Source organism: Sphaeramia orbicularis, chromosome 20 (genome assembly GCF_902148855.1).
Source record: "Sphaeramia orbicularis chromosome 20, fSphaOr1.1, whole genome shotgun sequence".
Lineage (NCBI taxonomy): Eukaryota > Metazoa > Chordata > Actinopteri > Kurtiformes > Apogonidae > Sphaeramia > Sphaeramia orbicularis.
The window spans coordinates 28,078,819-28,367,176 of record NC_043976.1 but is presented as its reverse complement, the minus strand read 5'-3'; positions in this window follow the sequence as shown (position 1 = coordinate 28,367,176).

Below are 288,358 nucleotides of genomic sequence, written 5' to 3'. Positions count from 1 at the left end.
CAACAGTGAGAGCAACGCGATGAAAGAAATACAGGTCTAAGAATAGGCAGGTGCACCCGTAATCTATGCAATCCTATTAATAGAAGTGACAAATCACAATACAGCCTAAATAGAGGTGTTTAAGATAAGCATATATATACATAGTCAAATTGAATATGTAGCGTAAAGAAATGAAACTATTAAGTGCTCAGATGTTTGTTTTTGTGCATCAGTTAAGTTTATTCATTACCTCAAACTGATATTAAACAGATTGTGATTAAGACATTCTGATTCCAATCCAGAAAATAGCTGTGCAAAAAAAAAAAAAAAAAAAAAAAAAAAAACCAGAAACGAAGCACACTTTTTTTTTTTTTTTTTTTGGTAAGAATCTGAATCTGAAGTGCAAATCTCTCGTTATATTATAATGTTCTCGTCAGGAACACTCCTGCAGCTGTTCCAACCGAGGATCGCTGTGCTTTCTTTTTAACTGGGGTGTATGGCATAACAGTGTGGGAGATGTATGTGGAGAGAAATGCTCTGCACACTGCAAAAAAAAAAGAAAAACCTCACTCTGTCTTTTCTCACTCTGCCCAGTTCCAGACTCCACTGCTGTGTGCAGTTGCTGCAAAAAAACAACAGCGAATTCAGACACAGTTTTTTAATTCAGCTGACTCTTTTATAACTAAAACCCCCAACAGGAACCTCTGTGTTGTGTGCTGATAATTTAAATGTGCTACAAATGATCTGAATTGCATCTTTACGGTTATATTTCATATTATACAACATGCAAAAAGCTGTTTTTTTTTTTTTTTTTTTAATCCAATAATTTTATCTTATATAAGAAATGAGTGTGACAAGGAGAACTATTGTCTTTCCTATTAGGGAACTTTGATGCTCCACCAGGGGTCACTGTTGTGCAGGGAGATTGATCTCAACTAACCCCTCCTGAGAAGATCAATGAGTCCATGTCTCTGTGGTAAAGCCCCCCCACCCCCACCCCCCAAACCCTCACCCCACCCTCAGTCTGTGCATCTTAGTATCTCAGTGTGTGTGTGTGTGTGAGACGGATGGAAACGGTGTGTGTTTTTAATGTGCAGTTGTCATGTCACAGTTCTGTCATTACGCTGTGAATAGAGTATGTGGCGCTAAACAGTCGGTCCTGAATGTGAAAGTGGTCTTTGTGCGATGGCCTTGTGCAGGTGCCAGGGTCTGGGTACAGGTCTAGAATGTGAATGTATTTACACGTGGCACCTGTGAAGCAAAAAGGTGAGCAAAAGCCCCCATATAAGTCACAAAGGGTTTGTGCTTCATAGTCTGATCTATTTCCTTTGCTTCGTTTTTACAATAATTTGACATTAGCGGTTATGTAGGATAAAAAAATAGTTCTGATGATAACACTGGTCAACAACAAATTCATTGTTTAAGTTTTTTGAGCTGATTTAGGATAATTTTGGTGTGCTGGATCCAAAAATCACATTCATTTTGCTCAATCAGGTCAACTTTCTGAACTATGCTACATATTGGCTTTTTAACATTTTTGCTTACATTTATGGGCATTTTCACATCATATGATACAAAATTCTTTCATATTTCTTGCAATAAATGAGTTCTGAAGATTTTACTTTTCCCGATTTATGATTGTTTTTTTTTTAATATTACAGGTGAATGAAATGGCTTCGACTAGAAGATCTTGCAAAAATAAGCCTGACGTATTCTGCTACATCTGCGGTGAATACACCATTGTACCTAACAGGAATTGAGTCACAAGTTTCATAAAGTGTGCTTACCAATCTTATTTTGGTATCAATCCTTTCATGCATAGTGGTCACTACAGTGGACAGTTACTCTACAGCTGTTCTCTTGTATATTCATGGGTTTTGTTGTTTTAGTTCCATATCAACCAACACAGTGGACACTTATGCATCATCTCATAAACTGCAATTCATACCATTATTGTAACTTTGCTGTTCTTGATTGGTTCTTGAGTGGAAATCAATTGTTAATATTTATTTTTTGCATATTATCTCCATGAAGTGAGTAATAACTAGTATTAGAATATGTTAAAATGTGAGAGAACATCAGATTAGCTGCATTAAACATGGTTTCATTTCACTGTTTTCATATCATTTTATGATATTGGGTTTTAAATACATGTTTCTTTGCTTCAAGAATAAAATTCATGGTGTAGCTGAGTGGACATTTTTGTAACTCCATGAAAAACAGGTTGATTTAAAAAAAAAAAAAAAAATTCAATCACATTTTTCATGCCTAAAGAGGAATAAAAACACTCAGGAAAAAAAAATCTTGATTAAGGTTCTCATAAGTCATGCATGAAAGGGTTAAACTTGGTGACCAAGACAAAGTTTGGCCGCCACACATGGTATGCAAGTCATGCATCAAATTTTTCAAAATCAAATTAGCAAAAAAAAACCTGACCTGATTGAGAAAAACAGATGTCATTTTTGGATTTAGCGGTGCAAAATGGTCCTAATTCAGTTGAAAAAACCTAGACAACTTGCAAAAAACATTTTTTTGTAACCCAGTGTAATGAGTCGGCTTACATTTATCTGGCATATACAGTCACGGAAAAAAATATTAGATCATCAAAAGGCATCAAAAACAATGGTTATGCAATCAAGTACTAACTCCTGTGTGTATCATGTGACTAAAACAGACAGAAAAGAAAACATGGAATGTCTAAAAGCACTGTTTTTGTCAGAACAATGCTATAGATACTGATGTAAGAACTACAGTGATTTTGGTTATTATCAAGAAAACATGGAAAATAGATAGATATCAGCTCTAAAATTAAACTCTTATGAGCTATTTGTGTTATCATTATATTTGTCCAAACAAATGTACCTTTAGTTGTACCAGGCATTAAAATGAACAAGAAATTGAAGAAAACAAGGGTGGTCTAATGATTTATTCAGAGATTGTGAGTGTAATACATGGATGGAAAGGGTATTTCTAGTAGTTTGAGGTCATGTAAAGTCAGTTGTCAATTTCAGCCATTTTCACTGAAATCTTTGTGAAAAACATCTCTGTAAAAAAAAAAAAAAAAAAAAACTACATCAGAAATTGGAACATTTTTCAGCATATCAAAAGTTGTTTTCACTTAACGTTGCCAAAATTAACATTACCATAGTGTCCAGTATATTGTTGACTGCAACTCCTGTCATTTTGTTGAAAAAAAAATTAAGCATTCTAGGGTTGGGAAGGGAAGTCTGGTTATGTAGGGTAAAGTCCGGGGTGCCGTAAAGGGTGGGGGAAGTGAACGTGACAAATTCATGGGGCCCAGCATTCCTACGGCCCAGTGGGTATAGGTTAGAAGTTGTGAAAATTTCGTTTAAGCTCCAGACTAAGAGAGGCATAGAAGCCAGGAGTCGGACATCCAAACTTAAGTTTCACTTTCGGTTTCACGCCAGTTGCAGTAGTTACGCCAGTTGCAGTAGTTACGGCACTTATGGAACTCACCCCTTTATGTCCAGCCCCTACAAACACCCCCACAACAAAGTTTCAGATACTGTATTTTCTGAAGGACCCACGTTTACCTTTCATGGGGCCCACAATTGACAGCAGTGCCCCAGGGTATAGTGATTATTAGGGCTTGGAATCTTTTACTATCCCACGACTTGATTCAATTCTGATTTTTGGGGCTACAATTCGATTCAAAATCAATTTTCAATTCAAAATATTTTCGATTCAAAATGACTTACGATTCATAATGATTTCTGCTTCAATCTATAGGTGTCCAAAGGATACTCATGATCTACTCCAGTCTTGCCGCTAATCACTAACCCTAAACCTAACCCTAGCCGCTAACTGCGCTAGCCATTAATCGCGCTAACCGCTAACCCTTACCGCTAACTGCACTAGCCACTAATTGCTAACGCTAATGGCATGAGACTGCCAGTGGATTTGTTTTTGTTTTTTAAAATAGACCTTGGGACATTTTAAATTCTGAATCATAGTAAATGAGAATTTTTATATGAATCGTTTTTTTTTTTTTTTTTTTTGCACACCCCTAGTGATAATGGTTACGTAGGGTACAGTCTCAAGTCCTCAAGGCTGGTAATCAAAATTATCTGTCAAGCACAAATGATGTAATATTATCCTAATATCATGCTTGGAGCAATTAAGTATAAATAATGTTTAAAACCTATAATCATTAAGGTTGAGATATAAACTAGTCATCTCTTGGGCAAGTAAAGTATGAGACAAAATGTAAATGTGGACGTCAAATATTGTCTTTTAAACAATTGTCTCTCATTATTTACCTTTTTTTTTTTTTTTGTAGATATTATTTAGAAACAGTAAAGTTGGTTTTAGGACTCCCAAACAGTTATGTATCAGCTACAAATGACAAAATAAGTCTATATTATTTATTTATTTTTTTTCACCTGATATGTTCATAGTCCCCTGACTGTGCCCATAAATCTCTTTTCATATTGTTTTATAGTAATGACGCTATTGCCTGTTGCGCAGTCGTCTAACACAGAATGATAAATCTCTGATGATAAACCCTATTATATTAACATACTCCAGTCTACCTGCACAGTTGTTTAGAAGTCTATCCTTTGAAATAGAAGAAAAGTGGTGCCAGTTTTACTTGTGTTATATCTGTCAGTGAAGTGTTTTTTTTTTTTTTTTTCAGTAAATAGACCTTGCAGGTGTTTACAGCAAGGTCTGTGGAGCTAGAGTAACTATGTGAAAAAAGACATGTTGAATATTTTCCCCTCCTTTAACCCATAAAGACCCAGTGCTACTCCATTATCAGTTCCCAAATGAATTTTTCCTCTCTATTTAACCTTTCTTAAGTGATTTATCAACATTTATTATAATATTATCCTCTGTATTTTGCATTTTTTCAGTGATAATCATGTATTTTTCCATATTGAATTTACTGATCATGTAGATTTTCCTAAAAAAAACTCAGATTAAAGTTATTATTATATAAAAAAAACAGAGAAAACTGAAGAAAAAGGGACTTTTTCAGCAAAGATATCAATAACTGAATGTGAAAGGAGTGTGTTCATCTACTGCCATTGATCCAACTCCATGGGTTTTGCTGGTGAATCAATGTTGTAGACTATGACGGTGTTTCCACGGTAACTACGGAGCCTCTGAACATCAACTGGGTCATATCTGATGACCATGAAAAGATGACAAACTGTATTTTACACCAATTATTTACATGTATTGATAGGATTAGTAGATGAACAGATATTAAACATATTAGATTAGTAGACTGTTTTGGTGCAGGTCTGGGTCTTTATGGGTTAAAGGTGTAGTATTTAGAAATATTTGAAAAAAAGACCTAATTATCATTTTGGTGTTTGCAATAAAGAGCTATGAAATTCTGCAAATATGCCATTGCTGAAAATCACACAGTGTGTGAGAGCCTTTACTGTGACTGAGCTAAGCTAACAGGGCTATAATGTAAACTCAGCTGATGTATCACATGAAGATTACAGAAACAGTGTTATTTTGACAAACTTAAAATAAATAGCTTAGATTTACTTTTAAAGGTGCGGGAGACTTTCGTGACCAATTTTTCATCAAATCTGTCAAACCCCAGTTATAGCCTAAGTATCAACAATCAATAAGTCTTTCTGTGATTACTCACCTGAATCTCTTGAATTACAGTGAACAGTTTCAAAGTACCATCCACCATAAACAAACCATGTGTTTACAAACAGAGCAGGTAGGTAAGTCGGGCATCTTTGGAATTTTGTCGCGATGTGCATTGTAGGAAGCCGTGGTTTGCGCAGCCGCCTGGCAGCAGCATGAAAAAGCAACAAACACGACGTGGAAACGGCTGAAACGTGGAAACAGCTGGAAGGATATGCATAGAGGCAAGTGAAGCTCCTGCCGTTTCTTTTTTTTTTTTTTTTAATATTCTTTATTGAATTTCACAGGATAATACAAGGCACAAACACACTTCTATACTTAATATACACATTTAGCCACCTGTATCCACGCATAAAATTGCACATTTCACAAGGATGAGAAAAAGAAAACAAAAGAAGGGGAAAAAAAAGGAAAGCATTTGTACAGGGGTTGGACAAAATAATGGAAACACCTTAAAAAATCAACAAAATATAATTTAACATGGTGTAGGTCCGCCTTTTGCGGCAATTACAGCCTCAATTCTCCGAGGTATTGATTCATACAACATGTGAATTGTTTCCAAAGGAATTTTAAGCCATTCTTCAGTTAGAATACCCTCCAACTCTTTTAGAGACGATGGCGGTGGAAATCGACGTCTTACTTGAATCTCTAAAACTGACCATAAATGCTCAATAATGTTGAGGTCTGGGGACTGTGCCGGCCATACGAGATGCTCAACTTCATTAGAATGTTCCTCATGCCATTCTTTAACAATTCTAGCTGTATGGATTGGGGCATTATCATCTTGAGGTGAAGGTGTTTCCATTATTTTGTCCAACCCCTGTATATGCACTCAGACCTAAAAATCTAAAATTTACATGCTGCCGTTTCCATGTCATGTCTGTCGCAGCTGCCACTGCCAGGCGGCTGCACGAACCTCCGCTTACCACAATGCACATTGCGACAAAATTCCGAAGATGCCCGAGTTACCTACCTACTTTGTTTGTAAACAAATGGTTTGTTTATGGTGGATGGCACGTCGAAATTGTTCACTGTGATGCAAAAGATTCAGGTGAGTAATCACAAAAAGACTTACAGATTCGTGATACTTAGGCTATGACTGAGGTTTGACAGATTGATGAAAAATTGGTCACAAAAGTCTCCCGCAGCTTTAAGTAAGCAAGTAAAGTTTATTCATATAGCAAGAAAACTTGAATTTATTGAAGAAAACTTGATGATACTATAACACACATGTGTGCAAACAATGAGAATTATACTTTATTCAGTGAGTGATTCAGTCTGAATACATGGTATTGATTTGTTGGTGGTTTTGGTAGTCCTAAGTGTGTTCTGGCATAACTTTCTCCAACTATTGATAGTTTTTGAAAAGTCAATACTACATAGAACACATTTAATGAAGTTCCATGAGAACACATGTTTTTATAGTTTACACCAAAACTACTGGACCAATTTTCATGAAACATGGGGGAAGGGTAGGGCCTAAAATAGAAAAGGAGAAAAGGTTTGATTTTGTTGGCTATTTGTGTTTCTAATATTGTAAGATTTCATTCGGCCTTGGCTCTTGCAGTGCTCCTCTGGGTATAAATATAATGTTGAGAGCATCAGAAAGTAAATAACATTAACTGCTATTGTGGTGAGGAAGGGAATTCCTGATATTTCACCTTGAACGTGTTAATTACCATTTCAGTCAAAAACATTTTCATATGTTTAATGTTTAATGCCTCAGACCATTGCTGACATTACTGGAAACACATTTGGAAACAGTTAATCTCCATACGCTGGTTTAATGAGGGGAAAATAAGCCTATAAAAAAAGCATTTGTTAAAATCTAGGCCTTTAAAAAAAAAAAAAAAAATCTTCACTTTTTTGTAAGGAAATGAAACAAAAACTAAATACAGAGGCACAAAAATGCTGAGCTAACTTAATAATACATATGTCTGTATTCTCCTTAAATGGGCAAACCATCTGTTCCAGGCAGCCCGAAGCCTCCCTGTTCTAATTGTCCCGTCTGTGGTGTTTGATATGCATAATTAGACTTTTAATAATCTTTGCTATGCAGGTGATGTTTGCCATGAGTTCACAAAAGATTTGCTCTTCCCCACTGGTTATAACGGCTATTATAAATTTAATTTTACCTGCCCCCTTCTACACATAGATCATTTTAGAAACAAACTATAGTGACACACAGAGTTGAATCCCTGCCAATTCTGGTATGAGCTGCACCTTATCGGAGCGTTTAAGAGTCAGTACTTTAGTAAAAAGGACATAAAATTAAGGCATTGTCACCGTTGTAATGCACATATATATAAAATTATAGGATTAAAAAATAACTTTTTTTACATTTACATTTATGCATTTGGCAGATGCTTTTTTCCAAAGTGACTTGCAGGGGAAAAGCCAAAATAAAAGAATAAAATACAAGAAAAGTTTAAAGACATAAAACAGCTGTACAATTTAAAAACAGCGTTGTATGAAAGAATACACAAAAGCAAAATGATAGACTACTTTATATATAAATTATTTTTTTGTTTTTTTCCTTTTCTCAACTTGGGTAGAAAAAAAATATCTAATTTTTCAGTGTTATGATCTGAGGTTGATTCAGTTGGTCTGGTCTAGGTTCAGTAATGTCATATGTCTATAAAATTACATCATCTGAACCTGAATATACAGAATGACCAGGTCTGGATTTTTTCTTTGCTGATGACACTTGTATATTCCAACATGACAATACAAGGATTGATCAGGATCAGATTGTTAGAGAGTGGTTTAAGATATGGATTGGAGACCATAGATTCCAAACCTGAACTCCTTTGAGAGTCTTTGGAATGTGCTGAAGAAGACTTTATATAATACAAAATACAGAATCTCAGCAAAAAATCAATAAACTATAGGCTTGTAACCACAAAGTAAATATGTAAATGATACTAAACTTTAATTTCAATTCTATGTTTGTTGGATTTGATGGATGGACTTGGATGAAATTTTTAGGAAATGTTGATACTGGCACAAGGAAAAAAATATTACATTTTTGTTTTGTTTTGTTTTGCTGTTAACTGAAATTTCCCCACGGTGAGATAGATTAAGTCATATCTTGTCTTATTTTATCTTATAGTATCTCATCTTATCTTGTCTTGTCATATCTTATGGTATTATATCTTATCTTATCATGTCTTATTGTATCTTATCTTATTTTATCTTATCTTGTCTTATTGTATCTGATGGTATTATATCGTATGTATCTTGTCTTATTGTATCTTATCTTGTCTTATTTTATTTTAGCTTATCTTATTTTATCTTATGGTATCTTGTCTTGTCATATCTTATGGTATATCTTATCTTGTCTTATTTTATCTTATCTTGTCTTATCTTATTTTATCTTATCTCGTCTTATTGTATCTTATCTTACCTTGTCTTATTTTATTTTATCTTATGGTATCTTGTCTTGTTGTATGTTATGATTTTATATTTTATCTTGTCTTACTTTATCTTATCTTGTCTTATTGTATCTTATCTTATTTTATCTTCTCTTGTCTTATTGTATCTTATCTTATTTTATCTTCTGTTGTCTTATCATATCTTATGTTATTATATCGTATTGTGTCTTGTCTCGTCTTATCTTGTCTTGTCGTATCTCATAGTGTTATATCTTGTCTTATTGTATCTTTTCTTGTCTTGTTGTATCTTATCTTGTCTTATTGTATCTTATCTTGTCTTATTTTATTTTATCTTATCTTATCTTATTTTATCTTATGGTATCTTATCTTGTCTTCTCGTATCTTATGATATTATATCTTATCTTGTCTTATTTTATCTTATCTTGTCTTATTTTATCTTGTCTTATTGTATCTTGTCTTATTGTATCTTATCTTGTCTTATTTTATCTCGTCTTATCGTTTCTTATGGTATTATATCATATTGTGTCTTGTCTCGTCTTGTCTCATCTCATCTTGTCTTGTCGTATCTTATGATATTATATCTTATCTTGTCTTATTGTATCTTATCTTGTCTTATTTTATTTTATCTTATCTTATTTTATCTTATGGTATCTTATCTTGTCTTCTCATATCTTATGATATTATATCTTATCTTGTCTTATTTTATCTTATCTTGTCTTATTTTATCTTGTCTTATTGTATCTTGTCTTATTGTATCTTATCTTGTCTTATTTTATCTCGTCTTATCGTTTCTTATGGTATTATATCATATTGTGTCTTGTCTCGTCTTGTCTCATCTCATCTTGTCTTGTCGTATCTTATGATATTATATCTTATCTTGTCTTATTGTATCTTATCTTGTCTTATTTTATCTCGTCTTATCGTTTCTTATGGTATTATATCGTATCTTGTCTTGTCTTGAATAAATGTTGTGACATTGTTTAGTTCATAAAAATGCTGCTAAAGCAAATCCATTCTGTAATTAAAGCTAAAGCCAATCCAAAGACACATTAGCGTGTATAATGGGCAGTGTATATAAAGTTAAATATTGCGTGTATGTGTAAATGTATCTTCTATGACTTCTAATGATGATGATGATGATGGTTATTTCTGTGTTTCATCGTAAATCTAAAAACTTCATCATTAGGATATTTTGTTGCCCCCTCTGGCGCTTGGCACCCTACTCACAGTGCATGATGGGTATAAAACAGTTGCACCGTCATATCACTGGTTTGCAGTAAACAAATAAAACTTAGTAGATCGCCCTTATGGCTATGGCGATGAATCAATCAGAAAAATAATCTTATTATAGCCTCAGAACTAATTCTGTCCATTTACTGAAGTCCCCACTGAACATTATTAACCCTTAGGGGTCTGAGCCTATTTTGGCCGTTTTTGAGTACTTTTGATTTTGCCTTTATATACTATAAAAAGAAATGTTTACTATACTCATGTTTGGTATCTTTTTTTTCAGCACTACTTCATCTATATCATCTGCCTATTATTTTTTTCACTTTAATCTACTATATCAACAAAACGACAAAAAACAGATAAAAAATATAAAATCTGATTTGAAAAATGTATATAATTTATTGCATAAATAACACAAAGCTGCTTAACGAAAGTTTTCATAGACTTTAAAAGTGAATATTGGTTCCAAATATTAGGTATAAAAAATCAAAATTGGAATAAATTAACCCTTTCATGCATGAATTATGAGAACCTTAATCAAGATTTTTTTCTGAGTGTTTTTATCCCTCTTTAGGCATAAAAATAACAATTCTATTGATTTTTTTTAGCCTATTTTTTATGGAGTTACAAAGATGTCCACTCAGCTGGACACCATACGTTTAGTTTTAGAACCAAAGAAACTTGTATTTACCGATATACTGTGTGAAAACTATGAATACAAACATTTTTAATGCTGCTAATCTGATGTTTTCTCACATTTTAACATACTTGCATGGAGATAATATGCAAAAAAAACAACTGTTAATTACAGTCTAATAACAATAAGCAGTTTTTTTTTTACTCGCAAACATCTTACTTCAGATCAGGTTTATCTAGAACAGCAAAGTTACAATAATGGTATGAATTGCAGTGTATGGGATGATGCATTGGCATCCACTGTGTTGGCTGATATGGAACTAAAACCATAAAATCCATGAATATACAAGAGAACACTTTTGAACAGCTGTCCACTGTAGTGACCAGTGTGCATGAAAGGGTTAAAACTATACTCAGATATTTGACATAAAAGCATATCTTTACATAGGCGTTTTCTCTGGTTTTGTCACCCCCACGGTCCTCCCGGTTCAGGTGGGGGTCGTTTTCACCCTTACCTGTAATGCTAATGAAGTCTGTGGATCAGAATCCACAGATTTGGCCAGTTTTTTCTGTTTTAAAAAAGGACAAAAAATGACAAAGATATGGTCAGAAATATAACTTTTGCTTTATATCGCTATAATAACGCTATAATAATGGTTTCAAAACATCGTATCTCCGGTTGTATTTGCTCTATCAACATCAAATAAAAAGTAGGAGAGTGTTTCAAGTCCGCACTTTCGAATGCAGTTGTCCCCAGTGGTCTACATGACTGACTTCTGATGCTACGACGTGTTGAAAATGCCATGTGATTCAGTCACAGAGTCGTGACCGTGAACCCCTAAGGGTTAACAGTATAGCATTATTTTAATATACAACACTTTCACAGAACAGGATGTGGTCATTTTTCTATTTGCTAGTGTTCTATTTTTGTCTACATTTCCAACTTCAAGAGGGGAAATTTGTGCAGCATAAATCTGCTGCAGATATCCACCATTCCCCACATGATGACTCCTAATCCTCTGGCTTTTTGTCTTGTAGCACTAGTGGTTCAACATATTCCACTTCAACCCTTATTATCATGAAGTTAACATGCAAAAAGCCTCGCCACAGCTGGAATCCAGACGCTAAGACTTTAAAACTGCTACCTCACAGAGGATTAATGCTTGTTTTTTTTGACAAATTCTCTTCAGATGGGGGCTTTCACGTTTAAACAGCTATGAATATAACAAATACCTGCTGGTTATCCTTCATGAAGGGTAGTGACAATACATTATTTATATCAGTTTTCATCTACCAGTTGTACTGTGGAGGATACTGTTGTGGTATGAATGAACATTAAGCCTTAAAGGAGTGATATTTAGCTTTTTTAAACTGGAATTCTGCATTTTAAAACATTTCCCTGTGGTCTACATGAACTGTAATGCTATGTTTGGGTCTGAATTCTTCATTAATTCAACTCCACAGGTCCATCTTCAACCCTATTTCTGAGTAATGACACCAGAAAGGTCGTTTTGAGTGCTGGCCAGATGGAAATTGAAAAATTATCATACCAGAAGGTTCAAATTATCGTATTTTGAGTAAAACTATCGTACATATCCAATTTTGCTTTAGTCTCTTCAAACAACACTTTACTTGAGCTGTTAAAACCTTAAACTTTTAGAATCAAAAACTTAAATCACAATCAAGTGTTCTTTCAAATAACATTTAACATCCCGTCTTCAACCCTATTTCTGAGTAATGACACCTGAAAGGTCGTTTTGAGCGCTGGCCCTTTAAATGCAAATGAGCCACTTCAGGCCACAACCCCTCCAGGTTGTTGACTGTGCTGCTCTGTTCCGTTCAACCAACAACTGAACATTTTAGGTAATCGACTCAAAGTTTGGACATATTTTCAGTATGGACTACAACCACTGTTGCTGACAAACAATTATGTTATCCTCGGAGAAATGTTCATCGGAAGTCTTGACCTGACGTAACTAGTTATAGATGTAACAAGTTAAGCAGGAATTAAAACAGGTTGTAGAAATCCACTCGAGTTTTGCCAAAATGAATATAAAGATAGCTTTGCAGCACCTGGAGGGTTCAAATTCAAACTTTTGGAACTATTAGGGTCCAAATACACAAGTAAGTGTACCAAAGACTAATAAAAGTGGGTTTAGCAAAATATGACCCCTTTAACAAATATACTGGCCTGAATATGATGTTTACAAAGCCATTATGCTGAGTAAAAAACTGAATAACGAAGGTACAAAAGAATATGAATCAGTGGGAATGAGTTAATATTTGTCTTTTATCCTTTTTATCTGGAAACATGAACAACTAGAAAAGCACCTCTGCCAAGGCAGATCAGCCCCCCCCCCCCCCCCCATCACCAAAATTGAATCATTTGTTCCTTGTGCCAGAATCAACATTTCCTGAAAATTTCATCAAAAAAAATGGGCAAACAGACTCACTCATAGCATATTTTCTAACCTTTTTATTGTCAAAATAAGGAAAAAAAAAAGTCCAGGTCGACCATTTTAGGCTTAGGGTTTAAAGCAGTGTCTTTCAACCTTGGGGTCGTGACCCCATGTGGGGTCGCCTAGAATTTCTTGTAATTGATAAAATTAGCACTAAAAACTTGCCAATAAAAATATGATGAGTTGACAGAGACAATCCCAATCCATAAAAGACATGACAACCTGTGAAGCTAAAACTGAAGCACTGTGGTACTGTTTATTTTTCAAATGTTCATTGTGGTCAGTTTCAGATGCTGCAACTCTTTCATCACACTGGTCAACAACAAATTTATTGTTTAAGTTTTTTGAGCTGATTTAGGATAATTTTGGTGTGCTGGATCCAAAAATCACATTAATTTTGCTCAATCAGGTCAACTTTCTGAACTATACTACATATTGGATTTTTAACATTTTTGCTTACATTTATGGGCATTTTCACATCATATGATACAAAATTCTTTCATATTTCTTGCAATAAACAAGTTCTGAAGATTTTACTTTTGCCAATTTATGATTAATGTTTTTTTTAATATTACAGGTGAATGAAATGGCTTCGACTAGAAGATCTTGCAAAAATAAGCCTGATGTATTCTGCTACATCTGCGGTGAATACACCATTGTACCTAACAGGAATCCTGTTAGAAAATGATTTTTTTTCTCTTAAAACCTATTTTGGGTGAGAACTATATAAAAAATCAACTGATAAAGTCACAAAAATGTAATCAATTTTGTGAGAAGATCAAATTTTTCAAAATCAAATTAGCAAAAAAACCTGACCTGATTGAGAAAAACAGATGTCATTTTTGGATTTAGCGGTGCAAAATGGTCCTAATTCAGTTGAAAAAACCTAGACAACTTGCAAAAAACGTTTTTTTGTAACCCAGTGTAATTCATAGTTGAGTTTTTTCAGTATTGTCAGCCTTGTAAATCCAAGCTGGACTGACTATACATATCCTGACCAAGGAAAATCAAATTCTCACTTTGTGTAGTAATCTGCACCTGGCTTTTCTGTCTCCGTCCATAATAATTTACATTATATGGACTAAATGTCATCTAAAATTAATGTTTATTTGCAACATAGTACAGCAAACTATTACATGATCAAAAACAAATTAATTTTAGCCAAAAAAAAAATCTGTTTTGAATGTCTGGAGTCGCCAGAAATTTGTGATGTTACAATGGGGTCACAAACCAAAAAAGGTTGGGAAACCACGGGGTTAAAGGGTTAAAAAAGTTGTCAAATATTTTAGATCAGTAGATGCTTTTTGTCCATGGCAAATGTCAAGGTCTTCGAGCAGTGATAAACTACACAAGAAGTACACTACGACCACTGTTGTCTTGTGTAACGCTGGACATAAATATTTTGACAGGTCAAAAATGAAAAATGTATAGCTTTATATGAGCGTTTCCCTTCAGACAGTGGCGGCGCTAGCTATTCTTGTTGGTCTCAAACGTCACTGTGGTGCTACATTCACAAGCACAAGGGCTTTCAGCAGTGATGTAGGCAGGCGGATCAACATCTAGTCATAGTGAACATGTTGAAGGGTATTGAAAGCTACAGTGTGTCCTTTGGGGAAGCTGTCTATGAAAAATGCAAGCGCTAGGAACCGGCTGAAAATGCATTACAGCTACCGATCCGCAGCATTTCTAAACGGATGTCGGACAAGCTGGTATTCTGCCCCTGTCCGACATTATTCAAGATGATTTAAGCACAGCAAGGCATTACAGACAGCTTGATAGGCCTGCGTCGACTTATTTGTAAATTGTCAGAGAGGGTTTTTTTTTTTTTTTTTTTTTTTTATCAGGGAAGAGGCTCACAGCACAATGGAAGTGTTGTGGCGTCGCCGCTGATGCCACGGAGGCGGCCCGAGGTTTTAACCGGTGCACTCAAAGGAGTCGCTGATCAAGGCGTTCGTTTCATCTGTGGATTCTGCCGTTACGTCGAACGTCAGAGATGTGTTATGACACAGATCTGACGCTCTGATGACCCCTCTGTGGCAGGAAAATAAAGAACGGTAATGGATACAGTATCGGGTACAGTGGATCTGTAATGAGGCCGCTAAGGAAGGAGAAGCAGTTTAAATCCTGCTGATTTTGATTATGATTCCGACAAATTTAGATCTAGGTTGACATGGAAACCTTCTTGGAATACACAGAGTCAGATAACACAAAGTATGGCATGACATTTGTGGCCCTAAAATCAGTGCTAATGGATAAAAACTATAGTGTGAATGTAAATAAAAGAACCACAATTAAATGACTCAACTATGTAGAAGGAATAACCCAACTGTTATTGTTTTATTGCTGTTCATTGGTTTTATGTTAAGTTTTTTTTTTTTTTAAGGATTGTGCTGATCAGATGTAGCACTTTAACTGTTGTACAATGAAAATATATTCTATTCTGTTTTCTTATATTCTGTTCTAGTCTTATCTAGTCTAGTTTTGTTACTTATTGGTTGGTTTTTATGTTATTAGCCTGGTTAAAAAAAAAAAAAAAAAAAAAAAAATTTGCAAATGTAATAACTGAGCCAATAACGTAATAAGTTATAACATTAGTGGCCAAAAGTTATTACATTATCAATTCAGGACTTTTATTACATTATTGGCCAGATATTACGTTATTGGCCTATTACATTTTAAAATTGCAAATTTATTACATTAGCGGCCGTTATTATTTTATCGGTTCTTATTACATTATTGGCTTCTACAGGATGGACAGTCAAATCGATAAACTTAATCACAGAATCTAATCTTATGAAGACTGTGTAATTGTAAATAATATTTCACATAAAAGGAAATATCTGTTAAATGAATAGTAAGCTATACTTTAAAATTATCCTACAAAATGTGCGAAAAAACTCAGGCCCACTTGCATAGTATTCACATCGGGATAGTTATATTTATTTGCTCATATTAATTGGCATGCTGGTAATTTTTGCACTTTCAACTTTCAACATTTCAACTCAATTTGGTGTTAACGAGGGTAAACTGGCTCAGCTTTCATCAGTGTCTGTGATTACTGACCGGCCTATAACAGTGTTGGTTGGCTTTCAAATCCACCACAAACCAGTAGAGCCTGACCCATATGAGATTTTTGGGGCCGATACCAATATTGGGGGCTAAAAAAAGCCGATATCCAATATATCGGCCGATATTGGCTGATAACCGATATATTGGCCGATATATGAAATAAGAACACTGATCTACACAGGATATAATAATCTTATATTAGATAATTGTGGACAGGTTGTAGAAGCCAATAATGTAATAATAGCCGATAACGTAATAACGGCCGATAACGTAATAAATTTGCCATTTTTAAAATGTAATAGGCCAATAATGTAATATCTGGCCAATAACGTAATAAAAGTCCTGAACCAATAACGTAATAGCTTTTAGCCAATAACGTCATAAATTATTGGCTGGTTATTACGTTATTGGCCTGGTAAAAAAAAAAATCCTTTGCAAATGTAATAACTGAGCCAATAACATAATAAGTTAAAACGTTATTGGCCAAAAGCTCTTATGTTATCAGTTCAGGACTTTTATTACATTATTGGCCAGATATTACATTATTGGCTTATTACATTTTAAAAATGGCAAATTTATTACATTATCGGCCGTTATTACGTTATCGGTTGTTATTACATTATTGGCTTCTACACCAGTGGATAAACAGTTACATAAATCTTTATCTCACAAATATAATTTACACAACTTTCAAATGCAAACTATGCAATCACAAAAATAATTTGAGCAAAAAATATTACTTACCACAAAATTATGTTTTCACTCACAAATTTTGATGTGTCTGCGTCACGGCACTACAACTTCCCATGTGGACTATGGACTAAACTGAGCATGTGCAGAGTGAATTAGATGAGTCCTAAGTTGTTTCTGATTGGAGCAATTGCAAGAGTTACAAGTGACCTGTGTTACAACTGTCCCCAGTCTCCCCTACACTAGTAATACACAGGCCTGTCTGCAGAATGGAACTGTGAGGTAGACAGGAAGTGCACGGACATGGGTGTGTGTGGGGGGGTGAATAGTTAATAGAATAGATTTTCCGGGGGGGGGGGGGGGGGGGGATTAGAGGTCCGTCCTTGTGCGTGCAAGCATATGTGTGTGTGTAGCTTTGTGATTGTGTGTCTGGGGATGATAGTGTCATTGTCTGAGCAGGAGTGAAAGTGAAACTAACTCACTTTACTGTTCCTCTAACTCTCCAGGCAGCGCACACACACACACATACACACACACATACACACACACACACACACACACACAGACACACACACAGGAGCAGCGAGCAACAGAATCTCTGCACAGCAAAAAAGTTAATAAATCGGCCACATATTGGCTGATGTTGATTAATCGGTGATAAGCTATAATCGGCCCGATTAATCGGTCGGGCTCTACAAACCAGTGAACAGCAATGGAGAAGAAAATAACAAGGAAACCCAACTGGACAGAGGAACAGTGTTTGCTTCTGGCTCAATTGGTCAATGAGCATCAAAGTGTTTTGAGAAGTAAATGTGGCCCCAGTGTCACAGCACAAGGCAAGAAGAAAGCATGGGAAACTATAGCACAACAGATAAAAGCCTCCTTTCCGCCGGTTGTGCAGACAAGTGAGGATTGCGAGAAGCGGTGGTATGTGTTGCAGTCAAAAGGCAAGGTAAGTTTTTTTATATACCACATTTCAGCAACAAGGCAATTCAAGGTGCTTCACACAGGACATTGAAATATAACGACAAGGGAAAAAGAAACACATTTAAAACATTATAAAAGAAACATGTAAAAGGAGATTAAAAACAGCAAGTAAGAAAACAACACATAAGACCCAAAACTATAAAAACACACACATTAAAGTAAGAGTTGCAGTGCAGCATTTCGAAGGAGAATTTAAAATTGAAAAACCTTTTAGTCAAAGGCAGCAGTGAACAGGTGAGTCTTTAACCTTGACTTAAAAGAACTCAGACTCTCAGCAGACCTGATATTTTCTGGTAGTTTGTTCCAGATATATGGAGCATAGAAAGTGAACGCTGATTCTCCATGTTTAGTTCTGACTTCTGGAACACAGAGCAGACCTGCACCAGATGACCTGAGTGGTCTGGATGGTTCATACTGGACTAGAAGGTCTCTGATGGATTTTGGGCCTAAACCATTCAGTGCTTTATATACTAGCAAGAGAATTTTAAAGTCTATTCTCTGAGAGACAGGGAGCCAGTGTAGAGACCAAAAGCAAAAGAGTAAGTAAGTAAGTAAAGCTTTATTTATATAGCACTTTTTAAAACATTTTACAAAGTGGTTCACATAAAGGAGAGATAGATCAAATCAAATCAAATTTTAAGCCAATTTACAGAAACTCAACAGAATCCTCCAGGAGCAAACACTTATGACTGGTGATAGTGGTGAGGAAAAACTACCTTTGACAGCAGAAACCTTGAGCAGACCCAGACTCCTGAAGGATGGCTGTCTGCCTTGGCCAGTTGGGGTTAGTGAGAAAGTAAAGGAGGAGAAAAGAGAGAGTGATAGAGATAGAGAAACTGGGGGAGAGGGGGGAGGTAGGGGGAGACGCATGCACAGATAACTGAACTACAACATGTATAGAACAGTATAATAAACACTATCGTAACTATATGGATAAGTGAGTGATGACAATGAAGGTGGAGAGAGGCAGGACCACAGCAGAAGGTCCAGAGATGATCTTAGGAAAACCTGTGATGATCCTGGGAAAACCTGTGAGGTGATAAAGCACAGAGACTCCAGGGAAGAAGTCAAGTCAGTAATATGAATTCACTGGGGCGTAAACAGAGGAGATTTAATGAAATGCTTGTTTATAAAAGTGAGTTTTTAAGAGTGGCTTGAAGGTGTCTATAAGAGGAGATTGCAGCACACAAACGTGAATCTTCACACACAAGTGAGCGATATACAACTTAATCCTGGCAAAGTTAGGGAACTCCTAAGCCACTTAAAAGTCCTCTTCCCTGCTGTTAACAGATGTCACCTTAGGAACTCTCTTCAGGGCTGGGATTCTTTAGAAACAGCTTTTAAATTTACTAGGATCTACTCTTCATTTTTAGGAGAAATTGTAAGAAAACATTATGATTCTAAGAATTTTCTTAGAATTTGGCCATTAGGAGCAACTCTTTGCACTAAGAATCTTTACACTGTAAGCCCAGAAGTTGTATTTACTAAAATGCTTTAATTACAATGTACTTAAATGATTTAAGTTTTATGACATTACTATAAAATGTTAAGTATATTCTTTTAATTTGTAGAAAGTATGAAAAAGTTTAAGTTGAATGGATTTAAATCACTAAGTTTTAGTTATGACCACACCTTTTTATCTTCACATTGCACTGTGGGTATTGGGCATGTTGTTGAAAATGTGTTCTTTTTCTGTGCAGGGGTTCAGTGGGGTTGTGGTGTTAGTGTTAATTTGGATTTAATGTGTGTATGGCAGTGTTTATTGGCCTTTTTGTGTTTGTTTTTGTATTTTTGTAGAGCTGCACCATGAATGAGAGCCATAGGAAGAACAACAGGTTTCCTGTTCATCTAAGATTGTTTCTGCATATTAGAATACTTAATGTCTTGTCAAATTAAAAGCACTTCCTGTACTGGTAAATGACACTGAGCTAACTTCCATCCGTGCTATAATATGTGAAGTTTAATTATTACACATATGTTGCAAAAGATTTTAATTTAAATCAACTTGAAACTGAGTCCAATGAACTGATGATATTAAGTCTGATGATTATACAAAGCAATTGACACTGCAACAAATTTTACGTTAAATTAACTTGGCATTTAGTGTGTTGTTACTTAAAATAGCAATTCCATTCAAATCAAGTATTTAAGTTTAATACGCTCAAGTTTTCATTATTCACTACTTAAATTTTTTAAGGTAACCGGTTTACTCAAATTTTTTAAGTAAACTCAACTTATCTGGTCTTACAGTGTAGGAATACGGGCCCAGATTTGGACTGATCTGGTATGAACAAAGTTACTGCCGTGCATAAATGTGTGCAGCCTCTTTTGAGACGCACATATTGTTTCTGCTGCTGTCGTCAGCTCTGAGCACCGCACAGAGTATTAGAACTAATTCCAGTTATCATCCAGTGACACACGAACAGCATTATGTTAAGATTCAGACAGTAATACAACACCTTTCCGACCTGCCTGAATCGTATCCGTTCGTAGCGGGAGCCTGTTAAGACATGACGGTAGATTCTGCGAAACTCTCGAAAAGCAAAAAGTTGGTTCGTGATTGTGGAGTACTCTGTGTTTGAGCATCTATGCTGATTAAAGACACACAATTTGAGGGTGTGTTCTCACAGTTTTCATTAAGAATCAAGCTGTGCGCTGGAGTGTGGAGAAAAGCTGAAACACTAGAAAACACTAGAAACAGCTCAGAAACTAAACAAGGACAAATTCCACTGAGGAGTAAAACTTTATGGTTGTGTTTTGTACCAGAATATTATTAATGCAAAGGAAAAAAAAGAGTCTTTAATGTGGAGCAGTTTGCAAGTACAAATATATACCCATAGTTCAGTTCAGTTCACATTTATTTACAAATCATTTAAAATATGTTTGCAACTTGTATTCATAGTCATTCATAGTCTATTTTCTGGTCATGTCCACAGGTGGATAAAGAGAGAAATCACACATATGAAAGTAATAATAGCCAGGACTCAAAAAAGTTAAAAGTGGTGACAAATAAAGTTACTGTTGCAGCCTTAAAATGCTTTTTTTTTCATGTTTTACATATAAAAATAATCCCACAGTTCAGTTCTGGTATATATTATTACATATTCGCACAATGCATATCTCAGTTTCTGTTGTCTTAAAGGGCGTTTTTTTTTTTTTAAGATAAGGTAGAATAAGATGAGATAAGGTAAGGTAAATAATATAAGGTAAGATTAAATAAGATAAGATAGCATAGGATAATATGAGATAATGTAAGGTAAGAAAAGGTAGGATGAGTTGAGATAAGGTAAGGTACATAAGATGAGTTAAGATAACATAAGGTAAGTTAAAGTAAGATCAGGTCAGGTAAGATGAGGTAAGATCAAATAAGAGAAAATAAGATGAGTAAATAAGATAAGATAACATAAGGTATGATAAAGTAAGATCAGGTAAGGTAAGATAAAATAAGATAGGATAAGATAAGGTAGGATAAAGTAAGATGAGGTAAGATAAAATAAGAGAAGATAAGATGAGGTAAATAAGATAACCTAAGGTAAGATAAAGTAAGATCAGTTAAGGTAAGATAAGGTAGGCTAAGATGAGATAAGGTAAGGTCAATAAGACAAGGTAAGATTAGACAAGATAAAGTAAGATCAGGTAAGGTAAGATAAAATAAGTTAAGGTAAGATAAGATGAGGTAAGGTAAGATGAGGTCAGATAAGATGAGATAAGGTAAGGTAAATAAGATAAGTTAAGATAAGATAGGATAAGATAACAAGATAAGATAAAATAGTGATTTCTAAGGCACTGTAGAAAAAGAATAAAACACAGCAAAGGGCAAAGTAAAACTAAAAAATATTGTATTTATAAAACTGTGAACACATTAAAATATGTTTATACAGTTTAAAATATGATATAGTTGAGGATTATCTTAAACAAATATAAAACACCAGCTAAGTCAAAAGTCAAAGTTAGCTTTATGTGTCAGTTTTGCTTTAAGTACAGCGCCTACAGAAAACTGAAATTACAACACTCTAAGGCCCACGGCGTCACAAGAAACAGAAAAAAAAAAAAAAAAATAGAATTTAACTATAAACATGTTGTAATGTAATAAACAACAGAGGTTGGAGAGGATGAATAAAATAATAAAGTGGCATCAGTCACACAGATAATTGAAACCATATAAAACTACATTATGAGCCCAGACCTCTGTTAGAAAAAAACAAACACCTGAATTCAACGTGTCCACATACTTTTGTCCATATAGTGTATGTCAGGACAGATGAGTGACCGGTCCACATTACTGACCTGGAGTTAAAAAGGTAATAGGTCAGCCTCAGTTAACCTTATTGGCTTTAATTGTTCCCAGGTGCAATCAAGCACATTCGCTTTCCCAGAGGGCAACAGGCAACACATTGTTGAGGTCACAGCACGCCTACTTCACTTCCTGCACAGAACATTACGGAGAAGATCTTGTCGCCGCTGAGACACAAATCGATTGCGGGGTTGGAACGAGGTTAAAATTTCTCCTGAGAAGCATTTGTTCTCATCAGTTCTGTAAGCACATTTGGGTTTGGGAACTCTTTACGTTATTTATCTTGGATCTCAAGAGCACACGTGTACATATATAAGAGCTTTGTCACATGGACGTGCATTCAGCGGTGTATGTATAGTCCACGGTATTAACCCTCAAAGACCCAAACAGCCTCTGGAAAACAAAACCATCTACTGGACTGAGATGTTTAATAAGTTCTGATCCACTAATCCTATCAATATATTGAAATAATTCAGGTAAAATACAGTTCGTTATCAGATATGACCCATTTGGACGTTCAGAGGCTCCGTAGTAAACATGGAGACACCCTGTTGAGCTGCATTATGTAATAAATTCCCATTATGTAATAAATTCCCATTATGTAATAAAAGTTCAAAATGTAATAAGAATGTCACGTCATCTTGTAATAAAGCCGCATTATGTAATAAACTGACGCATTTTGTAATAAACTACGTCAACGCATTTTGACACATTTTTATTTTAAAAAAAAAAAGTAATAACATGGTTCATTATGTAATAACAATCCAAATTAATATCATTTCAGAGTAATTTAGAAGAAATTAGTCAGAGGAGCTACAGGTAATGGAATCAGAACTTTAACCACACAGTTTAAAGATGAAAATAAAAATGTGTCAAGGGCATTTTGTAATAAATTTCTCAAATTGTAATAACTTACTACATAATGCGAAAAAAAATTCCTACATAATGCATTGAGGTAGTTTATTACAAAATGCGTCAGTTTATTACATAATGCGGCTTTATTACAAGATGACGTGACATTCTTATTACATTTTGAACTTTTATTACATAATGGGAATTTATTACATAATGCGGCTCAACACACCGTCATCTTCTACAACATTGAGTAAAACCCATGGAGTTGGAGACATTAAGGCACAGGTGTCAAACATGTGGCCTGGGGGCCAAATCTGGCCCACCAAAGGTTCCATTCCGGCCCGCAGGATGAAAGTGCAAAAATTAACCTGAACAGTCCAAGTTGACCAAATCATTTTGGTTCAGGTTCCACATACAGACCAATGTGATCTCCAGTAAAAATAATATAACCCATAAATAATGACAACAACAAGTTTTCTTTGTGAAAAATTATGTGGAAAAAATTGAAGTGAAAAAATTAAGATTACATTGTGAAAATATTTACATTTACAAAACTATTCTTTCACAATAAAACACAAATAAATACATAAATAAAAACAAATAAGAACAACCTGAAATGTGCAATTTAAACAATATTCTGCCTGTTATTAAATGTTTTGTGCATTTATGGATCCACTGTGATCTGTAGTTGTGTTAATAATAAGAGATGTGATATTGTAGAAATTGTTCAAATTTTAGTTCCAAACTCCAAAATTTTAACAATATTCTGCCTGTTACCAAATGTTTATGGAACACTGTGTGGAATGTACATGTATAAATAGTAAGTTGAGGCATAATACAGGGTGGGGAAGCAAAATTTACAATATTTTGAGGCAGGGATTGAAAGACAGTGTATGACCAATTAGTTTATTGAAAGTCATGAGAATTTATTTGCCACAAGAAAATTTACATAATAGAAAATATTACTTCTTTCTCAATAACTGCCTTCACACGCTTCCTGAAACTTGTGCAAGTGTTCCTCAAATATTGGGGTGACAACTTCTCCCATTCTTCTTTAATAGTATCTTCCAGACTTTCTCGTAATAGTTTTGCTCATAGTCATTCTCTTCTTTCCATTATAAACAGTCTTTATGGACACTCCAACTATTTTTGAAATCTCCTTTGGTGTGACGAGTGCATTCAGCAAATCACACACTCTTTGACGTTTGCTTTCCTGATTACTCATATGGGCAAAAGTTTCTGAAAAGGTATGGATAATAGTGTTAGGTATGATTATGACATCAATATATGTTTGGTTTCAAAACAATTGACGTAGTGCCTGCTGAGAAAAAACAACTAAATGTTCATTGTAAATTTTGCTTCCCCACCCTGTATTGGTCAAATTGCACAAATTTTTCGAACGAAATATCTGTTTTTTTCACATCTTTTGTGTAAAATGTAAATATTTTCGTAATTTATTTTTTATTTATTTATTTATTTTTTTTGTATTAAAACAAGAAGAAAAACTTGGATTTGTCATTATTTATAGGTTATTAAAATTTATTTATTTATAGATTATATATATATTAAGTCATTATTTTACTGGTCTGGCCCGCTTAAGATCAAATTGGGCAAAATTTGGCCCCAGAACCATAATGAGTTTGACATCCCTGCACTAAGACTGCAGACTTCAGACTGCAGGAAAATGTGGCCCAAATCCAATTTTTTTTACCCATATGTGTCCTGTATCCGATCTGTTAGACAGTTTGAACAGCACAAATCTGATTTTTTCAAATTCAACCCAGGCCACTTTCATATGTGGTCCTAAATCCGATACGTATCCAATATTTTGCAATGCGACTTCAGTCTGAACGGCCAGGTCGCATTTGTCCGACCTTTACGTCATTGAAATGCGACAAACTTCATGATTTTTCATCCCAGGAGGAGGAGCAGTGGGAAAAACATATTTTTTAAAAATTTTGTTTTATTTTATTCATTTGCACATACACTATAAAATAAGACAAATATGTGTAAATATCTTTCGACAGAGAGAAGGGAACGGAAATGTGTAGGTGAGGTCAAAAATCCAGAAGGCTTATGTAACGTAATATAATAATCTAGGAACGTCCACTATAGTAGCACTAGGTCTTTATGGGTTAAACCAAAGTAGAACAGAACAACAAGTGTAGTAGATTATTGTTGAAATATGATAAATGCATGCACAATATCTCAATTCATCAGCTCCTGCCTTCTGTTTATGCAAAAAAAAGAGATAGATTATTAGAAAAACTCCATTCTGAATGTCTCCCACATCACTCAACCTCTGTTTTTTGGTTGTTTTTTTTTCACTCGTCTACGTGCCGGCCGGTGTTGCGTTGTTTTCATCAGATCGCCTCAAATTCATTTCTCAGTTTTCCAGTTCCCACACCTTTCCATCACTCTAATTTTATCAGTCAGTTGTTGTTATTTCCACCCCTCGCAGCAAGCCCGGGATAAATAATGTTATAATGTATAATGAATAAAGTTTTCAAGCTTTCATGAATGCATGGCTGTTTCTGGCAGCTCGCTGACAAACTTCATAAATCAACAAGCAGCTTAATAAACCAACAGCATCCTCCCCTCTACCTGCATCATCACATCACGGTACATGCCTAAAATAAAAAAAAAAAAAAAAAAAAAAAAGAACAACAATGACATATGTGCACGCTGGCTGTGAGCGCTGGACTGTGCACGGTGAAGGTGCTTTTGTTTTTAAGTTAACTGCCCATGAAACAGCTTTGTTAATGTTTGCTGCTGTGACGGTTGTATCCAGATCACCGGACACTGAAAAACAAATTACACAAACACACGCTATTCACTCAGTCTGAACAAGAGTGAGACGTGACCAACAAATGCATTTCATCATCACGGAGTATCAGACTGAAGATCGATTTTGGTTTTCTTTTTCTTTTTTTTAAGTGCCAGGAAAAACAATGAAAAATCAACACGAGTTCCAACACAATCAAAATTACAATATAGTATGATAATAATATAACAAACGATAATAATAACAGCAAATTAAACAGACATAAACAAAGCAAAAAGACTAAATTTGCTCAATATTATTATTAAATACACAAACCAAAGTATACACTACACTAAGAAAAAAAAACAACAAAAAAACAAAAAAACTTAAAAAACGGTGTTATTCAGGCAGCAGGGGCGCCCAAAAAATACTGTTAAATAATGGAAAATAACCGTTTCATAAAAATATGGTAATTTTCCATAATTAAATACAGTCTTTTTGCCCTAACTTTACATGAGATTTAGCTTTTTTCTTTTTACTTTTTAATGTTTAATAAAGAATATTTTCATCTATTAAAACAATCAAATTCCCTATAAATATATATATATATATATATATATATATATATATATATATATATATATATATATATATATATATATGTGTATATATATATATATATATATATATATATATATATATATATATATATGTATATAATTTCAATGAGATTCAGTTGTACAATCCACTGATAAAAACTGTATTTGGACAGTTTATCAGTGCTTATACATGTTATACATTCACAAAAATACATTTATTCAACATTTTTGTTGTCAAACCTCCCGTAATTACACAAGATATTTGTCAATTAACAAACAAGTCTTGTTAAACTTACAGAACAAATACTTCTTTAACGGTTAATTGTCAGTAATTTTATCTTGTTGTTTTTTTTTTTTTTTTTTACAGTATTAAATTTTAGATTAACAGTTTAATCTCATGAATAGAAAAGAAGTATTTGTGAAATCATGATACATTTGCAAATGTATTTTAACTGTATTTTTATGTGAAAAAAGAAAAAAATTCTTTTAAAAATGGAAATTTTATGGTTATTCACAGTTATAGTTTTTTTCATGTTGTTTTACATTTGACAAGTAAAATCACAGTCTATTTTTGTGATTTCAATGATATTTTCCTGTGTCTTAAAAATACAGGAAAAATCTGTAAAATAAACAGTGGAAATTCTGTTAAATTAAAGTTTTTTTTGACCGTGTATCTATATATAATCATGTATACATTCCTAATTTGATGTCTGTGTCCATTTATTATAAATATACACAGTTCCTGAAACACATGCATGTATTGGTGAAAAATGTGCTCGTCTTGGTTTGTTTACTCTTTATTACTGAGTTGGTCACATATGTTCGATTTTATTTTTTTTGATTTATAACTTTTAATCCATAAAGACTTTTATGTCAGTTCCCAGATGACATTTTATGTATAGCTGACTTTTCTTAAGTGAATATCACCATTTATTTTTGTATTTATCATTATAAATTAGGTATTTTCCTGTATTTAATTCACTGATCATGTAGATGTTCATTAACCCTATAACACCAAACGTATCACTTTTGATACATGGGTTTTGAAGCCCTCTACATGATCAGTATGATATTTTTTTTCCTTGGAAAACTACACACACACACACACACACACACTCTTTTTGCGTTATCTTGCACACAGACAGACAGACGGATGCCGGCAAAAACATCACCTCCTTGGCGGAGGTAAAAATCATTTTGGAACTGACACAAAAGTAGCAATAGGTGTTTATTGGTTAATACGGAACATGAGCGGAATCAAAAATGAGACTAGCAAAAACAAAACAAAAAAATTCCTGAAACAAGAGCCAATATAAAACAGCCGAGAGAGTCTTTACACCTTTTTATTGCGTTGCATTCAGACCGGCAGCGAATGGCATGGAGCAGCACAGCAGGCAGCATGACGTGGGTGTGCTTGAAAGAACAACACACCTTAGTCACTTTTATGCACTTAAAGACCGTGAATCTCCCATATTTGTCGCATTCCGGGAGCTCTATTGTGATAACACATTGTAATTTACCTTTCTGTTGTATCCACCTACTCTCAGTCCTCCACGTCTTCTTCTGCTTCACTTACCCACTACCTACGTTTCCAACACCACAGAAGGGGGTTATCTTCACTGCTAATGTACGACAATAAAGAGCGGGACAAGAAAAAAAAAAAAAAAAAAGGCGTTTTTCCAGACGAGCAAGTGTGGGAGAGAATGCTTCTGTACTCACAGCTGTTTCAGATATATAGAAAATATTTTTGAAGTTGCGAGAGCCGTGACTGTTCGTGAAATGTGTTGAAATAAAAAGGGTTATTTAAGACGTGGAAATGTGTCAGCGTGGAGATAACGGTGTTTGCATGAGATACGATACACAAAATACAATGAGATACACAAATCGGTAACATTAAAGGGTTATTTCTCTTTTAAAAAAAATGCTTTAGTCATTTTTTTTTAACCCGTAAAGACTGGTGGATAAAAGCATCTACTGATCTGAACTGTTTAATACCTGTTGATCCATTAATCCTATCAATACATGTAAATAACTGGTGTAAAATACAGTTTGTCGTCTTTTCATGGTCATCAGATTTGACCCATTTGGACGTTCAGAGGCTCCGTAGTTACCATGGAAACATCATCTTCTACAACATTGATTCCCCAGTAAAACCCATGGAGTTGGATCAATGACAGTGGATGGAGATGCTTAGTTTATGTTCAGTTAATGATATATTTTAATGAAAAAGTTGCTTTTTCTTCAAATTTCTCTATTTTTGATATAATTACCCTCAACTTTAATCTAAACTTTTATGAACATCCACATGATCAGTGAATTAAATACAGGAAAATACACAATTTACAGTGAAAAATGCAAAATACAGAGGATGAAATGACAATAAATGGTGATTTTAAAAAAGTGGCAGTGGATGGATACACTTGGTTTATGTTCTATTGTTCTATTCTATTCCATTTTCTCTGTTTTGATATTACAACATGTAATTTGCTGACTTTTTGTGAATATCTATATAAAATGTAGAAAATTAAATATAAGAAAATGTAAGATTTAGAGTGAACAATGCAAAATACAGAGGATAATTTTATAATAAATGGGGATAAATCACTTTATAAAGGTTAAATAGAGAGAAAAAATCATCTGGAAATTAACACAAAAGTAGTACTGGATCTTTATGGGTTAATGTTAGATTTTTATTGACACTGACACTAGCCTTTTTTCCACCAAACATCCCCTGGAACTTTTATTATGAGGAATGTATTTACCTGGGTAAAAGAATTCCTCGTAATCTGTATGATTTGTGGTTCCTCTGTACCTCAAAGTTCAGGGAAATTTAGTTCGAATCAGGCTGAATGTCAGCAAATATGTTTGGGGAGATCCAGTTTGTCATCTTTTCATGGTCATCAGATATGACCCATTTGGACGTTCAGAGGCTCCATAGTTACGATGGAAACACCATCATCTTCTACAACATTGATTCACCAGTAAAACCCATGGAGTTGGATCAATGACAGTGGATGGAGATGCTTAGTTTATGTTCAGTTAATGATATATTTGACTGAAAAAGTCCTATTTTCTTCAGTTTTCTCTGTTTTGATATAATAATCTTTGAATTTATTCTGAGCTTTTATGAATATCTACATGATCTGTACATTAAATAGAAGAAAATACATGTTTTTCACTGAAAAACTTCAAAATAAAGAGGATAATATACAAAAAATGGTGAGAAAAGACTTAACCGTCTAAGACCCAGCTATGGGTTTCCTGTCCACAACTTTATACAAAAAAAGAAAAGAAAACTGTCCACCACAAAGGACATTCCATAAAAATTTTAAAACCTGCATCTGAAAAAACTGTTGCGTCATGATGTTTCCAATATAGGCACTTATTTAATAAAAAAAAAAAAAAAAAAAGATGGTACTTTGCTGATGTTCTGGGTCTTAGGAGTTTAAGGTGATTTTTAGGTGGTTTATAGGTCATTTTTAAGCTGTTTTTGGGTAATTTTTGGGTTATTTTTAAGTGTTTTTTGGGTGATTTTGAAGCGTTCTTTTGGTGGGGGTGATTTTAAGTGTTTTTTGGGTGATTTTTAAGTGGTTTTTGGGTGATTGGAAGTGTTTTTTGGTGATTTTTAAGTGGGTTTTTTTTGGGTTATTTTTAAGAGTTTTGAAGTGAATCATTTCCAGAAATGGCAGAATTTTTTACAGCATGACAGTGTGAGTTAGTGAGAAACTTGTGACATATTTATGCAAACTAAGGCCACGTTCAGGCTGCAGGCAAATCTGATTTTTTTGCCCATATGTGACCTGTATCCGATCTGCTAAAGACAGTTGAACAGCACAAATCTGATTTTTTCAAATCTGACCCAGGCCACTTTTATATGTGGTCCTAAATCCGATATGTATCCGATATTTTGCAATGCGACTAGAGTCTGAACAGCCAGGTCGCATTTATCCGACCTTTACGTCATTGAAATGCGACAAACATCACAATTCTGTGTCCAAAGAGTGTTACTTCTGTAAACACATTGCGTTTCTGCCTGATTACGTATTATGTCAGGACCTCTTTTGCGCATGCGGGTCTTTTCAGGATCACATTCACTTCATACTCAAAACTGACAGAAGTCGCATTTAATGTTTCATATGAATAAGCACACAAAAAAATCTGAATTGTGCATTAAGACCTGCTGTTTGAATGTAGCCTAACCCATATTAATATCGACATTAGTAATACTTCCTCTGTTATTGCCATGTTTCGTATTAAAACATGTTAAAACGCAGTGAGTGAGAGCTTGCTGCAAAACAAATCTACCCACAGGCATAAATAAGGTAACCTTGAACCTTTAAAAAAAAAAAAGCGTTAAAATCAAGAAATATCCTCATGATAATAGACAGAAGATCTATTCGCAGAATTTAGTGAATTTAAAGATACATCTAGTTGGACTCTTTTATTGTACATAAAGAAGCCTTTTGGTTCCAAAGTTCTTTTGATTTCATTTATTTTAAAGAATTTTTATTTTGCTTGCAGGAATTGACTAGTTTCAGTCGACTTCTATTTAGCTTTAGTGTTTCATGGACTTTTTCCAATATGATGAAGAAAGCTTTGATTTATAGAAGCTGAAAAACAGGATGAAAGAATGCATGGTGTTAAATATCATTTACAAAACTCTTAATTTAAGGTCTTATAATGTGCAAAACTATTTAAAATCTCACCATGAACTGTTAACACTTTGGGAAAAACAAAGCAATTCTGATTTTACCTGCAGTTCTATGTGCTTTTAGTTCATGTTGAATGAAACTTATTTCTTTTTTTTTTTTTTTTTTAAATAAAAGTATATATGTTTTTTGGTGTAGTTTCAGTTTTAGTCTTTCTTTCCGTGAACTAAACTAACTCAGTCTCTTTTTCTTTCAAGCATTTTCTTTCTTAAACCTCTTCTAAAGTAGGTTTTGTTCATCTTAGGTGTTCTCTTACAGGTTAAATCCTTCATGAATACGTTTTATCTTGCTGGGATCTACTTTTAACTTGGAATTCAGAAGAAACACCTTTTAATTCCAAGAGTTTTCTCAGAATTTCTTGACTATAGGAGTAACTTTCCACACACTTATCAACACAAAAATAGTATCTTCTGTTTCTGTAAGTAGATCTCACACCTTTATACAGCACTGATACAAGCACCATGTTTTTATTCATTTATTTTTAATTAAATACAGACAACAGACACATGAGCTGGAAATGTATTGCAGTCAACACTAAATGGAGAAGAAATGAACCAGAGAATACCAATAAGACGGTACCTGTACAAACACGACCACTGAATGAAGCCATGAGAGCAGAAGTCATGGGCTGTGGTTTAAAAACAACTTATTTTCTGTTTATTTATGTTTTTATCCACCACTAATATATTATACTACCTTTGCCATGTTTGTTCTCTCATCGCTCCGATGTAGTGAACCTTCATTTAATATAATCTAATTGAAACCTTGGCAAACGCTGCTCTGAAATACATGTTTGTTTAACACCAGTATATTAGATCTATATTATTATTATTATTATTATTATTATTATTACTGCTAAAATTTGCTTAGAGGTCTTATTTCTGTCTTTGTGCATAAGAAATCAATCTAAGTGAATCCCCAAAGGAACTTTGTGTTGGTAAATGCAAGTTACGCAAATTTACAGGATTTCAGTTCTGTTGCAACATATTGATGGTCATATGAACTATGTTTTCAGCTCAAAAATGTCCAATTTCACCACAATTAATGCTATATTTTCATGTCACAAATGGCCAAGTTATATTTGAACTGAATTTACCTGAAAAACAAATATTCTATTCTTTTAGATTCCCCAATTTTTCTTACCAGATTCTATCCTACATATTATGTTTTATTTTTACAGGTTCAATCTGGAGTATGGTGCGGATCCATCCTGCTTATGTTACGCCAATACATACATTAAGAATGTCACGCATCACTTTTTAAATCAACAGTTTTCTAATAATAAGCATTTTTATAAAGAAATAACAATTCTATATTGTTATTTCCTCTTTAGTATGATGATAAACTATACAATAAATAATTCTGATTCTAGTTTTTGCACAGGGATCATTAGTGTAAACGGTGACATGGCTGCCGAGCATCAGTATGATGGGATCTGTAACAACCATGTCACATCCGTCCACTGACACATTTTGTGTTTTTGTGTCAGCTGTTATAGTTTTAGATCCACAATACTAACATTTATGAATAAGAGGAGAATTAGCAATAGTAAGTATATAAGTTTATTACTAATAAAGTACTGGTACTGACCAGAGCATCATGGGTAATGTCACGTCCGTCCACCAGCAAAAGTTTTCACATACACATGCTATTCCAAATCCAATATTTCTGAAAATAGAGCTTCCACTGTCAAATAATATCAGTAGTCTGTGCACACATGTATTAGCATTATTTCAACACAGTTCTATGCATTTATGACAACTTTTTTTTTTTTTTTTTTTACGAAAATGGCCACTCATTTCACCCCCTAAGTAAATTTTAACTGATATTGTATTATTATTATTATTATTATTATTATTATTATTATTATTATTATTCATCTTTATAATCAAGTACTATCATCTTATCAAAAATTCTGATCCAGAAGAAGTGAGGTCCTGCTCTCTGCCCTTGGTGTGTCCCATTTTTGCAGTTTCATCTATTGACAGGAACATTATTGACATTTATCATCAACCCTTTATTGGGCAAGTGACTATTTTTGGTCATTTCTGCATACATTGCAAGACAGTAGTTGCTTTTCCATTGCACATTTGCACAAAACTTTACCAATATTCACTAAATGTAAAAAAAAAAAACAGAAGTGTTTAATGTCGGTTTTTCCATTAAATCACAAATGCGATGATTTGTTCATTTATTAATGCGAGATGACACGAGAAGTCATTCCATAAACATGGTGACAAACATAAATATGGTGTTGATTTACAGATATATTCATTATTATTATATATTACCGCTCTATCTCCTACTAAAATAAAAAATGGTCGGGTTTCCTGGTGTGTCCACACATACCGCAATGTTTCTTCTTCTTCTTCTTCTTCACTTGTTGTAGCGTACATCAACATCTGTTTTTTAAATTCTCCTGACTCTAGTTGCGAAAAAAGGTCTTTCCGTTGCAGTTTTGCGTGATATACCATTTGCACTACGCCTGAAAAACCACCTCTTGCCAGTGCAAAAACTTTTAATCGAAAAATGAGACTTTCCGCTAAATTGTCGTTTTTCCATTAGGTAAATTTTTATGCGCAAGTTATATTTGTGCAATTTGAGGGTCAATGGAAAAGCGACTAGTGACAGCAACAGTTACAGTGAGAAAAGTGAGGCAACAATCTCAGGTCCAATGTGGTCTACAGGGTCTGTACACTGCAAATTATTTGGTTAATCAATTTAATCGATCTTAGATCAATCTCATTTTAATTTTGCGTAATTGATTAATAGTGTATGAGATCGATTTTTCAGAGCAGGACCCGGAGTACGCGGAACCGCGGGCGGCTCCGTCGTGCGAACCCCTGGGGAAGACTTGGTCTCACTCACGATGGCTCTGACGTGGAAAAGATGCAGAGGAAGGGTGAGGAAAACCCCTCCTCCCCCTCCACCCGGCCTCAAACTCAAACCCGCAGTGTGAAGGAAGCGGCCACCCAGTGAGTTGCGGAACCCGATCGTTCTTGGAATAATAACTTGGATCCATACTATCACCTATGGCTGAGTATGGAGTTAGAGGAATAGTAAAGCAACAATGTCCGAAAATGTGCTGGTCTTGCGCTGTTTTCTCTTTATTATTGAGTTGGTTGTATATGTTTGATTTTATTTCTTTTTTGATTTATAGTTTTTACCCCATAAAGACCTTTATGTCAGTTCCCAAATGAAATTTTCAGTATATCTAACCTTTACGTCATTTATCACCGTTTATTTTTGTATTTTATCGGTATAAATTAGGTATTTTCCTGTATTTAATTCACTGATCATGTAGACGTTCATTAACCCTACAACACCAAACGTATTATATTAATACATGAGTTTTGAAGCCCTCTACATAAACAGTGTGATTGTTTTTTCTTGAGAAACCTGATGTACACAATTAGATACATGCAATACATGGATAATCCACCAGGGGGAGGAATTCATTCACCAGGGGCCTTTCCAGTGACACTACAAGACTGTCATTAATGAGGAAGGAGGCAGTTACAGTTCACAGTTACAGTTTTTTTGTGTTATTTTACATTTGATGTGTAAAATCAGTCTATTTTTGTCATTTCATTGATATTTTCCTGTATCTTAAAAATACAGGAAAACTCTGTAAAATAAACAGTGAAAATTCTGTTAAATTACAGATTTTTTTTCACAGTGTAGAACACGTAAGTAGAATTCTGAGCGGAATCGTGGGTTAATATCATTCACTCTTTAGTATAACAGTCCAGAATCATTTGTCAAATCTATTTTGTTTTGTGAATATACTCAGTCTGACTTGCCGTGTCTTTACTGTTGCTCTTCTTTATAAAGTCGCCTTTCAAGAACGTTTATTATGAACATTCTCACTGATACTCACTCTAATATCTCTTCACTTTTCTTTTGTCTGCTGTTTATAGCCTGTACTTTTGGATTTTTGTTCCCTGGTTGATCCTGTGCCTCTTTTCCTGCTTGTGCATTCTACTTTTGTCACTGCGTTGCTTTGCGTTGTGCTTTTGTCTGTTAAATAGATGTTTGTGCGTTAGATTGCACGGTATCCATGTAATTCTTGTTGCCGCTGCTCTTTGTGTGTGTGTTTTTAATTTAATCTTATTTTTAATTCTTACCGCCTTCCTCAAGAGGCTTTTTTCCTTTTGCCAGGCTGTCATTGTAAATAAGAATTTGTAATTAATGACTTGCCTGGTTAAATAAGAATAAAAATAAAATATTTATGCAAATAAATGCACAATGCGGTATCAAAAAGGACTATGCATACAGTGCACATTACTCCCATAACTCTTCTTCTTTGTCTGTGAGATGCATTTCATATTATTCTCATTACCTTCAAAGTTGAGTCCTGTATTGAGTAAAGTCGGCCAGATCTGAAAAGACCCTCAGACCTGAACCCAAATTAAAGGTTTTCATCAATTACATGTGTCTAAAAAATTAATCAAGATGAATTTGTTAGTTTCAGTCTCCCAGTTTCCCATTGAAACTCAGCTGAACCCATTAGAAGAAGCCCACGACTACGGGATGACTGACACGAACACGCATGCACATCGCTCTATTATTTATCAAAGCAACCAATTACTACACAATGAATTATTTAAAAGGCTCGTCTGTAGGCTAATGTTTAAATTCAATTTCATACAAATTGGCGTGGCCTACATTTAACTAAACAGCCGTCAGTGCAGGTGTTCGGAGCTGCCGTTTTTTTGCAAGGTGGGACGACTTGTAGTGATGTGACGTTCACGAACGAATCAAATCTTTTGAACGGCTCTTTGAAATGAACGATGGGAACCGAGTCTTTGTAAAGAGCCGTTCATTTTAAAAAAAATTTTAAAACATTTTTTTAAGTAGGGAGTGTCTGATATCCTGTCGATTTACCAACATACATTTCTTGTTCTGAGAATTGCCCTACAGTTCAGGTATTTAAGTAACTGCAGTGATTAATCACTGTTGCGTTTTGTGAAGTTTTTTACGTATGTTTACACACATTTATTGTTCTTGTTTTGAGGAGAATAAAATGTTATTTCATAAGAAAATGTTTTATTTTCTTCTTCATTTTTAGGCTACAGACTAGTCCACATAATGTACCGTGATGTTTTTGGTCAAATTCCAGCATTTGCCTAATGTCACCTCTCATGTCATGGATTTGGCCCACACATTTGAACTAGTGCTGGGCAGCGATTAAAATTTTTAATCGCAATGAATCACGTGGATTTCTGCGATTAATTGAGATTAATTGCATAGTTATATTGGGGGGGGGGTTGCTGGCATCAACAGCGTGTATTGCCTTTAAGTGATATTTCAGACTGGAAGTACTCCGGTGATGAAAATAATTCCACATGTCAGTGCTTCCAAACAACTTTGTCCTTCTCAACCCCACCATCTGAAGACATTTCAAATGAAAATGTCCATGGAAAAGACCGGTACTTTTTTCTCCATGTTTATGTCCACACCAGTTTATTTCCGGTTGTGAGTGACTGACAGGAGTGTTAAGCCCACTGATAAGTACTAATACTAATAAGCTCAATAATATGTGATGTTCGGTTGTTAAACGCAAGCAAGTGGTCAGAATAAGTGTCACTAATGTATGTTTTGTCCTTTCGGTGTTACCGTAGTCAGTTCGGACATTAGAAGACACGTTTCTTTCACTCTGTTTGTATGGCCCCAAAAATGTTTGCCTGTGAATATTTTTTGTTCAGTTGTTGTAAGAATGAATAGTATCAAATATCTCTGATGTGAACCTTTGTTGCTGGATAAAAAGACGTTGTAAATTTTAAATTAATCTGTAAATACTAATCGTTAGCGTGTCGATGGATTTTCCCATTCAAGTTAGCATCGAGCTAATCACATCATAAATAAGTAAAGGTTAGTTCAAAGGCTGGCGTATTATACGTAAACACAACCAATGAATTTACATAAACTTAGCCTGAGCCTGCATAAAGAATTAGCAACCCATCTCCGACTGCTAGCATAAACGAATTAGCTTAAACATGTTAATAACACATTGTAATAAACACATCCAAACTAACATCATAAACATGTTTCTAACGGCACGTTTGCATTTGAAATTATTTACCAAACATACATACAGGCGTTGAACTGCAGGAGTTACACAAAGTTTGATTCAGCATTACTTGGAAAGTTCCCTAGCTTTTCTCCTCTCGGCTACACCGGCACCAGCGTTTTGGTTCTAGTGCGTGTGGAGCACCAAAATAAAAGCATGAGTTTCAAAATAAGAGTCCGTATGTATAAATGAACTAAGACTTGCTTGAAAGGCAGAACGGCATTAACGGGAGATTAAAAAAAATTGTCGGCGGTATTTAATGAATGCGTTAACGCGATAATAACGTGTTAACTTGCCCAGCCCTAATTTTAACTAACTTTTCTTTTTTACGGCAAGATAATATTTACTGCCACACTAATTAAACACCTTTAAAATGTAATGTCAATCATTACATGTAGCCTATTTAGTCATTAAAATATCGGTGTTTCAAAATAATGCAAAAAAAATAAAAGAGCCAGTCTTTTGAACGACTCTTTTCAGTGAACGACTCCCTTCAAAGAACCAAAAGTCCCATCACTACTACGGGATGACTGACACGAACACGCATGCACATCGCTCTATTATTTATCTAAGCAACCAATTACTACACAATGAATTATTAAAACACTCGTCTGTAGGCGAGTGTTTAAATTCAATTTCATACAAATTGGCGTGGCCTACATTTAACTAAACAGCCGTCGGCGCAGGTGTTCGGAGATGCCTTTTTTTTTGCAAGGTGGGACTACTTGTGAGAAATAATCTGTCATGATGACGGATACCAAGTTTGACTCAACAAAGATGTGACAAATGTGGCTGCAGTTCCACAATAACGACCTATTCAGAGCTGCAGAAAAATCACAGGTTTGACTCATACGCTGCATCACCCATCTGTCAATAGCGTACCTACCAGCGAGCGGCCGGACTCTTTTCCCCCCGCATAAATAACCCAGGCAGTTGAAAGGACCATTTTATATCCACGACGTCCATCTGTGTATGTGTATAATTTTTTTCAACCTTGTCTTTTAAAAACTTTAATTGCATGGTAAACTGCATTTTGAAGTAGACAGATCAAGTCAAAACACACTGAGTCAAGTATGTGTTTTCTTTGTGGACTTTTAAGCATAACCACAAAAAAAAAAACAAAAAAACATTTGTAACTGAAATACTTTGCAGGCAAATCAAATGTTCTTTAAATCTTGGAGACAAACTACTTCTATTATTATACCGCTAATGATTTAACCCTTTAAACCAGAAGGTTTTATTACCCCGACCCCTGAAAGGGAGGTAAGGGGTACTACTGCTACTACTACTACTACTAACACTACTACTACTACTACTGCTACTACTACTACTACAACTACTACTGCTACTACTACTACTACTAGTACTACTACTACTGCTACTACTACTACTAGTACTACTACTACTGCTACTACTTATACTAACGCCGCTACTACTACTGCCACTACTACTACTACTACTACTACTAATGCTACTACTACTACTACTACTACTACTACTACTACTAATGCTACTACTACTACTAATAATAATACTACTAACGCTGCTACTACTATTACTAACGCTACTACTACAACTACTACTAATGTTACTACTGCTACTACTAACGCTGCTACTGCTACTACTACTACTAACACTACTACTACTACTACTACTACTACTACTATTACTGCTACTACTACTATTACTGCTACTATTACTAACGCTACTACTACTACTACTAACGCTACTACTACTGCTACTACTACTTCTAACGCTACTACTACTACTACTACTACTACTGCTACTACTACTGCCACTACTACTACTACTACTACTAATGCTACTCCTACTACTACTCCTACTACTACTGCCACTAATACTACTACTCCTACAACTACTTCTACTACTACTACTTATACTCCTACTAGTTCTACTACTCCTACTGCTCCTACTACTACCACTACTCCTACTAATACTACTACTTCTTCTACTACTACTACGACTACTACTACAACTACTACTACAACTACTTCTACTACTCCTACTACTACAACTACTTCTACTACTACTGCCACTATTACTACTACTTCTACTACTACTCCTACAACTACTACTACTGCCACTATTACTACTATTCCTACAACTACTTCTACTACTACTACTAATACTCCAACTAGTTCTACTACTCCTACTGCTCCCACTACTCCTACTAATACTACTACTTCTAATACTATTACTACTACTACTACTGTTACTACAACTACTTCTACTACTACTGCTACTGCCACTATTACTACTACTCCTACTACTACTGCCAATAGTACTACTACTCCTCCTTCTATTACTACTACTCCAATACTACTACTCCTACTGCCACTACTACTACTACTACTACTACTACATTCCATTCAAGTGTAAAACTATAGAGTCTGTCCATGTCCACACCGTGTCCCCTTCTCCTACTGGTTTCTTATTTTGTTTTGATCAAATGTTTAAAAATTTAGCACATTTTTTTTTTTTTTATATTTGAGCCGTTTCACTCTTCATTTGTTACATTATTATCTTGTTTGTGTTACTGGCATCCATGCATTTTATTTTATTTTTTACAATCCCTTGCATGTTGTATTTTGTGTATTTTTGTTCTCCGTGCAGCATAAACTGAAAAACAACCATCACATAGCTCCCCTCCCATTACATATTCAAGTCCGCATTTTCCAAAAGTGGATTCTCAAACATTCAGCGGGAAAACTGTCAGTTTAATCTATGACATTGGACAGTGGTCGGATTTGTCTACATACAGACGAAGCTGTTTGGTCTGACTGCGTACTGAATGATTAATATTCCTCTGGATGACAAGGGTAAACAGAATGAACTTGTCTGTGATGGCAGTTCACAGCCTCAGGACACTCAGACATGGATAGCTGTGCTGACAAAACCCCCTAATCCTCATCCCTTTAGATTAGGGAAACAATGCTTACAACAGGAAAGGGCAAAAATGATGACTGCTGACCTGACACCGAGCCAATGTGAAAATTGCTTTTCGGATTATTATAATAAAAAAAAGTGCATTCACATGTATTATTAACCTCAGATGGTAAGGTTGCTTAAATATTCCTGTTACAGCAAACACGGCAAAAAGGGTTATTTTAATGTTAATGTACATTTTATATATTCAACTGACATTTTCACCTCGCCGCTTCCAGTGAACGAGCGAGTGAACGCCGTCCAGTCCAGTTTGTTGCAAAACAGCACAAAGCAGCCCAAAAAAAAAAAAAAAAATTCTCCTACAGCAGCCATTATGCCATTAAGCTGTGCTTGAAATATTGCTTTTTTGTGCACCTCTAATGAGTCAAAGTCGAGCCACAAAAGGTGTTTCATTAGACAAAAGTAGAGCCAAGCATAGCTCTTTATACAACATTAACATCAGAGGAGATTAAATTTGACTTTGAGGAAACAAGTTATTTTCTCTATTTGCGTAAAAAGGGTAAAAATCTGACTAATATGAAGTCTGGAACGGCGCTTGTCCTTTAACCCTGTAAAGCCTGAACCATTAAACATTGACAGAAATTTCCAGTTCTTTGAAACTGGAGCCTTTATTGATCCTTCTGAACAACCAAACAAGATGTTTTTCAAATATCAATTTCCATGTATGAGTTTCAGTTTTGTATCATATTTGATACATTGGGTCTCAATGCTCAAATATTATTTTTGAACAAACAAAAACAATATAAACAAACATGTCGAACAAATTGGTAATTCCTTTTCAAAACTGGGAAAACACTGAGAATAAAATATGTATTTTTTGTCATTTCTGGTCAAAATATCTCATCACACTTAAAATAAGACATAATTACCTAAAGAGTAACTTTTCAGTGAGATGTAAGAACTTTTTTTTTTTTTTTTAAATAAATCTTGAAAATCTTATTTCAAGAAATCTTACCAAGATGATTTTCACTTGCTCCATTGGCAGATTTTTTTGCTTAATACAAGCAAAAATATCTTGTATTATTATTATTATTATTATTATTATTATTATTATTATTAATATTAATATTAATATTATTTTTTTTTATTATTATTTTTTTTTTTTTTACTTGTTTTTAGAGGGACCTTTTTTTGTGTGAGTTCTGCCTCCTTCCTCATTAACCCTGTAATGTCAAATGTACCATATTTGATACATGAGTTTTAAGCCCTCTACATGATCAGTGTGATATTTTTTGTCACTGGAAAGGCCTCTGGTGAATGAATTCCTCCCCCCTGGTGGATTATCTGTGTATTGCATGTATCTAATTGTATACATCAGGTTTTTCAAGAAAAAAAAAAAAATCACACAGATCATGTCGAGGGCTTCCAAAGTCATGTATCAAATATGATACGTTTGGTGTTATAGGGTTAACTGTATTTCATCTGTTAAAATGCAAAGAACTTGGCTGAAAAAGAAAGGAATCATCTTGGAGAAAAGTGCACGTTGACACATTTCCATCCCGTACTTTGATGATGTTTTTTTTACTATGGTAACTACAATGGTAAACAGAATAATACTGTTGTGTTGCAGCAGAGGGGAAAAAAAATAATAAAATAAGACACCATACTCATAGAGGGTAAGGGCATATAAAAGAACATTGGCACCCGAGAGCGTAGTTCATTGTAATGCTAAATAGGAAACCAGGAGTGATTCTGCCTGTGTTTATCTGCCAGGCAAAAGTTATCACACTCGGTTACTTCAGCTCAGAGCCATTCATAGCTTGCATTTTCAAGTGCCACTGATCTCACCCCGCACCAAAGGTTACGCTGATCAGCAAAACCTGCTTGTAAAATGTAAAAGCTGAAAAAGGAAACTGAAATGAGACAGATAAGGAGCGCCGTCCTCTGATTTTGCACATCAGACTGAAAATTATTGCTAGGGATGTGGACCACAATGGGCAATTTGATACACTTGTTCCTGCTGATTCTACTAGCACAGGACTACAACATGCATTGTGAGGGAGGAAAAAAAAAAAAAAAAAGCAACAGATAAACATGTATTAGGACACAGAAAAAAAAAAAAAAAAGACAAGGCTCTGGGATTATTAAGGATGTCAAAAATGTAATTGAAAATAGGAAGCTCATGTTTCTGTCCAGATAGGTTACAGAAAAATCTGGACAAAATGACTGTAAATAGTGCAGTTTTAATATATAAAAAAAAAAAAAATGCTATTAGGGTTATTTTCCATAGCCATGAGGTCAAGAGCATTTATGTATTCAGACGTGCTCAAGTGTAGGGGAAAAGAGATTACATTGTGTGCGCAGCCATTTTTACCAGCATTTTTTATTTTATCTTTTAATCCTAGATCAAATCAGTTCGTCTTAATAGATATTTGGTGAGATCAGCAGCAGCAGTGCCTCGATCCCTTTATGTGTTGTCTAGCAAGGCAAACACAGAAAACTAGGAAAACCTCTTAATAATAGATGAGCCTATTTGGGACACTGTCCAGTTCAGCCACGAGGGTTTGTGTCCTAATATTTCGACAACAAAGTACAGCGCATGGAGCTTACACCGTCTGCAATCCTGATTCTCAGTGGTTTTATCTTGCACGCATGTACACACACATGTATGAATGAATGAATGAATGAAATCTTTCTTTTGAACATGTAGACAGTGAAATCAAAACAAAAATCAACCAACAAAATAAATAACTAAATAATAGTAAATACTAGTAAATAATAGTTATTAATAATAATAATGATAATAATAATAATAATAATAATAATAATAATAATAATAATAATAATAATAATAATGATGATGATGATGATGATAATAATAATGATGATAATAATAATAATAATAATAATAATAATAATGAAATTATACATGTTCGAAAAGGAGTAGGAAGAAGTAAAAACTTATGTACTCCTACCCCCAATTACTATTCCTTTTGATCATTATATTGCAATTATTTTTTTTATGAATACTACAACAACAACAACAATAATAACAATGATAACAACAACAACAACAATAATAATAATAATAATAATAATAATAACAATGATAACAACAACAATAATAATAATAATAATAATAATAATAATAATAACAATGATAACAACAACAATAATAATAATAATAATAATAATAACAATGATAATAATGATAACAATGATAACAACAACAACAACAATAACAATAATAATAACAACAACAATAATAATAACAATAATAACAACAACAATAACAACGATAATAATAATAATAATAATAATAATAATAATAATAATAATAACGACAATAATAACTAACAACAACAATAATAATAACAACAACAATAACAATATCACATATCCTTTTACCTACATACACTAATATAATACCCATTTACAACTTTTCCTACTAGATATTAATAAAAACTAAAAAGAACAAAAACAAAAAAACCCAAAACCCTCAAACAAAAACACACATACATACATAATATAAATACATATAATATGCTATATTGTCCTATGTAGTAATAATATATTCATGTATCCATATTTAAACTAGATATTATCAGCGCATATGTGGCCAAGTCCCACTATGAAAAACAACCAGACCCCCCCCCCAGGCCCTTTCCTCTCTGTATTTTGTAAAAATAATTTGTATTTGTTTTTAAACTGTTTGATGTTTGGACATTGTTTCAGCTCCACACTCAGTCTGTTCCAAACTCTTACACCATTATTGGATAAACAGGGTCTTTTTTTCATGGTTCGACATGTTTGTATCTTAAAATTTGTCATTTCCCTTAACTTATAACCTCCCTCTCTTTCCTGAAACATTTTCTGTAAATGGTTTGGTAATAGATTATTTCTGGCTTTGCACAGAAATTGTGCTGTTTGGAATTCAACCATATCATTAAATTGTATTATTTTAGACTTTACAAATAGTGGATTGGTGTGTTCATGATAGCCGACATTGTGGATTATTCTGATAGCTCTTTTTTGCAGTATGAAAAGTGGATCTAGTGAGCTTTTGTATGTATTGCCCCACACCTCTCATGTATAGATGCGAGGAAACCCACTGATGCTGCAGGTTCGGTTCATCATTTATGGGGGGGAAATAAATGGAATGTTGAAAAGTTTCTCACAACTTATGTGAGACGCCATTGTTCTGGGTGTCTGTAAGTGAAACAAAGGACTGCAAGGTGTTTATAGACTTGGTTCTTGGAGGTTGATTGAATGCTTAGAAGATAAGCTCGCGACATTAGATATCCTAGTAGGTAGCGGATGGGGAGGTTAATCTCATTCTCCACGATGATGTATCCGAAGTGACTCTTTTTGCCAGCGGTATCATTTCTGAACACTCCGTGGGTTCCAAGGGCAAGGAAAGTGTCCATCGGAGCTGGGGCATTGATTGCTTCCAGATTTGATTAAACTCTCGGCTGTAGTCCAAATGTAAGACAATAGCATTGAGATAATCTCACCTTCTCTCCTCAGGTCAAACATAATGCGGTTTAGCGATATAGCTGTGCACTCCACCAATGTAATGCCTCACGTAGGACATTTGTGGCTAGCTGTGGGCTTTGTTGAACCATGGCGTGTTTATATGGAAAAAAAAAAAAATACAACAAATGTGAAGTTTCTTACTTTTATAATGACGAAACAGGAAAGACTAAATTGTTAGCAATGGTGGGAAATCTTCTGTCATAGTATATGTAACTCTATAGTAGAGCTGCAACCGATTAATCGACTCAAAAAAAATCATTCAACCACAGTTCTCCTGAATCAAAGCTTTGTTTCCTTCATTTCTCTGCTGTTAAACATTGGTTCCACTGTTGTGTTTCACACGGACGCTTATTGTGATGCACAAAGAAGCTTCGATTCAGGAAAACTGCAATAGAATATCTCCCTTCAATCAATTTGAGTTGATTAATTGAATCGGGACTTTTTGCATTGACTTCAAGCACCTAGTCGATTAATCGGTTGCAGCTCTACTCTCCATACACAGGAGACATAATACATATGGTTCTAACATGTATTTCTTTATATTTCTTCTTTATAGATCTTCAGCAGTGGAGGACACGCATTGAAATGTGTTCCCAACAAAATGGCAGTCATATAGAGCATATTATATAAATAAAAATGGTTTATGTCAAGAAACGTTTATTTTTCCTATGTATGGAGACTTATGGGACACCCTGTATATACAAGTCTATAAGTTTATTACTAATGAAGTACTGGTACTGGCCAGAGCATCATGGGTAATGTCACGTCTGTCCACCAGCAGAAGTTTTCACATACACGTACTATTCATAATCCAATATTTCTGACAATAGAGCTTCCACTGTCAAATAATATCAGTAGTCTGTGCACAAATGGATTAGCATTATTTCAACACAGTTCTGTGCATTTCTTACAACTTTTTTTTTTTAACAAAAATGGCCACTCATTTGACCCCCTGAGGAAATTTTAGCCGAATAATAAACAACATCAATTCATTTCAGATAGATAGATAGATAGATAGATAGATAGATAGATAGATAGATAGATAGATAGATGTACAGGGGTTGGACAAAATAATGGAAACACCTTAAAAAATCAACAAAATATAATTTAATATGGTGTAGGTCCGCCTTTTGCGGCAATTACAGCCTCAATTCTCCGAGGTATTGATTCATACAACTTGTGAATTGTTTCCAAAGGAATTTTAAGCCATTCTTCAGTTAGAATACCCTCCAACTCTTTTAGAGACGATGGCGGTGGAAATCGATGTCTTACTTGAAGCTCTAAAACTGACCATAAATGCTCAATAATGTTGAGGTCTGGGGACTGTGCCGGCCATACGAGATGCTCAACTTCATTAGGATGTTCCTCATGCCATTCTTTAACAATTCTAGCTGTATGGATTGGGGCATTATCATCTTGAGGTGAAGGTGTTTCCATTATTTTGTCCAACCCCTGTACTTTATTTATCACAAACTGGGAAATTAAAGTAAATATTAACAAGTATTAGCATTTACAGTTGTGTTTTGTGACAGTACTATAAAAGTAGTAAACATTGTCACCTAATTCAGCTCATTAGCACGCTAGCTGACAGATGATATAATTCATTTTGAACTGATGCTAATGTTTGCTAATGCAGCTAATTCTTACGCTGCTATGATTAAGTACCTGTTAACCTCGTGATAGAATACTCTAATGGCCTTGTTAGGTATAAATATAACTCCAGCAGAGCTCTCTTTGAGAAAGAAAAGTAACATTTATTCAATAAAATATTGCTGCAAATGTCCAACTCAGCAGCCAAGCTAATGCTAGTAAACTGCATGTAGCATGACAGACCGATGGCACCTGTCAATCACAGTGGCTCCGCCTTTCATTAAGCATAATGTTTTGGTTTTGGGTCACAGAAATGAGGGATTTATATGAACATGTGCATTCCTAACTATTTTTGAGGCTCTAGGGCAGGGATGTTAACCTCATTTTAGTTCAGGGGACACATACAGCCCAAAGTAATCTGAAATGGGCCGGACCAGTAAAATATTAACATAATAATATATAAATAATGTCAACTTAATGAAATGTTTACATATACAAATTACAGAAAATCTGAAAAAAACGTGAATGACATGAACAACTATGAACAAATGGAAATGTCTTCAAAAAATAAGTAACAATATTATGCCTCAGTTTGTCATTTACATGTGCATTACAATTTACAGATCACAGTGGATCTACAAATACACAAAACATTTAGTAACAAGCAGAATATTGGTCAAATTGCATGTAATTATCTAAAGCAGGGGTGTCAAACTCATTTTCTGGGCCACATTCAGCCCAATTTAATCTGAAGTGGGCCGGACCAGTAACATAATACCATGATAACCAATAAATAATGACAACTCCAAATTGTTTTAGTGCAAAAAATAACATTCAATTATGCCAAGATTTACATTTACAAGCCATCCAAACAAAAAAAGATGTGAATAACCTGAAAAAAAAATGGAATTTGTTAAGAAAAGTAAGTACAATTTTATCAATATTATGCCTCGACTTATCATTTATACATATGCATTATGGATCAGATCTACAAAGGCGCAAAAAATTTATTTACAGGCAGAATATTGTTGAAATTCCACTTAATTTTCTTTCAACATTTCAGGTTGTTCCTATTTGTTCAGGATATTCACATTTTATTGTTAAAGGATAGTTTGTTCATATAAACATTTTCATAATTTAATGTTTTTTGCACTAAATCAAAGAGAAAAAAATGGTGTTGTCATTAATTATGGGTTATTATGATATTATTTTTTGAGTTTGATGCCCTTACTTGCACTTCGCAGATTCATCCTGCAGGCCAGATTGGAAACTTTGGTGGGCCGGTTTTGGCCCCCGGGCCGCATGTTTGACACCTGTGCTATAAAGACATTTCAGGCTGCTCATATTTGTTCAGATTATTCACATTTTTTATGGAAGGATTATTATTATTATTATTATTATTATTATTATTATTATTATTATTATTATTATTATATTTTATCAGGTAAAATCATTTGAGAACAGCTTCTCATTTACAATGATGACCTGGCAAGAGGGCCCAACAGACAAAAACAGTGACAAAACAAAAATGGATAAAAGAAACAGTACAGATGAATCCAAGACTCGCAACCAAAAGTGAAGAGACTATGAAGTTAAAAACAACATAAATAACTACTAGAGTGTAGTAGGGGAGAGACAACACGTACAACAGTCAGCTAGGGAATGTTGTAGTTTCTGTTTAAATGTACGGAGTGATGGGAGAGCTGAAAGTTTAATGGAGGAAGGATAGTTTGTAAATGTAATTTTCATGTTTATTTTACACTAAAACAAACAGAAAAAAATGTATTTGTAGGTTGTTATTATAGTATTTACTGGTCTGACCCACTTGAGATTGAATTAGGCTGAACATGGATCCTGACTTAACCCTTTCATGCATAGTAGTCACTACAGTGGACAGTTATTCTACAGCTGTTCTCTTATCGTATTTTCAAGGATTTTATTATTTTAGTTCCAAATCAGCCAACACAGTAGACACTTAAGCATCATCCCATACACTGAAATTCATACCATTACTATAACTTTGCTGTTGATAAATCTGATCTGCACTAACATGTTTGATCAGGTGCTTGTTATTGTTGTTATTATTTTTTTTTTCACATATAATCCCCATAAAGTGAGTAATAACTAGTATTAGAGTTTGTTTGAAATGTGACAAAACATCAGATAAACATTTACAAAATAATTTCATAGTTTTCACACAGCGTATCAGTAAAAACATGTTTCTTTGCTTCAAAAATTAAACACATGGTGTCCAGCTGAGTAGCAACTCCATGAAAAATAGGTTCATAAAAAACTATTTCAATCGCATAATTTTTTTCAAGCCTAAAGAGGAATAAAAACACTCAGGAAAAAAAAATCTCAATTTGGGTTCTTATAATTCATGCATGAAAGGGTTAAATCAGTGGTGTCAAACTCATTTTGGTTCAGAGGCCATATTTAGCCCAATTTGAAGTCAAGTGGGCCAGACCAGTAAAATAATGACTTAATAAACTATAAATAATGACAAATCCAAGTTTTTCATTTTGTTTTAGTGCAAAAAACCCCAATTAAATTTTGAAAATATTAACATTTTACAAAAAAGATGTGAAAAACCTGAAAAACAGAAATTTCATTTAAAAATTAGTGCAATTTTAACAATATTATGCCTCGACTTATTATTTATACATGTACATTCACACACAATGTCACATAAACATTTGGTAACAAGCAGAATATTGTTAAAATTTTGGAGTTCGAACTAAAATTTGAACGATTTCAACAAATTTACATCTGTTATTATTAACACAACTACAGATCACAGTGGATCCATAAATGCACAAAATATTTAGTAACAGGCAGAATATTGTTCAAATTGCACATTTCAGGTTGTTCATCTTTGTTTTTATTTATGTATTTATTTGCATTTTATTGTGAGAGAGTAGTTTTGTAAATGTGAATATTTTCACAGTGTAATGTTTTTTGTTTTTTTTTTCACTTTTTTTCACTTTTCCACATAATTTTTCACAAAGAAAATTTGTAGTTGTCATTATTTATGGGTTATTGTGTTGTTCTTTTTACTTGAGATCTGTTGAGCCGCATTATGTAATAAATTCCCATGATGTAATAAAAGTTCAAAATGTAATAAGAATGTCACGTCATCTTGTAATAAAACCGCATTATGTAATAAACTACCTCAATGCATTATGTACTAAATTTTTTCGCATTATGTAGTAAGTTATTAAAATTTGAGAAATTTATGACAAAATGCACTTGACACATTTTTATTTTCAGGAAAATGTAATGTGCTAAATTAATCTTTAAACTGTGTGGTTGAAGTTCTGATTATATTACATGTAGCTCCTGTGACTAATTTCTTCTAATTTGCTCTGAAAAGATATTAATTTGGATTGTTATTACATCATGAACCATGTTATTACATTTTTTAATAAAAATGTGTCAAGTGCATTTTGTAATAAATTTCTCAAATTGTAATAACTTACTACATAATGTGAAAAAATTTACTACATAATGCGTTGACATAGTTTATTACAAAATGCGTCAGTTTATTACATAATGCGGCTTTATTACAAGATTACAGTTTGAACTTTTATTACATAATGGGAATTTATTACATAATGTGGCTCAACAAGATCACATTGGTCTGTATGTGGAACCTGAACTAAAATTATTTTTGACGACCTTGACTGTTGAGGTCAATTTTTGCACTTTCATCCCGCGGGCCGGAAAGGAACCTTAGGCGGGGCAGATTTGGCCCCCGGGCCGCATGTTTGACACCTGTGGGTTAAAATGATTAATATCTTCAGTGTGATTTTTGCATTTCCCAAATTCCTCCCATGGGCCAGAATGGACCCTTTGGCGGGGCGGTTTTGGCCCACGGGCCTTATGTTTGGCCCCTCTGCTCTAATGGGATTGTTTTTTTAATCCAGCCCCTTGTGGACATTGGAGTTACTGCAGATTTCACATTTGCTTCACTATTCACCCCTGGAGGATGCCATTTGATTAGAACTCCACTCCTGTCTGAAAATGTCTGCAATTAGCCAGAGTCCATTTTCTACAGCCTGAAAACACCGACTAGGAGTAGATGCACATGTCCTTTCAGACCACTTGAATTACAATACGCTGGAAGGTAATTAGGGAATTTTTTTTTTTTTTCTCTGGGACACTAAAAGCTATCAAGCAGCTTTAAGAGATAGAAATAATTTTACCGAATCTCTAGTGAAGACTCATTTCTACAGCTGATCAGTATGTACCGTTCAGTCTCGGGGTGAAACGATTCCTCGAGTAATTTGAGTACCTGGATTACAAAAAATGATCAAGGAATTTTCTCTGCCTCGAGGAATCGCTTATTTAATTGTAAAGTTCAAAGCACGGCATTTCGCATGGACTACAGGGTGAGGAAGCAAAATTTACAATGAACATTTAGTTGTTTTTTCTCAGCAGGCACTACGTCAATTGTTTTGAAACCAAACATATATTGATGTCATAATCATACCTAACACTATTATCCATACCTTTTCAGAAACTTTTGCCCATATGAGTAATCAGGAAAGCAAACGTCAAAGAGTGTGTGATTTGCTGAATGCACTCGTCACACCAAAGGAGATTTCAAAAATAGTTGGAGTGTCCATAAAGACTGTTTATAATGGAAAGAAGAGAATGACTATGAGCAAAACTATTACGAGAAAGTCTGGAAGATACTATTAAAGAAGAATGGGAGAAGTTGTCACCTGAATATTTGAGGAACACTTGCGCAAGTTTCAGGAAGCGTGTGAAGGCAGTTATTGAGAAAGAAGTAATATTTTCTATTATGTAAATTTTCTTGTGGCAAATAAATTCTCATGACTTTCAATAAACTAATTGGTCATACACTGTATTTCAATCCCTGCCTCAAAATATTGTAAATTTTGCTTCCCCACCCTGTATTTAATGTGTCACAACGCGCTTACGTTACTCGCGCAAAGGAAGACGACGGAGGACGCGGAAGTGTTCGGATGAAGCAGCGGGAAGATGGAAGAGGCGAGTGAATACAACAATGATGACGAAAGATGAAAAAACGCAATAAAAAAGACAGAAAATATCAGAAGTGTGGAAGCATTTCAGACTGAACAGCAAGGTGAACGCCGTTGTAACACGGCCCTTCCATAAAACAACAGCACATCTGCCATGGAACATCTTCTCATAAAACACCCAGAATGGAACAGAGGACCAGAGATAAAATAGAATTAACATAGCGCGAATCCATGAGATTAACATTAATATACCTTACTAACATAACACTAGCCCTGTGGAGGGATAGGTTTGTGTTAATTATGGCTACTGTCGGATGTGTGGCTAGTTTATTATGACTGTGACAAGCAGAGATTTGCACCCATAATTTGAACGGTTAATTTTCCAAAAGCACAGCCAAAATGGTACACAGGTTGGTGAAAGTTTTCTCTTACCTTGTCACGGCCGAATTTTGGCAAAATCCAACTACTTTTTGCTAAAATGAAGCGGCGGGGCAGGGGTGGGGTGGGGTTATACACTCTCAAAAATAGAGGTACGAAATCAGAACATTTATGTACCTGTAAGTACATTTTTTAAGAATGTTCACTCAAAAGTACAATATTGGTTTTTAGGAGACCAGAATTGCACTTTTAGACTATGAAAAAGGGTCCAAAGTTCTGTAAAGTACAAATTTGTACTATAAGGTACCCTGCAGCATTAAAAAATGTGTGTAGACCATGAGAATAGGCTATAGGCTAGGAGAACTGAACAGTAGGTCTAATTATAGTTCAAACATTAGGCTTAGCGCATTATTTATTATATATCATACTGTAATTACTCTATATTATGTTTAATAACACTGGGTTACAAAAAAATGTTTTTTGCAAGTTGTCTAGGTTTTTTCAACTGAATTCGGACCATTTTGCACCGCTAAATCCAAAAATGACATCTGTTTTTGTCAATCAGGTCAGGTTTTTTTGCTAATTTGATTTTGAAAAACGTGATCTTCTCACAAAATGGATTGCATTTTTGTGACTTTATCAGTTGATTTTTTATATAGTTCTCACCCAAAAAAGGTTTTAAGAGAAAAAAAAAATCATTTCCTAACAGGATGTATTTATTATTTATTATGTATTCACCGCACATGTGGCAGAATACGTCAGGCTTATTTTTGCAAGATCTTCTAGTCGAAGCCATTTCATTCACCTGTAATATTAAAAAAAAACATTAATTATAAATTGGCAAAAGTAAAATCTTCAGAACTCATTTATTGCAAGAAATATGAAAGAATTTTGTATCATATGATATGAAAATGCCCATAAATGTAAGCAAAAATGTTAAAAAGCCAATATGTAGCATAGTTCAGAAAGTTGACCTGATTGAGCAAAATTAATGTGATTTTTGGATTCAGCACACCAAAATTATCCTAAATCAGCTCAAAAAACTTAAACAATAAATTTGTTGTTGACCAGTGGAATAATTTGTGTTTTAATTGAATAGCCCCATTAGCTCAATGATAATAACCTAATCATTTATTTAGCTTATTAGAACCTCTGATTATTGCCATAATCTCTGTTTTCACACCCCATGTCTTGATGTCATAGCTTGCCTGTGCCATTTTTTTTTTTTTTTTTCTCAATTAGGCCACCGGTTCAAACTTTAAACATCATGGCATTATCAACAATAGGAGAGTTTTCTTTCTATGAAAAGTACTTCTGGTACAAAAATGGACCATTTCAAAAGGGTACAGAAATGTCTCTCAAAAAAGTACACCCCCAGCGACAAACATTTGTACCCTTTTAAGTTCAAGCTGGTACCTCTATTTTTGAGAGTGTAGGTTACGAGACAGACAGATAAGGTGGTGGTGGTGGTGGTGGTGGTGGTGGTGGGGGGGTCATTGCCTTGATTCTCCTGAATATAGCAGAAATGTGTAAAACTGTTCATGCATGGACTCCTTCCAAGTTCCTGTTCAAATGTTCTTGCCTCTTATATGCCACAACGCATTCCTGTTATGTCTAAACTGTAAATTCTGAAACTTACAGGTGCCAAAGTTCAGTTGCACATCAAAAAGGTAATGTTAATGCCTTTTTTAAAATTTATTAATGCCTTATATTTTTGATACTTACAAGAAATACTAAGTTGAAAGTAATTAAGGCAAGGCAAGTTTATTTATATAGCACATTTCAGCAACAAGGCAATTCAAGGTGCTTCACACAGGACATTGAAATACAAGAAACAAAAAGAAACACACTTTTATAAAACATTATAAAAGAAACATGTAAAAGGTGATTAAAAACAGCAAGTAAGAAAACAACACATAAAACCCAAAAATATAAAAACACACACATATTAAAGTAAGAGTTGCAGTGCAGAGTTTGGAAGGAGAATATAAAATGTAAAAAGTCAAAATCCTTTTAGTCAAAGGCAGCAGTGAACAGGTGAGTCTGGAACCTGGACTTAAAAGAACTCAGACTCTCAGCAGACCTGATATTTTCTGGTAGTTTGTTCCAGATATACGGAGCATAGAAACTGAACGCTGATTCTCCATGTTTAGTTCTGACTTTGGGAACACAGAGCAGACCTGCACCAGACGACCTGAGTGGTCTGGATGGTTCATACTGGACTAGAAGGTCTCTGATGGCTTTTGGGCCTAAACCATTCAGTGCTTTATATACTAGCAAGAGAATTTTGAAGTCTGTTCTCTGAGAGACAGGGAGCCAGTGTAGAGACCTCAGAACTGGGCTGATGTGGTCCACCCTCTTGGTCTTAGTGAGGACTGGAGCAGCAGCATTCTGGATCAGCTGCAGTCGTCGGATAGACTTTTTAGGCAGACCAGAGAAGATACTGTTACAGTAGTCAACTCGACTAAAGATAAATGCATGGACAAGTTTTTCAAGGTCCTGCTGTCAGCCATCAGTCCTTTAATCCTAGAAATGTTCTTGAGGTGATAGTAAGCTGACTTTGTAATTAAATTTGTAATTAAATTAAATTTTATTGACTTTTATTTGTATTTGCAATTGCTTCTCTGGAAATGTTTCTAGTTAAGAAAATACATTTTGTTGCATATGCACAATATTGCTCCGTTTCCATTGCGTTGGTATTGGCTTGACTCGACTCGACTCGGCTCGGCCTTTTTGCGTTTCCATTACAAAAAAGGACCTGGAATCTGGTACCCGATACTACTTTTTTGGTATCACATCCGCTGAGGTTCCAGGACTGGGGACCAGATACTAAAACATGACGTGTAAACACTGCAGACCACTGATTGGTCAGACAGTTTTCTCTATGACTCGCCGTTTTACAAAAAACAGATGCGGTAGTTGACAGTAAATATAGCAGTACATTAATCCACATGATAACAGCCCAAAACTACACCATGGTCAGTCGAGGAGATTCAGTCTTTGGTGGCCGACGTAAAAATTCGGATGAGACAACACGCAACGAGCCAGTTTATCAGCAACTCTCTGAGCAGACGACACGGAAGTAACGCACCGCATCGCTATGACGACCAGGTACTGTAAAGTTGGTAGTATCTTGTAATGGAAACGGTCTCCAGGAATACCGAGTCGAGTCAAGCTGGTTCCACGTAGCGGAAACGCGGCATTTGAATGTAATAAATAAAACTGTTAATTTAAAAAAAAATAAATAAGGAAACCAATTGGTCCTTCATTATTAAGTGAAATACCTTATTCCCTCTTGTGTATTTATAATTGCTTTTTAACCAAGCAAAAATAAGTTTTGTCCGATTACTCGATTAACCGAAGGAATTTCCAGTAGAATCCGAAAATATTCGATAGCTGCAGCCCTAATTCAGTCACATCATCCAACCCTGGGTGTTAGTGAGTAAATGAACATCTAGAATAGCTACTTTAATAATTAAGATCTAATATTTAGAAGCTGAGGTACACAGTCAAATAACCCTGCAGTGTTGGGGGGGTCATCTCTTCCCAAAGGGCGGCTCCTGTGACTCTTAAATAGGACACCGGTCCATCCACTCCAGCCCATGGCTAACATCTTTATTAAGCCTCATTAGCAGCCTTCCTATACAAATTTATTCACTGCAGATTACAAAACCAGGCTCTGGGGTGGGAAACCACAGCCCGGTAAATCATTAATTGATGATCCTGCAATTCCACTCCTGCTCCAGTATTTCTCCGAGCTGTATGAGTGCAGACTCAAACTAACAACCTCTCATGTTTTCGCCTGGAACATTCTCCATGCCCACTTCCTAATAGGGGACTGCAGAGTTTCTTTTGTGCAGATCTTACAGTGACCTTGTCTCAGTCCATTCCTCTCTAAATCACAGTGTATTTATTTTGCCGCATAGGCTTGAAGTCAAGAAATTGCAGCCGAAGTAAGGACTGATACTGTACATTAAGGGTTTTTGTCTCACAGGGTTGAACACAAAGTACGAGGATTACACTGTCATGAACTGTGAATGGTAAAGTAGGGTAGGGGGTCTGAAAGACACTGAAATAATACTTCCTCCTCCCAACAGGAAAGTCATTTCCTTGACAGGATGGGTTCTCCACAAAGGCGTGGGTTTTCTATTTCTGGGACAGAGATCTTATTCAGACACGGTTAAATCAGAGATCCTGCTGTGGTGTGATGGCTGTTCTTCTGCTGAATCTTTTTTATTTATTTTTTTTTTAGACTCCACAAAAATTTAGAGCTTTCCAGTCCATTTCGTCTGCTCGGCTCACTTCATTAATTTCCCCGATGCTCCGTTGAATCCTCCTGTAACGATGACAATTAACCTGGAATCACAGTGATATTAAAGACTGGAATCAGGCGCACATCAGCCGGCGACGAATGCTAATTGACTTGATTGTTATTAATTTTGACATTACGTTCCAATTAAAGATAGCAAAACATTGATTTCATTTTCTTTTCATTTTATGGTTGGAGATTAAGAGGGCATTGATCACACCTGAATGACTTAGTATGTGTGTAGCTAATTAAAGACTGAGATCGCAATTAAGATAATGAGTCTGCCGAAGTTTTCAGATGGAACACACAAACAGTTTTTAACCCCCGTCAGTCAGGAACACATGGAGGTTTCATGGGTTATTCTGTCTGTAAATTGTGGGACGGCCTTAAAACGCGACATATACCCATCGCATATTTACTGTTCGGACTGGAATGTGTTTTTTCAGAGGTGTAGAGGTCGGTCAGGAGAATTCCGATCTATGCAGGCTGGTTAATTATCACACCAGACCCTAAGGTATGCACAGTGTACTGCACTGGTATATAGCCCTGATACATACCAAAGACACATGTACATCAAACTTAACCCTTAGGGGTCTGAGCCTATTTGGGCCGTTTTTGAGTACTTTTGATTTTGCCTTTATATATTATATAAGGAAGTGTTTACTACAGTGGCCCAGAGGTGCAACAGCCCAAAAAATTATCCACTATAAGAAAAAAAAAGAGAACAGCCCAAAAAATTATCCACTATAAGAAAAAAAAGAGAACAGCCCAAAAAATTATCCACTCTAACAAAAAAAAAGAGAACTGGCCAAAAAATTATCCACTATAAGAAAAAAAAAAGAGAACAGCCCAAAATATTATCCACTATAAGAAAAAAAAAAAAGAGACCTGGCCAAAAAAGTATCCACTATAAGAAAAAAAGATAACAGCCCAAAAAAGTATCCACTATAAGAAAAAAAAGACAACAGCCCAAAAAATTATCCACTATAAGAAAAAAACGAGAACTGGCCAAAAAAGTATCCACTATAAGAAAAAAAAAAAAAAAAAAAGAGAGAACAGGCCAAAAAAGTATCCACTATAAGAAAAAAAGACAACAGCCCAAAAAATTATCCACTATAAGAAAAAAAAGAGAACAGGCCAAAAACGTATCCACTATAAGAAAAAAGGAGAACAGCCCAAAAAATTATCCACTATAAGAAAAAAAAGACAACAGCCCAAAAAAGTATCCACTATAAGAAAAAAAAAAAAAAAAAAAAGAACAGGCCAGAAAAGTATCCACTATAAGAAAAAAAGACAACAGCCCAAAAAATTATCCACTATAAGAAAAAAAAAGACAACAGCCCAAAAAATTATCCACTATAAGAAAAAAACAAAAAAAACAAAAAAAAGAGAACAGGCCAAAAAAGTATCCACTATAAGAAAATAGGAGAACAGCCCAAAAAATTATCCACTATAAGAAAAAAAAGACAGCCCAAAACATTATCCACTATAAGAAAAAAAAGAGAACTGACCAAAAAAGTACCCACTATAAGAAAAAAAGACAACAGCCCAAAAAATTTGCCACTATAAGAAAAAAAAGACAACAGCCCAAAAAATTAGCCACTATAAGAAAAAAAAGAGAACTGGCCAAAGAAAAGTATCCATTATAAGGAAAAAAAAAAAAAAAAAAACATGATCCACCTTTTCAATTAAGGGGGTGCTGTTTAGTGGATTACCCTCAAAATGTCAAAATAATTCAGTGCAGTTTAAGGTAAAGATCACAGTGGATGAACATGAAGACCTGATTTTTGGAAGAGGGGAATTTTTAAGAGAATCACAAAAGCGAATTCTATGTCTGTTACATCTTATTAATGTGTATGTAGTGAGAAGAAAGGATCTCGGCTCCAAAATAAAGTCATGATGCTAGTAATTGCTACTCCAGTTAGCCCCAAAAAGTCTTGGGTGTCTTAGACTTAAACAAAATGTCTCTCTAAAAGTACTAAGCCTTATTTATTTATTTATTTATTTATTTATTTATTTGGGTCCATGACTCATTCTTTAAATAATAGCTCCACTAAATAGATCTCAGGCCAGAGTTAATAAGCTAACATTTAGCATTAGCTCACCTCTGACCACTTATGCTCCTTCAGCTCCACCCCTTTGGTCCAAATATGGTCACTTCTGGCTCCACAAAGCCAACATGAGCCCAACTTCTAAAACCACTGGGATCAAAACAATACAAACCAAAAGGTGAAGTCACTTTTTTTTTTTTCTCTGTAGTTCTTAATTAAGTTTAATGTTTTACAGTTGGTGAGCTAGCATTAGCTTACTTCTGACCACTTGCGCTCCTGCAGCTCCACCCCTTTGGTCCATATATGATCACATCTGCCTCCAAAATTGCTGCTGGAACCAAAAAGTGTTTTTTTTGTTTCTCCGTTCTGGGTATACAGGCTGATTCTCCCGCCAGTGCCCATGACCATGGTGCTAATGAATATCTGCTCTTAATGTGTGCTATGTGCTAATGCTAATTGCTAATGCTAGGTGCTGTGTGTGTGCATATTAGGATGGATAAAATGCAGGGACTGAATTTGCCTACAGGGATAGTTAACCTTTAACCTTTGATGACATTTATTGTTTTAGAGTTTGTAAGCTAGCATTAGCTTACATCTATGGTCACTTCTTGCTCCAAAAAGCTAACATGATGACAACCAAAATGCAAAATACTGGCTTCAAAACAGCAGAACCCAACAGCTGACATCACAGTTCTTCTATCTGCTAATCATACACAAGCTAGGCTGATAAGTAACACTTGAACAACTTTTTGTACACATCAGTACACACATATTTTTTCTAATGATAATGGACAGTTGATCTGTTTAAAAATCCCAGATCAAACCTATTAGATGCACAGTGGGTTATTTCTACTCTAAAGGTATTTCAATCAAAACAAGCAGCATGACTGTGAAGTACCAGAAGTTGTTTACATTTGCACTGTCCATGAAAATATTTAAAATATATTCCTGAATATTTACCTGATAATGTATTTTATTCACATTATGTTTTCTGTTTTCTACTTTTCTTACACTTTTATTCAGAGCCCAGCAATTTTTTACCAGAAGGATGTGCATGTGACCAGTTGAAACTACACACAGGGTTCCCACTCATTCCCTGAAATTATTTTCCAGGACTTTTCCAGGACGTTTTCAGACACTACAGATACAAGTTATCACATCATACACTAATCCATTCCCCTGTCCCACTCATTCTTTGGAAGTGTTCATTTCCACAGTTGTAACTTGCATTTACCCAGATTGTTTCTCTGTTTATTACTCAGACATTTGATGTGCAGTCTATGTCTATAACACTGGGTTACAAAAAAATGTTTTTTGCAAGTTGTCTAGGTTTTTTCAACTGAATTAAGACCATTTTGCACCGCTAAATCCAAAAATGACATCTGTTTTTCTCAATCAGGTCAGGTTTTTTTGCTAATTTGATTTTTTTTTTTTAAAAATTGATCTTCTCACAAAATATAATAATTAATACCAAAATAAGATTGGTAAGCACACTTTATGAAACTTGTGACTTGATTCCTGTTAGGTACAATGGTGTATTCACCGCAGATGTAGCAGAATACGTCACACTTATTTATGCAAGATCTTCTAGTCGAAGCCATTTCATTCACCTGTAATATTAAAAAAAAACATTAATCATAAATTGGCAAAAGTAAAATCTTCAGAACTCGTTTATTGCAAGAAATATGAAAGAATTTTGTATCATATGATGTGAAAATGCCCATAAATGTAAACAAAAATGTTAAAAAGCTAATATGTAGCATAGTTCATAAAGTTGACCTGACTGAGCAAAATTAATGTGAATTTTGGATTCAGCACACCAAAATGATCCTAAATCAGCTGAAAAAACTTAAACAATAAATTTGTTGTTGACCAGTGTAATTTATCTACAAAAAAATAATTGTGACAAATGTATCATAGAATATTGCAAACACACCCACAGATTACAGCAGAGCACTTCATTAGCCTGACAAACTGGAGTTACAATGTTCAACTGGATAATTCCCAACTCAACTTTCTCTTCTCTTACTTTCTGTCCTGCACTTCCTCTAAAAATATGTGGGTGCTTCTATGAAACTGGTCCTTAAAAACAGGACATGAGGGCTAAAAATTCAAACCAGATCTAGACTAATGTTATGAAGCAAGTTTGGAAGCACTGTGGGTCTATTTTAAAAAAGAATATTGACTGAGATAAAAGAGAAACTATTTTTCAGATAAAACACATTTTCATATTATTTTACATTCTATTTAATACAAAAATCTGCGTCAAAAGGACACGAAAATTACGCGCTACTATTTTTAAAAAATATCTCTTTATATTCTCACTGGTACATTTTGGGAATTAAACTAATTATGCAAAGCAGAGTATTCCACAAAAATGACTGCTGTTGCAAAATCATTCGCGATTTATATGCATTTAACTGGGCAGGTTCCGTGTGTAACGCAAGTGGACACGATGGGTTATATGCAAAACCTGGAATGAGACTGAGATTCATGAAAAACCTGCATGTCTGGAGTAGAAAAAACACTAGGATCGACAAATTTAACACAGTGTCTTTATTTATAGCGGCATATAAGACCATTTACAGCCATGTTTTCAAGGTCAAATGCACTGACACCTATAGGTAGCTTTTCCTGTCCCAGTTTTGGTCCTATTTCTGGCCCCAATATTTTATTAAAAAGTCATTAATTTTGGGATGACTCAGAGCAAGAGTATACTTTTTTTTTTTTTTTGCATTTGTCTAAGGTCATCATTAGCTACATCCTGGGGGGAAATACGTCTAAATTTCTCTTTTATTATTGGGTCTAAAAATCTGGAAAAGTGCCAGATACCAAAATGTACCCAGTTTCATAGAAGCACCCATTTGTATATTTTCAATAAATCACTGAAAAACTGTTTTACACAAGGTCACAAGGGAAGGGGAGGATAAATAATTTTCCAGAATATCTTAACCATTTGAAGGACATTTGACCTTTTTTCTCATTTTCCATAAATTTTCCATGACTTGAAAATTGGTCAGTCACTTTCCAAGTTTTCCAGGACATGTGGGAACCCTGTACTCATTATATGTTCCAGATTGAATTGGAACATTGTGGGAATCATTTGACATGTCAACAATTCAGAAAAAATATGTAACCTAAACCTTTAGAAAGCCCTTTAGATATGAAGGGAAAGGAAATGTCATATCTTATTGTTTAGTTGGGTCTTTTGTGTTTAGTGTTTACTGAAATAATCCCTGAGCAGACATTAGTTTAACCAGCGTCCATTCATGATGAATAACTAACACTCATTGCTTGGAAATGTAAACACCAGTGTTTTTTTTCCATTAAAGCTGAAATATACTGGGATGTAAAGAGAGTAAAGTGAAGAGACTGATGAAAACAATACATATGGCTTTCGTATTGTCTCCTGTGGTTGCTTTAGTTTAAACAGCACAAAGAGATGGATGTTGACAATAGGTTACCAGCCGTTTGTTACGATGCTTTAAAAGCCCACCGAAGCAAAATAAATGTTCTTATTAAACAAAAGGCTCTACCGAAGGCTGCATGCTTTTTTTTTTTTTTTTCCTGTAATGAGACAAATTACAGTAAACAAGGCGAACATTTCTATCATGATTAGCTTAAGTTAGAGGAGTGGGATCAGATTGTCTCCCAGTTGCATAAATCTGTGACTCCACAGAGCAGCGAGTTGCCAAAACTAAACCCATTAAACAAGTAACTGCATGTACTGTTTGCTCAGTCGCTTGGCTGTTTGTTATTAGACAATGTGGACATGAATGATCCAAAATTAACACACAACAAATGACATGTTTTGTTGTCCAAGTGAGGGAGTTTGATTTTCAGGCAAGTATAATATTGGGAGCAGGGGTGTCACTACCAACTGGGAGGCCCATGAAAACCCTTCATAAATTTACTCTTCTTAATCTGTTAGACCGGTGGCCGGGGTGGGGGGTGGGGGTCCATACATAACGACATTTATGCTAGCGTGAAACAACAATGAACCTTAGCATGCTTTCAACGTCTGACTCCCGACTTCTATGCCTCTGTTATACGTAAGATCTTACACGAAATTTTCACAACTTCTAACCTGTATCCACTAGACCCCCTCCACTGCTCTATGGGCCCCCCACAAATGCTGGGCCCCATGAATTTGTCATGTTTACCCTCCCCCCCCTTTATGGCGCCCCAGATTGTGTTTTACCCTGTAGCATTAAAGGGGCAATCTGTAATATTTCCACATAGGAATTTTAGAAAATGGACCTAATTACCATTACATAGGGTCCTGCATCGGCTAAAATTTACTTAGGGGGTCAAATGAGTGGCCATTTTTGTCAAAAAAAAAAAAAAAGTTGTAAGAAATGCATAGAACTGTGTTGAAATAATGCTAATCCATTTGTGCACAGACTACTGATATTATTTGACAGTGGAAGCTCTATTTTCAGAAATATTGGATTTGGAATAGCACGTGTATGTGAAAACTTTTGCTGGTGGATGGACGTGACATTACCCATGATGCTCTGGTCAGTACCAGTACTTTATTAATAATAAACTTATAGACTTACTATCGCTAATTCTCCTCTTATTCATAAATGTTAGTATTGTGGATCTAAAACAATAACAGCTGACACAAAAACACAAAATGTGGCAGTGGACGGATGTGACATGGTTGTTACAGATCCCATCATACTGATGCTCGGCAGCCATGTCACCGTTTCCACAAACGATCCCTGTGCAAAAACTAGGATCAGAATTATTTATTGTATAGTTTATCATCATACTAAAGAGGAAATAACAATAGAGAATTGTTATTTCTTTATAAAAATGCTTATTATTAGAAAACTGTTGATTTAAAAAGTGACGTGTGACATTCTTAATGTATGTATTGGTGTAACATAAGCAGGATGGATCAGCACCATACTCCATATTGAACCTGTAAAAATAAAACGTGATATGTAGGAGAGAATCTTGTCAGAAAAATTGGGGAATCTAAAAGAATAGAATATTTGTTTTTCAGGTAAATTCAGTTCAAATATAACTTGGCCATTTGTGACATGAAAATATAGCATTAATTGTGATGAAATTGGACATTTTTGAGCTGAAAACATAGTTCATATGAGCATCAATATGTTGAACAGAACTGAAATCCTGTAAATTTGCAGAACTTGCATTTACCAACACAAAGTTCCTCTCTATGCACAGAGACATAAATAAGACCTCTAAGCAAATTTAGCCATTTATGAACCACTAATCAGATCAATACATGTAAGTAACTGGTTATTTTATACAGTTTGTCATCTTTTCATGGTCATCAGATATGACCCATTAGGACGTTCAGAGGCTCCGTAGTTACCATAGAAACACCGTCATCTTCTACAACATTGATCCACCAGTAAAACCCATGGAGTTGGATCAATGACAGTGGATGGAGACGCTTGTTTTATGTTCGATTATTGATATATTTTGTTGAAAAAGTCACTTTTTCCTTGGTTTTCTCTGTTTCTGATGTAAGGATCCTTACCTTTAATCTGAGCTATTATGAACATCTATATAATCAGAGAATTAAATATAGGAAAATATGTGATTTACACTGAAAAAATTCCAAGTACGAGGATAATAATAGAATAAATGGTGATAAATACCCTTAAGAAAGGTTAAATATAGAGAAAAATTCTTTTGGGAACTACCACAAAAGTAGCACTGGATCTTTGAGTTGAAAAATGAAATTTGAAATGATGGACGGTAATATGTTACGGCTGAATTTTTATAATCCTGTCCATCAAAATGACGGACAAAAAAGCGCAACCTCTGGTCGTAAGTTTCTATAAGTTTTAGTTTGAGGAACAAAACTTGATGACATGATAATACAGATTTATGTAAAAAGTTATTTATATACTTTATACAGTGAGTGGATACATAAGGTTGGTTCATTAGCGGCTCTGGTCGTTATAAGTGTGTTCTGATACGTGACTTCCCCTTGTTGTTAAGAGTTTGTAATATTAACACTATATAGAACACCTTTAATTTGCTGAGAAAAGTTGCTCCATTCCTTCCCTCTGTTTGTAATGTCACAAGAATGTCACATTCTTGTAACTCATTTAATGTCATGAGTGACACTAGGAACACCCCCTGTTTTTTGTTTTTTTTGCCCTTATTGACATGTACAGTAAATGACAAAGAATGCACGTATGCTAGCTCCTTCCTGTTGTCTTGAAAATAGCTCATTAAAAACAATGCCGGTATGCATGTGTGTAATTACATATTTTGCCTTGGATTTTCTCCATATGCAGATGCTGACCTGATTTTCTTAATGACTAAAACCTAGAGTCCGTGCTGGTCCCAGAGACATTTCTGCTCAGTGACGTTACGGCGGAGTTGAAAGGGATCTGGCCTAATTAAATGAAACATCCTGATGCAACGGGGCATCCTAAGGAGTGTGCAGTGGGATGTTCGTTTGATTAGAGGACTGGTCTATTTCTTACTGCACAGACCAAGGTCTACCTTCCTACTGTGACCACTGATGCACACTTTCACTACCTAATGCTGGGAATAGGAGGGAATTCATTATTAGTGTCATTCAATTTTGCTTTATGATAATAAATAATGTCTGAAGATTTCTCAGTCCATTTGTATGTAAGTGCAGTTGAAGAGTCATAACAGCAAGGACAAGAGATAAGAATTTACTTTTATTTTAGTAGGGTTCTTTTATAGATAGATAGATAGATAGATAGATAGATAGATAGATAGATAGATAGATAGATAGATAGATATTATTAAATTAAACAGATATGCTTCTTTTCCATATATACGAACTTAATACTATTTTAGTGAGGGTTTATATATATATATATATATATATATATATATATATATATATATATATATATATATATATATATGTCAAGGCCCAAAACGGAATCTGGCCCGATTCAGAATCGGGCCGGCCCAGAATGAAATTCTATTCTAGGCCGGCCTAGAATGGAATCCTGCTGCTATAATGTTATTTTTATACCATGTTTAATGCAAATGATCCATAATTCCATAATTTGTCATAATTGTACATTTTCAGTCTTACATACCTTGAGTAACTATTGTCAATTTCAGTCGATTTCACTGTACCATATATTGGTGGGGAGTACCACTAGGTTCCATTTGTAAATAAAGTGTATTATAGTTTACAATTAAAATGTTGTTTGTTTCATTTTTTTTTCACATATTTGCAAATTCCATGTATTGATTTTTGTAATAATTTAGATAATTTGCATTAAACATGGTATAAAAATAACATTATAGCAGCAGGATTCCATTCTAGGCCGGCCTTGAATAGAATTCCATTCTGGGCCGGCCCGTTTCTGAATTGGGCCAGATTCCGTTTTGGGCCTCGACATACATACATACATACATACATACATACATACATACATATATATATATATATATATATATATATATATATATATATATATATATATATATATATATATATATATATATATATATATATATAATATGCTTATTTTCCATATGTAAGAGCTTACTACTATTTTAGTGAGTTATTTTTTTAAAGATATGCTTCTTTTCCATAAATAAGGACATGAGATAATAACTTACCCTTATTTTAGTGGGGTTCATTATATATATATTTATATATAGATATAGATATAGATAGATAGATAGATAGATAGATAGATAGATAGATAGATAGATAGATAGATAGATAGATAGATAGATAGATAGATAGATAGATAGATAGATAGATAGATAGATAGATAGATAGATAGATAGATAGATATACAGGGTGGGGAAGCAAAATTTACAATGAACATTTAGTTGTTTTTTCTCAGCAGGCACTACGTCAATTGTTTTGAATCCAAACATATATTGATGTCATAATCATACCTAACACTATTATCCATACCTTTTCAGAAACTTTTGCCCATATGAGTAATCAGGAAAGCAAACGTCAAAGAGTGTGTGATTTGCTGAATGCACTCGTCACACCAAAGGAGATTTCAAAAATAGTTGGAGTGTCCATAAAGACTGTTTATAATGTAAAGAAGAGAATGACTATGAGCAAAACTATTATGAGAAAGTCTGGAAGATACTATTAAAGAAGAATGGGAGAAGTTGTCACCCGAATATTTGAGGAACACTTGCGCAAGTTTCAGGAAGCGTGTGAAGGCAGTTATTGAGAAAGAAGGAGGACACATAGAATAAAAACATTTTCTATTATGTCAACTTTCTTGTGGCAAATAAATTCTCATGACTTTCAATAAACTAATTGGTCATACACTGTCTTTCAATCCCTGCCTCAAAATATTGTAAATTTTTCTTCCCCACCCTGTATATATATACATATATATATATATATATATATATATATATATATATATATATATATATATATATATATATATATATATATATATATACATATTTATATATGCTTATTTTCCATATATAAGGACTGGATATTAGAACTTATTACTATTTTAGTGAGATTCTTTTTTTTTAATAGATATGCTTATTTTCCATATATAAGAACTTACAACTATCTTAATGAGGTTTATAAATAAATAAATAAAAATAACTTATTTTCCATATATAACGACTGGACATAAGAACATAATTTTATTTAGTGAGGTTCTTTTTTTTTTTTTTTTTGGTTATGCTTATTTTCCATATATTAAGACTGGTAATGAGAACATACTATAGATTATTTTTAGTAAGGTTCTTTGTCTTTTCTTTTCTTTCTTTCTGCTTCTTTTCCATGGAACCCTACTTGCTGTCCACTTCTTTGCTAACCTCTCTTAATAGCTACATTGCCTTAAGCTGTATCTTGAGCATAATTAAAGAAAAAACTCTTAGCACAGGAAAGAGAGAGGTTTGCACTTCTCTGTTTCCATCAGAAGAATGCTCTTAGGAAATATTAACAAAAAGTGGCAAAGTTTATCTATGTCCTTGCAACAGGGTTATTATTGTTAATAGAAATAAAGGCTAAAAAGAAAACTGAGGGTGAAAAAAAAAAAACCAATAAACCAGAAATTAAAATCAACATAAAAATTAAATAAAAGGCTCCAGAACAATTCAGTATAAATTAAACATAGTAGGATTACAGGTGGAATCAAAGAATAAGAGTTGAAATGTGCACAGAAAAAAAGAAAATAGTTCAAGCTGGAAACTAATTCTAGATAATAACTATGAGCTGCTTTGTGTTTTGTGTCCTGCCTGTGCTGTTTACTTCCTGGTATTTTTCTTTTTCCTTAGTATTTTAATATTTTGTGTTAACTTTTGTTTTCAAAGGAAAGAAAATCAAAAGCTCATTTTGGCTAATTACAAATATTATTTCCAGTCTTGAGGTGGTAACTAACAAAAACTTCACAGGCATCTGTAATCTACTTGGATGTTTATTTATCAGACATTTTTATTTTGTAATTAAGAATTTTGATTTCCTTTTTCCCTTTTTTTTTTTTTTTTTAAACACAAATATCTGCATTTTAACACAAAATAGGACATCATTCACAGCACATATATGTCCTACATTATTAAATGTAGCTTTGGAGATTATTATTGGATGATTGCATCCTGCAGAAACAGCCCTTAATCTATGTTGGATTGTTTTTTGATGTCTGATGGTCTTACTTTAATTGCAAATGATTTTTCCAATTATACTTATTAAAATAAATGGGTCGTTTGCCCGAGTTTTGACTCACATTTAAACACAAGAAAACTCATATAGGTAGTACACTGTAAAAAAAAAAACAAAAAAAAAAAAAAGTAAAAACTGGTAGTATTCCGGCAGCAGGAGTGCCGAAAAATACTGTAAAATAACGGAAAATAACCATCCCATAAAAATACGGTAATTTTCCATAATTAAAATACAGTTTTTTGCTCTAGCTTTACATGAGATTTTGCATATTTTTCTGACTTTTTAATGTTTAATAAAGAATATTTACATGTCTTAAAACAATCAAATTACCTATAAATATATATATATATATATATATATATATATATATATATATATATATATATATATATATATATATATAAATTTCAGTCAGACTCAGCTGTACAATCCACTGATAAAAACTATATATGGACAGTTTATCAGTGCTTATACGAGGGCCGTTCAGTAAGTTCATGGCCTCACCCAGAACAGAACAACACAGACTGATAATTTATGTTTTATTTTTCAACATAATCTCCATTTACAGCAATGCACTTGGTCCATCGATGTTCAAGCATCACTATCCCATCAGGAAAGAATGTAACATCCTCTATGATAACAACCAGTATTTCTGGGTGAGGCCATGAACTTATTGAACAGCCCTCGTACATGTTATACATTCACAAAAATACATTTATTCAACATTTTTGTTGTGAAACCTCCTGTAATTGCTCAAGATATTTGTCAATTAACAAACAAGTCTTGTTAAACTTACAGAACAAATACTTCTTTTACGGTTGTCAGTAATTTTATCTCATTTTGTTATTTATTTATTTTTTTACAGTATTAAACTTTAATTTAACAGTTTAATCTCATGAATAGAAAATAAATATTTGTGGAATTACGATACATTTGCAAATGTATTTTAACGGTATTTTTCTGTGAAAAAAGAAAAAGGTTTCTTTTGAAAATTGGAAATTTTCTGGTTATTCAGTTACAGTTTTTTCATGTTATTTTACATTTGACGTGTAAAATCAGTCTGTTTTTGTCATTTCATTGATATTTTCCTGTATCTTAAAAATACAGGAAAAATCTGTAAAATAAAGGGTAAAAAATCTGTTAAATTACAGATTTTTTTTTTTTTTTTTTTTTTTTACAGTGTATATACTACATATAATATGTAAAATATATTTTGTATATACTCCATTGCTCATAAATTTGGAATAATTGTGTTTTCAGACACGTTCCTCTTTTTATTCCATCAGGTTGACCAGGTTCAATGATTACATACTGAGTACTAGTTACATTTTTGAGAATCAGTCACATTGTCACAAGCGTTTCATGATGAGGTAAACATATGTTATTCCATCTTTATGGGTAACAGTGGACTTATATTTGTATGATGTTATGTTCACTTACTGACAGACAAAGCAGGATTTTTTTTACCTTTAGTTGTATAGTTTGAGTGCATTACAGAACCAGAGCTGGTTCACTTCTTAGGGTAAAAGTGCTCTGATTTATTACTTATACTTTACCTATAGACATATTTGAGGCCTTAATATATATAGTTATGTTAAAACTTCTGGCATCATAATTGTTTTTATGGTAGACCTTGTCATACATGAACATTATTATAATTTTTTTTTCTTTTTTTTTTTATGCTTCACTAATGGCTTATACTTTTAGTAGTGCATTATTTTCCATATATATTCTATTTAATTAACCCATAAAGACCCAGTGGTACTTCTGTGGCACTTCCCAATAGAATTTTTCTCTATATTTCACCTTTCTTTAGTGATTTATCATCATTTATTGCCATATTACTATCTTTATTTTGAGTTTTTTCCAGTGCAACTCATGTATTTTCCAATATTTAATTCACTAATTCACAAAGGTTATTATATCAAAACAGAGAAAACTGAAGAAAGTGCCTTTTTCAGTCCAATCTCTCATTAACTAAAATAAAAATATAAAATGCATAATTCCATTTTTTTAAAAAAGCAAAATGTCGCTCCTTTAAGGGATTTATCACCATTTATTAATATTATCCTCTATATTTTGCTTTTTTTTTCAATGAAAATCAGTTATTTTCCTTTATTTAAATGACTGATCATGTAGCTGTTCATAAAAGCTCAGATTAAAGTTGAGGGATGTTATATCAAAAACAGAGAAAACTGAAGAAAAAGTGACTTTTTCAGTAAAATCTTCAATAAAAGCTTATAATGCCTACAGATGACGCATCAATTACAAGTGGTGTTTATATTTACACAAGTCATGATATCACGATCAAAACAGAGAAAACGGAAGAAAAAGTGACTTTTTCAGCAAAGGTATCAATAACAGAACATAAACATAAAAACATGTTTTCATCCACTGTCATTGATCCTACTCCTGGTGAATGAATGCTGTAGAAGATCAGTGTTTCCACGGTAACTATGCAGCCTCTGAACGTCCACATGGGTCATATCTGATGACCATGAAAAGATGACAAACTCTATTTTACACCAATTATTGACATGAATTGATAGGATTAGTGGATCAACAGGTATTAAACAGTTTAGATCAGTAGATGATTTTGTTCGACGGTGAATATTTGGGTCTTTATGGGTTAAAAAACACATACATTTTCCCACTTTTGCTCCTGTATCAAAGCTCATAAAGGTTATTATATCAAAACAGAGAAAACTGAAGAAACTAAAGACCCAGTGCTACTTTTATGTCAGTTCCCAATTTTTTTTTCTTTATATTTAACCTTTCTTAAGTGATTTATTACAATTTATTGTAATATTATCTTCTTTACTTTGTGTTTTTTCTGTGAAAATCAGGTATTTTCCTGTATTTAATTTACTGATAATGTAGATGTTGATAAAAACTCAGATTAAAGTCATAGGTCATTATATCAAAAACAGAGAAAAGTGAAGAAAATGTGACTTTTTCAGTAAAATATAAACATAAACCAAGTGTTTTCATCCACTGTCACTGATCCAACTCCATGGGTTTTACCAGTGAATCAGTGTTGCAGAAGATGACGGTGTTTCCACGGTAACTACGGAGCCTCTGAACGTCCACATGGGTCATATCTGATGACCATGAAAAGATGACAAACTGTATTTTACACCAATTATTGACATGAATTGATAGGATTAGTGGATCAACAGGTATTAAACAGTTTAGATCAGTAGATGATTTTGGTCGACGGTGAATATTTGGGTCTTTATGGGTTAAAAAACACATACATTTTCCCACTTTTGCTCCTGTATCAAAGCTCAACACAGTCCGAAGTGAATATAAATATATAGAAATAAGTGTAAATGAACATGAGGTGTAAGCTGATTTTTCTTTCTTTTGTTTTCTTCTGAACAGATTACATTTATATTCATCGTATAAAAAATATCAACTATGTTTTCCATTTTATTCTGCATTTTTCACCCTCTGGGCTTCTTTTATTCATGCAGATGCAAAACAGTTTTAATTTAAGAGCGATTCCACAGCATTTAGTCGGCAATGATAACTATGGTGCTGCCTGAAATCTAAACCTATTTCGACCTGAAATGGACTTTAATCAAACAGAACCAAGTGAAGATGCAGGAGAGATAAAAAATTTAAAGACCTTAGGTTTAGATTAAGAGAAAACCACGTCTGCTTTTGGATTTGTATTAATAATTTATCTGTCGTTTGTATAAATGAGCAGAGAAAGGGAAGTGTTTGTTTCCCGGAGCCATGTCGAGAACGTTAAAGGAGACATTTTATGTAGAAGAACGTATATAGAACGTATATTTTAGCCCTTCAGGTTAGAGTCAAAGTCAGAGGTGTGAGAATAATTCCAGTCGTTTCATGGGTAGAAGTTTCTGGTTGCGAACTGATTGCACTCGTACTATTACTGGATTTATTAAAAATACATTCTCCTACTCATCATTAAGAATGTGGTCTGTCCAAAAATCATGTTATTACACTTGTGGGTTTTGTATCGCTTCTTGCTCTACAACCGAACCCGCCTGCAGATGACACTCGTCGGCCAAATGAATATAATAAACGAACACCCTCAGAGAGATTACTGCGTGTGCTCTTAAATATAAAACGTCTAATAGCGTGAACAAAATAATTCCTCTTGGGCATCACATTCCCTTATATCTGCTATGAAAGGCACCCATGGTATTTCTCCCTTTTCCCTTTCTCATATTTTATCGTGTTCTTTTTTTTTTTTTTTTTGTGAGATTACAAAATGCCTCTTCAAGAAAGGGTAAAAATAATTATCACAGCTCTGGAGTATGAAAAAAGAAGAGGTAATTAGCGCTACTGAATTAATCAGAGATAGGAAAATTGCAATTATACTTGTTCTTATTAAGTTCCATTATTTTGTGGCCCACCATGAAATTATTTTTCTGGTATTGCATTCCCCTTGTAAGGCTCATTAATAACAATGGTGTATTCTTATAAACTCTAAAAGTGCTGCATTACAATTAAACTCAATCCTGTCCTCACAAGGCCGAATTCTGAGCCACGAGTGTGAGTCTGAAATACTAAAAGCTGAGTTTTCAGGAAGGAAACTGGACGATTCAGGCTCAGGTGGATTCGCCAAAACGTACAACCTTGAGCAGACGGATGAATATGCTGTTTTCAGAAAGTGTTCGTAAAAATTAAAGCAGCATTCGTGCAGTTATTCTTGCGATGACAAACTCCACTGTAAGCCCGGATAAGTTGAGTTTACCTAAAATAATTGAGAAAAGTGATTGCCTTAAAAAAAATTAAGTAATGACTAATGAATTTTTTAAGTATATAGATCGGCTAAAACTTACTTAGGGGGTGAAATGAGTGGCCATTTTTGTTAAAAAAAAAAGTTGTAAGAAATGCATAGAACTGTGTTGAAATAATGCTAATCCATTTGTGCACAGACTACTGATATTATTTGACAGTGGAAGCTCTATTTTCAGAAATATTGGATTTGGAATAGCACGTGTATGTGAAAACTTTTGCTGGTGGACGGACGTGACATTACCCATGATGCTCTGGTCAGTACCAGTACTTTATTAGTAATAAACTTATATACTCACTATTGCTAATTCTCCTCTTATTCATAAATGTTAGTATTGTGGATCTAAAACAATAACAGCTGACACAAAAACACAAAATGTGGCAGTGGACGGATGTGACATGGTTGTTACAGATCCCATCATACTGATGCTCAGCAGCCATGTCACCGTTTACACTAATGATCCCTGTGCAAAAACTAGGATCAGAATTATTTATTGTATAGTTTATCATCATACTAAAGAGGAAATAACAATATAGAATTGTTATTTCTTTATAAAAATGCTTATTATTAGAAAACTGTTGATTTAAAAAGTGATGCGTGATATTCTTCATGTATGTATTGGTGTAACATAAGCAGGATGGATCAGCACCATACTCCAGATTGAACCTGTAAAAATAAAACATGTGATATGTAGGAGAGAATCTGGTAAGAAAAATTGGGGAATCTAAAAGAATAGAATATTTGTTTTTCAGGTAAATTCAGTTCAAATATAACTTGGCCATTTGTGACATGAAAACATCGCATTAATTGTGATGAAATTGGACATTTTTGAGTTGAAAACATAGTTCACATGACCATCAACATGTTGAACAGAACTGAAATCCTGTAAATTGGCAGAACTTGAATTTACCAACACAAAGTTCCTTTGGGGATTCACTTAGATTGATTTCTTATGCACAAAGACAGAAATAAGACCTCTAAGCAAATTTTAGCTGAGATTCATTTTGAATCTATATGAAGTTGGGGGCAGCGCTCGTCCTTTGACCCTGTAAAGCCTGAACCATTAAATCACTGACAAAAAATTCCACTTCTTTGAAACTGGAGCCTTTATTGGTCCTTCTGAACAACCAAAAAAAAGTTTTTCAAATATCAGTTTCCATGTTTTAGTTTCAATTTTGTATCATATTTGATACATTGGGTTTCAATGCTCAAATATTATTATTTTTGAACAAACAAAAACATAACATGACACAAACATGTCTAACAAATTGGTAATTCTTTCTCAAAATTGTCAAAATTCTTCTTCCTTCCTCATGAATGACAGTCTTGTAGTGTCACTGGAAAGGTCTCTGGTGAACGAATTCCATCCCCCTGGTGGATTATCCATGTATTGCATGTATCTAATTGTATACATCAGGTTTTTCTGGAAAAAAGAATATCACACTGATCATGTAGAGGGCTTCAAAACTCATGTATCATATATGATACGTTTGGCGTTATAGGGTTAAAATTCACGTGAAAATAATGTCTTCCTAAAAGTAAAATAATTTAATTCATATATACATATATATATATATATATATATATATATATATATATATATATATATATATATATAAATTAAATTTCTGAGAGACACAGTTGAGCATCAAGAGGGGTTAAAACACTTTCACATCAAGGATTAATGAACTTTTTAAGTATATAGATTAATTTTGAATCTATATGAAGTCGGGGACAGCACTCGTCCTTTAACCCTGTAAAGCCTGAACCATTAAATCATTGACAGAAAAGTCAGTTTCTTTGAAACTGGAGCCTTTATTGGTCCTTCTGAACAACCAAAAGAAATGTTTTCAAATATCAATTTCCATGTATGAGTTTCAATTTTGAAATATTATTATTTTTGAACGAACAAAAACATAATATAAGACAAACATGTATAACAAATTGGTAATTCCTTTTTAAAATTGGCAAAGCACTGGAAAAAAATGTGCATTTTTCTCATTTCTAGTCAAAATATCTTATCACACTTAAAAGAAGACATAATCACCTAAGGAGTAACTTTTCAGTGAGAGATAAGAACTTATTTTTAGACAAATCTTATTTCAAGAAATCTTACCAAGATCATTTTCACTTGTTCCATTGGCAGATTTTTTTTTTTTTTTTTTGCTTAATTCAAGCAAAAATATCTTGTATAATTTAACAATTTTTTAGTGTCACTGGAAAGGCCTATGGTGAATGAATTCCTCCCCCCTGGTGGATTATCTGTGTATTGTATGAATCTAATTGTATACATCAGGTTTTTGAAGAAAAAAAAATATCCCACTGATCGTGTAGAGGGCCTCAAAACACGTGTCAAAAATGATACATTTGGCATTATAGGGTTAAAAAAAATAAGTAATGGTTAATTAACTTTTTAAGTACATTTAACTTAAAATCTTTTGTAATATCAACCGCTTTGCATAGTTATTACTAAATATTTTAGTAGTGCTGTGAAACAATTAACATTTTTACTCAGATTAATCGCAGGGTTGTTGTGGATTAATTTCGATTAATCATGATTAAATATTCATTTTTAACTATATTAACCTATATTATCTATATTTGTCACGTTTCATTTTGCATGAGCAAGCAGACTCAAGAAATAAGGGAATATATATGCGCTTAACGTTTTTGTCGCAAGCTGGGCGACACGTTAGCTGAAGTGCTAGCAGAATCCCTGACTAATGTATACTTCATGTTAATGTGGTATTTGAAGCTGGAAGTGCTTCAGTGAAAAGAAAACTCCTTCCTGCAGAGTGTGGATAATACTTTTTATCAATCGGCTGTTCCGTCTTGGGGTTTTTTTGTCCTCATATTTCCATCCAGAGGGCCAACGTGTTGTTTAGTGTCTTCCATCTTTTCATGGGTTGGTTCTGCTGCCTGTCACTACCGGATCAAATTGACCATTTGTGCATATGCGACGCTAACTCTACTCGTACAAACTGACCAATAATGCGTTGGCAGAGACATTCAGAGTCATTTTACGCTGCAGATGGATTAGTTGCGTTAAAATTTTTAATCAGATTAATCATGATGATGGATTAATCTGCATTAATGTGTTAATTTTGACAGCCCAAATGTTTTGTTAAATCAGCTTGGAATTTAGTGCATTGAACTTAATTATTTAAGTGTAATAACTATGCAAAAGTTAATAAATCATGACTTAATTTTTTTTAAGGCAACCACTTTTCTCAATTACTTAAAGTGAACTCAACTTATCCGGGCTTACAGTGCGTAGTAAATATTTAAGAGCAGATTATTTTCAGCGTACACCGTGTAGAACATATAAACATCTCTGGTGGACTGTTAATTAAAATGAGCAACACTTTACTCAAGCTACCTTGTTGTGAATAAGTTTGTGTAACCCAGGAGGGGAGTTGCCACAGTTACTGGGTTTCTTGCAGGATGTTGTATTGCCGTCAAGGACAATTCTGAGCAGCAGATGTAGTCACTTATTTTACGTGTGTCACTTGTGTCGGTGAAATAAGCCTGGAAATGTTTGGCAACGATCACAGTTGTAAAAAAAAAAAAGAAAAAGGAACGTGGCACACAGAATTGGCAGGCAAAAACATGTGAATAAACAAAACAAAGTGTAAAGAAATACGTTGAGGGAATAGAGGTAAAGGTGTTATGACAACAGTTGTAAATTAAACACAAAGGCGCAGTCTCAGCTGTTTTAAAAAAAGGTAAATAATGTTTGGATCCTGTTTGAATTCTGCTCATATTTACACATACACAAATCAGCATTATTATTATGGCCACAGATAGGAAAAGTGGTTTTGATTTAGATTTTCGCATCTCAACACATCGGCTTCGATGACTACATGTTCACTTGTCGCCAACCCAGTTGCCCTTTAAAGGATCAATTAAATCTGCAGCGGGCCGGACCAGTAAAATAATAGCATGATAGCCAATAAATAATGACAACTTAAAATTGTTTTAGTGCAAAAAATAACATTAAATTATGTCCATATTCACATTTACAAACTATCCCAACAAAAAGGATCTGGATAACCTGAAAAAAATGAAATTTGTTAAGAAAAATAAGTACAATTTTTTTTTAATATTAGCCTATGCCTTGACTTATCATTTATACATGCACTGTGGGAAAAAAAAAAAAAAAGAAACAGTTAAAAAAAAAAGGTAAAAAAAAAACCCCATAATATTCCGGGAGCTGGGGTGCCAAAAAAATACTGTTAAATAACAGAAAATAACCATCTCATAAAAATACGGTCATTTTCCATAATTAAAATACAGTTTTTCGCTCTAACTTTACATGAGGTTTGTTTGTTGTTTTTTTTACTTTTTAATGTTTAATAAAGAACATTTACATGTATTAAAACAATCAAATTACCTATAAATATACATATAAATAATTTTCAATGAGACTAAGTTGTACAATCCACTGATAAAAACTGTATTTGGATAGTTTATCAGTGCTTATACATGTTATATATTCACAAAAATACATTTATTCAACATTTTTTGTTGTGAAACCTCCTGTAATTACACAAGATATGTGTTAATTAACAAACAAGTCTTGTTAAACTTACAGAACAAATACTTCTTTTACAGTTAATTGTCAGTAATTTTATCTAATTTTGTTATTTATTTATTTATTTACAGTATTAAACTTTAAATTAACAGTTTAATCTCATAAATAGAAAAGAAATATTTGTGAAATTACAATACATTTGCAAGTGTATTTTAATTTTATTTTTCTGGAAAAATATTCTTTTAAATAAAGGAAATTTTCTGGTTATTCACAGTTACAGTTTTTACATGTTATTTTACATTTGACATGTAAAATCACAGTCTATTTTTGTCATTTCATTGATATTTTCCTGTATCTTAAAAATACAGGAAAAATCTGTACAATAAACAGATTTTTTTTTTTTTTTTTTTTTTTTTTTTTATAGTGTGTGCATTACAGATCAGATCTACAAAAGCACAAAACATTAACAGGCAGAATATTGTTAAAATTGCACTGAATTTTCTTTAGACATTTCAGGTTGTTCTTACTTTTGCAGGTTATTCACATTTTATTGTTAAAGGATAATTTGTTAATGTAAATATTTTCATAATTTAATGGGTTTTTTTGCACTAAATCAAAGAGAAAAATTGGTATTGTTATTATTTATATTCATAATGTCTTTTTTTTTTTTTTTCACATTAAACCAAGAAGAAAATTTGGAGTGTTTAATTTTTGCACTTTCTTTTGCAAATTCATTCCCCGGGCCAGATTGGAACCTTTGGCGGGCTGGTTTTGGCCCCTGGGCTGCATGTTTGACACCTGTGCTTGAAAGGATAAATTGTTATTATCTTTGCTAAATTATTGTTTCTTAATCCGTGGTTCAGACTAAACGACTAAACTGAATTAGGAAATGTAGTAAACAGAATAAAAAATACTCAGTAAAGTACAAATTCTCCCAAATCATACTTGAGTACAGTAATAAAGTATGATTACTTAACACTGATTTTGAGCAACTGTCAAAAAAAGCAGCTGAGTTTTTAGTTTGAAGAAGAAAATTTGATGATGCCATAATGCAGATGTGTGTAGACTGTGAGTTTTATACTTTATTCAGTGACTGATACAATGTGTGAGTACATAGCACTGATTCGTTGGTGGTTTTGGTCGCTGTAAGTGTGTTCTGGTGCATGACTCCCCCCTACTGGTGAGAGTTGGAATATCAGTCCTCCATGTGATTTTTAATCTGCAGAGAAAAGTTGTCACATTTCAAGCCTTTTCCATTAACTTCCATCCATTTTTTTTTTTTTTTAATGTTATTTCTACATTTGTTTTCAGTCATAATGCTTCAAGTTGATTGTTTTTTCTGCTGCACGGTCTGAATGATTACACAGCTGACCCACATACTATTATCACCGTTCTCCATCCGCGGATCAATGTGGAGAGACACATGTGATTTATATTTGTTTTTTTGCAGTCGAGTCAGTGTGTACTGATGCCACTGAAGCCGTTACTGTGCAGAGATAATTAGCATTACCACACAGACTACTGTATCACACCGGGGTTGGCATTTGCAGAAGCGAAAAAAAAAAACAAAAAGAAAAGGTAATTTTGCATCCATTTCAGATGATCAAAGGTATCAGAGTTTTTGTCTGCTTTTCTATGAATTTATGTGGTATCTCATTATAAGTTGTTTTGTTTATCTTTTACAGTAACTTAATTGCTGCCTGTGGAAACAGATGTCTCGACACCTTTCATTATGAAAGGGTCGACTGTGAGATCCAAGAATCTTGCTCCACAGGCAACCAGAACAGAAAATGAATTTCAATGAGTTAAAAAAAAAAAAAAAAAAAAACTGGTTCCATTAGATTAGCAGAAAACATTGGAAAATAGAGTGAAACATAAATAGTATCTTCATTTAGTTTTCAGCTTGGTCAACAACTGAACATTCTTAAAGTAGTTAGCTTAATAAGATATTTTCTTTTATGTTTTCCAAAGTGTGTTGCTTCATTTTATATATGCACAGTGGGATATGAGGACTCGGGAATTCACTATGTCCTTATTTTAATGCTCATGCACAGTGTCTACCAGAAGAAAACAGCGTAATTATGCTGTAATACATAATGAAAAAAGGCCAATGAAGACGTGTCTGTTTGGCCCGGTGCGTTTTAAAGCAGAGAACTGTTTGTGTACGCAATGTTTTTTAGTTGTATACACTGTAAAATAAATATGAGTGAATGGGCATGAAGACTGAAACAGCCACCGACGACCAAAACCTTCTACTGATCTAAAATGTTTAATAGAACTGCAATCGATTAGGTGCTTGAAGTCAATGCAAAAAGTCCCGATTCAATTAATCGACTCGAATTGATTGAAGGGAGCTATTCTATTGCAGTTTTCCCGAATTGAAGCTTCTTTGTGCGTCACAATAAGCGTCCGTGTGAAACACAACAGTGGAACCAATGTTTAACAGCAGAGAAATGAAGGAAACAAAGCTTTGATTCAGGAGAATTGTGGTTGAATGATTTTTTTTTTTTTTGGATCACTTTGAGTCGATTAATCGGTTGCAGCTCTAATGTTTAATATTTTTTGATCTATTATTCTTATCAATACACATAAATAATTTATTATAACCCTTTCATGTATTCTGGTCACTACAGTGGACACTTATTCTACAGCTGTTCTCTTGTATATTCATGGATTTTTTATTTTTTTTTTCACATATCTTTATTAAAGTTTTAAGATATTACATATTGTTTCTGACATGAATTGGTAACATTGTGTAGAGCTCCCCTAAGTGTAATAGTTATCGTTTTCACGCAATTATCAGTAAATGCATGCTTCTTCGCTACAAAAATTGAATGCGTGGTATCCAGCTGAGTGGACATTTCTGCAACTTCATGAAAAATAGGTTCCTAAGAATTTTTTTTATTATTATTATTACTTTTTTTTTTTTTCCCCATAAGAAAATTTTCAATCGCATTGTTTTTTTCATGCCTAAAGAGGAATAAAAATACTCAGAAAAAAAATCTTGATTAAGGTTCTCATAATTCGTGCATGAAAGGGTTAAGTGATTTATCATCGTTTATTATAATTAGTGCTGTCAAACAATTCAAAATTTTGAACAGATTAATCACAGAGTGGATTAATTTCGATAACTCACAATTAAATATCATTCATTTTTAATCTACGGGGTGTCCCAAAAAATTTGACATCATTTCTCCTGACCATGTAGTCGCTCCGATGTCAATTTTTTTTGGGACACCCTGTAAATTTATCGTGTTTCATTATGCATAAACAAACAGACTTAAGAAAGAAGAGCATGTATCTACACTTAATCTGTTTGTTGCAAGCTGGGCGACGCATTAGCTGAAGTGCTAGCAGAATCCCTGACTAACATATGCTTTGTGTTAATGTGGTTTTTGAAGCTGGAAGTGCTTCAGTGAAAAGAAAACTCCTTCCAGCAGAGTGTGTATAAGACTTTATGTCAATCAACTGTTCCGTCTTGGTTGTTTTTAGTCCTCATATTTCCATCCAGCATCTTCATTTAGCATCTTCCATCTTTATGGGTTGGTTCTGCTGCCTGTCACTACCGGATCAACTGACCATTTGCACATGTGCGACGCTAACTCTACTCGGACTAACTGCCTCAAATGCGTTCGTTGCCAGAGCCGTTCAGTCATTGTACGCTGCAGATGGGTTAATTGTGTTAAAATTTTTAATCGGATTAATCGTGATGATGGATTAATCCATGTTAATGCGTCAATTTTGACAGCTCTATCCTATGAATTTTGCATTTTTCACGGTAAATCATGTATTTTCCTATATTTAGTTAGTTTCCTGTATTTTATTTAGATGTTCATGAAAACTCAGTAAATTCAATGTTATTATATCAAAATGAGACTGATCTAATGAAACTGTGTTGTATCTCATGCCAGTTCTTATGGCATTTGGCCTTCGATATGTACGCATTTTCGACTTTTTGCGTCTTATTCGACGCCATTTCATCGCATTTCAGAATTCCAGTTCACATAACCCTAACCCTCAATGTGTGGTATTTGACATGGCATGAACATAAACACAAAAAGCTTATGATGCGTACAGATAACACAGCACTTAGAAGTAGTGCTTATATTTGCACGAGTCATGATATCGTGTTGATCAAAACAGAGAAAACTGAAGAAAATGCGACTTTTTCAGCAAAGATATCGATAACTGAACATAAACCCAGTGTGTCCATCCACTGTCATTGATCCAACTCTATGGGTTTTACTGGTGAATCAATGTTGTAGAAGATGACACTGTTTCCATGGTAACTACAGAACCTCTGAACGTCCAAATAGGTCATATCTGATGACCATGAAAAGATGACAAACTGTATTTTACACCAATTATTTACATGAATTAATAAGATTAGCGTTCCAACAGGTATTAACCCTGTAAAGCCTGAACCATTAAATCATTAACAGAAAATTCCAGTTCTGTGAAACCGGAGCCTTTATTGGTCCTTCAGTTATTTATTTATTATTTTTTTTAAATATCAATTTCCATGTATTAGTTTAAATTTTGTATCATATTTGATACATCGGGTCTCAATGCTCAAATGTCATTTTTGGACAAACAAAAACATAATCGAAGAAATTGGTAATTGAGTTCTTTCTTACTTCCTCATTAATGACAGTCTTTTAATGTCACTGGAAAGGCCTCTGGTGAATTAATTCCTCCCCCCTGGTGGATTATCTGTGTATTGCCTGTATCTAATTGTATACATCAGGTTTTTCAAGGCAAAAAATATCACACTGATCACGTAGAGGGCTTCAAAACTCATATCAAATATGATACGTTTGGCGTTATAGGGTTAAATAGTTGATATCAGTAGATGCTTTAGGTCGTCAGTAGATGTTGGTCTTTATGGGTTAATATAGAAACATTTTACCCGAGGAGCAAATCACGATGATCACAGCAATTTAACATTTCCTCGCTTCATTTTCAAAGAACCACAGGCGTAAATGTCTCAAAACCTTTTTCTCGCTCGTCACAGGGGTTGACGATGAACGAAGCCAAAGGTTTTTAGCTGTTTTTTGGGGGGGGTTTTTTGTCCCCCATCATTTCCACCTAATTAGTGTTTGCTTGCGAGCTTTGACAAGTCATTAAAACAATAGGACAAATGAATCGAGAAATGAAAGTGAAAAGCAAGACCAGAGCGGTGTCAGGTGTGTGATTCACCTTTTCAGAAAGTGCTCTCAGACAAACTTAGAGCGTCTTTGAGTCGAATCCTCTAACGTCAACTAATGTGTGAAAGAAAATGAACATTGCCAACCTGACGACGTCCTTTTTTGTTCCCAGTGGGAGTCCCAGTTCCAATGTGTTTTTCTCCGGATTCAAGTATTTAACAACTGAGACGCAGAAAAATGAAATAGACTGGAATTAATTCACAAATTTGTTGACTTCTTCTATGTTAACTAAGCCCTGGTGTCTGTCAGTATCTAAACTTGTCTTAAAAATATTGTTAAAACTCATACATGAGCCTGTTTTTTTTTTTTGTTTTTTTTGCGAAGGTTAACCCATAAAGACCTCTGTGGCAGTTCCCAAATGAATTTTCTCTTTATTTAATCTTTCTTAAGTGATTTATTATCATTTATTGTGATATTATCCTCCGTATTTTGCATTTTTAAGTGAAAATCAGGTATTTTCCTATATTTATTTTTACTGATCATGTAAATGTTCATAAAAGCTCAGATTAAAGTTGAAAATTATTATATCAGAAACAAAGAAAAAAATAGGAAAAAGTGAGCTTTTCAGTAAAATATTTGACCAATTGAACATAAACCAAGTGTCTCCATCCACTGTCATTGATCCAACTCCATGGGTTTTACTGGTGAATCAATGTTGTAGAAGATGACGGTGTTTCCACAGTAACTACGGAGCCTCTGAACGTCCAAATGGGTCATATCTGATGACCATGAAAAGATGAAAAACTGTATTTTACACCAATTATTAATCATTATTCACATTATTATCTTGTCTTGACTACTGCTTAGCCCATTGTGGCAGTTCTCAAATAAATTTTACTCTATTTCTACCGTTCTTCCTGATTTATCACCAATTTTTAAAAAATATTATCCTCTGTATTTTGCATGTTTTGTTGTAAATTCTATATTTTCCGATATTTAATTCCCAGATAATATAGATGTGCATTAAAACTCAGAGTGAATTCAAAGTTAATTCTGTCAAAACAGACAAAAATGAAGAAAACGTGTGACGGTGTTTCCATGGTAACTACAGAGCCTCTGAACGTCCAAATGGGTCATATCTAATGACCATGAAAAGACGACAAACTGTATTTTACACCAATTATTTACATATATTGATAAGATTAATGGATCAACAGGTATTAAACATTTTAGATCAGTAGATGGTTTAGGTCACTGGCAGTTTGCAATTTTCAAGCCATATATCATGAATGATGCTCCAAGAAGCGATTTTTCTTTAAGACACACAGATACATGTTCACAGAAATAAAACAGAGATTTAATAATTCCCCCATGTCCATCCAGGAGGGCATTGGAGAAAAAAGTTTAACCCATAAAGACCCAAATATCCATCACCAACCAAAAGCATCTACTGATGTAAACTGTTAAATATCTATTAATCCATTAATCCTATCAATACATGTCAATAATTGGTGTAAAATACGGTTTGTCATCTTTTCATGGTCATCAGATATGACCCATTTGGTGGTTCAGTTTGATCAATAGTGGATGGAGACACTTGTTTTTATATATATTAATAAATAAAAGTAAAAGTAATGAATAAAAAACCTACAAATTAATAAATAATGTGGGAAAAAAATAGCAAAAAAAAAAAAAACAAAAATACTAAAATAAAGTAAAAACAAAAAAAAGGATAAAATATGCAACACAATAACTTAAAACAGCCAAATAAATATAATGAACAAAACAAAACAACAAAATAAGACATTGAAGTAATTTGAAGAAAATACAACAAAATGACCAAAGCAAATAAAAGTATAAATAAAATTAACAAAAATGAAAAACAAATTTGAAACAATGACCAACAAAATGAATAAACCAAATGTAATTATTTATTAGGTGGTGCATAAAGATGGCTGCTCTTAGTTTTAGTCGTAAACTGACATCAGGGTTCGTACATATTTATCAAGGTCAAATTCAAGCACTTTTAACTCATAAAGACCCAAACATCCAGTGTCGACCTAAACCATCTACTGATCTAAACTGTTTAACTCTTTAAGTGCCAGACAGTTAAGGGGCTAATAAGCCTTAAAAGTGCCACAGAATTTGGCCGTTTTTCAGTTTTTCGCGTCGTTTTTATAATATTAGAAGAATCCTGCAGGAAACCGCTCGGTAACATCCGACCAATTGCTGATTAGATTCAAAATGCACCGGACGCAGACGATTCATTATTGATCGTAATTTGCATAATTTGTAATAATAATAATAATAATAATAATAATAATAATAATAATCTTTATTTATATAGCACTTTTCATACATTAAAAACTGTAGCACAAAGTGCTTTACATATCAGTTTAAAAATCAGTACCGCCCCCCACCCACACCCACCCACTCACCTGCACACACACACACACACACACACACACACACACACACACACATATACATGCAAACCCACAAGCTCACACATACTTTAGAAGACTGACTGAGCACGGGTAGACCAGAACAAAAATGTACAAGTAAAAGTAAAACATCAATTTAGGAGGCGCTGTCTCAGGGAGCCATCCGCACCAGGATGCAGCCGCTGACCCCGGCGACCAGGCACCAGCAACACAGCCCCGCATCCCAACTAGTGGGAGAGGGCCAACTGGGACCCCCACCCACCAGAAAGGAGCGGACCCCAGTGAGAGAAGGCGCCACAGCCCCCGGAGTCCACAGCCGCCCCCCGGCATGGAGGGCTCCCTCTGATGAAACACCGGAGAATAAGACACATTAAAAAGATATAAAAATATTATTCGGTCGCGTGACCTCAAATTCCCGTCTGCTTGGTCTCAAAAGTGGGACACAGAAAGAACGTCATCGAAATGTGAGAAAGAAATGGGGGTGGATGGTTTGTTTGTACACAAATGTGGCGTGTTCTCCAAAGCCGATTTAATCGGCCCATGGCACTGAAAGTGTTAATACCTGTTGATCCACTAATCCTATCAATACATGCAAATAATTGGTGTAAAATACAGTTCGTCATCTTTTCATGGTCAACAGATATGACCCATTTGGATGTTTAGAGGTTCTGTAGTTACCATAGAAACACCATCATCTTCTACAACATTGATTCACCAGTAAAACCCATGGAGTTGGATCAGTGACAGTGGACGGACACACTGGGTTTATGTTCAATTAATAATAGATTTGATTGAAAAAGCCAATTTTTCAGCAGTTTTTTCTGTTTTTGATACAATAACCGTCAATTTTAATCTGAGCTTTTATGAACATGTACATGATCAAAATTAAATTAAATACAGGAAATTAGATTTATACTGTTAAAATGCAAAATACAGAGGATAATATTATAATAAATGGTGATAAATCACTAAAGAAAGGTCAGATATAGACTCAATTTTATTTGGGAATTGACACAAAAATAGTGCTGGGTCTTTATCCTAATCCAATTCAATTCAACTTTATTTGTAAAGCACTTTAAACAACTGCAGTGAACCAAAGTGCTGTACACAAGAATAAATAAAACCAAAATAAAAGAATAAAGTACAAGACTAGATTAAAGGACATAGAAATGTACAAAAAAAAAAAAAAAAAAAGACAGTGCTCTACAGAAGAATAAATTAAAACTAAATTAAAAAAATAAAATACAAGAATAGATTAACCCTTTCATGCATAGTGGTCACTCCAGTGGATGCCTATTGTACAATGTAATTTAACCTGAACTTCTGTAACAGTACCTGAATAATATCTGCATGAGTGAATATAAAGGCTAGGAAATAAAATGTTATTAATATTTAGCCCATAAAGACCCAACTTTTTTTTTTTTTTTCTTTTTTGATGGCAGTTCCCAAATGATTTTTTCTCTCTATTTAACCTTTCTTAAGTATTTATCACTATTTATTATTATATTATCCTCTGTATTGAGTGTTTTTTCAGTGTAAAGTAGGTATTTTATTACATTTAATCTGTTGATCATGTTGATGTTTATTTGAACTCAGAGTAAATTCAAAGGTTATTGAATCAGAAACAGTGTAAACAGAAAAAGAGTGACTTTTTCAGCAAATTTATCATTAATCAAGTGTTTCCATCCACTATCATTGATCCAACTCCATGGGTTTTACTGGTGAATCAATGTTGTAGAAGATGATGGTGTTTCCACGGTAACTACGGAGTCTCTGAATGTCCAAATGAGTCATATCTGATGACCATGAAAAGTCGACAAACTGTATTTTACACCAATTATTTTCATTATTTGCATTATTATCTTGTCTTGACTACTGCTTAACCCATTGTGGAAGCTCTCAAAAAAAATTTACTCTATTTCTACCATTCTTTCTGAATTATCAACAATTTTTAAAATATTATCCTCTGTATTTTGCATTTTTTGTTGTAAATCCTATATTTTCTGATATTTAATTCCCAGATAATATAGATGTGCATTAAAACTCAGAGTGAATTCAAAGTTAATTTTATCAAAACAGACAAAAATGACGAAAAAGCTACTTTTTCAGCCAACTGAATGTAAAAACAAGTGTATCCATACACTGTCTTTTATCCAGTTCCAGACTTTTTCAGCAAATTTATCATTAATCAAGTGTTTCCATCCACTATCATTGATCCAACTCCATGGGTTTTACTGGTGAATCAATGTTGTAGAAGATGATGGTGTTTCCACGGTAACTACGGAGTCTCTGAACATCCAAATGAGTCATAACTGATGACCGTGAAAAGATGAAAAACTGTATTTGACACTAATTATTTCCATTTTCATGGAGTTAAAAAAAATGTCCAGCTGAGTGGACATTTTTTTTTAACTCCATGAAAAATAGTTTCATAAAAAAAAAAAAAATTAATTGCATTGTTTTTTTTTTATACCTAAAGAGGAACAAAATCACTCAAGAAAAAAAATATTGACTAAGGTTCTCATAATTCATGCATGAAAGGGTTAAAAAAACATAAAAAGCTGTACAATTTAAAAACAACAACAAAAAAAAAAAGAACAATGAACCAATATCTATGGGTTAAATATTGCTGCATGTCAACAAAAATCCCTTAAACTATGGCTTAAACACAGTTCAATTTTCCTTTAAAAACAGAATATCTGTATACATCTAAGGGTACGTTTACACGGCAACACTAGGATCTAATTCCGCAAAGATTTCTCCTTTGCGTTATAAAATCATTCCGCGTTAAGACGAAGCCACTATGATAACGATCTGCGTTAACATGAGTCCGCGAGGACGGCTGAATACGCTGTAGTGGCCATGCCAGACCAGTAGCTGGTGATGTAGAGCTGTAGTGAAACAGTGGCGGTAAAACACGTGCCTGCGCACAAACGATTTCCGGTTTAGACAGCCTTTAAATGAGAAGAAGAAAAAGAAGAAGAAGAAGAGGCGGTGGTAAGAGTGTAGACGCAGTAAGTCTAACTTTTGGTGGAGAAGCGACAGCAAACTGAGCACAGTTAGCAGCACGTATGTTGTTCTGAAACCGGCCATTGTTGTTGTGGTTGTTCCTTCTTTTTCTGCAGCTTTATTGTGTCATAGAGGCTGGCAAACCAGCTTGGAGGCGCATTACCGCCACCAACTGGCCTGGAGTGGGTTAACTGGCAGTTCTTGGCTGGGCGCGCATGCGGTGACGTCATATTTTACCCCGGAACGCTCCGATTCACGTTAACACGGAGCTGAAATGCGGAGCGTATCGATAACATTCCACCCTGGACCCTGGTATCAAAAGTTTCCGGATTCAGGCACTCTAGGCACCGTTTCCATGTTAACAGAAGGCTAATCCGCGATGAAATCTCCCCGGAGTCGACTGAATCCTACGCCGTGTAAATGGCCCCTAAAAACTGACTCTTGTGTCCATAAACCGTTGTGGAAATACAGATTTTTTTGTTCACTGGACGATCCCCGAACATTCAAATATTTCTGGAAAGCTGTGGATGTTCTCTACACAACACACCAGATTTTACCCTTGTAGACTGTTGTTTTTTGGGATGAAGTTGTGAAACTCGTGGCCCCAACAAAGGACAAAAAAATGCATCGTTGAGTCGAGGCAGAATAAGGCAGCATCACAGACAGTACATCAAACTGTGGAACTTTCCTGTTGATTTGGGTACAAATTCAACTGTGAGACATCAAACATTTGCCCTTGTGTGCTTGCCGTCTTTGCACGAAGCTAAGTTAGCCCATTTTCCCACAGTGTCGAAATATCCTTTACGAGTAAATGTGTTCAGACCATCAGTAAGGTTGTGCGCTCCCCCAAGTGATTCTATATAATGGAGTGACTCAAGTACAAGGGAGGATAAACCATCCATCAAGCTGTTAGTGGGACAAAACACAAAGCTCTTTTGATTGTCTTCAGTCAGGATTGTGCAGCTCAGCGTTCTTAAATAAAAGGCCACAGCTTCTAAAGAATGGTAATGTGGAAAAATACCACAGTGGGCTTCAATGTGTGGAACCATGTGAGATCAGGACATGGCCTGTTGGAGTTTACGTACATAGAAATCCAACCCTGGTGAAACGTTTCACCGTGACCTTGCACTTTAGTCGGAGAAATAAAATTACAGTCATTCAACTTTAACCCATAAAGAGCCAGTGCTAATTTGATGGTAGTTCCCAAAGGATTTTTCCTCTATTTTTAACATTTCTTAAGTGATTTATCGCATTTATTGTAATATTATGTTTTTCAGTGTAAATCATGTATTTTCCAATATTTGATTTACTTATCATGTAGATCAGGGGTGTCAAACTCATTTTAGTTCAGGGGTCACATTCAGCCTAATATGATATAAAGTGGGCCGGACCAGTCAAATAATATCAATAATAGGATAAGAACTTTTGAGTGAAAAAAGAAAATTCCGTAATGAAAACGTTTACATCGACAAATTGTACTTGAACATAACATGAAGAAATATCAACAACCTGAAAATTCTTTAGTGAATCAAGTGCAAGGTTAACAATATTAGGCCTTTTATCATTTATTTTTATTACATCGTTCATCATTTATACATGTTAATCACAACTTAGAGATCACAGTGCATCTCCAAATAAACAAAACATTTAATAACAGGGAGAAAATGATTAAAATTACACATACTTCTCTTAAGACATTCAGATATTCACATTTTTTGTTAAAGGCTAGTCTGTAAATGTACACATTTTTGTGTAATTTTACTTTTTTTTACACTAAAACAAAGAGACAAATTTGCAGTTTTCATAATTTACAGGTTATTTTGATAGTATTTTACTGGTCTCATTATTTTTAGATTGAAATGACCTAAAATGATTTGAACACACTTGATTGTTAATATCTTCAGTGTAATTTTTGCATTTCACAAATTCATCCCAGGGGCCGGACTGGACCCTTTGGCGGGCCGAATTTGGTCCCCGGGCCGCATGTTTGACACCTGTGATGTAAATGTTCATAAAAGCTCAGATTAAAGTTGAGGGTTCTTATATCAAAAACAGAGAAAACAGACAAAAAAAACTGACTTTTTCAGCAAAAATATCAATAACAACATAATTCAAGTGATATCAAATATATGTATGCCAATATAGGGTTTAATGTTTGTGGAAATTACCAAAAATAGTCACTTGCCTGATACAGTTTTGTTTTTTTTTTTTTGTTTTACTTTATTACCATCTTATTTCCATAACGGGCAATTAACATTATTAATAAAAAAATAAGAAAAAAAAGAAAACATAGCAGACAGAGAAGAGGAAGTAAACAAAAAAAGACTAAAAAAACAAAAAAAATCAACAACACATCTTTAGATTGGGCCTTATCCATTACATACAAGCAACAATACACACCTTACGAGCTTAAATGTCCATTATATTAATCGTGCAAAACCTGACCCATCAGAAACCACCCACAAAACTCCAACACTGCAGATTTTTACTAGACCACTTCAAATTCAAACAAAAAATCTGGCCACACCCCTTTACCCCTTTAGTATCACACCTGGCACACTGGGCACTCTTTTTTTAAAGCCCCCAACATACCCTTAGTATCATATCCAGGTTAACCCTATAATGCCCGACGTGTCATATTTGATACGTGAGTTTTGAACCCCTCTACATGATCTGTGTGATATTTTTCTTCTTGAAAAACCTGATGTATACAATTCGATACATACAATACATAGATAATCCACCAGGGGGAGGAATTCATTCACCAGAGGCCTTTCCAGTGACACTACAAGATTAAATTAATGAGGAAGGAGGCAGAACTTTGACAATTTTAATAAGGAATTACCAATTTGTTAGACTTTTTTTTGTTATATTATGTTTTTGTTTGTTCAAAAAATAATAATATTTGAGCATTGAGACCCAATTTATCAAATTTGATACAAACTTGAAACTCATACATGGAAATTTATATTTGAAGAAAACAAAAACATTTATGGTTGTTCAGCAGGACCGATAAAGGCTCCAGTTTCAAAGAAGTGGACTTTTCTGTCAATGATTTAATGGTTCAGGTTTTACAGGGTTAATATCTTAAGTGTCATTTTTACATTTCACAAATTCATCCCATGGGCCGGATTGGACTCCTTGGTGGGATGGTTTTGGCCCACGAACCGTATGTTTGCCAACCCTCTTGTACTTCATCTCTGTGGTTCAACAGGGATATTACATAGGGTCTTTTCTCTTCTCACTTACATTTATAAGCAGGGGCGCTGCTAGCAATTGTGGGCCCCATGAAAGGTAAATGTTGTGGGCCTCTCATAAAATTCAGTATCTTGTCGATCTGTCAGAGTGGGTGGGTGGGGGGGGGGCATGTACGTGCGGTAGGGGCAGCAGTTATACACGTGGGGATGTGGTCCATAACTAACATAACTAACACTTGCATGACGTAAAAGTGAAACTTAACGTACTTTCAACATCCGAATCTCGGCTTCTATACAGCGAATCTTACACAAAATTTTCACAACTTCTAACCTGTATCCACTGGACCCCCTCCACTGCTCTGTGGCCCCCCCACAAATGCTTGGCCCCATGAATTTGTCGCATTTACCCCCCTTTACGGCACATAAAATTTCCTCAAGTTATTATGAATTGCGTACAGATAACACGCCACTTGTAATTGGTGTGTTTTCTGTACGCATTATTAGCTTTCGGCGTGTATATTTACTCTGTGTAAAAAAGCATGCCATTAGCACGAGTAGTGGCTAGTGCAATTAGCGGTTAGGTTTAGGGTTAGCGTGATTACCGGCTAGCATGATTAGCAGTTAGGGTTAGTGGTTAGCAATTAGCAGCTTGCGCATTGACACACCATCAAATGGTATTAACCTCCTCAGACCCAGCTATGGGTTTTCTGTCCACATTTGTGGGCAAGAGTTTCACAACTTTATCTAAAAAAAAAAAAAAAAAAAAAACAGAAAAGAAAACTATCCACCACAAGGGACATTCCACAAAAAATTTAAAAACTGCATCTAAAAAAATTGTTGCATCATGATGTTTGCAATATAGGCACTTATTTAACCCTTTCATGCATATTGGTCACTACAGTGGACAGTTATTCTCCATCTGTTCTCGAATATATTCATGGGTTTTGTTGTTTTAGTTCAATATAAGTTAACTCAGTGGAGGCCTATGCATCCTCCCATACACTGACATTCATACCATTACTATAACTTTGCTGTTCTTGATCAACCTGATCTGCAGTGACATGTTTGAGTGTAAATCAATTGCTAATAAAAATTGCGCATGTGATAAAATGTGAGAAAACATCAGATTAGTTGCATTAAAAATGTTTTGATTTTGTATATCACTTTCTGACGTTCAAAACCTAAACACACGGTGTCCAGCAGAATAGACATTTTTGGAACGCCACCAAAAAATTATGAAGGTAGATTTGTTTCTTTATTGCTTAAACCCCCCAAAAATATTTTCATTTAAAAAAAAAAAAAAAAAAAATCAATAAAAAAAAAAAAAAAAAATCACTTCAATCAAAGAAAAAAAGTGTTCAAATGCAATTTTTTGGATTGTAATTTTTTTTCTGCATTCTAACACTTTTTTTATTGATTTTTTTTTTTACTTAAAGCAATTAACAAACCAATCTACCTTCATAAAAAACAGGTTTATTTAAAAAAAAAAAACAATTGCATTGTTTTTTCATGCCTAAAGAGGAATAAAAACACTGGAAAAAAATCTCGACGAAGGTTCTCATAATTCATGCATGAAAGGGTTATTAAAAAACAAAACAAGCTGGTACTTTGCTGACATTTCCTGGATCTTAGGAGGTTATATAACACGCGAAAGGATGAAAATGTATACATATAACACATCAAATGCAATAAACTGGTGTCGCATACAACACGATTTCATGAGATCAGTCTGAACATTTAGTCCTTTGATTCGGACTGAGAGGAAATAGCTGCAAAAACAAGATGTGTATTTACGACTCCTGGTTCCGATGCACCAGTGTAAGTTTTAAGCTCCACGAAACAAATCTGAAAAAAAAGAAAAAAATCTGTCAAAATGATGTTACATTGCTGAGAAACTGGCAGACAGACAACCTGATAAGCAGCCGTGGTTGTCGCCAACGATGAGACATAAAAATGACAAACTGTAGGAGGAAATACAATAAGATCTAAACACACCACATTCCTTCAAGGAGGCGATTTTTGGAGAATAATTGGTATGTAAACACTGTTTGAGTGACAGACATTTAATGTTGCCCTGTGCGACAGAAACAATATTATTTGCTTCTTTTGTCAGCGAATATTTCGTCTTTTCTGGAACAGATGCTGATTTCTAACAACTACCGAACTGACTTAAAAAACCTAACATCGAAGGACAGCGGGACGGGTAGGACGCACATGTAGACGGACATATTGGCCGCTGCTGGCATTGAGCCCTTGACCTTTTTGGTTTTTATGTGGTCTCCAAAAGCACTGGGCCAACCTGACAGCCTTGAATGTTCCTTGGCTGAACAGACCTTCCTGGTGACATTCAAGCGCTTCCCCAGAGATGCTTCGCTTGGCTCCCAGCTCTGCGTTTTACAAGGTTCCATAGTCTCAGGCAGTCCACAAGCAGGTGGGGATAATAATTAAGGATGATTACTAGACATTAATCCATCCAAGGAGTGACAGCCACAGCTGCCGCAACTTTACAGCTGCCACGGCTTTATGGAGGGCTTTCAGGTGACTTAACACAGCCTATGCGGCCATAATGGACGTCCTGTGAACAGCTCACACCGTTATAGTCTGGGCTCCTGCTTAATGCATCTGTGCTGGGTTTTTCCTGCTCGTTTACAGCATGAGGGCAAAGGACTAATCATATGGATTTGGCCAATGGGAAATCGTCTCAGTCGTTATCTTAAATCACAGGTGTCCAACATGTGGCCGGGGGGCAAAAACCGGCCCACCAAACAGTCCAATCCGGCCTGTGGGATGAATTTGTGAAATGCAAAAATTACACTGAACATATTAACAATCAAGGATGTTAAAATCATTTTAGGCCAAGTCAATCTAAAATTCAATCAGACCAGTAAAATACTATCAGAATAACCTATAAATAATGAAAACTGCTGAAAATTTAGTTCTAGTTTAAAAAAAAATAAGGTAAAATTACACCAAAATGTTTACATTTAAAGACTAGCCTTTTACAAAAAACGTGGTAACACTTTATAATAAGTACACACTATGAAGCATTAGTTAAGCCTTAAATACTGAATTCATCATTTATAAAGCATATTTCTGACATGAATACTCATGAATATATGGTTTATAAACACAGTCATAAAGGTTTTACTCATCATTAATAAGAACATTAGTTAAGCATTAACAAATACTGAATTCATTATTTATAAAGCATATTTCTGACATGAATACTCATTAATATATGGTTTATAAACACAGTTATAAATGTTTTACTCATCATTAATAAGAACATTAGTTAAGCATTAACAAATACTGAATTCATTATTTATAAAGCATATTTCTGACATGAATACTCATTAATATTTGGTTTATAAGCACAGTTATAAATGTTTTACTCATCATTAATAATCATTCATCATTTAATCATGCAGAACCTCATTCCTTACATTAGTACCATTACTTCATGGTACCTAACAAAGCAGGTCCACTTACTGTTCATGCAGAGGTGGACCTTACAGACCCTGTAGACCACATTAGACTTGAGATTGTTGACTCACTGAAACTGTGTCTGTCACTGTCTTGTAATGCATGTGGGAATTACCAAAAAAAGTCACTGGCCCAATAAAGTGTTGTTAATGGTTAACCCTGTAAAGCCTGAACCATTAAATCACTGACAGATAATTCCAGTTCTTCTTTTTTTATTGGTCCTTCTGAACAACCCAAATTTTTTTTTTTTCAAATATGAATTTGCATTTATGAGTTTCAATTTTGTATCATATTTGATACATCGGGTCTCAGTGCTCAAATATTATTTTTAAGCAAGCAAAAACATAACACTGGGATACAAAAACATGTTTTTTGCAAGTTGTCTAGGTTTTTTCAACTGAATTAGGACCATTTTGCACTGCTAAATCCAAAAATGACATCTGTTTTTCTCAATCAGGTCAGGGTTTTTTTGCTAATTTGATTTTGAAAAATTTGATCTTCTCACAAAATATAATCATTAATACTAAAATAAGATTGGTAAGCACACTTCATGAAACTTGTGACTTGATTCCTGTTAGGTACAATGGTGTATTCACCGCAGATGTGGCAGAATACGTCAGGCTTATTCTTGCAAGATCTTCTAGTCGAAGCCATTTCATTCACGTGTAATATTAAAAAAAACATTAATCATAAATTGGCAAAAGTAAAATCGTCAGAACTCGTTTATTGCAAGAAATATGAAAGAATTTTGTATCATATGATGTGAAAATGCCCATAAATGTAAGCAAAAATGTTAAAAAGCCAATATGTAGCATAGTTCAGAAAGTTGACCTGACTGAGCAAAATTAATGTGATTTTTGGATTCAGCACACCAAAATTATCCTAAATCAGCTCAAAAAACTTAAACAATAAATTTGTTTTGGACCAGTGTAATATAACACAAACATATCTAACAAATTGGTAATTCCCTTTCAAAATTACCAAAGTTCTGCCTCCTTCTCATTAATGACAGTCTTGTAGTGTCACTGGAAAGGCCTCTGGTGAATGAATTCCTTCCCTCTGGTGGATTATCTGTGTATTGCATGTATCTAATTGTATACATCAGGTTTTTCAAGAAAAAAATATCACACTGATCATGTAGAGGGCTTCAAAACTCATGTATCAAATATGCTACATTTGGCGTTATAGGGTTAAAACTTGTGAAAATACTATCTTCCTAAAACTAAAATATTTTAATTGCTATATATATATATATATGAATTAAATTTCTGAGACACAGTCGAGCATCGAGGGGTTAAAACACTTTCACATCAATGGTAAAAGTGTAAATATGAAGGGATTTTTGATTCAGAAACATTGAAATTACACACAAACATACTGTATTCTTCTAATAGTGTTGGTGTTTAACTAAAATCTGATCTTACTGTTTTTACTATGACTAAAAAATATCATGTCATTTGAAAACACTTTAACAACGGCAAGGAGGATAATAAAAAAAGGACTTTATTACACTGTAGGAAATCCAATATCGCTGCATGGTGAAGTTCAACAGCAGACGGATCATGCACGACAGAAGCACACTGATAAGTCCCTCCCAGCCTTTATTAGCTGTATGCCGTTCCCTCCTGACAAACCATCAGTTCTAGTCCTTATCCAAATGAAGCTGAAGATCTCATCTGCAGTCGCAGGAAGAAATGACACTGTATTATAGATCAAAGTCAACTTCAAATGTATTTATACAGTACAGCAATAAGTCAACCCTGCACACCGACAAGAACTTCAAAAGGAAGACATGCGTCTATACCTGTGTGTCATCCAGCAGATACAACAGCCTAAATACACAGGCTTTAACAGAAATGACATGACTGTTTATAGACGGAAAGAAAGACGAGAGGAGGAGAACAGAAAAGAGCGGAAAAGAGCAGAAAAGAAAAGAACAGGAAAGAACAGGAAAGAAAAGAACAGAACAGAAAAGAACAGATGGACCAGAGGGTTACATTCAAGGACCTGGGACTAATCAACTGGAGGAAATCTATCTATCTATCTATCTATCTATCTATCTATCTATCTATCTATCTATCTATCTATCTATCTATATGTAAAAGTGCAAAAGAAGTTTTTCTTTCTTTCTTTCTCCCTACCACCTCTCTTTCTCTCTCTCCCTCCCTTCTTTCTTTCTTTCTTTCTTTCCTTTCCTCCTTTCTCTCTCTTTCTTTCCTAGACTCTCTCTCCCTCCTTTCTTTCTCTCTCCCTTTTCCTCCACTCTTTCTTTCTTTCTTTCCCACCTTTTTCTTTTTCTTCTCTCTCCCTCCCTTCTTTCTCTCTCTCTCCCTTCCTCCCTTCTTTCTTTTTTCTTTCTTTCTTTCTTTCTTTCTTTCTCTCTCTTCCTTTCTTTCTTTCTTACTTCCATTCTTTCCTTTCCTCCTTTCTCTCTCTCTTTCCTTATCTCTCTCTCCCTCCCTCCCTTCTTTCTTCCTTCCTCCCTGTCTTTCTTTCTTTCTTCTTTTTTCTTTCCTTCCTTCTTTCCTTGTCTTCTTGCTTACCTTCTTTCCTTTCCTTCTCTCTCTCTCTCTCTCTCTCTCTCTTATTCTGTTTCCTGTGGTCAGTCACAGAAAACTTCAGAGGGATTTTAATTAACTTGTAGAATCCCTGTTATAAATTTCCATAAATGTATATAACCTGTACTATCTATGCAGGATTTCCACCTTTTAAAAATGCAGTTTGAATGAAGTATCTGCTTTAGATAAGCACTTATGGAATGAAGGACATGAATCTTCTTTGGCATCAGTATTCTATTTTCTCATAATGACATAATAAGGACACATATTTGAATAAAATAACTCGTCTTATGGTATCAACCCACCTGCATTCTTACTTCTAATAAAACAACTGTGAAGCACGTTTGTGTTGGTTAAATGCCTCAATGATAAAAAATAAATTAAAAAATAAAAAATAAATAAAAAGTCCTCAAGAAGATTGCTGTACATGTGCATGAGAGATCACTGAATGTATGTTTGGCAAGTTTATTGTGTCAGCCATATGTTACGACATGTGTTCAGTTTTTAATTATTAGTTGCACAGAGCTAAATGCGAGGTGAAAAGAAAACAAAGCGGCAGCAGTAAATGCAGATGCTTGCAATCTTTAAATACAAGGGGAAAGACAAACATCAATTATTCACTGCCAACTGTTTGTAACGCTTTTATTTGTATTGCTAGTTCGACTCTGATTAAGCGTAAAACATGCGCTGTCTGTGATGTATGTGGAATAAATTACTTTTATACTAAAGCACAGTCTCATGTGACCTGGGATCTGTTATATAAACATCATAATATTCAGAATCAGAAGACTGTTATTAATAAAAGTAACTATTCACTGCTCCCTATTATGAATTATCATTATTTACATTATTGTCTTGACTACTGCTTAACCCATTGTGGCAGTTCTCCAATGAATTTTTCTCTATTTCTACCGTTCTTTCTGATTTATCACCAATTTTTAAAATATTATCCTCTGTACTTTGCATTTTTTGTTGTAAATCCGATATTTTCCTATATTTAATTCCCAGATCATAAAGATGTGCATTAAAACTCTGAGTGAATTCAAAGTTAATTATATCAAAACAGACAAAAATGAAGAAAAAGTTACTTTTTCAGCAAAGATATTGCAAACTGAATGTAAAAACAACTGTGTCCATCCACTGTCTTTTATCCAGTTCCATGGGTTTCACTGTGGAATTAATGTTGTAGAAGATGACTGTGTTTTCACGGTAACTATAGAGCCTCTGAACGTCCAAATGGGTCATATCTGATGACCATGAAAAGATGACAAACTGTATTTTACACCAATTATTTACATGCATTGACAGGATTAGAGGATCAGAAGTTATTAAACATGTTAGATCAGTAGATGGTTTGTGTCACCAGTGGCTGTTGGGGTCTCTATGGGTTAATTTAGATGTTTGGAGTTGAGAATGTATAGCCAGTTGTATCCAGTCTTATCCACTCCAACTTTGTTTGTAAAGCACTTTAAAACAACCACAGTGGATCGAAGTGCTATACAGAAAAATAAATAAAAACAAAATAACAGAGTAAAATACAAGAATAGATTAAAAACATAAACATTTTACACAGAGATCACAGAAAAAAGGTGAGATGATGATCCCACCTTTTTTCCACCACTGGCCGATTTCCACAGCCAAGCCAAAGGAGTAACAGAGGTGAGACAGGCTGGACTTTTACGCAGCGGACCTGTGTTCTGGAATCAAAGGGGCGATGAGGAAGCGCAGCGTATAGTGTGACGTAAACCTCTCCAGAGTCGGTCTTTCACCGTTCCACAAATGTTAGCATGGATAGAGTCCTCCGCCTGAAGTGACAACAGTCGATGGATTTCAGCGTCTCCCCAGTTCGACGCCTTTCTGGTCGTGTTGATATGTTTGTTTACTGTCCAAAGGCCTGTACTCATTTTTAAATCCCTCCAGTGTGGGGGTCGCACACGCAATACGTCATCAAAACGTCATACCTTGGTTGCAAAACGAGAGGTGTTCCTTTTACATAGTGTTCCGGAATCATGGTTCCACCTCGAGCATAGCGATATTGCTAACCTCTGCAGAGTCGATCTTCCACTGTTCCACAAATGTTAGCATGGATAGAGTCCTCCGCATGAAGTGACAACAGCTTGTGGATCTCGGCGTCTCCCCAGTTCCACATCTTTCTGGTTGCCTTGATATGTTTGTTTACTCTACACGACCTGCACTAATTTTCCGATCCCTCCGGCGCAGGGGTCGCACACGCAATATGTCATCAAAACATCATACCTTGGTTGTGAAACGAGAGGTGTTCCTTTTACATAGTGTTCCGGAATCATGGTTCCACCTCGAGCATAGCGATGTTGCTAACCTCTCCAGAGTCGGTCTTTCCCTGTTCCACAAATGTTAGCATGGATAGAGTCCTCCGCCCGAAGTGACAACAGCTTTCAGATTTCCCCAGTTCGACATCTTTCTGGTCGCATTGATAATGTTTGTTTACTGTACAAAGGCCCACACTCATTTTCAAATCCCTCCGGCGCAGGGGTCACACATGCAATATGTCATCATAACGTCATACCTTGGTTCCGAAATGAGGTGTTCCTTTTACATTCCGTTCTGGAATCATGGTTCCACCTCGAGCATAGCGGTGTTGCTAACCTCTCCAGAGTTGGCCCATCATTCACCGTTCTACAAATGTTAGCATGGATAGAGTCCTCCGTCTGAAGTGACAACAGCTCGTGGATCTCGGCGTCTCCCCAGTTCCACATCTTTCTGGTTGTGTTGATATGTTTGTTTACTCTACACGACCCGCACTAATTTTCATATCCCTCCGGCGCAGGGGTCGCACACGCAATACATCATCAAAACATCACAACTTGGTTGCGAAACAAGAGGTGTTCCTTTTACATAGCGTTCCGGGATCATGGTTCCACCTCGAACATAGCGGTGTTGCTAACCTCTCCAGAGTCGGTCTTTCACTGTTCCACAAATGTTAGCATGGATAGAGTCCTCCGCATGAAGTGACAACAGCTTTCAGATTTCCCCAGTTCGACATCTTTCTGGTCGCATTGATAATGTTTGTTTACTGTACACAACCTGCACTAATTTTCAAATCCCTCCGGCGCAGGGGTCGCACACGCAATACATCATCAAAACATCACAACTTGGTTGCGACACGGGAGGTGTTCCTTTTACATAGTGTTCCGGAATCATGGTTCCACCTCGAGCATAGTGGTGTTGCTAACCTCTCCAGAGTTGGCCCATCATTCACCGTTCCACAAATGTTAGCATGGATAGAGTCCTCCACCCGAAGTGACAACAGCTTGTGGATCTCAGCGTCTCCCCAGTTCCACATCTTTCTGGTTGTGTTGATATGTTTGTTTACGCTACACAACCCGCACTAATTTTCAAATCCCTCCAGCGCAGGGGTCGCACACGCAATACGTCATCAAAACGTTGCACCTTGGTTGCGGAATTAGAGGTGTTCCTTTTACATAGCGTTCCAGAATCATTATTCCACCTTTATCACGGCTCTGTTACTACCTCCAGAGGTGTTACAGAGCCGAAATAAAAGTGGGACCAAATGATCCCACCATTTTGTTTATACTGACGGTGAAATATTCCCGTAACAGAAGTGCTGTGTAAAAGGGACTTGTGCGACAGTACCTGAAAACATGCCAAAACTACACGCAGACAATATAAAATTCAAAATGAAACATCCATAACTCAAAAGAACATGGATTCTTTGGGTCAAAACACAGTAATGTCCCTTCAGAGAGTGAACTTTAATTGATTGGCATTCCAACATTTATTTCAATATAAAGTAGCTCCTTGTTTTGGATAATCTCTTATGGTCCAACTAAAGCAAAAATGAATTAAAAAGTAAAAATTTGGGTCATTTAGCAACACTAATCTGTCAAATTGTCTCTAAAATGTCCGGTCAGAGAGATTTTAAATATCGTGTTTTGACCCCTTGTCACAACAGTTTGTTTCATGTCATTGTGTTTTTTTCACATCACCGTATTTTCATCTACATATATATCCATATAAATATATAATTCACATTCATATTATTCAGAAAGAGCATGGATTGTTGGACTGACATTTATGGCCGGGGTATAGTATAGAATTCGCAAGGAGACAGGTAGTGACCTAGCATGTGGTCTGCACAGTTTGACAACGCTAATTTAATCTACAGAACATAACCAGCAAGTCCCAAATGTCTCAACAGGAAACCACGTCATCTTAACTGAATGATGTCTGAGTATTGGCTCACTATTAAATCATCATTCTTACCTCACTTAAAGACTATTTCAAAGCTTTATACAGAATTAAGTCCGATGAGATTACCAAAAAGGGAATTAACTGGATCTTTGTTAATGGTACAACTTTTATTATTGCTAAGGCAGAAAAAGGCTAATTTGCTTTTGGGTAATTACTTGAATAAGGTCCATCCATATCCATTGGCAGTGTCTGACAGTTGGAGGCTGTTGGGCATGTGAAAATGAATTTCCTCTCACTATGAAACTAATTGTCGACATAAGAGCTGAGTGGGAGATCTACGGTTTGGTCGGGCCCACGCTGAGCGATGTGTACATAAGTGAAACACAAATCAGCAATAGAGCATCACAGTTCATGGTTCGGTGTTACACCTCATCTATAAATGGAAAGTCTGGCTTAGTCACTTCGCTCGGTATAAAGAGCAGGTGAATAAATACAAAGTAGAATTAGTTAAAGTCGTAGTATCCTGTGGAAAGGAAAATGTACATATCCACTATCTGGGTCCGACCAAGCGAAAGTGAACATCAACATGAAAAAGTAAATTTGCTCACATCAATTTATCAAGTGGGCTCATTTTTTAGTAATACCACTTACACAGTACAGGAGAAGTTCCGAACCTTTTGCTAGGCTGCATTAAATTAACAAAAAAGACATGCAAAAAACTGTCTATTACTTTGAGAAATGAAAATTCTGAATGATGAAGTTTGTAAATTCATCCACTGGTCACATTTAAAAAGACTATCTATGAACTGTTACCCAGAAATTACTCTTTATTTGTAATTTACCTATATCAGTATGGACCACCACAAGTTGTAAATAACGCTGTGTTAGTGTTAAATACATAAAATAAACCATTGTGATTAGTTATCTCTCAACATTTTGGATGATGCATACGATGGTAAAGAGTCGTCCATGTGTTACTATGGCAACCTGTCCACTTGTTACCACATTCTCATACCAATGAAAACAGAGACTTTTCAATATTTTACTCTAAAATTTATTTTCAGCATAGTTGAACATAATATCTAAAAGGTTTTGTCCTACTTCATATCAATTTCTGTCGAGAACTGTGTGTTTTGAATGTTTGCATATAGCTTTAAAAATGGATGTCCGTTTTAAGTCCACATGTTACAGAGCAGTAATTTGACATTTTTCACTTAAAAATTTTATCTCCCCAAATTTTGTTATGCACAATGTTAAAGTGCTTATAAATATCCACTGAAATATGTATAATACATGCATATAAATTACTCCTAACCTTCACCTTTAACTTTTTTTGGCTGCTAAAATCTTTTCAGTCCTTGAAATGAGTCAGTGATTTTTTTTATTTTTTTTTTACTAAATTGGAGGAAATTGTTTGAATCCCTTCCTTATATATTGCATTTATAAGACTTTGACCTTTAACCTTCGGCCATTGACAATTTTGTTTGAATATTGGTGCTACATTCGAACAAATTCCCTCAAGCAATTCTAGAAATATTGCATTTCTACCACTGGATAGAGATAAAGTTTAAGTCACACTGACCTTTAACCTTTCATCTTTGGCCACCAATTTTTTTTAATTTCATCCTTGATTACATGGGAATATTTTTGGCAAAACTGGAGAAAACTGCCTCCAAACATTCCAGTAATATTGCATCTATAAGACTAAAAAGACATACAATTACAGCTACATTGACCTTTAACCACCAAAACTTTTGTGTGAATATTTGTGCTAAATTCAAAGAAATTCCCTCAAGCAATTCTCGAGATATTGCCTTTCTATCACTGGATAGTGAAAAAGTTACAGCTACATTGACCTTTGACCTTTGGCCACCAAAATTTTTTCATTTCATCCTTGATTACATTTGAACATTTTTTGCAAAATGGAGGAAAATGCCTCAAAACATTCCTGAAATATTGCATCTATAACACTGGAAAGACATGTAGTTACAGCTACATTGACTTTAAACCTTTGACCTTTGGCTACCGAAAATCGTTGTGCAAATATTTGTGCTAAATTCAAAGAAATTCCCTCTAGCAAATCTAGAGATATTGCATTTGTACCACTGGATAGAGATAAAGTTTAAACTACATTGACCTTTGGCCACCAAAATATTTTCATTTCATCCTTGATTACATGGGAATATTTTTGGCAAAATTGGAGGAAAATGTCTCAGAACATTCCAGAAATATTGCATCTATAAGACTAGAAAGATATACAATTACAGCTACATTGACCTTTAAACTTTGACCACCAAAACTTTTGTGTGAATATTTGTGCTAAATTCAAAGAAATTCCCTCAAACAATTCTACAGATATTGCATTTCTACCAATGGATAATATTACAGCTACACTGACCTTTAACATTTGGCCACCAAAATCTTTTAATTTCATCCTGTAATACATGGGAATATTTTTGCAAAATTGGAGGAAAATGCCTCAAAACACTCTAGAAATATTGCACCTATAAGACTGGAAAGACATATAGTTACAGTTTCATTGACCTTTAACCTTTGACCTTTGGCCACCAACAATGTTGTCTGAATATTTGTGCTAAATTAAATTCAAAGAAATTCCCTCAAGCAATTCTAGACATATTGCATTTCTTCTACTAGAAAGACTTATAGTTACAGCTACATTGACCTTTATCCTTTGACCACCAAAATCTTTTAATTTCATTGTTGATTACATGGGAATATTTTTGCAAAATGGAGGAAAATGCCTCAAAACATTCCAGGAATATTGCACCTATTAAGACTGGAAAGACATATAGTTACAGTTTCATTGACCTTTAACCTCTGAGCTTTGGCCACTAAGAATTTTGTGAGAATATTTGTGCTAAATTCAAAGAAATTCCCTCAAGCAAATCTAGAGATGTTGCATTTGTACCTCTGGATAGAGATACAGTTTAAGCTACATTGACCTTTGACCTTTGGCCACCAAAACCTTTTAATTTCATCCTTGATTACATGGGAATATTGTTGACAAAATTGGAGGAAACTGCCTCAAAACATTCCAAAAATATTGCATCTATAATACTAGAGAAATATACAATTACAGCTACATTGACCTTTAACCTTTGACTTTTGACCACCAAAATCCTTTAATTTCATCCTTGATTACATGGGAATATTTTTTGACAAAATTGGAGGTAAATGCCTCAAAACATTTCAGAGGTATTGCATCTATAAGACTAGAAAAAAAAATATAGTTACAGCTACACTGACCTTTAACCTTTGACCTTTGACCACCCATTTCATCCTCGACTCCAACTGAATATTTGAGTTAAATGTGAAGAAACTGTACTTGGAAATTCCTGATAAATGGTGCTTAAACGTGAAATGGGGACTACTAACAGATAAACCCTCTGTGGATACGTCTAAAACTTTGCCTCGACAAGCACAAACTAAGAAAAACCTGGTCCATTTTATTGTCGTTTGAGTGCACAAACTCCAGCAGCCTCTCATGAACACCTCTCCTGTAACGTGTAAGTGTACCACCATAGTCTCATAATGAACCAAAAATACTGGCAAACCACGATTTACTTACTTCCAGAGAAAAAGAGGCAACTTCCTCACAGAGCACTGACTACACGCACAGTTCCAGCTTCACTGTAAGTAAATAACACATAATGGCAAAAAACTGAAAGCAAGTTGCTGCTATAGAAACAGATGCTACAATACTTTCACACTTATTATACATAAAAGATTTCTAATGTTGTGACTTGTGCAGTTACTGTGGTAAAGCTGTCTGAAAGCAGAGTTATCGTGCTGTTAGACATCTTCAGCCGAAAGAATGGGAATGTTTTCTCTTTTTTTCCTTTCATACAACCACAGAAAACTGGCCATTTTTGAGCCTTTTCATTATTAACTCATGTTGTTTTTTTCTGACATGGGACTTTTTTCTTTATACCATCTCCTTGGCGGCCTGGTGAGTCAGATTAACCCACAAAAACCCAAACAGCAAAAGCATCTACTGATCTAAAATGTTTAATACCTATTGATTCACTAATCCTATCAATACATGTAAATAATTGGTGTAAAATATACAGTTTGTCATCTTTTCACAGTCATCAAATATGACCCATTTGGACGTTTAGTGGCTCTGTAGTTACCATGGAAACACCATCATTTTCTACAACATTGATTCATATATAAAACCAATGGAGTTTGATCAATGACAGTGGATGGACACACTTGTTTTTATATTTAGTTATTGATATTTTTGCTGAAAAAGCCACTTTTTCTTCCGTTTTCTCTGTTTCTGATATAATAACCCTCACCTTTAACCCTTAAAGACCCAAGCACTAACTGGCAACTACAACCATTTACTGATATAAAATATAAAATAACTCCATCCATGTAAATAATTGGTGTAAAATACAGTTTGTCATCTTTTCATGGTCATCAGATATGATCCATTTGGACGTTCAGAGGCTCCATAGTTACCGTGGAAACACTGTCATCTTCTACAACATTGATTCACCAGTAAAACCCATGGAGTTGGATCAATGACAGTGGATGGAGACACTTGGTTTATATTCAGTTAGCAAAATCTTTGCTGAAAAAGTAACTTTTTCTTAATTTTTCTCTGTTTTGATATAATTACCTCTGCCAGGAGGTATTGTGATCGCTGTGTTTTGTGTGTTTGCGTGTTTGTTTGTTTGGTATCAGGATAACTCAAAAAGTTCTGGATGGATTTTCAGGAAATTTTCAGGAAATGTTGATACTGGCACAAGGAAGAAATTATTAAATTTTGGTAGTGATCAAGGGTGGGGGGTGGAGGGGGCAAACAAATAAACAAACAAACAAACAAACACGCACAGGAGGCAGATCTGTCTTGGTGGAGGTCTGTGCTCTCCGAGTGCTTTTCTTGTTAACTTTGAATTCACTCTAAGTTTTAATGCACATCTATATGATCTGTTGTGAATTAAATATAGGAAAATACTAAATATATATATACATATATATATATATATATATATATATATATATATATATATATATATATATATATATACAGGGTGGGGAAGCAAAATTTACAATGAACATTTAGTTGTTTTTTCTCAGCAGGCACTACGTCAATTGTTTTGAAACCAAACATATACTGATGTCATAATCATACCTAACACTATTATCCATACCTTTTCAGAAACTTTTGCCCATATGAGTAATCAGGAAAGCAAACGTCAAAGAGTGTGTGATTTGCTGAATGCACTCGTCACACCAAAGGAGATTTCAAAAATAGTTGGAGTGTCCATAAAGACTGTTTATAATGGAAAGAAGAGAATGACTATGAGCAAAACTATTACGAGAAAGTCTGGAAGATACTATTAAAGAAGAATGGGAGAAGTTGTCACCCCAATATTTGAGGAACACTTGCGCAAGTTTCAGGAAGCGTGTGAAGGCAGTTATTGAGAAAGAAGGAGGACACAGAATAAAAACATTTTCTACTATGTCAATTTTCTTGTGGCAAATAAATTCTCATGACTTTCAATAAACTAATTTCTCTCAATCCCTGCCTCAAAATATTGTAAATTTTGCTTCCCCACCCTGTATATATGTATATATATATATGAGAGAGAGAGAGAGAGAGAGAGAGAGAGAGCTTTTTCTGCAGTTATCTCTGTTTCTGATATAATAACTCAACTTTAATCTGAGCTTTTATGAACGTCTACCTGATCAGTCAATTAAATATAGGAAAATACATTATTTTCACTTAAAAATGCATAATCCAGAGGATAATATGATAATAAATGGTGATAAATCACATAAGAAAGGTTGAATAAAGAGAAAAATCAATTTGCAAACTGCCACAAATGTAGCACTGGGTCTTTATGGGTTAATGATCAGTAAATTAAATACATGATTTTCATTGGAAAAACTGCAAAATTCAGAGGATAATATTATAATAAATGCTGATAAACCATTTAAGAAAGGTGACATCTATTTAAAAACTGACACAAAAGTAACACTGGGTCTTTATGGGTTAACTAAGATGAACTCAGGACACTGTTATTTCTTCATAATATAAGTATTACATGTATGATGAAGTGTCACTTATAATCCTTTTATTGTACTTTCACTTTTGATGACTCCTTCCTGTGACCTGCACTTAAAACAAAGAACACAGAATACACCATATATATATATGCTTATTTATTTTTGGCTGTTTCTTTTCCTGAACAATGTATTATTTACTCACGACAGACAGCTTGGTCTTTATTATGACGAGGCACGTAGAGGCTTTTCTGATTCCAATGTAGTACACTGTAAATAAAAGAAGAGTTCCTGTGAATGTACAATTCCTGCACTTATCTAAAAACGTACATGAATATAAAAACTCCCTTTTCGATCTCGTCGCACACTATTATTATTTTTTTTTTTTTTTACTTCAACAGTACCTAATGTGTATAGTACATTTTGTGGGCCAATGCTGTCAATTCCTAATTAAATCCATTTTCCTCTTTTGCATAATGCTGTGAGCACATTTCCACCTCCTTTGCTGTCAAAACAAGTCATCTGGGTTACCCCTTTATCAGTTCCCCACTCAGCACTGCTACAGATAAATCCCTCTTACTCTTTTACCATGCTGCTTATCACTTACTGTGCCATGATGTGGTCACAGCAAATACAGCAAAAAGAAGATGAATCTGCTGTCTGTGGAAGTCACTGCAGCAGATATGCCTGAATTTTAAATTCACCTCAAACCTAAGCTTCTTTAAGCCTATACTTGCATTAAAGTTGCCAAAGTAGACAGTCATAAGTTGCTTTGGAGCAGATTTTTACACTGACATCTTTATGGTTTGGCAGGTTTAATTTTACGAACAAGTACAAAATGAACGCACGGGCACTATAGAGTAATTAAATCAATCAGATATACGGTAGCTTAAACCTTATGAAAAGCATTATTAGTGTCATTTGATTTGGATTTAGCGTTGCAGCCATGTGAGAACCATGGATTCTCAAAGTAATGGCATGGTTTTCAGCTTCGTTACGATGTATTTTCTAATTTATTAACCTATAAAGACCCAAACAACCACCGTCGACTACAACCATCTACTGATCTAAACTGTTTAATACTTGTTGATCCACTAATTATATCAATGCATGTAAATAATTGGTGTAAAATACAGTTTGTCATCTTTTTATGGTCATTCTGAGGCTCCGTAGTTACCGTGGAAACACCGTCATCTTCTACAACATTGATTCACCAGTAAAACCCATGAAGTTTGATCAATGGCAGTGGATGAAGATACTTAGTTTATGTTCAGTTAATGATATATTTTACTGAAAAATTCACTTTTTCATCATTTTTCTCTGTTTTGATATAATAACCTTTGAATTTACCCTGACCTTTAATAAACATCTATATGATCAGTGAATTAAATATAGAAAAATACATGATTTACACTGAAAAAACTCAAAATAAAGAGAATAATGTTGCAATAAATGGTAATAAATCTCTTAAGAAAGGTGAAATATAGAGATTTGAAAGAGATAGATTTGACTGAAAAAGTCACTTTTTCCTTCAATTTTCTTTGTTTTTGATATAATTACCCTTAACTCTAATATGAGCTTTAATGAGCATCTACATGATCAGTGAATTAAATATAGGAAAATACCTGATTTACACTGAAAAAACTCAAAATGAAGAAGATAATTTTACAATAAATGGTGATAAATCACTGAAGAAAGGTGAAATATAGAGATTTGATAGAGATAGATTTGACTGAAAAAGTCACTTTTTCTCTAGGGTTTTTTTGTTTGTTTGTTTTTGATATAATAACCCTTAACTCTAATATGAGCTTTAATGAGCATCTACATGATCAGTGAATTAAATATAGGAAAATACCTGATTTACACTGAAAAAACTCAAAATATAGAGGAGAATATTTTAATAAATGGTGATGAATCATGTAAAACAGGTTAACCCATAAAGACCCAAATATACACCAGTGACCAAAAAGCATCTATTGATCTAAAATGTTTTACCTCAATGAGAGATTGGACTGAAAAAGACACTTTTTCTTCAGTTTTCTCTGTTTTGATATAATAACCTTTTAATTTACTCTGACCTTTAATAAACATCTACATGATCAGTGAATTAAATATAGGAAAATACATGATTTACACTGAAAAAAACTCTAAATAAAGAGGATAATATTGCAATAAATGGTGATAAATCACTTAAAAAAGGTGAAAAAAAGAGATTTGACTGAAAAGTCTTTTTTTTTTTCTCAGTTTTCTTTGTTTTTGATGTAATAACCCTTTACTCTAATATGAGCTTTAATGACCATCTACATGATCAGTGATTTAAACATAGGAAAATACCTTATTTATACTAAAAAAAAAAAAAAATAAAAAAAAAAAAAAATATATATATATATATATATATATATATATATATATATATATATATATATATAGGAGAATACTTTAATAAATGGTGATAAATCGCATAAGTAAGTTTAACCCATAAAGACTCAAATATACACCAGTGACCAAAAAGCATCTATTGATCTAAAATGTTTAACCTTACAGCCCCTAATCCTATAATTACATGTAAATAATTGGTGTAAAATACAGTTTGTCATCTTTTCATGGTCATCAGATATGACCCATTTGGACGTTCAGAGGCTCCATAGTTACCATGGTAACACCGTCATCTTCTACAACATTGATTCACCAGTAAAACCCATGGAGTTGGGTCGTAGATGGACACACTTGGTTTATGTTCAGTTAATGACAAATTTTCCCGAAAATGTCACTTTTTCTTTGTTTTTCACATAATAACCCTAAACTCTAATATGAGCTTTAATGAACATTTACATGATCAGTGAAATAAATGTCGGAAAATACCTGGTTTATACTGAAAAACTGTGAAGTCTGTGACGATAAACCACTCAGTGTGTTTGTGGAAAAGACGTTGGTCTGACAAAATAGAAAACATCTAGAAGGCTTAGTAAATATTTTATGAATGGAGGTGGTGGTGGTGGTGGTGGATTAAGAAGGTATTACTCTGAGAAATATTTGACACAAACAATGAATGCTCCCCGGGGGGTGTTTAAAGTCAATCCTCCACATTTGACAATTCTTACCTGGGAGCTATTTCTAATTAATTAGTTGCCCCAAATAGTAGCTGTGCTGGTGCATATAATGTACTGTTTATAATTTTAAGTGCCCACCCATTGGATAATATTCAAATGAACTGCCATCAATAAAATGAAATTACTATTCATATCATTTTCACTAATAAGAACTCTAGTTTTTCAGCTATTCCAAATATGATAATAGCTAAAATTTTTTCAGTGTTAAAGTAGTTATGTAGATATTCTCAATTGGGCTTTTTTTTTTTTTAATTAACCCTGTAAAGCCTGAATCATTAAATCATTGACAGAAAGCTCCAGTTCTTTGAAACTGGAGCCATTATTGGTCCTTCTGAACAACCCAATTTTTTTTTTTCAAATATGAATTTCCATGTATGAGTTTAAATTTTGTATCATATTTGATACATCAGGTCTCAATGCTCAAATATTATTATTTCTGAACAAACAAAATCCCAATATAGCACAAGCATGTCTAACAAATTGGTAATTCCTTTTCAAAACTGCCAAAGTTCTGCCTCCTCCCTCAGTAATGACAATCTCGTAGTGTCACTGGAAAGGCCTCTCATGAACAAATTCCTCCCCCCTGGTGGATCATTCATGTATTGCATGTATCTAATTGTATACATCAGGTTTTTCAAGACAAAAAATATCATATTGATCATGTAGAGCAGTGGTGTCAAACTCATTTTAGTTCAGGGGTCAGATTCAGCTAAATTTGATCTGAAGTGGGCCGAACCACTAAAATAATAACATAATAATATATAAATAATGTCAACTCCAAACTTTTGTCTATGTTTTAGAGCGAAAAAGTAAATTTACATAATGAAAAGGTATCCATGTACAAACTATCCTTTCAATAGATGTGAATAACATGAACAAACTGAAAAAATAAGTGTTATTTTAACAATATTAAGCCCCAGTTTATCATCATTATAACTTACAGATCACAGTGGATCAAATACAAATACACAAAACATTTAATAACAGGCAGAATATTGTTAAAATCGTACTTGCTTCTCTTAAGACATTTCAGGTTATTCACTTTTTTTTTTTTTGGCAAAATTATGCTTTGTTTTAGTGTAAATACGTGAAAATATTTACATTTACAAAGAGAAGCATTTGGAGTTGTCATTATTTTGATGTTATTATGATAGTATTTTACTGGTCTGACCCACTTGAGATTGAATTGGTCTGAATGTGGAACCTGAAATTAAAGGATTGTTAATATTTTAGTGTAATTTTTGCATTTCACAAATTCATCCCGCGGGCCGGACTGGACCCTTTAGTGGGACGGATTTGGCCCCCGGGCCACATATTTGACACCTGTGATGTAGAGGGCTTCAAAACTCATGTATTAAATATGATAAACAAATAGGACATGAAATCTGCTACTACAAGAACATACAGTATTAGATGTTCAGACTCCTTCCGACACTGCGTTTCATAAGTTTATAAACAGCCACACTTGAATGCACCACATATACAATGATTATATTTACTGAGTTTGAAACAACAACATCAGTCCCCAGTGTTTACCTGTCCTGCTGTAGTTGTAAACCGTCAAGCTAAGCTAATGGTTCCACTGTGACAAAAGGTTAAGGAAAAAAAAAAAGACTTTATCATCATTATCATTTTACCCATCCTAACTCATAGCATCTAGCATTAGCAATTAGCATTAGTGCTTAGGACAGCCTGGATAGCCAGCAGTTTTTTGTTTTTTTTTTCAGACTGGGGTAGGAGATGCATGCACAAAAGAAAAATATATTTCTAGTCAGAGGGGGGAACACACCTACTTTAAAACATTATGAAAGGCTTGGAAACAGTAGGGACTAGTAGCGAAGAAGTCTGCATATAAAAAATCTTATTAGGCATAGCATGGGGGGGGTTTAGTTAAATAGTATTTATTTTCATTACCACATGAACAGCTGGGTAGGTTACAGGTTAAGTGAGTAAAAGAATTATTTCAGCCCTAGGGATATTTGGGCTCTGCATTTTACCCATCCTGACACACAGAGTAAATAGCTTTAGCGATTAGCATTAGCATGTGCACAGTAGGAGCAGTGAGCAGCCATTAAAGCCATAGAACGATTAACCCCATATTTTTATCTGTAAAGGAGGAGAATTAACCTACATGTACCTGTTTTTGATAATGAGTGAAACCTAAGGAACCCAAAACCGGACAGAACATGCTAACTCTTTCTGATGTGGAAGTGCTAACCGCTATGTCACTGCAGCACGCAAGTAGTAGTAGACATTAATATTGTCTTTTCCACTATGGGCCACAAAAAAAAAATATATATATATATATGTATATATATATATATATATATATATATATATATATATATATATATATATATATATATATATATATATAGTGGATCAGAAGTCAAAGTTCTAAGACTTTTAATCATTTTATCAGGCAAGTGACTATATTTGGTCATTTCCACATACATTAAATATGGAGCTAATACCATGCCTCAGTGAGGTCAAGCATTATGTACAATGATTCAGAGAGATTTATAGAAATTTTGAAGCTGTAAATAGTGAATATGAGTAATTTTTATCAGTTTATGACATTATAACACTTGTTTTATTGCATGTGTTTACTTTTTAGGAAGTGCTGCTTGAATGTTTTATGGCAAGAGGAGGGAGACTGTTGTCACGCCAACCGACGAGGAGGTAGATGACGACATCCAATAACACACTAAGGTTTGAATTTTGAATTTCAGAGTATTTCAATGAGTGCCCTATAAAGGGTTAATTGAAGACCCTGGTGTTAAAAGTACTGGAGTCACATTTTTGGACAAGTCAAGTTAAGCAAATAAGCATGTTGTATTTGTTTAGCTAAGTCCACCCTATAAATATTATTAACAGACTTTTTTTGTGACTTCAGTACTTTTAACAGCCTGAGAATCACAGGGCTTGAATCCAAATATGAAGGCGGGGCTAATGCCGCGTTTCCACTACGCGGTACCAGCTCAGCTTGACTCGACTCGGCCTTTTTGCATTTCCATTACGAGAAAAGACCCGGTACTAGTTTTTTGGTGTCACCTCCGCCGAGGTTCCAAGACTGGGGACCAGATATTAAAAAGTGATGTGTAACCACTACAGACCACTGATTGGTCAGACAGTCGTCTCTGTGACCTGCCGTTTTACAAAAAAAACAGATGCGGAAGTTTACAGTAAATATAGCGGTAGGTTAATCCACATGATAACAGCCCGCAAAACTACACCATTCAGTCAGGAGATTCAGTCTTTGGTGGCTGACATAAAAATTCAGCATGAGTTTGACGAGACACACGCAACAAGCGAGTTTATCAGCAACTCTCTGAGCAGACGACACGGAAGTAACGCATCGCATTGCTATGACGTCCAGGTACTGTAAAGTCGGTAGTATCCTGTAATGGAAATGGTCTTCAGGAATAGTATCTGTTACCCGAGTCAAGTCGAGTCAAGTTGAGCCAAGTCGAGCTGGTTCCATGTAGTAGAAATGCAGCATAGCAGGGGCCAAGTAAACCGATCACAGGTAAGATGGATGTGACGCTTTTTTCTGAGAAACTAGAGAATACAGGGTGTTATCTGTAATTCAATCCTTATTTTTGAATCAAGTAAAAAACCAATAACATTTGTAAAGAGATTTGCGGACTTGGAACTGACTTTGACTTGTGAAAAAAAAAAGTCTGTGGGTACGACACATTGCGAAACACCACCCGCCAGACTTGTGATTGGTTGGTATAGAATAGAATGTGCATGTTTCACAGCGATCTGCCCAATTCCAGACTGTTTTCTCATTATTAAATATGCTAAGAAAACCAGATACGTATCTGGCCAGACTGTACTTTTACCACCAGGATCTTTAATTTGTCTTAACCTTTTGCATCTTACCTATCCTAAGCAACTCCAACTCATATCTTCCTTGGCTCAAATTTGACTTGAAATCGTCCTTTCTGTCCCCTATACTGTGTCTTGCATGCTTGAAAGACTTCGTATGAGCTATCTAAGTTTGTGACAATCACATCGCCACCCATGTGTGTAATAGTTGTTTGGACATCATTTCAGAAAATGGAAGTGAATATGCCTAAACATGGTACAAGGTCATGCTGTCGAATATCGGCATTAAAACACATATGCATGGTCATAGCCTGCACAGCCTAATTTAACCCTTTCATGCATAGCGGTCACTCCAGTGGACAGTTATTCTCCAGCTGTTCTCTTATGTATTCATGGGTTTTGTTGTTTTAGTTCCATGTCAGCCAACACAGTGGACGCTTATGCATCATCCCATACACTGACATTCATACCATTACTGTAACTTTGCTGTTCTGTTATCTAAATCAATTGTTTATTGTTATTAGACTGTAATTAAGAGTTTTTTTTTTCTTTTTTTGCATATTATCTGAATAATAACTACTATTACAGTATGTTAAAATGTGAGAAAACATCAGAGGAGCAGCATTAACCTCCTGAGACCCCAGGAAAGTGAAATGTTTAGCTTTTTTCCATTAAAAAATCGTCTTGATTGGAAACTACATAATACAACAGGTTTTTTGTTTGTTTGTTTGTTTTCCGAGACTTTTTTAAAAATTATTATTATTGTTATTATTTTTTAATGGAATGTCCTTTACAATGGACAGCACTTTTTAAATAAAACGGTCAAACTTTTGTCCCCTACAGAGGACAAAAATGCATTGCTGGGTCTCAGGAGGTTAGTTTTCACACAGTATGTCAGTAAATGCATGTTTCTGAGCTTCAAAAATTAAACGCATGGTGTCCAGCTGAGTGGACATTTTTGTAATTCCATGAAAAATAAGTTAAAAAAAAAAAAAAAAAATCACATTGTTTTTTTAATGCCGAACGAGGAACAAAAACAATCAGGAAAAAAAATCTTGATTAAGGTTCTCATAATTCATGCATGAAAGGGTTAATTATTACATAAACATAACAGAGTTTGTTTAGTAAAGATGTATAATGCACAGGTATTTGCTAAGAATCCCCCAGAAGCTGTATTGTTCAGTGGCCAGGACTCCCAGCGGATAATGTGGATGAAAGCGTGTACATTGGAGTGTGTATGTGTGTGTCCTTAACAGAGCAGTACAATATGTTTGGATGATTTGAGGGCATGAGGCATAAACGTGTGTTATAAATTTAGCCAGTGTCTTGGCCTTCCTTCTCCACCCCGTCCCCCTGCCGACCAAGGCCAGGTCCCTGCTGATGGAGAGAGAGGGGTCATCTCTGGCAGCAGGAACAAAGTGGACTTGACAAGTGTGAAAGATTTAGTGCTGGGCATTTAGAGTGATCATCTTTTCCCCTTTGTCAGCAGGTAGAGAAATTTCTCCGCCCTTACTATGTCCTTGATTCAAGTTTGATGGCACAGGGGGAAATCCTGTCTCCCCTCTGCTGTGATGTGGAGGCCGGTCGGGTACATTGCCCTGTTAATGACTGTTATTGCTGAGAGTCAGATGATTATTATTACCTCAAAGTCTCCGTTCCGATTTTGGGTTCCAACTGCACTGATTTATATTTATTCATACTGATTTATATATGTGAAGGCTGTGTTTTTCTGCTCGACGTGAAGTTAGATTCATGACTTAAACACTATTTTTATTTGAAGGAAGTTGGGTCTGAAATTGACAAATATTTCTTCCTCTAAACTACTGGTTCCCAAACTTTTCTCGGCTCATGACCCCATTTTAACATAGAATAGAATAGAATAGAATAGAATTGTTTATTTTATTTTTAAAAATTCTATTCTATTCTATTCTATTATTATTACCTCAAAGTCTCCGTTCCGATTTTGGGTTCCAACTGCACTGATTTACATTTATTCATACTGATTTATACATGTGAAGGCTGTGTTTTTCTGCTCGACCTGAAGTTAGATTCATGACTTAAACACTATTTTTTTAAGGAGGTTGGGTCTAAAATCAACAAATATTTCTTCCTCTAAACCACTGGTTCCCAACCTTTTTTCGGCTCGTGACCCCATTTTAACATAGAATAAAATAGAATAATAGAATACAATAGATTTTTTTATTTTATTTTATTTTTTAAAATTCTATTCTATTCTATTATTATTACCTCAAAGTTTCCGTTCCGATTTTGGGTTCCAACTGCACTGATTTATATTTATTCATACTGATTTATATATGTGAAGGCTGTGTTTTTCTGCTCAACGTGAAGTTAGATTCATGACTTAAAAACATTTTTTTTTTTTTAAGGATGTTGGGTCTGAAATCGACAAATATTTCTTCCTCTAAACCACTGGTTCCCAACTTTTTTGGCTCATGACCTCATTTTAACATCACAAGTTTCTGTCGACCCCAGACTTTCAAAACAGAGGCATTTTTTTGCTAAAATAAATTTATTTTTAGCTTACCGGCCGATAGGCCGTAAGCTATTGTCGTCATGCAGTGTCCGATGTCATCGTCTGTCATTGTCGTCTGTCGTCCGTTACAAAACTTTCAATCGTCTTCTTCTCTGAAACTACAACTCCAATTGACTTCAAACTTGGTATACAGCTTCTTTATGATGATGTCAACAAAAGTTATTGAAATTATTTGGATATGGATCTGATTCTGGATTTGGTGCGACTGAAAAATTTCCCCATTATAAGAGATGGGAAGTGGATCGATGCAATAAATCAGTAAATATAAATGATATCAAGATGGAATTTGAATTTTTTACAGATCTGATTGGAATATGACCAAAACATGGGCTATTTCTGTAATATAATAAATACACATAACTGGGTGATAATAAATGGCGTCTGGATACATTTCCCAAAGCTTTTAATTTGGCCGGTAAGCTACAGGGCCATTGGTCCTATTTTTGATCATGTAATAGTTTGCTTATACTATGTTGCAAATAAATGTTAATTTTAGACCACATTTAGGCTATGTAAGGGTCAAAATATGGTATTCGAAATCTCTGACAGGACATTTTAGAGACAATTTGATGGATTAGTGTTGCTAAATGACCCACATTTGTCCTTTTAAATTCATTTTTGCTTTAGTTGGACCGTAAGGAATTATCCAAAACAAGGAGGTACTTTATATTGAAATAAATGTTGGAATGGCAATCTATTAAAGTTCGCTCTCTGATGGGACATTACTGCGTTTTTGACCCATATTGTGCAGTATATTATTATGGACGGAGGCAGTAAAGCCAGGTGTAGATTACAGCACAAAGTGAGAATTTTATTTTCCTTGGTCAGGATATGTACAGTCAGTCCAGCTTGGATTTACAAGGCTGACAATTAATACTGAACAAACAAGAACTCAAACTATGAATTATGAAAGAGCTGCAGCATCTGAAACTGACCACAATGAACATTTGACAGATAAACAGTACCACAGTGCTTCAGTTTCAGCTTTAGGGTTTGTCATGTCTCTTATTTATGTATTAGAATTGTCTCTCTCAACTCACATATTTTTATTAGCTTACCGGCCGACAGGCAGTAAGCTATTGTGGCGTCTGGTGTTCTCGTCGTCTGCTGTCCGTAACTAAAACTTTCAATTGTCTTCTTCTCCAAAACTACAGTTCTGATTGACTTCAGACTTGGTATACAGCTTCTTTATGATGATGTCAACAAAAGCTAGTAAAATTATTTGGATCCGGATCTGATTCTGGATTTGGTGCCACTTTGAAAAATTTCCCCATTATAATAGATAGGAAGTGGATGGATGCAATAACTCAGTAAATATAAATGATATCTGGTGTAAATTTCTACAGTCCAGCCCTGATGGGGAGATGACCAAAACATAATGTCCACATGCTGATCAGGATCTTCTTCTGGATCCGGAAACTGGCGGAAAATTTCACATGGGCTTTAATGGGGAAAAAATTTCAATTGTCTTCTTCTCCGAAACTCCAGTTCTGATTGACTTCAAACCTGGTATACAGCTTCTGTATGATGATGTCAACACAAGACATTGAAATTATTTCGATCTGGATCTGATTCGGGATTTGGTGCCACTTTGAAAAATGTTCCTATTATAAGCGATATCGATAAGTATCAATGATATCAAGTTGGAATTTGAATTTTTTACAGATCTGATTGGAATATGACCAAAACATGGGCTATTTCTGTAATATAATAAATACACATAACTGGGTGATAATAAATGGCGTCTGGATACATTTCCCAAAGCTTTTAATTTGGCCGGTAAGCTACAGGGCCATTGGTCCTATTTTTATTATTAAGTTGTTTTTTTTTAATCAATTACTAGAAATTTCCTGTAAAGTCCTACATTAACTGCCATGTTTAGGAGGTTGTTGGTGGCTGTCTTAGCTGCAAAGGAAGATACTGTGTGCTTATCATGGTACCCCTTTTCTTTGTACCTGTTTTGTTCTATTTGCTGTAAAACTTGCCACAAACTGCATTCTACATATTCAGACTTGTGCCCATATCCTCTAACACCACTCCACTATATTCCTGTTTCCTGGATCATTGAAATGCTTGCTCATGCTTCAGCTTATAAGCCTCTTTACCCGTAGCCATTTCCTTACGAGTGCCCACGGGTACTGTGAATGTGCAGCTCTCAACAGAGGTAAGAAGAAAGCAAGATAGCTGACTCCTTAGCTATTTGCATCATGAGTTCCAGAAAGAGGCATTGTGTTCAATGAATGTATCTACATTTGATACGACAAGTCCAGGCAATCCCAGTTGCTTTGAATAGTAGAGGTCTGTTGTTGCTTGCCCTTTACTGGTATCTAAGACTACGTTCAGACCAAGGTTAGAATATTTTTTGGATTTTTCATTATAGTTTAGTTTTATTTTGTTTGGACTTTTTTTTCTCTAATTCAGTTAGTTTTAATAAGATTTTAGAGCAGGTTAGCTAGTTTTTATTAGCTTTCGTTATTTTCTAAATGCTTAGTTTTAGTTTGTTCATATCTTTTCTCGTCTTCGCCGTCATATTCAAATAAATCCCAGACAGGACTCTGCTGCTTTCTCTCAACTTTAGTCTCCATGTTTCCAGGTAGAGTGGAGACGAGAAGACGACTAAACGACAAGTGACAAGAAGTGACGGACCGTTAAATATCAAATGGTGCCAGCAGCTAAAATTGCTTGAGGTAAACAAATCGATTTTATATCAATCCGACATTGACAAAGACGAAAACGAAGGGAATTTTATCCAGAATTTTTATACGTTTTAGTTAGTTTTGTAAACACACAATACAGTTTCAGTTAGTTATCTTTTTTTTTTTTTCTTTTAATTATAGTTTTTATTTATTTCAACCAACAAAAATGTTTTTACAATTCTAGTTTTCGTCATTTCGTTAGTTTTCATTAACGATAATAACCTTGGTTCAGACAGAAGGTTTTAACGTACAATTCAGATTTTTTGGTGAAATCCAATCCTGTGCCTCAGTGAGGTCAAGAAGCATGTTGGTTTTTAAAACACTATAAAATGATTCAGAGATTTTATAGAAATTTTGAAGCTGTAAATAGTGAATAAGTGTGATTTTTGTCAGTTATGACCTTAAAACAGTTGTTTTATTGGATGCGTTTACTTTCTAGCAAGTGCTGCTTGGATGTTTTATGGCAAGAGGAGGGAGACTGTTGTCACGGCAACCAACAAGGAGGTAGATGATGATGTCCAATAACACACTGAGGTTGAAAATTGGAATTTCAGAGTATTTCAATGAGTGTCCTATAAAGGGTTAAAAACATTGCTGAGCAAAAATAGTATTACCTTTCAGCACACTTGAGAGGATGAGAGATTTATGTATCTACTCTTTGTTAAATATGGGATTAAGAGCTGTAAGTACCAATCACTGATCAGCTTCTGTAAAATGCAACTTTAACATGATGTGGTTTCACTTTTGGCAGTATGAAATAATGTCAGGTTGTCTAAGCAGTATTTACATTTAGCCTTTTTGTCATTTTATTTGGACCAACAAGATGGAGTTCCAGAAGTTATATGTTATTGTGTTTTTCTACACTGTAAAAATAAATAAATAAATAAATAAATAAATAAATGGTATTATTCCGGTAGCAGGGGTGCCGAAAAAATACTGTAAAATAACAGAAAATAACCATCTCATAAAAATATGGTAATTTTCCCTAATTAAAATACAGTTTTTTGCCCTAACTTTACATGAGATTTTGCATATTTTTTTTGACTTTTCAGTGTTTACTAAAGAATATTTACATGTATTAAAACAATCAACTTCCCTATAAATATACATATAAATAATTTTCAATGAGACTAAGTTGTACAATCCACTGATAAAAACTGTATTTGGACAGTTTATCAGTGCTTATACATGTTATACATTCACAAAAATACATTTATTCAACATTTTTGTTGTGAAACCTCCAGTAATAACACAAAATATTTGTCAATTAACAAACAAGGTTTGTTAAACTTACAGAACAAATACTTCTTTTTATGGTTAATTGTCAGTAATTTTATCACATTTTATTATTTTCTTTTTACAGTATTAAACTTTAAATTAACAGTTTAATCTCATAAATTGAGAAGAAATACTTGTGAAATTATGATACATTTGCAAATGTATTTTAACTGTATTTTTCTGTGAAAAAAGAAAAAAAAATTCTTTAAAAAAAATTTGAAATTTTTTGGTTATTCACAGTTACAGGTTTTTGGTTTTTTTTGCGTTATTTTACATTTGACGTGTAAAATCACAGTCTGTTTTTGTCATTTCATTGATATTTTCCTGTGTCTTGAAAATACAGGAAAAATCTGTAAAATAAACAGTGAAAATTCTGTTAAATTACAGATTTTTTTTTTTTTTCAGTGTATTTGATGACCATGAAAAGATGATAAACTGCATTTTACACCAATTATTTACATGTAATGATAGGATTAGTGTATCAACAGGCATTTCATATTTTGTATCAGTAAATAGTTGTGGTCTTTGGTGGATTCTTGGGTCTTTAAGGGTTAAAGTTGAGGGTTATTATATCAGAAACAGAGAAAACTGAAGGAAAAGTAACTTTTTCAGCAAATATATCTATCTAAATATAAAAACAACTATGTCCATCCACTGTCATTGATCAAACTTGACTGGTTTTATAGGTGAATCGATGTTGTAAAAGATGTTTCCATGGTAACTACAGAGCCACTGAACATCCAAATGGGTCATATTTGATGACCATGAAAATGTGAAATTATGATATATTTGCAAATGTATTTTAACTGTGTTTTTCTTTGAAAAAAAAAAAATCTTAAAAAAAAAAAAAGGTTATTCACAGTTACAGTTTTTTCATGTTATTTTACATTTGACATGTGAAATCACAGTCTGTTTTTGTCATTACATTGATATTTTCCAGTAACTTGAAAATACAGGAAAAATCTGTAAAATAAACTGTGAAAATTCTGTTAAATTACAGATTTTTTTTTACAGTGTACCTGATTCTGCTTCTGCATCTAAGTGCTTTTTTTTTTTTTTTTTTTTTTTTTGAAAAAAGAAACACAATGCCCTTTACAAGACTATATCATTGAGCTCACGCGCCATTCACACAATAGACCTCCTGTCGCAATGACCATAGCGGACCCGTCATTTTTATTATTTTTTTTTTGCTACAGTTTTTAGCCACACTCTATTGTTAGAAAAAGGACACAACAAAGATAAAGACAATGAGCTGGAAGACAATGCATTGCATGACCAAACAGCTAAGCAATCAGGATATTACGCAGCATACGTAAAGTTAACATCACATTAATCAAATACAGGAGGCGGACTGGGTTGCTTTTTATATGCTGCAAATACACTTCGGCTCACACACCTCACAATATAATATAAGACACTGAAGCAGATATATTGGAGCACACAATGCTTTACATGGATGCACCAGACGATGCTGAATCCATAATCTTTCCTGAAGAACGAGCAAATCTATTCGGACCTTTTATTGAGCAAGTGTTGCAACTGTACCGAATTTACATCCCTACAGATATGAATAGTTTTGATATGAAATATTCCAGCGTGAGTATTTCCTTGTCATTTATTTGTCACGGCCTTGTTGTTTAAAGGCCTTGAGGGAAACAGCAAAAAAAAAAAAAAAAAGAAAAAATCACAGGTCCGTAGGGATGGTAAGATTTTAATCTGCAGATGGTTATCAGTCTAAAAACCATTACTGCCCTCTTGCAGGAAATTACCATGCTTTTGTTGTCAAGATATATTTCAGACCTTTTCTTCTTATTTCATTTGCTCACACTCTCCACATCTCCCCTCTGTATTATATGGCTTAATTTTCCTGAAGAGCAGCAAATGTTACAGTTCAGTGGAATTTTGAGGCCTCTTAAATCCCACAGACTGCGCCTCATAGATTTCAGTAAACTATGAAATTAAATATGGGACCTCCTGTGTGAATTGGATTTAAATATCCCTATTACTCCGGCAAATGAATAAAAAAAAAAAAGTAAGATTAACTTTTAAATGATGGTGAGAATCCTCCAGTGCTACCGCTTCATAATTAGGTCATTAGTGCAAGTATGATGCTTCATAATCCTTCCCAGCGGCAAGCGTGATACCACAGATCCATATCACCCTGTTATCAGCACTCCAGAGATGTTACTATTGCCTTTCTTCAGGAGCTCTCCTGGACAGTGAGAACAAACAATAATAAGCCATAAATCCACCTCGGTTACGTGCCGAGTGCCTGGATGGAATGGATTTTGATGAAGCAAGTTCAGGTGAATGCTGAGTGGGTGTTAACATGGGCAGCCACTTCCACGAGCTCCAAACAGGCCCTTGACTTTTATTTATCTCCTTACTTTCTTTTTTCCCAGTTTACTTTGCAGTTATTTACGTCATTATTATTTTATGATACGTGTATATGACTTTATAATCCATTTGTCTATTAGTGTCGGTGCGATTATGCGTCACCGAATCTTCTGGTCATTTCATTTTCAAGGTCAAATTGGGGTCGTTGTGTCAAATTTGGCCCTTGGCAACACCGTCATTGCTAATCTACTCTTCACCAAATCGCCTGATCTCTTTCACGTTTGGTATTTAGATGCAACTTGGGAAGCTGTTGGAGAAGTTCTTTGACTGTTGACCTTGACCTTTATTTTCAAGGTCAAATTGGGGTAGACACATCAAATTTGGCCTTTGCTAAGGTGTCAACGTGATTACTGTGCATCACATTGTTTGTCTTCTTTATGTTTGGTATTTGGGTGCAATTAGGGAAGCTCTGAGAAGAGTTCTTTGGGCGTTGACTTTGACCTTCATTTTCAAGGTCAAATAAGGGTTTATGCGTGAAGTTTTGCCTTTTGCAACAGTAACAACGTGTTTACGCTTTACTAAATCGTCCAATCTCCTTCATATTTTGTATTTACATGCAACTTGGGAAGCTGTTGGACAAGTTCTTTGACCATCAACCTTGACCTTCATTTTCAAGGTCAAATTGTGGTAAACGTATCAAATTTGGCCTTTGCTAAGGTGTCAATGTGATTACTGTGCATCACATTGTTTGTCTTCTTTATGTTTGGTATTTGGGTGCAATTAGGGAAGCTCTTAGATGAGTTCTTTTGGTCTTGACTTTGACCTTCATTTTCAAGGTCAAATAAGGGTTTATGCATCAAGTTTTGCGTCTTGCAACAGTAACAATGTGTTTACTCTTCACCAAATTGTCCAGTCTCCTTCACGTTTGGTATTTAGATGCAACTTGGGAAGCTCTTGGGCAAGTTCTTTGACTGTTGACCTTGACCTTTATTTTCAAGGTCAAATTGGGGTAGACACATCAAATGTGGCATTTGCAATGGTGTCAACATGATTACTCTGCACCAAATTGTTTGTCTCCTTTATGTTTGGTATTTGGGTGCAATTAGGGAAGCTCTGAGAAGAGTTCTTTGGGCGTTGACTTTGACCTTCATTTTCAAGGTCAAATAAGGGTTTATGCGTGAAGTTTTGCCTTTTGCAACAGTAACAACGTGTTTACGCTTTACTAAATTGTCCAATCTCCTTCATATTTTGTATTTAGATGCAACCTGGGAAGCTGTTGGACAAGTTCTTTGACCGTTGACCTTGACCTTCATTTTCAAGGTCAAATTGTGATAAACGTATCAAATTTGGCCTTTGCTAAGGTGTCAATGTGATTACTGTGCATCACATTGTTTGTCTTCTTTATGTTTGGTATTTGGGTGCAGTTAGGGAAGCTCTTAGATGAGTTCTTTCGGCCTTGACTTTGACCTTCATTTTCAAGGTCAAATCAGGGTTTATGCATCAAGTTTGGCCTTTTAGAACAGTAACAATGTGTTTACTCTTCACCAAATTGTCCAATCTCCTTCACTTTTAGTATTTAGATGCAACTTGGCAAGCTGCTGGACATTTTCGTTGACTGTCGGCCTTGACCTTCAGTTTTAAGGTCAAGTTGGGGTAGACACATCAAATTTGGCATTTGTGTCATTTATGTTTGGTATTTGGGTGCAGTTTGGGAAGCTCTTAGACGAATCCTTTGGGTGTCAACCTTGACCATCATTTTCAAGGTCAAATCAAGGTTTATGCATCACATTTAGCCTTTGGCAATGATATCAACACATTTACTCTTCATCAAATCATCAAATATCCTTTGAGTTTGATATTTAGGTGCAACTTGAGAAACTTTTGGATGAATTATTTGGGTGTTGAACTTGACCTTCATTTTCAAGGTGAAAATCAGGGTTGATGTGCTAAATTTGGCCTTTGGCAATATCATCAATGTGTTTACTCTTCACCAAATCAACTGATCTCCTTCATATTTGGTACACAGGTCCAACTTGGGAAGCTGTTGGGCAAATTCTTTGACCGTTGACCTTCACCTTCATTTCAAGGTCAAATTGGGGTAGACACATCAAATGTGGCCTTTGCAATGGTGTCGTTTGTGTTGTTTATGTTTGGTATTTGGGTGCAATTTGGGAAGTTCTTAAACGAATCCTTTGGTCATCGACCTTGACCTTTATTTTCAAAGCGAAATCTAGGTTTATGCATCAAGTTTAGCCTTTTGCAATAGTCTCAACGTGTTTACTCTTCACCAAATCATCCGATCTCCTTTGTGTTTGATATTTAAGTGCAACTTGAGAAGCTGTTGGATGAGTTCTTTGGGTGTTGAACTTGACCTTCATTTTCAAGGTGAAAATCAGGGTTTGATGTGTTAAAATTGGCCTTTGGCAACACAGTCAGTGGGTTTACTCTTCTCCAAATCACCTAATATTCTTCCTTGTTGACCTTGACCTGTATTTTCAAGGTCAAATTGGGGTAGACGCATCAAATTTGACCTTTGCAATGGTGTTGTTTATGTCGATTATGTTTGGTATTTGGGAAGTTCTTAAACGAGTCCTTCGGGTGTCAACCTTGAACTTAATTTTCAAGGTCAAATCAAGGTTTGTGCATCAAATTTGGCCTTTTGGAACAGTATCAATTTGTTGACTCTACACCAAATCATCCAGTCTCCTTTGTGTTTGATATTTAGGTGCAATTTCAGGACCTGTTGGATGAGTTCTTTGTGCATTGAACTTGACCTTCATTTTCAAGGTGAAAATTAGGGTTGATGTGTTAAATTTGGTCTTTGGCAACAGTCAATGCAATTACTCTTAACCAAATTGCCTGAGGTGCTTGGGATGCTCTTGGATGAGTTCTCTGGACGTTGACCTTCAGTTGATAGGATAGTGATAGCAGTAGGGTAACAGAGGGGTCATGACAACATTCAACATTGGTCATGTTTATTTAATTTATTTATTCTAGTAACTGTGTGCAAAAAATCTACAAAGCTTTAAAAGATGTGCTATTTTACCGTGAGTGTCATAAGCATGCTCAAAAAAAAAAACAAAAAAACAGCAGAAATCTACATACCTGATTTACTTTCTGCTGACATCTCAAAATGAACTTCTCTGCACTTTTACCAGCCCCTTTTATCTTTTATGTCTTTTAGCGGTAGTCATTGATAGTAAATTTCTCCTCAGATTTTTTTTTTTTTTTTTTTCTAGGTGTCCTTGAGAGATCACTTACATCTGTGATGGTTTTGATTTAGCGATCAAATTTGCAACAGGAGCTTCCTAACAAGAAAAACAACACGACTGCCATGTGATTTAGACACTTGTACTGCCAAATCAATTATAGATGAGACTGACAGATGGACATTTTAATTTTTCCACTCTTTGATAGCCAGCAGATGTGAGGCTTGGCAGTCTTTGGGCAAGGTCCTCTACATTTGGCCTGATATATTCTGTAACAATAATATTTAGAAGCAAATTCCGAATTGGGTCATTTTGATTAGTTTGATCCTTCTTTAAAGAGGTGTTAATCACTGACACAATGCAAAAAGAAAACCTGACTTACTATAAAACCTTGTGTTAAATATAGCCAAATACCATCTGTCTGTCCCTGTGTACATAAGGTTGGGGCAGCTCAAACTCCAATACATCCACCCAACACATGGCATCCACAGCACTGGTCGTCACCTGGTGTGTTCAGACAGTACAGGCATGGAGTGACCCTTACACAGGTTCATCACACTTATAAATAATAATATTGTACTGAGTAGGAGTGTTTTAATGATCATAACAACCTGCATTGTGGGATGTAAAGGGCTTAAGCGTAATGGTAGAGGGTCATCAGTACTTAAAACATTTGACAGTGGGAACACATTTAAAAAGTCACACAATATTATAACTCAAAGTAGACTGACTCCAGGAGACCGTTTGACACTTGAGATGTAACTGTAGAAATGTAAGCTCTAAGTATATGGAAACAGAAATGTAAAGGGATGTTGTTGTTGGTTTTCCCTTCACTTTTATTTTCTACAGTATTTTTTTTAGGGCTGGGTGATATGGCCAAAAGAGGCAAAATCACAAATCATGAAAATCCAAATGTATTTCATCTCACATTATAACCAAACTTACAGAAGAGGATTAGGGCCACTGGAAAAAAAAAATTAAGGACCAATATATATTTTTTTCAATTATTATTATTATTATTATGAGAAAAAAAGGACAATTAAAGTCAGAATTCTGAGGAAAAAAGTCTGAATACTGAGGGGGAAAAAAAATCTGAATTCTAAGTTTAAAGTCACACTTCTGAAATTAAAGTCAGAATTCAGAGGGGAGGAAAAAAGTCAGAATTCTGAGTTTAAAGTTAGAATTTTGAGGAAAAAAGTCAGAATTCTGAGATTAAATTCATAATTCTGAGATTAAAGTGAGAATTCTGAGAAAAAAGTCAGAATTCTGAGGAAAAAAGTCAGAATACTGAGGAAAAGAATCGGAATACTGAGGAAAAAAGTCAGATTTCTGAAGAAAAAAATCAGAATTCTGAGTTTAAAGTCACACTTCTGAGATTAAAGTCAGAATTCAGAGGGGAAAAAATTCAGAATTCTGAGTTTAAAGTAAGAATTCTGAGAAAAAAGTCAGAATTCTGAGGAAAAAAGTTAGAATACTGAGGGAAAAAAGTCAGATTTCTGAATAAAAAAAAGTCAGAATTCTGAGTTTAAAGTCACACTGCTAAGATTAAATTCAGAATTCTGAGATTGAAATGAGAATTCTGAGAAAAAAGTCAGAATTTTGATGAAAAAGTCAGAATACTGAGGAAAAAAGTCAGAATACTGAGTGTAAAGCCACACTTCTGAGATTAAAGCCAGAATTCAGAGGGAAAAAAGGCAGAATTCTGAGATTAAAGTGAGAATTCTGCGAAAAAAAGTCAGAATTCTGAGGAAAAAAGTCAGAATTCTGAGTTGAAAGTCACACTTCTGAGATTAAAGTCAGAATTCAGATGAAAAAAAGTCAGAATTCTGAGTGTAAAGTGAGAATTTTGAGAAAAAAGTCAGAATTCTGAGGTTAAATTCAGAATTCTGAGATTAAAGTTAGAATTTTTTCTCAGAATTCAGACTTTTTTCTCAGAATAATAATAATAATAAAAAATGGGACCTTATTATTTTTTTCCCCAGTAACCCTAATCCTCTTCCAAACAAACTAAACGTTATCTTCAAATTTCCTCCTGTTTTAGGAGGTTTAAGGAGTGTGATATGGGTTTTGGTTGGTATGTCTGACCAGAAACTCTTGATTTTTGCATCATTCTGGACTGTTCAGTAATATTAATACACATTTTTTAGTATTATTACATTATGTTGATGAAGTAAATAGTCAGATCCATATTTTCCTGTACATCCAGCTGCAGTACTTCCATTAACATCTCATACTGTGGCCTACAGTGTTCCGATACGAGTTTGGGAATGAATTAAATACATTTTCACACTAGCATAACTGTGAAACATCTGTGTAAATCAGACTAAAAACATGCTGAAGTTCAAAAGTTAAATTGACAGATGCTTACCATAAGTTTTAGTCATTATTTTTGCAACAGCAGAAAAACATGTTTGACAAAGTTTCATCATTAATGCAGACTGAAAGTGAACACTGAAGTGCAGACAGGTGCTAAAGTATACCTATAAATGTACTGAGATAAACTCACTAAAACCTGTGCTCGTGATAATAATGCTGCGAACCAATGATGTCCATAGGCTCAGACGGTGCGCTTTGTAAAATACCATAATTACACACATAAATGGCTATTTAAACCAAACATGAGCTAAGTAGGACAGTTTTAACAGTTTTTAATGACATATTCAGTACAAACCATGTGGAAAGTAGATCATATGTCACGTTAAGATCAATAACTACGTAAAAGTGTGAGGTGACCAAGCTCCTTTGTCTAATTACAAAGGGAAAATCAATGAAAAAAGATGAACACAGCTGCATGGATTTACAGTTCTGATGAAGAACATATAGTTTTCACTCAGCTTATACACACACTAGTTTGAAATGCATAAATTTGGTGTTTTTACACTTAACATCTATGCTACTTCCACATTTTAACCCATAAAGATCTAAACATCCACCATTGAACAAAATCGTCTACTGATCAAAAACATTTAATACCTGTTGATTCATTAATTCTGTCAATACTTGTAAATAATTGGTGTAAAATACAGTTTGTCATTTTTTCATGGTCATCAGATATGACCCATTTGCATGTTCAGAGGCTCCGTAGTTACCATGGAAACACTGCCGTCTTCTACAATATTGATTCACCAGTAAAACCCATAGAGTTAATAAATGACAATGAATGGAGACACTTGTTTGTATGTTCAGTTAATAATGTCTTTGTTAAAAAAAAAAAAAAAATACTTTTTCTTCGCTTTTCTCTGTTTTCTATAATAACTTTTGAATTAACTTGGAGTTTTCATGAACATCTAAATTAAATAGATAAAAAATACATGATTTACAGTAAAAAAAAAAAAAAAAAAGGCAAAATACAGATGATAATATAATAAATGATGATAAATCACTTAAAAACGTTAAATAGAAAGAAAAAGTTCAGTTATTGATATATTTGCTGAAAAAGCCACTTTTTGTTCAGTTTTCTGTTTTGATATAACAACCGTCAACTTTAATCTGAGTTTTCATGAACATCTACCTGATCAGTGAATTAAATATAGGAAAATACATGATTTTCACTGAAAAAATGCAAAATACAGAGGATAATATTATAATTAATGGTGATAAATCATTTAAGAAAGGTCAAATAGAGAGAAAAAAACATCATTTGGGAACTGCCAGTAAAAGTAGCAGTAGGTCTTTGCGGGTTAAACTCTTGGAAACACTGCAGACCCTGTTTTAGGTTTCGGTTTGATAATGCTGTGGTGAAGAGGGAGATAAGCCGAAAGGTGAAGCTCGCGATTTACCGCTCGATCTACGTTTCCGACCCTCACCTATGGTCATGAGCTCTGGGTAATGACCGAAAAAATGAGGTCATGAGTACAAGCGACCGAAATGAGTTTCCTTCTCAGGGTGGCCAGACTCAGCCTCAAACATAGGATGAGGAGCTCGGACATCCGGGAGGGACTCGGAGTAGAGCAGCTGCTTCTCCACATCGAGAGGAACCAGTTGAGGTGGTTTGGGCATCTACGAGGGCGACTGAAAAGTTTTGAGCCTAACATGGAAAGGATTAAGATATGAAGACCAAATCTGGTCCATGAAATCTTTCACATATCTTAATCCTATCCAGTAAATTTCTTGGTCATAGCGATCTTTTTCCCAGTTTTGCAGGTCCCTGAACTTTCTGTATCAAGTGTTCCCTGAAAAATGGACAAACTTTAGTATTGGGCTGATTTGTGTTCTATGGATGAGACTTGGGTCCATCACTATCAGCCTGAGACCAAGGAGCAGTCCAAACAATGGAAGCATCCCATGTCACCAACCCCAAAGAAGGCAAAGGTCGTACGCTGTAATGGAATTTTTACTTCTTTATCTGATTCCCTTCTTTGTTCCCATCTCCTTTCTTGAATACCCTTCCCCACTACATGCTAACTTTCCCGAATAGCCCCCAGTGCATGCTAATTTTCCCATATCCTTACCTAAATCCCCCTACTGTGTGTGTAAATTTTCTTGCAAGGTAACAAAAAGTGACTGATTGTTAAAGAATCCATCAAATCATTCAATCGAAAGGCCCTTTGAGTCGACTGGAGGTGTCACTTGCAAATGCGATTTACCCTATAAAAGGTGGATCTTGTGAGAAGCTCTTTGTCTTTTCTTCATAAACGCCGCTCAAGTGCAGAACTGACCTTTCTTTGCAAAGAAATAAAATCTTGTCGGCCGGCAGATGTCTCTATTTCATTATTCGCCAGCAGCAGAGCAAAATTTCTGTAACAACGCGTACTTGATGGCAGCCTGATACTCAAGTTTGTCCATTTTCAGGAAACACTTGATACAGAAAGTTCAGGGACCTGTAAAACTGGGAAAAAGATCGCTATGACCAAGAAATTTCGTGGATAGGATTAAGATATGTGAAAGATTTCATGGACCAAATTTGGTCTTCATATCTTAATCCTTTCCATGTTAGGCTCAAAACTTTTCAGTCGCCCCTCGTAGTGAGGACACCTCTCTGGGGAAGTTTTTCAGGCATGTCCGTCCAGGAGGAGACCCCGGAGCCAACCCAGGACACGCTGGAGGGATTATATCTCGGGACTGGCACCTCAGGATTCCCCTGGAAGAGCTGGTGGAAGTGTCTGGCGAGAGGGCTACCCGGATCCCTCTGCTTAGGCTGCTGCCCCCATGACCTGAACCCCGATAAGCAGATGAAGACGGTACGGTACTGCTGATCTCCATGTCCATGTCCTGACTGGTTCTTCTCAGTCCGTACATATCCTTCACTTATCCATCACGCCTTTTTCATTTGACCCATTCTTGAAAAAACAAGACACCATCCTTGACTCCTAGTTGTTAGTTCGACAAGTTTCCAGGCCCCCAGTTGAGTGATTTGCATATTATTCATGTTAGAATGTCCACTTTTGACTCTGTGCCAAAACATTTGCTTGAACAGAGATTGTTTTCATTTTAAAAATGCATTTTACAGTGAAAATGCATTAGATGTGGCCTTAGATTCCCAGGACATGAAATAGATGAAAACATATAAACAAAACCAATGTAAATATGCAGCTCAGCGGGACATGATCTGTATTTGCTCAGCCAATGAAATATTAATAGTGTTGCATAGATTCTGTCTCCTCACTGAGTCTACCAGGAAAATAACTCTGTCCACCTACTTGTAACAGTTTGACGGACAGGCGTGTCTGAGGACCAAATACTCTGAACTCATCCTTTTCCTTTTTATGTGGAGGTTAAAATGCATGTAGCCGTTCTCGACCTGAACGAACTCTTATATTCACCGACAGCTTTTAATGTGGTGCTATTTGTATCCTTTCCTCGCCAGATTTCTGCAGAGGTGAACTAAAAGAGCGCCATTGTCGAAGAAGGTCACTTAACTGACAGCGACCTTTGAATTGGCCTCATGAAACAAAAGAATCTCCTATAGAGATTTCCCATTGACCTCTTAGAAAAGAGGCTTCAAGAGTGGATGGCCTCACACTCATGATGAGAATTTATTGCTGATGCATATGCTTTATTGAAGAGTGTTTCATTCTCTTCTGCAGCAGAAGTTGAAGTCAAGTGTACCCACCTGAACAAGTCGTCTCTTTTGTGTTTTTTATGACTTGATGGGAGTACCATGGATGTTTCAGTGTAATTCAGCAGTAGTTTCACATTATTAAACAATCTCATGCATTTGGGTGCTTCTATGAAACTGGGTACATTTTGGTAAATGGTACTTTTCCAGCTTTTTAGACCCAAAAATAAAAGAGAAATTTAGACATATTTCCCCCCAGAAAGTCCCTAATGATGACCTCAGATAAATGCAAAAAATTATACTCTTGCTCTGAGCCATCCCAAAATTAATGAATTTTTGAGAAAATATTGGGGCCAAAAATAGGACCAAAATTGGGACACAAAAACCTACCTAGGTGTCAGTGCCGTTTATCTGGAAAACATGGCTATAAATGGTCTTATATACCTATACTATTTTCTTTTGTTTAGACAAAGAATAATTTTTAGATGTTACCTGACTGGTCTGTTGAGCTGACCAGCTGATAAATGACACGTCAGCAGCCCATCAGATGACGCTTTTGAGGAAGACTGGAGTCACAGTCGAAACTGTCAAGCAGGTAACATCTAAAAACTATTCCTTGTCTGCACAAAAGAAAATAGTATATTTACATAAACAGAAGACAAAATGAACGTCTTTAGCCTGGTCTTATATACCACTATAAATAAAGACACTGTGTTAAATTTGAGGATCCTAGTGGTTTTTCTAATCCAGACATGTAGGTTTTTCATGAATCTTAGTCTCATTCCAGGTTTTATGTGTAACCCATTGTGTCCACTCACGTTACATGCAGAACCGGCCCATTTAAACACAAATAAATCGCGAGTGATTTTGCAACAGCGGTCGTTTTTGTTGAACACTCTGCCTTGCATAATTACTTTGATTCCCAAATGCACCTATGAGAGAATGAAAAAGATATTTGAAAAAATAGAACCTTGTAATGTTCATGTCCCTTCTACTGTTACATGCAGATTTTTTTAGAATATAAAAATAATATAAAAATGTGTTTTATCTGAAAAATAGTTTCTCTTTTATCTCTGTAAATATTTATTTTTCAAATAGACCCAAAGTGCTTCCAAACTTGTTTCATAACATTAGTCTACATCTGGTTTGAATTTTTAGCCCCCATGTTCTGTTTTTAGGGACCAGTTTCGTAGAAGCACACATGTAAAGAATGTCCAAACATCAGCCAATTAAAAAAAAAAAAAAACATTTAAAGAGACAGTTTAAGGTGTTTGAGTGTTACCAGATGGTTACTGCATTTTTTGTTTAGTGTTTGTTGATTTGTTCATGTTTTGATTGTTGTTGTTGTTCACTTTGTCTTATTGTTTACTTTATTGTGTATTCATTTTGTGTTAGAATAGAATAGAATAGAATAGAATAGAATAGAATAGAATAGAATAGAATAGAATGCCCTTTATTGTCATAACGAATGTACAGAGATTGTTGCCTTCAAGGATGTATGTATGTATTCATTTATTTACATTCCTGGTATGTCAATATAGGTGTGAATGTATGCATGTGAACGTGAAGATGATAAGTGAGGTTAGCCATTTACAAATAATTTTTCATATATATATTATGCTGATAGGAAGCTAAAGGCTGGACTGTTGTGTGGAGAAGGGGTGGGATTAAATAAGTTCTACTTCCTCCCACTCCTTTTCGAATATGCGAATGAAGTCATACTTTGTTTTCATGTACAGTCTACTCTCGTTAAACCGCCCGCCGTTATACCGCCATTTCCGCCTATCGCCATCCGCCAGCCCAGTTCCATGCACAAACAACACTTATACCATTGATTTCCCGACCGTTATACCGCCAGCGTGATTGCCATCGAGTACACATAAATTTTAACAATGCACTGAAACAAACGCGCCAGACGCTGATCGCGACAAGCTATGAGTAGGTCTACGGAACGGCCACCGTTCATTTATCGCAGAACACTCAGTAGGTCAGGATGTCGGGAAGAGGACGTGGGATTAAGCCAAAGCCTCAAGATGATGGGGTGTCATTTCCCGACACGGTATAATAATGCTTAAAATGTTTCCCCACTTTAAATGATCCCTTACAACATAACAGAATCAAGATTTATTTAGAAACGCAATTAGAACGGGTTAACGGAGGCAGCATAGACATCATATAGTAAAGACATGCACATTATGGATGCAACCCGTTGTAACGCTATTTTCGCTATACCACCAATTTGGCCATGAACGGAAGTTGGCGGTATAACGAGAGTAGACTGTATCTATATAAACGTTTTTTCATGTTTTCATGCAATCTGTTTTATTTCCATGGACTAAGTAGGATTACTATAGTTGCCTATTGAAACTAAACTAAACTAAAATATATTTTCAGAATTTCCTTATCTGGACTTTTTTTTTTTTTTTTTTCTGATTTGCTATATCATCAGTTCTTCAAAATGTTGCTAGTGCCTGGTCTTGATAGCATCTGTTTACAATGTATAATTTCAAATTAGTGGAGTGAATAATACACTATCAAGGAAAAAAGGGACACAAGGGGAGAACACAATATATTACCATATTGCCACAAATTGAATTCCCCTCAGGGATCAATAAAGAGTTATGTTTAAATGGCAACAAAGGCTGCAATTCATTTACCATTTGCACTTGATGAGCCATATCACAGAAGAAGAAATCAAACCTTTTTTTTTTTCATTATGCATTGATCTGCATCTGCAACACAGCCTGTCTTGCAATCTAATGGTAAAAATGACATGACCTGGATCTTAGAACCAAATTGGGTTCATGTCCTATGTGCAGTACAAAGCGCTGAGTATGAATGTATCCATATAGGAGCATTATGGACATTATAATAGCATGTCATGGCAATACACTAGGAAAATCAGACCTATCTCTAAGAATATATGAGGGGCCAGATCCACAAAGAATGGATTGTACCCATTAATTGTAATAACAGGGAATAGCAGAGTACACCTGCTTCTTTTCTGAACCTTTTCACAACGGTTTTTGTGCTAATGATCTACTTGTACAAGCACACCCATTAAGATTTTCACCTATGTAACATTTGTCCTTGTTTTGCACCAGAGTGTCTTTATCCATCAGATGTTTTTCTGCATTTCAGCCACAAAATAGTCCACAGTGATAACAGCAGAATCTTTCAGATTATGTATCTTTAACCCTTTCATGCACAAATTATGAGAACCTTAATCAAAATTTTTTTCCTGAGTGTTTTTATTTTTCTTTAGGCATGAAAAAAACAATGCGATTGACAATGTTCTTCTGATTGATAAATAAATAAATAAATAAATGATGATGATAATAATAATAATAATAATAATAAGAAGAAGAAGAAGAAGAAGAAGAATTGTAAAAAATTAAAAAAAAAAATACATAAATAATAATGGGGGAAAAAAATCTTATGAACTTATTTTTCATGAAGTTGCAAAAATGTCCACTCAGCTGGATACCACACGTTTAATTTTTGACGCACAGAAACATGTATTTACTGATAAATTGTGTGAAAACTATAGGGAGGGCTTGTGATTCTGGGGGTTTATGCTCAGGCGAGATCTACATAATGTTACCAATTCATGTCAGAAAAGATACGTAGTGTCTTAAAACTTTTAAAAAAGATGTGTAAAAAAAACCCAAAAAAAACAAAACAAACAACAAAATCCATGAATATTTAAGAGAAAAGCCGTAGAATAGTTGCCCACTGGAGTGACCAGTATGCATGAAAGGGTTAATAATCAGAGTCATGCACACCCAGAGCTCACCACAATCAAACCAAGATTCCTGCTTCTGTCGTATTTCATTGTAGAGCTGCAACTGATTAATCGACTCGAAGTGATCCAAAAAAATAATTCAACCACAATTCTCCTGAATCAAAGCTTTGTTTCCTTCATTTTTCTGCTGTTAAACATTGGTTCCACTGTTGTGTTTCACACGGACGGTTATGATGACGCACAAAGAAGCTTCAATTCAGGAAAACTGCAATAGAATATTTCTCTTCAGTCAATTTCAGGCTGACATTTGGATTCAGAATGTGGTGTCATGACAGGGCTGCATGTTAGCAAACCTGTGCTCCAAAAATCATCAAACTAAATTACCACTACAATCTGTTTTGCTATGAAGGCAATGTCCACATTAGGTTCTTTTCTCGATTTTAAAACGAGTCGGTTACAAGCCAGTTCTCGGATACCTAATGATTGCCAGACCCCAGATAAAGCTAATACAACTGAATTAATTCCATGTATCTGTCATATCACATGCATGTCACAGTTTAATTTTACTACATTTAACAATAGTCACTTTTCCATTGGACATCTGCGCAAAACTTTACCGATATTTATTAAATATAAAAAACACAGAAGTGCGTCTACTGAAAATATAAACTTGACAAAACTGACAAAAAAGAAAGGACATTGCAACTTCCAGTTATGTCTGCATTGGCTTCACTTTATAGCTGAGATTCATAATGCTTTTTTAATCTGATTAATCGACTCAAAGTGATCCAAAAAAATAATTCAACCACAATTCTCCTGAATCAAAGCTTTGTTTCCTTCATTTTTCTGCTGTTAAACATTGGTTCCACTGTTGTGTTTCACACGGACGCTTATGATGATGCACAAAGAAGCTTCAATTCAGGAAAACTGCAATAGAATATTTCTCTTCAATCAATTCGAGTCGATGAATCGAATCGTGAATTTTTGCATTTGCTTCAAGCACCTAATCGATTAATCGGTTGCAGCTCTATTTCATTGTAGAACATGATCTACTGAAATGTAAATCAAAGAAGTGTTACGCTTGGTCTAGGGGTTGCCGAGACGCAACATGAAGTGAGACTCCTCTCCCTCCATGTCCCTTAACAAACAGGGCAAAATATCAAAAAAATGACCAGCAACCGTGGAAATGCAGTATGAGTTATTTATTTACAAAAAAAGAAAAATTAAATCAGGTAAGGGAATCATATTCTACAAACACAAAATTAAGGAAACCAAAATACAACAATCTTACCAAACAAAAATTTAAAGAAAAGGATTCCCTCCTTGATCACAAGGTTTACAAAAGTTCTAACAAAAAATGTACAAAAGGCTGGTCTGCACACAGAAGGGGAGATGAAATGAGAGGAGTCCGGGGAGGAATGAAGCTCTGTCCTTTAAATTTCCCGGGTCATCTCCTGAAGCACCAATCAGAAAGAGCCAGCACACCAATACCACTCCTGCAGCTCATCCTCAATCAGCTGCTATCTGTTGGAGGGAAAACAGAACACACCCACACACACACACGGCAGAGAACAAAAAACTACAAAAATACAACAGAACAAATGGCACAGCCCATGACAGAATCAACCAAATATACTAACCCTTAACAGAAGGCTCAGGGTTTCAGTGTAAATCAGGCAAGTCTGAAATGTACTTAAGTAATGTCTGACTCTTAACATAAGGCTATATCACAAAATATGGCTTCAGATGTTCTGTTTGGTGTCACAGTGTCTCTGAACTCCAGAAGAGGCTGTGTCCATTAATGCAGCTGTAACGTCATTAACAGCAGGTCATCAGGATCTGACAGTTATGAATTATGGGACAATAAGTATAGTACCAATATTGTAATACTGCTGATCATCAGCACTTAAAATGCTAAAAAACAGCTTCTACCCCACTGCAGTAAATGCACTCAATGCTGCTAAAAGATAATGCAAAAGAATGTGATTGTGTCTGTGTATTTTTAACTTTTTATTCTTTTTATTATGTGGTTTGACTTTGTTTTTACAATGTTTTTATGTTGGATGAATGTATACCTTTTAGGCTTGCACTTTTTAATTTTGTTGTACAATAAGAATAAAGATCTATTCTATTCTATTCTATTCTATTCTATTCTATTCTATTCTATTCTATTCTATTCTATTCTTTCACATTTAACCCATAAAGAGCCAGTGCTACTTTTGTAGTAGTTCCCAATGATTTTTTTTTTCTCAATTTTTAACATTTCTTAAGGGATTTTTCACCATTTATTATAAAATAATCCTCTATATTTAGCATTTTTCCAGTAAGAATCAGGTATTTTCCAAAATTGAATGTACTGATCATACACATATTCATAAAAGTTCAAACTAAAATTGAGGGTTATTATATTGAAAAGAAAAAACAACAGAAAAATAAGGAAAAATAGTACCAAAGACATTAACTGACATTCATTCGACCTTTCAAGGTCACTCAAGGTCAAAGGTCATGGCACCAAATTAAAGCCCATATGTGACTTTCTATCAATTGCCAATAGTAATTATCAATATATTCAACTGTTTTGAACCAGTAATAGGACTTTAATTTTTTTCCCATTATAAACCAATGGAGTTTTTTTTGGTTTTTTTTGTTTTTTAATTTCAAAAATTCATTAAAAAAAAAAAAAAAAAATCATTATTTCTCAATTCTTTGAAAAGACTTGGTAGACCTTCCCCAAGGAACCTCTGATATGAATTTCAATTGATTCTGGCTGACGGGTTTGGAGAAGAAGTTCGTAAAAATCCGGACATAGATGACCTTAGGCTTGACCTTTCAAGGTCAGTCAAGGTCAAAGGTCACGGCACCAAATGAAAGCCCATATGTGACTTCCTATCTATTGCCAATAGAAATTCTATCAATATCTTCAACTGTTTTCAAGTTATGTGCCCCAGTATAAACCAATGAGGATTTGAAAAAAATGAAAAATTCACAACAAATTCAAAACTCAATATTTCCTAATTCTTTGGACAAACTTGGTAGACCTTACCTCAGACATGTTCCACAACAAATATCAAGTTATTCTGACTGATGGTTTCAGAGAAGAAGATTGTTGAATAATTGTTCACTGACAGATGGACGGACGAACAAACAGGCGAATGGTGACAACGGATACTAGCAGTCCATTGGACCTGCAGGCCTTTGGACTAAAAACTGACATTTTCATCAAAATATATCATTAAATGAACATAAAACAAGTGTTGTCATTTATTAAACTCCATGGGTTTTACTGGTGAATCAATGTTGTAGAAGATGACGGTGTTTCCACGGTAACTACAGAGCCTCTAAACATCCAAACGGGTCATATCTAATGACCATGAAACGACGACAAACTTTATTTTACACCAATTATTTACATGTATTGATAGGCTTAGTGGATTGACAGGTATTTTACATTTTAGATCAGTAGATGGTTTTGGTCGCTGGTGGATGTTTGGGTTTTTATGAGTTAAGAACAGAAACTCCAAGATAACGATGGCCAAAATACAAAACCACTTATCTGAAAAAATCACTTTTTTCAGGAAAAAAAAAAAAAAAAAAAACATGGATCCTGGAGGATTCTGCTGTGTTTCTGTAAACTGGCTTAGAGTCTGATTTTGACCAACTCTACGTATAAAGTGTCATGAGATAACTTTTGTTATGATTTGGCGCTATATAAATAAAATTTGATTGATGATTTAGTTTTATTGTAGTATGGTCTTTGTTGTTGTTGTCAGGTGACCTTCATGTCATAAGAAAGGGCGGGATTATCTTGCACATAGACTGAAAATGTGGAGTCATCCTTGTTCTCACCATTTAATGTGAAAACTCAAAATCTAAAAATTTGCAGATAGGAGGTTTTGTTTTTTAGCCATCGATACACACAGACCTCATCCCCCTGTAGTATAGGACTGAAGATTCCACACCGGATCAATATCATTCAAGCCTCACATGTTTGTCACCATCTTTCCGGAGCCATTAAATGCACCAACAAAACTGCATATAGAATTTTTTTTTTTTTGTGAATTACATGGTTTTTACAACAAAACTTAATCCTTTCATGCATAGTGGTCACTCCAGTGGACAGTTATTCTACGGCTGTTCTATTGTTTATTCATGGGTTTTGTTGTTTTACTTCCATATCAGGACTCTTATGGATCATCCAAAACACTGCAATTCATACAATTGCTGTAACTTTGCTGTTCTTGAAAAACCTGATCTGCAGTAACATGTTTTAGTGTAAATCAATTGCTAAATGGTATTAGACTGTAATTAACAAACTTTTTTTTTTTTTTTTTTTTTTTTTTTTGCATATCCTCCTGAGACCCAGCAATGCATTTTGTCCTCTGTAGGGGACAAAAGTTTGACAGTTTTACTTTAAAAATGCTATCCATTACAAAGAACATTCCATTAAAAAAACAATCAATAAATAAAAATAGTTTTAAAAATCTATCTGAAAAAACTGTTGTATTATACAGTTTCCAATCAAGACAATTTTTTAATGGAAAAAAGCTAAAACTGTCCATTTCCTGGGTCTCAGGAGGATATTATCTCCATGAAATGAGCAATAACTAATATTAGAGTGTGATAAAAAAGTGAGAAAACAGTAGCAATTTAGCAATTAGTGGCATTAAAAATGCTTTTATTTCATAGTTTTCACACAGTATACCACTTTCTGATGATGAGTTTTATAGAAATGTTTCTTTGCTTCAAAACTTAAATGCATGGTTTCCAGCTGAGTGGACATTTTTGTAACTCCATGAAAAATACATTCATAAAAAAAAAAAAAAAAAAAAAAAAAATCAATTGCATTGTTTTTTTCATGCCTAAAGAGGAACAAAGACACTCAAGAAAAAAATGTTGACTAAGATTCTCATAATTCATGCATGAAAGGGTTAAACAAATCAAATGGGGCCCACAACTTGCAGTGCAATCCTTTATATAACATGGGATATTTTGTAGTCATTTGCACCCCTGAAAGCTACAGAACCCTTTTGTGGATCTGGCTCTTAAGTTTGTGTTGTTGTAAAAATGCAGCTGCATTTTTTAGCTTGAGCACACTTTCTAGCTTGAGTTGTAGCTCTGCTCAAAGGGTCACTGGTTCAAACTCTTTCCAACATCCTAGAGACGTGCCAAATAATACTTCTCCTCTAAAATCGGCTTTTTTAAGCTAGCGGAGGACTGGTTACAGTGAATCTGTAAACATCTTTAGCCACACATTAGTGATAAGGCACTGCAATTTGAGAATGCCTGGAATGGAAAAGGAAAAGTCCATGACATCTTTATAATTACAGTTTTTGCAGTGGTTTTACTCAAAGGCCAAAGGAACTTCAGACTAAAACTATTGGTATCTTTATTCGACTAATTTTTTTTTGTTTAGATGTAGAGCAGGGGTGTCCAAACTTTTTTTTAAAGAGGGCCAGATCTGATAATGTGGAGATTGCCAGGGGCCAGTGGTCCCTTCGGATGTTTTTTAAACAGTAAAAATTACATATAAATGCGCTGTTCTACTATAATTTTATTTTCATTGTCACAATATAATTTTTTTAAATGGCAATGTAACCAAATCTACGCCACTCAGGTGTGAACAAATAAAAAAAAAAAAAAAAAAAAAAACAATTCTGCCTTCCTTTCACATCTGGAGTCAGATAACATAGAACAAACTGTATAGAGTATCTTAAACTTCCAAGAAGTTGATAAAAATCTTAACCCCACATTCATTTTAAACATGACTTATATGAGTAATCATTACTCATATATTACTCAGTAATGCAAAGTCTGTTAACATTTAAGATGAAAACATATGATTCTTACGCTTGTCTTTCACAAAATCATTCAGAAAGTAATATTTGTGTCACATCTACAAGTACATAACACGAGCAGTTAGAGGCAACTAACCTGGCAACTTGGTATCCTGCCTTGGTGGTGAATTCATTAACTCCCAGGTTCACATGAAGAGTCACTGTTGAGTTTAAAGCAGCTTGAATTTGCTTCACTTTTTCAGAGCGCTCACTCCCTGCTAGCTTGTCGTATGCGTTAGCATGTTTTGTCTGCTCGTGTCTCTTTATATTGAATTCCTTAAACAAGGCAACAATCTCTCGACAAATTAGGCAAACATAATCACCTCGATTTTCAGTTGAAAAAAAAAATGTAATTCCCATCTCTCCTGGAAGCGGCGGCCCTCACTGTCAACTTTCCTTTTTTTTATTTACAGGCGCCATGGTTAGAAATTAGCGAAAATGGTTCACGGCAAATTCACAGAGCCAGATAGAGTTAGAGTGGTGCTGCCACCATGAGGTGAAAGGAGAAACTGCATTTTGAACCTTTTATGATTCATGTACTCGGTTCAACAGTCCAAGTGGGCCATAAATAATATAATATAAAACCCAAGCTGTGGGCCGTATAAAATCTGACCGCGGGCCGTGATTGGCCTCCAGGCCGGACTTTGGACATGCCTGATGTAGAGGAAAGTGGTATTTGCTTTAATAGATGAAGATGAGAGGATTCTTGTAATGACCCCCTCAACTCTTGGGTTGAATCAAGAGAATATCAGACACGAGTTTCGTCTGTGTTCATGTTCCTGTTCAAAGAAACATCGCCTCTTCGTGAAAATGCATATGAGAGCAGTGCAGGACTCTCTCGAAGTCTTAATATGATAAATTGTTGTGCATGTAGGCTTATTGTTAGCACTCAGAAAACATGAGTCGGGATATTTACTTTCTAGATTTGATTTGACAAGTCCAAGTTTAAGATGCCAGCATAGTGTGAATAGAGCCAAGAAATACTGTATCTCCCTCGAAAACCACTACTTCAAACTGCATTTGAAATATGGGTTTAAACAGGGGAAAAAATGCTCATTATAAATATGGGGAAACGCTATAAACCATCCTCAAAAGGAATTTTTATGAGTCTGGGGTTTCTAATAAAAAATCAGCTTGAGATCCAAAAATAAGGGTGCTCTTTGTGAGCTGGTGAGAGCAATTCAGCGGTCCACTTTGAATTCTCATACTGGAGTATTGTCTTTGAAAACGTGCTTCATGTTTCAAGCAGACGGCCCATGAAATGAAAGAGTAAGCATCAGAGAAAAGAGTCTCAGTGTTGATAATAGTCAGAAAGCCAAGATGGCAGGAAGCAGCCAGCTATGTCTCATTTGGGCCTCACTCAAACTAAACAGACAATGGGGCCATTAAATGATGACATGTTTACAGCGCTGTGTCATTTGTGAATGATGTACAGGACGCGGTTTAACGTTTCAAGGCAAATGACAGGTTACAACTGCGGCGGCGTAATAGACGAGAACACGCTGATTCAGCAGAAAACAAAAAAACAAAGACAAGTGGATAAAGGCTTTGGTAAATGGCTCCATAAGTCTCGCTTGTCACTTCCGTATAGGCTCCCTTATGTGATTCATCACGGCGATGATTGGAACCAGTATGGAGCTCGGGTCAAACCAGCAGCTGGCCCCTTTAAGGGAGCACAGGCAGAGGGAGACTTGGCATTGTCGGCCTGTTTAAAGGTGATGTAAACAGGCCCTGATGGATGAAGGACTCCCATCCATCCATCATCCTTCCATCCTGAAGGGCCTTAATCTTCTGCAAACACAATCCTGCCACTGCGACCCTCATCTCTGCCGCCTTGTCTCTCAAGTCCTTAATATCCCTTTCGTTCGGGGACCTTGTTCTTGTGGCAACCGACACTCTCTCGCCGGACAGAAAGAAATGACACCGTCTAGAGGTTAAAAGCCCAGAAAAGCGTAGGGGAAAGGACTCCGGAGCGATGAGTTTTCTCAATTTACCTGGCTCATTATTTATTACCGCTGTGACATGAATAATGCACAAGCAAACAATTGTTGACATCTCATTAATTGATAGCACCCCCCGCCTGTTGTGGTCTGCTATGGGCAGTCCTCGGAGTTATCTTAGCATGATAGCATGTATTCACAGCTTTCACTTTCATGTGTGAAATTACTAACAGTCTTGAGTGGACGTTCAGATGAGAATGGGGAAAAAGAACGAGATAAGACCCTTAACCCTTGATGGGACATTCATAGAGAAACTCTGAAATTCAAATTGTCAACTTTAGTGTGTTATTGGAGGACATAACAAGCCTTTTTTTTTTTTTTTTTTATAAATATTTTTATTGAAAAGTATGGCACAACAAAAACAAACTCAACAATTCAGGCAATACAAATATGACAGAAAAATATAATAGTCGCTGTCCAAAAAAAAAAAAAAAACCTGAATTCAGAGCCACACTTAACATTTTTCTTTTTTTTTTTTTTTTTTTGAACAATGTGTACAAAAACCAAACCCACAATGAAAATAAGAATAAGAATAAATTTTAAAAAAATAAATAAAAATTTTTACCCTGAAAACCAAAAGTAAAATCACATATGTACAAGAAAGAAAATTCTGTAGTAAAACAGATATGTGTTGATTTATTTATTCATTTTCTGAACCTGCAGTTGGGATAGGCTCCATGCAAAGAAAATATATATATATATGTACATATATAAATACCAAAAAACAACAACCAAACAAAATAAAAACAAAAAGCTAGATACACCCACACGTACCCGCAAAAAAAAAAAAAAAAAAAAAAAAAAAAAAGGGGGGGGGGGGTCCATTAATCACAAGAAAAGGAAGTGATTCAAAGAAAGTTAGGAAGGGCTGCCATTTATTATAAAACTTAGAAGGGATGGCTTTCAAAGAGTTCCCAATCTTTTCAATTTTTAAGAAAGACAATATCTCTAAGCCACTGAGTACTGGAAGGACTCTGGATTTCCAATGGAGGAGAAGGGACATAACAAGACTTTATTACCTCCACCAAGGAGGTGATGTTTTTGCCGGCGTTGGTTCGTTTGCCTGTCTGCCTCTCCGTGTGCAAGATAACTCAAAAACTCCAAACACCAAAGACTGAATCTCCTCGACCGACCACGGTGTAGTTTTGGGCTGTTATCATGTGGATGAACCTACCACTATATTTACTGTAAACTTCCGCATCTGTTTTTTGTAAAACAGTGGGTCACAGAGACAATTCTCTGACCAATCAGTGGTCTGCAGTGTTTACACGTCATGTTTTAGTATCTGTTCCCCAGTCAAGGAACCTCGGTGGGGGTGATACCAAAAAACTAGTACCGGGTACCAGATTCCAGGTCCTTTTCATAATGGAAATGCAAAAAGGCCAAGTGGAGTCGAGCCGGTACTACGTAGTGGAAACGCAGCATACGTGTCTTGGCTGGCCTGGGAAGGAGGAGGTGTCTGGGGAGAGGGAAGTCTGGGCATCCCTGGTTAGACTGTTGCCTCCATGACCCAGCCCTGGATAAGCAGAAGAAAATAGATGGATGGACATCATTCCTTACATTAGTACCATTACCTCATGGTACCAAACAAAGCAGGTACACTCACTGTTCATGCAGAGGTGGACCTTGCAGACCCTGTAGACCACATTGGACCTGAGATTGTTGCCTCACTGTATCTGTCACTGTCTTGTTATGTTTTCGGAAATTCTGTGTCTGAATTTTACCCATCCTAATACACAGAGTACCTAGCATTAGCAATTAGCATTAGCATATAGCACATATTAGGAGCAGTGAGCTGTCATTGAAGGCATTCGGGGACCACCTACAGATCTTCATCACCATGATCGGTGCTGTTGGAAACTAGAATACCTAGAACATTCTTTCACTAAAGTGAAAATGCTAACCACTTTGCCACCCCACCACCCCAGATATGATTATATAATTCATACTCCACTTGTTTCTGTTAATACTTGCATTCTTCTTGATTTTCAACTTAACATCCCATTTGTTTAGTGATGTAATTGGTCATAGTGTTGTATAACTTTTGTATATTGTAGCACCTTTATTCCAACCTGTATCTCACATTTTGTTTTCTGAGTGTGTATCCCTTTGACTTTGAATTCACTTGAAGCATTAGTCAGGTTTTTGGCTTTTGGTCAGTTGTCAGTCTCCTTGTCCTTCCCGTTCACATCGCTGGAGCCAAGCTGCTGTCTCAGCTCAGTGATGTAAGACTCCCTGACAGGAAGTTTAATAAATGCTTTCTACCAGACGTCAATTTTTCAGGCCAAACTTGATGGAATAGTTCCCATCTTTTAGATATTTCCACCTGGTAGTGATACTGATAATGGTCCTGTGTGATTGTACCTCGCACTTCAGAGATGAAAAAGTGATGTGAGGTGATACAGCATTTTTGTTATGGAACAATAAAAAGATATGTTTTATGCTAATCAGTTACCGCTAACTAAATTCATTGCCCAATATATTGATAGACGTCAACATATGGTGTAGTTCATTTTCATGGTTATATACTGTACAGTCACAGAAAAAAAATATTAGACCATCCTTGTTTTCTTCAATTTCTTGTTCATTTTAATGCCTGGTACAACTAACAGTACATTTGTTTTGACAAATATAATGATAACAAAAATAGCTCATAAGAGTTGAATTTAAGAGCTGATATCTAGCTTTTTTCCATGGTTTTCTTGATAACCAAAATCACTAAAGTTCTAACATGATATGAAATCATATAAACATACATGCCACTTTTAAATGGTGTGTTATCTGTACGCATTATAAGCTTTCCGCATGTATCTTCACGTAGCGTCAAATACCACGCACTGAGGGTTAGGGGTTAGGGGTATGTGAACCAGAAATCTTGGCGTAAATTGGCATGTGATCAAATGGCGCTGAATAGCACATGAAAGAATGAAAATGCTAACTGGCGTGACATTCAATGCGATTTCATGAGATCCGTCTCTAAGTTCTTACATCAATATCTGTGGCATCGTACTGCCAAAAACAGTGCTTTTAGACATTCCATGTTTTCTTTTCGGTCTGTTTTAATCACATGATACACACAGGAGTTAGTATTTGATTGCATAACCATTGTTTTTGATGACTTTTGATGGTCTAGTAATTTTTTCCGCGACTGTAAGTATGTATGTCCCTTGTTGCAATTAAGATACATGTTAACACAACCTATTAAATAAAGCATTTCCAGCTTTGTTTCAACAGTTTATGGAGAGCCTCTAACAATGCATTATGTAAAAACACATTATGTAACAACCAGACAAACTGCTATAAATCTGCACTTCATTATGCAATAAATAATTGTAGCAAACAGCCACATCTGTTATCATTTCAGATAAATTAATCTACCTAAATATCAAATTAGACCAACGTTAACAGTGTGAAGGCCTTTATATTGACAGACATGTAAAGCCAGTAAAAATTGCAGCTTTTTATTATATTTATCTCAAAAAATAACCTCAAACTCAGGGACCTGTTACCTGGGAAAAGTCATTCTCACTTATTCCCAGCAGTGTTGAATGCAGCAATGTTCTTTTGACAGGTCTCCCCAAAAAGACTATCAAAGAGCTCCAGCTTATTCAACATGCAGCTGCTAGAGTTTACAGGGACCAAAAGGTCACAGCATATCACCCTGGTTCTTAAGCCTTTATACTGGCTTCCTGTCAATTTCCAGAACTGAGTATAATGTAATACAGCTTCTTTATAAATCAATACAGGGAGTGGGAGCAAATACATATATTACAGATATGTTTTTAAGTATACTGCTGACAGGCCTCTCAGGTCAAATAACAGTAGACTTTTATAGTCGCACTCCAAGTAATACTAATCTCTAAAGTAGCCTGATTCTCATTCTCAAAACCTTCAGTACCATACTGGTGATGGATGATCTAGTCATATTGAGTTCTTTATAAATATCAACCTTATTTTAAAGGTTCAGTGTTGAAGATTCATGTGTGTTCATGTGATGACATAATTACCTCCGCAAAGGAGGTTATGTTTTTGTCAGCGTTGGTTTGTCTGTCTGTTTGTTTGTCTGTCTCTCCGTGTTCAAGACAACTCAAAAAGTTATGGACGGATTTGGATGAAAATTTCAGGAAATGTTGATACCGGCACAAGGAACAAAGGATTAAATTTTGGTGGTGATCGGGGGTGGGGGGGGCACTGATCTGCCTTGGCGGAGGTCTGCGCTCTATGAGTGCTTCTAGTATTTGTTTTGGATTCTGCATTGTGCTGGGAGCTCTTTATTCTTTGACAGTAGATGGCTGCAAAGTTTTTTTTTCGCTTTTATACAACACTTCTGATAAGGGAATATTTCGCGTTTACTCTGTGTAAATGAAATGGTGGGATCATTTGGTCCCACCTTCATCACAGCTTTGGGATGCCTCTGGAGGTAGTAACAGAGCCGTGATAAAGGTGGAATCATGATTCCAGAATGTTATGGAAAAGGAACACGTCTTGTTCTGCAACCAAGGTGTCATTTTGATTACATGTTGTGTGTGCGACCCCCGCGCCAGGTCGTGTAAAGTAAACAACCATATCAACATGACCAGAAAGGTGTCGAACTAGGGAGAAACTGAGATCTGCGAGCCGCTGTCACTTCGGGCGGAGGACTCTATCTATGCTAACATTTGTGGAACGGTGAAAGACAGTTCGGTTAGCAACACCGCTATGCTCGGGGTATTTCTAATGTGCAAGTTATACGTCACACTCTACGCTCACTACCGCCCCTTTGATCCACTGTGTAAAAGTCCAGCCTGTCTCACCTCTGTTCCTCCTTTGGCTTGGCTGTGGAAATCAGTCAATGGTGGCAAAAATGTGGGATCAACATCTCACCTTTTTTCTGCGATCTCTGTGTAAAAGTGGCTTAAGTGTTACATACTGACTACATTTACATGTTTATTATGTTTATTATTTATCTATTAACCTCTTATTGGGCACTCATTGAAATACTCTCAAATTCAGAATTTCAACTTTAGTGTGTTATTGGATATCATTATCTACCTCGTCATCGGTTGCCATGACAACAGTCTCCCTCTTCTTGCCAAAAAACATTTGAGCATCACTTGCTAAAAAGTAAACACATGCAATAAAACAAATGTTATAAGGTCATAAACTGACAAAAATCACTCATATTTACTATTTACAGCTTCAGAATTTCTATAAAATCTCTCTGAATCATTATAGTGTTATAAAATCCAACATGCTTCTTGACTTCACAGACGAATCTTCCAGTTCGTATGAAATCTGGACATCGTAGACATGCTCCCCCCATGAATGTCTACAAACTCCAGATTTCGTACGAGCTGGAAGATTTGTACAAACTCATCATTCGTAAGAATTTTTGTGACCTAGGCATTAGCGCTCTTGCTTTGAAAATGACAGCATGTGGTCTCAGACAATGAAAAAAAAACCAAAAAAAACCAGACGTTTTCGGTTCGTTTTTCCATTTCTGTCAGGTAGTAACTTTAGAAAGAGAAAACAATAATCAATCTGTTTTTTTTAAATGTGGTTAATCTGTTGTGACACTGAAAAAGAAAAACACCATGAAATTCAATTTTATTCTTCTATTTTAAAACGACAATCAATTACCACTAGTTTTTCTTTTGTCTCTGAAAAGTAAATCCAATTATCAAAAGATACACTGACCAAAACCTAAAATAATATGTTCAAATGTGCTCCATACATGCCCAAAGAATCATCATAACACTGGACTGATACCAGAAAATCCTACATGTTTGAATCATAAAGGCCTAATTCAGAACATGAAGGTGAAATATGCTGTTCACACGACACCTGGAAAACACAGTCAAGTTTGGGATAGTAGTGGAATACAGTCTACTCTCGTTAAACCGCCCGCCGTTATACCGCCATTTTCGCTCACCGCCGACCAAAACCATTGCACAAAAATCCCCAATGCATTATTCCATTAGCTACCGCCATTTCCGCCTATCGCCATCCGCCAGCCCAGTTCCATGCACAAACAACACTTATACCACTGATTTCCCGACCGTTATACCGCCAGCGTGATTGCCATCGAGTACACATAAATTTTAACAATGCACTGAAACAAACGCGCCAGACGCTGATCGCGACAAGCTACGAGTAGGTCTACGGAACGGCCACCGTTCATTTATCGCAGAACACTCAGTAGGTCAGGATGTCGGGAAGAGGACGTGGGATTAAGCCAAAGCCTCAAGATGATGGGGTGTCATTTCCCGACACGGTATAATAATGCTTAAAATGTTTCCCCACTTTAAATGATCCCTTACAACATAACAGAATCAAGATTTATTTAGAAACGCAATTAGAACGGGTTAACGGAGGCAGCATAGACATCATATAGTAAAGACATGCACATTATGGACGCAACCCGTTGTAACGCTATTTTCGCTATACCACCAATTTGGCCGTGAACGGAAGTTGGCGGTATAACGAGAGTAGACTGTATTAGCGTGCATGTAAACGTACTGATATGGCTATAGAGGAGAAAGAACCAAGGTCCTGCACATGTAAATAACTGCACTGAAGGTGTTCTCACGAAACAGAGAGATTTAGGTCTTAACCATTCTCAGCCCCTGTCTGTACGAAGACAGTTTCACCCTCTAGGATCCCGGTACTCTCTCCTCTGCCTTAGGAGTTCTAAAGCCTCCAGACCAGGCAGGAATTTAACAAAAACTATCCTCTGGAATGTGCTTTTATTTGTCTATTACTAGGATCGACAAATTCTAGTTATCTTTAGGTACTTGACCAGTTATTGACGAACACATCCACTCTATCCTCTAATTGAGACCAGTGAATGATTTATCGTTTTCATAGTATACGAGCATTAAACGCATTCAGACCTGGATTCATCAATCTGCTGTATTGATGGAGCTTCTCTATTTTCAGAAGCTCATTCCGATAAATGTTTCCTGTGTATCTAGACCGTCTTGTGTTTCTCAGTTGGCAGTGTCTTTCTATAGCTGCTCAGAGACGGAAAAAAAACGCCTTTCAGTTCTTTTATAAATGGAGTTCATGAATGTCAATGGCTCCCAGAACAAAACTTCAACACAAAGTTCACAGGAGTACATCAGTAGACATGAATTTTCCATATTGAACCTTTAAATCTTTTATTCCGCACCTCTGTTTATTCATGCAATATTTGAGAAGCACCTTGAATTCCCACAGTGTACGAAGCAGAATAGACTCTGATCATTTGTTGTGTCTATCAGAACAGTGTGTGTATGTGCCGGTAGTTGGATGTTTGTGTTTCTAGGTTTCGATGAATTGTCAGTTTAAGGCGAAACACGGCAGGCAAAAACTTCGATTTTTCAAGCAGCGGTCAATTTTAAGATTTTGGGCTAGTTTACTCCTTCAATATATGTTCTTTCAAGGTGCTATAAAGAAAACGTTGAAAATATACATTAAGATGTTTATTTTAGTACCGTTTGTTTACTTGCGGCGGTAAGTTTCTCCCGAATTTACCAAACAGTTAGCATTCCAACACGACATGAAGAGTTTCGTCTGTTTACTGACGCACAACGCTATGAAACCCACATAAGGGCATTTCCTTCCTATCAGTAACCAATCGTGAATGTTCAAAGGGGGATTTAATGCTAATGATGAAATCTCCTTGGCTACTGCTGGTTTCTGCTAACGTGATTCGCTCAGTTTAGCTTAACATGGGAAATCCAAAAATGTCCGTAACACCGCAACTTTGTAGGAAAAGAAAGCAACAATTATGAATTGCAAGGTGTAAAAAAAGGAAAATAATCTATTGGATTAGCTGAAAAACCACCAGGAAGCAGCACATCTGACCATAAACTGTCGCTGGGAAACTGGGAGGAGTTTAACCCTATAAAGCCTCAACCATTAAATCATTGACAGAAAATTCCAGTTCTTTGAAACTGGAGCCTTTATTGGTCCTTCTGAACAACCCAATTTTTTTTTTTTTTTTTTTTTTCAAGTATCAATTTCCATGTATGACTTTCAATTTTGTATCATATTTGATGCATCAGGTCTCAATGCTCAAATATTATTATTTTAGATTAAGAAAAAAAACCTAACATAATATAACACAAACATGTCTAACAAATTGGTAATCCTTTTCTAAACTGCCAAAGTTCTGCCTCCTTCCTCATTAATGACAATCTTGTAAACTGTAAAAAAAAGAAAAAAAAGTTAAAAAAAAAAAACGGTATTATTCCGGCAGCAGGGGAGCCGATAAAATACTGTTAAATAATGGAAAATAACCATCTTATAAAAACACGGTAATTTTCCATAATTAAAATACAGTTTTTTGCCCTAACTTTGAATGAGATTTTGCATATTTTTTGCCTTTTTAATGTTTAATAAAGAATATTTTCATGTATTAAAACAATCAAAAAGCCTATAAATATATTAATTAATCATTTTCAATAAGACTAAGTTGTACAATCCACTAATAAAAACTGTATTTGGACAGTTTATCACCGCTTATACATGTTATACATTCACAAAAATATATTTATTCAACATTTTTGGTGTGAAACCTCCCATAATTACACAAGATATTTGTCAATTAACAAACAACTCTTGTTACACTTACAGAACACATACTTCTTTTACGGTTAATTGTCAGTAATTTTATCTCGTTTTATTTATTTATTTATTTATTTATTTTACAGTATTAAACTTTAAATTAACAGTTTACTCTCATAAATAGAAAAGAAGTATTTGTGAAATTATGATACATTTGCAAATGTATTTTAACTGTATTTTTCTGTGAAAAAAGAAAAATTTTCTTTTAAAAAATGGAAATTTTATGGTTATTCACAGTTACAGTTTTTTTCATGTTATTTTACATTTGACAAGTAAAATCACAGTCTGTTTTTGTCATTTCATTGATATTTTCCTGTATCTTAAAAATACAGGGAACATCTGTAAAATAAACAGTGAAAATTCTGTTAAATTACAGATTTTTTTTATAGTGTTGTGTCACTGGGAAGGCCTCTGGTGAACAAATCCCTCCCCCTGATGGATTATCTGTGTATTGCATGTATCTAATTGTATACATCAGGTTTTCCAAGAAAAAAAAATATCACACTGATCATATAGAGGGCTTCAAAAGTCATGTATCAAATGTGATACGTTTGGCATTATAGGGTTAAGGAAATTGTTGATAACCTTCTGAACTCATGTTTCTTATTGACATGAGTCTAAATCATCACTTTAAATCAGTCTGATTCATGTTAGAATGCATTGTGTACGCATTATTGTTGGTGATTAAAGAATGAAGACCTTTGTTTAGGTTGGTTATTACATAGTGCACCTTATTCATTACGCCTTAAAGACCTAAACAGCCACTGGCAACTGAAAGCAACTACTGATCTAAAATGTTTAATAAGTTCAAAGTGAGAAGTAGGTTAGCAACTGAAGAGAGGGAAGTGATTAATATGTGCATTTTATTAAATTTTATATGTGAGTGGTTAACATTAAGTTATGTAGCGGTAGAAAGGCTTAGAATGTTCATAGTTTCATAGCTTTTTTTTTTTTGTGGTAGTTTTCACTACCTTGTTGCAACCTGAGATAATAAAATAAGAAACTTGACTAATAATTAAATTTACAGTTCAGTCTCCAACTATGGAATCAGCCGCAGGTTGGACCTATTTTAACAAACGTTAATGATTTTTATGAATGAAGACCTTTGTTTGGGTTGGTTTTTACATAGTGCACTTTACTCATTAAACCTAAAAGACCTTCAGTGTTCAAAGAAAGAAGTAGGTTAGCAATTAAAGAGAGGGAAGTGATTAACATAATTTTATTTCATTTTATATGTGAGCTATGCAGGGATAGAATGGCTTAGAATATTCATAGTTTCATAGCTTTTTTTTCCTGTGTTTTTCCCTACTTTAGTGCAATCTGAGATTAAATGATGTTGATGTTCAAAAGGATAATGCGGATGTCAAATTATGTTTTTATTTTTCTGCCCCTTGTTTTTTTGGGGTTTTTTTTCTCATTTTATCAGTGTTGTTTTCTTTTCATTTCTGATTGTGCGGTTCTTATGTTGTGCGAAAATGAAGCATAATATACCAAGCAGGGGATCTCAAGTCTGTACTATGATAAGGCTTCACAATAAAAAAATATCTGAAAAAAAAAAGAAATATTGAAAAAATTCACCAAAGTAGTAAACTCTTGGTATGTCCTCCAATAACACACTAAGGTTGACATTTTGAATTTCAGAGTATATATGAGCAGTGTTGGGAAAATTACTTTTAAAAAGTAATTAGGCTTAGTTACTAATTACTTTCCCAAAAAAAGTAATTGAAGTAGTAACGGAATTACTCCTTCATAAATGTAATTAGTTACCAGGGAAAGTAATTATTGCATTACTTTTTTTGAAAAACCTTCAAATATGTAAAAGGAAACTGATTTTTGAGCGTGTTTCATCAGCCACTTGTATAGAGTAGAACAGCAGACAGGTACTGCAGACCATGACTGTGGTGAGGCTGGGGTCCACCAGGGTCGGGTTGGGGTCCACCAGCGTCCACCAGGGTCCAGCTGGGGTCCACCAGGGCCCGGCTTTTCCACCACATAAGTACATATCTGCATTTATAGGAAGAAGATGCTCCTCCAGTTAATCCCACATCTCCACTTTTTTCAGTCCCTGATCCAGCGGTAAATGTCTCCAGTCCAGTCGGTCGGACTCACTGATAACTCCTCCCCTAAATTAGCCGCGCACATTGTTGCGTTCAAGTGAATGGGGTGTGCTGGGACAACTCAAACTCAGACATGTCATTAGTCGTTCATGTGACGGTAACGTGGACAACTCAGACTCATGAACACACAGGTGAAGCATGAAGGCAGTGTGGGTAATCTGAATATAAGAACGGCTCATAAACGAATCGGTTCTTATCGTTCACTGAAAAAAGCCGTTCAAAAGACTCGACTCGTCTGCGAATGTCACATCTCTCATGCCTGGCTGAGCGACCCAGGACGGATAACAGCTGTTAGATATCAGTGCATAGTAACGCACCACATTTCACTGCCGGTAACAGTAATGGCGTTGAAATAGTAATTAAGTAGATTACCCATTACTGAAAAACAGTAATGCCACTGTTTTTAACCCTCCGGTATCCGGATATTAATGATCTTGCTATTAATTAATTCAGTCCTTGCTTTTATTTGCTCCTTCTTTTAAGACTGTTTTTATCTCTGCCAGCTTGTTTCAATACTGTTATAATTCGATTTCATGTATTTAATCCAATTTGTTTCTGCAAATAATATTGAGCCTACATAATATATAAAAGGTGCAGCGCAAATAAATGTACAGTTGTGTATAAAAATATTTGACAACCCTTGTTTTCTTCAATTTCTTGTTCATTTTAATGCCTGGTACAACTAAAGGTAGATTTGTTTGGACAAATATAATGACAACAACAAAACTAGCTCATAAGAGTTTAATTTCAGAGCTGATTTATAGCCATTTTCCATGGTTTTCTTAATAATAACCAAAATCACTTCAGTTCTTACTTGAATATCTATGGCATTGTACTGACAAAAACGGGGCTTTTAGGCGTTCCAGACTGATCTCATGAAAACGCGTTGTATATTGTATGTAAATGTTGTTCATTTTTGCATGATCTTTAAAATTCTGGCCACCAACTAAAATTTGCACATTGTAAACAAAAGAAAATTACCAGACTAGCGTCTGTCTCCCAAGTGTGCCTAAAACACACTATTTCTTCCATTTGATATGTATGATTAGGGCTGACCTTGATTTACAAAAATAAAATCAAATTAAAGCAAAAAAATAAATCAATATATAAAATTTAATAGTTTGATTTATAGGTGTGCATTTTGCACACACTTGGTGACAGATGCTAGTATTTTTGTACATTTGACCTAGCGCCAAAAGTAATAACGCAAATTAACCAGTGTTGGAGTTAATCATTGACATATGCCAGGATGAAAAAAATCAAATAATATGTGATCCACTTTTTATGTGGTATATTGAAAAAAATATTTTTGGGGGGGGGTTTTGCATAAAAAAAAAAAATTTAAAAAAAGGTTTGTTTACATTACAAACACGGCATGTAAAGGGTTAAAAAATGTGACAATTATTGAGTATTTGAAATTTTTATGTACGGCTCAAATTGATGAAATAGAGAAAAGGGTAAAAGAATTTAAAACAAACTGAAATTTTTTTTGACATTATTCCACAAGTGTGCCACACTTGGTGCTCAGGAAGAGCCTAGCTGGACAGGATACCGGAGGGTCAAGCAAAACAATCTTGAATTAAGAAAAACAGGGGTATTGTTTTTGGTTCAGTTTTTTTTTTTGTTTTGTTTGTTTGTGAACACTCTAGCAGCAAAAGTTTTGGTTGCATTCACATCAAATGTGGTTTGTAGATTGCCAGTGACTCAGAATAGATGTTACTACATTTTCGGAATAAGTGAAAGTTAAAATTTTTTATGAAATTTTAAATCTTTTTTTTTCCCTATTTACATATAATGGATGAAATTTCGCATGTCTGTAGCAGCAAAATGATTGGTTGAATTCATACCAAATTAGGTTTACAGATTGCTAGTGACCCCAAATAGATGTGATTACATTTTGGGAACAGTAGGTAAAAGTTCAAATTTTTTATGAATTTTTTACGTCTTTTTCATCTCCCATTCACTTACAATGGGTGAAATGTCAGTTGTCTATAAAAACATCAATTTTGTTTCAATTTACTTCAAATTTGGCACATATATAGAAACAACTGAAAACTTCATATTATTTTTCACAATTTAAATAAGGTTAGAACTCAAAAGTTGTTCATTTTGGCACGATCTTTAAAATTCTGGCCACCAACTAAAATTTGCACAATGTAAACAAAAGAAAATTACCAGACTAGCATCTGTCTGCCAAGTGTGCCTAAAACGCACTATTTCTTCCATTTGATCTGTATGATTAGGGCTGACCTTGATTTACAAAAATAAAATCAAATTAAAGCAAAAAAATAAATCAATACATAAAATTTAATAGTTTGGTAGTTTATAGGTGGGCATTGTACGCACACTTGGTGACAGATGCTAGTATTTTTGAACATTTGACCTAGCGCTAAAAATAATAATGCAAATTAACCGATGTTGCTGTTAGTCATTGACATATGCCAGAAGGAAAAAATCAAATAATATGTGATCCACTTTTTATGTAGTATATTGAAAAAAAATATTTTTTTGTGTTTTTTGCATCCAAAAAAATGGTTTGTTTACATTACAAACACGGCATTTAAAGGGTTAAAAAATGTGACAATTATTGAGTATTTGGTATTTTTATTTACGGCTCAAGTTGATGAAATAGAAAAAAGTGTAAAAGAATTAAAAACAAATTGTATGATTTTTTTTTTTTTTTGACATTATTCCACAAGTGTGCGAAAAAGGCACACTTGGTGCTTAGTAAGAGCCTAGCTGGATGGGATACCGGAGGGTTAACACCGTTATTCCCAACACTGTATATGAGTGCCCTGTAACGGGTTAAAAAACAGAACAACTTCTCTTTTTGTTATTGTCAGTTTTAGCCACTTTTGCAAACAACTGCAACCCAACCAGTGGCATTTCAAGGAGGAAGTGAATGTTTTTTGTACTTGTAGCTTAGTGTCCCTTGGTCCATTACCCTGCCCTTTCTGCTTCCTGAGATTTTCTGCAGTTGATCCTGTTCAACCTTACCTGCAGACTTCAAAATTTCTGGACACCGAAGCGGGTTGTGTTGGCAACATTGATGGGTTATTATTCGACTTGTTCTGCGTTCAATTCTTCTGTCTGGCTGTTTCCAAATCAATGCAGGGCAATAGTTGAGGGTGATGGATATAAAGGTTTCCTGAAATATAGGAGGTGAGAAGAGGAACTGGGGCTGAAAGGATTGACAGCAGTCCTTGTACTGTCAAGCATTTATGTCAAAACTAACAGCTTCCATTTGGAGAATAAAAATACTCCGGCAGAGTGTCACTTATTTTGTGCCAATATCCTAAACACAGCTTGTTGAATTAATTTCCAAAGATCCTCATTCATTTTCACACCCACACCACTCACTTGCTTTTTTAAGGAGCTGCCAGTCTGATGTTCGTGAAACTGGGTGGCCAGTCTCTTGAGTGTATAATCTTTTTTTTTTTTCCCGAATAGGAGCTGCATTTACTCACTCATCACTCACAGCGTACAGCATCTGTAACTCTGCCATGTACTCGGGGCTGGAACCATCAATTGAGTGGGAAGTTTACCACAGAAGCAACCTATTATCCTGAGAATCACAAAAAAAAATTATATGAATGCCTCAAATACATCTGTGTACATTTATACATTTGGTAGGTCAATAATAGAGTAATCACATTTTTCACAGTCATCGTGTCACAGATTGACGTTACACAAGGGTTTCTTGGAGGCGAGAGAGGCAGAATTGATGCCGAGGGTTGAGCAAAAACACCCATTTAAACAGAGGCAAAAAAAAAAAAAAACGGCTTTTCAGTTCCCATGAGTTGCTTTTAAAATGATGCGTAGAAAGCCTTTCATCAAAAGCGCAGCAGGCTATTACGGCAATCTAGACTTAAATGGTCTACTAGGCTAACAGTCTGCTCTAAATGACCAAGAACAGTCTGTAGCACAAGGGTTAGGCTTCTGTAAAATAAGAAGGAAAAAGAAAATACAAACAAAGGATATTTTTAAAAAAATAATACGTTTTAAATAAGTGGTGACAGACACAACAAACCCCACCCCTCGCATGTATTGTAGCTTATTTTGGCATCGATCCAGCTGATGTCATCATGTCACTTGTTTCTATATATGTGCCAAATTTGAAGTAAATTGAAACAAAATTGATGTTTTTATAGACAACTGACATTTCACCCATTGTAAGTGAATGGGAGATGAAAAAGACATAAAAAAAATCATAAAAAATTTGAACTTTGACCTACTGTTCCCAAAATGTAATCACATCTATTTGGGGTCACTAGCAATCTGTTAACCTAATTTGGTATGAATTCAACCAATCGTTTTGCTGCTACAGACATGTGAAATTTCATCCATTATATGTAAGTAAGGGAAAAAAAAAAAAAAGATTTAAAAAATTCATAAAAAATTTAAACTTTCACTTATTATTCCGAAAATGTAGTAACATCTATTCTGTGTCACTGGCAATCTACAAACCACATTTGGTGTGAATTCAACCAAAACTTTTGCTGCTAGAGTGTTAACAATCAAACAAAAAAAACTGAACCAAAAACAATACCCCTGTTTTCCTTAATTCAAGATTGTTTTGCTTAACCCTCCGGTATCCTGTCCAGTTAGGCCCTTACTAAGCACCAAGTGTGCCTTTTTGGCACACTTGTGGAATAATGTCAAAAAAATGTTCATACAGTTTTTTTTTTAATTCTTTTACCCTTTTTTCTATTTCATCAACTTGAGTCGTAAATAAAAATTTCAAATACTCAATAATTGTCACATTTTTTAACCCTTTACATGCCGTGTTTGTAATGTAAACAGACCTTTTTTTTTTTTTTTTTTTTTTAATGCAAAAACCCCCCAGAAAATATTTTTTTCAATATACCACATAAAAAGTGGATCACTTATTATTTGATTTTTTCATCCTGGCATATGTCAATGATTAACTCCAACACTGGTTAATTTGCGTTATAACTTTTGGCACTAGGTCAAATGTTCAAAAATACTAGCATCTGTCACGAAGTGTACGTAAAATGCACACCTACAAATCAAACTATTAAATATTATGTATTGATTTATTTTTCTGCTCTAATTTGATTTTATTTTTGTAAATCAAGGTCAGCCCTAATCATACATATCAAATGGAAGAAATAGTGCGTTTGAGGCACACTTGGGAGACAGATGCTAGTCTGGTAATTTTCTTTTGTTTACAATGTGCAAATTTTATTTAGTAGCCAGAATTTTAAAGATCATGCAAAAACGAACAACTTTTGAATTCTAACCTTATTTAAATTGTGAAAAATAATATGAATTTTTTTTTTTAAACGAAGTGGAAAGTGTGCCTAAAAGGCGCACCCGGATCAGCCAATGGAAAAGTGAAAATTTTCTTGGTAAGATTTCTTGAAATAAGATTTTCAAGATCTATTGTCTAAAAATAAGTTCCTTAAATTTTGCTGAAAAGTAACTCTTTAGGTGATTATGTCTTATTTTAAGTGTGATGAGATATTTTGACTAGAAATGAGAAAAATACACTTGGTAAGATTTAGAGTTTTTCCAGTGAGTGATTTTGTTTATTATCACGAAAACCATGGAAAATGGATAGATATCAGCTCTTAAATTAAATTCTTAATAAGCTATTTTTGTTGTTATCATAATATTTGTCCAAACAAATGTACCTTTAGTTGTACCAGGCATTAAAATGAACAAGAAGTCAAAGAAAACAAAGGTGGTCTAATATTTTTTTTTCCATGACTGTACATGTATTTTCTTTAACACATTCCCTGAAAGCTTGTTTTTCAATCAGTATGTTTCCTGCACAAATATTTGTTTGCTTATTTGGGAAAGAAAGAAAGATATATTCAGTGAATGGGAGATGTTCAGTACTCTCCAGAAATATTCATTGCCTGTGAAGAGACGTCAACGTTTTAGTCCCGAGATCTTGCGGATATGTTTAGAAACTATGATTCACCGTGACTGATATTATGAACTGTCTTTTTTTTTTTTTTTTTTTTTTTTATATTATTATTATTTTGCTGCTCTGTTTGACTTCAGTGTGTGAGAGATAAAAAGAAACTGCAAACAATCTGTCATCCCGGAGTACGAATATTAACTCTGTGGAAACGCGAGACATAATGAAATATGCTAAGTGTGAAGAGAAAACAATCAATTTGACAAGAGTTTTTTCTCATCTTGTCTGAAAATCCTTGTAAAGGGTACGGAGGTTAACGGCAGGAATTGTTTTCTTTTGGCTGAAAAATAGTGAACATGTTTACTGTCATGCAGATTCTTGTGCATGATTGACCTAAAGCTAAAGATCCATGGTTGAATAAGTGTTAAGAGCATTCAGATCAATAGAATTACCGCGAAAAACACTCTACTGACCTACTTGTGTGTATTATCAGTAAAAGTCTTTGCTAGTAAAACAAAATAGCAGTAATTCAGATGTTTTAATTCTGTTTTTATAAGGATTGAAATACATATTACCAAAAATCACACTAGCTACTTAAGTTAATAGTTTTAATAAACAGCTCAAATAGTATATTAATGATCTTGCTATTAATTAATTCAGTTCTTGCTTTTATTTGCTCCTTCTTTGTACTTTCATCTTGAGGCTGTTTTTATTTCTGCCAGCTTGTTTCAATACTGTTACAATTAGATTTTATGCATTTAATCCAATTTGTTTCTGTAAATAATATTGGGCCTACATAATGTATAAAAGGTACATTGTTGAGCCGCATTATGTAATAAATTCCCATTATGTAATAAAAGTTCAAAATGTGATGAGAATGTCACATCATCTTGTAATAATACCGCATTTTGTAATAAACTACGTCAACGCATTATGTAGTAAATTTTTTCACATTATGTAGTAAGTTATTACAATTTGAGAAATTTATTGCAAAATGCACTTGACACAGTTTTATTTAAAAAAAAAAATGTAATAACATGGTTCATTTTGTAATCACAATCCAAATTAATATAATTTCAGAGCAATTTAGAAGAAATTAGTCACAGGAGCTACAGGTAATGGAATCAGAACTTTAACCACACAGTTTAAAGATGAATTTAGCACATTATATTTCCCTGAAAATAAAAAATATGTCAAGTGCATTTTGTAATAAACTTCTCAAATTGCAATAACTTACTACATAATGTGAAAAAATTTACTACATAATGCACTGAGGTAGTTTATTACAAAATGTGTCAGTTTATTACATAATGTGGCTTTATTGCAAGATGACGTGATATTCTTATTACATTTTGAACTTTTATTACATAATGGGAATTTATTACATAATGCGGCTCAACATATATTGCAAATAAATGTAGTTACGGAAAAAATTATTAAATCACTTGTTTTCTTCAATTTCTTGTTCATTTTAATGCCTGGTACAACTAAAGGTACACTTGTTTGGACAAATATAATGATAACAACAAAAATAGCTCATAAGAGTTTAATTTCAGAGCTGATATATAGCCGCTTTCCGTGGTTTTCTTGATAATAAGCAAAATTACTTAAGTTCTTACTTGGATATCTATGGCATTGTACTGACAAAAACAGTGCTTTTAGGCATTCCAGACTGATCTCATGAAATTGCGTTGTATGTTGTATGTAAATGTTGTTCATTTTTGCATGATCTTTAAAATTCTGGCCACCAATTAAAATTTGCACATTGTAAACAAAAGAAAATTACAAGACTAGCATCTGTCTTCTAAGTGTGCCTAAAACGCACTATTTCTTCCATTTGATATGTATGATTAGGGCTGACCTTGATTTACAAAAATAAAATCAAATTAGAGCAGAAATATAAATCAGTATATAATATTTAATAGTTTGATTTATAGGTGGGCATTTTACACACACTTGGTGACAGATGCTAGTATTTTTGAACATTTGACCTAGCACCAAAAATAATAATGCAAATTAACCGATGTTGGAGTTAATCATTGACATATGCCAGGCTGCAAAAATCAAATAATATGTGATCCACTTTTATATAGTATATTGAAAAAAAAAAAAAAAATTGTGTTTTTTGCATCCAAAAAAATGGTTTGTTTACATTACAAACACAGCATGTAAAGGGTTGAAAAATGTGACAATTATTGAGTATTTGGTATTTTTATTTACGGCTCAAGTCGATGAAATAGAAAAAAGTGTAAAAGAACTAAAAACAAACTGTATGAGATTTTTTTTTTTTTTACATTATTCCACAAGTGTGCCAAAAAGGTACACTTGGTGCTTAGTAAGGGCCTTGGTGGATGGGATACCAGAGGGTTAAGATTTTTCAGGCAAGAATATAATATTTTACACTTGAGTTGACGTCAAAATATTTTATAGATTTTCCATAAACTAGGCTTGGTGTTCGATATGATGATCTGTCTTTTTTTTTTTTTTGGCTTTGTACCTGCAATTTTCATTTATTTTAAGAGCATACTATTCTCTCAAGTCATTAAGGAACACTTGGATGATACATATCCTAATGAATCAATTTATTATCAATGTGTAGGATTTAGTGATATCTAATGGTGAAGCTGCATATTGCAACCGAGTGAATGCCTCTTACCTCGCCGCATCAAGTGTGTACGAAGACCACCGAAAGAATAAAAATGTTTGGGTTGTCTATTCTGCTCTGATCCTAGGGGTAAAAGGACCCGCTCCGTCCATAGAGATTAAAAGTTGTTGCTATGGTAACAAAACCAAACCAAAAAAAAAACAAAAAAGATTATTATGTACTTGTCATAATCAGTTTAATGCAAGTATCTGCCGTAATATTTCATACTTTTATCACAAACATACAAAATCATTACATGTCGAGATGTGCAGTTTTCAATAAATATGTGAAATGGAAGTGAATATATGTCAGTAACATTTCATCTGTGCTTTGGTTACTTTTATGGTTCTAGTTTTGATCTGTTTAATCTTACAGTACTTATGAGACCGTGCTCTATGACTCAAAATCCAAGCACTTCTCTTTTGTATAGCCTGAACTTTTATTTTCACTTTTATTTTTCACAAAGGATCAACATAAGAATAACAGTGTAAGGCAAGGCAAATTTATTTGTACAGCACCCCATTCATACACAAGGCAATTCAAAAGGGCTTTACAAAGGCATAGAAACACACTCCTTTCATCCACACACCTGTTTTGCAACTACATAAAGGAGGACGTTGGCTGGTTTTCAATCCTTCCTTCCTACTCAGGTGATGACCGTACCTTCCATTTAGCCTTACCTGAAAGTAAATGAATAAAGTCTGCAAAAACAAAAGGATTATTAATTGAAATAGAAGAAATAATGATCTGAAGAGGTCAAAGTATGTTCATGAGACCCATCAAAGCAGACACAACGCAAGAGATTAGTAGCGTTGTTAAAAAAAAAAAAAAAATGCTGTCCAAAGCAAAGGACATATAGTGAATAATAATTATAATTTTATTTGTAAACACCTTTCACCTTTCAAAAAAACCCAAGGACATTGTACATCAAAAGAAAAAAACAAAAAAATTAAAATCTGACTTGTTGTATTATGCTTCCAATCAAGGCAATTGTTTAACCCAGGGGTGTCAAACATGCGGCCCGGGGGCCAAATGTGGCCCGCCAAAGGGTCCAGTTCGGCCCCGGGGATGTTTTTGCCAAGTGCAAAAATTCCAGTCTTGAATTGAATTAAGCAAAAAAAAAAAAATTAGCTTGAATTAAGGAAAAAATCTTGAATTAAGGCCCCAAAAAGTCTTCAATTAAGCCAAAAAAAAATCTCAAATTTAGCAAAAAATCTTGAATTAAGTAAAAAAAAAAAAAAAAAAAATCTTCAATTAGGCCAAAAAAAATCTCAAATTTAGCAAAAAATTTTCAATTAAGTTAAAAAAAAAAAAATCTTCAATTAAGTAAAAAACTAAATCTTCAATTAAGCCAAAAAAATCTCAAATTTAGCAAAAAAAAAAAAAAACCCTTGAATTAAGCCAAAAAAAAAAAATCTTCAATTAAGTAAAAAAAAATATCTTCAATTAAGCAAAAAAAAAAATCTTCAATGAAGTTTAAAAAAAAAAAATTTCAATTAAGCCAAAAAAAAAATCTTCAATTAAGTAAAAAAAAAAAACAAAAAAAAATCTTCAATTAGGCCAAAACTTAGCAAAAAATCTTCAATTAAGTAAAAAAAAAAAAAAATCTTCAATTAAGTAAAAAAATAAATCTTCAATTAAGCCAAAAAAATCTCAAATTTAGCAAAAAAAAAAAAAACTTGAATTAAGCCAAAAAAAAAAAAAAAATCTTCAATTAAGTAAAAAAAATATCTTCAATTAAGCAAAACAAAAAATCTTCAATGAAGTTTAAAAAAAAATCTTCAATTAAGCCAAAAAAAAAAAAAAAAAATCTTCAATTAAATAAAAGAAATCTTCAATTAAGCCAAAAAAATCTCAAATTTAGCAAAAAATCTTGAATTAAGCCCCCCAAAAAATCTTCAATTAAGGAAAAAAAATCTAGAATTAAGCCAAAAAAATCTTCAATTAAGTTAAGAAAAAAAAATCTTGAATTAAACCAAAAAAAAAAAAAAAAAAACATCTTCAGTTAAGCAAAACAAAAAATCTCAAATTTAGCAAAAAAAAATCTTGAATTAAGCCAAAAAAAAAAATCTTCAGTTAAGTAAAAAAAAAAAAAAAAAACTTCAATTAAGCCAAAAAAAAAAAAATCTTCAATTAAGTTAAAAAAAAAAAAAAAATCTTCAATTAAGCCAAAAAAACCCCAACTAGAATTAACAACTTTTTTTTTCTTTGTTTTAGTGCAAAAAATAACATTAAATTATGAAAATATTTACATTTACAAACTATCCTGTAACAATGCAATGTGAATAACCTGAACAAATATGAACATCCTGAAATGTCTAAAGAAAATTAAGCACAAATTTAACAATTTTTCTGCCTGTTCCTCAGTGTTTTAATGTCTTTGTAGATCTGATCCATAATGAACATGGAGAAATGAGAAGTGGAGGCAGAGTATTGTTAAAATTGCACAAAATTTGCTTACGTTTTTTAATTTCAATTTGAGTTTTTTCTGTTTTTTTGGGGGGTTTTTTGGATAGTTTATAAAAGTAAGTATTTTCATAATTTACTGTTTTTTTTTACACACTAAAACAAAGACAAAAATTTGGAGTTGTCTTTATTTATAAGTTATTCTGTTATTATTTTACTGGTTCGGCCCACTGCAGATCAAATTTAGCTGAATTTGGCCCCTGAACTAAAATGAGTTTGACACCCCTGGTTTCACCCATAGAGACCCTGTGCTACTTTTGAGGCAGTTCCCAAATTCATTATTCTCCCTATTTAACCTTTTTTTAAGTGATTTATCATCATTTATATATTATCATATTATCCTCTGTATTTTGCTTTTTTTTTTTTTTTTTTTTTTTTTTTTTTTACTGTAAATCATGTATTTTTATCTATTTAATCTCATATATTTAATTTAGATGTTCAAGAAAACTCAGTTTATTCAAAACTTATATAAAACAGAGAAAGGCATAAAAAAAAGTTGTTTTTTTTTTCAACGAAGATATCAATAACTGAACATTAAAACAAGTGTATTCATCTACTGTTATTGATCCAACTCCATGGGTTTTTCTGGTGAATCAATGTTGTAGAAGATGACAGTGTTTCCGTGGTAACTACCAAGCCTCTGAACGTCCAAATGGGTCATATCTGATGACCATGAAAAGACGACAAACTGTATTTTACACGAATTATTTACATGTATTGATAGGATCAGTGTATAAATAGTTATTAAATATTTTAGGTCAGTAGGTGCTTTTGGTCGCCAGTGGATGGTTTGGTCTTTATGGGTTAAAAGTTCAAATTAAAGTTGAGGGTTATTTTGTCAAAAACACAGAAAACTGAGGAAATGAAATGAAATGAAAATTAGTGGTTCAACAGTTGTTAAACATTTTAGATCAGTAGTTGCTTTTATTTGGCAGCAACTGTTTGGGTCTTTGATGGTTACTGTAAAAAAAGCCAAAACTTCTACTTCCCTGGGTCTCAGGAGGATATACAGGGTGGGGAAGCAAAATTTACAATGAACATTTAGTTGTTTTTTCTCAGCAGGCACTACGTCAATTGTTTTGAAACCAAACATATATTGATGTCATAATCATACCTAACACTATTATCCATACCTTTTCGGAAACTTTTGCCCATATGAGTAATCAGGAAAGCAAACGTAATCAATTGTATTATTCAGAATAAAAGTAATAATTCAGAACTCCCAGTTTTTTTTATAAATAAAGTTAATAATAAAGTGGATGATTTAAAAAATATTGTTGATGAGTTCAATGACTACTTTGTAGATGTTGGAGCTTCCTTGGCAAAACAGATCACTGTATCTGATGACAACAAAAATAAGTTTAATAATTTGATTAACACTAATGCTAGTTCTATGTTCCTAAGTGGGGTACATGAAACTGATATTATTGACATTGTAAGAAAATTAAAAAACAAGAGATCATTTGACATACATTCCATTGATACAGTAATTATTAAAGATGTTATTGATTATATTGTCAGACCCTTGACCTATGTTTGTAATCTGTCTTTCCAAAAAGGAATCTTTCCTAATAATATGAAGTTAGCAAAGGTGATCCCAATTCATAAAAATGGAGATAAACACTGTATGGAAAATTACAGACCAATATCACTTTTGCCGCAATTCTCTAAAATTTTAGAGAAATTGTTCGTTAAACAATTAAATTCCTTTATTCATAAAAATAAATTACTAAGCGAAAATCAATATGGATTTAGAGAAAGCAGAACTACTGCTTTTGCAGTAATGCAAATGGTAGAAGAAATAGCAAATGAAAATGGTGAGTGTTCTATTGGTCTGTATATTGATCTACAGAAGGCGTTTGACACCATAAATCACAGTCAGCTATTGAAGAAATTAGAGATGTATGGAATACGAGGGGTTGTTCTTTCCTGGCTGGAGAGTTATTTAGGTAATAGACACCAGTGTGTACAAATTAATGATACGATGTCAGCACTGAGAAGGGTTACATGCGGTGTACCACAAGGATCAGTGATTGGTCCAAAACTGTTTATTCTTTATATCAATGACATCTGCAATGTAACAGATTTTTTTTAGATATGTAATATTTGCTGATGATACCAATTTATTTTGCTCTGGAAAGAATTTAAAGGAACTTCTGTGTAGTGTAGAAATGGAGCTGGAAAATCTTAAGACTTGGTTTGATGTCAATAAATTATCTTTAAACATTAAGAAAACAAAATTTATGGTTTTTGGGAATCTAAATGCAAGTGATTGTAATGTTAAATTAAAAATTTGTAATATTGATATTGAAAGAGTTTCTGAGACTAAATTCCTTGGAGTTGTCGTTGATCAAAAGCTAACATGGAAACAACACATTGAATTCATTAAAGGGAAAATCTCAAAATCACTTGCAATCCTGTATAAATCTAGAAATGTATTGAACTCCAAGGCCTTGCATTTAATCTATTACTCATTGATTGTTCCCTATATAACTTACTGTGTGGAATTGTGGGGATCCACCCTCAAAACCACAATAAATTCAATAATAAAACTGCAAAAACGAGCTATACGTATTATCAATAAGGCTGATTATTATGCTCACACGGAGCCACTTTTTCTAAATTCTTATGTGATGAAATTTTATGATCTCTTTTATTATAAAATAATGCAAGTTATGTTCAGAGCAAAATCAAAAATGCTCCCTGACCCAATACAGAGGTTCTTTTCAATTCAGGACATTCCATATAATCTCAGAGGTGTTTGCAAATTTACTGTACAAAAAGCTAAAAAAGGTATGAAAAGGAGATGTGTGTCCATTATTGGAGTTAAATTTTGGAATGATGCCAACATAAATTTAAAAACATGTAATTCTTTTTTGGTTTTTAAGAAAATGGTTTGTAAAGCTATTTTTGAAGCTTATAAATGCGATTAATTATCTGTTGTTGTTGTTTCTTTGGAGGTTGGTAGCCTAAAAAGTTGTATAATAGGATAGGCCTTGATAAGCAGTCTGCTTCTGCCTATACCTTTTCAGTCATTATTCAACACATTATTCAACACAAGATTCTTGATTTTGTGATTCTGTGATTCTTTTTCTTTCCTTTGCATGAAATGTCAATACTGTGTACAATATTTGGTGTTGTCATGACTGAATAAACTACTACTACTACTACTACTACTACTAAACGTCAAAGAGTGTGTGATTTGCTGAATGCACTCGTCACATCAAAGGAGATTTCAAAAATAGTTGGAGTGTCCATAAAGACTGTTTATAATGGAAAGAAGAGAATGATTATGAGCAAAACTATTACGAGAAAGTCTGGAAGATACTATTAAAGAAGAATGGGAGAAGTTGTCACCCGAATATTTGAGGAACACTTGCGCAAGTTTCAGGAAGCGTGTGAAGCCAGTTATTGAGAAAGAAGGACACATAGAATAAAAACATTTTCTATTATGTCAATTTTCTTGTGGCAAATAAATTCTCATGACTTTCAGTAAACTAATTGATCATACACTGTCTTTCAATCCCTGCCTCAAAATATTGTTAATTTTGCTTCCCCACCCTGTATATATGTATAATATAAGAAAATACATGATTTACATTGAAAAAGGCAAAAAATACAGATGATAATATTACAACAAATGGTGATAAATCACTTAAAAAAGGTCAAATATAGAGAAAAAAATTTGTTGGGAACTGTCGCTAAAGTAGCCCTGGGTCTTTATGGGTTAATTCAACTCCACAGGTCCATCTTCAACACTATTTCTGAGTAATGACACCTGAAAGGTCATTTTGAGCACTGGTTCTTTAAATGCAAATGAGCCACTTCATGCCCCACCCCCTCCAGGTTTTTGGCTGTGCTGTTCAACCAACAACTGAACATTTTAGGTACTCGGCTGAAAGTTTGGATATTTTTCAGTATGGCCTCCTGCTGCTGATAAACAATTATGGCATATTTGGAGAAGTCTTAATAATAGTAATAATAATAATAAGAAGAAGAAGAAATATTATTTTTATATAGCACCTTTAAAAACTGAGTGCTTTGACAAAGCAGGAGGGCACAACTGCAGAATACAATTGAAAAAAAAAAAAAAAAAAAAAAAACAAGATGCGAGCAAAGACACTAAAACGTACACAATAAAAGAAATGACATGACACTCTCACTGTCTTTCAATCCCTGCCTCAAAATATTGTAAATTTTGCTTCCCCACCCTGTAGAAACAGTAAAATATAGTTCTGAGTGACCAGATTTACTTTGCATAAAATGGAATCCTCAAGTAAATTTGTTCTTGTGTTTGCAGGATAAAACAACTACTGCTATAAAACCAAACTTCATGAGGCCAAAATCCCTTTTTGCTGCAGGCTGGAAGAAAAAATACCAAGTGAAATACCACAATACGACCGCAGCCAAGTGAAGTTTACATGTGGGAAACTGCCAAGGGAAAATGAAAATTGCATTTGTCTTCATCACAGGGTGAGTGGCCTCTTCTCCCACTAATCAGAATAGATCTTAAGCTGTTGCACCGGAGCGCCGTGAAAGGGGGCTGTTAGGGGCCTCGGAGCCCAAGTGCCACCTGGTCCTCTCCTTCATCCTTTAACCTCTGTTACATGCCCCACCAAACAGTCAGATCCCTCACAGTGGACGCCCATTAATCACCCATTAATCTCCGTTTCTGTTTGGTCCCACGTGATTCCCCGATATCCAACCTAAAACACACACTCATACACACAGCGCTCTTTCATATTTCCCTTTCTCTTCTCGTGTAGTCTCTCGCCAGCGCGATTTATTTCATAATTATCGAGGCGTTCCCTCACGGGTGTGTTATCCTTTGAGGGTAAATGATAGGTACGAAACAGTTTCCCAGTGCTTAGATAGATGTGTTGTTTTATCTTGCTGTTAGCTGTACAGCCAAGTGAAGTGTAAAATCACAGAAATGTTGGAGCGCCAAAGCTTCCCCGAGGCTCCGAGTCAGCAACAGGTCTTGGGAATCCATGCAAAACAAATACTAATAATAAACACAGCACCGGGTGTGACACACTGCTCGCGTTTTACTTGTCAGTGGAATCTCTCTTTTACTTCAACCTTTACTATATTTAATAGCATAGTAATGTGTCACAACAAAGCGTCATAAATATACCTCCTCCCAGAACTTCTCACTCTCCATCGATGGTCACTCAGTCACCCCCTCTCCCCTGGACAGAAACCTCGGCATCATTATGGACTCCACCCTTTCCTTCAAATCACACATCAATCATGTCACCAAAACTTCTTTCCTTCATCTTCGCAACATCGTACGCCTCCGCCCCACCCTCTCCCCCTCAGCTGCCGAAACACTCATCCATGCCTTCATCACCTCCAGACTAGATTATTGTACAGTCTACTCTCGTTAAACCGCCCGCCGTTATACCGCCATTTTTGCTCGCCGCCGACCAAAACCATTGCACAAAAATCCCCAATGCGTTATTCCATTAGCTACCGCCATTTCCGCCTATCGCCATCCGCCAGCCCAGTTCCATGCACAAACAACACTTATACCATTGATTTCCCGACCGTTATACCGCCAGCGTGATTGCCATCAAGTACACATAAATTTTAACAACGCACTGAAACAAACGCGCCAGACGCTGATCGCGACAAGCTACAAGTAGGTCTACGGAACGGCCACCGTTCATTTATCGCAGAACACTCAGTAGGTCAGGATGTCGGGAAGAGGACGTGGGATTAAGCCAAAGCCTCAAGATGATGGGGTGTCATTTCCCGACACGGTATAATAATGCTTAAAATGTTTCCCCACTTTAAATGATCCCTTACAACATAACAGAATCAAGATTTATTTAGAAACGCAATTAGAACGGGTTAACGGAGGCAGCATAGACATCATATAGTAAAGACATGCACATTATGGACGCAACCCGTTGTAACGCCATTTTCGCTATACCGCCAATTTGGCCGTGAACGGAAGTTGGCGGTATAACGAGAGTAGACTGTAATAGCATTCTTTATGGCCTTCCTTCCACTGCCCTCCAAAAATTATAGTATTTTTCAGAACTCAGCCGCCCGGTTACTCACCCACTCCCGCTCCAGAAATCACATCACACCCATCCTCCGTCAACTTCACTGGCTCCCTGTTCAACAACGCATTAACTTCAAGATCCTCCTCATCACCTACAAAGCCCTGCACAACCTTGCCCCCCCCTTACCTGACTGATTTACTTCACCGCCACTCCCCTACTCGCCGCCTCCGCTCTGCAGATGCTAACCTTCTCACCCCCATCACCAAGACTAAGTTCCGCACCTTGGGTGACAGGGCTTTTGCCATCGCCGCCCCCACCCTCTGGAACTCTCTACCCATTCACATCCGGAACTCCGACACAATCACCTCATTCAAAAGCCAACTCAAATCCCACCTCTTCAGATCATCATTCGAAAACTGACCGCCAGCTCAACCTCCTCCACTCTCACATACCTTCTTTTGTGTGTTTTTCTTTTATCAGTATTTGTCTCTGTATTTGTTCTTCGATTACCTTGGTTGTTTTTTGTAAAGCGTCTTTGAGAACTTAGAAAAGCGCTATATAAAACTGATGTATTATTATTATTATTATTATTATTATTATTATTATTATTATTATATACCCTTATCGCAAACAAGACCTCTTAAAAAAACTCGTAGACAATCGCCGCTAACTGATCTAGCGAGGGCGACAAATATTGGATCCTTCAGAGTTTGTCATCTCAGCAGATTAGCGTGTTTTCCAAGTTCCGAGGACTCGAATTGTCAAAGTCTGGAAGCCAAACAGGAGGATTTAACTCTCTCGGCTGGTGTGGATGACATCTCCACACAGAAGGTCATCATAATTCACTCGCAAAGTCAATACTGCTGTGTTGTCAAAACAAGGACCGTCTTGACTAGTGTTCACCTGCCCTGTAGAGACTCTCACATCAGTACTTCACTCGGCTAGTAGCAATTTTTCTATCATGGTACTAACCCTCTGCACATGGCAGCAATATTACCCCAGGAAGGTCCATCAATCTGGATGATGAAATAATTTGCAGGGGTATCTACAGGGGTAATCGAAGAATACGCCTGCAAACATATCCCATGTTCCTTTCATCCCAAGATAACACACTAAAAATACTTACAAAGCCCTTTTTGTGGTGTTTGGATCAGTGTGGCTTGTAGCTATTACAGTGTCAAACATCACATGATTTTCACAGAATCTGCTTTTATTACCTCCGCCAAGGAGGTTAGGATTTTGTCGGCGTTGGTCTGTCTGTTTGTCTGTCTGTGTGCAAGATAACTCAAAAAGTTATGGACGGATTTGGATAAAAATTTCAGGAAATGTTGATACTGGCACAAGGAACAAATGATTAAATTTTGGTGGTGATGGGGGGTGGGGGGGGCCACTGATCTGCCTTGGCGGAGGTCTGCGCTCTATGAGTGCTTTTTTAGAAAAGAGCGCAGCCCTCCGCCGAGGCAAATATTAATGCAGTCCGCTGTGTAAATGTGGATCCAGTCAGTACCAACAGATCCTGTTCATTTATATTAATAAACCTTCTTTTTTTAATGAGACACTAAAATTCGATGTGTTAATGCACTTTTCCGTAGCCACTGCAGTAGATATCAGTTTCAAGTGTCGTAAACACCGTTTAAGCTCCGGGTCCGTTAGCATCACTTCACTTCATCCTCAGCTGTGTGTTGATATATACGAATATATTTATCTCCCCCGGTGACAAGTGAAACATGAAGTGTGAAAATGTGAAATAACTCTTAAAAACGTTATTCTATATGACAGTAATTAATAAAGCTACATGTTACTAGTTGCACGCACCAAACCACACTTTTTTTTTTTTTTTTTTTTTTTTAACTCAATTAACTTTAGTCATCAACTTCCTCTGCTCTTTATCGCGAGTTTTATCATGTAAAGTGTGAAAACGACAACTGGACGTGTTTATGGACACAGTTTTGCAGGATTTTTAATAGCAATGAATAAAAAGGACTGAATTCGGAAACAGGAAGTGATGTCACAGTTTGATGATTGGACAGCGTACTTAAATGCACAGTCCCTTTACGATACGAGGTTTAAAGAGGAAGAGAGTTCATGCTATTTCTACTTAACTGGAATTTCCTTGTTTATTTATTTCTCTTATGTTGATTTATGTCTTTTCGTTATTTATTCGACTGTTGAGAGTACACTTCGATTGGTGTTTGCGCAATCTGTGCATATATGGACAATGAATATGTGGTTGTGCAATGTTTGTGCCATTTTGTATATTGAATGTTTGAATAAAGCATTCTGAAAAAAAAAAAAAAAAAAAACTTAAATGCACAGTCCATATTTTGAACATGACATACGTAATCTTGAATTTATTGTTAATCCGATCATTTTATCTGGAAAATTTCACATACACTAAAGTAAATATACTAAAAATTTTAAAGTCCTTATGATAGAATTTCAAAAAACATATTCAGTCACTAGAATTTATCTTCAACAAAAAAAGCACAAACACTTTGACAATTTATAAACAATTTTTTAAATGGACTGAATTTACTCTCGGTTGTGTTTTTTGGGTTTTTTTTGTTTGTTTTTTTCAAATATTTATATTTTAAATTATTATTATTTGTCTTTTCTTCTTTGTTAATTTATTTGTTTGGATTATTTTTCTTTTTGACATCTTGATGTTTATTCAAAATTTCTCTATGTTTTGTATACATATATATTTTCAATAAAGATGGATATAAAAAAAATAAAATAAAAAACTTCAGACAAATTTTGACAAATTAGTGTCGTTTCAAATCAAACCAACTGTTTTACATTTGCCAGAGTCAGAAATGGAGACTTAATGTTGTTCATTGTTTTTTAGTTGTTAGTCAGTAGAGTCAGAACAACTGTCCTTAAACATAACTTTGTCCTTTATTGGCTTCAGTATTCACCAAGTTGCATTTTTATTTGTATTACATTTAAGTATTGCATATTTGTTGTTGTTGTTGTTGTTGTTGTTTTTTTTTTAATCATATCAAATTTTATATATAGTGTTAAATCATAACAAAAGTTATGTCATGACACTTAACATTTAGAGCTAGTTAAGGTTAGTTTTACCACGTATATTTCAGTGTAAAATTTGTACAAATCAAATCGGTATCCCCTTGTTAGTGCCATCATGTTTGGTTCAAGACATTTCATGCAAAATACACAAAATGATGGCTTAATTCACAGGTGTCAAACATGTGGCCTGTGGGCCAAAACTGGCCCTCCAAAGGTTCTAATCCGGCCCACGGCATGATTTTATGGAGTTCAAAAATTAGACTGAAGATATGAAAAACTCAAAGGTGTTGAACTGGTTTGAGCCCAGTGTGATCTAAAATGAAAAGGAAAAACTAATATTGTTAAAATTTAGCTCATTTTTCTTAAGAAATTAAATTTTTTTCTGGTTATTCACATCTTTTGTCGAAAAAATAGTTTGTAAATGTAAATATTTTCATAATTTAATATTTTTTATTGCACTAAAATGAAGAGAAAAACTAATATTGTTAAAATTCAGCTCATTTTTCTGAAGAAATTACTTTTTTTTTTCTGGCTCTTCACATCTTTTTGTTGAAAAGGTAGTTTGTAAATGTAAATATTTTCATAATATAATGTTTTTATTGTACTAAAATGAAGAGAAAAACTAATATTGTTAAAATTTAGCTTTTTTTTTTCTTAAGAAATTACTTTTTTTTCTGGCTATTCACATCTTTTTGTTGAAAAGGTAGTTTGTAAATGTAAATATTTTCATAATTTAATGTTTTTATTGCACTAAAATGAAGAGAAAAACTAATATTGTTAAAATTTAGCTTTTTTTTTTTAAGAAATTACATTTTTTTTCTGGTTCTTCACATCTTTTTGTTCAAAAGATAGTTTATAAATGTAAATATTTTCTTAATTTAATGTTTCTATTGCACTAAAATAAAGAGAAAAATTAATATTGTTCAAATTTAGCTTATTTTTCTGAAGTAATTCCATTTTTTTCTGGTTAGTCACATCTTTTAGGTGAAAAGATAGTTTGCAAATGTCAATATTTTCATAATTTAATGTTTTTATTGCACTAAAATGAAGAGAAAAACTAATATTTTTCAAATTTAGCTTATTTTTCTTCAGAAATTGCATTTTTTTTCTGGTTCTTCACATCTTTTTGTTGAAAAGATAGTTTGTAAATGTCAATATTTTCATAATTTAATATTTTTATTGCACTAAAATGAAGAGAAAAAATAATATTGTTCAAATGTAGCTTATTTTTTCTGAAGTAATTCCATTTTTTTCTGGTTATTCACATCTTTTAGGTGAAAAGATAGTTTGCAAATATAAATATTTTCATAATTTAATATTTTTATTGCACTAAAATGAAGAGAAAAAAATAATATTGTTCAAATGTAGCTTATTTTTCTGAAGTAATTCCATTTTTTTCTGGTTATTCACATCTTTTAGGTGAAAAGATAGTTTGTAAATGTAAATATTTTCATAATTTAATGTTTTTATTGCACTACAATGAAGAGGAAAACTTGGAGTTGTCATTATTTATAGGTTTTTAAGCTATTATTTAATAGTTTAGACCACCTAATACTTTAGATCGAATTAGGCTGAATATGGCCCCTGAACTAAAATGAGTTTGACACCCCTGGCTTAATTTCTAAAAACATTCACATCTTCAAACAGTAGAAGTGTCTTTAGTTTTAAGCTCATATTCACATCTCACATGTATTTGATAAAAACCTTTACACAATCCTTTCTTATGTGAAGTATATGAAAGACTGTATGATAGGCTGCTCCATCTAAAAGAATAAAAATTAAAAAAAAAAAAAAAAAAAAGTTCATCCAATCACACATTAAAAAAAAAAAAAAATTACATGGTAGACTGTTACTATGACAAGTGTCTCCTACAGTGAGTAATGGCTGTAATCTATTTGTCACAAAAGCATGAAATCTTCAAGAATATTCACAGTAGATTATTGAGTTATCACAGGAAATTACTTTAACACTAAGAACATGCACATATATATACGTACTAAGCATGTAACAGATATGGGCTTTTATTAAACACATTTACAGACTTTAATTTATATTTATGCGCTTCATATTTTCGTTCAGTTCTGTTCCGTTTTACTTTTCTCTGCTCTGATGTATTAACCTTTGACGAACATCTTTCTGATCACTAAATTAAATATAAGAAAATACATGATGTTCGCTGAAAAATGCACATAAACGACTTGGAAAAGGTGAAATATAGAGAAAAAAATGCATTTAGAAGTTGCTGCAGTAATAACTCGAGGTGATAAAGTGTTAATAAGAGTTAATTTTGGAGCTGTAGATAATGCTGCTACGGGTCTAGGTAACCCGTAACTTGTGTTTTTCTAACCTTCTACTGGTAAAAATACACTGGAATAAGACCTCTAAGCAAATTTTAGCCGAAATGAACATAACATATGGTCCGCTATACTGGTTTGTTTACATCTAGCTACCATAATTCCTTGCGCTCAGGCAGTTTGGCGTGAGTTGAGTGGAACGTTACGAAGTCGTGAGTCGTGGTTTGAAGTCGTGATTAACGGGCTCAAAAACCGGCCTGGAACGCAGCATAACAAATATTTTAATACAGTACAGAAAACCTGTATCCTTTTTCCTGATATAAATACAGACATTTCCACCATAAATGGATATGTGGAAAAGGTAATGGTTCATAAAATAAACAGAATGGAGGATTATTATTATTTTTTTTTTTTTTTTTTTTTTTTTTTACATTTGTTACAAAATGCTGTAGATGTCGACAAGTGTTTTAGATTTTCACACCTGTGTTTAACTTATAAATTCAGAAAATACACACACTGTTTTTTTTACACCTTCCATCAACAAATGCATCAAACTAAATACAAATGACATGTAGAGGAGCTGTAGATGCCGTCTTCCTCACCCCCCACCTCCTCCTCCTCCTCCTCCTCCTCCTCTTCCTCTGAGTGGACATTTCAGAGTTATTTCACACTCCCTTGAGGGGATGATAGTGGAACTTGGCTCAAACTGCAACCACCAGTGGCACCGCTGTTACCCAAAAGTTAATAAAGAACAAGCAGACATAATGTGAATTCGTAATGGAATATGAAATAGCAGTAGTGAATTTTAACGTCTTCAAATACCCAAATAATATTGCAGAACCACCATGCTGCCCACTGGCACCTTTTTCCACATAATCTCATTTTAATCCCATTTTATCTAATAATAATATAAGTGTAAAAAATGTATATATCACAGAGTATGTTCCAGACTTTGAATGGGTAATATAGAAGGATAACATCAATTATTTGGCTTCAAACTCTACAAGTCTATATCTTTTTCATATATATTTCATTGTTATTATTCATTTACAGCAATAACATGCAATATGTATGCAATAGGTCGCATCACTGGGTAACTAAAGCTAACATAGATGGTGTGTTTTTTGTAGTTTTTATACACTTTTGAAACACATACATTTAGGTAAAAGAAAAAAAAACAACTGATCATTGTGTTTAGCCTACTTAAAGAGGTCATATTTTGCTAAACCCACTTTTATTAGTCTTTGTAACAGTAGTCCCTTGTTTATCGTGGGGGTTACGTTCTAGAAATAACCCACAATAGGCGAAATCTGTGAAGTAGTCAGCTTTATTTTTTACAATTATTACCTCCGCCAAGGAGGTTATGTTTTTGCCAGGGTTTGTTTGTCTGTTTGTTTGTTTGTCTGTCCGTTAGTGTGCAACATAACTCAAAAAGTTATGGACAGATTTTGATGACATTTTCAGGGTTTGTTGGAAATGGGATAAGGAAGAAATGATTAACTTTTGGGGGTGATCCGGAAGAAATCCTGGATTCTGGATCACTTTGAAATTTTCGTTAACATTGTGGTAAATGGGGCCAAAATTTTCGTTTCCCAATATCTCGCTTAATTATTGACCAAAAATGCATGAAATTTAACTCAGGAATTGACAATGGGGTCCTCTATCACATTTCAAAGGCTGATCCGGATCTGATCCAGAAGGCGGATTTTATTTTAAAAAATAAATGTAGCATTTGTAGCACCAATTATGTGGGGAATTTTGCGCTTGGCGGAGGTCTGCGCTCTCCGAGTGCTTTTCTAGTTATATATGTTTTAAGGCTGTAAAACCCCTCACCACACACTTTATACACTTTTCTCAGACAGGCATTAACGTTTTCTCACATTTCTCTCTTGTTTAAACACACTCAAAGTTCAAACCTTCGTAGATTTTTTAAAAATAAGTACAGTATTATAGAATGAAACCAAAGATCAAAACCTGTTTCCAGGCCCAAACATTTGTTTGAGAAATAAAAATATAAACATTTTCCTATAAATAAATATGATAGCTTTTAGAAATAACAAATTTAATTTTAATGATCAACCTACGAGGTTGGACACAGATGAAATTAATAATAGTGACTCATGCATATTTCACAGATCCTCTTATTGCTGCTGTCGTCCTTAGGTTATTTTCCTCCTTCTTTATGTAACGAACTGAAGATTCATTTATTCTGTAATGACGCCGTACAGCCGTGTAACTTCTCCCTTCCTTCAGCATGTCCAGAAGTCCAACTTTTTGTGCGATGGTTAGCATCTTCCTCTGCCTTCTGGGTGCGACCGCAGGTGCCTTTGTCAGTGCAGAACATTTCGTCGACATTGTGGGTTTTGTCGGGGAGAAAACTCGCAAACATACAGCACTTCAGAGTCACACTGCTAGCGATCGAACATTTATGTAAATTTGGCCAGAAGAACGCATTCTGTACTTTACAGGAGACACGGCACAGAGGAGATTGATTGACAATGGTCTACAGTCCCTTAGCCAATCAGGATGCAGAACACGATGCATGTTTATACGCTGTAAAAAAAAATAAAAAAAATTTTAAAAAAGCATGCATAATTGCACTAAAAAAATTCTGTGAAACAGCGAGGCCGCGAAAGGTGAACTGCGTTACATTTATTACAACCGTACATTATTTGTGTATTTGGACCTTAATAGTTCATAAAGTTTGAATTTGAACCCTCCAGGTGCTGCAAAGTTATCTTTACATTCATTGTGGCAAAAATCGAGTGGATTTCTACAACCTGTTTTAATTCCATCTTAATTTGTTACATCTACAACTAGTTACGTCACGACATTTGCACATATAAGGTCAAGACTTCCGACAAATATTTCTCTGAGTACGACATAATTGTTTGTCAGCAGCAGCGGTTGTAGTAAAAACTGAAAATATGTCCAAACTTCAAACCGATTAACTAAAATGTTAATTTGTTGATTGTATTGAACACAAGCGGTTGAATGGGACGGAGCAGCACAGTCAACAACCTGGAGGGGGCGGGGTCATGTGCATTTAAAGGGCCAGCGCTCAAAATGACTTTTCTGGTGTCATTACTCAGAAACAGGGTTGAAGATGGATCTGTGGAGTTGAATTAATGAAGAATTCAGACCCAAAAATAGCATTTACAGTTTATGTAGGCCACAGGGAAATGTTTTCAAATCCATAATTCCAATTAAAAAAATCAAAATATCACTCCTTTAAGGCCTGTACACACTGGGGGTGTGATGAAAAAACAACGCAAAAGTGCAAAAATATTCACCCTTGAGTATTTTATTTATTATTTATTTATTTTATTAACCCATAGAGACCCAGTGCTACTTTTGTGGCAGTTCCCAAATGAATTTTTCTCTATAATGAACCTTTCCTAATTGATTTATCACCATTTATTGTAACATTATTTTCTTTAACCCTTTCATGCATGAATTATGAGAGCCTTCATCAAGATTTTTTTCCCTGAGTGTTTTTATTCCTCTTTAGGCATTAAAAAAAAGAATGTGACTGAAAATTTTTTATGAACCTATTTTTCGTGGAGTTGTAAAAATCAGCTGGACACCATGTGTTTAATTTTTGAAGCAAAGAAACATTTACTTAAAATGGTTAATGGATTTACTAATATACTTTATACTTACTGATATACTGTGTGAAAACTATGAAATAAAAATTAAAAAAAAAAAAAAAAGTAATGCAGCTAATCTTATGTTTTCTCACATTTTTATCATACTCTAATTCTAGTTATTACTCAGTTCATGGAGATAATGTGCAAAAAATAAAAACCTTTTGGTCTAAAAAACTATTAATTACAGTCTAATAACAATAACAAGCACTTAAACATGTTAGTGCAGATCAGGTTAATCCAGAACATCATAGTCTGAATGTCAGTGTCTGGGATGATGCATGACCGTCCACTGTGTCAGTTGATATGGAACTAAAACAACAAAACCCATGACTATACAAGAGCTGTCCACTGGGGTGACCACGATGCATGAAAGGGTTAATTTGTGCTTTTTCTTGGAAAATCAGGTTTTTTACTATATTTAATTCACAGATTGTATAGATGTTGATAAAAACTCAGATTAAAGATGAGGGTTTTCATGTCATAAACAGAGAAAACTGAAGAAAAAGTGACTTTTTCAACAAAGATATCAATAACTGAGCGTAAAAACAAGCGTCTCTATCCACTGTCATTGATCCAACTCCATGGGTTTTACTGGTGAAACAATGTTGTAGAACAGGGGTGTCAAATTCATTTTAGTTCAGGGGCCAAATTCAGCTAAATTTGATCTGCAGTGGGCCGAACCAGTAAAATAATAACAGAATAACCTATGAATAAAGACAACTCCAAATTTTTGTCTTTGTTTTAGTGTGTAAAAAACCCATTAATTTATGAAAATACTTACTTTTATAAACTATCCAAAAAAAAAAAACAAAAACTGAAATTTAAATTAAAAAACGTAAGCAAATTTTGTGCAATTTTAACAATATTCTGCCTCCACTTCTCATTTCTCCATGTGCATTATGGATCAGATCTACAAAGACATTAAAACACTGAGGAACAGACAGAAAAAATGTTAAATTTGTGCTTAATTTTCTTTAGACATTTCAGGATGTTCATATTTGTTCAGGTTATTCACATTGTATTGTTACAGGATAGTTTGTAAATGTAAATATTTTCATAATTTAATGTTATTTTTTGCACTAAAACAAAGGGAAAAAAAATAAGTTGATAATTCTAGTTGTTTTTTTTTTTTTTTTGGCTTAATTCAGGATTTTATTTTTTTTTTAACTTAATTGAAGATTTTCTTTGGCTTAATTGAAGATTTTTTTTTTTTTTTTACTTAATTGAAGATTTTTATTTTTTTTTTACTTAATTCAAGATTGTTTGCTATATTTGGGATTTTTTTTTTTGTCTTAATTGCAGATTTTTTTTTACTTAATTGAAGATTTTTTTTTTTTTTTTTTTTTTTTTTTACTTAATTCAAGATTGTTTGCTATATTTGGGATTTTTTTTTTTGTCTTAATTGCAGATTTTTTTTTTTTTTTACTTAATTGAAGAATTTTTTTTGGCTTAATTCAAGATTTTTTGCAAAATTTGAGATTTTTTTTTACTTAATTGAAGATTTTTGGGGGGCTTAATTCAAGATTTTTTCCTTAATTCAAGCTATTTTTTTTTTTTTTTTTGCTTAATTCAATTCAAGACTGTGGAATTTTTGCACTTGGCAAAAACATCCCCGGGGCCGAACTGGACCCTTTGGCGGACCACATTTGGCCCCCGGGCCGCATATTTTACACCCCTGTTGTAGAAGATGACGGTGTTTCCACGGTAACTACAGAGCCTCTGAACGTCCAAATGGGTCATATCTGATGACCATGAAAATATGACAAACTGTATTTTACACCAATTATTAACATGTATTGATAGAATTAGTGGATCATCAGGTATTAAACAGTTTAGATCAGTAGATGTGTTTTAACGGTGGAGGTTTGGGTCTTTATGGGTTAAGATGATTGTGAAGGCCTCATCTCTTCAGGGAATGAGGCCCATCGCTTCAAGGCACAAACTGAAACATCCTCAGTCCTCTTTGAGTTTTAGGTTCAGAGGAAAACAACACAGAGAAGGATCTAAAGTTTTTTTTTGTTTGTTTGGTTTTTGTCTAGTATACCGCACCTTTAACTTCTTTACCTCACTTAAATTACAGTTTACTTTCCTTTACAAATGAATTCAGCTGAGCAATAAAGCTGAAACGTCCTAAACACTTACATTTTAACTAAATATCCAACAGCGTTTGAGCAGTTTTCTTACTTCAGAAGCAAAATGTTGAAATTTCCAGCACTGAAAAGCGCTCTTGACTGATAAAATGTACAGGCAGTTCACATTCAAGCAAGTGAACCGGTCATAAAACAATGCTCAAACCTGTCTGGATGTAGAGACAGCTCTTTGTAACCCATACTACCCTTGATGGTGTTGCACTCAGACGGTTTTACTGACCCGTGTTGTGCAGAAATCTGCCAAAACAAAGCATTTCTGTACAAGCAGCAGAATGGATGTTATGTTCTACTTACTATAACTGTCTGGTCAGAAAAAAATATATATACAGTATTCAAGTGTAACCGTAGACGAATAAGTAGTTTATTTCAAGGTTTTGTCTTTAATAATTTAGCTAATTTAGTTAGTTATTAGTTACATAACTAAAGATCTGCTACATACAGAGCTGAAGCTTCTCCAAAGAGAGAAAAACATTAATGTATATCAGTGACTCACATTTTCCTAATACATTTGCATGATGTTATTTTCCTTTTTTTATTTTTTTTTGTGATTTATTCCGAACATGCAATGAAATTTAACATATATGCGCTTGCAAAACATACATAATAATACAAATATCAAGAATCATAACAATCTTAGTCAGAAGAAAAGCACAATAATTCCATTTACATGCCCGAAAAGGGTTTTTTGCAGTAAACCAAAGAGAAATACTTGGAGTTGTCAGTTATAGCTTATAATGCTAATATTTTACTGGTCTGACCCACTTGACATCATATTGGACTATGTGTGGCCCCTAAAGTAAAATGAGTCTGACAACCCTGTATTAGAGAAACCCCAGTTTTATGCATTTTAACCAGTGGCGGATCGTCAACAGAGGGTGCTACAGCTGCAACTAACGATAATTTTAACAATCTGTGCATTATTTTGATAACTAATCGATTCATCGGATAAACACAAAAGACTAAATTCTCAATGATCAGTATTTAACCCAAAGCAATACAGGCTGTAGACAAGTCGATAATGATTACATCCCCGCAATGGCTAAAGTTAGCGAGCACTAGCCCGCTACCTAGAGTTGCTATGGCTAGAGACTAGCTAGCTATAGTCTTCAACCAGCTCCAGCTATAGGCTATCAAACTAGCATTGTATGTATTAGTTCCAGTCAGCGATTGCTAACGTCAGTCTGGTGGCCTCATAAACACAGATGGATGAAAACATTATGATTATGTTACGTCCCAGCGCACATAATACGCTCTTTTTGTCCCCTCCCAACTCCCAAGCACACATGCTAGTCCAGAACTAAAGTCCAACAGATTTATTTTTTATAGCTCAAGGAGAGTTAGGGGAGGGCTCACCTAAAACAACAAATAAAAAGTCTTCTTCGAAGTCAAAACTAAATTCCCTAGTCCAAAATGAATGCAAGAAATAAAATACGATAAACTAACCTGAACTCCCTAAACCAAAAAACAGGAGAAAAGGTGAAAACAAAAGAAAAGTAGACTTTTCCCCTACCAGAAAAGTAGACTGATTCAACAACAAAAAAAAACACTATTTACAGAAAGTACCATCAAAAGTTATAGGGCAGACATTTGAATGAAACATCACCGCCCCGGGGGCCAGCGATCAGCTCCAGGTTATCACAACTGAACACACGATAACTGACGGCTGAATACACACAGGATCTCAGTTGTTGGGAGCTGGCAGAGAGCAAACAGAGACCGAACTGTGGGATCCAGGGCCGTTTTTAAATGGTAGTCTGTCTGGCTCCACCAATCAGCTTCCTGCATGAAACAAAAGGACAAAAGAGAAACACAGCACCCCAACAGGACCCGGGGAGAACACAACACGACATCACAAAAAATATATACATACATATCATGCATGTTGCTCGTCTTTCGGAGAGGGGAAGCTCATTGTCGGCTTACATCAAAAAAAATGTCAAGTTATTTAAACATAAATTGGTCCCTCTGTTCCTGTTCATGAAAATGGTCAGTGACCTTATTGTACCAAGCAAACAAGAACATGTTGAAATTATGTTAAATTGAAACAAGGAAGTACAATGAGTGTGTTTTATTTACAGTGCAAGAAATGACCAAGTAATTTCGTAGTGGTTTCTCTCTCGATTTCACAGCAGAATGTGCGACGGTATTAAACTGAATTGTGTCAGTGAAGGAGTAGATCTGAAAACAGCTGTCAATCAAACGGGATTCAGCCTTTCAACTGATCCTCCAATCAGCACGTGAAAACCTGGCGTCCAGCCCGGCTGAGCTCCGCCCACAGCTCCGTTCACTCTCAGAGACACCGGGTGTCCGGGGACGGGACAACATCGTGGCATTTATCCAATTACTGTCCAGTTTTGAGGCAATGAAAAAAAACTGTTCCACTCAGTCCCATTGAAGTGCATGGACGCTGAGCGTCTACGGACAAATGCACTGAGCAGAGATGTATGAGAAAACAGCGCAACAGGAATGAATGAGAAGTGAACAACATCGACCTTGTTGATTTGTGATAAAGCTGATTCTGAACAAACTCGTCTGTGAGATGAACGTGTTCTAACACATTTGCAGTCAATAAAATGTCAACACAACCGCACATATTTAACCATTTAACTTTTGTAATTTTAGGGGAAGCTGAGCTTCCCTTGCAGTCTATGAGAAATCACCTCTGATACATATAAACATAAAGAGACAAATTATGACCCAGGGTCATAACAGTTACAACGGTAGTGTCTAACTAGCTAGTGGGCTAAAGTTATCACAACACGTAGGCTATCTTAAGCTAGGTTTATGTTCCCGGTGGCCATGGCAGCCCCATTTGCCCAAAACGTAGTGCGCCGTGGGATTTTGGCCATTTTTTTCTCCATATTCAAGTTTCTGCATCTGATGTGGGAGTTGAGTTCCTGGCATTAGTGGCATCATTGGTCTGTTTTAGCTCTTATGTTGACTTTCTATTTTTTTAATGCCATGTGAGCTACCGTCACTACCTTTACTTATTAAGTTCAATATTACATAACCTTTGATAATCTTTTTTTAAAAACTGTACTTCTGCTGTTACTTAAATAAACATCATACACCCGTTTTACCTATAGAGGTTTGATTTAACCAGACAGAGCGTTTCTGCCTCCAGACAAGTTTTACTTTCAGAGGATGTCTGTATAAGTAAAAATCCTATCTGCTCGGCTTAAGCCTCCCTGAAATCACTCCCACCTTCACCCCACTCATGGAGCCTGTGGGTTCACCGTGTTTGCTCCAGGACACTTTTCCACCAAATGGCACATTGGCTTTTCGAACGATCAGACCCCTGACCTTCTAGATAACCACCCTCCTCCTCCTCTTCCTCCTCAGGTCACCTGCACCAATCATCCGAAAACATCTCAAAGTTAATCCAGCATTTCCTGACGGGATGAAACAAGTTCTTGACACAGAAAAGCAGAGAATAAAGGAGTATTCTTGGGAGTAGTGAGTGCGAGGGGGTGTGAAGAATGACTCACAAGTTGCTTGTTTCACTCTGTTGGCAACAACAATCTGTCAGACGGCTTACTGGGATTCACTCAGTGTCTTATTTGAATATACACCAGGCCGAGGAGGAACACCTTATCAAGGAGATGTGAGCAACTGTGATAAATTTGCTGTATCCAGCTGCATTGAGCTGATAAGCACCCAAATTATATTCTCTCTACATGCCTGCTCTAATTAAAAAGAGTCTCTCAGGTTTCAGCAAGTCACCATTTGATGTATTTAATCTTTGTTTAAAATGATGCAAGTCGTGCACAAAATTTAGCAATTAGCTTTTCCTAGTTTTTTCCCCTTATTAAATAAATAAAGTGGGATTTTACATGGATGTTCGCCGTCTTTTAAGTCTGTTTTTGGTCGTTTTTTTTTTGGTTTTTTTTTGCCATAAAACGATTCTGTTGGTCAGTCTTCACATTGGTCTGAGGATTTTAGAAATATTTAACTAATGACAGTGTTGTGACTACATCTCTTAACACCATTCATTTATTAAGGTTAGACATCGTTTTTCCAGTTTCCTGACAAATAACCGTTTTGGACATAAGAGGTTTCCACCCAACAGCGATGATATACTATTAACTATTGAGGTAACTTTATTTCTGATTTTTCACAGGTACACAAACAGTATCCTTGTTACCATGGTAACTAGTCTTCACCACTCGAGGAAGTCAGATTTAAGACTTGAACCCTTTCATGCATGAATTATGAGAACCTTAGTCAATATTTTTTTTCTTGAGTGATTTTTTTCCCACTTTAGGCATGAAAAAAACAATGCAACTGAAATTTTTTATGACATTATTTTTCATGGAGTTCCAAAAATGTCCACTCAGCTGGACCCCATGCATTTGATTTTTGAATCAAAGAAAGATGTATTTAAAATGCATTATCAGAAAATGATTAACTGTGTGAAAACTATGAAATAAAAACATTTTTAAAGCCACTAATGCCGTTTTATCACATTTTATTATACTCTAAACACTAGTTGTTTCTCAATTCCTAGCAATAATATGCAAAAAAAAAAAAAAAAAAACTTTTTGATTAAGAAAACTGTTAATTATAGTCTAATAACAATTAGCAATTAATTTACACTAAAACGTATTACTGCAGATCAGGTTTATCAAGAACAGCAATGTTATTTTATTTCCATTTTATTTATTTATTTAGACAAGGGACAATGCACAATATACATTAACCTTAAAAAGGACAGATGTAGTGTACCAGGTTGTAGCACTAGTGCTAATTTCCACCCGCAGTCCCTGAACAGGCTGATGTTCCCATTAAAAAAACAGACATTAATAAAAACTAAAACATTAAAAAACTATTTTAAAAAATGCATTTCTATAACTCTGTCTATGTAAAATATTCATTTACATACAACCATTCACTCTTATTCGTCCCACTGCGGTCCGTCACACACATTAATGATTTGAATTACAGTGTATGGGATGGTGTATAAGTGTCCACTGTGTTGGCTAATATGGAACTAAAACAACAAAACCCATGAATAAACAAGAGAACAGCTGTAGAATAGCTGTCCACTGTCGTGACCAGTATGCATGAAAGGGTTAAGACATTTTTCAAGGCATCTTTGGTCAATATTAAGACATTTTATTCTTACCTCATAGTTACTGTCTGAACCGTTTTTCCATCCAGCTAACGTTGCATTTCCATTCGTCCACCATTAATGCTTCTGCTACTGATGTTCAAGCTGCTAAAGCTCGTACCTGAACCCCTCCATCCTTGAATGATTACACTGGGTTACAAAAAAATGTTTTTTGCAAGTTGTCTAGGTTTTTTCAACTGAATTAGGACCATTTTGCACCGCTAAATCCAAAAATGACATCTGTTTTTCTCAATCAGGTCAGGTTTTTTTGCTAATTTGATTTTGAAAAATTTGATCTTCTCACAACATATAATTAATACCAAAATAAGACTGGTAAGCACACTTTATGAAACTTATGACTTGATTCCTGTTAGGTACAATGGTGTATTCACCGCAGATGTAGCAGAATACGTCAGGCTTATTTTTGCAAGATCTTCTAGTCGAAGCCATTTCATTCACCTGTAATATTAAAAAAAAACAATCATAAATTGGCAAAAGTAAAATCTTCAGAACTCATTTATTGCAAGAAATATGAAAGAATTTTGTATCTTATGACGTGAAAATGCCCATAAATGTAAGCAAAAATGTTAAAAAGCCAATATGTAGCATAGTTCAGAAAGTTGACCTGATTGAGCAAAATTAATGTGATTTTTTGGATTCAGCACACCAAAATTATCCTAAATCAGCTCAAAAAACTTAAACAATAAATTTGTTGTTGACCAGTGTTATTGGTGGCTGTACTTACTCCCAGTTTTTCCCCATATTAACCCATAAAGACCCAGTGCTTCCTCTGTGGCAGTTCCCAAATGAATTTTTCTATCTATTTAATCATTCTTAATTGATTTGACACCAATTACTATAATATTATTCTCTATATTTACCCCGTCCCCCAAAAGGGTGACAAGGGGTATTGTGTTTATATTTACGTTTATGCATTTGGCAGATGCTTTTTTCCAAAGCGACTTACAGGGGAAAACCAATCAAATCAATCAATCAATCAAATTTTATTTATATAGCGCCAAATCATTACAAAAGTTATCTCATGACACTTTACATATAGAGTTGGTCAAAACCAGACTCTATGCCAATTTACAGAAACCCAACAGAATCCTCCAGGAGCAAACACTAGTGACTGGTGACAGTGGTGAGGAAGAACTTCCCTTTAACAGCAGAAACCTGGAGCAGACCCAAACTCCTGGAGGATGGACGACTGACAGGACCAGTTGGGGTAAAAGAGAGAGAGTAAAGAGAGAGCGGTAGAGATAGAGAGGGGGAGAAGGGGGGAAGTAGGGGGAGACATGTTTTTGGTTCGGTTTGTTTGTTAACACTCTAGCAGCAAAACTATAGGTTGAATTCATACCAAATTGGGTTTATGTATCCATAAGTGATCCATAATAGATGTGATTATATTTTGGGAAAAGTAGGTCAAAGTTCAACATTTTTATGAATTAAAAAAAAAAATTCTCTCATTTATATATAATAGGCAAAATTTCAAATGTCTGTAGCAGTAAAACTATTGGTTGAATGCATACCAGATTGGGTTTATACTGTAGATTGCCAGTGACCCAGAATAGATGTGATTACATATTGGGAAAAGTAGGTCAAAGTTTAAACATTTTTATGAATTTTAAATGATTTTTTTTTTCTCCTATTTATTTATAATGGTTGAAATTTCACGTCCATAAAAACATCAATTTTGTTTCAATTTACTTCAAACTTGGCACATGTATAGAGGCAGTTGTTATGCTGACATCAGCACATGCATAGACATGATGACATCAGCTGAATTGATGCCAAAATAAGATACAATGCGTGTGAGGGGCGGGGTTTTTTGTGCCTGGCTCCACTTTTTTTTTTTGTTTGTTTGTTTGTGTTTTTTTTACCTTTATTTAACCAGGAAAACCTCATTGAGATTAAAAATCTCTTTTTCAAGAGTGTCCTGGCCAAGATGGGACAACATATGGAGGAGTGCAAATTCCTTAAGTGTCTGTAATCGAGTAAAAGCTATGCAACTTAAAATCTTACATCGTGTGCATATTTCTCCCTCTCAACGTCATAAATTTAATTCAGACCTTTCTCCGTTATGTCCCAAATGTAAAATTGACATGGGCACCCTTACTCATCGTTATTGGTCCTGTAGGAAAATTCAACATTTTTGGCATGTTGTAAAATGTGAACTGGATAAAATATTATCTGTTATGACTGAATGTAATCCATTGACCATGTTGCTTGGAATGACAGATGTCACAATCATCAGAAAATATAAAAGACAACTCTATAGGATGCTCACGTTTGGTGTGAAGAAATGTATTCTTTTGAATTGGATCACAGATAAAGGACCTACAGGGTGGGGAAGCAAAATTTACAATGTTTTGAGGCAGGGATTGAAAGACAGTGTATAACTAATTAGTTCATTGAAAGTCATGAGAATTTATTTGCCACAAGAAAATTTACATAATAGAAAATGTTTTTATTCTATGTGTCCTCCTTCTTTCTCAATAACTGCCTTCACACGCTTCCTGAAACTTGCGCAAGTGTTCCTCAAATATTTGGGTGACAACTTCTCCCGTTCTTCTTTAATAGTATCTTCCAGACTTTCTCGTAATAGTTTTGCTCATAGTCATTCTCTTCTTTCCATTATAAACAGTCTTTATGGACACTCCAACTATTTTTGAAATCTCCTTTGGTGTGACGAGTGCATTCAGCAAATCACACACTCTTTGACGTTTGCTTTCCTGATTACTCATATGGGCAAAAGTTTCTGAAAAGGTATGGATAATAGTGTTAGGTATGATTATGACATCAATATATGTTTGGTTTCAAAACAATTGACGTAGTGCCTGCTGAGAAAAAACAACTAAATGTTCATTGTAAATTTTGCTTCCCCACCCTGTACTAAAACTCAATGGCATCGGACAGTACTTCAATATATATCCCTGGACTATTTAACCAGTCTGTTACACAGCAAAGATGAAGTGTTCCATAAAACTTGGAACCCCTTTATGTCATATATTGGTCTGGACATTTCAGCCCTTTTCCACAGAGGAATAATGTGAACTCATGTTGCTGTCATAGTTTTTTAAATTGACTGACTGAGTTTTCCACCTCCTTCTGGTTTGTGCCGGAATGTTCTGTTCTGTTCTGTTTGTTGTCTCTTTCTTTTCAATAAACAAAAAAACCCAATAAATATATATTGGGAAAAAAAAAAGAGTGTCCTGGCCAAGATGGGCAGCAGTACATTAAATAGTCACAGACATAGATTTTCATGTATAAAACAAAAACAAGTTTTCAATACATAAAAAACACAGTCAAGTCAAACCTTCCAAAGTCAACTTTGCAAAAAAGTGCCCATGAGATGAAGACAAAGTGCGTCAGGCAAAACATCTGCAGCCAGATGTCTCCCTCTCTAAGTCATACAACATCTTCCTTTTTGTTTTGTTTTTTTTTTTTGAGTATAAATCATTTATTTTCCGATATTTACCTCCGCCAAGGAGGTTATGTTTTTGCCAGGGTTTGTTTGTTTGTTTGTCTGTCTGTTTGTCTGTCCGTTAGTGTGCAACATAACTCAAAAAGTTATGGACAGATTTTGATGAAATTTTCAGGGTTTGTTGGAAATGGGATAAGGAAGAAATGATTAAATTTTGGGGGTGATCGGGGGTGGGGGGGCCCACGGGGGGGCCCATTTCCAACAAACCCTGAAAATTTCATCAAAATCTGTCCATAACTTTTTGAGTTATGTTGCACACTAACAGACAGACAAACAGACAGACAAACAAACAAACAAACCCTGGCAAAAACATAACCTCCTTGGCGTGGGGGGGCCCACGGGGGGGGCCACTGATCAGCCTTGGCGGAGGTCTGCGCTCTCCGAGTGCTTCTAGTTAATTTTATAATCATGTCTATGTTCATAAAAGCTCAGATTAAAGTTGTGTTTTATTACATCAGAAACAGAAAACTGAAAAAAGTGACTTTTTCAACAAACTACATCATTAACTGAATATAAACGAAGTGTGTCCATCCACTGTCATTGATCCAACTCCATGGGTTTCACTGGTGAATCAATGTTGTAGAAGATGACAGTGTTTCCATGGTAACTACGTAGCTTCTGAACGTTCAAATGGGTCACATCTGTTGACCACGAAAAGACGACAAACTGTATTTTACACCAGTTATTTACATGTACTGATAGGATTAGTGGATCCACAGGTATTAAACAGTTTTGATCAGTAGGTGGTTTTGGTCACCAGTGGCTGTTTGGGTCTTTATGGGTTAAATAAAATAAAGTAGGATATTATATGGATGCTCTTTTTTCTTGACCACCTGCTGCTTTAAACACAGTCTGTGCACATGGAAGCTAGCATCAGTATTCAGCCCGCCTCACCCACTCCTGTCGCTTCCCACAAAGGAGCCCCTGGGGCATTAGCGGTGAACCTCTACCCACATGGGACCTGTTGGACCCCTTGATACCTGTCTCCCTCGGGTTGACCCCAGTCACGCTATGGATCACGCTACGATGCCTCCGAGTCTGAATCTGCCATTACAGTCAGACATTGACAGGCTGTCCACTGGCAAACATGAAGTGGGCTTCTGGAAAAAAAAAAAAAAAACACACACAAAAAAAAAAACACACAAAGGAAAGCTTCCAGAGAATGAATTAAAAGTTCCACGAGTGAAATCATATTTATTTGAACAACGCTGGTCACTTTCACGGTCTGATTGACTATTGATTGCCAAGCCCTTTAGCTGAGAGATACACTTAATGGAATTAAAAAGTTTTTTTTTCCAAATTGACTCGGAAAAGGCCACGGCTGTAACCATGGAAAAAAAGTCACATGGAATACAACGAGACGAGAGGAAATCAATAGCTATCACCATCTACAGTATATGATGTTGATGTCTTGATTTTCTTTTTTTTTTTTTGTCAGCATAAGCATATAAAGGATTTTATTTTATTTAATGTTCCTCAGTAAATCGTTCTTGGACTTTAGAGGGAAATGTGGAAAAAAAAAAAAAAGCGTGTATTCTGGTCAATGTAATAAAACATATTAGAGAATTTGTCTATTTTTCTGTACTATTTAAAATGACGCTTGACTTTTAATTGATTTTACATTAAAACTAAGGTTTGTGTAGTTCACATAACACTTCTGTCATTTCAGCTTCATTCCTCAGTTATTTTAACTCCTGTCACATTCAAATACAATTTAATATAAACATTAAAACTGAATTAAATGTGTGAATAAATGAGCAAATGTACTTAACCATAGTTTTTTTTTCCCATGCTTTTTGCTAAAGAGCTAAATTCACATATATAATTGAATACTTTGATCTGTAAATTAAAGATGTTTGACTTTTTAAGACATTTTTCAACCATGGAAAAAGTCACACAGAATACAACGGGCTATCACCATCGACAGTATATGATGATGACATTTTTTTTTCTTTCTTTCTTTCTTTTTTTTTGTCGACAAAAGCATATAAAGGACTTTTGTTTTGTTCAGTGTTCCTCAGTAAATTATTCTTGGACCTTAAAGGCAAAAACAAACAAAACGTGTATTCTGGTAAATGTAATAAAACATAATATTATAGAATTTGTCTTTACTATTTATATAAAATAAAAGCAATGACTCCTGAATTTTAATTGATTTTGCATTAAAACTGAGGTTTGTGTAGTTCACATAACATTTCTGCCATTTCAGATTCATTGCTCAGTTATTTTAACTCCTGTCACATTCAACTACAATTTAATATAAACATTAAAACTGAAATAAACAAATGTGCAAATATGCTTAGCCATTGTTTTCCCTGCTTTTTGCAAAAGAGCTAAATTCACATATATAATTGAATACTTTGGGCTGTAAATTAAAGATCAGTATTTTGCATAACTTTGTAAACAGATCATTATTAAAAATACAGGCCTGTTTCTGTGCTCAGTTGATGACTAAATATGCATGTAAACACGTCTTTTACCCCATTATAAAACATTAATAAGTGGTAGTTGTTTTTAGAGTCGGCCTTTTTCGCTCAGATAGTGCAGTCACAGTTTCATCCTCGTGTCCTTAAATGGCGGCTGAACAATGTGGGATCACTGACTCCAGTTCATTTGTGAATATCACTTACCTGACATTACCCACAAATACTGACTCTGCAAAGTTACACCAGCTGCAACTTTTTTGCTGTTGAAGCAAAGTGTTCACTTGTTGAGGGTGAGTCAGTGTTTCACATCCTGCACACTGTAATTTACTGAACAGCAGCTGCAACGACTAGACGACGACTTAGGCTGCGTTCAGACTGCAGCAAATGTGGCACAAATCTGATTTTGTTTTGTCCATATGTGACCTGTATCTGATCTGTTAAAGACCGTTTGAACGTGTTCTAGGAAAACACTTTTTCAAAAGCATATTTGGAGGAAGTTAAATTGAACTAAGGATTATATCTGTATACCAGAGACTGTCCTCTGCCCCTCTGTCTTTCTTTGAATAAGGACTGGCTAGTTAGCTGATGAATTAGTTGTTAGACACATCTGAGCCTTTGTTTTTGTGTTTTTGTTTTTGTGTTTTACGTTGTAATGGCAAAATTACTTATATCCATATATATACAGGGTGGGGAAGCAAAATTTACAATGAACATTTAGTTGTTTTTTCTCAGCAGGCACTACGTCAATTGTTTTGAAACCAAACATATATTGATGTCATAATCATACCTAACACTATTATCCATACCTTTTCAGAAACTTTTGCCCATATGAGTAATCAGGAAAGCAAATGTCAAAGAGTGTGTGATTTGCTGAATGCACTCGTCACACCAAAGGAGATTTCAAAAGTAGTTGGAGTGTCCATAAAGACTGTTTATAATGTAAAGAAGAGAATGACTATGAGCAAAACTATACTGAACAAAAATATAAATGCACGACTTTTGTTTTTGCTCCCATTTTTCATGAGCTGAACTGAAAGATCTAAAACTTTTTCTGTGTACACACAAGGTTTATTTCTCTCAAATATTGTTCACAAATCTGTCTAAATTTGTGTTAGTGAACACTTCTTCTTTGCTGAGATAATCCATCCACCTCACAGGTGTGGCATATGAAGATGCTGATTAGACAGCAGGATTATTGCACAGGTGTGCCTTAGGCTGGCCACAATAAAAAGCCACTCTAAAATGTGCAGTTTTATCACACAGCACAATACCACAGATTTCACAAGTTTTGAGGGAATATGCAATTGGCATGCTGACTTCAGGAATGTCCACCAGAGCTTTTGCCTGTGAATTGAATGTTCATTTCTCTGCCATCAGCCATCTCCAAAGGTGTTTCAGAGAATTCATGAAGAAGACTGTGTGAGGAAAATGGTGGTCACACCAAATACTGACTGGTTTTCTGACCCCCCTGGACCACCCAATACAGTAAAACTGTACATTTTAGAGTGGCCTTTTATTGTGGCCAGCCTAAGTCACACCTGTGCAATAATCCTGCTGTCTAATCAGCATCTTGATATGCCACACCTGTGAGGTGGATGGATTATCTCAGCAAAGGACAAAGGAGAAGTGCTCACTAACACAGATTTAGACAAATTTATGAACAATATTTGAGAGAAATAGGCCTTTTGTGTACATAGAAAAAGTTTTAGATCTTTGCGTTCAGCTCATGAAAAATGGGAGCAAAAACAAAAGTCATGCATTTATATTTTTGTTCAGTGTATTATGAGAAAGTCTGGAAGATACTATTAAAGAAGAATGGGAGAAGTTGTCACCCGAATATTTGAGGAACACTTGCGCAAGTTTCAGGAAGCATGTGAAGGCAGTTATTGAGAAAGAAGGAGGACACATAGAATAAAAACATTTTCTATTATGTACATTTTCTTGTGGCAAATAAATTCTCCCGACTTTCAATAAACTAATTGGTCATACACTGTCTTTCCATCCCTGCCTCAAAATATTGTAAATTTTGCTTCCCCACCCTGTATATTCATTTATATATTCATGTATTTCATATATCATATAGCAGTGGTTCTTAACCTGGGTTTGATCGAACCCTGGGGGTTCGGTGAGTCAGTCTCAGGGGTTCGGCGGAGGTCAAGACACACACTCGACTCATTAGTCGGGTGTGTGTGTCGGGCTAGGTCCGTGTATGTAAACAAACGGCTTCTGAGACTCTTTCTCTGATTGACATCCAATATACGCGGTGTATTGTTGTTGCTTATAGCACTACAACACATCCGGAAGTGTTTATAATCTCTTCCTCTCGTCTGACGATGAATTATTTGAGTATTTTCCACATCGTTGTTATGACTTTTGCTACTTCCTGTTAACCCCGGAGGCAGCCATGTGTAGCGTTTGTTTACATTTTTCGTTTCATTTACATTTCACCGCACTGGTCAGTTACAATCGTGACGACCGATGCACCGTCGCGGATGGAGAAATTGTATTACGCTAAAGCCGAGCTAGTGCCGTAATAAAACAACGATCACAAAAATACTGAAGGAGTATAACGAGAACTTTTTTTTTTTTTTTTATACACTACATGCAATTATTCTTTTTTTATGTCAAAATTGCATGGTTCGGAAAGTTCGGAGCGAGATGAAACGAAAACCCGGTTGACCTGATGGCCTACACATACATATACACAACAGCAGAACTCACACTGATTTGCAGTAAATATTCATTATTATTGTAGCCTGATGGAAATTAGGTGATGGGTGTGTGTTAAAATGTTAAAAATGATAAATAGCATAAATACAATAAGTTCATTATTGGAATACATAAGGTTAAAAATTAAAACCATTTCAGTGTGGTTGTATTAAAAAAGGTCATGTCTTTGTGAAAAGGTATGTAATTTGTTGTAAGTTCATGCACTGTATTGGTTTTGTTCTTTGAGCACAGTGATGTTAATGCACGGTTCATTTTGTGCACCAGTAAAACATATGCCTGTGTCTTGAATTTGAAAAAAATCATATTGCATTTTTTAATAAAGAAGGGTTCGGTGAATGCGCATATGAAACTGGTGGGGTTCATTACCGCCAACAAGGTTAAGAACCACTGTCATATAGGTTTCTAACTTTATTTCAGATAGTGGGACTTCCTCTGTTATGTCCGGAGTAGAAGGCCAGGCCAACACCTGAGTAGTATAGAGAAGATTTCTCACAGGGGTCTTATCTCTAAGTTCCTGACACTAGCCAAAACACTTTCTACACATCATAATTTTCTCATGGGAGACAGAAGATTACACTGTGATTTGTATTTTTGGGGTCAGACCGTCTCAGTCTTTTGTCTGAGTGATATCTCTTTCTGCAGAGCTCCAAATAAAGTGATTTCTTTGACACTGATCGCTTGAACTTATCCTTCTTTATTGAAGACGAATTAGTAGAGTATTATTTTTCTATAACAACGTAACTGAAAACTGTAAAATAAAATATATTAAAAAAAAACAAAGAAACAGTTTGAACATTTCAAATCTGACCCAGGCCACTTTCATATGTGGTCCTAAATCCGATACATATCCGATATTTTGCAACTTCAGTTTGAACGGCCAGGTCGCATTTATCCGACATTTACATCATTAAAAGGCGACAAACGTCACAATTCTGCGTCCCAAGAGGAGAATCGTTGGGAAAAACATACTTCTATCATACTCAAAACTGATAGAAGTCGCATTTAATGTGTAATATGAACAAGAACACAAAAAAATCAGATTTCACCAAAAAATCCGAATTGTGCATTAAGACCTGCTGTCTGAACATAGCCTTAAAGTTACCATCCACGTCTCGTTTTTTGACCACTGATGCACAAATTTAAGAGCGGGTTTAAGTGTTATTGGTGGCAGCAAAAATGAGAGAAGTAAAAGGGGAATAAAATCTAAGAAGAAGCTGATTCATTTTCATTATCTTTTTTTTTATTATTATTTATTTTTATTTAAGAAAGGAAATACAATATATGATGCCTTTTAGATACAAAATCCTGAATTGTTTTTCTTTAACCAGTGGAACTCCTCCCTTCCTACATTCATACAAACTGCCATTAAACATGAACCAAAAAGAAACAAACAAACCAAAAAAAAATGTATCATTTAATGACGATATAATGGATATGATAATCTGAGGTTAGCAAATAGGCAGCACAGCTAATGATGATTTACATCTGAGTTTAACCCGGTAAAACCTGACCCATGAAAAACTAGCCATAAAAATCCTAATTTTTTTGGAATTCAAATATTTATTAGCCCTTTTAACATAATCCAAACAAATATTTTGCCGTATCATTTTGTTTGATATGTTTTTTTCTGAATCACATTCGATACATTGGGCATTTTTGGCAATGTTAACTTTAAATACAAAAATACATTTTAGCATTAACATTTAAAAAATTTAGAACATTTCAGGGTTTTGTTTTGGTTTTTTTTTTTGGTTTTTTTGCATAAAACTTATTACAGCCTTTTTATTTCCCTTGAATGGCACCATAATTTCAATATTTCCCAACATTTTTTTTTCAATTTTCAACCGAATAACTATATAAATGTTCTCCTAAATGTAAATTTTTGAAAATTACCAAAGACTTTCCGACAAAATGTGTGTTGGATGATTTAACGTTAGCGTCCATATTAAAAACAGGCAGTGGGATGATAATCCACCAGGGGGCAGAAAACACATATCGGGTCATATATGGCAAGTTTTTAAGGAAAGTATTGATCTTGTTGATACGATAAAGATCTCAGAACCTGGTGTAGCAAATATGATACAAATGGTTTTATAGGGTTAAGAGTTACACTTCCAAAGACATTTTTATTTATTTATTTATTTATGTATTTGTATTTATGTCGACATGTTTAGTGGATCCATCATAAGTGCCTTTTACAGTTTACTTAAAGTTAAAGGAGCAGAAATCTCTGGTAAAATAATATAAAATAGAGCAAATTATAATGAAAAGTGTGAACAGTGTTTCAGAAAAGTCACCCTTTTGAACTTTTTTCATTATATTGTATTAATATTAACTACTGAGACACCTTTATTACTGATTTTTCACTGGCACAGACACAGTATCCTTGTTACCATGGTAATTAGTCACCTGTCCTTAAATTATTTTCATCCTGTGAGACTCAACCGCTCGAGGAATTCAGATTTATGACACTTAAACATATTTTTCAAGGCATCTTTGGTCAATTTTCAGACCTTATATTTTTACCTCAGAGTTACTGTCTGAACCGTCTGAATGTTACATTTCCATTTGTCCTTAATTACTGTTTCTGCTTCTGATGTTCACGCTGCTAAAACTCAAACCTGAACCCCTCCATCCTTGAATGATTGTTGGTGGCTCTACTTATTATTTATATTATTATAAATTAATCAGCACTAATTACACATTGGACAAATTCTTCACAGACTAAATGTAGCAATATCGTTTAGAGAGTCTGTGGAAATTCTAACACGTTTGAGCACCAGATTTAGGAATTAATTATCAATTTAAAGGAAAATTAAGGCCTTAATTTAGGACGATTAGATTTAAGACTTTTTAAGGATCTGCAGACACGCTGTTAAACACCAATAATCTCAGTGGGATGGAAGCACAGATGAGTTTCTGCCGCTATAATAAACACTGCACATATGTTAGCTGCATAAATCTGTCAAACTTGTCTATGGAACTGTTCACATTTATGTTTAATATTATTAATGTAACCCAGTTTGTTTAGTAGCTGCTTTGTAGAATAACCCTTTATTTTCATGTTTATTATTTTAGTTTTTTATATATATTCTCCTGACACCCAGGAAAATACATTGAATAATTGCCTTTATTGGAAACAGCACAATGCAATAGTTTTTTCAGATATGTTTAAATTTTATTTTTATTTATTTATTTGCACATTCAAATATGAAATAAAACAAATACATGTACATATCTCTCTTGGGAGAAGGGTATGAAAATGTGCAGGTGAGGTCGGAAACCCGAAAGGCTTATAGAATGACCTCACCTTGACCTAGCTGTATTTTAAACAAAATAAAATACCTTACGTGAAGTAGAGGGAAAAATAAAAATGACATGAAAGTAGAAATGATGGTTATATATCTATAAACATCATTTCTTTCAATAACATAAAAAGTAAAATGAAATAATGATAAGCAATAATAGTAGTTGTAAAAGAAAGACTAAATACATAGAGAGAAAAATAAATAAATAAATAAATAAATAGGAAAAAGTGAGATTCTGAAGGGAAAATAACCCTAATAAAGCTAAATTAACTTCAAATAACACACCAAAAAGAGAAATCAAAACAAAACATGTGGCATTTAGGAAGATAAAATTGAACAGTCAAACCAATTTTTACTGTTCTGTTAATTTTAACAATAGTCATTTTAAAAAAGTTTTATGGAATATCCTTTGTAGTGGACAATGGTTTTTGTTTTTGTTTTGTTTTTTCAATAAAGCTGTGAAATTCTTGTCCCCTACAGAGGACAAAAGTGTATTGATGGGTCTCAGGAGGATATATTTAGTTATATTTCTTTTCAACAAACCAATTTTACACCATTTATTTACCATTTTTCAAGAGTAACTAATTTATTTTCTATTATCTACAGAGGGTGTGCAAGGGGGTGGGTATGTACTTGGGTTTAGTCTTTGTTGAAAAATTCAATAAAAACTATTTTATAATAATAATAATAATAATAATAATAATAATAATAATAATAATAATAATGATAATAATAATAATAATAATAATAACACCAAATACTGAATACAGACAAATATTAATTAGTTTACAAATACACACTAATTCTTCCATTTACAGTTACACTCTTATCACATTGAATTGGGGGTGATTTCCCTATAATAACAAAATAATATATAATAATGACAATAACTGAAGTATCTAAGGAAGAGGACACTATCTTGCTTTAATATAATTTTTGTTGCACATGTTCTAATCACACACTCCCAAGAAAATGCCAGCGGGTAAAGACACTAACATACAAATGTGATTTTTTTCAAGTAGGATAAAAGTACATAAAGACAAAGTACACAAAGTCCCATTTTCCCGACAAAAGGCACTTATTATAATAAAATAATCCTATCCAATTATCACTGCTGACCCTGTATCAGTTTGCAGTGGTGTTTTTACCTGCACAGACTCTACTTTCTGTTTGTATTTTATTTTATTTTATTTTATTTTTTTGCTGTTTTGCATCTTGTTTGGCCAATTGCTCACTTGACCACTGCTGCTCTCTTCCTTGTTTGCTGAGTGGGGAGGAGGAGAAAGATTTGGACACTAAGAGGATGTGGGCGATTGGCCATGTATTATCTAGTAACCCACTGTGTATTAAAGTGGATTTAAAATAAATCAAACATGCCACTTTAATACAGACACTTCATTATTAACCCATAACGAATATTTTTTTCTCTATTTATTACCATTCTTAAATGATTGATCAACGTTTACTCTAATATTATGCTCTGTATTTTGCATTATTTGAGGGAAAATCAGGTTTATTTAATGTATCGATCATGTAGATGTTAATTAAAGCCCAGATTATAATTGAACGTTATATCAGAAACAGAGAAAACTGAAGAAAAAGAGACATTTTTCTGCAAAACAAAAAACATAAAATAAGTGTCTCCATCCACTGTCGTTGAATGTTTTGTGTATTTGTAGATCCACTGTGATCTGTACGTTGTAATGAACATGTGAAAGTGAGAAGCTGAGGCCAAATAATGGCATAAATTGTTAAATTGCACATTTTTTCTTAATAAATTTCATTTTGGTCATGGTTGTTCATGTTTTTCCACATTTTTTAAAGGATGTAAAAATTTTGATAATATAATTTAACTTTTTTTCACACTAAAACATAGAAATTAGACATACAAATTTTGGAATTGATATTATTTTTGTATTATTGTCTTATTATTTTAATCATCCAGCCCACTGCAGGTCATATTGGGCTGTATGTGGCCCCTGAACTAACATGAGTTTGACACCCCTGCTCTAAAACATAGAAACTAGGCATACAAATTTTGGAATTTATGCTATTTATATATTATTCTATTAATATTTTAAGATCCGGCCCACTTCAGGTCATATTGGGCTGTATGTGGCCCCTGAACTAACATGAGTTTGTTTTAGTGTAAAAAAAAAAAAAGTAAAATTACACAAATGTTAACATTTACAAACTAGCCTTTAACAAAAACTGTGTAAAACCTGAACAAATATGAACAACCTGAAATGTCTTAAGAGAATTAAGAGTAATTGCACTAATATTCTGTCTGTTATTAAATGTTTTTTTTGTGTATTTGTAGATCCACTGTGATCTGTACGTTGTAATGAACATGTGAAAGTGAGAAGCTGAGGCCAAATAATGGCATAAATTGTTAAAATTAAACATTTTTTCTTAATAAATTTGTTTTTGGTCATGGTTGTTCATGTTTTTCCACATTTTTTAAAGGATGTAAAAAAATTTGATAATATAATTTAACTTTTTTTCACTCTAAAACATAGAAATAAGACATAAAAAATTTGGAATTGATATTATTTTTGTATTATTGTGTTATTATTTTAATCATCCGGCCCACTGCAGGTCATATTGGACTGTATGTGGCCCCTGAACTAACATGAGTTTGTTTTAGTGTAAAAAAAAAAAAAGTAAAATTACACAAATGTTAACATTTACAAACTAGCCTTTAACAAAAACTGTGTAAAACCTGAACAAATATGAACAACCTGAAATGTCTTAAGAGAATTAAGAGTAATTGCACTAATATTCTGTCTGTTATTAAATGTTTTTTTGTGTATTTGTAGATCCACTGTGATCTGTACGTTGTAATGAACATGTGAAAGTGAGAAGCTGAGGCCAAATAATGGCATAAATTGTTAAAATTAAACATTTTTTCTTAATAAATTTGTTTTTGGTCATGGTTGTTCATGTTTTTCCACATTTTTTAAAGGATGTAAAAAAATTTGATAATATAATTTAACTTTTTTTCACTCTAAAACATAGAAATAAGACATAAAAAATTTGGAATTGATATTATTTTTGTATTATTGTGTTATTATTTTAATCATCCGGCCCACTGCAGGTCATATTGGACTGTATGTGGCCCCTGAACTAACATGAGTTTGACACCCCTGGTCTAAAACACAGAAACTAGATATACAAATTTTGGAATTTATGCTATTTATATATTATTCTATTAATATTTTAAAGATCCGGCCCACTTCAGGTCATATTGGGCTGTATGTGGCCCCTGAACTAACATGAGTTTGACACCTCTGGTTTCGACGTTCATTATCTGGCTGAAACAGACCAAAAACTTTTTTTCCCACCACTGTTTATCCATCAGATGCACCAAACCAGTCCTTTAACTTCAATACTTTAATTCCATTTTGTCGCTAATACAATATGTACTTTTACTTGAGTCTGTTTTTCAGTAAAAGCTGGACAATTCATTAAATGATAGCGCTCATTGTACAGATATTTGTTGTAGATAATGACTCCGATGTGGAATTTAAGCCTGCATCCTGTTCTAGTAATTAACAGGAAATTAATCTGTGTTTTGACTTGGGCGTTTTACCGTCTCCCTATCTGCTGCAATGTCACAAAGTTCCAGATAATGATGTCCTCTGCATTTTTTTTTTTTTTTTTGCGAGGGAACATTTCCCCGGCCATTCATCAACGTCCGGTTCCCTGTGTACAGTCTGTCACGTCGCCAGAACGGGACTCGCGCAAAGATCCCGGTGTAAGGCCAGAGAGTTGTTTGTCTTGTGATGCTGAGCCCTCTGGTGAGAAATGACACTCAATTTGTTTCCCATCATGCTACCTGGGCAGTCGCGTATGATTAAGGTACCCCGGCCAAGTGACCCGTGACGTGTTTTTCTCCCATTCCGTCAGGACCTGCTTGGGCAGTCGCAGCACACATAGCCCCTGACTCATCGAGCGTATGGTAAATTTAAGGATTTAACCTCCGTCTTATTTATTTATTTTTTTTGTTTTTTCTTCCTCTTGCACTCACATCTGGCAGAGTGTGCACTTGTGTTAGTCTTTTAACATAACTACTCCTTCAAAAAAAACTGTTGGCAAGGCTTCTAAAGTGTAAGGATTTGCTCTATTTGCAATTCAGCCCACTGGAGAAAACCTTTCTGACACCTTACTTTCAGAACACACCGATGTACTTTCATACTTTCAAGTGCAGTCGCTCAAAAATAGTGTCATGCAGTAGCCGGCCCGGTGACTTGCCTACACCAACTGGAGGTGCGATAAGGACGAAAAAGCAAAATAAACCCATGCAGGTTTTAAATGAAAATGGAGTGAAGTTCAATGTTATGCAGCTATGGACATACATAGTGCTGTGATTCTGCTTTTTGATGGATAAATAAATACAAAGGAGACGTCAGAGTGAGATGGGCAGGCTAAATTAAGAGAATGGAAGGCGAGGCAGGGGGAAAACGCTGCAAGCTGGGTCTCCCACAGATGTGTGAAATGTGTTCTTGTTGGCCTTTAGGGAGGAAAATTGGAATGACTAGACGACAGTTTGGGGAGGCACAGAGGGAAAGAGAAGATCTGTCTTCCACAGAGACCTCGTCTGTGAAAACAAGATATGGAGGGGACATGCTTATAGATCCATGGACAAAACAAGACACACACATATACACACACACACATATACACACGACAAGTAAAACTTCCCAAAATACAACTCGGCTCCTTAAAAGAGGACCCAAAAACTTCAGAGACCAAAAAAAAAAAAAGTCTTGATGGAGTGAACAGCGTGAAGTTGCAAATGTGTACTTGGGGAGTAGAGAAAATAGCTGTGTATGTGACATGCTAAACTGAACATCTTTTTTCATGTCTTGTGCTAAAATAAAAGTGACATGTCGCGCCATCAAAAAGTATTTTAAAGTTCTTCGCTTTGAAATTGCGGGTGTAGGAACTTTTGATCACTAGTTTTGACATTAGTACCATTATCTCGGTACCAGTGAAAAGGATCCACTTTACAAATACACAAGATAGAGAACCTACTCTAACATCAACTGTGTACTTTTTAGCTTACCGGCCAACAGGCTGTAAGCTATTGTCGTCATGCGGCGTCCGTCGTTGTCGTTGGTGGCTGTCATTGTCGTCTGTCGTCCGTTACAAAACTTTCAATCGTCTTCTTCTCCAAAACTACAATTCCGATTGACTTCAAACTTGGTATACAGCTCCTTTATGATGATGTCGACACAAGGTATTGAAATTATTTGGATCCGGATCTGATTCTGGATTTGGTGCGACTTTGAAAAATTTCCCCATTATAACAGATAGGAAGTGGATTGATCCAATAAATCAGTATCAATGATATCAAGTTGGAATTTGAATTTTTTACAGATCTGATTGGAATATGACCAAAACATGGGCTATTTCTGTAATAGAATAAATACACAGAACTGGGTGATAATAAATGGCGTCTGGATACTTTTCCCAAAGCTTTTAATTTGGCCGGTAAACTACAGGGCCATTGGTCCTATTTTTATTTTGACATTAGTACCATTATCTCACTACCAGTGAAAAGGATCCACCTTACAAATACACAGGATAGAGAACCTACCGTAACATCAACTGTGTACTTTTTTGCTTACCGACCAACAGGCCGTTAGCTATTGTCGGCGTCTGTCATTGTCATCTGTCGTCTGTTACAAAACTTTCAATCGTCTTCTTCTCCGAAACGACAATTCTGATTGACTTCAAACTTGGTATACAGCTCCTTTATGATGATGTCGACACAAGGTATTGAAATTATTTGGATCCGGATCTGATTCTGGATTTGGCGCGACTTTGAAAAATTTCCCCATTATAACAGATAGGAAGTGGATTGATCCAATAAATCAGTATCAATGATATCAAGTTGGAATTTGAATTTTTTACAGATCTGATTGGAATATGACCAAAACATGGGCTATTTCTGTAATAGAATAAATACACAGAACTGGGTGATAATAAATGGCATCTGGATACATTTCCCAAAGCTTTTAATTTGGCCGGTAAGCTACAGGGCCATTGGTCCTATTTTTATTTTGACATTAGTACCATTATCTCGGTACCAGTGAAAAGGATCCACCTTACAAATACACAGGATAGAGAACCTACCGTAACATCAACTGTGTACTTTTTAGCTTACCGACCGACAGGCCGTTAGCTATTGCAGTCATGCGGCGTCCGTCGTTGTCGTCTGTCGTCCGTTACAAAAATTTCAATCGTCTTCTTCTCCAAAACTACAATTCCGATTGACTTCAAACTTGGTATACAGCTTCTTTATGATGATGTCAACAAAAGTTAGTGAAAGTATTTGGATCTGGATCTGATTCTGGATTTGGTGCGACTTTGAAAAATTTCCCCATTATAAGAGATAGGAAGTGGATCAATGCAATAACTCAGTAAATATAAACGATACCAAGTGTAAATTTCTACAGTCCAGCCCTGATGGGGAGATGACCAAAACATAATGGCCACATTGTTTAAGTTTTTTGAGCTGATTTAGGATAATTTTGGTGTGCTGAATCCAAAAATCACATTAATTTTGCTCAATCAGGTCAACTTTCAGAACTATGCTACATATTGGCTATTTAACATTTTTGCTTACATTTATGGGCATTTTCACATCATATGATACAAAATTCTTTCATATTTCTTGCAATAAACGAGTTCTGAAGATTTTACTTTTGCCAATTTTTGATTAATGGTTTTTTTAATATTACAGGTGAACGAAATGGCTTCGACTAGAAGATCTTGCAAAAATAAGCCTGACGTATTCTGCTACATCTGCGGTGAATACACCATTGTACCTAACAGGAATCCTGTTAGAAAATGATTTTTTTCTCTTAAAACCTATTTTGGGTGAGAACTATATAAAAAAATCGAGAGATAAAGTCACAAAAATCTAATCAATTTTGTGAGAAGATCCAATTTTTCAAAATCAAATTAGCAAAAAAACCTGACCTGATTGAGAAAAACAGGTGTCATTTTTGAATTTAGCGGTGCAAAATGGTCCTAATTCAGTTGAAAAAACCTACACAACTTGCAAAAAACATTTTTTTGTAACCCAGTGTTATTTATTATCCTCCTGAGACCCAGCAATGCATTTTTGTCTTCTGTAGGGGACAAAAGTGTCACAATTTTACTGAAAACAAACAAACAAACAAAAAATGCTATCCATTGCAAAGGACATTCCATTAAAAAAGTAAAATAAATAAATAAATAAATAAAGATAATTTCAAAAATGCATCTGAAAAAACTGTTGCACGATGCAGTTTCCAATCATTCAATTGTTCAATATAAAAAGCTAAAACGTTCACTTTCCTGGGTCTCAGGAGGATATAGACACCATCTATAGAATCAGAAGTTCTAAAAGCTATCGACAAGTGATGGCACTAATGACGGCTGATGGAAATAGCTAAGGACAGAAGCTCGTTGCTATATTCTCATTTTTGTCGCATGTGTCATACTAATCACACACTCACTAGAACATGGATCTGGATGAAGACATGAATATAACATGTAATTTATGTCACATTTTCCCTAAACAGGCACTTATTCTAATGAAATAATCCTACTCAATTATCACTTCTGACCCTGTATCAGTGTGTGTTGCTGTTTTTACCTTAATAGACTCTGTTCTTCGCCTATATGCTATTTTTTGTTTTGCGTCTCGTTCAGTTCATGTTTTTCACTTTATGTGTTTAGAAGCAGCCAGTTTTTGGACATTAGAGGATGTGGGCAAGTCTCTACATATAAGTTGTGACATATTGGGGAATCTAGATCAAGGTTATTATCGTTAACGAAAACGAACGAAATGACGAAAACTAAAATTGAAAAAACATTTCCGTTAACTGAAATAAATAAAAACTCTAATTAAAAGAAAAAAAAACGATAACTAACTGAAACTGTATTGTGAGCTTACAAAACTAACTAAAACGTATAAAAATTATGGATACAATTCCCTTCGTTTTCGTTTCTGTCAATGTCGGATTGATATGAAATTAATTTATTTCACTTCAGCAGTTTGAGCTGGTGACACCATACGACACTTCACAGTCTGTCATGTGTGGTCATTTGTGGTTTCCAGTCGTCTTCTGGTCCCCACTCTACCTGGAACATACAGACTAAAGCTGGGACACAGCAGCACAGTCCTGTCTGGGGTTTACTGTAGTGATACATGGGTCGGGTTTTTTTTTTTTTTTTTTTTTTTTGGCGTACCGTGTGTGTGCGCGTGAGTGACAGAGACAGAGCTGAGCTAAAGGACAGTCAGTGTTGAACTAGCATCCAGGTTAAAACTGGAGAGTTTATCACCATGAAAAGGCCTTCCAAGCCCTGAACTGCACAGTTTAGAAGAGGAGAAAAGAGGAGGAGGAAAACTAATCCAATTACAGAGGTATGGAACCTGTTAGAATGTTAAAAAACGTTTGATGTTACTAGCTACAGCTAGCTGAACTGAACTGAAGCAAAGTTGGCCAATAATGGAAGTGGAGATGATTAAGATATGAGAAATCTGCTAAGGTGTGGTTGACTGATGAGGAACTGGGTTATATATGTTTATAAGTGGTTTGTATATGTTTCTGTCTGCTTTAACTGCTGGTTAGCTGGTTTATAATAGGTTCCTATCTGGTTTAACTGCTGGTTAGCTGGTTTATATATGTTTCTATCTGCTTTAACTGCTGGTTAGCTGGTTTATATATGTTTCTGTCTGCTTTAACTGCTGGTTAGCTGGTTTATATATGTTCCTATCTGCTTTAACTGCTGGTTAGCTGGTTTATATATGTTCCTATCTGCTTTAACTGCTGGTTAGCTGGTTTATATATGTTTCTATCTGCTTTAACTGCTGGTTAGCTGGTTTATATATGTTTCTATCTGCTTTAACTGCTGGTTAGCTGGTTTATATATGTTCCTATCTGCTTTAACTGCTGGTTAGCTGGTTTATATATGTTTCTATCTGCTTTAACTGCTGGTTAGCTGGTTTATATATGTTTCTATCTGCTTTAACTGCTGGTTAGCTGGTTTATATATGTTTCTATCTGCTTTAACTGCTGGTTAGCTGGTTTATATATGTTTCTATCTGCTTTAACTGCTGGTTAGCTGGTTTATATATGTTTCTATCTGCTTTAACTGCTGGTTAGCTGGTTTATATATGTTTCTATCTGCTTTAACTGCTGGTTAGCTGGTTTATATATGTTCCTATCTGCTTTAACTGCTGGTTAGCTGGTTTATACATGTTTCTATCTGCTTTAACTGCTGGTTAGCTGGTTTATATATGTTCCTATCTGCTTTAACTGCTGGTTAGCTGGTTTATATATGTTTCTGTCTGCTTTAACTGCTGGTTAGCTGGTTTATATATGTTCCTATCTGCTTTAACTGCTGGTTAGCTGGTTTATACATGTTTCTATCTGCTTTAACTGCTGGCTGCTTTGTGCATCTCCTCTCATGCTTTGCACGTCTTCGCATTGTTTCACGTAAGTGACGTTGTGTATGGATTGCACCCCACCTCAACCTGCTATAGGGAATTTAGACATTGTACGGTACATTGTGTCTCTGCTCAGTCCATGAGCCGCCCTAACCCGACCCCCAAATAAAGTGTCCAGGGTAACACATATCCACGCCTCACTAATTTCTTTGAATAGGATGATGAGGAAGATAAAATATATGAAATAACTAAAACTAATACTAAAACTAAACTAAACTAAACTAAAACTAAGCATTCAGAAAAAAACGATAACTAATAAAAACTAACAAACCTGCTCTAAAAACTAATTAAAACTAACTGAATAAGAGAAAAAAAAAGTCAAAACTAATTAAAACTAAACTATAATTAAAAATCCAAAACTATTATAACCTTGATCTGGATACATACAGTCACGGAAAAAATTATTGACCACCCTTGTTTTCTTCAATTTCTTGTTCATTTTAATGCCTGGTACAACTAAAGGTACAATTGTTTGGACAAATCTAATGATAACAACAAAAATAGCTCTTAGTAGTTTAATTTCAGAGCTGATATCCATCCATTTTTCATGGTTATAAAGGGTTAAAATATTTAATGTGAAACTGTCTCCTGATTTTTTTTTATCAAGTTGAGTAGAGGCCAAAAATGTAAAAGAGGCAAACTGGATAAAAGACTTTCTTAAAGTAGTGGAAGACATAAAGTACAGCTATAGCATGTGTGTAAATAAAATAATCAATTTTATTTATAATATGTACATGATTTTGTTTCATTATCTCAAACACTTTATCAAATCACACAACTGGGTCACAATCTGTTGTTCTGTTATGAATCAAGCCATCGGAACCCATTTATTTGTGTTTTCTTGCTTCTTTTTTTGGTTTAACAGTGAAGCTCACCTTTGACCTTTTGAATATAAAGTGTCATCACGTCATCACATTACAAATAAGTCTGAATTTTGTCATAATTACCACATTACGTCTTGCGGCAAGGCCACAAATATGTTTGATCGCCGTCTACAGCATGTAATATATACAGTCACGGAAAAAAATATTAAACCACCCTTGTTTTCTTCAATTTCTTGTTCATTTTAATGCCTGGTACAACTAAAGGTACATTTGTTTGGACAAATATAATGATAACAACAAAAATAGCTCATATTGGTTTAATTTCAGAGCTGATATCTATCCATTTTCCATGTTTTCTTGATAATAACCAAAATCACTTCAGTTCTTACATCAATATCTGTGGCATTGTACTGACAAAAACAGTGCTTTTAGACATTCCATGTTTTCTTTTGTGTCTGTTTTAGTCACATGATACACACAGGAGTTAGTACTTGATTGCATAACCATTGTTTTTGGTGACTTTTGATGGTCTAATAATTTTTTTCCGCAACTGTATAAATAATGATAACTCCATTCTTTTTTTTTTTTTTTTTTTTTTTTTTTTTTTTTTTTTGTGCAAAAACAGTAAAATTACATGATGAAAATGTAATTAGGAAAATGTGAATAACCTGAACAACCTGAAAAATAAGTGCATTTCAACTATATTATGCCTCAGTGGATCTACAAAAGCACAAAACATTTGATAACGAGCATCTGGAACAGATTAATTGTTATTTAACTTTATGATCAAACTTTTCAAGACTCAGTGACAAATTGGATTGTTAATATCTTCAGTGTAATTTTTGGACACTGGAAAAAAATCTAAATCTTACCAAGTGTATTTTTCTCATTTCTAGTCAAAATATCTCATTTCACTTAAAATAAGACATAATCACCTAAAGAGTAACTTTTCAGTGAGACATAAGAACTTATTTTTAGACAACAGATCTGGAAAATCTTATTTCAAGAAATCTTACCAAGATAATTTTCACTTGTTCTATTGGGATTTTTTTTTTCTTTTTTTTTTTTTGCTTGAATTAAGTGAGAAAAAAAAAAAATCTTGAATCAAGCAAAAAAATACTGTTTTGTGCCTTTGTAGATCCACAGAGGCATAATATTGTTGAAATTCACTTATTTTTCAGGTTGTTCAGGTTATTCACATATTCCTAATGACATTGTCATCATGTACTTTTACTGTTTTTGCACTAAAACATAGAGAAAATTTGGAGCTATCATTATTTCTAAGTTATTATGCTGTTTTTTTTGTTTGTTTGTTTGTTTATTACTGGTCTGGCCCCCTTAAGGTCAAATTGGGCTTTGTGTGGCCCCTGGTCTCCCCTGGTCTAGATGTTTACTGATGTTGTCCTTCACTTCATTATCCTTATCATTTGTGTTTCGTACTCAATGCTAGAAATCAACAGCTGTCACTCAAATGATTGGTTGATGCCTTTAAATGCAGCGTAATGTCCATGTTATGTTTGAACGTGACCTAAAAACTAGTTTAAAAAAAAAAGGCAGTGATGCATGAATTAATGTCATATAAAAAAAAAAAGAAAAAAAAAACAAAACATCACCAGTGTGTGAAGACCTTTAACCCTTTCATGCATGAATTATGAGAACCTTCATAAAAAAATTTTCCTTAGTGTTTTTATTCCTCTTGAGGCATGTAAAAAAAACAATGCGATTGAAAAATTTCTTCTGAAAAATAAATTTCAAAAATAAATGAAATAAAAAATATTTTAAAAATCTTAAAAATACATAAAAAAAAAAACAATAATAAAAAAAAAAAATTCTTATGAACATATTTTTCATGAAGTTGCAAAAATGTCCACTCAGCTGGACACCACACGTTTAATTTTTGACGCACAGAAACATGTATTTACTGATAAATTGTGTGAAAACTCTGGGGAGGGCTTGTGATTCTGGGGGTTTATGCTCAGGAGAGATCTACATAATGTTACCAATTCATGTCAGAAAAGATTTGTAGTGTCTTAAAACTTTAATAAAGATATGTGTTAAAAAAAAAAAAAAAAAACAAACGAAAAGAACCACAAAATCCATGAATATACGAGAGAACAGCTGTAGAATAGCTGTCCACTGTAATGACCAGTATGCATAAAAGGGTTAAACCCGTTATTTCATCTGAAGTTGATGCTGTCAGTGGTTGAGGAATGTGCTGACTCACTTCTTTTTTCCTTCTCTTTGGAAAGTTACTCATGAAGATTGAATCGTTTTTTATGTTTGTTTGTTTCTTTTTTTAATATCTGGTAATAAATAAAACAGTTTGTGAGCTGGAAAGTGAAACTTAACTCCAGGCAAGTAGACTTCTGACCTATTCTCATTCTGACCCAACTCTAAAAGTGTAAAAACTGAACGCTTCCAAGTTGAACCCCTCTCTGATGTGGAGTCGCTTCAGGTTTGAAACCAAAGGAAATCCAACTTTGCTGTTTTTCAAAGAAGCATGTGTCAAATAAATAAAACAATTTGTATCAGGGTGAGTAAAAATGACTTGGGCTAAATATTCTGACCTCTTGTTCCACTTGAGGCGAGTGGAAAAAAAGCACAATGTTGCTTCAGTTTCTTCTAAAACAAATATGAGGGTTTGTAGAAAAAGTCTGTTGAGCTGTGATAGAAAATGACTCATCGTGTTGTTATTTATTCATCTCTGAACCAAACCATATTCTTTTCCTAACCCTAACTACACCATCTTTGGTGCCAGTTGGGTAATGTTGAAAAAAAAAAAAAAATTAAAAAAAATCCTTCAAACTACATTTTATTGCAACAATCAAGACAGTTATTGTGTTTGCTCAAGGATAAAACAGGCTACATGGTATTTTCCATGAAATGCAGTTGGATTTGTCACCTACTTATGTATAAAGTACTGGAAAGTCACACTTGAGTAGAAGTACAGGTACCCTACCCAAAGATTACTTTGGTTGACGTTTCAGTTACCAACTGAAATGCTACTCAAGCTAAAGTCTTTAAACATCTAGTATTTACTGTACTTAACCTTCTAAGACCCAGCTGTGGGTTTTCTGTTCGTGTTTGGGGACAAGGGTTTTACAACTTCATACAAAAAAAACAAACAAAAAAAAAGTCCACCACAAAGGACATTCCATAAAAATTGTAAAATAAATAAATAAATAAAAAAAATCCATCTGAAAAAACTGATGATGTTTCCAATATAGGCAATTATTTAATGAAAAAAAGCCAAAATTTTTACTTTCCTGGGTCTCAGGAGGTTAAATGTACTCAAGTAATGAGAGTAAAAGTAGACGTAAATGATAATAACAACCAAGGGCAGTCAGAATTTATATTATAAAGTTCATCCAGGATTTTAAAACATGAAAAAGTAAAAGACAAGTAAAATATTGCAAATGATGCCTACATCACACAAAAACCTAAAGTGGAGTAGACTACTGCTGTTATTAGAATTGTCAGAATTTTGGGAAATAAAAAAAAAAGTAAAACTACAAAGCTTTTGTGGCTCCTCAAAACATGACGCCTACATTACACTTAGTAAACATGGAATCCAAAGTCTGAACCACTGACATAAAACCAACCTGTTTTTTTTAGGATAACTTCATTCAACTCTCCCTCACGTCAACAGATCATCGACAGGTTAAGTGTGGACCAACGTTTGCACTGGTTCGTTTCGCGATTAGGCCCAATGACAAACCAGCTTCCTGACTTTGTTGCAGTCGCTGGGAATCTCAGGCTATGTTCATATGTAGCCGGGTAGTTTTGAAAACGGAGATTTCCCCCTCTCTGTTTAAAAAAAAAACCCTCTTGCTGACGTGTTAGTTTTCAGAAAACTCTGCATTTATATGGCCCCATATATCTATACCAGTAGTTCTTAACCTTGTTGGAGGTACTGAACCCCACCAGTTTCATATGTGCATTCACCGAACCCTTAATAATAATAATAATAATAATAATAATAATAATAATAATAATAATAAACTTTATTTGTATAGCACCTTTCATACAGAAATTGTAGCCCAAAGTGCTTCACATTGATTGAAAAAAATACAATATTAAAATACATTAAGATTTGATTATACATCAAGAAATAAAGTGAAATTTGAGAGGAATACAATAAAATAAAAATAAAATAAAAACAGCGCACAGAAATACAATAAAATAAAAATAAAAACAGCGCACATTAAAATATTTGATTATGCATAGAATTTTTGAAGTGCAAGAAATAAGATGAAATTTGAAATACAATAAAATAAAAAATAAAAACAGAAATACAATAAAATAAAGTAAAAATAAAAACAGCACACATTCCTGGTTCCTGAATTGTGACCCCATTTTTATCTCCTTTCAAAGGCTAATGAGGATAAAAATGTTTTTAATTTGGTTTTAAATATATTCAGTGAACTGGCTTCTCTAATGTCTTTTGGAATTGTATTCCATAACTTTGGTGCATAGTTAGTAAAGGCTGCGTCCCCCATTTTCTTTGTAATATTTCTGGGAGTCGCTAGTAACCCTGCGTTTGATGACCTCAGTGTTCTAGTTTGTACATAATTGATCAGTGAGTTTGCAATGTAACTTGGTCCGGTTCCATTTAGAGCTTTATACGTGAGGAGTAGTATCTTAAAATCAGTTCTGTAGGTTACCGGTAGCCAGGGCAGGGAAACCAACACTGGAGTAATGTGCTCTCTCTTCTTGGTTTTGGTTAATAACCTAGCTGCAGAGTTCTGAATCAGCTGAAGTCTGTCTGTGCTGCTTTTTGGGAGACCTGTAAGGAGTGCATTACAGTAGTCCAGTCTGCTGGAGATAAAAGCATGGACCTTTCTCTGATTCCCTTCTTTATTAAAAAATAAAATATGATTTTTTTCAAATTCAAGACACAGGTATATGTTTTACTGGTGCACAAAATGAACCGTGCATTAACATCACTGTGCTCAAAGAACAAAACCAATACAGTGCATGAACTCACAACAAATGACATGCCTTTTCACAAAGACATGACCTTTTTAATACTACCACACTGAAATGGTTTTAATTTTTAACCTTATGTATTCCAATAATGAACTTATTGTATTTATGCTATTTATTATTTTTAACATTTTAACACACACCCATCACCTAATTTCCATCAGGCTACAATAATAATGAATATTTACTGCAGATCAGTGTGACTTCTGCTGTTGCCTTTGAGAGACCAGTTCAGAAATGCGTGGCTTCCCCTTGGCAAGTGCCACTGTCTTTCTCCATCCGCGACGGTGCGTCGGTCGTCACATGATTGTAACTGACCAGTGCGGTGACCGAAAATGTAAACAAATGCTACACATGGCTCCCTCCGTGGTTAACAGGAAGTAGCAAAAGTCATAACAACGATGTGGAAAATAATTCATCATCAGATGAGTGTAAGAGATTATAAACACTTCCAGATGTGTTGTAGTGCTAAAAGCAACAACAATACACCGTGTATATTGGATGTCAATCAGAGAAAGAGTCTCTGAAGCTGTTTGTTTACATACACGGACCTAGCCTACCATCAAGAGCATGCCAGACCTGTAGATGGCAGTGTAGTGGGACGATCGAGTACCATGAACCAATCAGAATCATGAAAACATCACAACAAAATGTCACTTCCGCTATGAACCTATGGCGATGCAGTTTAAAAATATAGCATAAAAACACAATTTTATATCAAGTAAATACACGAAGATCCTGTTAAACAGATGTAGCGGGTGCTAATTAGCTAAGATGCTAACGTTCACTATCAGCTCCATCCTCTTCCGCTAAACTGTATAATCGCACATGAACTTGGTAGAATATTTACTTGGAAAACTGTTACGTCCATCTGAGAATCTCCGTTTTCGTGTTTCCCTCTGTTTATATGCAAACGCGACAATGGAGGTTTGTAGAAATCTTCACTTCGGCCGGAGTTTTTAGAAACCTTTGTTTTCGGTGCGCATGCCCATCATTGTCATGTAAACGATAGACACAAACGCAGACAAAAATTTCCATTTTCAAAAATCCCTGGCTACGTGTAAATGGCCTCTTAATGGTGAAAACACCAAATTTCCTTTAATTTATTTGTTGTAATGAGTAACGACACTGTACATTAAAAATGTACTGAAGTAGAAGTACGCAATTGAGTTAGGAAATGTAGTGAAATAAAAGTGAACATAAAAAGAATAAAAAATACGCAGTAAAATACAAATTCTTCCAAAACATACTTGAGTACAGGAGTGAAGTATTATTACTTCGTGTATAACAACATCATTTCTGAGAGACTGGATTTCGGTTTACTACTGTATCTCCAACCAATGCCCTGTTCTCAGAATATCTCACGGAGATAGTACGGTCAAGGTCTCAAAACCAACCTGGCTGCGTGACCCCTATCAACACTGCAGGCGACTAACTGCTGGAAAAAAAAAACTCAAGAAATGAAGAAAAGTAAGTGAAGCTCAAGGAGTTCAAAGGGTTTAGATTAGAGGTAGGCAAGAAGAAGAAGAAGATTGGAAGGAGAAAACAAACAGGTAGTGGCAGAGGACTAGTCTGAACTAGAAACTGTACCTCATTGAAGAGGGAGGAGAAAAATATACCAAGCAAGACATAAGAGACCGAGCTGAACCTAATTTAAATTGCGCTTTATTTTAGAGGTACAATGGAAAAAGACCACAGAGGATTCAGTCATCAAACAACCAAGGAAACGTCTCCATGGGTAGGCGAAGAAAAAAGGAATAATAATTGTGTACACTCTGAAGGTCTAAGATTTGTCATTATAGAATGGGAGAACAGAGGGGGAAATAATAAGCAAGGGATTTCTAAGGTTATTTAAAGAAGTTCTAATCATTAGTCCGCTGTGCTCGCACGGTCAGAGAAGCCACCGAGGCCTCCTCCTGCGAAAAGAACATGATCAAAGAGGATGAAGGTTAAATGAGTTTACTGGGGATGGAGACTAGGAAACTGACGGGTTTGTTCATGGCACACTTTATTAGAAACTGAGTACATATATAATATACATAAAGAAAATATCAGTAATTAAAGAATAAAACAATTAAATAGAAATAAAATTCAGCAGGCAGAAAAAACGTTTGTTTAAACCATTTGAGAAGCAAAAATATGCTTGATGTCAATATTCGTACATTGTGTTTTTACAGATTTTTATGGTTTTCAAGTCTGTGAGATTACATTTAAGGGGTGTTTATCAACTTTATGAGTAACCCTTTAACCCCTGACGCGTCTGTGGTGAGGGTTTTGAATGCAGGATTTATTTTAAAGAGAAATTTAGTTTTCTCATTAGGAAAGAAATTTAAACGTGCTAATAGAATAGACCTTGTTCTTTCCATAGATATCTGAGCATGCTCAGTTCACCCCCCACCATCTATGGAATGGGGGATGAAACAGAGCAGTGAGTGAAACTGACTTGCTGTAAAAATAGATGGTGTGGGCTTTCTTTTTTTTTTTTTTTACACCATTTTCCTTGTCATTTTTTGTTTTTTAGCTTACCAGCCGATAGGCTGTAAGCTATTGTCATCATGCGGCCTCCGGCGTCATCTGTCGTTGTCTTCTGTCGTTGTCTTCTGTCGTCTGTTACAAAACTTTCAATTGTTTTCTTCTGCGAAACTACAATTCCGATTGACTTCAAACTTGGTACACAGCTTCTTTATGATGATGTCAAGAAACGCTAGTGAGATTATTTAGATCTAAATCTGATTCTGGATTTGGTGCGACTTTGAAAAATTTCCCCATTATAAGACATAGGAAGTGCCGGTAAGCTACAGGGCCATTGGTCCTATTTTTTGTTGTTACTGTTGTTTGCAGTGTTGAGGTGACTTCCCTTTATTTATTTTTTTTACTGTATTTGTACAGAGTTTTGATTGTGTAACTGTTATTTGGAGTTCAACAAATTTAGAAAAAAAGAACCCAAAATAAAAATTACTAGGCCCAAGTGGGTGGATGGATGGATGGATGGATGGATGGATGGATAGATGGATAGATAGATAGATAGATAGATAATTATGTTGTATGTGTGTATATTATACATGTGTATGTATGCACACATGTATAATTTAATAATTACAGCATAAAAGTAATAATAAGCCAGTAATAATAATAATAATAATAATAATAATAATAATAATAAGAAGAAGAAGAACAATAATAATAATAATAATAATAGGCAACAATAAGAAAAATACATTACCAGCAATAATAAAACAAACATTCCACCCTGGAATAAGTAATAAACAACCTAAACAACACTACACCACAGAACTGTGCATATGAAACACACTTTTAGGTCCCACGTGTCACAGTATGTGACAAAAAAATACATCAGCACCATGTGTGCAACTTCTATCCTAACCTTAACCCCACAGTAATGCTCTCTGACATATTTATGCGGGTTTGTGTCGATGAAAACTTTGCTGAAAACGATCGTGTTTGTGTATGATGCTATTATAGAAAACAGAGGTGGGGGAATATCCCGTTCTATAAATACTTGGCTACATGTACACGGCCTTATTGACTTGACCTTATTGAATTGTCCTGGCTTTGACATAAACAACACAAAACTATAGAAAGATGAACATGTGAATACCATCTCCTCCTGCTGCTTAAAAATGAAGATCAAACCCCGAGGTCGCAGGAGCTGCTGTGTTGCTAGCGTGATGCGATGGTGTCGAGGTGGGCATGTCACGTCCACCCGCAGATTGATTCCAGGCTGCAAGGTTTCTGGACCGCAGTTGGCCATTACAGCTGTCAATCACCTGCTTTTATAACATCAAATAAATAAGACAGATGCGAAGTTCCAGTCCTCCTGGTTGTGCCCCAGGGGATCTTATTTGGGAGAAAAATTGCATTAGAGTCAATAGTGACAGAGTACTTTTTTTTATTTATTTATTTTATCCTGTTTCAATCATGCTATCATTTACACATCTGTTGTTAAGTGCATGTTCTACTATTTCTGCTGGTATTCTGACTTCCTCTAAACCAGGGGTGTCAAACTCATTTTAGTTTGGGGGCCACATTCAGCCCAATTTGATCTGCAGTGGGCTGAACCGGTAAAATAATTACAGTGAAAAAAATAAAATTATATTATGATCAGTTTTACATCGACAAAGTTTCCTTAAAAATCTGAATAACATGAAGAGCTTGAATTGTCTTAAGAAAAACAAGTGCAATTTTAACAATATTATGCCTCGGTTAATCAGTTTATCATTTACACATGTGCGTTACAATTGCAAAATATTGGTAAAATTGCATTTACTTTTCTTAAGACATTTCCGTTTGTTCATATTTGTTCAGGTTATTCACATTTTTTGTAAAAGTATAGTTTGGTAATGTAAACATTTCCATGTAATTTTACTTTTTTACAGCAAAAAAACAAAGAGAAAATTTGGAGTTGTCATTATTTATAGGTTATTATGATAATATTTTACTGGTCTGACCCATTGGAAATCTAATTAAACTGTATGTGTCTGTACGTGCAACCTGAATTAAAATGATTACACCATTTATTGTTAATATCTTCAGTGTAATTTTTGCATTTCACAAATTCATTCCACAGGCCAGATTGGACCCTTCAGTGGGCCAGATTTGGCCCCCGGGCCACATGTTTGACACCTGTGCTCTAAACCAAGGTTATAATAGTTTTGGATTTTTCATTATAGTTTAGTTTTATTTAGTTTTGACTTTTTTTCTGTAATTCAGTTAGTTTTAGTTAGTTTTTAGAGCAGGTTTGCTAGTTTTTATTTGTTCTCATTTTTTTCTAAATGCTTAGTTTAGTTTAGTTTTAGTATTAATTTTAGTTTTGCCGTAACTTTTCTCTTCTTCGCCGTTGTATTCACATAAATCCCAGACAGGATTCTGCTTTCTCACAACTTTAGTCTCCATGTTTCCAGGTAGAGTGGGAACGAGAAGACGACTCTAAACGACAAGTGACAAGAAGTGACGGACCGTGAAGTGTTGTATGGTGCCATTAGCTAAAATCGCTCAAGTGAAATAAATCGATTTTATATCAATCCGACATTGACAAAGACAAAAACGAAGGGAATTTTAGCCATAATTTTTATCCGTTTTAGTTAGTTTTGTAAACACACAATACAGTTTCAGTTATTGTTTTTTCTTTTAATTATAGTTTTTATTTATTTCAGTTAACGAAAATATTTTTTCAATTCTAGTTTTCATCATTTCGTTAGTTTTCGTTAACAATAATAATCTTGCTCCCAACATCCAAAGACATGCACGTCAAAAAGTTAATAGATCAGTCTGATATAAATGTGATGCCATCTATACACATAGCTGGAAAAACAGATATTATTTGTGTTTTTGCCTTTCATCCACATGAAAACTCTAGTTTAGGTCACTGAAAATGACTATTTCTGAAACCTCCGGCCAAAATGGAGCTGTTTGAAAAATAAAATTTTTGAGTAGGGCACTCAGAAATACTGTGAAATAAAATATTTCAACATTAGTGTGTTATTGGAGGACATAACAGGAGTTTATTTCTTTTGTGAAATTTTTCTAATGTTTCATTGTTATGAAGAAGATCAAGGTTAATGAAATACCCATATTTGGTTCCTTACCCATAAGTTTTGATTATTTTGGGTCATTTCCGCAAACATTGTGGTAAAAAAGTATGTTGATTTTTATAACTCTATTCAATGATTCAGAGAGATTTTATAGACATTTTGAAGCTGTAAATAGTGAAAATTAGTGACTTTTTGTCAGTTTATGTCATTATTACATAATATATATATATATATATATATGTATATATACACATATACATATATATATATATATATATATATATATATATATATATATATATATATATATATGTCATTGTGATCACTTTGCTTTGTGTGTTTGCATGTTTGTTCGCGTGTTTGTTTGTTTGTTTGTTAGCAGGATAACTCAAAAAGTTAAGGACGGATTTTCATGAAATTGTCAGGAAATGTTGATACTGAAATTATAAAATTTTGGTGGTGATCTGGTTGGGGGGGAGCACAGATCTGTCTTGGTAGGGATCTGCGCTCTCCGAGTGCTTTTCTTGTTTTATTGCATGTGTTTACTTTGTAGCAAGTACTGCTTGGAGGTTTTATGACAGGGGGAGAGAGACTAAACAGAGTGCCCTGTAAAGGGTTCAACAAAATGTAGAAAAGAAAATATAAAAAAAAAGCCAAATGAATGCTCTTTCAAATATGTTTGAAAATTTCCAACATTTTGAAGGGAACGGATTATTTCAGTGCAGAAAAATGTGATGAAAAATTGAAGAAAGACAAAAAAAAAACAAAACATGGATTAAAAACAAAAAAAAGAATCTTGATATATATGAACACGTACAAATTTGTGAATTGCAGAAAAGCATCAACATTTTTTCCCTTTCAAATAAAATGTAGAAAATAAGATATTAATAAAAAGCCAAATGAATGCACTTTTTTTTAAAATTATACATTTCCATAAACATGTACTTAGACATAAGAAACCACACAGACACAGTACAAAAAAAAACATTCTACAACAAACCTACAGACCTATTAAACACAAAAGAAGAGAAAAAAAATAAAAAGAATGCACTTTTAAATATAATGTTTGAAGAAAACCACTTAAACAGTTGTTTCTTCCTCCAGTAAATGGCATAGCTCTGAAATTCTGTTTTAATAGCTGTGAATCTGTCCAAATCTCACCATGTGGTGTTAGGTGAAAATCAACTGTTGGTCAGCTGCTACACTCCAGATGTCCTTGTGTTTGCCAAGATTTAGCTCACCCTATTTTTCTCACACAGTCTGTGGTCCTTTTTACAGCACAGCATATCCCCTGTGATCTTTTGTTGTTAATGAACATTTACTTCAAAACCAATTTTCGGGCAGATTCTTAAATAGTCATACTTTACAGTAAATACAACACGGTGCTTTCAGACCTGTTTCTTTTTTTTATTATTATTATTATTATTACTGTGCCCTGTGGTAAAATTTAAGACTGAATAATGTCTTTTTTCTTTATACTTACATTTCTGTTTTGGAATAAGCTAAACACTGTCAGATTTTCATTGCTAGTACAGATAATTGTATAAGCCATGGGTGATATAACTTTATCTGCTAGCTCCTGGCTGTTAATATAAAACAATACCAGACACACAATTTGTATGAGCACTTTAAATATGATATTGATTCCGCAATATATCCGAGTGCTTCCTTTTTATTGGTTCCCGAGCAGTAGGTTTTGAAAAATGCCGTCGAGCTCTTATCACACAGATTAGAATGGATTGCTTTTAATATTACCTCCAATAACGGCTCTTTGTTCCAAATAGCCATTTCCCTTCATTGCATGAAAAGTCAACTTCCATTTGACAAGACATTTACTATGCCCTATGTGGCACAAACTGTGCAGAAAGTTTCAAATTGAACTTTGGGGGGAGGAAAGAAATTTGTGGGTGTTCTTTCAGTAAAAAAAAAAAAAAAAAAAAAAGGAGGGAGGAAAGGGGGGAATTTCTGGATCATTACATGCGTTTCTCCTTCTTGTATATCAATAGGCAGAATGTTGCATTTGCCGGGCTGCCATTAGTCAAAGTGGGCTAATTTAAAGTAGGGACACTATTGGGTTTTGTGTGATAAATGACCCATATGAGAGCGACCCACAGTGGGTAATGGAGGGAAAGGGTTCAGTTACAAGCAGTTAGAATACAAATATCTTGGTTTTTTTCCCCCATAGTTCAGGGTTGACACTGGGTATATGAGATATAATACCCTGTCTGTACAGTAAATCAGGTATCTGTAAGCCGTATTAATCCGCACACAAGGGTAGTTTTTAAACATATCCCTTTCACGATGACGCTTATAATACCCTTTTCTTTATCTTATCCTCTATAACTGCCAGTAAAGACACACTTATCATTGTTTAACCTTCACCGTGTTATTCTCTCCGTATGTTTTTCTTAGGGTCACTTTCATTTTCTCATGTTTCCTTTTCCCAAATAATGTTACAAACGTCTATCTAGGCCAAAAGTGAAAAGCCCCTGCAACAGTGTCAACCCACCAGTCCTGTTTTTTTGGAGTATTTATTTTATTTATTTATTTGTTGGCTTATTTAACAGGGACATATATGTATAAAAAAGATGTGGATATAACATGAATGTCGAATGTTGATATGGATGGACACGGATACAAATTTGTAAATTGCAGCAAAATATTAACATTTTTTTCCCTTTAAATAAAATGTAGAACATAGAATAATAAAAAGCCAAATGAATGCACTTTTATATATTTTTGAAGATTTCCAAAATTTCATAGGGAATGGATTGTTTCAATGCAGAAAAATGACTCGCAACATACTGATTAATTTTCCTTTTCCTAACCATTACTAAAGGAATTGTATTGTTGAAACGAAAAATTATTATAGGAATCAGAGTAAAAACAGTGCTTTCTTTTGACCAAATCTTGGATTTTATAAATCCACTATTCATCCCAACTGTGCTCAATGAAGAAAAAAAAAAAAAGTCATGAATATAAACAAAAAAAAAAAAAATTGTGAATTGCAGAAAAATATCAGTTTTACCCTTTAACCCTTTCTAAGGCAAGTGATTATTTTGGGTCATTTCCGCAAACATTGTGGAAAAAAGTATGTTGGTTTTGGTAACTCTATTCAATGATTCACAGAGACTTTATAGACATTTTGAAGCTGTAAATAGTGAAAATGAGTTCCCCCATAGTTCAGGGTTGACACTGGGTATATGAGATATAATACCCTGTCTGTACAGTAAATCAGGTATCTGTAAGCCGTATTCATCTGCACACAAGGGTACTTTTTAAACATATCCCTTTCACAATGACGCTTATAGTACCCTTTTCTTTATCTTATCCTCTATAACTGCCAGTAAAGCCACACTTATCATCATTTAACCTTCCTAGAATTAGCACACCGTGTTATTCTCTCCATATGTTTTTCTTAGGGTCACTTTCATTTTCTCATGTTTCCTATTCCCAAATAATGTTACAAACGTCTATCTAGGCCAAAAGTGAAAAGCCCCTGCAACAGTGTCAACCCACGAGTCCTGTTTTTTTGGAGTATTTATTTTATTTATTTATTTGTTGGCTTATTTAACAGGGACAGCGCACATTAATAAGCATTGCTGTAAACGTGCCAGAGCCGGTAAAGAGGCTATTTTTCATCCGTAATCCCTGGACAGATGTTAAAGAGTCACCCTAAAAACAGAATAGAAGATTGAAATTGTAAAGTTGTGGTCTAGGTGGGGTTTGGTGTGTTGCTGGTACACAAAATCCACAATATATGTTTAATTTAATGTTGATATGAGGTTTCTTTAGGGTTCTCAAGTCAATCTGTATATTGAACCCATCTATTTGGAGATTTATTGTAATTAGAATAGATAGATAGATAGATAGATAGATAGATAGATAGATAGATAGATAGATAGATAGATAGATAGATAGATAGATAGATAGATAGATAGATAGATAGATAGATATGTTATAGTAATAAGCAGTGTATGTATTTTTGATGCATTTTTCATCTTTGTTCATGAAGATAAGATAGGATAAGACACGACAGGATAAGGTAAGATAGGAAAAGATAAGATAAGATAGGATAACATAAGAAAATGTAAAATAGGATAAGATAAGGTAAGATAGGATATGGTAAGGTAAGATTAGATTAGATAAGAAAAGGTAAGATAGGATAAGATACGGTAGGATAAGATAAGATATGGTAAGATAGGATTAAGGTAAGGTATGGTAAAATAGGATACAGTGAGATAAGATAAGGTAGGATAAGATAAGGTAAGGTAAGATTGGATAAATTCAGGTAAGATAAGATAGGATACGGTAAGATAAGATAAGATAGGATAAGATAAGGTAAGAGGATAAGGTAAGATAGAATAAGACAAGATAAGGTAAGATAAGATAGGATAAGATAAAGTAAGACAGGATAAGATAAGGTAAGATAGGATAAGACAAGGTAAGGTAAGATAAGATAGGATAAGGTAAGATAAGAGGATAAAGTAAGACAAGATAAGATAAGATACAATAGGATAAGGTAAGATAAGATAAGATAAGATAAAGTAAGACAGGATAAGGTAAAATAGAATAAGATAAGATGAGACAAGATAAGATAAGATAAGATAAAGTAAGACAGGATAAGATAAGGTAAGATAGGATAAGACAAGATAAGGTAAGATAAGATAGGATAAGGTAAGATAAGATGAGATAGGATAAAGTAAGACAGGATAAAATAAGGTAAAATAGGATAAGATAAGGTCGGATAAGATAAGATAAGATAAGATAAGATAAGATAAGATAAGATAAGATAAGATAAGATAAGATAAAACTTTATTCATCCCATTATGGGGAAAGTACACAGTTGACAACAGCAAACACAAAAATGTAAACAGAAAATACACTCATGTGAAACAACAAATATAAAGAGAAAAGGGGAAAATCTTCTACTTATATAAATACTTAAATACATTTGGATTTAAATATTATATACATATTTATTATATATTTGCACATGCACATGGGTTGTGGAGGTACTGAGAAGTGAGTCCACCTTAACATTAGTGTTAGAAGAAAACATTTGCCTCAGTCCTTTGATGACACTTGTCATGGTTTGAGTTTTTTAGCAGTGACATTAGATGGTCAGATGCTTCGAGTTCTTCTTGTTGCTATGCGTTACTTATTACCTTTAGCTCGAGGATGAAGTTTTACTATCCTTGAAGACTGCAGCCAGGCTGACTACCATCCTCCTCTTTCCTGTTTGGAAATGTCTGTGTAATTGCATCTATTTCTGTTGGAAAGGTCCTGATTAGACGGTCAGAGGTCAAAGGTACAAATGTGAGCATGTTAGCTATTACCTAAGATCTGGAGACAATGTGAGCCAGACCTCCAGAGTGAAGATAGGGAGACAGAACTGAAATTCAATCATGATGCATTTACACCCTGAACTTTCCTTCATCTGGATAACTTAGATCATCTGTTAACCCTTTCTAGGGCACTCATTGACTTTAGTGTGTTATAGGACATCGTCATCTACCTCCTTGTCGGTTGGCGTGACAACAGTCTTCCTCCTCTTGACATAAAACATCTAAGCAGCACTTGCTGAAAAGTAAAAACATGCAATAAAACAACTGTTATAAGGTCATAAACGGACAAAAATCAGTCATATTCACTATTTACAGCTTCAAAATTTCTATAAAATCTGTCTGAATCACTGCATAGTATTATAAAAACCAGCATACTTCATGACCTCGCTGATGGGATTGGCTCCATATTTAATGTTTGATTAAATTACCAAAAATAGTCACTTGCCCAATAAAGGGTTAAAAAGCTTAGAACTTTGACGGTTAGGTGACTCGGTTTAGATCCACAAAAGAGGAATTTTTTTTTTTTTGCAGCCCATGGTGAAAAAGACAAATATGTCTACCACTACTTGAGTGGTGCAGTGACATAATGGTTAGCACTTCCACATCAGAAGGAGTTAGCATGTTCTGTCCGGTTTCGGGTTCCTTAGGTTTCACTCACCATCCAAAACAGGTACATGTAGGTTAGTTCTCACTTTACTGATAAAGATATGGGGTTAGACCTTCTTTGGCTTCAATGGTCGCTCACAGCTCCTACTGTGCAAGTGCTAATGCTAATTGCTATTGGTATCGCTAATAATAATCACTTGCCCGATAAAGGGTTAAAAAGCTTAGATTTTTGACGAGTAGGTAGGTAGGTTTAGATCCACAAAAGCTGATTTTTTTTTTTTTTTTGCACCCTATAGTGAAAAAGACAACATTAATGTCTGCTACTATTTAAGTGGTGAAATGGCATAATGGTTAGCACTTCCACATCAGATAGAGTTAGCATGTTCTGTCCAGTTTCAGGTTCCTTAGGTTTCCCTCACCATCAGAAACAGGTACATGTAGATTAATTCTTAATTTACTGATAAAGATATGGGGTTAGTCCTTCTATGGCTTCAATGGTTGCTCACAAGTGCTGATGCTAATTGCTATTGCTATCGCTAATAATAATCACTTGTCCGATAAAGGGTTAAAAAGCTTAGATTTTTGATGAGTAGGTGACTAGAATTTTTTATTTTTATTTTTATTTTTTTTGTGGCCTACAGTGAAAAAGACAATATTAATGTCTACTAATACTTAAGTGGTGCAATGACATAGTGGTTAGCACTTCCACATCAGATGGAGTTAGCATGTTCTGTCTGGTTTCAGGTTCCTTAGGTTTCCCTCACCATCAAAAACTTGTCGATATAAGTTAATTCTTAATTTACGGATGAAGATATGGGGTTAATCCTTCCATGGCTTCAATGATTGCTCACTGCTCCTACTGTGCAAGTGCTGATGCTAATTGTTGTTGCTATCGCTAATAATAATCACTTGCCCGATAAAGGGTTAAAAAGTTTAGATTTTTGACGAGTAGGTGACTAGAAGAATTTTTTTTGTGGACTACAGAGAAAAAGACAACATTAATGTCCACTACTACTTGAGTGGTGTGGTGACATAGTGGTTAGCACGTCCACATCAGAAGGAGTTAGCATGTTCTCCCCGGTTTTGGGTTCCTTAGGTTTCCCTCACCATCAAAAACAGGTACATGTTGGTTACTTCTCAATTTACTGATAATGATATGGGGTTAGGCCTTCAATGGTCGTTCACTGCTCCTACTGTGCAAGGGCTAATACTAATTGCTGTAGCTATTGGTAATGATAATCACTTGCCTAATAAAGGGTTAAAAAGCTTAGATTTTTGACGAGTAGGTGACTAGAAAATTTTTTTGTGGCCTACAGTGAAAAAGACAATATTAATGTCTACTAATACTTGAGCGGTGTGTTGACATAATGGTTAGCACTTCCATATCAGACAGAGTTAGCATGTTCTGTTTGGTTTCAGGTTCCTCAAGCTTCCTTCACCATCAAAAACTGTCGATATAAGTTAATTCTTAATTTATGGATGAAGATATGGGGTTAATCCTTCCATGGCTTCTATGGTTGCCCACTGCTCCTGCTGTGCAAGTGCTGATGCTAATTGCTATTGCTATCGTTAATAATAATCACTTGCCCGATAAAGGGTTAAAAAGCTTAGATTTTGGATGAGTAGGTGACTAGAATTTTTTTTTTTTTTTTTTTTTTTGTGGCCTACAGTGAAAAAGACAATAATAATGTCTACTAATACTTTAGTGGTGCAATGACATAGTGGTTAGCACTTCCATATCAGACGGAGTTAGCATGTTCTGTTTGGTTTCGGGTTCCTTAAGTTTCCTTCACCATCAAAAACTTGTAGATGTAGGTTAATTCTCAATTTACTGATATTGATATGGCCACTCGTTGCTCCAACTAGGAACTCTTATTTTTTTGGGCATTTGGCCTGGGGGCGGGGTTACATCCTGCATCACTCGTGTATTTGATGCGGGTTCTTGTGTCGGTGTGGTGTCATAATCCAGTTATCCCTAACCCTAGCATGTAGAATATAACCCCGCCCACGAGCAACATACATACAACGAAATGCCCCCAAAAATAGGAGTGCCGCTCCTACTGTGCAAGGGCTAATGCTAATCGCTATTGCTATCGCTAATAAAGGGTTAATACTAGCTGTAACTCTAACATATGCATTAAACTACTGGTGAATTTGTTCATACATGTGTACCTTAATGTGAGTTGGCGTATCTTATTCATCCCACTGACGAATATGACTTGATAAATCGGAGTGTAAATTTCTGCTGTTTATCAGCCCGAGGAAGACAATTCGTCCTCTCAGCTCATCTGTGCTGCAGCTGACACACATTTGTTACCAAGGACAGACGGATTCCAACGGAGGTCGTGTTGGTGCAGATTAAATGGAATGAACACTTCAGAGTTCGTACACAATGCTCGCATCTTGCTTTCTGCGTGCTTCTGTTCAACACCATTTGTAGAAGGGTTTATGTTCCTCTTGTCAGGAATGCACGAACTTGTTTTGTCATATGTTGCTGCTATTGTTCAGGGAATTTTTTTTTTTTTTTTTTTCTTCAAACTATGCATGCTGTAATTTGAACACTTTACCCGATGGCCGTGATACGTGTCGGATTCCTGTAAATCTTAGCCTTCTAGACATGAATCCAGCAGCAAAAACACAGCTTAGGAGGGTATTTCAGGATTAAATTAGGAAAGAATTACATGGATGTGTGAGATCAGTGTGTATTCCCACTTCTATAATCATCACCTTATGACAGTAATCAGAACTGATATTAGAACAGATGCTACATTTTTAACCCATAAAGACCCAGTGCTACTTTTATGGCAGTTCCCGAACGCGTTTTTCTTTAAAAGTAACCTGTCGTAAGTGATTTATTACCATTGGTTGTAATATTATCCTGCATATTTTTCATTTTTTTCAGTATAAATCATGTATTTTCCTATATTTAACCCTTTCATGTATACTGGTTACTACAGTGGACAGCTATTCTATAGCTGTTCTCTTGTATATTCATGGATTTTGTTTTTTTGTTTTTTTTAATACACATATCTTCATTAACCCTTTCATGCATAGTGGTCACTACAGTGGACAGTTATTCTCTAGCTGTTCTCTTGTATATTCATGGATTTAGTTGTTTTAGTTCCATATCAACGAACACAGTGGACACTTATGCATCATCTCATAAACTGCAATTCGTACCATTACTGTAACTTTGCTGTTTCTAATTGGTTCTTGAGTGGAAATCAATTGTTAATGGTTATTTTTTGCATATTATCTCCATGAACTGAGTAATAACTAGTATTAGAATATGTTAAAAATATGAGAAAACATCAGATTAGCTGCATTAAACATGATTTCATTTCACTGTTTTCATATCACTTTATGATATTGGGTTTTAAATACATGTTTCTTTGCTTCAAGAATAAAATTCATGGTGTAGCTGAGTGGACATTTTTGTAAATCTATGAAAAAACAAAAAACAAAAAAAAAAAAACCTCAATCTCATTGTTTTTTTCATGCCTAAGGAGGATTAAAAACACTAAAAAAAAAACGAAAAAAAAAAAAACCTCAACTAAGGTTCTCATAATTCATGTATGAAAGGGTTAAAGTTTTAAGACACTACATATCTTTTCTGACATGAATTGGTAACATTATGTAGATCTCCCCTGAGCATAAACCCCCAGAATCACAAGCCCTCCCCATAGTTTTCACACAATTTATCAGTAAATACATGTTTCTGTGTGTCAAAAATTAAATGTGTGGTGTCCAGCTGAGTGGACATTTTTGAAACTTCATGAAAAATAGATTCATAAGAATTTTTTTTTCATTATTATTATTATTATTTTTTTTTATTTTTTTTCTCATTTTATTTTTTTATTTATTTTTCAGAAGAAATTTTTCAATCACATTGTTTTTTTCATGCCTGAAGAGGAATAAAAAAAGTCAGGAAAAAATTTTGATTAAGGTTCTCATAATTCGTGCATGAAAGGGTTAATTCACTGATCATGTAGATGTCCATAAAAGCTCACATTAAAACCCTTTATCAGGCAAGTGACTATTTTTGGTAATTTCCGCATACATTACAAGACAGTGACAGCAACAGTTACAGTGAGGCAACAATCTCAGGTCCAATGTGGTCTACAGGGTCTGTAAGGTCCACCTCTGCATGAACAGTGAGTGTACCTGCTTTGTTAGGTACCATGAAGTAATGGTACTAATGTAAGGAATGATGTTCAAAGGGAGAATGTGGGTGTGGACAGGGGTCTGGATCAGCACTTATGTTGGTCTAATGTTCTAAAATACACGTTCCTTTGACCTTACATGTGTTTTTCTTGTATTTTTTATTTATACTTCTTGGATTTTTTTTTATTTTTTTGCCACTTATGGGCAAGGAACCAAATATGGTAACTTCAGTGACCTGGATTTTCTACTCGACAATACATATTTTTTTTCAAACATTTCACAAAAGTAATAAAGTCTTGTTATTTCTTCCAATAACACACTATGTTTACTGTCTGCAGACGTTTGAGGTTTCGTAGTCGAGTGTACCAATTTCCTACATTTCTCATGACGTATCAAGTCGTATCGGCTCGGTGTCACATTTAAAACAGGTCAATGCGAAGACTTTCCAGTCCCGCTTTTTTTGTGATTCTTGCGGCCTAAAATGCCTGATTTTGCAGCAGCTTTTCCAAATAATTGCGATGAAAGTTGCGATGATTTGGGGCTTCTTTTATTACAGTCACAGGAACACGGGCATTTGCAAATTACCTAGAACAGTCTTTTTTGCGTTTTTAGCCTTAAAAAGCACCAGGAAGCAATGATTTTAAACAAAACAGGCTTTTTTTTTTCATTCATTCATTTATTTGTTTTGAGCAGAGGAAAAAATTTAATGTTTTTTGTGTGCAAGGAATTAATATCAGAGCAAATACATTAATAAAGATGATCAAGACAAAATATCAATTGCCATGTACACTAGTAGTAACAAAATAAATTCAATGTGTACTGCTGAAAAAGGAGTGGGAAGAAGAAAACTTATTAAATCCCACCCCCATCTCACATTTATACAACACAACACATGACTTTGGCTTCTTTAGTAATGTAGTCGTATATTTAGGGTTAGGGTTAGATGGGTTACATGCACACACAGAGACACACATGCACACACAGAGATACACATGCACACACAGAGACACACATGCACACACAGAGATACACATGCACACACAGAAACACACATGCACACACAGAGACTGACATGCGCACACAGAGACACACATGCACACACAGAGACTGACATGCGCACACAGAGACACACATGCACACATAGAGACACACATATACACACAGAGACTGACATGGACACACAGAGACACACATATACACACAGAGACACACATGTACACACAGAGACTGACATGCACACACAGAGACACACATGCACACATAGAGACACACATATACACACATATACACACAGAGACTGACATGCACACACAGAGACACACATGCACACACAGATACACATATATACACACAGAGACACACATGCACACATAGAGACACACATATACACACAGAGACACACATATACACACAGAGACACACATGCACACACAGAGACTGACATGCACACACAGAGACACACATGCACACATAGAGACACACATATACACACAGAAACTGACATGTACACATAGAGACACACATGCACACACAGAGACACACTTACACACACAGAGACTGACATGTACACACAGAGACACACATATACACACAGAGACACACAGACAGACAGGCACACAGTGCAGCCAAACTTGGGTTGCTTTCTAACACATTAGCGTAAACATTAATATTAACACACTATTTTTGTTTGTGAGCTCCTTTCTTTAACTCCACACACAGACTTGTGCTTGCACTCCCTCACGCACACACACACAATATAGAAAAAGGAAAGCGTGGCTCCACAAGTCATTTATTCTTCTCTTCTATTGCCTTATAGAGTAGATCTGCACTAACTTTGACCCTTTCAGCTCCTGCTGTTGTTCTGGGTCCAACAGCCTCTGTCATTGGGACTTGTCTCATCTTTCCTCTTCCAGTTTCAGCCGTTCTCCTGCATGTTTTGCGGTTGAAAAGTGTCTGTGGAGCGGCCACTTTCATTTGTGTTCCACCACAGAACGGTACACTTCTGCTTTTGTGTAACACATCTGGAAACTGGCTTGCATGAACTTTGGCAGTGATGTTTGTCGGTAAATGTGGGCGTTATGCGTCGCACATGTCTTCATCTTCTCAAACGTCAACAAGGAAGTGAACGTGATGACGTACATGTCACATAGAGGGGGTGGGAGATACGGGGCTAAGGTGATCGGTCAAATTTGCAGAAAATTTGCAGTGATTGGACGAAATTGCAGCGCCGCGCAGAATTTGCGGTGATTGGTTGAATTTGCATTAATAGTTGCGATTGCAACATTGCGAAATCCTGGGGGGACTGCCTTTCCACTGAGCAGTCAATTATGTGACACCGAGTACGCATACATGGAGTTTGTGCTGTCATAAAAATTGACTTTTGTGTGGACGTGTCTGGTGAACATCTGCTTTGGGTCCGTATTAAGTCCACCTCGAGTACATGCAGACATCTGCAGAGTCAAGTACTCCAGACTCTGTGGGGGCCTTCAGGTAGAAATTTTGAATTTCAGAGTATTTCCATGAGTGTCCTATAAAGGATTAATGTTGAGGGTTAACAAAAACAGAGAAAACTGAAGAAAAGCTAACTATTTCAGCAGATATCAGTGACTGAACATGAAAACAAGTGTCTCCATCCACTGTCATTAATCAAATTCTGTGGGACCCAGCACTGCTTTTATGTCCATTTCAAGATGGATTTTTCTCTCTATTTAACCTTTCTTAAATGATTTATCACCATTTATTGTAATATTATCCTCTTTATGTTGTGTTTTTTTCAGTGTAAATCAGGTATTTTCCTGTTTGATTCACTGACCGTGTAGATGTTCATAAAAGCTCAGATTAAAGTCGAAGGTCATCATTTCAAAAACTGCAGAAAAAGGGACTTTTTCAGTAAAATCTATCATTAACTGAACATAAACCAAGTGTCTCCATCCACTGTCATTGATCCAACTCCATGGGTTTTACTGGTGAATAAACACTGTAGAAGATGACGGTGTTTCCATGGTAACTACTGAGCCTCTGAACATCCAAATGGGTCATATTTGATGACCATAAAAAGATGACAAACTGAATTTTACACCAATTATTTACATGTATTTATAGGATTATTGGATCGACAGGTATTAAACATTTACGTCTGTAGATGGTTTTGGTCGTCTGTGGATATTTGGGTCTTTATGGGTTAAAACCCACCAGCCAAATTATGTGTGCTAGACTGCCATCCACAACCGTTATAAATCGTCTTTGCTTGAAAGTATGTTTTATGAAACCCAGTCCAAAATAAATATGTTTCAGCTCAGAGCAGTCCCACTTTGTTGAACTCCAAGTCTGCCTTATAAATTGTTTTCTTTTGCCAATGGATTACAATGACAAGGAGAGCATTTTTTAGCCTGATGTTTTTTGGGGGTTTTTTTGTTTTTTTTTCCTGAGCCTAATCTCTATGATGTTAACGTCACTGCAGTAGGGGTTGGCTGGTGTACTGAGGTAAATTAACTCCAGGGAGTTTTCGGCTGGCCTCGGAAACACAAACAGTATTTGTGTCATGATCTCTCGTGGCCCGCTGAAAGAAAACTCAAATAAAACAACAGCGCTGGATTTATTAAGCTGTTCTCCTCCAGCACATACCAAACAACTTAGTAGATGTGATATAAATAATTAAATGGAGAAATCTCTTTACACAGCCCTGATATGACTTAGAATCTGGAGCATATATTACTGCCCTTCACGCATCCTTGGTATTAAGGTAATGTCAGGGTGTGAATTAGGCCTCATTGCACCACATCTTTTCATTATTTCCAAAGAAAAATGTTATTTCTGTAGATAGCCTTGTAATCGTTCAAGCACAGAATTAATACATGTCATAACAGCTGTTGCAAAACATCAATAAACTGTCAGGCAATATAAAGCAGGCTTTAACTGAGAACGAAAGAAACTGGCACAGACCGATGGAAGCAAAAAAAAAAAAAAAAAAAAAATGTCATCTGTCTGGGAAGATTTGGAGAGCTCCCATGAAGTGGCTTGCAATTATATCGCACGTCACCACAGACAAGTAGATAAACAACACTCTTTCAATTTGTATTGAATCAGCCACAGGCATTGATTGGAACCAGTGTTTCATAAATGTAATTGCCTCTTTGATTCCGATCATCGATCTGAATCCGAACGATTCTCTATAGCGTATGAAAACATATATGTGTACATAACCGGCGACAGCGAATGTATTTCATTAAGCTTGATTTCCATATCAATGTAAAATAGAACTGTATTGATTTGGATCTGGAAAGGGAGTTATTCCTTCAGGTGGGTCTGTATAAGAACCGCCACTGTTTCTAATTTCTTTTCCAGTTAATTTTGCACAAAAGAAATGAAATGAAACTGTAATTTCATAGCCTTCAATTTGACTTAAAAAGTCATTAGAGAAAAAGAAGACAGAAAAAAAAAAAAAAAAAAAAAGTGACCAACCTTGCTGACATGTCCTACATTTCCTATACAGGAGCCAGACTTCCAGAGTAAAGATAGGGAGATAGAACTGAAATTCAGTCATGATGCATTTACACCCTGAACTTTCCTTCATCTGGAAATATTTACTTTTAAAAACCATCAAAAAAAAAAAAAAAAAAAAAAAAAACCCTGAAAGATCTGAAATTTAAATTAAAAAAACAGTGAATTAAGCAAAACTTTTTTAGCTTGAATTAAGACAAAAATCTTGAATTAAGCCAAAAAAAAAAAAAAAATCTTCAATTAAGTAAAAAAATCTTCGATTAAACCCCCAAAAAATCTTACATTTAGCAAAAAATCTTGAATTAAGCCAAAAAAATTCTTCTATTAAGTAAAAAAATCTTGAATTAAGCCAAAAAAATCTTCAATTAAGTAAAAAAAAAAAATCTTGAATTAAGCAAAAAAAAAAAAAAAACACTTCAATTAAGCCAAAAACAAAATCTTCAATTAAGTTAAAAAAAATCTTGAAAGAAGCCAAAAAATCTCAAATTTAGCAAAAAATCTTGAATGAAGCCAAAAAAATCTAGAATTAACAACTTTTTTCTTTTCTTTCTTGTAGTGCAAAAAATAACATTAAATTATTATTATTATATTAATATTTTATAACTACAGAGCCTCTGAGTATAAAAACATATATGTGTACATAACCGGCGACAGCGAATGTATTTCATTAAGCTTGATTTCCATATCAATGTAAAATAGAACTGTATTGATTTGGATCTGGAAAGGGAGTTATTCCTTCAGGTGGGTCTGTATAAGAACCGCCACTGTTTCTAATTTCTTTTCCAGTTAATTTTGCACAAAAGAAATGAAATGAAACTGTAATTGCATAGCCTTCAATTTGACTTAAAAAGTCATTAGAGAAAAAGAAGACAGAAAAAAAAAAAAAAAAAGTGACCAACCTTGCTGACATGCCCTACATTTCCTATACGGGAGCCAGACTTCCAGAGTAAAGATAGGGAGATAGAACTGAAATTCAGTCATGATGCATTTACACCCTGAACTTTCCTTCATCTGGATGACTTAGACCAGGGGTGTCAAACTCATTTTAGTTCAGGGGCCATATTCAGCTAAATTTGATCTGCAGTGGGCCGGACCAGAAAAATAATAACATAGTAACCTATAAATAATGACAACTCCAAATTTTTGTCTTTGTTTTAGTGTAAAAAAAACCCCAAACAATTAAATTATGAAAATATTTACTTTTATAAACCATCAAAAAAAAAAAAAAAACCCCTGAAAGATCTGAAATTTAAATTAAAAAAACAGTGAGTTAAGCAAAACTTTTTTAGCTTGAATTAAGACAAAAATCTCGAATTAAGCAAAAAAAAAAAAAAAAAAAAAAAAATCTTCAATTAAGTAAAAAAAATCTTCGATTAAGCCCCCCAAAAAATCTTACATTTAGCAAAAAATTTTGAATTAAGCCAAAAAAATTCTTCTATTAAGTAAAAAAATCTTGAATTAAGCCAAAAAAATCTTCAATTAAGTAAAAAAAAAAAAATCTTGAATTAAGCAAAAAAAAAAAACAAAACACTTCAATTAAGCCAAAAACAAAATCTTCAATTAAGTTAAAAAAAATCTTGAATTAAGCCAAAAAAATCTTCAATTAAGTAAAAAAAAAAAATCTTGAATTAAGCAAAAAAAAAAACAAAACACTTCAATTAAGCCAAAAACAAAATCTTCAATTAAGTTAAAAAATATCTTGAATGAAGCCAAAAAATCTCAAATTTAGCAAAAATCTTGAATGAAGCCAAAAAATCTAGAATTAACAACTTTTTTCTTTTCTTTCTTGTAGTGCAAAAAATAACATTAAATTATTATTATTATATTAATATTTTATAACTACAGAGCCTCTGAGTATAAAAACATATATGTGTACATAACCGGCGACAGCGAATGTATTTCATTAAGCTTGATTTCCATATCAATGTAAAATAGAACTGTATTGATTTGGATCTGGAAAGGGAGTTATTCCTTCAGGTGGGTCTGTATAAGAACCGCCACTGTTTCTAATTTCTTTTCCAGTTAATTTTGCACAAAAGAAATGAAATGAAACTGTAATTGCATAGCCTTCAATTTGACTTAAAAAGTCATTAGAGAAAAAGAAGACAGAAAAAAAAAAAAAAGTGACCAACCTTGCTGACATGCCCTACATTTCCTATACGGGAGCCAGACTTCCAGAGTAAAGATAGGGAGATAGAACTGAAATTCAGTCATGATGCATTTACACCCTGAACTTTCCTTCATCTGGATGACTTAGACCAGGGGTGTCAAACTCATTTTAGTTCAGGGGCCATATTCAGCTAAATTTGATCTGCAGTGGGCCGGACCAGAAAAATAATAACATAGTAACCTACAATTAATGACAACTCCAAATTTTTGTCTATGTTTTAGTGTAAAAAAAAAAACAAACAAACAATTAAATTATGAAAATATTTACTTTTATAAACTATCAAAAAAAAGAAAAAAAAACCCTGAAAAAACTGAAATTTAAATTAAAAAAACAGTGAATTAAGCAAAAAAAAAAAAAAAATTTAGCTTGAATTAAGACAAAAATCTTGAATTAAGCCAAAAAAAAAAAAAAAAAATCTTCAATTAAGTAAAAACATCTTCAATTAAGCCCCAAAAAATCTCAAATTTAGCAAAAAATCTTGAATTAAGCCAAAAAAATAAATAAATCTTCAATTAAGTAAAAAAATCTTGAATTAAGCTAAAAAAAAAAAAAATCTTCAATTAAGTTAAAAAAAAAAAAATCCTTGAATTAAGCCCAAAAAAAAATCTTGAATTAAGCCAAAAAGATCTGCAATTAAGCCAAAAAAAATCTCAAATTTAGCAAAAAATCTTGAATTAAGCCAAAAAAACAATCTAGAATTAACAACTTAATTTTTTTTTTCCTTTGTTTTAGTGCAAAAAAACCCATTAAATTATTATTATATTATAACTACAGAGCCTCTGAGTATAAAAACATATGTGTACATAACCAGCGACAGCGAATGTATTTCATTAAGCTTGATTTCCATATCAATGTAAAGTAGAACTGTACTGATTTTGATCTGGTAAGGGAGTTATTCCTTCAGGTGGGTCTGTATAATTGTTTATACTTTCTTTTCCAGTTAATTTTGCACAGTAGAAATGAAATGAAACTGTAATTTCATAGCCTTCAATGTGACTTAAAAAGTCATTAGAGAAAAAGATGCCTGAGTTCCCTCCCGGCTCTGAATGTAAACACACAGTTTGTTTATGGTGGATGGCACTTGGAAATTGTTCACTGTAATGCAAGAGATTCAGGTGAGTAATCACAGACAGACTTACAGATTCGTGATACTGAGGCTATGACTGAGGTTTGACAGATTTGATGAAAAATTGGTCAAGAAAGTCTCCTGCACCTTTAACCTTTTTTAAGTGATTTATCACCATTTATTGTACTACTATCCTCTTTATGTTGTGTTTTTTTCAGTGTAAATCAGGTATTTTCCTGTTTAGTTCACTGATCATGTTGATCAGGGGTGTCAAACATGTAGCCCAGGGGCCAGATGCAGCCCGCCAAAGGGTTCAGTTCGGCCCCTGGGATGTTTTTGCCAAGTGCAAAAATTCCACAGTCTTGAATTGAATTAACCAAAAAAAAAAAAAAAAAAATTAGCTTGAATTAAGGAAAAAATCTTGAATTAAGCCAAAAAAAAAAAAAAAAAAAAAAAAAAAATATATATATATATATATATATATATATATATACATATATATATATATCATCAATTAAGTAAAAAAAAAATTCTTGAATTAAACCAAAAAAAATCTCAAATTTAGCAAAAAATCTTGAATTGAGCCAAAAAAAATCTTCAATTAAGTAAAAAAAAATCTTCAATTAAGCAAAAAAAAAATCTTCAATTAAGAAAAAAAAAATCTTCAGTTAAGCAAAAAAATAAATAAAAAATCTTCAATTAAGTAAAAAAAATCTTGAATTAATTAAAAAAATCTTCAATTAAGCCAAAAAAAAAAAAAATCTTCAATTAAGTTTAAAAAAATCTTCAATTAAGCAAAATTAAAAAAAAAATCTTCAATGAAGTTAAAAAAATCTTGAATTAATTAAAAAAAAATCTTCAATTAAGCCAAAAAAAAAAATCTTCAATTAAGTTAAAAAAAATCTTCAATTAAGCAAAAAAGAAAATCTTCAATTAAGTTAAAAAAAATTCTTGAATTAAGCCAAAAAAATCTTGAATTAAGCCAAAAAAAAAAAAAAAAAATCTAGAATTAACAACTTAATTTTTTTTAGTTTGTTTTAGTGCAAAATATAACATTAAATTATTATTATATTATTATATTATAACTACAGAGCCTCTGAGTATAAAAACATATATGTGTACATAACCAGCAACAGCGAATGGATTTCATTAAGCTTGATTTCCATATCAATGTAAAATAGAACTGTAGTGATTTGGATCTGGAAAGGGAGTTATTCCTTCAGGTGGGTCTGTATAAGAACCGCCACTGTTTCTGATTTCTTTTCCAGTTAATTTTGCACAATAGAAATTAAATGAAAGTGTAATTTCATAGCCTTCAATGTGACTTAAAAAGTCATTAGAGAAAAAGAAGACAGAAAAAAAAAAAAGAAGTGACCAACCTTGCTGACATGCCCTACATTTCCTATACGGCAGTTCTGTCTGGAGGCAGCCAGCCGACAAATACATCACGGACCAGTCTGAGACGACATTAGCTCACAATGATATTTGTAATGCGACACTTTTGGGAGAGGTATTTCTCATTTTGTGACAGAGCGAGGAAGGATAGATATGGTAAACAGTGGCTCCTGAGGATAATTTGACCTCCGAAAAGCAAGGCCATTTATTTCCCTCAGCTTAATGATACAAATACGGTTATTTTATGAAGAAGTGGAGCCGCAGTCGGGCATCTGTGCGGATTCAATCCTGAAGCGATATTAGCAGCACATGGGACAGAATCCACAGCCAAACAACTTCAAATGTTAGCTTTACATCCAGCGCTTTCAGGACTTCAGCTCAATATTGCTTACCAAGATAAACACAAACTGTTATGTGTTCATCTGCTTTTGGCAGAATGGAAGAACAAATTAAACCCCATGGAGAGTTTTCTTCTGGCTGTTTTTTTTTTACTTTAAAGACAGGATCTAATTCATGTTAAGTATGTAATAGATGTTAAAAAAAAAAAAAAAAAAAAAAAAAAGACTTTCTATTATTAAGTCGCACATATATGGTTGAATGGATGCTCATTACACTGCAGTGGTTGACCAGTTTTGTCCCATTATAATCCTATTATGAAAGATTATTTGTGCTGGTTTTTATCTATCTATCTATCTATCTATCTATCTATCTATCTATCTATCTATCTATCTATCTATCTATCTATCTATCTATCTATCTATCTTCTGATATTCTATTAACCCATCCATCCATCCATCCATCCATCCATCATCCATCATCTACCCATCCATCATCCATTAACCCATCCATCCATCATCCGTTAACCCATCCATCCATCCATCCATCCATCCATCCATCCATCCATCCATCCATCCATCCATCCATCCATCCATCATCCGTTAACCCATCCATCCATCCATCCATCATCCGTTAACCCATCCATCCATCCATCCATCCATCCATCCATCCATCATCCGTTAACCCATCCATCCATCCATCATCCGTTAACCCATCCATCCATCCATCCATTAACCCATCCATCCATCCATCATCTGTTAACCCATCCATCCATCCATCCATCCATCCATTAACCCATCCATCATCCATCCATCCATCCATCCATTAACCCATCCATCCATCATCCGTTAACCCATCCATCCATCCATCCATCCATCCATCCATCATCCATTAACCCATCCATCATCCATCCATCCATCCATCCATCCATTAACCCATCCATCCATCATCCGTTAACCCATCCATCCATCATCCGTAAACCCATCCATCATCCATCCATCCATCCATCCATCCATCCATCCATCCATCCATCCATCCATCCATCCATCCATCATCTATGCTTTTGTGTGTTTATTCCTACAACAGTGCTAACAGTTATCATCTTGTATTCATATCTGACCCTGAATCTCAAATGCATCAGTTATTTTGTACATTATAACCAGGGGTGATGATATCTGAATGAATCTGATGATACGATGCAAATCACAATACTAGGATCGTGATACGATATATCATGATTTATCACGGTACTGTTTACAAGCTGATAATTTTTTTGTTTCTTTTTTTTTTTCCTTTTATATTATTTCCTGGACATTTTTTATTACACCAAATATTTGCTTTCACAAATATTAAACATTTTTATTTGATCAGAACAGGATCTAATGCTATATCACCAAACATTCCTCTGTAAAAACTAACTAAATAAAACCAAATAAATAAATTGTTTCTATCCATCAATCTGATTTTTTTTTTTTTCAGAAATACCTATGAGAATTTTTATTTTTTTTCCCAAATTCCAGCTACATTTATACAGTAACATATGTTGCAACAGTAAATGAATCCACATACACAGTTTACATATTATGATAAACAAACTGTGATCCAATAAATTAAGTGCAATATACTATACATTCAAGTCTTTTTTTTTTTATTTTTTATTTTTCACCAATTCACTTCTGATGGGGGGGGGGGGGGGGGGGCTAGATGTTGTGAAAATGTTCCGTAAGATCTGCTGTATAAAAGAGAGACATAGAAGTCAGGAATCGGACGTTGAAAGTATGTTAAGTTTCGGTTTCATTTTCATGCTAGTGCAAATGACGTTAGGTGTAGACCGCCCCCCCACCCACCTGCTCTGACAGATCGACAAGATACTGAATTTTATGAAAGGGCCCACAACGTTTCGCTTTCATGTGGCCCACATTTGGTAGCAGCGCCCCTGGCTATTGGTACGCATTTTCACTTTTTTGCGTGTTATTCAATGCCATTTGACTGCATGTCAATATACGCCAACATCTCCGGTTTACATATCTGTAACCGATAACCTTAACCCTAAACCTAACTCTAACCGCAAATCGCGTGGTATTTTACGTGGTGTGAACATACACGCAGAAAGCTAATAATGCGTACAGATAACACATCACTTTTAATTAGTGCGTTATCTGTATGCAATTTATGCCATCAGATTGAACATTGTTGTTATACTTTTAGTACCTTTTAACATAATGATGGTGTTTTATATGTATGATCTGACTTTGGTGTGTTATGTATCGTTTTAGTACTGACTTTTATTGTGTTTTCTGTATATTTTTAATGTGAATGTATGGCTGGGATTTCTATTTTGCATACTTTCTGCTGCTAGTGCTTTCTTGGCTAGGACACTCCTGAAAAAGTGAGGGTTTTTCCTGGTTAAATAATATTTATACTATTGCTGTGTATCTGTTTTTATTAGTTTTAGCATATCTTTCTACTGGTCCCATACAACTTCCACAAAATAACTCAAAAAATTTTACACATATCAAAAATAAACTGTGTCCACACCTCCAGACAAAATGCATATTATACATGTTTACATACAATCTACAATAGAACAATAATTACACAAATATGACACATATTTTATCCTCCTGAGACTCAGCAAGGCAATTTTTTTCCTCTTTAGTAGACTAGAGTTTCACAGTTTTATTAACCCTTTCATGCACGAATTATGAGAACCTTAATCAAGATTTTTTTCCCTGAGTGTTTTTATTTCTCTTTAGGCATGAAAAAAACAATGCAACTGAAAATTTTCTTATGATAAATAAATAAATAAATAAAAACTATATAAAAAACAAAAAATAAAGTTAAAAAAAGACATACAACTACTACTACTAATAAAAATGATCTTATGAACCTATTTTACATGAAGTTGCAAAAATGTCCATTCAGCTGGACACCTTGCATTTAATTTTTGAAACGAAGAAACATGTATTTACAGATCAATTGTGTGAAAACTGGGCGGGGTGGGGGGGGGGTGGGGGGGCTTGTAGTTCTGGGGGTGAGAGTATGCCCAGGGGAGATCTACACAATGTTACCTGTTCATGTCAGAAAAGATATGTAGTATCTTAAAACTTTAATAAAGATATGTGCAAAAACAAACAAACAAAAATAAATCCATGAATATATAAGAGAACAGCTGTAGAATAACTGTCCACTGTAGTGACCAGTATACATGAAAGGGTTAAATAAACAAATACATACATACATACATACATACATAAACAAACAAATGCTGTCCACTGCAAAGGACATTCCATAAAAATGATTTAAAAAATGCATCTGTTGCATCACAATGTTTCCAATAAAGGCAATTATTTAATTAAAAAAAAGCCAGAACTCATACTTTCCTGGGTCTCGGGAGGATATTACACTAAAAAATATTGTTCATAATCATATAATATAATGCACTTGATATACCTTATATAGTAATACATTATACAATATTATAACTTAAAGTAATTATGTATATATTATGTAATACCACACTGTATGCCCAGAAGTTGTTTTTACTAAAATGCTTTAATTACAATGTACTTAAATGATTTAAGTTTATGACATTACTATAAAATGTTAAGTATATTCTATTAATTTGGAGACATAGTTGAAAGTACGAAAAAGTTTAAGTTGAATGGATTTAAATCACTAAGTTTTAGTCATGACCACACCTTTTTATCTCCACATTGCATTGTGGGTATTGGGCATGTTGTTGAAAATGTGTTATTTTTATGTGCAGGGGTTCAGTAGGGTTGTGGTGTTAGTGTTAATTTGGTTTCAATGTGTGTATGGCAGTGTTTATTGGCCTTTTTGTGTTTGTTTTTGTATTTTTGTAGAGCTGCACCATGAGTCAGAGCCAGAGGAAGAACAACAGGTTTCCTGTTCATCTAAGATTGATTCTGCATATTAGAAAACTTAATGTCTTGACAAATTAAAAGCATTTCCTGTCCTGGTAAATGACACTGAGCTAACTTCCATTCATGCTATAATATGTGAAGTTTAATTATTACACATATGTTGCAAAAGATTTTAATTTAAATCAACTTGAGATTGAGTCCAATGAACTGATGATATGAAGTCTAATGATTATACAAAACAATTGACATTGCGACAAATTTTACATTAAATTAACTTGGCATTTAGTGTGTTGTACTTAAAATAACAATTCCATTCAAATCAAGTATTTAAGTTTAATACACTCAAGTTTTCATTATTCACTACTTAAATTTTTTAAGGTAACCGGTTCACTCAAATTTTTTAAGTAAACTCAACTTATCCGGTCTTACAGTGCACATGTTATAATACATTATTCACAATCATGTAATATAATACATCTTAATTAATACTTTTCGTTAATATATTGGTTTTGATTTTTTGTTATTTTGTTTTTTACGTATTATTTAATGTATTTGTTTTGGTTTTGTTATGCATATTGTTGCATAAGTTGATTCTTTTCACACAGATCCAACCACTGTTAAATATTAGTCTACTGTAACAGGTTCTTCTACAGCCCTTGAATGTTTCATTTGTCAATAATATGCGACCACTGACAGTTCACTCGACTTATAATGGATTCTTTAGCGAGCTGATCAGGGCTGGTCTTTGAAGTACATGGCAGCCTGAGGGGTTTTCAGCGGATCACTACCAGAATCACCCAAAGGAGTCACATATTTTATTTTATTTCATTTTTAACAGGTGAGGCACACCTTTATATTGAGTCAGCAGCTTTAACAGACAAATTACACTGGGTTACAAAAAAATGTTTTTTGCAAGTTGTCTAGGTTTTTTCAACTGAATTAGGACCATTTTGCACCACTAAATCCAAAAATGACATCTGTTTTTCTCAATCAGGTCAGGTCAGGTTTTTTTTTTTGCTAATTTGATTATGAAAAATTTGATCTTCTCACAATCTGCGCCCAAACTTTATCTTGGTCACCAAGTTTAATACCAAAATAAGATTGGTAAGCACACTTTATGAAACTTGTGACTCGATTCCTGTTAGGTACAATGGTGTATTCACCGCAGATGTAGCAGAATACGTCAGGCTTATTTTTGCAAGATCTTCTAGTCGAAGCCATTTCATTCACCTGTAATATTAAAAAAAAACATTAATCATAAATTGGCAAAAGTCAAATCTTCAGAACTCGTTTATTGCAAGAAATATGAAAGAATTTTGTATCATATGATGTGAAAATGCCCATAAATGTAAGCAAAAATGTTAAAAAGCCAATAGACATTTTTCAAGGCATCTTTGGTCAATATTAAGACCGTTTATTCTTATCTCATAGTTACTGTCTGAACCGTTTTTCAGTTCGGCTAATGTTACATTTCCATTCGTCCATGATTAATGTTTCTGCTACTGATGTTCAAGCTGCTAAAGCTCGTACCTGAACCCCTCCATCCTTGAATGATTACACTGGGTTACAAAAAAATGTTTTTTGCAAGTTGTCTAGGTTTTTTCAACTGAATTAGGACCATTTTGCACCGCTAAATCCAAAAATGACATCTGTTTTTCTCAATCAGGTCAGGTTTTTTTGCTAGTTTGATTTTGAAAAATTTGATCTTCTCACAAAATATAATAATTAATACCAAAATAAGATTGGTAAGTACACTTTACGAAACTTGTGACTTGATTCCTGTTAGGTACAATGGTGTATTCACCGCAGATGTAGCAGAATACGTCAGGCTTATTTTTGCAAGATCTTCTAGTCGAAGCCATTTCATTCACCTGTAATATTAAAAAAAAAAAACATTAATCATAAATTGGCAAAAGTAAAATCTTCAGAACTCGTTTATTGCAAGAAATATGAAAGAATTTTGTATCATATGATGTGAAAATGCCCATAAATGTAAGCAAAAATGTTAAAAAGCCAATATGTAGCATAGTTCAGAAAGTTGACCTGATTGAGCAAAATTAATGTGATTTTTGGATTCAGCACACCAAAATTATCCTAAATCAGCTCAAAAAACTTAAACAATAAATTTGTTGTTGACCAGTGTCATTGAAGATGCCCCAGATTTACTTCAGAGTTCATCACTTTTCTTTTTCTTTTTTTCTTTTTTAATACACATCAAACATAATTTGAATACATCCTGTCATTGTCAACAAGCAGCAGCTAAACACATTTATCTCCCATGTGACAAAGACTTGGATCTACGCCAAACAAAATCATTTTCCCACAGTGCATCTTCACATAAAAAGGAAAAGCCTTTCAGTTGTTTCCTGCCCGGAGACGCTTATTAATCAGCCACAATACCAGTTTGATTCTTTGTATATGTGTTTGTATAATCCCGCAAATAAAATAAAGTTTGAATTAATTTTAATGAGTGAGTAACAAAAGGGCCAGAGCTAATTAAGTAAAGTCCTTCTCTTTGAAAAATGGGAAACACTGACCCCCCCCCCACCCCCCACCCCCCTCCCGTTGAATAATAAAAACAAAGCCGGGAACATTAGAATATTCATTATAAAACATATTTATGTAACAGAGTGAGCTTTGTGTGGCCGTGCATCCCATAGGAGGAGGAGGAGGCAGACTGTGAGGTGGAAATATATAGTTTGAGCTTCAAAGCACAATAAGGTATATTGTATTAATTCATTCAGCTGCCTGCAGGGACCAGCGGAAGCGTAGAGGCATTATGTGCTTATATTTGCCCATATCTGCCTCAGTAATTTCCATTCTGAAATTTAGGCTCTGCTCTAAAAATGTACTCTTTGTAAAAGCCAAAAATAGTTGAGCGTAGATGGATACACTTAGTTAATTCTCAAGAACCTCTAGTGCTAAAAACATCTGCTGATCTAAGATGTAGAGAGTCTTTTGAGCCACCAATTCTATCAATACTTTGTAATAATTCAGGTAAAATGTAGTTTCTTAGCATTTAATTATCAGATATGACCCGTTTTTGCTGTTCTGTAATGAACATGGAAACACTATCATCTTCTGTAACATCGATTTATCAGTAAAATCCAAGCACTTTGATGAATTGCACTTGTTTTATGTTCAGTTAATGACATATTTTAAAGAAATAAGTCAGTTGACTGTTCTAACATAACAACCTTTAGTTTTATCTGATTTTCACCAGACAATATAAAATATGGAGGATATTTGAATAAATGGTGATAAAACAAAGAAGAAAATTAGATGTTGACACAAAAATAGAGCCACGAATTCTATCAATACATTGAAATAATTCAGGTAAAATAAAGTTTCTTAGCTTTTAATTATCAGATATGACCCGTTTTTGCTGTTCTGTACTGAATATGGAAACACTATCATCTTCTGTAACATTGATTTATCAGTAAAATCCAAGCACTTTGATGAATTGCAGTGGTTGTAGACACTTATTTTATGTTCAGTTAATGACATATTTTAAAGAAATAAGTCAGTTGTCTCTGTTCTAACATAATGCACTGTTTTCTGTATAGTTATATGTTTTTTTAATGCATTCTGTATTTTATTCTTTTATTTTGGTTTTAATTATTTTTCTGTACAGCACTTTGGTCCACTGTGGTTGTTGTAAAGTGCTTTATAAATAAAGTTGGACTGGATAATAACCTTTAATTCTATCTGAAGAGATTTTATGTTTTCGCCCTTGAGTTCAATTCTAAATAAGATGGACACAACAAAATGACAAACACTCGATTTCTTTTTTTTTTTTTTTAATTGTCGTTTAGATTAGTTGATTAATCGAAAAAATTATTGAAAGATTAATCGTTACAAAATGAGTTGTTAATGGCAGCACTAGAACAGTATGACATAAATAAAATGTACTTACTTATGAATAAGTGGTGATAAAACACAGAAGAAAGATTAGATGTAGAACAACATTCATTTGGAAGTTGCCACAAAAATAGAGCCACAGAACCTATGAATGCATTGAAATAATTCAGGTAAAATGCAATTTCCGGAAGTTATCGATACTTATACAGACAAACACCCCCCATTTCAGTCTCAGCACCCCCCTCTCAGCCTTCTTGTTCCAAACACCCCCTGGCGGTGTACCAGCACGGTACCGTCCCTGTTGAGAAACACCATGTTATATAGCAGGGGTGTCAAACTCATTTTAGTCCAGGGTCCACTTTCACCACAATATGATCTCAAGTGGGCCGGACCAGTACAATAATACCAGTGAAAAAAGTAAAATTACATTATGGTAATTTTTATATCTACATCGTTTCCTTAAAAATCTGAATAACGTGAACAACTTGAAATGTCTTCAAAAAAACAAGTGCAGTTTTAACAATATTCTGCCTCAGTTTATCATTTACTCATGTGCATTACAACTTAGATTACAATTACAAATGCAGAAAACATTTAGTAACAGGTATAATATTCATAATATTGCATTTACTTTTGTCAAGACATTTCACATTATTCATATTTCTTTAGGTTATTCACATTTTTTGTAAAAGGATAGTTTCTTAATGTAAACATTTTCATGTAATTTTGCTTTTTTTTACTGTAAAACCAAGATAAAATCTGCAGTTTTCATTATTTATAAGTTATTATGACCCAGTTGAGATCTAATTGGTTTATATGTGAGTGTATGGAACCTGAAATAAAATTATTTTTACACTATTGATTGATATCTTGAGTGTAATGTTTGCATTTCAGAAATCCATCCTACGGGCCAGATTGGACCCTTTGGCGGGCCGGATTTGGCCCCCGGGCCGCATGTTTGACACCTGTGTTATATAGCGTCAGAAAGCTCAGGATCTCATCTTTCCGATCCCATTTGAATTCTATGGATACATTCAGAAGTTACAGTAATCTGAATGGTGTAAAGTGCAAAATGTAGCGCCGGAGAGATTATCTTGAAGGGTTAAGGGTTAATCTGTTGTTATTTTCACTGATAAATGCAAAATTCTAAAGATTATACTCTAATAAATGGTGATAAATCTCTTAGGAAAGGTCAAATGTAGAGCAAGATTGGTTTAAAAATAGCCACAGAAATAGCTCTAAGTGTTTCAGGGTTAAGATCTCCGTTCATTTACTCATATTCCTGTTTCCTCCATCCTTGTGCTGAACACGAACGCAGGATGCAACATCGGCTCGGGAAGATATATGATGCGATCCGAGTGCTATACCATCAGGTATAGTCATTAAGAGCTGCAACAGGATAGGATTTCTAATAATGAATGCAAAGACACGGACAAGAGGAAACCATTAACACTGTGAGAAAGAATCTTATAATAAAGGTGAGACCAGTGTCATGCTCTTAATAGCTACAATTATCTATCAACGAGCAAATGAGCCATCAACATTTACTGCAAGCTCTCAATCACACAAATCAGCCTTGATTGCTGCGCCACTGTAGAACAAGCTCCCCGCCACCTTTGGATGGGCTCGAATGCCAGCTACCATTTCTTTAATCCCCCCGTCTGCAGTTTGCAAAGCCGTTAACTAGTGTCGGACTATCTCGACATGTGCGTTACGCCACGGATCACCTAGCTCAGGGGTGTCAAACATGCGGCCCAGGGGCCAAATGCGGCCCGCTAAAGGGTCCAGTTCGGCCCCTGGGATGTTTTTGCCAAGTGCAAATATTCCACAGCCTTGAACTGAATTAAGCAAAAAAAAAAAAAAATAGCTTGAATTAAGGAAAAAATCTTGAATTAAGCCAAAAAAATAAAATAAAAAAATCTTCAAGTAAGTAAAAAAAATCTTCAATTAAGACAAAAAAAAATCTTCAATTAGGTAAAAAAAAAAATCTTCACTTAAGCAAAATAATAATAATAATAATAATTTAGCAGAAAATCTTGAATTAAGCCAAAAAAAATCTTCAATTAAGTAAAAAAAAAAAATAAATCTTCAATTAAGCAAAAAAAATCTTCAATTAAGCCAAAAAAAAACAACAACCTTCAATTAAATAAAAAAAAAAAAATCTTGAATCACACCAAAAAAAAATCTTCAATTAAGTAAAAACAATCTTGAATTAAGCCAAAGAAAAAATCTTCAATTGAGTAAAAAAAAAAATCTTCAATTAAGCAAAACAAATCTCATATTTAGCAAAAAAAAATCTTTAAATAAGCCAAAAAAAATCTTCAATTAAGTAAAAAAAAATAAATCTTCAATTAAGTAAAAAAAATCTTCAATAAAGCCAAAAAATCTTCAATTAAGTGAAAAAAATCTTGAATCATGCCAAAAAAAAACTTCAATTAAGTTAAAAAATTCTTGAATTAAGCCAACAAAAATCTTCAATTAAGTTAAAAAATCTTGAACTAAGCCAAAAAAATCTAGAATTAACAACTTTTTTTTTTCTTTGTTTTAGTGCAAAAAATAACATTAAATTATGAAAATATTTACATTTACAAACTATCCTGTAACTATAAAATGTGAATAACCTGAACAAATATGAACAACCTGAAATGTCTAAAGAAAATTCAGCACAATTGTAAAAAATGTTTCTGTCTGTTCCTCAGTGTTTAGTGTCCTTGTAGATCTGATCCATAATGCACATGGAGAAATGATAAGTTGAGGAATAATATTGTTAAAATTGCACTAAATTTTCTTACGTTTTTTAATTTAAATTTCATTTTTTTCAGTTTTTTTTTTTTTTTTTTTGATAGTTTATAAAAGTAAGTATTTTCATAATTTAATGGGTTTTTTTTACACTAAAACATAGACAAAAATTTGGAGTTGTCATGATTTATAGGTTATTATGTTATTATTTTTCTGGTCCGGCCCACTGCAGATCAAATTTAACTAAATATGGCCCCTGAACTAAAATGAGTTTGACACCCCTGACCTAGCTAGAGCGGCTCATCGCTAATACTGTCTGGCTCGATGACAACAGACTAGAAAAATAAAGATGCAGCCGTTTGTCGCGGTGCAAGTCCGTTAAACTCAACGCAGATTTCCTCATTTTAAATATTGTAGTTGTATCGATGTAGCTGAAGAACGTATGTCGCAATGAATGAAGATAAAAAACTTTTATATCAGCTCCCACATGACATTTTTCCCTATCTTACCTTTCTTAAGTGATTTATCACCATTTATGTATAGTAATATACTCTGTATTTTAGATTTCATTAGTATAAATCATGTATTTTCCTGTTTAATTCACTGATCATGTAGATGTTCATAAAAGCTCAGAGTAAAGTTCAGGGTTATTATATCAAAAACAGAGAAAACTGCAGAAAAAGGGACTTTTTCAGTGAAAATATATCATTAACTGAACATAAACCAAGCATTCCTATCCAGTGTCATTGATCAAATATTTCCTTCAAAGTTTATTATTATGTCAAAGCGGTGTCAACTGACTGTTTTTTGGCAGAAATATATCTTTAACCCATAAATCCAGTGCTGCTTTTATGTCAGTTTCAAGATGGATTTTTCCCTCTATTTAACCTTTCTTGAGTGAATTATCACCATTTATTGTAATATTTCCCTCTTAATGTTGCGTTTTTTCAGTGTAAATCAGCTATTTTCTTTTTTAATTCACTGATCATGTAGAGGTTCATAAAAGCTCAGATTAAAGTTGAGGGTCATTATATCAAAAACAGCAGAAAAAGGGACTTTTTCATTAAATCTCTCATGAACTGAACATAAACCAAGTGTCTCCATCCACTGGCATTGATCCAACTGAATGGGTTTTACTGATGAATCAATGATGTAGAAGATGATAGTGTTTCCATGGTAACTACAGAGCCTCTGAACGTCCAAACGGGTCATATCTGACGACCATGAAAAGATAACAAACTATTTTAAACCAATTATTGGCATGTATTGATTATATTAACTGATCAACAAATATTACACATTTTAGATCAGTAGAAGGTTTTGGTCGCTGATGGCTGTTTGGGTCTTTATGGGTTAAAGCAGTGTTTCTTAGTAACGCCCCACAATCTGGGGGTGTTTGGAACGAGAAAGCAGAGGAGGGGGCACTGACATCAAAATGGGGGCGTTAGTCTGTATAACACAGGTGCCAAACATGCGGCCCGGGGGCTAAATCCTGCCCACCAAAGGGTCCAGTTCAACCCCTGGGATGAAGTTGTGAAATGCAAAAATTACACTGACGATATTAACAATCCTTTTAGTTCAGGTTCCACATTTAGACCAATATGATCTAAAGTGGGTCAGACCAGTAAAATACAACCATAAGAACCTATAAATACTCACAACTTCAAATTTCTGTCTTAGCAAATGTAAATATTTCCATGTATTTACACTAAAACAAAGTATAATTTCACAAAAAAATGTGAATAACCTGAACAAATATGAACAACCTGAAATATTTTAAGAGAAGTAAGTAAAATTTTAACAATATTCTGCCTGATATTAAATGTTTTGTGTATTTGTAGATCCACTGTGATCTGTAAGTTATAATAAACATGTGGAAATGATAAACTGAGGCAGAATATTGCTAAAATTACACCTATTTTTTTTTCAGTTTGTTCATGTTATTCACATTGTTTGAAAGGATAGTTGGTAGATGTAAACATTTTTATTGTTTAATTTTACGTTTTTCACTCTAAAACATAGAGAAAAGTTTGGAGTTGACATTATTTATATATTATGTTATTATTTTACTGGTTCAGCCCACTTCAGATCAAATTTAGCTGAATGTGGCCCCTGAACTATAATGAGGTTGACCCCCCTTCTGTATCATTATATAGCAATATCAAGCTGCATGTTATGTCAATGGTGGATCACAGTCCCCCCCCCACCCCCCAACACCCCGGTCCTCCGCAGTAAGATATGTGGCAGTACCCCCCCAGTCTTCAGTGGCAATGTCTGTTGTGCCACATAAAACCCTCGATCAGACCCACTTCCCCTGCTCAACAACATGTTACGGACAGCTAAACCCCGCTCCCCCCCCTTTCAGAGCGCTATAACACCCCCCACCTACCCCACTCGACAATGTATTTACCCCCTCCTCATTTTTTGGGAAGGTGGGGGCAACAGTCATTGGCTAAAATTTACTTAGGGGGTCAAATGAGTGTCCATTTTTGTCAAAAAAAAAAAAAAAAATTGTAAGAAATGCATAGAACTGAGTTGAAATAATGCTAATCCATTTGTGCACAGACTGTTGATATTATTTGACAGTGGAAGCTCTATTTTCAGAAATATTGGATTTTGAATAGCACGTGTATGTGAAAACTTTTGCTGGTGGATGGATGTGACATTACCCATGATGCTCTGGTCAGTGCCAGTACTTTATTAGTAATAAACTTATATACTTACTATTGCTAATTCTCCTCTTATTCATAAATGTTAGTATTGTGGATCTAAAACAATAACAGCTGACACAAAAACACAAAATGTGGCAGTGGACGGATGTGACATGGTTCTTACAGATCCCATCATACTGATGCTCGGCAGCCATGTCACCGTTTCCACTAATGATCCCTGTGCAAAAACTAGGATCAGAATTATTTATTGTATAGTTTATCATCATACTAAAGAGTAAATAACAATATAGAATTGTTATTTCTTCATAAAAATGCTTATTATTAGAAAACTGTTGATTTAAAAAGTGACGTGTGACATTCTTAATGTATGTATTGGCGTAACATAAGCAGGATGGATCAGCACCATACTCCAGATTGAACCTGTAAAAATAAAACATGTGATATGTAGGATAGAATCTGGTAAGAAAAATTGGGGAATCTAAAAGAATAGAATATTTGTTTTTCAGGTAAATTCAGTTCAAATATAACTTGGCCATTTGTGACATGAAAATATAGCATTAATTGTGATGAAATTGGACATTTTTGAGCTGAAAACAGTTCATATGAGCATCAACATGTTGAACAGAACTGAAATCCTGTAAATTTGCAGGACTTGCATTTACCAACACAAAGTTCCTTTGGGGATTCACTTAGATTGATTTATGCACAAAGACAGAAATAAGACCTCTAAGCAAATTTTAGCCGTCATGATAACGTAAAGGGGTGTTTCCTCAAAAAAGGTTGAGAAATACTGGGTTAAACCTAGGCTATGTAAAGATCACGTGTACCGAATATGAGCTAAAATTGAAGTTTTTCGGGAATTGAGACAATTAATATCATATGAGCACACCATTGTTTTACTATGGTAAATTGGACACGTTGCACATTTGACCACGTGACTATGACACATCCCATCCATCACCATTACTCACTACATCGCCCACAGGGTTTTGGCTGCTGTAGTCCTCTATCCTTCTGTGTCGAGTAGAATTTTTCCTCAGAGACTGCAATCTGGAGTCCATTTGTGGACTTTTCAAGGTTCCTGTTCACTAATTCTAACATTTACTGTTACTCTTCAGTTGTGTTTATCCCATTTTTCCAGTTTATGTTGCTTTTTCAAGGTGTAAGGATGGGTTTAGAAAAGTATTTCCAATAAAGGTTGAGAGGACGGCATTGAATTATCTGTTAAATAAACTTCATGATGTAGTGGAATGTAACTAAGTGCTTTTAGTCCGAAACATTTTCTGCTTTTAACTCTGTATTTAGTGGACATATTGCCCCTCTATATTTATCTGAGAGCTTCAGCTACTTTTCAGATGTTAGTTTTTATCTCTTTCCTGTCCAGTCAAAACCACATATCTTTGAATTTGTTGGTTTTGCATGTGTCTTTGTGATTCAGATGTTAAAATTTGCCTTCATTGTGAAAAACCTCTTAGTATTTGAATCTAGCGTCAAGTGAGAAACGAACACAACCAGTTCCTCCATTATTTATTTAACAAAGAATGAAGCAAAAAGTGTATAAAAATCTAAGGACACCACATGGGTCAAAGGCCGGTAGAACCACCTTTAGCAGCAATAAATTTATCAAACATTCACATCAGTCTTCGTCAAAGCTGTTTCAGTTCATTTTTGCAAACATTCATTGATGGACTTGGACCAAGGCCATTGCAACCACTTGATTGTTTTCTTTTTCAAATATTCTGTTGTGGGTATACTGGTGTCCACCTGCAATGAACTGGTCACATGTCCAGGATGTGTCCTGCCAGCAACTTCCCCAACCCTTATATTATTTTTTTAAATATGTTTTTTATAGGGATGTCCCAATCCAATCTACAGATCGGTATCGGCTGCCGATCTGGCATTTTTTTAGAAGATCGGATGAGATTTAGTCTCAAGATCAAGCCGACTGGAGCCTTTATTGGTCCTTCTGAACAACCAATTTTTTTTTTTTTCAAATATCAATTTCCTTGTATGAGTTTCTTTTTCTATGACTTGATCTTTATTGAGTTTTTCTTTTATATATATATATAAAAAAAGAAAAACAAAAGAATAAAAAAGGGCAAAATAATAGTAAAAAAAAAAAAAAAATTCTTTTAGGCAATACATGCTATACATTTCCACACCTTATGCCAGTTATCAATGCCAGTATATTGAAGACGTGGACAATCTCCGACCAGACGAAACATAAATAATAATATCAATAATAAAGACGATGCCAATAATATACATTTACATGGTTACAACAGTCATTACTTATCACTAAGTCTAGTTTACATTCCTTCTATGAGTTTCAATTTTGTATCATATTTGATACATCAGGTCTCAATGCTCAAATATTATTATTTTTGATAAAAAAAAACAAAACACAAAAAAAAAACCCACAAACAGGTCTAACAAATTGGTAATTCCTTTTCAAAATTGCCAAAGTTCTTCCTCCTTCCTCATTAATGACAGTCTTGTAGTGTCACTAGAAAGGCCTCTGGTGAACGAATTCCTCCCCCCTGGTGGATTATGTGTGTATTGCATGTATCTAATTGTATACATCAGGTTTTTCCAGAAAAAAAATCACACTGATCATGCAGAGGGCTTCAAAACTCATGTATCAAATATGATACATTTGGTGTTATAGGGTTAATGTTCCCCTCAGCTATTGCCACTGGAGCACAGAGGACCTCCAATACGGCTACCAAAGGAGGAATTAAATGACCTGAAGCCCTGGTAAACACTACCCACCACTCTATGTTACACAGCAGCTTTAGCATACAGCTCCTCTGGCCTACCCCCGGGCAAAAGCAAGATGTATTGGAAGAATTTACTGAAAAGTGAACAGACAGTTCTGAAAAAAAACATCCTAATAATGGCATACATTATTTGTTTTACTTATTGGATAACATTAGATCTTAGTGAACTTCCCTATGGGCCTTTTTTTTTTTTTTGGGAATTAATTAAGGGAAAAAAACAAATGCGTGGAATGTTTTCATCTTTGTTTTTCACATGACGAATTTTAGAGTTCAGTGTTCCACATCTCATTCTGTTCATATAGCTAGAGATCCTTCACACCTCATCAATATGCACAGTTAGAAACCCATACCACCTGCTGTGTTGTTGATCCTATTTTGGTAACAACTCAACAGATGATAAAGAAAAAAAAAAAAAGAAAACAAAAAGTAATAAACTGCACTCATGTTCTATACAACTGAGAGTACATCTTTTAAAAGTTGCCGGTGCAACAGTGGTTCTTTTTCTTTACAAAATAAGATAATTATCCGTCAACATACCATTGGTGTAAATGAATTCATCCAGCACTAACTGATGGGTTTTGCAGGAGAGCCAGCGATGATTGGATTTTGTCATCTATTATTTGCTAAGCTTTGTTTACCCTTTCAATACGCAGAGGACTTGGTAGATCTTGGTACTTCCCTCGCCATCTGTCCGTCCTCAGATTCTTCGGGCAAAGAATACCAGGGATGTTCTTGTCAGTCTCATGGTGGAGCAGTTCACGTCCCTGTTGCCAGAGATTTCCATTTGCATTTGATATCAAAGAACAGATCACTGGCTTGCTTATTAGCGGGTGCTTTACATGAAAACAACAGCGTGATCTTTTGAGGATAGCCTGAAGTCCTAATGATGAAAAACATATCAGTACTGTACATCTGTTTAAACATTTGCGTAACCCTTTATAGGGCACTCATTGAAATACTCTGAAATTCAAAGTTTCAACCTTGGTGTGTTAGTCTCCCTCCTCTTGTCATAAAACATCCAAAAAGCACTTGCTAAAAAGTAAACACAAGCAATAAAATGACTATTATAAGATCATAAAAGGACAAAAGTCACTCGTATTCACTATTTACAGCTTCACCGTGTCTATTACATCTCTCTGAATCACTGTATAGTTTTATAAAAAACTACTTGATTTCTCTGAGACACGGAGCTGGTCCCATATTTAATGTTTGCGGAAATGACCAAAAATAGTCACTGGCCTGATAAAGGGTTAACCCATATCCTCCTGAGACTAAGGATAATGATTTTTTTTTTTTTCTTTTCTACATTAAACAATTGTCTTCATTGGAAACGGCATAATGCAACAGTTTTTTCAGATAGATTTTTAAAGTTATTCTTATTTATTTTATTTATTTATTTATTTATTTATGGAATGTCCTTTGCAATGGAACACATTTTTTAAGTAAAACTGTCAAACTTTTGTCCCCTACAGAGGAAAAAAATGCCTTGCTGGGTCTCAGGAGGATATAGACCCAGTGCTACTTTTGTGAGAGTTCCCAAATTAACCCTATAAAACCCTTTGTATCACATTTGCTACGCCAGGTTCTTAGAGCTTTACCATATCAACAAGATCAATACTTCCCTTAAAAACCTGTTGTACATGACCTGATACGTGTTTTCTGCCCCTGGGTGGATTATCATCCCACTACAGCCAGTGGAAAGTCCCCGTCCCCTCCCCTTTTTTTAATATGGCCGTCAATGTTAAATCATCCAACACACATTTTGTAGGAAAGTCTTTGGTAATTCTCAAAAGGTTAAGTTAAGAAAAACCTTTATATTGTTAATCGGTCGAAAATATTTAAGAAATTGAAAAAAATATTGAAATTATGGTGCCATTTAAGGGAAATAGAAAGGAGGTAAAAAATTTTATGTCAAAAAAAAAAAAAAAAACCTGAAATGTCTTATATTTTCAAAATGTTACTGGTAAAATGTAGTTTTTTTTTAATCTAAAGTTAACATTGTTGTGAGCAAAAAGTTGCCAAAATACCCCAATGTGTTGAATGTGATACAAAAAATACATCATAAACAGAATATGATGATTTTTTTTTTTTTTTTTTTTTTGCTTGGAGTATGTTGAAAGGGCAAATAGCTAAACATTTCAACACCAAAAAATGTGAATGTTGCTAGTTTTTAATGGGTCAGGCTTTACAGCATCAATATTTGTAAAGATTTAACCTTTTTTAACCCTGTCATGCATCAATTATGAAAAAAGTATCTAGATTTTTTTTTTTTTCTTTTCTTTTTTTTTTTGTAGATTGATTCTATTACTTAAAATCAGGCTAAAGTTGAAATGCATTTTGAACTTTTTTTTTTTTTTTTTTAATATGGTTTTATTAAGAAGATATTTAACCTCCTGAGACATAGCAAAGTACAAGTTTTGGCTTTTTTAAATTTAATAATTGCCTATATTTGAAACATCATGATGCAGCAGTTTTTTCATATGCATTTTAATTTTTATTTTTATGGAATGTCCTTTGCATTGGGCAGTTTTTGGTTTTTTTTGTATAAAGCTGTGAAACTCTTGTCTACAAACGTGGATAGAAAACCCATAGCTGGGTCTTAGGAGGTTAACTTTATGAGATCACAGAGCAGTCCAAATTCAACAACTAAGGTCATATTGTTTTTTCACTGTATTTCTTAGGGTCTATAGAGACTGCCCCCATGTGGTTTGGAGAATATTGCTTTTATAACCTTTTGGAAAGTGAGTTTAAACTATGTGTCCACAAATGGAATCACAGTGGACGTCAAGTATTAAAGGGTTAAGTGATTTATTTCCATTTAACATAATATTATCCTCTGCATTTTGCAATTTTTCAGTGAAAATCAAGTATCTTCTGATATTTGCTTTACTGATTATGTATTTTAATCATCATGCTAAGATTACGTTTGAGGGTTATTATACCAAAAACATAGAAAACTGCAGAAAAAGTGACTTTCTCGGTAAAATATATCATTAACTGAACATAAACCAAGTGTCTCCATCCAATGTCATTTATCAAACTCCATAAGTTTTACTGGTGAATCAATGTTGTAGAAGATGACGGCATTTCCATGGTAACTATGGAGCCTCTGAATGTCCAAATGGATCATATCTGATGACCGTGAAAAGATGACAAACTGCATTTTACACCAATTATTTGCATGTATTGATAGGATTAATGGATTAACAGGTATTGCAAATTTTAGATTAGTTGTTGGTTTTGGTCTTTATGGGTTAAACATAGGAAAATACCTGATTTACACTGAAAAAATGCAACATAAAGAGGATAATATTACATTAAATGGTGATAAATCACTCAAGAAAGGTTAAATAGGGAGAAAAATACATTTTTAAACTGACATATAAGCAACACTGAGCCTTTATGGGTTAATGATATATTTCTGCCAAAAAACAGTCATTTGATATCTTTACTGAGAAAGTCACTTTTTCTACAGTTTTCTCTGTTTTTGATATAATAACCCTTGACTTTAATCTGAGCTATTATGAATATCTACATGATCAGGAATATACATGATTTCTACTGAAAAAAACCACAAAATACAGAGGAAAATATTATCATAATTGGCGATAAATCACTTAAGAAAGGTTAAATTTACAATTATTTTCTAGACAAAGTTATGATGGAGATGTCAGTGGCCCGGATGCATGTAGCCGGTCCAAAAAACCCTTAGTATGTGGGATGCTGTTTACAATATGGTTAAAGAAAGAGTGCAACATAATTATCTATGACTATCCCGATCGTCTGTTTTTATCTGTAAATTATATTCTCTTTCATCTGTATTTGTTTTTATTTGTGGTTTTCATATTTTGAGATCCAGGTTGGGTTGCTATGGGGGTCGCCATTGGTTCTGGGGGAGAGGGGTTTAAGGTTCAAGGTAGATTTATTTTTGAATCAATGTTGTAGAAGATGACGGTGTTTCCACGGTAACTACGGAGCCTCTGAATGTCAAATGGGTCATATCTGATGACCATGAAAAGATGACAAACTGCATTTTACACCAATTATTTACATGTATTGATAAGATTCGTGGATCAAGAGTGATTTACCTTTTTATATCAGTAAATGATTTTGGTCACTGGTGGATATTTGGGTCTTTATGAGTTTAAAAAAAACACTGAATGTTACCGTCAGTGGGCTAAATCTGAAAAGAGCGTTTGTTCTGGGTGTACTAATATATCACCGTAGACTGCAGAGTGTGCAGTCAAATCAGTATAAATACTCAATCACAATGCAGAAACACCGCTTAGCAGATAAATTGATTGTTTTTTCTACCCTGTTAACATTTACTAATTGTCATTTAGCATAATGCACAGGCTGTTGAGAATATAAATTAAAGTCAGATAATTATCTATGTCAACCTCACAGTAGTGGAAGAAGGACAGGGGATCTTCAACATCAGGATGGTTGGAATTTATCATCTTTAATAGCAATTACTGCTGCAGAAATAGAAGAAAATACACTGATAAATGTATTTGAGATAATTCAGTGCAGACAAAAGTAGCTTATCTATCTATCTATCTATCTATCTATCTATCTATCTATCTATCTATCTATCTATCTATCTATCTATCTATCTATCTATCTATCTATCTATCTACTAATATTCTTATTTGACCCTAGGGTTTGTTTCTGGGTTAGCTAGCGAATGCAACCTTAGTGCACCTTTTAACGCAAATAGCAAGCTAATGATAGTGTAGCCAATGCAGAGGCTTCATGCAAAATCCGTATCAGGGCTGGTAGCATTTGTTAGTTAACACAGCTATTAGCGAACAGACGAATGAAGGAACGAATGAACACTTCCGCTCCGGCTGTTTCCGCTTCAAGGAGATAAATTTATGATGACAGTCTATATGGTGTTCTAATTTTACATTATTGCCTCCGCCAAGAGGTATTGCGATCGCTTTGCTTTGTGTATTTGTTTGTTTGTTAGCAGGATAAGTCAAAAAGTTATGGACGAAAATTTTCAGGAAATGTTGATACTGGCACAAGGAAGAAATGATGAAATTTTGGTGGTGATCAGGGGGTTGGGGGGGTACAGATCTGTCTTGGTGGAGGTCTGTGCTCTCCGAGTGCTTTTCTTGTTACCTATTGTGATTGCTTTGCGTGTTTGTTTGTTTGCGTGGTTTTTTTTTGTTAGCAGGATAACTCAAAAAGTTATGGATGGATTTTCAGGAAATTTTCAGGAAATGTTGATATTGGCACACGGAAGAAATGATTACATTTTGGTGGTGATCTGGGGGGGGCACAAATCTGTCTTGGCGGAGGTCTGCGCTCTCCGAGTACTTTTCTTGTTTGGAATGCGATGTAATTTGCCATAACTGAGGACAACCTTGTAAAAGCCAACTCTCTGCTTTGGCTCCGAAAGTATTAATTTTATTAATGCATGTTAAAAAGACAATATAGTTGTATGTGAATTGAAGTACTCATGATGTTGATTTTGATTGAACCCACTGAACCTCCACCGGACCTTTGACCCCACCTTTCTCCTGCACCCCCCCCCCCCCCCCCCCATTGTTTTCTGGATCCGCCACTATTATCAAAGATATTTAAAAAATACAGTTACAAATCTTTTTTTTTTTTTTTTTCCAATATACATAATATGTCAAAGGAAATAACCAACTAGCCCAGAAATGGGATAATTGCATTGTGTTGGGGTTAACAAATTTCCAAGCAAGCTCAGAAACATTAAATCGTTATCCCCAACACAACGCAAAATGCATCCATGTAACGCATTTTGAGTTGCGTTGGGGATAACGATTTAACGAGCAAGCGCAGAAACGAGCCCCAGATTCTAAAATACATTAATTATTTTGTACATTTTAACCTCATGTGTGGTATTTGCCGTCCACGTCTGGTATTACTGCTGCTTGTACTGCTGCTACTCTAATGCAGACTGTATATTTTCAGTGTATGTGTTATTCTTAATTATCCGGTTTTTAATTTTATGCTGAACATCAAAACCAGGAGAAAACTAAAACATATATGGTGCATGATCAAAAACAAGATGTAAGCTTCATTTCAAAGACCGACATCAGCCTACCGCCTAACAACAAAATGAATTAAATACCATGCTGTGCACACAACATGACGTATGGAACATTAGGTTCTTTATTTTATATTAGCAATCAGAGTTATTCATGAAACCAAGCAGGACTCTAATCTGACTTCCACTTTGGCAATACTGGAAATTTACATTTACACTGACAAGCATGTAGGACACTGTCACAGTCATCCCTCCTCATCCTCCATTCATTCTCCATAGAGCGGTTCCATACATCAGCATTATACCACTGATAAATAGAGCCCATTAAACTCTCTGTCCTGTCTCTGGTTACAAGAACGATAAGAAAAAATGGCAGCATTACATAACGCATTCTCACTGAGTAAAATTATGTTTAATCATTTGGTAAAAGTAAAAGCTTTTGACAAAGAAAATGAGATGATGTACAGTACGTCCCCGCGTTGTCCTCTGATGTGTTAAAGGCATACATTATGTCACCAACCCATAATGCTCCTGGCCAATGTCATGCATTTCACCCTCTGTACAGTCACATAATTATTCAGTGTCCGAGAGCTTGGCTGCACATTCGCATCCCATCTCTGACATACTGTACTGTATTTCAGACTGAATGTACAACTATCACACTAGAGAAAAACTCACAATTTAACCCATAAAAACCCAAACAGCCACCAGCGACCGCCATCACCCACTGGTAATAAATGTTTAATAACTTCTCGACCACTAATTCTGTCAATACATGTAAATAATTGGTGTAAAATACAGTTTGTCATCTTTTCATGGTCATCAGATATGACCCATTTGGATGTTCAGAGGCTGAGTAGTTACCGTGGAAACACCGTCATCTTCTACAGCATTGATTCACCAGTAAAACCCATGGAGTTGGATCAATGACAGTGGATGGACACACTGGGTTTATGTTCAGTTAAGGATAGATTTGACAGAAAACTTTAATCTGAGCTTTTATGAACATCTACATAATCAGTGAATTAACCCATAAAGACACAATGCGACTTTTGTTTTAGTTCGCAAAGGAATTTTTCCCTCTATTTAACCTTTCTTAAGTGATTTATCGCCATTTATTATAATACTATCTTCTGTATTTTGAATTATTTCATTGAAAATCAGATATTTCCCTCTGTTTAATTCACTGATCATGTAGATGTTTATTAAAGCTCAGATTGAAGTTGGGGGTTATTATATCAGAAACAGAGAAAACTGAAGAAAAAGTGGCAAATCTATCATCAACTGAACATAAACCCAATGTGTCCGTCCACTGTCACTGATCCAACTCCATGGGTTTTACTGGTGAATCAATGTTGTAGAAGATGACGGTGTTCCTATGGTAACTACGGAGCCTCTGAACGTCCAAATGGGTCATATCTGATGACCATGAAAAGATGACAAACTGTATTTTACACCAATTATTTACATGTATTGATAGGATTAGTGGATCAACAGGTATTAAACAGTTTAGATCAGTAGATGGTTTTGTTTGCCAGTGGCTGTTTGGGTCTGTATGGGTTAAACATAGGAAAATATATGATTACAGTGAAAAGACGCAACATAAAGAGGATAATGTTACAATAAATGGTGGTAAATCACTCTTGAAAGGTTAAATACAGAGAAAAATATTTTTTTTTTCTCTGTTTTTGATATAATAATCTTTAACTTTAATCTGAGCATTTATGAACATCTACATGATCAGTGAATTAAGCCATAAAGACCCAATGCGACTTTTGTTTCAGTTCGCAAATGAATTTTTCCTTCTATTTAATCTTTTTTAAGTGATTTATTACTTTTTATTACAATATTATCTTCTGTATTTTGCATTTTTTCAGTGAAAATCAGATACTTTTCTATATTTAATTCACTGATCATGTAGATGTTCATAAAACCTCAGATTAAAGTTGAGGGTCATTATATCAGAAACATAAAACTGAATAAAAAATGACTTTTTTCAGTCAAATCTATCATTAATTGAACATAAACCCAGTGTGTCCATCCACTGTCATTGATCCAACTCCATGGGTTTTACTGGTAAATCAGTGCTGTAGAAGATGATGATGTTTCCATGGTAACTACAGAGGCTCTGAACGTCCAAATGGGTCATATCTGATGACCATGAAAAGATGACAAACTGTATTTTACACCAATTATTTAATAGAATCAGTAGATCTACAGCAGGGGTGTCAAACATACGGCCCGGGGGCCAAATGTGGCCCGCCAAAGGGTCCAGTTCGGCCCCTGGGATGTTTTTGCCAAGTGCAAAAATTCCACAGTCTTGAATTGAATGAAGCAAAAAAATTTTTAGCTTGAATTAAGGGAAAAATCTTGAATTAAGCAAAAAAAAAAAAATCTTCAATTAAGTAAAAAAAAAAATTGAATTAAGCCAAAAAAAATCTTCAATTAAGTAAAAAAAATCTTGAATCAAGCAAAAAAAAAAAAAAAAAATCTACAATTAAGTTAAAAAAAAAAAAAAAAATCATGAATTAAGTCCAATAAAATCGAGAATTAACAACTTTTTTTTTTTTCCTTTGTTTTAGTGCAAAAAAATACCATTAAATTATGAAAATATTTACATTTACAAACTATCCTGTAACAATAAAATTTGAATAACCTGAACAAATATGAACAACCTGAAATGTCTAACGAAAATTAAGCACAATTACAACCATTTTTCTGCCTGTTCCTCAGTGTTTAGTGTTGTTGTAGATCTGATCCATAATGCACATGTAGAAATGATAAGTTGCGGAATAATATTGTTAAAATTGCACTAAATTTTCTTATGTTTTTTGATTAAAATTTCAGTTGTTCAGGGTTTGTTTTTGGTTTTTTTTTGATAGTTTATAAAAGTAAGTATTTTCATAATTTAATGGGGGTTCTTTACACTAAAACAAAGACAAAAATTTGGAGTTGTCATTATTTATAGGTTATTATGTTATTATTTTTCTGGTCCAGCCCACTGGAGATCAAATTTAGCTGAATATGGCCCCTGAACTAAAAGGAGTTTGACACCCCTGATCTACAGGTATTAAACAGTTTGGATCAGTAGATGTTTTTTTTCGCCAGTGGCTGTTTGGGTCTTTATGGGTTAAACATAGGAAAATACCTGATTTACACTGAAAAAAAAAAATAAAAAAAAAAAATACAGAGGATAATATTATCATAATTGGTGATAAATCCCTTAAGAAAAGGTAAATTTAGAGAAAAATTCATTTGTGAACTGCCATAAAAGCAGTGCTGGGTCTTTAGGGGTTAAACAAAACATACATATCATATATATATATATATATATATATATATATATATATATATATATATATATATATATATATAGTTGTTTTCTTATACAATACCACCACTCTGGATTTAAGAAGCTTTTATTTTCATGACGCTCCACTATCTCTCCGTTGCTCAGAACACTGGGTCTAATATTTTGCACTCAGTGGGTTCTTTCATTTTCCTGAATTGCTAACAAAGTCATGCTCCTTACCCATAAGGCTCTGCGTGTTTCCACTCTGGACTAAATTTCAGACTTCATCTCTCACTTCTGCCCCTCTCAAACTCTCCATCCATCCAGCTTTGCACCTCTTGCTACCCCTAACAGACGGCTCTTCGCCTCCACGCCGCCTCCCACGGACCGAGCAACGAGCCATATCGGCTTTTGAGGTTGAGTTGCAGTTTTACTATTGACATGTGATTGAATTGTTTCTGCTTCGACGCTGTTTTTCAGCAATAAAAAAAGATGCACAATGAAAGTAAACACTCACATATGTTGACAATACTTAAACAGAGCCCCTACTTTCCACAAATATTATAATTAACAGTATTTAAAATAATAATACATATAAGACGGAGTTGATTTATGGGTTAAAATCGCTTTCTATAGATATGTAATTGTTTTGCAAATGCCATTATATTATGTCACAAATGTAAAGTCGCCCACGTTGTTTTATTTCACTTTAGCTAATTAATATATTTTCCAATCTTCCAGCTTAATTACAGTATCTGTTTATTGTTAATGACAGTATTATTAGAACTCAAAGACCTAAACAGCTGCCAGCGACCGAAAGCATCTACGGATCTAAAATGTTTAATAACTTCTGAACCACTAATCCTATCAATACATGTAAATATTTCAGGTAAAAGCCAGTTTCTCAGCTTTCAACAGCATCAGATGGGTTTTATTTGTGCGTTCAGAGACACTGTAGTGAAATGGTTTCCATTCCACATTCCATTCACAGTCATTTTCTGCAACATTGATTCAATAGTAAAACCCATGTAATTTGAGACATGACTGGTTGTAGACACATGTTTTTATGTTCAGTTAATGATGTATTTTGCAGGAAAAAGTCACTTTTTTTCCATTTTCCTCCATCTTCATATAATAACCTTGAATTTATTCTTCATGAACATCTACATGACCAGTAGGGATGTAACGGTACAGTCAACTCGTGATTCAATATGATTTCCGATACTGGGTTAATGACACAATTTTCTCACCAGAATGAGCTTTTAGATCACAGGTATCAAACATGCGGCCCGGGGGCCAAATCTAGCCCGCTAAATGGTTCAATCCGGCCCCTGGGATGAATTTGTGAAATGCAAAAATCACACTGAAGATATTAACAATTAAGGATGTTCAAATCATTTTAGGTCAGTTCAATCTGAAAATGATCAGACCAGTAAAATACTATCATAATAACTTATAAATAATGAAAACTGTAAATTTCTCTATTTGTTTTACTTTAAAAAAAAAGTAAAATTACACAAATGTTTACTTTTACAGACTAGCCTTATATATATATATATATATATATATATATATATATATATATATATATATATATGAAGTAAATAACAAGAAATCTACTGAGAGAAATATATGGAATTTTAATAATATTCTGTCTGTTATTTAATGTTTTGTGTATTTTTAGATCCAATGTGATCTCTAAGTTGTGATGCATATGGATAAATAATAAACTAAGGTGTAATATTGTTAACATTGCACTTATTTTCCTTAAGAATGTTCAGGTTGTTCATATTTTTTCATGTTTTGTTTGAATACAATTCATATATGTAAACATTTTCATCACGGAATTTTACTTTTTTCACTCAAAAGTTATTATTCTATTATTTTTTATTATTCTACGGTCCGGCCCATTTTATATCATATAAGGCTGAATGTGGCCCCTGAACTAAAATGAGTTAGACAGCCCTGTTTTAGACAAATTATAACTGAAAAAGATTCCTTTAATTATTTCTCAGACAAAAAACACACAGGGTGGGGAAGCAAAATTTACAATGAACATTTAGTTATTTTTTCTCAGCAGACACTACATCAATTGTTTTGAAACCAAACATATATTGATGTCATAATCATACCTAACACTATTATCCATACCTTTTCAGAAACTTTTGCCTATATGAGTAATCAGGAAAGCAAACGTCAAAGAGTGTGTGATTTGCTGAATGCACTCGTCACACCAAAGGAGATTTCAAAAATAGTTGGAGTGTCCATAAAGACTGTTTATAATGGAAAGAAGAGAATGACTATGAGCAAAACTATTACGAGAAAGTCTGGAAGATACTATTAAAGAAGAATGGGAGAAGTTGTCACCCGAATATTTGAGGAACACTTGCGCAAGTTTCAGGAAGCGTGTGAAGGCAGTTATTGAGAAAGAAGGAGGACACATAGAATAAAAACATTTTCTATTATGTCAATTTTCTTGTGGCAAATAAATTCTCATGACTTTCAATAAACTAATTGGTCATACACTGTCTTTCAATCCCTGCCTCAAAATATTGTAAATTTTGCTTCCCCACCCTGTATTTCTGAGGTAGGATCTAACTGCACAACACAAATGATGCAATGAATGCATGTTTAAAACTAGAAAAGCACTTAGAGACCCCCCCCCCCCCCCCCATCACCACCAATATGTAATCATTTGTTCCTTGTGCCAGTATCAACATTTCCTGAAAATTTCATCCAAATCCATCCATAACTTTTTGAGTTATCTTGCTAATAGACAGATAAAACAGACAAACAAACAAACAGACAAACCCAGATGAAAACATAACCTCCTTGGTGGAGGTAAAAACATACATGTATATATTAGAGCTGCACAATATATCGTTTGAGCATCGTCATCGCGATGTACGTGTGCGCAGTAGTCACATCACAGATCCTGCGATGTAGGAGGCAAATGAACTCCACATGTTTTCATCTAATTTCAACCTGGGTACCTGACACACACTGCACACAGCAATCCACCAATCACAATCATTCTTAATCAGTTTGGAGTGAGTCACTGGTAACAATATTGAAAAACTAGAAGCACTCAGAGAGACCTCCGCCAAGGCAGATCACTGGACCCCCATGGCCCCCCCACCCCCGATCACCACCAAAATTTAATCATTTGTTCCTTGTGCCGGTATCAACATTTTCTGAAATTTTCATCTAAATCCGTCCTTTACTTTTTGAGTTATCTTGCACATGGACAGACAGACAAACCAACACCGACAACAACATAACCTCCTTGGTGGAGGTAATGAGCAACGAACAAGAGAAAATCACCGTAAATCACAGGTGTCAAACATGCGACCCGGGGGCCAAAACCGACCCGCCAAAGGTTCCAATCTGGCCCGAGAGATGAATTTACAAAGTGCAAAATGCAAAAATTACTCTGAAGATATTAACAGTCAAGGGCATCAAACTCAAAAATAATAGCATAATAACCTCGAAATAATGACTCCAAATTTTCATCTTGGTTTAATGTGAGAAAAATAATATGACATTATGCCTCTAAATAATGGCAACACAATTTTTTTTCTCTTTGATTTTTTGCAAAGAACATTAAATTCTGATATCCTTTAACAATAAAATGTCCATAACCTGAACAAATATGAACAACCTGGAATGTCTAAAGAAAAATAAGTGCAATTTTAACAATATTCTGCCTGTTTTGCACCTTGGTAGATCTGATCTGTAATGCACATGTAGAAATCATAAGTTGAGGCAGAATATTGATAAAATTGTACTTATTTTTCTTCAGAAATTTCAGTTTCTTCCAGTTATTCACATCTTTTTGTTTTTTTTGTTTTTTTGATAGAAATAGTTCATCATTTAATGTTATTTTTTGCATTAAAAAAATTTGATTTGTCATTATTTATAGATTATTATGTTTTTATTTTACTAGTCTGGCCCACTGGAGGTCAAATTTAGCTGAATCTGGCCCCTGACAGAAAATGAGTTTGACACCCCTGCCGTAAATGAAGACTTGGTGCCAAAAATAAAAGCAATGTCAGTTATCTGGAATTATTTCAGCTACATGAAGGATGATACTGAAACATGTGTTCTGTGTCGACAGTGCCTTAAACCTGTTGCCACAACGAGAGGAAACACAGCTAATGCCACACAGCTATTATATCCTCCTGAGTATTTTTACATATTGCAGGGTTAAAAAAATCGCAATGTCAGTTTTTTCCAATATCGCACAGACCTACACTCAACTCGCGATTCGATGCGATTTGGATCTATTTTAAAAGTAAATATTCACTGAGACTTTTTCAGATAAAACACATTTTTATATTATTTTATGTTATATTTAATACAAAAATCTGCATGTAAGATGGTCAAAATGACACAAAAATTACATGCTTCAATTTTTTTGAGTATCTTTTTATTCTCTCACAGGTACATTTTAGGAATTGATTGATGAGGATTGAGTGTTTCACAAAAATGACCGCTGTTGCAAAATCATTCGCAATTTATTTGTGTTTAAATGGGCAGGTTCTGCATGTAACACAAGTGGACACGATGGGTTACACACAAAACCTGGAATGAGACTGAGATTCATGAGAAACCCACCCAGATTTAACATAGTGTCTTTATTTATAGCACTATATAAGACCATTTACAGCCATGTTTTCCAGATCAAATACACTGACACCTAGGTAGCTTTTCCTGTCGCAATTTTGGTCCTATTTTTGGCCCCAGTATTTTATAAAAAATTCATTAATTTTGGGATGGCTCAGAGAAAGAGTATAATTTTTTTTGCATTTATCTGAGGTCATTATTAGGTACATCCTGGTGAGAAATATGTCTAAATTTCTTTTTTATTATTGGGTCTAAAAAGCTGGTAAAGTACCAAATACATAACTGAACCCAGTTTGATAGAAGCATCCATATATGTACTGAAATAAAATGACCTTAACATGGTGCTTTTATTGCCCATCTACTGGCATTGGTATGTACAATCTGCTCTCTGGTAACAAGAATATTTTGTTCCAACACAATCAAAGCATTGGATTTTTACAAATTCTAACTGGATTTGCAATTGAGTAACACAGAAAAGTCTGTTAAATGCAGCATTTCATTCCTATTTTCTTGAAGAACTCGATGTACCCAAGGGATAACACCGATCCTGGATAATATATACCTCTTGTTTGTACATTTTTAATACATCCCTTCAATATATTTATATTTTTTTGTATTTTAATGTGTAATATCTATTCATGCTTATGCTAAATTTGAGATGGAGTGAAGGAGATAATCTGCAAAACATATTCCGACACAAGCCTCACATAAGCACATGCATCTTACATAACGCACCTTGAAATCTCTTTCTAATGTTAGAATAAGCGGCTATAGTTAATAACTTGCATATTTGTATTGTGGTTATATATTTGAGTGGGTCTTTCACAACTTTACCTTGTGCTTTTAAACACAGTTCAAGCAAAAGTCTTCTCTCTCCTGTGCTTTTATATTTGAATTTATTTTTTATTTTTTTTCACTAACCGATAGAGTAAAGGTTATCCAAGCCATTGCACTTTACATTACTAAGGAGTATTCATTCATTTTCAATAACAGTGTTGTCATAAACACTTGAAAATGACTAATGTAACCATCACATCTGCTTGATTGGTGGATGAACACAGTTTCGAGTGCTCCCATGTGGGCGATGGAAATACTATTTGCATTTCGTGTCGAAGAATACACACAGGACCGCATCTAGCGCATAATGTTTGTTTTTTTTTCAGCGTTCGACTAGGTTAAATTGTTGTTTTCCTATCGCTGCGATAGAAACGGAGGCAAATTGATCTTGATTTACTGGAGATCAAAAATAATTGCTTTCACCAGACACGTAAAGAAACGTTCGCCGCCGCTGCTTCTACTTCAGATCGGGTTCTTTCAGTAGAAGTTTGGCGGAAGGTTTTCATTCATTTCATTCATTTGTTTGTTTATTTCAAGCATTTACAGCACAGGTGTCAAACATATGGTCCGGGGGCCAAATCCGGCCCGCCAAAGGGTCCAATCTGGCCCGCGGGATGAATTTGTGAAATGCAAAAATTACACTGAAGATATTAACAATGAATGGTGTGAAAATCATTTTAACCCTTTCATGCACACTGGTCACTACAGTGGACAGCTATTCTACAGCTGTTCCCTTGTATAGTCATGGATTTTGTTGTTCTTCTCATTGTTGTTGTTGTTGTTGTTTTTTTACACATATCTTTATTAAAGTTTTAAGACACTACATATCTTTTCTGGCATAAATTGGTAACATTATGTAGATCTCTCCTGAGCATAAATCCCCAGAATCACAAGCCCTCCCCATAGTTTTCACACAATTTATCAGTAAATACATGTTTCTGTGCGTCAAAAATTAAACATGTGGTGTCCAGCTGAGTGGACATTTTTGCAACTTCATGAAAAATAGGTTCATAAGATTTTTTTTATTTTTTTTTTTTAAATGTTTTTTTTTTTTTAATTATTATTATTATTATTGTTATTTTTAAATTATTATTATTTATTTTTCAGAAGAAAATTTTTAATCACGTTTTTTTTCATGCCTAAAGAAGAATAAAAACACTCAGGAAAAAAATTTTGATGACGGTTCTCATAATTCGTGCATGAAAGGGTGAATTCAGGTTCCACATACAGACACATACAGTCCAATTAGATTTCAAGTGGGTCAGAACCAGTAAAATATTATCATAATAACCTATAAATAATGACAACCCCAAATTTTCCCTTTCGATTTTTTTGGTGCAAAAAAGTAAAATTACATGAAAATGTTTATAAAATGTGACTAACCCAAACAAATATGAACAAACAGAAATGTCTTAAGAAAGTAATTGTAATTTTACCAATATTCTGCCTGTTACTAAATGATTTGTGTGATTGTAATGCACGTGTAAACGATAAACTGATAAACCGAGGCATAATATTGTTAAAATTGCACTTGTTTTTCTTAAGACAGTTCAAGTTGTTCATGTTATTCAGATTTTTAAGGATACTTTGTAGATGTAAACCTGATTATAATGTAATTTAACTTTTTTCACAGTTATCATCTTAGTGGTTCGGCCCACTGGAGATCAAATTAGGCTGAATGTGGCCCCTGAACTAAAATGAGTTTGACACCCCTGATTTAGAGAATACAAGCAAATTCAAAATTCCAAAGAAAATCATTCATCTACTCAAAAGGAAGAAGAAAAATGTATTTAATCCCACCCCCATTCTCATCATCAAATAACTTAACATAACATTTTAAATACTCACTCCTGTCCTTTGACTTCAAGCCAGAACAATGAACAAAATAGGCCTAAACCAAATTAGAATGAACTCATTTGACAGTATTTACATTGCATAACCAAAATGTGTGTAAAAAAAAAAAAAAAAAAAAAATAGAAACAAAGTACATTCCTGGTGGTGTTACCACAGGTAACAGTTAACAGTCATCTTAAATGAGGGTCATTCCATGGCAATTCAACCAATGGTCCCTACATGACCCCCTCAGAAAATTCTGAAAAAATTCACGCTTGTTCACCTACCAGATAAACAAACACATCCAAAATTTTAATGTCATATCTGTAATAGTTTAGTAGATACAGCCCTTTGAAAATTAATGTTTTTTTTTTTTTTTTAATTTTGCAAATTTGCTTTTCGGCCAACTTTGAGGAGCTATATCTCCTTAGGTATTCAAGCCACACTGCTGAAATGTACTGTCTGGAGTGAAATCCCCCTGAAAAGACCATATTTTGCATCAAAATAATTGTAGGTGCCTTCATGTTTGGTCCATGAGGCCTTGAAATCAGGCGAAAAGGCTAATTCTTCCAAATGTCCTCTCTCTTCAGGCTTGCACTGTGCCACAGTGGATGAATGTAGAGACCTCATTTTTTTTTACATGGATTCTTATGGTCAAGATGCAACAATATACTGCAAAAAGACGACATTTCATTGAAAAGTGTTGCTGTGAGGCAATGAATAAAATGGGTCGATTTCAATTTTCACAAAAATACTCTTTATTTGAGCACCCAATTACCATGTGGCCAGTTAATGAGAATTTTGAAATTTTGATATGACATTCAGATATGACATTAAAATTTTGGATGTGTTCGTTTATCTGGCAGGTGAACAAATGTGAATTTTTTTCAGAATTTTCTGAGGGGGTCATGCGGGGCACTTTCTGAAATCTGGCTGATTTGGGATGGAATGACCCATGATAATAATTACATACCAACGATGGTAAAAACAAAAAACTGCAATACCACAAGAGGTAAAGAACAGCAATAATTACATACCAACAATGGTGAGAAATAAAACAAAAAAACTACAACAGCCCTAATGGTAAAGGGCAGCACATACCAGCAACGGTAAGAAATATATCAGATGGTAATGGACAACACATACCAACTGGATGAGGAACAACAAGCACACATTAATATTTAAGACAGAATATTGATGTAACATCAGTATTAACCCTTTCATGTATAGTGGTCACTACAGTGGACAGTTCTTCTCCATGTGTTCTTTCGTATATTCATGGATTTTGTTGTTTTAGTTCCATATCAGCCAACACAGTGGACACTCATGCATCGTACCATTCATACCATTACTGTAACTTTCCTGTTCATTTATTTAAATCAGTTGCTAATTGTTATTAGACTGTGATTAACAGAGTTTTTTTTTTGTTTGTTTGTTTTTTTGGGGGGGGATATTATCGGCGTGAGTAATAACTAGTATTATAGTATGTTAAAATGTGAGAAAACATCAGATTAGCAGCATTAACCTCCTGAGACCCAGGAAAATGAAAATTTTTGCTTTTTTCCATTAAACAATTGTCTTGATTGGAAACTACATAATCTAACAGTTTTTTTTTGTTTTGTTTTGTTTTTTTTTTTTACATTTTTTCAAATTATTTGTATTTATTTATTATTTTTTAATGGACTGTCCTTTGCAATGGACAGCATTTTTTTATGTAAAAATGTCAAATTTTTGTCTCCTACAGAGGACAGAAATAAAGAAATGCATTGCTGGGTCTCAGGAGGTTAAAAATGTTTTTATTTCATAGTTTTCACACAGTATGTCAATAAATGCATGTTTCTTTGCTTCAAAAATTAAACACATGGTGTCCAGCTGAGTGGATATTATTTCAACACCATGAAAAATAGGTTCATGAAAAAAAAAAAAAAAAAAAAAAAAAAAAAATCAATCACATTTTTTTTTTCATGCCTTAAGAGGATAAACACAGTCAGGAAAAAAATGTTGATTAAGGTTCTCATAATTCATGCATGAAAGGGTTAAGACCCTCTATCTTTATACTGGGACCAGATCATATTTTTGTAGAACTGTTTAAATCGGTGGATTTTTTGGCATTGCTTGTGTTGGATGTCCAGACTGTTCCAAAGTTTCACTCCACATATAGACACACACAAACAGTGGTACGAGTGGTTCGAAATTTGGGTAATGTAAAAACTCCAAAACCTCTGAAATTATAAGTACTCTCTTGAATTGTGAAGTTTCATACCAAGATTCTTTGTGTGTTGCAAAGAGAAAAAGATAAGGAAGCTGGATGTTGTCCTCACTCTGTCATATCTGATGGATCTGTAGCTATGTAGAAAGTTTTGCCCTAGTTTTGAAGTGTGGAGGTCCGGGGGTGAGGAGGAAAGGTTTGCCTCAGGCGTCTGCAGCTGTGTGATGGTCTGTTACTGGGAGTTTTTCCCTTCCCACCGGGACGAAAACAACTCTCTGGTCAGTTTCAATCTCTGACCTACCTGGATGGGGGAAATCTGCTCAAACTCTATTTATTAGTTACACTATATTCATCTGACAGCTAGCTGAGACACGGCTTCATTGGTTTTGGTTCTTTATTTTTTTGCAATTAATATCCGTTGCTCTCAAGCATGACTCTGATGACGATATTTATTGAAAGATCAATGCTTGTTTTCTTCAGTATTGTTCCAATTTCCTTTTGAGTCACGGAGGTACTCAAACCAGTATAGACAGGCAGTAAATGTGTTGAACTCAAACATTATTTTCTGTGAAAACAACAGCCTTGTGTTTGAATGGGCACAAATAATCCTTCCAAGGTCTGCCGAGACGTTCATAGTTTTTTACACATGTTCTTGACACGTACTATTTTCTGGGTTATACCACATGAATTTGTATTCACACAGCTAGGTCCAGTCATTCTTTCACTACTTTACCTTGTGCTTTTTAACACAATATAACAAAAAAGATTACATCTATCCCCCCCCCCCCACGAAGGACAAGACTAAAGGGTTACACAGCTATGTTACTTTTCATTGCAAAAGGAGTATTCATTCGTTCTGAATCACATAAACATGTAAAAATGATTAATGTCAAAGGCGGCAGTTGCTGGAATAAAAATGTTGCCATTGTTCATTTGACCACAATAACCTCAATATTTTAGAGCAAACATATACTTCATATAACTAGCATGATTGTGTATTATAACCTCAATCTATTCCAAAACAATATGAGCAATGAAAGCGCAAATCTCTTCCAGAAAGGATTGAATTAATAAATATTTTATGTTTAGTTTAGGAACTGACACCATCTGATGAAAAGACGAACAGGTAAGTACAGTATTTCATTGCTAAAGCTGATGTGGATGTGGGTTGTAATACCACATATGGCCACTAGGCGCTGCTCGAAAAAAAAAAAAAAAGCCTTTTGACTTTCATTGAACAAATTTTTAAACATAAGTCATTCATTTTGTTTGTTTTCTTTGGCCTTCTTGTAAATGATCTAAAGGTCCATCTTCTTATTTTTTCTCCACTAATTATATCTGAAGTCAAAGAGTCGACTTTAGTGTATTCCATGTCGGACTTCAACAGCTTACTTTTCTGAGAAATTGGACTTCGAGAGCCGCTTTCTTTCCAAAAATGTAGACTGTAGTTCATAAAACTGTGAAATGACTTTGCTATCCACTGTTGAAGTGTACTCTTTTGTTGCGTCAGTGACCTAGCTGTTAGCATTAGCTCATGTTGGACCCGGCTCCCGATATGTCCAAATATGGTCACTTCCAACTCTCTTTTTTTTTTTTTTTAATTTATTTTCATTGTGCATCTCCAAAAGTACACTACAAAAAAAAGAAAAAAATTGGTCACTTCCAACGCTTAAAAGCCAACATAGCAAAAACTACTGGCCTGAAAATAGCAGTTCAGAAACCAATGGGTGATGTCACATTTCCTCCATCCTCTATCATATTCTGTCTCTAAGAAATTTGCTGTGACTTAAAGTTGCAGGAGCCAAAATCAATGGAAAAAATAGCAGAATTAGAAAATATACAAATTTTTTGAACAGCTTTCCCCTGTAAGTCCAAATTACAGTGCAAAAATCAAAATCTTACCAATTGTATTTTTGTCATTTCTAGTCAAAATATCTCATCACACTTAAAATAAGACTTACTCACCTAAAGAGTAACTTTTCAGTGAAATATAAGAACTTATTTTTAGACAATAGATCTTGAAAAATTTTATTTCATGAAATCTTACAAGATAATTTTCATTTGTTCCATTGACAGATTTTTTTTTTTTTTGCTTGAATTCAACAACAAAAACAAAATTAGAAGGAAAAAAAAATCTGCCAATGGAACAAGTGAAAATTATTTTAGTAAAATTTCTTGAAATAAGATTTTCAAGATCTATTGTCTAAAAATAAGTTCATATATCTCACTGAAAAGTTACTTTTTAAGTGATTATGTCGTGTTTTAAGTGTGATGAAATATTTTGACTAGAAATGAGAAAAATACACTTGATACGATTTTGATTTTTTTTCCAGTGTAAATGACTAAATGTATAAGTGGTACAACTTCCTGGAGCCTCCATGCATATATCGCAGTAGAGTCATGTCCTGGTTGCATCTCGCAGGATGTGATAACCCATTGGTAATTATAGTTGGAATTTAATCCTCCTAGCTCTTCCTCAGACCATTTGAATTACAAAATACTAAAAGGTAATTAAGGGATTTTTGCCCCATTATGCTAATAAACTATAAGGCACTACATTCTCAATTGAAAGTTTCAGTAAATAATATCTGTGAATAATTTGTTATGTATTTATTAATTTTTTTTTATTTAATTTAATCTAATTTTAGTATTCTAACTTTAGTTTCAGTATTTAACTTATGTATTATTCCAAAGTTGTAATTGTTGTTGTTTGTTTGGATCCCGGGGAAACGCTCTTTCATTTTGTCTGTCGTGTCAAAATGACGATAAACTTGATTTTATTTGAAGTGAAAGTTGCACATTGTACCTTTAATGCTAGAAAAGTATGCAGATATGTGGTTTAAGAAATGACTCACAGTATATTTATTAACACATAAACCACAGCAGGTGTCAAACATGCGGCCCGGGGTCCAAAACCGAGTCGCCAAAGTTTCCAATCCAGCCTGCGGGATGAATTTGCGAAGTGCAAGTTAGGGCATTGAACTCAAAAAATACCATAATAACCTATAAATAATGACAACACCAATTTTTTCTCTTTGATTCAATGCAAAAAACATTAAATTATGGAAATATTTACATTAAGAAACTATCCTTTAACAATAAAATGTGAATAACCTAAACAAATATGAACAACTTGAAATGTCTATAGAAAATTAAGTGCAATTTTAACAATATTTTGCCTGTTACTAAATGTTTATTGTTTTTGTAGATCTAATCGGTAATGCATATGTATAAATGAAAAGTCGAGCCATAATATTGATAAAATTGTACTTACATTTCTTAAATTCAATTTTTCAGGTTATTCACATCCTTTTTGTTTGGATAGTTTGTAAATGTAAATATTGGCATAACTGAATGTTATTTTTTGCAGTAAAACAATTCGGAGTTGTCATTATTTATTGCCTATCATGCTATTATTTGACTGGTCCGGCCCACTTCAGATTAAATTGGGCTGAATGTGGCCCCTGGAAGAAAATGAGTTTGACACCCCTGACATAAACCCAAATGTGATCTTTTCCTAACCCTAACCAACACACTTCTGCAACAGGAACTGACAGTTCACCTAAATTTGAAGATCGAAAAAATAGTAGTTGCAAAAACACTGCAACGTGGATGTAAACATCTACAAATGTTGATAAGAAGCGAATTTTTGACGCATAAGTCTTATCGGTTTGAGCAGTTTGCAGAAACTTTAAGTGCTAAAATACATTTTCTGACGACTGGGGCTGGAAATTTAACCTTCAGACGTCTACTTGATGGGTTGATGAATACAGTGTCATCCATTTTTAAGTGCTCCCGTGTGGGCAATTTAATATTTGACACTGAACATCCACTTAACACCGGTGTATAGTGTTTAAGGTAGCTTTTAAGTGCTCTACTTGTCGTGTACCCTCAGAAACAGGTAGTGGGTGTTGTAACACATTTTCATTTAACTGCACAACAAGTCTTTTTTTTTTTTATTCTCTTCACCCACCTTTAATATTTATAACATTAAATAACAGCATGTCGTACACTTAGCATGCCATATAGAGTTTATTCCTTTCATATTTCATTTCAATGTCATAATTTTCTCTAATAAAAACAACCAGGGAGATGGGTTTCTCAGGGATCTATTAATAATGTATAATCACTCGGCAAACTGCGGGGAAATGTAATGTACCTTGACCATTTTTTTTTTTATAAAAGCTTATTTAATTGTTAAATATTTATTTTCCTACATAAGGTTGTGTCAGTGAGCTAACGTACGTCTAGTTTAAAGCTTATTGCCTGCCCTTTTGAGGCTCGGCTGCTTCGACAGTGACAGCGCTGCCTTTGCAGTCTGCTCCAGCATCTGCCGACGTTATTTGATGGCACATCAGAGGACACAGTAAACACTGACACAAACATCTATCTTCGCTGGAACCCGCCTTTTTTTATGGATTTATCCCAGTTTAGATGCTAGCTGTCATGAATATCAAAGTGCAGTGATCATTAGCAGCTGTGTCAGGTGAAGGTGCTTCAGAAGAACTGTGACGTTTTTTTTCGTGTTATGATAGACTCGTCCACTTGAGGAAAATAGAACCCATTAGCTGGAATTAACTCCCACTCTGATTATGATGACAGGACAGCAATAGATTTGCAATATAAATCCTTGAAGCACAATTATGAGAAGCTGTTCTAATTGGCAGTCTTTAACCACTAGTTGGCCTTTAAGTCAGCTTTGTGCTGATTGATTTTCACTAATTGTGCACTGACATATTGCCACTCATATTAAGTTATTAGGAAAAGATGTGCCCTTTGTCCTTAGAATTTTAGTGAAGCTAAAAAAAAAAGTCATCAATGGTAATGTAATATTGCAAGACACTGCTTTAAACACATAGATATACAGTATGCACAAAACTTTATTATCAAAGTAAACAAGTGGTGCCAGGCACAACAAACCCCGCCCCTCGCACGTATTCGTCCATTATAAGTAAATGGGAAGATTTTAAAACATCATAAAAAATTTGAACTTTGACCTACTTTTCCCAAAATGTAATGACATCTATTCTGGGTCACTGGCAATCTATAAACCCAATGTGGTGTGAATTCAACCAATAGTTTTGCTGGTAAAGTGTTAACAAACAAAGAAACAAACAAGTGGTACCAGGTACAACAAACCCCGCCCCTCACATGTATTGTAGCGTATTTTGGCATGGATCAAGCTGATGTCATCATATATACGTATGTGCTGATGTCAGCAGATCAAGTACCTCTATACGTGTGCCAAGTTTGAAGTAAATTGAAACAAAATTGAAGTTTTTATAGATGTGAAATTTCACCTATTATAAGTAAATGGGAAAAGTCCATCCATCCATCTGCTAACCCATCCATCATCCATCCATCCATCCATCTGTTAACCCTTCCATCCATCTGCTAACCCATCCGTCTGTCCGTCCATCCGTTAACCCATCCATCCATCCATTCATCCATCTGTTAACCCATCCGTCTGTCCGTCCATCCGTTAACCCATCCATCCATCCATCCATTCATCCATCTGTTAACCCATCCATCCATCCATCCATCCATCTGCTAACCCATCCATCCATCCATCCATCTGCTAACCCATCCATCCATCCAACCATCCATCCATCCGTCAACCCATCCGTCTGTCCGTCCATCCGTCTGTTAACCCATCCATCCATCCATCCATCCATGCGTCTGTTAATCCATCCATCCATCCATCTGTTAACCCATCCGTCTGTCCGTCCATCCGTCTGTTAACCCATCCATCCATCCATCCATCTGTTTAACCCATTCATCCATCCATTCATCTGCTAGCCCATCCATCCATCCATGCATCTGTTAACCCATCCATCCATCCATGCATCTGTTAATCCATCCATCCATCCATTCATTCATCCATCCATCCATCCATTATATGGACCAATAGGAGAAAGCATTCTATTTTCCATTGTTTGTTTTTTTTGTTTGTTTTTGGTCCTGATTTCAGCTCCAGTAGCTTTTACACAAGTTGCACCTTTCATAGTAATACCATATATCTGCACTTTTCCTTCCAGAATAATTGACATGCTTAACTCTTGTGTAATATTAATATATTATTCAATTTTCGCCACTCAAAAGAGATGAGAGCGAAGCTACATGGCCCACTGTTTAGCACTCTTTTCTATCATCAGCTCTGGGAAAAGAACATGCTTAATTATGTTTAACCAATCTGTGAAGTGGGTTTCTGATTTACTGGCCTTGAGGTTATGATTACATGAAAAAGTATGAATAATGTTTGTGTCCTGGTCATCATGCAGCTCCAGAATCTCACCTTGAAATGGACACAATATTCCAGTTTTGTGTATTAGGGCCTATTTTGCTCAGATTCAAGGAACACCTCTCATAATATTATCTAAGTCGTGTTTTTCACTCGGTTCATTGTTGTGTAATGTTCTCCATCTTTCCACTCTGTTGTGTGGACTCATGGCCAGTGAATTATCTAAACCCAAAAAGGTTAAAGCAGGAGAAGGGAGTATGTATCCAGGAATATTCATTGATTCATATTGATGCCAACTTTTGTTGTTAGATTTAGCATCTTTTCAGACTACCCTTGTAACTTTTTCCTCACAATAAATGTAGCTACTTTTACAGTGTATTTGTAAACTTTACCAACTTTTTGAAACGGAACTCAAATGCTAAAATGCATCCATTTTCCCTCTGAATTCACAAAATAATTTTCTGTCACAGTCACAAAAACAGTCTTGTCTGCCAAGCTGTAAAAATCAGTGTTGCCAACTTAACCAGCTTGTTGCTATAGTTAGCCATTTTTCAGACCGCTGTAGTGACTCATCAGAAAATCGACTTGCGATAAAGCTAGCAAATTTTTATGGTGTTATTGGAAACTTTTGGAGACTCTGACACAAAAACGTATCTTTCTTGGTCTAAAAACATGTCACTGCACTGAATATAAATCCCTCACATTGCATTGACAGTTTCCTCTATTGGTTCTTTTTGATCTGTTTAGATTGTTAATATAGACCAAAAATTACAAATGTTATGGGAAAAAATTTTCATGTTTTACTCTGACTTGTTGTAGGGTGTAGGTATGGCTGCTTTGTGTTATTGTAAAAACATACAGAAAAAAAAGTGTGTTAAAAAAGCAAAGGAAGCGGAATTAATTTAATTATTAGTTTGTAAAAAAGGGGTGGGAGTTTATAAGTTATACTTCTTCCCACTCTTTTTCGAGTGCCAAAAAATTTTGTTTGACCGTGTTGTATGGTTCTTTGTTATCTGATGATTCTATGTGCTTGAAATAAAACTAAACTAAGTAAGGTTCCTAAGTGGACCCTAAGGCTAAAAACCAAACCAAAGCAAAGAAAATGAAGCTAAAAACTAAAACAAATGAATACATAACCTAAGTATCTCCTCCAGATGGTCTTTTTTTGGGTCTCAAAGCCTGGGTGAAGATGAAGGGTTGGAATTGTGACATTAAAAAAACAAAAACAAGAATTGACAGAGTATACTCTATTTGTAATTTTAACCCATAAAGACCCAAACAAACACTGACAACCAAAACCATCTACTAATGTAAACAGTTTAATACCTGTTGATCCATTAATCTTATCAATACATGTAGATAATTGGTGTAAAATACAGTTTTTCATCTTTTCATAGTCATCAGATATGACCCATTTGGACGTTCAGAGGCTCTGTAGTTACCGTGGAAACACCGTCATCTTCTGCAACGATGATTCACTAGTAAAACCCATTGAGTTGGATCAATGAGAGTGGATGGAGACACTTGGATTATGTTCGGTTAATGATGTATTTTGCCAAAAAAAGTCAGTTTTTCTTCAGTTTTCTGTTTTTGATATAACTGTGAACTTCAATCTGAGTTTTTATGAACATCTACATGATCAGTAAATTAAATGTAGGAAAATACCTGATGTTCACTGAAAAAAAGTGCAAAATACAGTGGATAATGTCATAATTTACTTACTACCGGGCAATATTCAAGAAATGTTTTGAGGGAGGCTATGATTTACGGGGAAAATTTAAAGTTTCACTACATTAAAAAGTTTCTGTATCACCATTTGTGGAGTAAAATTATGGAACAAATTGTGTGTGGAGATAAAACAAATATCAAACATAATTCAATTTAAAAAAAGATATAAAGAATTGATTCTTGAGAGGTACAGTATTTAATAATGACAATGAGGCCTGTTTGTTTATGAATGATGTTGTACTGATAAATCTGCTGGAATTATTGAAGAAAATGGTTGATTTGTTGAGTCTGTTTGTATGACTGTACTGACATGAACATACTGTTGTGGATAATTCAGTTACTGCATTATGGATTGTTGTGGTTCGATGCTAAAATTAGGGAAATAGTATTGTTTGATTGTTGTATTAAGTTAATGATAAAGGTGTAAAAGCGCTGAGGGGTAGGATTAAATAAGTTCATACTTCTTCCTTCTCCGTTTCGACCATGCAATATTCAGACTTGTATGTGCTTGAAGATGGATTCTGTTCATTTAAATGTTATTTTGTTTATGTCTTAATTTGCTTTGTCGTATTTTTCTTTGCATGTTCTAAATAAATAAAAAATGGTGATAAGTCACTTAAAAAGAGTTAAATATAGAGAAAAAAAACATGGGTCTTTATAGGTTAAACATATTTAGTCTCTCCCACAATGTTATTCCTCTCTCTTACATCATTTATTACAATCACACGCACATTTCCGATTAGAATTAGGCGATAACGTCATTTAGCAACTTGGAAACGTGGAAACACTGGATCTATTCACTGTAAAGTATTCCCAGTATGTACCCATGTTTACAGACAAGCTTTAAACAGTTAATGGAGCAGACACCCTGAGGCTTTTGTGGGTGTTCCTACTGTAGGCGTGTTTGTGTATGTTCTGTTTACATCAGTGGAATGGCTTTGCTTCCATCAGCCCACATCGGACTACAACAAAGCATTTTACCTTTTTCCCATGGGGTATTAAACACACCGCAATGACATCAGGGATAGACACCCAAGAGTATTTAATGTTTATTGACTGGACTACGTTAGCGACCAATTTGTGTTTCTATTAAATATTTGGCGTGTACGATGGTGGGAATGATAACTCGGCTTAAAAATCAGCACTTTATATAAAAAATCATCTCCCTGCCACTTTTGATAACACATTGTTTTAATCAGTAACACAATACTTTCCCTCAGAGGAACGCAGACACATTCAAGATCGATTCCTCACACACATACACACATATACACACACATACACACACAGCCCTGCAGACAGAAGCGAAAAAACATCAACAGAAAGACTCATGCACAGATAAAAGATAGTCTCTGAAAGGGGTTAGTGCCTCAGATGATTTGGGTCAAAGGGTTACCTGGCACCTCTGGAAAACTGTATAATTTCACATGCAAATATTGTCGTGACCTCTTCAAAATCTTCTTTGCCAGCGCTGAAAGGTCAGCCGGAAGGTTTACTCGCAGATTCAACCCCGTCTCGCAGAAATTACATTCATATGCAACTCTCCAATTACATTGTCTAATAAATCAAAAACCAACCACTATACTTTCACACAAAGTAATCAGTGCCTTTATTTTGTTGCAAGGTAATGTGATTTGTACCTGAAAGATCTTCAGCGTCTTTTATCTTTCATTAAAAGGGCATGGAAAAGGTCACAGATGGGTGCAAATATGAATAAATTCACTATATTGAATAATTCTTAATATACTTTATGTACCTAGCTCTAACCTAGTTCTTTCAGTACCTTGACTTAACCGTGGAAATTAAATTAGATAATTATTCTGTTGTCAAAAATGATTTATTTCAAAACAGATGACAGCAAGAAATACGTCAATGCATTTTATCATTTAACTGCATATTTTTATGTTTGCTGCTAAGTGTCTCTTAATGAAAATTATATGAAAAGACATCTACTCTACTTTCATTAGTATCTTTATACATTATCGTTATTATGTGACTCATCTTTACCATCACTCAAAGCATAGATGCAGCTTGACACATGAGAATAGTTTTCCTTCATGAATTTTACTTCCATCAGCTGATAAACACAATGAACTAGAAATTATTCCTATGAAATGTTAATAAAGTAAAATATCCACATAGACTGCATAGAATCAGTTAAGCTAAGCTAGCTAGTTTGACATGAAAATAATCAATAGTGAAGATATTCTAATGCTAAGGTAGTTAATGTGTGACATCTCTACCTGCTTTAGGTCCATAAAACATTTACGGTTGCTATTCTACTACTTTGTATGTGATGATGAAGAGGAATGAAACTGGAAAGTAATCCTGTGAATCTTAATCGAAGGAGAAAAAAAATAAAGTTTGATGCTAGCTTATGTTTGCACATCAGCTATGTGCCGTTAGCATCTTAGCTAACTAGCATATTTAGTTCTATAAAACATTTTCGATGGTTATTCTACCTCTTTTTATGTGATGATGGAGATGATTATTGAATGAAGTTGGAAAGTAAACCTACAAGTTTCAGTCAAAGGGTAAAAAAAGGAAGGTAGACGCTAGCTTGTGTTTACACATCAGCTATGTGCCGTTAGCACCTTAGCTAACTTGCATATTTAGGTCCATAAAACACTTTGTTGTTATTCTACCACTTTTTATGTGATGTTGAAGAGGATAACAGGTGAATGAAGCTGGAAAGTAAATTAACGAGTTTCAATGAAAGGAGAAAAAAAAGACATTTGACGCTACCTTATGTTAGCACATCAGATATGTACCATTAGCATCGTAGCTAACGAGCATATTTAGGTCCATAAAACACTTTCAGTTGTTATTGTACCACTTTTTATGTGATGATGAAGAGCATAAGAAGTGAATGAAGCTGGTAAATAAACCTACGGGTCTTAGTCAGAGTAGAAAAAAAAAAAAAATTGATGCTAGCTTATGTTTGCACATCAGCTATGTGCCGTTAGCATCTTCGCTAACTAGCATATTTAGTTTCATTAAAAAAAACTTTTGGTTTTTATTCTACCATTTTTTATGTAAAGATGAAGAGGATAACAAGTGGATGAAGCTGGTAAGTAAACCTACAAGTTTCAATGAAAGGGTAAAAAAAGGAAGTTTGACGCTAGCTTATGTTCGCACATCAGCTATGTGCCATTAGCATCTTAGCTAACTAGCATATTTAGGTCCATAAAACACTTTCAGTTGTTATTCTACCACTTTTTATGTGATGATGAAGAGCATAAAAAGTGAATGAAGCTGGAAAGTAAACCTACAAGTTTCAATCAAAGGAGAAAAAAATTAAGTTTGACGCTAGCTTATGTTAGCACATCAGATATGTACCATTAGCAATCGTAGCTAACGTGCATATTTAGGTCCACAAAACACTTCCAGTTGTTATTTACCACTTTTTATGTTATGATGAAGAGCATAAGAAGTGAATGGAGCTGGTAAATAAACCTACGGGTCTTAGTCAAAGTAGAAAAAAAAAAAAAAAAAGTTTGATGCTAGCTTATGTTTGCACATCAGCTATGTGCCGTTAGCATCTTCGCTAACTAGCATATTTAGTTTCATAAAACACTTCTGGTTGTTATTCTACCATTTTTTATGTGATGATGACGAGGATAACAGGTGAATGAAGCTAGTAAGTAAACCTATGAATTTCAATCAAAGGAGAAAAAAAATGAAGTTTGACGCTAGCTTATGTTAGCACATCAGCTATGTACCATTAGCATCTTAGCTAACTAGCATTAGTATCCAACTGCATCTGCCAAACCAGATCTTTATTAATTGCCTTGATGTAGAAAAAGGCTTTTATGCTGTATTTCACATCTTCACACTTTGTGTTGCATTTCTCAGCCCTTTATCTGTGCTGTTAAACTTAGAGAAAGGTGAATAATCTTAATTTATGTGAATACAGATAGCTGATCAGGAAATAAAATGATGTGATGCTGTAATTGTACAATTAGTTTTAATAGCATTTAAAGACACATAAAATAGTAGTCTCAACATGAACATAAACTAGACTAACTAGTAGAAAAATATAAAAAAAATAACTGTATTTTAGTTACATGGATGAATTTAGCCTCTTATTAAAAAAAGAAGTTGTAACTTTTATCATTTTGTCATTTTGTTTGACTATAAAAGTTCTTTCTTAGTGGTTCTCATCCCATCTAGTCCCCTTCTGATGCTTTGGTCAAAAACTCTTTATTCTGAACACTTCAAGGGTCATTTTAGGTCTTTTTTTTTATCACTTGATAGACGAAATACTACATAGCTATAGCTGCTTTTTTCTGGTTCAAGTCATATTTTCTGAGACCTGAAACCACAGCTATGCGGAGGTGCAGAAGAGTACTTTCCTGTCAGACCATGATTTTCTAGGTTTTATCTGGTGACACCAAAAATATTGCCTATTGAAGCTTTTGTGCTAAGGTTATGTCCAGTCAGTCCATTCACCAACAAAAGAACAACTCATGCTTTGTTGAGCTGAACCAGTTCACGCAGCTCTTCTCTGTTTATGTGATTGTTGTCCACATCTGGTGTTTTTCCTTTTTGTCTTTATGCCTTTTGACATTTCAGGGAAGTGGCCATCCTCTACACCAGGGATGTCAAACATGTGGCCCGTGGTTCAAAACCGGCCTATTAATGGTTCAATCCGACCCATTTGTTGAATTTGCAAAACACGAAAATTACACTGAAGATATTAACAATTAAACTCTTTGTTTTTGTTCAGGTGCCACATACAGCTCAAGTGGGCCAGACCGATAAAATAATAGCATATAAACCTATAAATAACAGCTCAAACCCAATTTTTCTTTGTTTTAGTGCAAAAAAAAGTAAGATTGCATGAAAATGTTTATATTTACAAACTAACCTGAACACATATTTAACCTGAAACTTCTTAAGAAAAATACGTTCAATTTTAACAGTATTGTGCCTGTTGGTAAATGTTTTGTGTATTTGTAGATCCACTGTGATCTGTAAGTTGTAACATACATGTGTAAGTGATAAACGGAGGCAGAATACTGTTAAATGTATTTTTATCAAAGAATTTCAGGTTCACATTTTTGTGAAAGAGTAGTTTGTAAATATAAACATTTTCGCAATGTAATTTTACTTTAGTGCATTAAACTAAAGAGAAAAACTCAGAGTTGTCATTATTTATAATTTCCATCTATTGTAGTATTTTACTGATCTGGCCCACTTAAGATCCGATTGATCTGCATGTGGCCCCTGAACTAAAACAGACTGATCTCGTGAAATCGCATTATATGTCACGCCAGTTTATTGCATTTGGCATGCTATACATATGCATTTTCATCCTTTCGCGTGTTATTTAACGCCATTTGATGTCAGTGCGCTAGCCGCTAATTGCTAACCGCTAACCCTAACTGCTAATCGCAGTTGCAGCTAATCACGCTAATTGTGCTACTGGCATGTTATTTTACGTGGTGTAAATATGATGTAATGATGATTCATGATATCACGTCGACTAAAAAGAT